Genomic DNA, 288,358 nt, shown 5'->3' on the forward strand with positions numbered 1-288,358 from the left:
GCGGCTTGGGGATTTTTTTTAAAAAAGTTGTTCAGACATTGAGGGCTAATTCTGTTTCCGATGATAAAAACCCACCTGTTTCCACCGAAAAACCTTTAAGGGGATGGTATGCAACAGTTGGGCACCATTTTTGAGTGAATTTAAGAACGTCAGAAATTTTGAAGAAATTGTGACCGCGCGGCTTAGGGATTTTTTCAAAAAAAAGTTGTTCAGACATCGAGGGCTAATTCTGTTTCCGATGATAAAAACCCACCTGTTTCCACCGAAAAACCTTTCAAGAGATCGTTTGCAACAGTTTGGCACCATTTTTGAGTGAATTTAAGAACGTCGGAAATTTTGAAGAAATTGTGACCGCGCGGCTTAGGGATTTTAAAAAATAAGTTGTTCAGACATCGAGGGCTAATTCTGTTTCCGATGATAAAAAACACATCTGTTTCTACCGAAAAACCTTTTAGGGGATGGTTTGGAACAGATTGGCACCATTTTTGAGTGCATTGCAGAACGTCAGAAATTTTGAAAAAATTGTGACCGCGCGGCTTGGGGATTTTTTTTAAAAAAGTTGTTCAGACATTGAGGGCTAATTCTGTTTCCGATGATAAAAACCCACCTGTTTCCACCGAAAAACCTTTAAGGGGATGGTATGCAACAGTTGGGCACCATTTTTGAGTGAATTTAAGAACGTCAGAAATTTTGAAGAAATTGTGACCGCGCGGCTTAGGGATTTTTTCAAAAAAAAGTTGTTCAGACATCGAGGGCTAATTCTGTTTCCGATGATAAAAACCCACCTGTTTCCACCGAAAAACCTTTCAAGAGATCGTTTGCAACAGTTTGGCACCATTTTTGAGTGAATTTAAGAACGTCAGAAATTTTGAAGAAATTGTGACCGCGCGGCTTAGGGATTTTTTTTAAAAAAAGTTGTTCAGACATTGAGGGCTAATTCTGTTTCCGATGATAAAAACCCACCTGTTTCCACCGAAAAACCTTTAAGGGGATGGTTTGCAACAGTTGGGCACCATTTTTGAGTGAATTGCAGAAGGTCAGAAATTTTGAAGAAATTGTGACCGCGCGGCTTAGGGGTTTTTTCAAAAAAAAGTTGTTCAGACATTGAGGGCTAATTCTGTTTCCAATGATTAAAACCCACCTGTTTCCACCGAAAAATCTTTCAGGAGATGGTTTGAACAGTTTGACACCAATTTTGAGTGAATTGCAGAACGTCAGAAATTTTGAAGAAATTGTGACCGCGCGGCTTAGGGATTTTTTTCAAAAATAGTTGTTCAGACATCGAGGGCTAATTCTGTTTCGATGATAAAAATGCATCTGTTCCCACCGAAAAACCTTTCAGGGGATGGTTTGCAACAGTTTGGCACCATTTTTGAGTGAATTTAAGAACGTCAGAAATTTTGAAGAAATTGTGACCGCGCGGCTTAGGGATTTTAAAAAATAAGTTGTTCAGACATCGAGGGCTAATTCTGTTTCCGATGATAAAAAACACATATGTTTCCACTGAAAAACCTTTCAGGGGATGGTTTGCAACAGTTTGGCACCATTTTTGAGTGAATTGCAGAACGTCAGAAATTTTGAAGAAATTGTGACCGCGCGGCTTAGGGGTTTTTTCAAAAAAAAGGTGTTCAGACATCGAGGGCTAATTCTGTTTCCGATGATAAAAACCCACCTGTTTCCACCGAAAAAGCTTTCAGGAGATGGTTTGCAACAGTTTGGCACCATTTTTGAGTGAATTTAAGAACGTCAGAAATTTTGAAGAAATTGTGACCGCGCGGCTTAGGGATTTTAAAAAATAAGTTGTTCAGACATCGAGGGCTAATTCTGTTTCCGATGATAAAAAACACATCTGTTTCCACCGAAAAACCTTTCAGGGGATGGTTTGGAGCAGTTTGGCACCATTTTTGAGTGCATTGCAGAACGTCAGAAATTTTGAAAAAATTGTGACCGCGCGGCTTGGGGATTTTTTTAAAAAAAGTTGTTCAGACATTGAGGGCTAATTCTGTTTCCGATGATAAAAACCCACCTGTTTCCACCGAAAAACCTTTAAGGGGATGGTATGCAACAGTTGGGCACCATTTTTGAGTGAATTGCAGAACGCAAGAATTTTGAAGAAATTGTGACCGCGCGGCTTGGGCATTTTTTTAAAAAAAGTTGTTCAGACATTGAGGGCTAATTCTGTTTCCGATGATAAAAACCCACCTGTTTCCACCGAAAAACCTTTCAGGGGATGGTTTGCAACAGTTTGGCACCATTTTTGAGTGAATTGCAGAACGTCAGAAATTTTGAAGAAATTGTGACCGCGCGGCTTAGGGGTTTTTTCAAAAAAAGTTGTTCAGACATTGAGGGCTAATTCTGTTTCCGCTGATAAAAACACATCTGTTTCCACCGAAAAACCTTTAAGGGGATCGTTTGCAACAGTTTGGCACCATTTTTGAGTGAATTTAAGAACGTCAGAAATTTTGAAGAAATTGTGACCGCGCGGCTTAGGGATTTTAAAAAATAAGTTGTTCAGACATCGAGGGCAAATTCTGTTTCCAATGATTAAAACCCACCTGTTTCCACCGAAAAACCTTTCAGGAGATGGTTTGAACAGTTTGACACCAATTTTGAGTGAATTGCAGAACGTCAGAAATTTTGAAGAAATTGTGACCGCGCGGCTTAGGGATTTTTGCATAAAAAGTTGTTCAGACATCGAGGGCTAATTCTGTTTCCGATGATAAAAACACATCTGTTTCCACCGAAAAACCTTTGAGGGGATCGTTTGCAACAGTTTGACACCAATTTTGAGTGAATTGCAGAACGTCAGAAATTTTGAAGAAATTGTGACCGCGCAGCTTAGGGATTTTAAAAAATAAGTTGTTCAGACATCGAGGGCTAATTCTGTTTCCGATGATAAAAACACATCTGTTTCCACCGAAAAACCTTTCAGGGGACGGTTTGCAACTGTTTGGAACCATTTTTGAGTGAATTGCAGAACGTCAGAAATTTTGAAGAAATTGTGACCGCGCGGCTTAGGGATTTTTTCAAAAAAAAGTTGTTCAGACATCGAGGGCTAATTCTGTTTCCGATGATAAAAACCCACCTGTTTCCACCGAAAAACCTTTCAGGGGATGGTTTGCAACAGTTTGGCACGATTTTTGAGTGAATTGCAGAACGTCAGAAATATTGAAGAAATTGTGACCGCGCGGCTTAGGGATTTTTTCAAAAAAAAGTTGTTCAGACATCGAGGGCTAATTCTGTTTCGATGATAAAAATGCATCTGTTCCCACCGAAAAACCTTTCAGGGGATGGTTTGCAACAGTTTGGCACCATTTTTGAGTGAATTTAAGAACGTCAGAAATTTTGAAGAAATTGTGACCGCGCGGCTTAAAGATTTTTTCAAAAAAAAGTTGTTCAGACATCGAGGGCTAATTCTGTTTCCGATGATAAAAACCCACCTGTTTCCACCGAAAAACCTTTCAGGGGATGGTTTGCAACAGTTTGGCACCATTTTTGAGTGAATTGCAGAACGTCAGAAATTTTGAAGAAATTGTGACCGCGCGGCTTAGGGGTTTTTTCAAAAAAAAGGTGTTCAGACATCGAGGGCTAATTCTGTTTCCGATGATAAAAACCCACCTGTTTCCACCGAAAAACCTTTCAGGGGATGGTTTGCAACAGTTTGGCAACATTTTTGAGTGAATTTAAGAACGTCGGAAATTTTGAAGAAATTGTGACCGCGCGGCTTAGGGATTTTAAAAAATAAGTTGTTCAGACATCGAGGGCTAATTCTGTTTCCGATGATAAAAAACACATCTGTTTCTACCGAAAAACCTTTTAGGGGATGGTTTGGAACAGTTTGGCACCATTTTTGAGTGCATTGCAGAACGTCAGAAATTTTGAAAAAATTGTGACCGCGCGGCTTGGGGATTTTTTTAAAAAAAGTTGTTCAGACATTGAGGGCTAATTCTGTTTCCGATGATAAAAACCCACCTGTTTCCACCGAAAAACCTTTAAGGGGATGGTATGCAACAGTTGGGCACCATTTTTGAGTGAATTTAAGAACGTCAGAAATTTTGAAGAAATTGTGACCGCGCGGCTTAGGGATTTTTTCAAAAAAAAGTTGTTCAGACATCGAGGGCTAATTCTGTTTCCGATGATAAAAACCCACCTGTTTCCACCGAAAAACCTTTCAAGAGATCGTTTGCAACAGTTTGGCACCATTTTTGAGTGAATTTAAGAACGTCAGAAATTTTGAAGAAATTGTGACCGCGCGGCTTAGGGATTTTTTTTAAAAAAGTTGTTCAGACATTGAGGGCTAATTCTGTTTCCGATGATAAAAACCCACCTGTTTCCACCGAAAAACCTTTAAGGGGATGGTTTGCAACAGTTGGGCACCATTTTTGAGTGAATTGCAGAAGGTCAGAAATTTTGAAGAAATTGTGACCGCGCGGCTTAGGGGTTTTTTCAAAAAAAAGTTGTTCAGACATTGAGGGCTAATTCTGTTTCCAATGATTAAAACCCATCTGTTTCCACCGAAAAATCTTTCAGGAGATGGTTTGAACAGTTTGACACCAATTTTGAGTGAATTGCAGAACGTCAGAAATTTTGAAGAAATTGTGACCGCGCGGCTTAGGGATTTTTTTCAAAAATAGTTGTTCAGACATCGAGGGCTAATTCTGTTTCGATGATAAAAATGCATCTGTTCCCACCGAAAAACCTTTCAGGGGATGGTTTGCAACAGTTTGGCACCATTTTTGAGTGAATTTAAGAACGTCAGAAATTTTGAAGAAATTGTGACCGCGCGGCTTAGGGATTTTAAAAAATAAGTTGTTCAGACATCGAGGGCTAATTCTGTTTCCGATGATAAAAAACACATATGTTTCCACCGAAAAACCTTTCAGGGGATGGTTTGCAACAGTTTGGCACCATTTTTGAGTGAATTGCAGAACGTCAGAAATTTTGAAGAAATTGTGACCGCGCGGCTTAGGGGTTTTTTCAAAAAAAAGGTGTTCAGACATCGAGGGCTAATTCTGTTTCCGATGATAAAAACCCACCTGTTTCCACCGAAAAAGCTTTCAGGAGATGGTTTGCAACAGTTTGGCACCATTTTTGAGTGAATTTAAGAACGTCAGAAATTTTGAAGAAATTGTGACCGCGCGGCTTAGGGATTTTAAAAAATAAGTTGTTCAGACATCGAGGGCTAATTCTGTTTCCGATGATAAAAAACACATCTGTTTCCACCGAAAAACCTTTCAGGGGATGGTTTGGAGCAGTTTGGCACCATTTTTGAGTGCATTGCAGAACGTCAGAAATTTTGAAAAAATTGTGACCGCGCGGCTTGGGGATTTTTTTAAAAAAAGTTGTTCAGACATTGAGGGCTAATTCTGTTTCCGATGATAAAAACCCACCTGTTTCCACCGAAAAACCTTTAAGGGGATGGTATGCAACAGTTGGGCACCATTTTTGAGTGAATTGCAGAACGCAAGAATTTTGAAGAAATTGTGACCGCGCGGCTTGGGCATTTTTTTAAAAAAAGTTGTTCAGACATTGAGGGCTAATTCTGTTTCCGATGATAAAAACCCACCTGTTTCCACCGAAAAACCTTTCAGGGGATGGTTTGCAACAGTTTGGCACCATTTTTGAGTGAATTGCAGAACGTCAGAAATTTTGAAGAAATTGTGACCGCGCGGCTTAGGGGTTTTTTCAAAAAAAGTTGTTCAGACATTGAGGGCTAATTCTGTTTCCGCTGATAAAAACACATCTGTTTCCACCGAAAAACCTTTAAGGGGATCGTTTGCAACAGTTTGGCACCATTTTTGAGTGAATTTAAGAACGTCAGAAATTTTGAAGAAATTGTGACCGCGCGGCTTAGGGATTTTAAAAAATAAGTTGTTCAGACATCGAGGGCAAATTCTGTTTCCAATGATTAAAACCCACCTGTTTCCACCGAAAAACCTTTCAGGAGATGGTTTGAACAGTTTGACACCAATTTTGAGTGAATTGCAGAACGTCAGAAATTTTGAAGAAATTGTGACCGCGCGGCTTAGGGATTTTTGCATAAAAAGTTGTTCAGACATCGAGGGCTAATTCTGTTTCCGATGATAAAAACACATCTGTTTCCACCGAAAAACCTTTGAGGGGATCGTTTGCAACAGTTTGACACCAATTTTGAGTGAATTGCAGAACGTCAGAAATTTTGAAGAAATTGTGACCGCGCGGCTTAGGGGTTTTTTCAAAAAAAAGGTGTTCAGACATCGAGGGCTAATTCTGTTTCCGATGATAAAAACACATCTGTTTCCACCGAAAAACCTTTCAGGGGACGGTTTGCAACTGTTTGGAACCATTTTTGAGTGAATTGCAGAACGTCAGAAATTTTGAAGAAATTGTGACCGCGCGGCTTAGGGATTTTTTCAAAAAAAAGTTGTTCAGACATCGAGGGCTAATTCTGTTTCCGATGATAAAAACCCACCTGTTTCCACCGAAAAACCTTTCAGGGGATGGTTTGCAACAGTTTGGCACGATTTTTGAGTGAATTGCAGAACGTCAGAAATATTGAAGAAATTGTGACCGCGCGGCTTAGGGATTTTTTCAAAAAAAAGTTGTTCAGACATCGAGGGCTAATTCTGTTTCGATGATAAAAATGCATCTGTTCCCACCGAAAAACCTTTCAGGGGATGGTTTGCAACAGTTTGGCACCATTTTTGAGTGAATTTAAGAACGTCAGAAATTTTGAAGAAATTGTGACCGCGCGGCTTAAGGATTTTTTCAAAAAAAAGTTGTTCAGACATCGAGGGCTAATTCTGTTTCCGATGATAAAAACCCACCTGTTTCCACCGAAAAACCTTTCAGGGGATCGTTTGCAACAGTTTGGCACCATTTTTGAGTGAATTAAAGAACGTCAGAAATTTTGAAGAAATTGTGACCGCGCGGCTTAGGGATTTTTTCAAAAAAAAGCTGTTCAGACATCGAGGGCTAATTCTATTTCCGATGATAAAAACCCACCTGTTTCCACTGAAAAACCTTTCAGGGGATGGTTTGCAACAGTTTGGCACCAATTTTGAGTGAATTTAAGAACGTCAGAAATTTTGAAGAAATTGTGACCGCGCGGCTTAGGGATTTTTTCAAAAAAAGTTGTTCAGACATTGAGGGCTAATTCTGTTTCCGATGATAAAAACACATCTGTTTCCACCGAAAAACCTTTAAGGGGATGGTATGCAACAGTTGGGCACCATTTTTGAGTGAATTGCAGAACGTCAGAAATTTTGAAGAAATTGTGACCGCGCGGCTTAGGGGTTTTTTTAAAAAAAAGTTGTTCAGACATCGAGGGCAAATTCTGTTTCCAATGATAAAAACCCACCTGTTTCCACCGAAAAACCTTTCAGGAGATGGTTTGAACAGTATGACACCAATTTTGAGTGAATTGCAGCACGTCAGAAATTTTGAAGAAATTGTGACTGCGCGGCTTAGGGATTTTTGCATAAAAAGTTCTTCAGACATTGAGGGCAAATTTTGTTTCCGATGATAAAAACACATCTGTTTCCACCGAAAAACCTTTGAGGGGATCGTTTGCAACAGTTTGACACCAATTTTGAGTGAATTGCAGAACGTCAGAAATTTTGAAGAAATTGTGACTGCGCGGCTTAGGGATTTTTTCAAAAAAAGTTGTTCAGACATTGAGGGCTAATTCTGTTTCCGCTGATAAAAACACATCTGTTTCCACCGAAAAACCTTTAAGGGGATCGTTTGCAACAGTTTGGCACCATTTTTGAGTGAATTGCGGAACGTCAGCAATTTTGAAGAAATTTTGACCGCGCGGCTTAGGGATTTTTTCAAAAAAAAGTTGTTCAGACATCGAGGGCTAATTCTGTTTCGATGATAAAAATGCATCTGTTCCCACCGAAAAACCTTTCAGGGGATGGTTTGCAACAGTTTGGCACCATTTTTGAGTGAATTTAAGAACGTCAGAAATTTTGAAGAAATTGTGACCGCGCGGCTTAGGGATTTTAAAAAATAAGTTGTTCAGACATCGAGGGCTAATTCTGTTTCCGATGATAAAAAACACATCTGTTTCCACCGAAAAACCTTTCAGGGGATGGTTTGCAACAGTTTGGCACCATTTTTGAGTGAATTGCAGAACGTCAGAAATTTTGAAGAAATTGTGACCGCGCGGCTTAGGGGTTTTTTCAAAAAAAAGGTGTTCAGACATCGAGGGCTAATTCTGTTTCCGATGATAAAAACCCACCTGTTTCCACCGAAAAACCTTTCAGGAGATGGTTTGCAACAGTTTGGCACCATTTTTGAGTGAATTTAAGAACGTCAGAAATTTTGAAGATATTGTGACCGCGCAGCTTAGGGATTTTTTTTTAAAAAAGGTGTTCAGACATTGAGGGCTAATTCTGTTTCCGATGACAAAAACCCACCTGTTTCCACCGAAAAACCTTTCAGGGGATGGTTTGCAACAGTTGGGCACCATTTTTGAGTGATTTGCAGAACGTCAGAAATTTTGAAGAAATTGTGACCGCGCAGCTTAGGGATTTTAAAAAATAAGTTGTTCAGACATCGAGGGCTAATTCTGTTTCCGATGATAAGAACACATCTGTTTCCACCGAAAAACCTTTCAGGGGACGGTTTGCAACTGTTTGGCACCATTTTTGAGTGAATTGCAGAACGTCAGAAATTTTGAAGAAATTGTGACCGCGCAGCTTAGGGATTTTTTTTTAAAAAAGGTGTTCAGACATTGAGGGCTAATTCTGTTTCCGATGACAAAAACCCACCTGTTTCCACCGAAAAACCTTTCAGGGGATGGTTTGCAACAGTTGGGCACCATTTTTGAGTGATTTGCAGAACGTCAGAAATTTTGAAGAAATTGTGACCGCGCAGCTTAGGGATTTTAAAAAATAAGTTGTTCAGACATCGAGGGCTAATTCTGTTTCCGATGATAAAAACACATCTGTTTCCACCGAAAAACCTTTCAGGGGACGGTTTGCAACTGTTTGGCACCATGTTTGAGTGAATTTAAGAACGTCAGAAATTTTGAAGATATTGTGACCGCGCGGCTTCGGGATTTTTTCAAAAAAAAGTTGTTCAGACATCGAGGGCTACTTCTGTTTCCGATGATAAAAACCCACCTGTTTCCACCGAAAAACCTTTCAGGAGATGGTTTGCAACAGTTTGGCACCATTTTTGAGTGAATTGCAGAACGTCAGAAATTTTGAAGATATTGTGACCGCGCGGCTTAGGGATTTTTTCAAAAAAAAGCTGTTCAGACATCGAGGGCTAATTCTATTTCCGATGATAAAAACCCACCTGTTTCCACCGAAAAACCTTTCAGGGGATGGTTTGCAACAGTTTGGCACCAATTTTGAGTGAATTTAAGAACGTCAGAAATTTTGAAGAAATTGTGACCACGCGGCTTAGGGATTTTTTCAAAAAAAGTTGTTCAGACATTGAGGGCTAATTCTGTTTCCGCTGATAAAAACACATCTGTTTCCACCGAAAAACCTTTAAGGGGATGGTTTGCAACAGTTTGGCACCATTTTTGAGTGAATTGCAGAACGTCAGAAATTTTGAAGAAATTGTGACCGCGCGGCTTAGGGATTTTTTCAAAAAAAAGTTGTTCAGACATCGAGGGCTAATTCTGTTTCGATGATAAAAATGCATCTGTTCCCACCGAAAAACCTTTCAGGGGATGTTTTGCAACAGTTTGGCACCATTTTTGAGTGAATTTAAGAACGTCAGAAATTTTGAAGAAATTGTGACCGCGCGGCTTAGGGATTTTTTTAAAAAAAGTTGTTCAGACATTGAGGGCTAATTCTGTTTCCGATGATAAAAACCCACCTGTTTCCACCGAAAAACCTTTAAGGGGATGGTATGCAACAGTTGGGCACCATTTTTGAGTGAATTGCAGAACGTCAGAAATTTTGAAGAAATTGTGACCGCGCGGCTTAGGGGTTTTTTTTAAAAAAAGTTGTTCAGACATCGAGGGCAAATTCTGTTTCCAATGATAAAAACCCACCTGTTTCCACCGAAAAACCTTTCAGGAGATGGTTTGAACAGTTTGACACCAATTTTGAGTGAAATGCAGAACGTCAGAAATTTTGAAGAAATTGTGACCGCGCGGCTTAGGGATTTTTGCATAAAAAGTTGATCAGACATTGAGGGCAAATTCTGTTTCCGATGATAAAAACACATCTGTTTCCACCGAAAAACCTTTGAGGGGATCGTTTGCAACAGTTTGGCACCATTTTTGAGTGAATTCCCGAACGTCAGAAATTTTGAAGAAATTGTGACCGCGCGGCTTAGGGATTTTAAAAAATAAGTTGTTCAGACATCGAGGGCTAATTCTGTTTCCGATGATAAAAAACACATCTGTTTCCACCGAAAAACCTTTCAGGGGATGGTTTGCAACAGTTTGGCACCATTTTTGAGTGAATTGCAGAACGTCAGAAATTTTGATGAAATTGTGACCGCGCGGCTTAGGGGTTTTTTCAAAAAAAAGGTGTTCAGACATCGAGGGCTAATTCTGTTTCCGATGATAAAAACCCACCTGTTTCCACCGAAAAACCTTTCAGGAGATGGTCTGCAACAGTTTGGCACCATTTTTGAGTGAATTTAAGAACGTCAGAAATTTTGAAGATATTGTGACCGCGCAGCTTATGGATTTTTTTTAAAAAAGTTGTTCAGACATTGAGGGCTAATTCTATTTCCGATGACAAAAACCCACCTGTTTCCACCGAAAAACCTTTCAGGGGATGGTTTGCAACAGTTGGGCACCATTTTTGAGTGATTTGCAGAACGTCAGAAATTTTGAAGAAATTGTGACCGCGCGGCTTAGGGGTTTTTTCAAAAAAAGGTTGTTCAGACATCGAGGGTAAATTCTGTTTCCGATGAGAAAAACCCACCTGTTTCCACTGAAAAACCTTTCAGGAGATGGTTTGCAACAGTTTGGCACCAATTTTGAGTGAATTGCAGAACGTCAGAAATTTTGAAGAAATTGTGACCGCGCGGCTTAGGGATTTTAAAAAATAAGTTGTTCAGACATCGACGGCTAATTCTGTTTCCGATGATAAAAAACACATCTGTTTCCACCGAAAAACCTTTCAGGGGATGGTTTGCAACAGTTTGGCACCATTTTTGAGTGAATTGCAGAACGTCAGAAATTTTGAAGAAATTGTGACCGCGCGGCTTAGGGGTTTTTTCAAAAAAAAGGTGTTCAGACATCGAGGGCTAATTCTGTTTCCGATGATAAAAACCCACCTGTTTCCACCGAAAAACCTTTCAGGAGATGGTCTGCAACAGTTTGGCAACATTTTTGAGTGAATTTAAGAACGTCAGAAATTTTGAAGATATTGTGACCGCGCAGCTTATGGATTTTTTTTAAAAAAGTTGTTCAGACATTGAGGGCTAATTCTATTTCCGATGACAAAAACCCACCTGTTTCCACCGAAAAACCTTTCAGGGGATGGTTTGCAACAGTTGGGCACCATTTTTGAGTGATTTGCAGAACGTCAGAAATTTTGAAGAAATTGTGACCGCGCGGCTTAGGGGTTTTTTCAAAAAAAAGTTTTTCAGACATCGACGGTAAATTCTGTTTCCGATGAGAAAAACCCACCTGTTTCCATTAAAAAACCTTTCAGGAGATGGTTTGCAACAGTTTGGCACCAATTTTGAGTGAATTGCAGAACGTCAGAAATTTTGAAGAAATTGTGACCGCGCGGCTTAGGGATTTTTTAAAAAAAAAGTTGTTCAGACATCGACGGCTAATTCTGTTTCCGATGATAAAAACCCACCTGTTTCCACCGAAAAACCTTTCAGGAGATGGTTTGAACAGTTTGACACCAATTTTGAGTGAATTGCAGAACGTCAGAAATTTTGAAGAAATTGTGACCGCGCGGCTTAGGGATTTTTTTAAAAAAAGTTGTTCAGACATTGAGGGCTACTTCTGTTTCCGATGATAAAAACCCACCTGTTTCCACCGAAAAACCTTTCAGGAGATGGTTTGCAACAGTTTGGCACCATTTTTGAGTGAATTGCAGAACGTCAGAAATTTTGAAGATATTGTGACCGCGCGGCTTAGGGATTTTTTCAAAAAAAAGCTGTTCAGACATCGAGGGCTAATTCTATTTCCGATGATAAAAACCCACCTGTTTCCACTGAAAAACCTTTCAGGGGATGGTTTGCAACAGTTTGGCACCAATTTTGAGTGAATTTAAGAACGTCAGAAATTTTGAAGAAATTGTGACCGCGCGGCTTAGGGATTTTTTCAAAAAAAGTTGTTCAGACATTGAGGGCTAATTCTGTTTCCGATGATAAAAACACATCTGTTTCCACCGAAAAACCTTTAAGGGGATCGTTTGCAACAGTTTGGCACCATTTTTGAGTGAATTGCAGAACGTCAGAAATTTTGAAGAAATTGTGACCGCGCGGCTTAGGGATTTTTTCAAAAAAAAGTTGTTCAGACATCGAGGGCTAATTCTGTTTCGATGATAAAAATGCATCTGTTCCCACCGAAAAACCTTTCAGGGGATGTTTTGCAACAGTTTGGCACCATTTTTGAGTGAATTTAAGAACGTCAGAAATTTTGAAGAAATTGTGACCGCGCGGCTTAGGGATTTTTTTAAAAAAAGTTGTTCAGACATTGAGGGCTAATTCTGTTTCCGATGATAAAAACCCACCTGTTTCCACCGAAAAACCGTTAAGGGGATGGTATGCAACAGTTGGGCACCATTTTTGAGTGAATTGCAGAACGTCAGAAATTTTGAAGAAATTGTGACCGCGGGGCTTAGGGGTTTTTTTAAAAAAAAGTTGTTCAGACATCGAGGGCAAATTCTGTTTCCAATGATAAAAACCCACCTGTTTCCACCGAAAAACCTTTCAGGAGATGGTTTGAACAGTATGACACCAATTTTGAGTGAATTGCAGAACGTCAGAAATTTTGAAGAAATTGTGACCGCGCGGCTTAGGGATTTTTGCATAAAAAGTTGTTCAGACATTGAGGGCAAATTTTGTTTCCAATGATAAAAACACATCTGTTTCCACCGAAAAACCTTTGAGGGGATCGTTTGCAACAGTTTGACACCAATTTTGAGTGAATTGCAGAACGTCAGAAATTTTGAAGAAATTGTGACCGCGTGGCTTAGGGATTTTTTCAAAAAAAGTTGTTCAGACATTGAGGGCTAATTCTGTTTCCGCTGATAAAAACACATCTGTTTCCACCGAAAAACCTTTAAGGGGATCGTTTGCAACAGTTTGGCACCATTTTTGAGTGAATTGCGGAACGTCAGAAATTTTGAAGAAATTTTGACCGCGCGGCTTAGGGATTTTTTCAAAAAAAAGTTGTTCAGACATCGAGGGCTAATTCTGTTTCGATGATAAAAATGCATCTGTTCCCACCGAAAAACCTTTCAGGGGATGGTTTGCAACAGTTTGGCACCATTTTTGAGTGAATTTAAGAACGTCAGAAATTTTGAAGAAATTGTGACCGCGCGGCTTAGGGATTTTAAAAAATAAGTTGTTCAGACAACGAGGGCTAATTCTGTTTCCGATGATAAAAAACACATCTGTTTCCACCGAAAAACCTTTCAGGGGATGGTTTGCAACAGTTTGGCACCATTTTTCAGTGAATTGCAGAACGTCAGAAATTTTGAAGAAATTGTGACCGCGCGGCTTAGGGGTTTTTTCAAAAAAAAGGTGTTCAGACATCGAGGGCTAATTCTGTTTCCGATGATAAAAACCCACCTGTTTCCACCGAAAAACCTTTCAGGAGATGGTTTGCAACAGTTTGGCACCATTTTTGAGTGAATTTAAGAACGTCAGAAATTTTAAAGATATTGTGACCGCGCAGCTTAGGGATTTTTTTTTAAAAAAGGTGTTCAGACATTGAGGGCTAATTCTGTTTCCGATGACAAAAACCCACCTGTTTCCATCGAAAAACCTTTCAGGGGATGCTTTGCAACAGTTGGGCACCATTTTTGAGTGATTTGCAGAACGTCAGAAATTTTGAAGAAATTGTGACCGCGCAGCTTAGGGATTTTAAAAAATAAGTTGTTCAGACATCGAGGGCTAATTCTGTTTCCGATGATAAAAACACATCTGTTTCCACCGAAAAACCTTTCAGGGGACGGTTTGCAACTGTTTGGCACCATTTTTGAGTGAATTGCAGATCATCAGAAATATTGAAGAAATTGTGACCGCGCGGCTTAGGGATTGTTTCAAAAAAAAGTTGTTCAGACATCGAGGGCTAATTCTGTTTCCGATGATAAAAACCCACCTATTTCCACCGAAAAACCTTTCAGGGGATCGTTTGCAACAGTTTGGCACCATTTTTGAGTGAATTGCAGAACGTCAGAAATTTTGAAGAAATTGTGACCGCGCGGCTTAGGGGTTTTTTCAAAAAAAAGGTGTTCAGACATCGAGGGCTAATTCTATTTCCGATGATAAAAACCCACCTGTTTCCACCGAAAAACCTTTCAGGAGATGGTTTACAACAGTTTGGCACCATGTTTGAGTGAATTTAAGAACGTCAGAAATTTTGAAGATATTGTGACCGCGCGGCTTCGGGATTTTTTCAAAAAAAAGTTGTTCAGACATCGAGGGCTACTTCTGTTTCCGATGATAAAAACCCACCTGTTTCCACCGAAAAACCTTTCAGGAGATGGTTTGCAACAGTTTGGCACCATTTTTGAGTGAATTGCAGAACGTCAGAAATTTTGAAGATATTGTGACCGCGCGGCTTAGGGATTTTTTCAAAAAAAGTTGTTCAGACATTGAGGGCTAATTCTATTTCCGATGATAAAAACACATCTGTTTCCACCGAAAAACCTTTAAGGGGATCGTTTGCAACAGTTTGGCACCATTTTTGAGTGAATTGCAGAACGTCAGAAATTTTGAAGAAATTGTGACCGCGCGGCTTAGGGATTTTTTCAAAAAAAAGTTGTTCAGACATCGAGGGCTAATTCTGTTTCGATGATAAAAATGCATCTGTTCCCACCGAAAAACCTTTCAGGGGATGTTTTGCAACAGTTTGGCACCATTTTTGAGTGAATTTAAGAACGTCAGAAATTTTGAAGAAATTGTGACCGCGCGGCTTAGGGATTTTTTTAAAAAAAGTTGTTCAGACATTGAGGGCTAATTCTGTTTCCGATGATAAAAACCCACCTGTTTCCACCGAAAAACCTTTAAGGGGATGGTATGCAACAGTTGGGCACCATTTTTGAGTGAATTGCAGAACGTCAGAAATTTTGAAGAAATTGTGACCGCGCGGCTTAGGGGTTTTTTCAAAAAAAAGTTGTTCAGACACCGAGGGCTAATTCTGTTTCCAATGATAAAAACCCACCTGTTTCCACCGAAAAACCTTTCAGGGGATGGTTTGCAACAGTTTGGCACGATTTTTGAGTGAATTGCAGATCATCAGAAATATTGAAGAAATTGTGACCGCGCGGCTTAGGGATTTTTTCAAAAAAAAGTTGTTCAGACATCGAGGGCTAATTCTGTTTCGATGATAAAAATGCATCTGTTCCCACCGAAAAACCTTTCAGGGGATGGTTTGCAACAGTTTGGCACCATTTTTGAGTGAATTTAAGAACGTCAGAAATTTTGAAGAAATTGTTACCGCGCGGCTTAGGGATTGTTTCAAAAAAAAGTTGTTCAGACATCGAGGGCTAATTCTGTTTCCGATGATAAAAACCCACCTATTTCCACCGAAAAACCTTTCAGGGGATCGTTTGCAACAGTTTGGCACCATTTTTGAGTGAATTGCAGAACGTCAGAAATTTTGAAGAAATTGTGACCGCGCGGCTTAGGGGTTTTTTCAAAAAAAAGGTGTTCAGACATCGAGGGCTAATTCTATTTCCGATGATAAAAACCCACCTGTTTCCACCGAAAAACCTTTCAGGAGATGGTTTACAACAGTTTGGCACCATGTTTGAGTGAATTTAAGAACGTCAGAAATTTTGAAGATATTGTGACCGCGCGGCTTCGGGATTTTTTCAAAAAAAAGTTGTTCAGACATCGAGGGCTAATTCTGTTTCGATGATAAAAATGCATCTGTTCCCACCGAAAAACCTTTCAGGGGATGTTTTGCAACAGTTTGGCACCATTTTTGAGTGAATTTAAGAACGTCAGAAATTTTGAAGAAATTGTGACCGCGCGGCTTAGGGATTTTTTTAAAAAAAGTTGTTCAGACATTGAGGGCTAATTCTGTTTCCGATGATAAAAACCCACCTGTTTCCACCGAAAAACCTTTAAGGGGATGGTATGCAACAGTTGGGCACCATTTTTGAGTGAATTGCAGAACGTCAGAAATTTTGAAGAAATTGTGACCGCGCGGCTTAGGGGTTTTTTTTAAAAAAAGTTGTTCAGACATCGAGGGCAAATTCTGTTTCCAATGATAAAAACACACCTGTTTCCACCGAAAAACCTTTCAGGAGATGGTTTGAACAGTTTGACACCAATTTTGAGTGAATTGCAGAACGTCAGAAATTTTGAAGAAATTGTGACCGCGCGGCTTAGGGATTTTTGCATAAAAAGTTGTTCAGACATTGAGGGCAAATTCTGTTTCCGATGATAAAAACACATCTGTTTCCACCGAAAAACCTTTGAGGGGATCGTTTGCAACAGTTTGGCACCATTTTTGAGTGAATTCCCGAACGTCAGAAATTTTGAAGAAATTGTGACCGCGCGGCTTAGGGATTTTAAAAAATAAGTTGTTCAGACATCGAGGGCTAATTCTGTTTCCGATGATAAAAAAACACATCTGTTTCCACCGAAAAACCTTTCAGGGGATGGTTTGCAACAGTTTGGCACCATTTTTGAGTGAATTGCAGAACGTCAGAAATTTTGAAGAAATTGTGACCGCGCGGCTTAGGGGTTTTTTCAAAAAAAAGGTGTTCAGACATCGAGGGCTAATTCTGTTTCCGATGATAAAAACCCACCTGTTTCCACCGAAAAACCTTTCAGGAGATGGTCTGCAACAGTTTGGCACCATTTTTGAGTGAATTTAAGAACGTCAGAAATTTTGAAGATATTGTGACCGCGCAGCTTATGGATTTTTTAAAAAAAAGTTGTTCAGACATTGAGGGCTAATTCTATTTCCGATGACAAAAACCCACCTGTTTCCACCGAAAAACCTTTCAGGGGATGGTTTGCAACAGTTGGGCACCATTTTTGAGTGATTTGCAGAACGTCAGAAATTTTGAAGAAATTGTGACCGCGCGGCTTAGGGGTTTTTTCAAAAAAAAGTTGTTCAGACATCGAGGGTAAATTCTGTTTCCGATGAGAAAAACCCACCTGTTTCCACTGAAAAACCTTTGAGGGGATCGTTTGCAACAGTTTGACACCAATTTTGAGTGAATTGCAGAACGTCAGAAATTTTGAAGAAATTGTGACCGCGCGGCTTAGGGATTTTTTCAAAAAAAGTTGTTCAGACATTGAGGGCTAATTCTGTTTCCGCTGATAAAAACACATCTGTTTCCACCGAAAAACCTTTAAGGGGATCGTTTGCAACAGTTTGGCACCATTTTTGAGTGAATTGCGGAACGTCAGAAATTTTGAAGAAATTTTGACCGCGCGGCTTAGGGATTTTTTCAAAAAAAAGTTGTTCAGACATCGAGGGCTAATTCTGTTTCGATGATAAAAATGCATCTGTTCCCACCGAAAAACCTTTCAGGGGATGGTTTGCAACAGTTTGGCACCATTTTTGAGTGAATTTAAGAACGTCAGAAATTTTGAAGAAATTGTGACCGCGCGGCTTAGGGATTTTAAAAAATAAGTTGTTCAGACATCGAGGGCTAATTCTGTTTCCGATGATAAAAAACACATCTGTTTCCACCGAAAAACCTTTCAGGGGATGGTTTGCAACAGTTTGGCACCATTTTTGAGTGAATTGCAGAACGTCAGAAATTTTGAAGAAATTGTGACCGCGCGGCTTAGGGGTTTTTTCAAAAAAAAGGTGTTCAGACATCGAGGGCTAATTCTGTTTCCGATGATAAAAACCCACCTGTTTCCACCGAAAAACCTTTCAGGAGATGGTTTGCAACAGTTTGGCACCATTTTTGAGTGAATTTAAGAACGTCAGAAATTTTGAAGATATTGTGACCGCGCAGCTTAGGGATTTTTTTTTTAAAAAGGTGTTCAGACATTGAGGGCTAATTCTGTTTCCGATGACAAAAACCCACCTGTTTCCACCGAAAAACCTTTCAGGGGATGGTTTGCAACAGTTGGGCACCATTTTTGAGTGATTTGCAGAACGTCAGAAATTTTGAAGAAATTGTGACCGCGCAGCTTAGGGATTTTAAAAAATAAGTTGTTCAGACATCGAGGGCTAATTCTGTTTCCGATGATAAAAACACATCTGTTTCCACCGAAAAACCTTTCAGGGGACGGTTTGCAACTGTTTGGCACCATTTTTGAGTGAATTGCAGAACGTCAGAAATTTTGAAGAAATTGTGACCGCGCGGCTTAGGGATTTTTTCAAAAAAAAGTTGTTCAGACACCGAGGGCTAATTCTGTTTCCAATGATAAAAACCCACCTGTTTCCACCGAAAAACCTTTCAGGGGATGGTTTGCAACAGTTTGGCACGATTTTTGAGTGAATTGCAGATCATCAGAAATATTGAAGAAATTGTGACCGCGCGGCTTAAGGATTTTTTCAAAAAAAAGTTGTTCAGACATCGAGGGCTAATTCTGTTTCGATGATAAAAATGCATCTGTTCCCACCGAAAAACCTTTCACTGGATGGTTTGCAACAGTTTGGCACCATTTTTGAGTGAATTTAAGAACGTCAGAAATTTTGAAGAAATTGTGACCGCGCGGCTTAGGGATTGTTTCAAAAAAAAGTTGTTCAGACATCGAGGGCTAATTCTGTTTCCGATGATAAAAACCCACCTATTTCCACCGAAAAACCTTTCAGGGGATCGTTTGCAACAGTTTGGCACCATTTTTGAGTGAATTGCAGAACGTCAGAAATTTTGAAGAAATTGTGACCGCGCGGCTTAGGGATTTTTTTTTTAAAAAGGTGTTCAGACATTGAGGGCTAATTCTGTTTCCGATGACAAAAACCCACCTGTTTCCACCGAAAAACCTTTCAGGGGATGGTTTGCAACAGTTGGGCACCATTTTTGAGTGATTTGCAGAACGTCAGAAATTTTGAAGAAATTGTGACCGCGCAGCTTAGGGATTTTAAAAAATAAGTTGTTCAGACATCGAGGGCTAATTCTGTTTCCGATGATAAAAACACATCTGTTTCCACCGAAAAACCTTTCAGGGGACGGTTTGCAACTGTTTGGCACCATTTTTGAGTGAATTGCAGAACGTCAGAAATTTTGAAGAAATTGTGACCGCGCGGCTTAGGGATTTTTTCAAAAAAAAGTTGTTCAGACACCGAGGGCTAATTCTGTTTCCAATGATAAAAACCCACCTGTTTCCACCGAAAAACCTTTCAGGGGATGGTTTGCAACAGTTTGGCACGATTTTTGAGTGAATTGCAGATCATCAGAAATATTGAAGAAATTGTGACCGCGCGGCTTAAGGATTTTTTCAAAAAAAAGTTGTTCAGACATCGAGGGCTAATTCTGTTTCGATGATAAAAATGCATCTGTTCCCACCGAAAAACCTTTCACTGGATGGTTTGCAACAGTTTGGCACCATTTTTGAGTGAATTTAAGAACGTCAGAAATTTTGAAGAAATTGTGACCGCGCGGCTTAGGGATTGTTTCAAAAAAAAGTTGTTCAGACATCGAGGGCTAATTCTGTTTCCGATGATAAAAACCCACCTATTTCCACCGAAAAACCTTTCAGGGGATCGTTTGCAACAGTTTGGCACCATTTTTGAGTGAATTGCAGAACGTCAGAAATTTTGAAGAAATTGTGACCGCGCGGCTTAGGGGTTTTTTCAAAAAAAAGGTGTTCAGACATCGAGGGCTAATTCTATTTCCGATGATAAAAACCCACCTGTTTCCACCGAAAAACCTTTCAGGAGATGGTTTACAACAGTTTGGCACCATGTTTGAGTGAATTTAAGAACGTCAGAAATTTTGAAGATATTGTGACCGCGCGGCTTAGGGATTTTTTCAAAAGAAAGCTGTTCAGACATCGAGGGCTAATTCTATTTCCGATGATAAAAACCAACCTGTTTCCACCGAAAAACCTTTCAGGGGATGGTTTGCAACAGTTTGGCACCAATTTTGAGTGAATTTAAGAACGTCAGAAATTTTGAAGAAATTGTGACCACGCGGCTTAGGGATTTTTTCAAAAAAAGTTGTTCAGACATTGAGGGCTAATTCTGTTTCCGCTGATAAAAACACATCTGTTTCCACCGAAAGACCTTTAAGGGGATCGTTTGCAACAGTTTGGCACCATTTTTGAGTGAATTGCAGAACGTCAGAAATTTTGAAGAAATTGTGACCGCGCGGCTTAGGGATTTTTTCAAAAAAAAGTTGTTCAGACATCGAGGGCTAATTCTGTTTCGATGATAAAAATGCATCTGTTCCCACCGAAAAACCTTTCAGGGGATGTTTTGCAACAGTTTGGCACCATTTTTGATTGAATTTAAGAACGTCAGAAATTTTGAACAAATTGTGACCGCGCGGCTTAGGGATTTTTTTAAAAAAAGTTGTTCAGACATTGAGGGCTAATTCTGTTTCCGATGATAAAAACCCACCTGTTTCCACCGAAAAACCTTTAAGGGGATGGTATGCAACAGTTGGGCACCATTTTTGAGTGAATTGCAGAACGTCAGAAATTTTGAAGAAATTGTGACCGCGCGGCTTAGGGGTTTTTTTTAAAAAAAGTTGTTCAGACATCGAGGGCAAATTCTGTTTCCAATGATAAAAACCCACCTGTTTCCACCGAAAAACCTTTCAGGAGATGGTTTGAACAGTTTGACACCAATTTTGAGTGAATTGCAGAACGTCAGAAATTTTGAAGAAATTGTGACCGCGCGGCTTAGGGATTTTTGCATAAAAAGTTGTTCAGACATTGAGGGCAAATTCTGTTTCCGATGATAAAAACACATCTGTTTCCACCGAAAAACCTTTGAGGGGTTCGTTTGCAACAGTTTGGCACCATTTTTGAGTGAATTCCCGAACGTCAGAAATTTTGAAGAAATTGTGACCGCGCGGCTTAGGGATTTTAAAAAATAAGTTGTTCAGACATCGAGGGCTAATTCTGTTTCCGATGATAAAAAACACATCTGTTTCCACCGAAAAACCTTTCAGGGGATGGTTTGCAACAGTTTGGCACCATTTTTGAGTGAATTGCAGAACGTCAGAAATTTTGAAGAAATTGTGACCGCGCGGCTTAGGGGTTTTTTCAAAAAAAAGGTGTTCAGACATCGAGGGCTAATTCTGTTTCCGATGATAAAAACCCACCTGTTTCCACCGAAAAACCTTTCAGGAGATGGTCTGCAACAGTTTGGCACCATTTTTGAGTGAATTTAAGAACGTCAGAAATTTTGAAGATATTGTGACCGCGCAGCTTATGGATTTTTTTAAAAAAAGTTGTTCAGACATTGAGGGCTAATTCTATTTCCGATGACAAAAACCCACCTGTTTCCACCGAAAAACCTTTCAGGGGATGGTTTGCAACAGTTGGGCACCATTTTTGAGTGATTTGCAGAACGTCAGAAATTTTGAAGAAATTGTGACCGCGCGGCTTAGGGGTTTTTTCAAAAAAAAGTTGTTCAGACATCGAGGGTAAATTCTGTTTCCGATGAGAAAAACCCACCTGTTTCCACTGAAAAACCTTTCAGGAGATGGTTTGCAACAGTTTGGCACCAATTTTGAGTGAATTGCAGAACGTCAGAAATTTTGAAGAAATTGTGACCGCGCGGCTTAGGGATTTTTTCAAAAAAAGTTGTTCAGACATCGACGGCTAATTCTGTTTCCGATGATAAAAACCCACCTGTTTCCACCGAAAAACCTTTCAGGAGATGGTTTGAACAGTTTGACACCAATTTTGAGTGAATTGCAGAACGTCAGAAATTTTGAAGAAATTGTGACCGCGCGGCTTAGGGATTTTTTCAAAAAAAAGCTGTTCAGACATCGAGGGCTAATTCTATTTCCGATGATAAAAACCCACCTGTTTCCACTGAAAAACCTTTCAGGGGATGGTTTGCAACAGTTTGGCACCAATTTTGAGTGAATTTAAGAACGTCAGAAATTTTGAAGAAATTGTGACCGCGCGGCTTAGGGATTTTTTCAAAAAAAGTTGTTCAGACATTGAGGGCTAATTCTGTTTCCGATGATAAAAACACATCTGTTTCCACCGAAAAACCTTTAAGGGGATCGTTTGCAACAGTTTGGCACCATTTTTGAGTGAATTGCAGAACGTCAGAAATTTTGAAGAAATTGTGACCGCGAGGCTTAGGGATTTTTTCAAAAAAAAGCTGTTCAGACATCGAGGGCTAATTCTGTTTCGATGATAAAAATGCATCTGTTCCCACCGAAAAACCTTTCAGGGGATGTTTTGCAACAGTTTGGCACCATTTTTGAGTGAATTTAAGAACGTCAGAAATTTTGAAGAAATTGTGACCGCGAGGCTTAGGGATTTTTTCAAAAAAAAGTTGTTCAGACATCGAGGGCTAATTCTGTTTCCGATGATAAAAACCCACCTCTTTCCACCGAAAAACCTTTCAGGGGATGGTTTGCAACAGTTTGGCACTGTTTTTGAGTGAATTGCAGAACGTCAGACATTTTGAAGAAATTGTGACCGCGCGGCTTAGGGATTTTTTTAAAAAAAGTTGTTCAGACATTGAGGGCTAATTCTGTTTCCGATGATAAAAACCCACCTGTTTCCACCGAAAAACCGTTAAGGGGATGGTATGCAACAGTTGGGCACCATTTTTGAGTGAATTGCAGAACGTCAGAAATTTTGAAGAAATTGTGACCGCGCGGCTTAGGGTTTTTTTTAAAAAAAAGTTGTTCAGACATCGAGGGCAAATTCTGTTTCCAATGATAAAAACCCACCTGTTTCCACCGAAAAACATTTCAGGAGATGGTTTGAACAGTATGACACCAATTTTGAGTGAATTGCAGAACGTCAGAAATTTTGAAGAAATTGTGACCGCGCGGCTTAGGGATTTTTGCATAAAAAGTTGTTCAGACATCGAGGGCAAATTTTGTTTCCGATGATGAAAACACATCTGTTTCCACCGAAAAACCTTTGAGGGGATCGTTTGCAACAGTTTGGCACGATTTTTGAGTGAATTGCAGATCATCAGAAATATTGAAGAAATTGTGACCGCGCGGCTTAGGGATTTTTTCAAAAAAAAGTTGTTCAGACATCGAGGGCTAATTCTGTTTCGATGATAAAAATGCATCTGTTCCCACCGAAAAACCTTTCAGGGGATGGTTTTCAACAGTTTGGCACCATTTTTGAGTGAATTTAAGAACGTCAGAAATTTTGAAGAAATTGTGACCGCGCGGCTTAGGGATTGTTTCAAAAAAAAGTTGTTCAGACATCGAGGGCTAATTCTGTTTCCGATGATAAAAACCCACCTATTTCCACCGAAAAACCTTTCAGGGGATCGTTTGCAACAGTTTGGCACCATTTTTGAGTGAATTGCAGAACGTCAGAAATTTTGAAGAAATTGTGACCGCGCGGCTTAGGGGTTTTTTCAAAAAAAAGGTGTTCAGACATCGAGGGCTAATTCTATTTCCGATGATAAAAACCCACCTGTTTCCACCGAAAAACCTTTCAGGAGATGGTTTACAACAGTTTGGCACCATGTTTGAGTGAATTTAAGAACGTCAGAAATTTTGAAGAAATTGTGACCGTGCGGCTTAGGGGTTTTTTCAAAAAAAAGGTGTTCAGACATCGAGGGCTAATTCTATTTCCGATGATAAAAACCCACCTGTTTCCACCGAAAAACCTTTCAGGAGATGGTTTACAACAGTTTGGCACCATGTTTGAGTGAATTTAAGAACGTCAGAAATTTTGAAGATATTGTGACCGCGCGGCTTCGGGATTTTTTCAAAAAAAAGTTGTTCAGACATCGAGGGCTACTTCTGTTTCCGATGATAAAAACCCACCTGTTTCCACCGAAAAACCTTTCAGGAGATGGTTTGCAACAGTTTGGCACCATTTTTGAGTGAATTGCAGAACGTCAGAAATTTTGAAGATATTGTGACCGCGCGGCTTAGGGATTTTTTCAAAAAAAAGCTGTTCAGACATCGAGGGCTAATTCTATTTCCGATGATAAAAACCCACCTGTTTCCACCGAAAAACCTTTCAGGGGATGGTTTGCAACAGTTTGGCACCAATTTTGAGTGAATTTAAGAACGTCAGAAATTTTGAAGAAATTGTGACCACGCGGCTTAGGGATTTTTTCAAAAAAAGTTGTTCAGACATTGAGGGCTAATTCTGTTTCCGCTGATAAAAACACATCTGTTTCCACCGAAAAACCTTTAAGGGGATCGTTTGCAACAGTTTGGCACCATTTTTGAGTGAATTGCAGAACGTCAGAAATTTTGAAGAAATTGTGACCGCGCGGCTTAGGGATTTTTTCAAAAAAAAGTTGTTCAGACATCGAGGGCTAATTCTGTTTCGATGATAAAAATGCATCTGTTCCCACCGAAAAACCTTTCAGGGGATGTTTTGCAACAGTTTGGCACCATTTTTGAGTGAATTTAAGAACGTCAGAAATTTTGAAGAAATTGTGACCGCGCGGCTTAGGGATTTTTTTAAAAAAAGTTGTTCAGACATTGAGGGCTAATTCTGTTTCCGATGATAAAACCCCACCTTTTTCCACCGAAAAACCTTTAAGGGGATGGTATGCAACAGTTGGGCACCATTTTTGAGTGAATTGCAGAACGTCAGAAATTTTGAAGAAATTGTGACCGCGCGGCTTAGGGGTTTTTTTTAAAAAAAGTTGTTCAGACATCGAGGGCAAATTCTGTTTCCAATGATAAAAACCCACCTGTTTCCACCGAAAAACCTTTCAGGAGATGGTTTGAACAGTTTGACACCAATTTTGAGTGAATTGCAGAACGTCAGAAATTTTGAAGAAATTGTGACCGCGCGGCTTAGGGATTTTTGCATAAAAAGTTGTTCAGACATTGAGGGCAAATTCTGTTTCCGATGATAAAAACACATCTGTTTCCACCGAAAAACCTTTGAGGGGATCGTTTGCAACAGTTTGGCACCATTTTTGAGTGAATTCCCGAACGTCAGAAATTTTGAAGAAATTGTGACCGCGCGGCTTAGGGATTTTAAAAAATAAGTTGTTCAGACATCGAGGGCTAATTCTATTTCCGATGACAAAAACCCACCTGTTTCCACCGAAAAACCTTTCAGGGGATGGTATGCAACAGTTGGGCACCATTTTTGAGTGAATTGCAGAACGTCAGAAATTTTGAAGAAATTGTGACCGCGCGGCTTAGGGGTTTTTTCAAAAAAAAGGTGTTCAGACATCGAGGTCTAATTCTGTTTCCGATGATAAAAACCCACCTGTTTCCACCGAAAAACCTTTCAGGAGATGGTTTGCAACAGTTTGGCACCATTTTTGAGTGAATTTAAGAACGTCAGAAATTTTGAAGATATTGTGACCGCGCAGCTTAGGGATTTTTTTTAAAAAAGTTGTTCAGACATTGAGGGATAATTCTGTTTCCGATGACAAAAACCCACCTGTTTCCACCGAAAAACCTTTCAGGGGATGGTTTGCAACAGTTGGGCACCATTTTTGAGTGATTTGCAGAACGTCAGAAATTTTGAAGAAATTGTGACCGCGCGGCTTAGGGATTTTTTCAAAAAAAGTTGTTCAGACATCGACGACTAATTCTGTTTCCAATGATAAAAACCCACCTGTTTCCACCGAAAAACCTTTCAGGGGATCGTTTGCAACAGTTTGGCACCATTTTTGAGTGAATTGCAGAACGTCAGAAATTTTGAAGAAATTGTGACCGCGCGGCTTAGGGGTTTTTTCAAAAAAAAGGTGTTCAGACATCGAGGGCTAATTCTGTTTCCGATGATAAAAACCCACCTGTTTCCACCGAAAAACCTTTCAGGAGATGGTTTACAACAGTTTGGCACCATTTTTGAGTGAATTTAAGAACGTCAGAAATTTTGAAGAAATTGTGACCGCGCGGCTTAGGGATTTTTTAAAAAAAAGTTGTTCAGACATTGAGGGCTAATTCTGTTTCCGATGATAAAAACACATCTGTTTCCACCGAAAAACCTTTCAGGAGATGGTTTGCAACACTTTGGCACCATTTTTGAGTGAATTGCAGAACGTCAGAAATTTTGAAGATATTGTGACCGCGCGGCTTCGGGATTTTTTTTTAAAAAGTTGTTCAGACATCGAGGGCTAATTCTGTTTCCGATGATAAAAACACATCTGTTTTCACCGAAAAACCTTTAAGGGGATGGTTTGCAACAGTTTGGCACCATTTTTGAGTGAATTTAAGAACGTCAGAAATTTTGAAGAAATTGTGACCGCGCGGCTTAGGGATTTTAAAAAATAAGTTGTTCAGACATCGAGGGCTAATTCTGTTTCCGATGATAAAAACCCACCTGTTTCCACCGAAAAACCTTTCAGGAGATGGTTTGCAACAGTTTGGCACCATTTTTGAGTGAATTGCAGAACGTCAGAAATTTTGAAGATATTGTGACCGCGCGGCTTAGGGATTTTTTCAAAAAAAAGCTGTTCAGACATCGAGGGCTAATTCTATTTCCGATGATAAAAACCCACCTGTTTCCACCGAAAAACCTTTCAGGGGATGGTTTGCAACAGTTTGGCACCAATTTTGAGTGAATTGCAGAACGTCAGAAATTTTGAAGAATTTGTGACCGCGCGGCTTAGGGATTTTTTCAAAAAAGGTTGTTCAGACATTGAGGGCTAATTCTGTTTCCGCTGATAAAAACACATCTGTTTCCACCAAAAAACCTTTAAGGGGATCGTTTGCAACAGTTTGGCACCATTTTTGAGTGAATTGCAGAACGTCAGAAATTTTGAAGAAATTGTGACCGCGCGGCTTAGGGATTTTTTCAAAAAAAAGTTGTTCAGACATCGAGGGCTAATTCTGTTTCGATGATAAAAATGCATCTGTTCCCACCGAAAAACCTTTCAGGGGATGGTTTGCAACAGTTTGGCACCATTTTTGAGTGAATTTAAGAACGTCAGAAATTTTGAAGATATTGTGACCGCGCAGCTTAGGGATTTTTTTAAAAAAAGTTGTTCAGAAATTGAGGGATAATTCTGTTTCCGATGACAAAAACCCACCTGTTTCCACCGAAAAACCTTTCAGGGGATGGTTTGCAACAGTTGGGCACCATTTTTGAGTGATTTGCAGAACGTCAGAAATTTTGAAGAAATTGTGACCGCGCGGCTTAGGGATTTTTTCAAAAAAAGTTGTTCAGACATCAACGGCTAATTCTGTTTCCGATGATAAAAACCCACCTGTTTCCACCGAAAAACCTTTCAGGGGATGTTTTGCAACAGTTTGGCACCATTTTTGAGTGAATTTAAGAACGTCAGAAATTTTGAAGAAATTGTGACCGCGCGGATTTGGGGTTTTTTCAAAAAAAAGTTGTTCAGACATCGAGGTCTAATTCTGTTTCCGATGATAAATACACATCTGTTTCCACCGAAAAACTTTTCAGGGGATGGTTTGCAACAGTTTGGCACCATTTTTGAGCGATTTGCAGAACGTCAGAAATTTTGAAGAAATTGCGACCGCGCGGCTTAGGGATTTTTTCAAAAAAAGTTGTTCAGACATTGAAGCCTAATTCTGTTTCCGATGATAAAAACAGATCTGTTTCAACCGAAAAACCTTTAAGGGGATGGTTTGCAACAGTTTGGCACCATTTTTGAGTGAATTGCAGAACGTCAGAAATTTTGAAGAAATTGTGACCGCGCGGCTTATGGATTTTTTCAAAAAAAGTTGTTCAGACATCGAGGTCTAATTCTGTTTCCGATGATAAAAACACATCTGTTTCCACCGAAAAACCTTTCAGGGGATGGTTTGCAACAGTTTGGCACCATTTTTGAGTGAATTGCAGAACGTCAGAAATTTTGAAGAAATTGTGACCGCGCGGCTTAGGGGTTTTTTCAAAAAAAAGGTGTTCAGACATCGAGGGCTAATTCTGTTTCTGATGATAAAAACCCACCTGTTTCCACCGAAAAGCCTTTCAGGAGATGGTTTGCAACAGTTTGGCACCATTTTTGAGTGAATTGCAGAACGTCAGAAGTTTTGAAGAAATTGTGACCGCGCGGATTAGGGATTTTTTCAAAAAAAGTTGTTCAGACATCGAGGGCTAATTCTGTTTCCAATGATAAAAACCCACCTGTTTCCACTGAAAAACCTTTCAGGGGATGGTTTGCAACAGTTTGGCACCATTTTTGAGTGAATTGCAGAACGTCAGAAATTTTGAAGAAATTGTGAGCGCGCGGCTTAGGGATTTTTTCAAAAAAAAGTTGTTCAGACATTGTGGGCTAATTCTGTTTCCGATGATAAAAACACATCTGTTTCCACCGAAAAACCTTTCAGGGGATGGTTTGCAACAGTTTGGCACCATTTTTGAGTGAATTTAAGAACGTCAGAAATTTTGAAGAAATTGTGACCGCGCGGCTTAGGGATTTTTTCCAAAAAACGTTGTTCAGACATTGAGGGCAAATTCTGTTTCCGATGATAAAAACACATCTGTTTCCACCGAAGAACCTTTGAGGGGATCGTTTGCAACAGTTTGACACCAATTTTGAGTGAATTGCAGAATGTCAGAAATTTTGAAGAAATTGTGACCGCGCGGCTTAGGGATTTTTTCAAAATAGTTGTTCAGACATTGAGGGCTAATTCTGTTTCCGCTGATCAAAACACATCTGTTTCCACCGAAAAACCTTTAAGTGGATCGTTTGCAACAGTTTGGCACCATTTTTGAGTGAATTGCAGAACGTCAGAAATTTTGAAGAAATTGTGACCGCGTGGCTTAGGGGTTTTTTCAAAAAAAAGGTGTTCAGACATCGAGGGCTAATTCTGTTTCCGATGATAAAAACCCACCTGTTTCCACCGAAAAACCTTTCAGGATATGGTTTGCAACAGTTTGGCACCATTTTTGAGTGAATTTAAGAACGTCAGAAATTTTGAAGATATTGTGACCGCGCAGCTTAGGGATTTTTTAAAAAAAAGTTGTTCAGACATTGAGGGCTAATTCTGTTTCCGATGACAAAAACCCACCTGTTTCCACCGAAAAACCTTTCAGGGGATGGTTTGCAACAGTTGGGCACCATTTTTGAGTGATTTGCAGAACGTCAGAAATTTTGAAGAAATTGTGACCGCGCGGCTTAGGGGTTTTTTCAAAAAAAAGTTGTTCAGACATTGAGGGCAAATTCTGTTTCCGATGATAAAAACCCACCTGTTCCCACCGAAAAACCTTTCAGGGGATGGTTTGCAACAGTTTGGCACCATTTTTGAGTGAATTTAAGAACGTCAGAAATTTTGAAGAAATTGTGACCGCGCGGCTTAGGGATTTTTTCAAAAAAAAGCTGTTCAGACATCGAGGGCTAATTCTGTTTCCGATGATAAAAAACACATCTGTTTCCACCGAAAAACCTTTCAGGGGATGGTTTGCAACAGTTTGGCACCATTTTTGAGTGAATTGCAGAACGTCAGAAATTTTGAAGAAATTGTGACCGCGCGGCTTAGGGGTTTTTTCAAAAAAAAGGTGTTTAGACATCGAGGGCTAATTCTGTTTCCGATGATAAAAACCCACCTGTTTCCACCGAAAAACCTTTCAGGAGATGGTTTGCAACAGTTTGGCACCATTTTTGAGTGAATTTAAGAACGTCAGAAATTTTGAAGAAATTGTGACCGCGCGGCTTAGGGATTTTTGCATAAAAAGTTGTTCAGACATTGAGGGCAAATTCTGTTTCCGATGATAAAAACACATCTGTTTCCACCGAAAAACCTTTGAGGGGATCGTTTGCAACAGTTTGACACCAATTTTGAGTGAATTGCAGAACGGCAGAAATTTTGAAGAAATTGTGACCGCGCGGCTTAGGGATTTTTTCAAAATAGTTGTTCAGACATTGAGGGCTAATTCTGTTTCCGCTGATCAAAACACATCTGTTTCCACCAAAAAACCTTTAAGGGGATCGTTTGCAAAAGTTTGGCACCATTTTTGAGTGAATTGCAGAACGTCAGAAATTTTGAAGAATTTGTGACCGCGCGGCTTAGGGATTTTTTCAAAAAAGGTTGTTCAGACATTGAGGGCTAATTCTGTTTCCGCTGATAAAAACACATCTGTTTCCACCAAAAAACCTTTAAGGGGATCGTTTGCAACAGTTTGGCACCATTTTTGAGTGAATTGCAGAACGTCAGAAATTTTGAAGAAATTGTGACCGCGCGGCTTAGGGATTTTTTCAAAAAAAAGTTGTTCAGACATCGAGGGCTAATTCTGTTTCGATGATAAAAATGCATCTGTTCCCACCGAAAAACCTTTCAGGGGATGGTTTGCAACAGTTTGGCACCATTTTTGAGTGAATTTAAGAACGTCAGAAATTTTGAAGATATTGTGACCGCGCAGCTTAGGGATTTTTTTAAAAAAAGTTGTTCAGAAATTGAGGGATAATTCTGTTTCCGATGACAAAAACCCACCTGTTTCCACCGAAAAACCTTTCAGGGGATGGTTTGCAACAGTTGGGCACCATTTTTGAGTGATTTGCAGAACGTCAGAAATTTTGAAGAAATTGTGACCGCGCGGCTTAGGGATTTTTTCAAAAAAAGTTGTTCAGACATCAACGGCTAATTCTGTTTCCGATGATAAAAACCCACCTGTTTCCACCGAAAAACCTTTCAGGGGATGTTTTGCAACAGTTTGGCACCATTTTTGAGTGAATTTAAGAACGTCAGAAATTTTGAAGAAATTGTGACCGCGCGGATTTGGGGTTTTTTCAAAAAAAAGTTGTTCAGACATCGAGGTCTAATTCTGTTTCCGATGATAAATACACATCTGTTTCCACCGAAAAACTTTTCAGGGGATGGTTTGCAACAGTTTGGCACCATTTTTGAGCGATTTGCAGAACGTCAGAAATTTTGAAGAAATTGCGACCGCGCGGCTTAGGGATTTTTTCAAAAAAAGTTGTTCAGACATTGAAGCCTAATTCTGTTTCCGATGATAAAAACAGATCTGTTTCAACCGAAAAACCTTTAAGGGGATGGTTTGCAACAGTTTGGCACCATTTTTGAGTGAATTGCAGAACGTCAGAAATTTTGAAGAAATTGTGACCGCGCGGCTTATGGATTTTTTCAAAAAAAGTTGTTCAGACATCGAGGTCTAATTCTGTTTCCGATGATAAAAACACATCTGTTTCCACCGAAAAACCTTTCAGGGGATGGTTTGCAACAGTTTGGCACCATTTTTGAGTGAATTGCAGAACGTCAGAAATTTTGAAGAAATTGTGACCGCGCGGCTTAGGGGTTTTTTCAAAAAAAAGGTGTTCAGACATCGAGGGCTAATTCTGTTTCTGATGATAAAAACCCACCTGTTTCCACCGAAAAGCCTTTCAGGAGATGGTTTGCAACAGTTTGGCACCATTTTTGAGTGAATTGCAGAACGTCAGAAGTTTTGAAGAAATTGTGACCGCGCGGATTAGGGATTTTTTCAAAAAAAGTTGTTCAGACATCGAGGGCTAATTCTGTTTCCAATGATAAAAACCCACCTGTTTCCACTGAAAAACCTTTCAGGGGATGGTTTGCAACAGTTTGGCACCATTTTTGAGTGAATTGCAGAACGTCAGAAATTTTGAAGAAATTGTGAGCGCGCGGCTTAGGGATTTTTTCAAAAAAAAGTTGTTCAGACATTGTGGGCTAATTCTGTTTCCGATGATAAAAACACATCTGTTTCCACCGAAAAACCTTTCAGGGGATGGTTTGCAACAGTTTGGCACCATTTTTGAGTGAATTTAAGAACGTCAGAAATTTTGAAGAAATTGTGACCGCGCGGCTTAGGGATTTTTTCCAAAAAACGTTGTTCAGACATTGAGGGCAAATTCTGTTTCCGATGATAAAAACACATCTGTTTCCACCGAAGAACCTTTGAGGGGATCGTTTGCAACAGTTTGACACCAATTTTGAGTGAATTGCAGAATGTCAGAAATTTTGAAGAAATTGTGACCGCGCGGCTTAGGGATTTTTTCAAAATAGTTGTTCAGACATTGAGGGCTAATTCTGTTTCCGCTGATCAAAACACATCTGTTTCCACCGAAAAACCTTTAAGTGGATCGTTTGCAACAGTTTGGCACCATTTTTGAGTGAATTGCAGAACGTCAGAAATTTTGAAGAAATTGTGACCGCGTGGCTTAGGGGTTTTTTCAAAAAAAAGGTGTTCAGACATCGAGGGCTAATTCTGTTTCCGATGATAAAAACCCACCTGTTTCCACCGAAAAACCTTTCAGGATATGGTTTGCAACAGTTTGGCACCATTTTTGAGTGAATTTAAGAACGTCAGAAATTTTGAAGATATTGTGACCGCGCAGCTTAGGGATTTTTTAAAAAAAAGTTGTTCAGACATTGAGGGCTAATTCTGTTTCCGATGACAAAAACCCACCTGTTTCCACCGAAAAACCTTTCAGGGGATGGTTTGCAACAGTTGGGCACCATTTTTGAGTGATTTGCAGAACGTCAGAAATTTTGAAGAAATTGTGACCGCGCGGCTTAGGGGTTTTTTCAAAAAAAAGTTGTTCAGACATTGAGGGCAAATTCTGTTTCCGATGATAAAAACCCACCTGTTCCCACCGAAAAACCTTTCAGGGGATGGTTTGCAACAGTTTGGCACCATTTTTGAGTGAATTTAAGAACGTCAGAAATTTTGAAGAAATTGTGACCGCGCGGCTTAGGGATTTTTTCAAAAAAAAGCTGTTCAGACATCGAGGGCTAATTCTGTTTCCGATGATAAAAAACACATCTGTTTCCACCGAAAAACCTTTCAGGGGATGGTTTGCAACAGTTTGGCACCATTTTTGAGTGAATTGCAGAACGTCAGAAATTTTGAAGAAATTGTGACCGCGCGGCTTAGGGGTTTTTTCAAAAAAAAGGTGTTTAGACATCGAGGGCTAATTCTGTTTCCGATGATAAAAACCCACCTGTTTCCACCGAAAAACCTTTCAGGAGATGGTTTGCAACAGTTTGGCACCATTTTTGAGTGAATTTAAGAACGTCAGAAATTTTGAAGAAATTGTGACCGCGCGGCTTAGGGATTTTTGCATAAAAAGTTGTTCAGACATTGAGGGCAAATTCTGTTTCCGATGATAAAAACACATCTGTTTCCACCGAAAAACCTTTGAGGGGATCGTTTGCAACAGTTTGACACCAATTTTGAGTGAATTGCAGAACGGCAGAAATTTTGAAGAAATTGTGACCGCGCGGCTTAGGGATTTTTTCAAAATAGTTGTTCAGACATTGAGGGCTAATTCTGTTTCCGCTGATCAAAACACATCTGTTTCCACCGAAAAACCTTTAAGGGGATCGTTTGCAAAAGTTTGGCACCATTTTTGAGTGAATTGCAGAACGTCAGAAATTTTGAAGAAATTGTGACCGCGCGGCTTAGGGGTTTTTTCAAAAAAAAGGTGTTCAGACATCGAGGGCTAATTCTGTTTCCGATGATAAAAACCCACCTGTTTCCACCGAAAAACCTTTCAGGAGATGGTTTGCAACAGTTTGGCACCATTTTTGAGTGAATTTAAGAACGTCAGAAATTTTGAAGATATTGTGATCGCGCAGCTTAGGGATTTTTTTTTAAAAAAGTTGTTCAGACATTGAGGGCTAATTCTGTTTCCGATGACAAAAACCCACCTGTTTCCACCGAAAAACCTTTCAGGGGATGGTTTGCAACAGTTGGGCACCATTTTTGAGTGATTTGCAGAACGTCAGAAATTTTGAAGAAATTGTGACCGTGCGGCTTAGGGGTTTTTTCAAAAAAAAGTTGTTCAGACATTGAGGGCAAATTCTGTTTCCGATGATAAAAACCCACCTGTTTCCACCGAAAAACCTTTCAGGGGATGGTTTGCAACAGTTTGGCACCATTTTTGAGTGAATTGCAGAACGTCAGAAATTTTGAAGAAATTGTGACCGCGCGGCTTAGGGATTTTTTCAAAAAAAAGTTGTTCAGACATAGAGGGCTACTTCTGTTTCCGATGATAAAAACCCACCTGTTTCCACCGAAAAACCTTTCAGGAGATGGTTTGCAACAGTTTGGCACCATTTTTGAGTGAATTTAAGAACGTCAGAAATTTTGAAGAAATTGTGACCGCGCGGATTTGGGGTTTTTTCAAAAAAAAGTTGTTCAGACATCGAGGGCTAATTCTGTTTCCGATGATAAAAACACATCTGTTTCCACCGAAAAACCTTTCAGGGGATGGTTTGCAACAGTTTGGCACCATTTTTGAGTGAATTGCAGAACGTCAGAAATTTTGAAGAAATTGTGACCGTGCGGCTTAGGGATTTTTTCAAAAAAAGTTGTTCAGACATTGTGGGCTAATGCTGTTTCCGATGATAAAAACACATCTGTTTCCACCGAAAAACGTTTCAGGGGATGGTTTGCAACAGTTTGGCACCATTTTTGAGTGAATTGCAGAACGTCAGAAATTTTGAAGAAATTGTGACCGCGCGGCTTAGGGATTTTTTCAAAAAAAAGTTGTTCAGACATCGAGGGCTAATTCTGTTTCCGATGATAAAAACCCACCTGTTTCCACCGGAAAACCTTTCAGGGGATGGTTTGCAACAGTTTGACACCATTTTTGAGTGAATTGCAGAACGTCAGAAATTTTGAAGAAATTGTGACCGCGCGGCTTAGGGATTTTTTCAAAAAAAAGTTGTTCAGACATCGAGGGCTAATTCTGTTTCCAATGATAAAAACCCACCTGTTTCCACCGAAAAACCTTTCAGGGGATGGTTTGCAACAGTTTGGCACCATTTTTGAGTGAATTTAAGAACGTCAGAAATTTTGAAGAAATTGTGACCGCGCGGCTTAGGGATTTTTTCAAAAAAAAGTTGTTCAGACAATGAGGGCTAATTCTGTTTCCGATGATAAAAACACACCTGTTTCCACCGAAAAACCTTTCAGGGGATGGTTTGCAACAGTTTGGCACCATTTTTGAGTGAATTGCAGAACGTCAGAAATTTTGAAGAAATTGTGACCGCGCGGCTTAGGGATTTTTTCAAAAAAAAGTTGTTCAGACATCGAGGGCTAATTCTGTTTACGATGATAAAAACCCACCTGTTTCCACCGAAAAACCTTTCAGGGGATGGTTTGCAACAGTTTGGCACCATTTTTGAATGAATCGCAGAACGTCAGAAATTTTGAAGAAATTTTGACCGCGCGGCTTAGGGATTTTTCCCAAAAAAAGTTGTTCAGACATCGAGGGCTAATTCTGTTTCCGATGATAAAAACCCACCTGTTTCCACCGAAAAACCTTTCAGGGGATGTTTTGCAACAGTTTGACACCATTTTTGAGTGAATTGCAGAACGTCAGAAATTTTGAAGAAATTGTGACCGCGCGGCTTAGGGATTTTTTCAAAAAAAAGTTGTTCAGACATCGAGGGCTAATTCTGTTTCCAATGATAAAAACCCACCTGTTTCCACTGAAAAACCTTTCAGGGGATGGTTTGCAACAGTTTGGCACCAATTTTGAGTGAATTGCAGAACGTCAGAAATTTTGAAGAAATTGTGACCGCGCGGCTTAGGGATTTTTTCAAAAAAAGTTGTTCAGACATCGACGGCTAATTCTGTTTCCGATGATAAAAACCCACATGTTTCCACCGAAAAACCTTTCAGGGGATGGTTTGCAACAGTTTGGCACCATTTTTGAGTGAATTGCAGAACGTCAGAAATTTTGAAGAAATTGTGACCGCGCGGCTTAGGGATTTTTTCAAAAAAAAGTTGTTCAGACATCGAGGGCTACTTCTGTTTCCGATGATAAAAACCCACCTGTTTCCACCGAAAAACCTTTCAGGAGATGGTTTGCAACAGTTTGGCACCATTCTTGAGTGAATTTAAGAACGTCAGAAATTTTGAAGAAATTGTGACCGCGCGGCTTAGGGATTTTTTCAAAAAAAAGTTGTTCAGACAATGAGGGCTAATTCTGTTTCCGATGATAAAAACACATCTGTTTCCACCGAAAAACCTTTCAGGGGATGGTTTGCAACAGTTTGGCACCATTTTTCAGTGAATTGCAGAACGTCAGAAATTTTGAAGAAATTGTGACCGTGCGGCTTAGGGATTTTTTCAAAAAAAAGTTGTTCAGACATTGAGGGCTAATTCTGTTTACGATGATAAAAACCCACCTGTTTCCACCGAAAAACCTTTCAGGGGATGGTTTGCAACAGTTTGGCACCATTTTTGAGTTAATTGCAGAACGTCAGAAATTTTGAAGAAATTGTGACCGCGCGGCTTAGGGATTTTTTCAAAAAAAAGTTGTTCAGACATCGAGGGCTAATTCTGTTTCCGATGATAAAAACCCACCTGTTTCCACCGAAAAACCTTTCAGGGGATGGTTTGCAACAGTTTGGCACCATTTTTGAGTGAATTGCAGAATGTCAGAAATTTTGAAGAAATTGTGACCGCGCGGCTTAGGGATTTTTTCAAAAAAAAGTTGTTCAGACATTGAGGGCTAATTCTGTTTCTGATGATAAAAACACATCTGTTTCCACCGAAAAACCTTTAAGGGGATGGTTTGCAACTGTTTGGCACCATTTTTGAGTGAATTGCAGAACGTCAGAAATTTTGAAGAAATTGTGACCGCGCGGCTTAGGGATTTTTTCAAAAAAAAGTTGTTCAGACATCGAGGGCTAATTCTGTTTCCGATGATAAAAACACATCTGTTTCCACCGAAAAACATTTCAGGGGATGGTTTGCAACAGTTTGGCACCATTTTTGAGTGAATTGCAGAACGTCAGAAATTTTGAAGAAATTGCGACCGCGCGGCTTAGGGATTTTTTCAAAAAAAGTTGTTCAGACATCGAGGGCTAATTCTGTTTCCGATGATAAAAACCCACCTGTTTCCACCGGAAAACCTTTCAGGGGATGGTTTGCAACAGTTTGACACCATTTTTGAGTGAATTGCAGAACGTCAGAAATTTTGAAGAAATTGTGACCGCGCGGCTTAGGGATTTTTTCAAAAAAAAGTTGTTCAGACATCGAGGGCTAATTCTGTTTCCAATGATAAAAACCCACCTGTTTCCACTGAAAAACCTTTCAGGGGATGGTTTGCAACAGTTTGGCACCAATTTTGAGTGAATTGCAGAACGTCAGAAATTTTGAAGAAATTGTGACCGCGCGGCTTAGGGATTTTTTCAAAAAAAGTTGTTCAGACATCGACGGCTAATTCTGTTTCCGATGATAAAAACCCACCTGTTTCCACCGAAAAACCTTTCAGGGGATGGTTTGCAACAGTTTGGCACCATTTTTGAGTGAATTGCAGAACGTCAGAAATTTTGAAGAAATTGTGACCGCGCGGCTAAGGGATTTTTTCAAAAAAAAGTTGTTCAGACATCGAGGGCTACTTCTGTTTCCGATGATAAAAACCCACCTGTTTCCACCGAAAAACCTTTCAGGAGATGGTTTGCAACAGTTTGGCACCATTTTTGAGTGAATTTAAGAACGTCAGAAATTTTGAAGAAATTGTGACCGCGCGGATTTGGGGTTTTTTCAAAAAAAAATTGTTCAGACATCGAGGGCTAATTCTGTTTCCGATGATAAAAACACATCTGTTTCCACCGAAAAACCTTTCAGGGGATGGTTTGCAACAGTTTGGCACCATTTTTGAGTGAATTGCAGAACGTCAGAAATTTTGAAGAAATTGCGACCGCGCGGCTTAGGGATTTTTTCAAAAAAAGTTGTTCAGACATCGAGGGCTAATTCTGTTTCCGATGATAAAAACCCACCTGTTTCCACCGGAAAACCTTTCAGGGGATGGTTTGCAACAGTTTGACACCATTTTTGAGTGAATTGCAGAACGTCAGAAATTTTGAAGAAATTGTGACCGCGCGGCTTAGGGATTTTTTCAAAAAAAAGTTGTTCAGACATCGAGGGCTAATTCTGTTTCCAATGATAAAAACCCACCTGTTTCCACTGAAAAACCTTTCAGGGGATGGTTTGCAACAGTTTGGCACCATTTTTGAGTGAATTGCAGAACGTCAGAAATTTTGAAGAAATTGTGACCGCGCGGCTTAGGGATTTTTTTAAAAAAAAGTTGTTCAGACATCGACGGCTAATTCTGTTTCCGATGATAAAAACCCACCTGTTTCCACCGAAAAACCTTTCAGGGGATGGTTTGCAACAGTTTGGCACCATTTTTGAGTGAATTGCAGAACGTCAGAAATTTTGAAGAAATTGTGACCGCGCGGCTTAGGGATTTTTTCAAAAAAAAGTTTTCAGACATCGAGGGCTAATTCTGTTTCCGATGATAAAAACCCACCTGTTTCCACCGAAAAACCTTTCAGGAGATGGTTTGCAACAGTTTGGCACCATTTTTGAGTGAATTTATGAACGTCAGAAATTTTGAAGAAATTGTGACCGCGCGGCTTAGGGATTTTTTCAAAAAAAAGTTGTTCAGAGATTGAGGGCTAATTCTGTTTCTGATGATAAAAACACATCTGTTTCCACCGAAAAACCTTTAAGGGGATGGTTTGCAACAGTTTGTCACCATTTTTGAGTGAATTTAAGAACGTCAGAAATTTTGAAGAAATTGTGACCGCGCGGCTTAGGGATTTTTTACAAAAACATTGTTCAGACATTGAGGGCTAATTCTGTTTCCGATGATAAAAACCCACCTGTTTCCACCGAAAAACCTTTCAGGGGATGGTTTGCAACAGTTTGGCACCATTTTTGAGTGAATTGCAGAACGTCAGAAATTTTGAAGAAATTGTGACCGCGCGGCTTAGGGATTTTTTCAAAAAAAAGTTATTGAGACATCGAGGGCTAATTCTGTTTCCGATGATAAAAACCCACCTGTTTCCACCGAAAAACCTTTCAGGGGATGGTTTGCAACAGTTTCGCACCATTTTTGAGTGAATTGCAGAACGTCAGAAATTTTGAAGAAATTGTGACCGCGCGGCTTAGGGATTTTTTCAAAAAAAAGTTGTTCAGACATCGAGGGCTAATTCTGTTTCGGATGATAAAAACCCACCTGTTTCCACCGAAAAACCTTTCAGGGGATGGTTTGCAACAGTTTGACACCAATTTTGAGTGAATTGCAGAACGTCAGAAATTTTGAAGAAATTGTGACCGCGCGGCTTAGGGATTTTTTCAAAAAAAGTTGTTCAGACATTGAGGGCTAATTCTGTTTCCGATGATAAAAACCCACCTGTTTCCACCGAAAAACCTTTCAGGGGATGGTTTGCAACAGTTTGGCACCATTTTTGAGTGAATTGCAGAACGTCAGAAATTTTGAAGAAATTGTGACCGCGCGGCTTAGGGATTTTTTCAAAAAAAAGTTTTCAGACATCGAGGGCTAATTCTGTTTCCGATGATAAAAACCCACCTGTTTCCACCGAAAAACCTTTCAGGAGATGGTTTGCAACAGTTTGGCACCATTTTTGAGTGAATTTATGAACGTCAGAAATTTTGAAGAAATTGTGACCGCGCGGCTTAGGGATTTTTTCAAAAAAAGTTGTTCAGACATCGAGGGCTAATTCTGTTTCCGATGATAAAAACACATCTGTTTCCACCGAAAAACCTTTCAGGGGATGGTTTGCAACAGTTTGGCACCATTTTTGAGTGAATTGCAGAACGTCAGAAATTTTGAAGAAATTGTGACCGCGCGGCTTGGGGATTTTTCCAAAAAAAAGTTGTTCAGACATTGTGGGTTAATGCTGTTTCCGATGATAAAAACACATCTGTTTCCACCGAAAAACGTTTCAGGGGATGGTTTGCAACAGTTTGGCACCATTTTTGAGTGAATTGCAGAACGTCAGAAATTTTGAAGAAATTGTGACCGCGCGGCTTAGGGATTTTTTCAAAAAAAAAGTTGTTCAGACATCGAGGGCTAATTCTGTTTCCGATGATAAAAACCCACCTGTTTCCACCGAAAAACCTTTCAGGGGATGGTTTGCAACAGTTTGGCACCATTTTTGAGTGAATTGCATAACGTCAGAAATTTTGAAGAAATTGTGACCGCGCGGCTTAGGGATTTTTTCAAAAAAAAGTTGTTCAGAGATTGAGGGCTAATTCTGTTTCTGATGATAAAAACACATCTGTTTCCACCGAAAAACCTTTAAGGGGATGGTTTGCAACAGTTTGGCACCATTTTTGAGTGAATTTAAGAACGTCAGAAATTTTGAAGAAATTGTGACCGCGCGGCTTAGGGATTTTTTTAAAAAAAGTTGTTCAGACATTGAGGGCTAATTCTGTTTCCGATGATAAAAAACCCACCTGTTTCCACCGAAAAACCTTTAAGGGGATGGTTTGCAACAGTTGGGCACCATTTTTGAGTGAATTGCAGAACGTCAGAAATTTTGAAGAAATTGTGACCGCGCGGCTTTGGGGTTTTTTCAAAAAAAAGTTGTTCAGACATCGAGGGCAAATTCTGTTTCCAATGATAAAAACCCACCTGTTTCCACCGAAAAACCTTTCAGGAGATGGTTTGAACAGTTTGACACCAATTTTGAGTGAATTCCCGAACGTCAGAAATTTTGAAGAAATTGTGACCGCGCGGCTTAGGGATTTTTTCAGAAAAAGTTGTTCAGACATTTAGGGCTAATTCTGTTTCCGATGATAAAAACACATCTGTTTCCACCGAAAAACCTTTGAGGGGATCGTTTGCAACAGTTTGACACCAATTTTGAGTGAATTGCAGAACGTCAGAAATTTTGAAGAAATTGTGACCGCGCGGCTTAGGGATTTTTTCAAAAAAAGTTGTTCAGACATTGAGGGCTAATTCTGTTTCCGCTGATAAAAACACATCTGTTTCCACCGAAAAACCTTTAAGGGGATCGTTTGCAACAGTTTGGCACCATTTTTGAGTGAATTGCAGAACGTCAGAAATTTTGAAGAAATTGTGACCGCGCGGCTTAGGGATTTTTTCAAAAAAAAGTTGTTCAGACATCGAGGGCTAATTCTGTTTCGATGATAAAAATGCATCTGTTCCCACCGAAAAACCTTTCAGGGGATGGTTTGCAACAGTTTGGCACCATTTTTGAGTGAATTTAAGAACGTCAGAAATTTTGAAGAAATTGTGACCGCGCGGCTTAGGGATTTTTTCAAAAAAAAGTTGTTCCGACATCGAGGGCTAATTCTGTTTCCGATGATAAAAACACATCTGTTCCCACCGAAAAACCTTTCAGGGGATGGTTTGCAACAGTTTGGCACCATTTTTGAGTGAATTGCAGAACGTCAGAAATTTTGAAGAAATTGTGACCACGCGGCTTAGGGATTTTTTCAAAAAAAAGTTGTTCAGACATCGAGGGCTAATTCTGTTTCCGATGATAAAAACCCACCTGTTTCCACCGAAAAACCTTTCAGGGGATGGTTTGCAACAGTTTGGCACCATTTTTGAGTGAATTGCATAACGTCAGAAATTTTGAAGAAATTGTGACCGCGCGGCTTAGGGATTTTTTCAAAAAAAAGTTGTTCAGAGATTGAGGGCTAATTCTGTTTCTGATGATAAAAACACATCTGTTTCCACCGAAAAACCTTTAAGGGGATGGTTTGCAACAGTTTGGCACCATTTTTGAGTGAATTTAAGAACGTCAGAAATTTTGAAGAAATTGTGACCGCGCGGCTTAGGGATTTTTTTAAAAAAAGTTGTTCAGACATTGAGGGCTAATTCTGTTTCCGATGATAAAAACCCACCTGTTTCCACCGAAAAACCTTTAAGGGGATGGTTTGCAACAGTTGGGCACCATTTTTGAGTGAATTGCAGAACGTCAGAAATTTTGAAGAAATTGTGACCGCGCGGCTTTGGGGTTTTTTTTTAAAAAAAGTTGTTCAGACATCGAGGGCAAATTCTTTTTCCAATGATAAAAACCCACCTGTTTCCACCGAAAAACCTTTCAGGAGATGGTTTGAACAGTTTGACACCAATTTTGAGTGAATTGCAGAACGTCAGAAATTTTGAAGAAATTGTGACCGCGCGGCTTAGGGATTTTTTCAAAAAAAGTTGTTCAGACATTGAGGGCTAATTCTGTTTCCGCTGATAAAAACACATCTGTTTCCACCGAAAAACCTTTAAAGGGATCGTTTGCAACAGTTTGGCACCATTTTTGAGTGAATTGCAGAACGTCAGAAATTTTGAAGAAATTGTGACCGCGCGGCTTAGGGATTTTTTCAAAAAAAAGTTGTTCAGACATCGAGGGCTAATTCTGTTTTGATGATAAAAATGCATCTGTTCCCACCGAAAAACCTTTCAGGGGATGGTTTGCAACAGTTTGGCACCATTTTTGAGTGAATTTAAGAACGTCAGAAATTTTGAAGAAATTGTGACCGCGCGGCTTGGGGATTTTTTCAAAAAAAGTTGTTCAGACATCGAGGGCTAATTCTGTTTCCGATGATAAAAACACATCTGTTTCCACCGAAAAACCTTTCAGGGGATGGTTTGCAACAGTTTGGCACCATTTTTGAGTGAATTGCAGAACGTCAGAAATTTTGAAGAAATTGTGAACGCGCGGCTTATGGGTTTTTTCAAAAAAAAGGTGTTCAGACATCGAGGGCGAATTCTGTTTCCGATGATAAAAACCCACCTGTTTCCACCGAAAAACCTTTCAGGGGATGGTTTGCAACAGTTTGGCACCATTTTTGAGTGAATTGCAGAACGTCAGAAATTTTGAAGAAATTGTGACCGCGCGGCTTAGGGATTTTTTTTAAAAAAAGTTCTTCAGACATCGAGGGCTAATTCTGTTTCCGATGATAAAAACCCACCTGTTTCCACCGTAAAACCTTTCAGGAGATGGTTTGCAACAGTTTGGCACCATTTTTGAGTGAATTTAAGAACGTCAGAAATTTTGAAGAAATTGTGACCGCGCGGCTTAGGGATTTTTTTTAAAAAAGTTGTTCAGACATTGAGGGCTAATTCTGTTTCCGATGATAAAAACCCACCTGTTTCCACCGAAAAACCTTTAAGGGGATGGTTTGCAACAGTTGGGCACCATTTTTGAGTGAATTGCAGAACGTCAGAAATTTTGAAGAAATTGTGACCGCGCGGCTTTGGGGTTTTTTCAAAAAAAAGTTGTTCAGACATCGAGGGCAAATTCTGTTTCCAATGATAAAAACCCACCTGTTTCCACCGAAAAACCTTTCAGGAGATGGTTTGAACAGTTTGACACGAATTTTGAGTGAATTGCAGAACGTCAGAAATTTTGAAGAAATTGTGACCGCGCGGCTTAGGGATTTTTTCATAAAAAGTTGTTCAGACATTTAGGGCTAATTCTGTTTCCGATGATAAAAACACATCTGTTTCCACCGAAAAACCTTTGAGGGGCTCGTTTGCAACAGTTTGACACCAATTTTGAGTGAATTGCAGAACGTCAGAAATTTTGAAGAAATTGTGACCGCGCGGCTTAGGGATTTTTTCAAAAAAATTTGTTCAGACATTGAGGGCTAATTCTGTTTCCGCTGATAAAAACACATCTGTTTCCACCGAAAAACCTTTAAGGGGATCGTTTGCAACAGTTTGGCACCATTTTTGAGTGAATTGCAGAACGTCAGAAATTTTGAAGAAATTGTGACCGCGCGGCTTAGGGGTTTTTTCAAAAAAGAGTTGTTCAGACATCGAGGGCTAATTCTGTTTCCGATGATAAAAACCCACCTGTTTCCACCGAAAAACCTTTCAGGGGATGGTTTGCAACAGTTTGGCACCATTTTTGAGTGAATTGCAGAACGTAAGAAATTTTGAAGAAATTGTGACCGCGCGGCTTAGGGATTTTTTCAAAAAAAAGTTGTTCAGACATCGAGGGCTAATTCTGTTTCCGATGATAAAAACCCACCTGTTTCCACCGAAAAACCTTTCAGGGGATGGTTTGCAACAGTCGGGCACCATTTTTGAGTGAATTGCAGAACGTCAGAAATTTTGAAGAAATTGTGACCGCGCGGCTTAGGGGTTTTTTCAAAAAAAAGTTGTTCAGACATCGAGGGCAAATTCTGTTTCCGATGATAAAAACCCACCTGTTTCCACCGAAAAACCTTTCAGGAGATGGTTTGCAACAGTTTGACACCAATTTTGAGTGAATTGCAGAACGTCAGAAATTTTGAAGAAATTGTGACCGCGCGGCTTAGGGATATTTTCAAAAAAAGGTTGTTCAGACATCGAGGGCTAATTCTGTTTTGATGATAAAAACACATCTGTTCCCACCGAAAAACCTTTCAGGGGATGGTTTGCAACAGTTTGGCACCATTTTTGAGTGAATTGCATAACGTCAGAAATTTTGAAGAAATTGTGACCGCGCGGCTTAGGGATTTTTTCAAAAAAAAGTTGTTCAGAGATTGAGGGCTAATTCTGTTTCTGATGATAAAAACACATCTGTTTCCACCGAAAAACCTTTAAGGGGATGGTTTGCAACAGTTTGGCACCATTTTTGAGTGAATTTAAGAACGTCAGAAATTTTGAAGAAATTGTGACCGCGCGGCTTAGGGATTTTTTTAAAAAAAGTTGTTCAGACATTGAGGGCTAATTCTGTTTCCGATGATAAAAACCCACCTGTTTCCACCGAAAAACCTTTAAGGGGATGGTTTGCAACAGTTGGGCACCATTTTTGAGTGAATTGCAGAACGTCAGAAATTTTGAAGAAATTGTGACCGCGCGGCTTTGGGGTTTTTTCAAAAAAAAGTTCTTCAGACATCGAGGGCAAATTCTTTTTCCAATGATAAAAACCCACCTGTTTCCACCGAAAAACCTTTCAGGAGATGGTTTGAACAGTTTGACACCAATTTTGAGTGAATTGCAGAACGTCAGAAATTTTGAAGAAATTGTGACCGCGCGGCTTAGGGATTTTTTCAAAAAAAGTTGTTCAGACATTGAGGGCTAATTCTGTTTCCGCTGATAAAAACACATCTGTTTCCACCGAAAAACCTTTAAGGGGATCGTTTGCAACAGTTTGGCACCATTTTTGAGTGAATTGCAGAACGTCAGAAATTTTGAAGAAATTGTGACCGCGCGGCTTAGGGATTTTTTCAAAAAAAAGTTGTTCAGACATCGAGGGCTAATTCTGTTTTGATGATAAAAATGCATCTGTTCCCACCGAAAAACCTTTCAGGGGATGGTTTGCAACAGTTTGGCACCATTTTTGAGTGAATTTAAGAACGTCAGAAATTTTGAAGAAATTGTGACCGCGCGGCTTGGGGATTTTTTCAAAAAAAGTTGTTCAGACATCGAGGGCTAATTCTGTTTCCGATGATAAAAACACATCTGTTTCCACCGAAAAACCTTTCAGGGGATGGTTTGCAACAGTTTGGCACCATTTTTGAGTGAATTGCAGAACGTCAGAAATTTTGAAGAAATTGTGAACGCGCGGCTTATGGGTTTTTTCAAAAAAAAGGTGTTCAGACATCGAGGGCGAATTCTGTTTCCGATGATAAAAACCCACCTGTTTCCACCGAAAAACCTTTCAGGGGATGGTTTGCAACAGTTTGGCACCATTTTTGAGTGAATTGCAGAACGTCAGAAATTTTGAAGAAATTGTGACCGCGCGGCTTAGGGATTTTTTTTAAAAAAAGTTCTTCAGACATCGAGGGCTAATTCTGTTTCCGATGATAAAAACCCACCTGTTTCCACCGTAAAACCTTTCAGGAGATGGTTTGCAACAGTTTGGCACCATTTTTGAGTGAATTTAAGAACGTCAGAAATTTTGAAGAAATTGTGACCGCGCGGCTTAGGGATTTTTTTTAAAAAAGTTGTTCAGACATTGAGGGCTAATTCTGTTTCCGATGATAAAAACCCACCTGTTTCCACCGAAAAACCTTTAAGGGGATGGTTTGCAACAGTTGGGCACCATTTTTGAGTGAATTGCAGAACGTCAGAAATTTTGAAGAAATTGTGACCGCGCGGCTTTGGGGTTTTTTCAAAAAAAAGTTGTTCAGACATCGAGGGCAAATTCTGTTTCCAATGATAAAAACCCACCTGTTTCCACCGAAAAACCTTTCAGGAGATGGTTTGAACAGTTTGACACCAATTTTGAGTGAATTGCAGAACGTCAGAAATTTTGAAGAAATTGTGACCGCGCGGCTTAGGGATTTTTTCATAAAAAGTTGTTCAGACATTTAGGGCTAATTCTGTTTCCGATGATAAAAACACATCTGTTTCCACCGAAAAACCTTTGAGGGGCTCGTTTGCAACAGTTTGACACCAATTTTGAGTGAATTGCAGAACGTCAGAAATTTTGAAGAAATTGTGACCGCGCGGCTTAGGGATTTTTTCAAAAAAATTTGTTCAGACATTGAGGGCTAATTCTGTTTCCGCTGATAAAAACACATCTGTTTCCACCGAAAAACCTTTAAGGGGATCGTTTGCAACAGTTTGGCACCATTTTTGAGTGAATTGCAGAACGTCAGAAATTTTGAAGAAATTGTGACCGCGCGGCTTAGGGGTTTTTTCAAAAAAGAGTTGTTCAGACATCGAGGGCTAATTCTGTTTCCGATGATAAAAACCCACCTGTTTCCACCGAAAAACCTTTCAGGGGATGGTTTGCAACAGTTTGGCACCATTTTTGAGTGAATTGCAGAACGTAAGAAATTTTGAAGAAATTGTGACCGCGCGGCTTAGGGATTTTTTCAAAAAAAAGTTGTTCAGACATCGAGGGCTAATTCTGTTTCCGATGATAAAAACCCACCTGTTTCCACCGAAAAACCTTTCAGGGGATGGTTTGCAACAGTCGGGCACCATTTTTGAGTGAATTGCACAACGTCAGAAATTTTGAAGAAATTGTGACCGCGCGGCTTAGGGGTTTTTTCAAAAAAAAGTTGTTCAGACATCGAGGGCAAATTCTGTTTCCGATGATAAAAACCCACCTGTTTCCACCGAAAAACCTTTCAGGAGATGGTTTGCAACAGTTTGACACCAATTTTGAGTGAATTGCAGAACGTCAGAAATTTTGAAGAAATTGTGACCGCGCGGCTTAAGGATATTTTCAAAAAAAGGTTGTTCAGACATCGAGGGCTAATTCTGTTTTGATGATAAAAACACATCTGTTCCCACCGAAAAACCTTTCAGGGGATGGTTTGCAACAGTTTGGCACCTTTTTTGAGTGAATTTAAGAACGTCAGAAATTTTGAATAAATTGTGACCGCGCGGCTTAGGGATTTTTTCAAAAAAAAGTTGTTCAGACATCGAGGGCTAATTCTGTTTCGATGATAAAAACCCACCTGTTTCCACCGAAAAACCTTTCAGGAGATGGTTTGCAACAGTTTGACACCAATTTTGAGTGAATTGCAGAACGTCAGAAATTTTGAAGAAATTGTGACCGCGCGGCTTAGGGATTTTTTAAAAAAAAGTTGTTCAGACATTGAGGGCTAATTCTGTTTCGATGATAAAAATGCATCTGTTCCCACCAAAAAACCTTTCAGGGGATGGTTTGCAACAGTTTGGCACCATTTTTGAGTGAATTGCAGAACGTCAGAAATTTTGAAGAAATTGTGACCGCGCGGCTTAGGGATTTTTTTTTTAAAAAGTTCTTCAGACATCGAGGGCTAATTCTGTTTCCGATGATAAAAACCCACCTGTTTCCACCGTAAAACCTTTCAGGAGATGGTTTGCAACAGTTTGGCACCATTTTTGAGTGAATTTAAGAACGTCAGAAATTTTGAAGAAATTGTGACCGCGCGGCTTAGGGATTTTTTTAAAAAAAGTTGTTCAGACATTGAGGGCTAATTCTGTTTCCGATGATAAAAACCCACCTGTTTCCACCGAAAAACGTCTAAGGGGATGGTTTGCAATAGTTGGGCACCATTTTTGAGTGTTTTGCAGAACGTCAGAAATTTTGAAGAAATTGTGACCGCGCGGCTTAGGGGTTTTTTCAAAAAAAAGTTATTCAGACATCGAGGGCAAATTCTGTTTCCGATGATAAAAACCCACCTGTTTCCACCGAAAAACCTTTCATGAGATGGTTTGCAACAGTTTGACACCAATTTTGAGTGAATTGCAGAACGTCAGAAATTTTGAAGAAACTGTGACCACGCGGCTTAGGGATTTTTTCAAAAAAAGTTGTTCAGACATTGAGGGCTAATTCTGTTTCCGATGATAAAAACACATCTGTTTCCACCGAAAAACATTTAAGGGGATCGTTTGCAACAGTTTGGCACCATTTTTGAGTGAATTCTCGAACGTCAGAAATTTTGAAGAAATTGTGACCGCGCGGCTTAGGGATTTTTTCAAAAAAAGTTGTTCAGACATTGAGGGCTAATTCTGTTTCCGATGATAAAAACACATCTGTTTCCACCGAAAAACATTTGAGGGGATGGTTTGCAACAGTTTGGCACCATTTTTGAGTGAATTGCAGAACGTCAGAAATTTTGAAGAAATTGTGACCGCGCGGCTTAGGGATTTTTTCAAAAAAAGTTGTTCAGACATTGAGGGCTAATTCTGTTTCCGATGATAAAAACACATCTGTTTCCACCGAAAAACCTTTCAGGGGATGGTTAGCAACAGTTTGGCACCATTTTTGAGTGAATTGCAGAAAGTCAGAAATTTTGAAGAAATTGTGACCGCGCGGCTTAGGGGTTTTTTCAAAAAAAAGTTGTTCAGACATCGAGGGCAAATTCTGTTTCCAATGATAAAAACCCACCTGTTTCCACCGAAAAACCTTTCAGGAGATGGTTTGAACAGTTTGACACCAATTTTGAGTGAATTGCAGAACGTCAGAAATTTTGAAAAAATTGTGACCGCGCGGCTTAGGGATTTTTTCATAAAAAGTTGTTCAGACATTTAGGGCTAATTCTGTTTCCGATGATAAAAACACATCTGTTTCCACCGAAAAACCTTTGAGGGGATCGTTTGCAACAGTTTGACACCAATTTTGAGTGAATTGCAGAACGTCAGAAATTTTGAAGAAATTGTGACCGCGCGGCTTAGGGATTTTTTCAAAAAAAGTTGTTCAGACATTGAGGGCTAATTCTGTTTCCGATGATAAAAACACATCTGTTTCCACCGAAAAACCTTTAAGGGGATCGTTTGCAACAGTTTGGCACCATTTTTGAGTGAATTGCAGAACGTCAGAAATTTTGAAGAAATTGTGACCGCGCGGCTTAGGGATTTTTTCAAAAAAAAGTTGTTCAGACATCGAGGGCTAATTCTGTTTCGATGATAAAAATGCATCTGTTCCCACCGAAAAACCTTTCAGGGGATGGTTTGCAACTGTTTGGCACCATTTTTGAGTGAATTTAAGAACGTCAGAAATTTTGAAGAAATTGTGACCGCGCGGCTTAGGGATTTTTTCAAAAAAAAGTTGTTCAGACATCGAGGGCTAATTCTGTTTCGATGATAAAAATGCATCTGTTCCCACCAAAAAACCTTTCAGGGGATGGTTTGCAACAGTTTGGCACCATTTTTGAGTGAATTTAAGAACGTCAGAAATTTTGAAGAAATTGTGACCGCGCGGCTTAGGCATTTTTTCAAAAAAAAGTTGTTCAGACATCGAGGGCTAATTCTGTTTCCGATGATAAAAACCCACCTGTTTCCACCGAAAAACCTTTCAGGGGATGGTTTGCAACAGTTTGGCACCATTTTTGAGTGAATTGCAGAACGTCAGAAATTTTGAAGAAATTGTGAACGCACGGCTTAGGGGTTTTTTCAAAAAAAAGGTGTTCAGACATCGAGGGCGAATTCTGTTTCCGATGATAAAAACCCACCTGTTTTCACCGAAAAACCTTTCAGGAGATGGTTTGCTACAGTTTGGCACCATTTTTGAGTGAATTTAAGAACGTCAGAAATTTTGAAGAAATTGTGACCGCGCGGCTTAGGGATTTTTTTTAAAAAAGGTGTTCAGACATTGAGGGCTAATTCTGTTTCCGATGATAAAAACCCACCTGTTTCCACCGAAAAACCTTTAAGGGGATGGTTTGCAACAGTTGGGCACCATTTTTTGAGTGAATTGCAGAACGTCAGAAATTTTGAAGAAAGTGTGACCGCGCGGCTTAGGGGTTTTTTTAAAAAAAAGTTGTTCAGACATCGAGGGCAAATTCTGTTTCCGATGATAAAAACCCACCTGTTTCCACCGAAAAACCTTTCAGGAGATGGTTTGCAACAGTTTGACACCAATTTTGAGTGAATTCCCGAACGTCAGAAATTTTGAAGAAATTGTGACCGCGCGGCTTAGGGATTTTTTCAAAAAAAAGTTGTTCAGACATCGAGGGCTAATTCTGTTTCGATGATAAAAATGCATCTGTTCCCACCAAAAAACCTTTCAGGGGATGGTTTGCAACAGTTTGGCACCATTTTTGAGTGAATTTAAGAACGTCAGAAATTTTGAAGAAATTGTGACCGCGCGGCTTAGGGATTTTTTCAAAAAAAAGTTGTTCAGACATCGAGGGCTAATTCTGTTCCCGATGATAAAAACCCACCTGTTTCCACCGAAAAACCTTTCAGGGGATGGTTTGCAACAGTTTGGCACCATTTTTGAGTGAATTGCAGAACGTCAGAAATTTTGAAGAAATTGTGAACGCGCGGCTTAGGGATATTTTCAAAAAAAGGTTATTCAGACATCGAGGGCTAATTCTGTTTTGATGATAAAAACACATCTGTTTCCACCGAAAAACCTTTCAGGGGATGGTTTGCAACAGTTTGGCACCTTTTTTGAGTGAATTGCAGAACGTCAGAAATTTTGAATAAATTGTGACTGCGCGGCTTAGGGATTTTTTCAAAAAAAAGCTGTTCAGACATCGAGGGCTAATTCTGTTTCGATGATAAAAATGCATCTGTTCCCACCGAAAAACCTTTCAGGAGATGGTTTGCAACAGTTTGGCACCATTTTTGAGTGAATTTAAGAACGTCAGAAATTTTGAAGAAATTGTGACCGCGCGGCTTAGGGATTTTTTCAAAAAAAAGTTGTTCAGACATCGAGGGCTAATTCTGTTTCGATGATAAAAATGCATCTGTTCCCACCAAAAAACCTTTCAGGGGATGGTTTGCAACAGTTTGGCACCATTTTTGAGTGAATTTAAGAACGTCAGAAATTTTGAAGAAATTGTGACCGCGCGGCTTAGGGATTTTTTTTTAAAAAGTTGTTCAGACATTGAGGGCTAATTCTGTTTCCGATGATAAAAACCCACCTGTTTCCACCGAAAAACCTTTCAGGGGATGGTTTGCAACAGTTTGGCACCATTTTTGAGTGAATTTAAGAACGTCAGAAATTTTGAAGAAATTGTGACCGCGCGGCTTAGGGATTTTTTCAAAAAAAAGGTGTTCAGACATCGAGGGCTAATTCTGTTTCGATGATAAAAATGCATCTGTTCCCACCAAAAAACCTTTCAGGGGATGGTTTGCAACAGTTTGGCACCATTTTTGAGTGAATTTAAGAACGTCAGAAATTTTGAAGAAATTGTGACCGCGCGGCTTAGGGATTTTTTCAAAAAAAAGTTGTTCAGACATCAAGGGCTAATTCTGTTTCCGATGATAAAAACCCACCTGTTTCCACCGAAAAACCTTTAAGGGGATGGTTTGCAACAGTTGGGCACCATTTTTTGAGTGAATTGCAGAACGTCAGAAATTTTGAAGAAAGTGTGACCGCGCGGCTTAGGGGTTTTTTTTAAAAAAAGTTGTTCAGACATCGAGGGCAAATTCTGTTTCCGATGATAAAAACCCACCTGTTTCCACCGAAAAACCTTTCAGGAGATGGTTTGCAACAGTTTGACACCAATTTTGAGTGAATTCCCGAACGTCAGAAATTTTGAAGAAATTGTGACCGCGCGGCTTAGGGATTTTTTCAAAAAAAAGTTGTTCAGACATCGAGGGCTAATTCTGTTTCGATGATAAAAATGCATCTGTTCCCACCAAAAAACCTTTCAGGGGATGGTTTGCAACAGTTTGGCACCATTTTTGAGTGAATTTAAGAACGTCAGAAATTTTGAAGAAATTGTGACCGCGCGGCTTAGGGATTTTTTCAAAAAAAAGTTGTTCAGACATCGAGGGCTAATTCTGTTCCCGATGATAAAAACCCACCTGTTTCCACCGAAAAACCTTTCAGGGGATGGTTTGCAACAGTTTGGCACCATTTTTGAGTGAATTGCAGAACGTCAGAAATTTTGAAGAAATTGTGAACGCGCGGCTTAGGGATATTTTCAAAAAAAGGTTATTCAGACATCGAGGGCTAATTCTGTTTTGATGATAAAAACACATCTGTTTCCACCGAAAAACCTTTCAGGGGATGGTTTGCAACAGTTTGGCACCTTTTTTGAGTGAATTGCAGAACGTCAGAAATTTTGAAGAAATTGTGACCGCGCGGCTTAGGGGTTTTTTCAAAAAAAAGGTGTTCAGACATCGAGGGCTAATTCTGTTTCCGATGATAAAAACCCACCTGTTTCCACCGTAAAACCTTTCAGGAGATGGTTTGCAACAGTTTGGCACCATTTTTGAGTGAATTTAAGAACGTCAGAAATTTTGAAGAAATTGTGACCGCGCGGCTTAGGGATTTTTTCAAAAAAAGTTGTTCAGACATTGAGGGCTAATTCTGTTTCCGATGATAAAAACACATCTGTTTCCACCGAAAAACATTTGAGGGGATGGTTTGCAACAGTTGGGCACCATTTTTTGAGTGAATTGCAGAACGTCAGAAATTTTGAATAAATTGTGACTGCGCGGCTTAGGGATTTTTTCAAAAAAAAGTTGTTCAGACATCGAGGGCTAATTCTGTTTCGATGATAAAAATGCATCTGTTCCCACCGAAAAACCTTTCAGGGGATGGTTTGCAACAGTTTGGCACCATTTTTGAGTGAATTTAAGAACGTCAGAAATTTTGAAGAAATTGTGACTGCGCGGCTTAGGGATTTTTTCAAAAAAAAGTTGTTCAGACATCGAGGGCTAATTCTGTTTCGATGATAAAAATGCATCTGTTCCCACCAAAAAACCTTTCAGGGGATGGTTTGCAACAGTTTGGCACCATTTTTGAGTGAATTTAAGAACGTCAGAAATTTTGAAGAAATTGTGACCGCGCGGCTTAGGGATTTTTTTTTAAAAAGTTGTTCAGACATTGAGGGCTAATTCTGTTTCCGATGATAAAAACCCACCTGTTTCCACCGAAAAACCTTTCAGGGGATGGTTTGCAACAGTTTGGCACCATTTTTGAGTGAATTTAAGAACGTCAGAAATTTTGAAGAAATTGTGACCGCGCGGCTTAGGGATTTTTTCAAAAAAAAGGTGTTCAGACATCGAGGGCTAATTCTGTTTCGATGATAAAAATGCATCTGTTCCCACCAAAAAACCTTTCAGGGGATGGTTTGCAACAGTTTGGCACCATTTTTGAGTGAATTTAAGAACGTCAGAAATTTTGAAGAAATTTTGACCGCGCGGCTTAGGGATTTTTTCAAAAAAAAGTTGTTCAGACATCAAGGGCTAATTCTGTTTCCGATGATAAAAACCCACCTGTTTCCACCGAAAAACCTTTAAGGGGATGGTTTGCAACAGTTGGGCACCATTTTTTGAGTGAATTGCAGAACGTCAGAAATTTTGAAGAAATTGTGACCGCGCGGCTTAGTGGTTTTTTCAAAAAAAAGTTGTTCAGACATCGAGGGCAAATTCTGTTTCCGATGATAAAAACCCACCTGTTTCCACCGAAAAACCTTTCAGGAGATGGTTTGCAACAGTTTGACACCAATTTTGAGTGAATTCCCGAACGTCAGAAATTTTGAAGAAATTGTGACCGCGCGGCTTAGGGATTTTTTCAAAAAAAAGTTGTTCAGACATCGAGGGCTAATTCTGTTTCGATGATAAAAATGCATCTGTTCCCACCAAAAAACCTTTCAGGGGATGGTTTGCAACAGTTTGGCACCATTTTTGAGTGAATTGCAGAACGTCAGAAATTTTGAAGAAATTGTGAACGCGCGGCTTTGGGGTTTTTTCAAAAAAAAGGTGTTCAGACATCGAGGGCGAATTCTGTTTCCGATGATAAAAACCCACCTGTTTCCACCGAAAAACCTTTCAGGAGATGGTTTGCTACAGTTTGGCACCATTTTTGAGTGAATTTAAGAACGTCAGAAATTTTGAAGAAATTGTGACCGCGCGGCTTAGGGTTTTTTTTAAAAAAAGTTGTTCAGATATTGAGGGCTAATTCTGTTTCCGATGATAAAAACCCACCTGTTTCCACCGAAAAACCTTTAAGGGGATGGTTTGCAACAGTTGGGCACCATTTTTTGAGTGAATTGCAGAACGTCAGAAATTTTGAAGAAATTGTGACCACGCGGCTTAGGGGTTTTTTCAAAAAAAAGTTGTTCAGACATCGAGGGCAAATTCTGTTTCCGATGATAAAAACCCACCTGTTTCCACCGAAAAACCTTTCAGGAGATGGTTTGCAAAAGTTTGACACCAATTTTGAGTGAATTCCCGAACGTCGGAAATTTTGAAGAAATTGTGACCGCACGGCTTAGGGATATTTTCAAAAAAAGGTTATTCAGACATCGAGGGCTAATTCTATTTTGATGATAAAAACACATCTGTTTCCACCGAAAAACCTTTCAGGGGATGGTTTGCAACAGTTTGGCACCTTTTTTGAGTGAATTGCAGAACGTCAGAAATTTTGAAGAAATTGTGACCGCGCGGCTTAGGGGTTTTTTCAAAAAAAAGGTGTTCAGACATCGAGGGCTAATTCTGTTTCCGATGATAAAAACCCACCTGTTTCCACCGTAAAACCTTTCAGGAGATGGTTTGCAACAGTTTGGCACCATTTTTGAGTGAATTTAAGAACGTCAGAAATTTTGAAGAAATTGTGACCGCGCGGCTTAGGGATTTTTTCAAAAAAAGTTGTTCAGACATTGAGGGCTAATTCTGTTTCCGATGATAAAAACACATCTGTTTCCACCGAAAAACATTTGAGGGGATGGTTTGCAACAGTTGGGCACCATTTTTTGAGTGAATTGCAGAACGTCAGAAATTTTGAATAAATTGTGACTGCGCGGCTTAGGGATTTTTTCAAAAAAAAGTTGTTCAGACATCGAGGGCTAATTCTGTTTCGATGATAAAAATGCATCTGTTCCCACCGAAAAACCTTTCAGGGGATGGTTTGCAACAGTTTGGCACCATTTTTGAGTGAATTTAAGAACGTCAGAAATTTTGAAGAAATTGTGACCGCGCGGCTTAGGGATTTTTTTTTAAAAAGTTGTTCAGACATTGAGGGCTAATTCTGTTTCCGATGATAAAAACCCACCTGTTTCCACCGAAAAACCTTTCAGGGGATGGTTTGCAACAGTTTGGCACCATTTTTGAGTGAATTTAAGAACGTCAGAAATTTTGAAGAAATTGTGACCGCGCGGCTTAGGGATTTTTTCAAAAAAAAGGTGTTCAGACATCGAGGGCTAATTCTGTTTCGATGATAAAAATGCATCTGTTCCCACCAAAAAACCTTTCAGGGGATGGTTTGCAACAGTTTGGCACCATTTTTGAGTGAATTTAAGAACGTCAGAAATTTTGAAGAAATTGTGACCGCGCGGCTTAGGGATTTTTTCAAAAAAAAGTTGTTCAGACATCAAGGGCTAATTCTGTTTCCGATGATAAAAACCCACCTGTTTCCACCGAAAAACCTTTAAGGGGATGGTTTGCAACAGTTGGGCACCATTTTTTGAGTGAATTGCAGAACGTCAGAAATTTTGAAGAAATTGTGACCGCGCGGCTTAGGGGTTTTTTCAAAAAAAAGTTGTTCAGACATCGAGGGCAAATTCTGTTTCCGATGATAAAAACCCACCTGTTTCCACCGAAAAACCTTTCAGGAGATGGTTTGCAACAGTTTGACACCAATTTTGAGTGAATTCCCGAACGTCAGAAATTTTGAAGAAATTGTGACCGCGCGGCTTAGGGATTTTTTCAAAAAAAAGTTGTTCAGACATCGAGGGCTAATTCTGTTTCGATGATAAAAATGCATCTGTTCCCACCAAAAAACCTTTCAGGGGATGGTTTGCAACAGTTTGGCACCATTTTTGAGTGAATTGCAGAACGTCAGAAATTTTGAAGAAATTGTGAACGCGCGGCTTTGGGGTTTTTTCAAAAAAAAGGTGTTCAGACATCGAGGGCGAATTCTGTTTCCGATGATAAAAACCCACCTGTTTCCACCGAAAAACCTTTCAGGAGATGGTTTGCTACAGCTTGGCACCATTTTTGAGTGAATTTAAGAACGTCAGAAATTTTGAAGAAATTGTGACCGCGCGGCTTAGGGATTTTTTAAAAAAAAGTTGTTCAGACATTGAGGGCTAATTCTGTTTCCGATGATAAAAACCCACCTGTTTCCACCGAAAAACCTTTAAGGGGATGGTTTGCAACAGTTGGGCACCATTTTTTGAGTGAATTGCAGAACGTCAGAAATTTTGAAGAAATTGTGACCACGCGGCTTAGGGGTTTTTTCAAAAAAAAGTTGTTCAGACATCGAGGGCAAATTCTGTTTCCGATGATAAAAACCCACCTATTTCCACCGAAAAACCTTTCAGGAGATGGTTTGCAACAGTTTGACACCAATTTTGAGTGAATTCCCGAACGTCAGAAATTTTGAAGAAATTGTGACCGCACGGCTTAGGGATATTTTCAAAAAAAGGTTATTCAGACATCGAGGGCTAATTCTGTTTTGATGATAAAAACACATCTGTTTCCACCGAAAAACCTTTCAGGGGATGGTTTGCAACAGTTTGGCACCTTTTTTGAGTGAATTGCAGAACGTCAGAAATTTTGAAGAAATTGTGACCGCGCGGCTTAGGGGTTTTTTCAAAAAAAAGGTGTTCAGACATCGAGGGCTAATTCTGTTTCCGATGATAAAAACCCACCTGTTTCCACCGTAAAACCTTTCAGGAGATGGTTTGCAACAGTTTGGCACCATTTTTGAGTGAATTTAAGAACGTCAGAAATTTTGAAGAAATTGTGACCGCGCGGCTTAGGGATTTTTTTAAAAAAAGTTGTTCAGACATTGAGGGCTAATTCTGTTTCCGATGATAAAAACCCACCTGTTTCCACCGAAAAACCTCTAAGGGGATGGTTTGCAACAGTTGGGCACCATTTTTGAGTGAATTGCAGAACGTCAGAAATTTTGAAGAAATTGTGACCGCGCGGCTTAGGGGTTTTTTCAAAAAAAAGTTGTTCAGACATCGAGGGCAAATTCTGTTTCCGATGATAAAAACCCACCTGTTTCCACCGAAAAACCTTTCAGGAGATGGTTTGCAACATTTTGACACCAATTTTGAGTGAATTGCAGAACGTCAGAAATTTTGAAGAAATTGTGACCGCGCGGCTTAGGGATTTTTTCAAAAAAAGTTGTTCAGACATTGAGGGCTAATTCTGTTTCCGATGATAAAAACACATCTGTTTCCACCGAAAAACATTTGAGGGGATGGTTTGCAACAGTTGGGCACCATTTTTTGAGTGAATTGCAGAACGTCAGAAATTTTGAATAAATTGTGACCGCGCGGCTTAGGGGTTTTTTCAAAAAAAAGTTGTTCAGACATCGAGGGCAAATTCTGTTTCCGATGATAAAAACCCACCTGTTTCCACCGAAAAACCTTTCAGGAGATGGTTTGCTACAGTTTGACACCAATTTTGAGTGAATTCCCGAACGTCAGAAATTTTGAAGAAATTGTGACCGTGCGGCTTAGGGATATTTTCAAAAAAAGGTTGTTCAGACATCGAGGGCTAATTCTGTTTTGATGATAAAAACACATCTGTTCCCACCGAAAAACCTTTCAGGGGATGTTTTGCAACAGTTTGGCACCTTTTTTGAGTGAATTTAAGAAAGTCAGAAATTTTGAAGAAATTGTGACCGCGCGGCTTAGGGATTTTTTCAAAAAAAAGTTGTTCAGACATTGAGGGCTAATTGTTTTTCCGATGATAAAAACCCACCTGTTTGCACCGAAAAACCTTTCAGGGGATGTTTTGCAACAGTTTGGAACCATTTTTGAGTGAATTGCAGAACGTCAGAAATTTTGAAGAAATTGTGACCGCGCGGCTTAGGGATTTTTTTTAAAAAAAGTTCTTCAGACATCGAGGGCTAATTCTGTTTCCGATGATAAAAACCCACCTGTTTCCACCGAAAAACCTTTCAGGGGATGTTTTGCAACAATTTGGCACCATTTTTGAGTGAATTGCAGAACGTAGGAAATTTTGAAGAAATTGTGACCGCGCGGCTTAGGGATTTTTTCAAAAAAAAGTTGTTCAGACATCGAGGGCTAATTCTGTTTCCGATGATAAAAACCCACCTGTTTCCACCGAAAAACCTTTCAGGGGATGGTTTGCAACAGTTTGGCACCATTTTTGAGTGAATTGCAGAACGTCAGAAATTTTGAAGAAATTTTGATCGAGCGGCTTAGGGATTTTTCCAAAAAAAAGTTGTTCAGACATTGTGGGTTAATGCTGTTTCCGATGATAAAAACACATCTGTTTCCACCGAAAAACGTTTCAGGGGATGGTTTGCAACAGTTTGGCACCATTTTTGAGTGAATTGCAGAACGTCAGAAATTTTGAAGAAATTGTGACCACGCGGCTTAGGGATTTTTTCAAAAAAAAAGTTGTTCAGACATCGAGGGCTAATTCTGTTTCCGATGATAAAAACCCACCTGTTTCCACCGAAAAACCTTTCAGGGGATGGTTTGCAACAGTTTGGCACCATTTTTGAGTGAATTTAAGAACGTCAGAAATTTTGAAGAAATTGTGACCGCGCGGCTTAGGGATTTTTTTTAAAAAAGTTGTTCAGACATTGAGGGCTAATTCTGTTTCCGATGATAAAAACCCACCTGTTTCCACCGAAAAACCTTTAAGGGGATGGTTTGCAACAGTTGGGCACCATTTTTGAGTGAATTGCAGAACCTCAGAAATTTTGAAGAAATTGTGACCGCGCGGCTTAGGGGTTTTTTCAAAAAAAAGTTGTTCAGACATCGAGGGCAAATTCTGTTTCCAATGATAAAAACCCACCTGTTTCCACCGAAAAACCTTTCAGGAGATGGTTTGAACAGTTTGACACCAATTTTGAGTGAATTGCAGAACGTCAGAAATTTTGAAGAAATTGTGACCGCGCGGCTTAGGGATTTTTTCATAAAAAGTTGTTCAGACATTTAGGGCTAATTCTGTTTCCGATGATAAAAACACATCTGTTTCCACCGAAAAACCTTTGAGGGGATCGTTTGCAACAGTTTGACACCAATTTTGAGTGAATTGCAGAACGTCAGAAATTTTGAAGAAATTGTGACCGCGCGGCTTAGGGATTTTTTCAAAAAAAGTTGTTCAGACATTGAGGGCTAATTCTGTTTCCGCTGATAAAAACACATCTGTTTCCACCGAAAAACCTTTAAGGGGATCGTTTGCAACAGTTTGGCACCATTTTTGAGTGAATTGCAGAACGTCAGAAATTTTGAAGAAATTGTGACCGCGCGGGTTAGGGATTTTTTCAAAAAAAAGTTGTTCAGACATCGAGGGCTAATTCTGTTTCGATGATAAAAATGCATCTGTTCCCACCGAAAAACCTTTCAGGGGATGGTTTGCAACAGTTTGGCACCATTTTTGAGTGAATTTAAGAACGTCAGAAATTTTGAAGAAATTGTGACCGCGCGGCTTAGGGATTTTTTCAAAAAAAGTTGTTCAGACATTGAGGGCTAATTCTGTTTCCGATGATAAAAACACATCTGTTTCCACCGAAAAACCTTTAAGGGGATGGTTTGCAACAGTTTGGCACCATTTTTGAGTGAATTTAAGAACGTCAGAAATTTTGAAGAAATTGTGACCGCGCGGCTTAGGGATTTTTTTAAAAAACGTTGTTCAGACATTGAGGGCTAATTCTGTTTCCGATGATAAAAACCCACCTGTTTCCACCGAAAAACCTTTCAGGGGATGGTTTGCAACAGTTTGGCACCATTTTTGAGTGTATTGCAGAACGTCAGAAATTTTGAAGAAATTGTGACCGCGCGGCTTAGGGATTTTTTCAAAAAAAAGTTGTTCAGACATCGAGGGCTAATTCTGTTTCCGATGATAAAAACCCACCTGTTTCCACCGAAAAACCTTTCAGGGGATGGTTTGCAACAGTTTGGCACCATTTTTGAGTGAATTGCAGAACGTCAGAAATTTTGAAGAAATTTTGATCGCGCGGCTTAGGGATTTTTCCAAAAAAAAGTTGTTCAGACATTGTCGGTTAATGCTGTTTCCGATGATAAAAACACATCTGTTTCCACCGAAAAACGTTTCAGGGGATGGTTTGCAACAGTTTGGCACCATTTTTGAGTGAATTGCAGAACGTCAGAAATTTTGAAGAAATTGTGACCGCGCGGCTTAGGGATTTTTTCAAAAAAAAAGTTGTTCAGACATCGAGGGCTAATTCTGTTTCCGATGATAAAAACCCACCTGTTTCCACCGAAAAACCTTTCAGGGGATGGTTTGCAACAGTTTGGCACCATTTTTGAGTGAAGTGCAGAATGTCAGAAATTTTGAAGAAATTGTGACCGCGCGGCTTAGGGATTTTTTCAAAAAAAAGTTGTTCAGAGATTGAGGGCTAATTCTGTTTCTGATGATAAAAACACATCTGTTTCCACCGAAAAACCTTTAAGGGGATGGTTTGCAACAGTTTGGCACCATTTTTGAGTGAATTTAAGAACGTCAGAAATTTTGAAGAAATTGTGACCGCGCGGCTTAGGGATTTTTTTAAAAAACGTTGTTCAGACATTGAGGGCTAATTCTGTTTCCGATGATAAAAACCCACCTGTTTCCACCGAAAAACCTTTCAGGGGATGGTTTGCAACAGTTTGGCACCATTTTTGAGTGTATTGCAGAACGTCAGAAATTTTGAAGAAATTGTGACCGCGCGGCTTAGGGATTTTTTCAAAAAAAAGTTGTTCAGACATCGAGGGCTAATTCTGTTTCTGATGATAAAAACCCACCTGTTTCCACCGAAAAACCTTTCAGGGGATGGTTTGCAACAGTTTGGCACCATTTTTGAGTGAATTGCAGAACGTCAGAAATTTTGAAGAAATTTTGATCGCGCGGCTTAGGGATTTTTCCAAAAAAAAGTTGTTCAGACATTGTCGGTTAATGCTGTTTCCGATGATAAAAACACATCTGTTTCCACCGAAAAACGTTTCAGGGGATGGTTTGCAACAGTTTGGCACCATTTTTGAGTGAATTGCAGAACGTCAGAAATTTTGAAGAAATTGTGACCGCGCGGCTTAGGGATTTTTTCAAAAAAAAAGTTGTTCAGACATCGAGGGCTAATTCTGTTTCCGATGATAAAAACCCACCTGTTTCCACCGAAAAACCTTTCAGGGGATGGTTTGCAACAGTTTGGCACCATTTTTGAGTGAAGTGCAGAATGTCAGAAATTTTGAAGAAATTGTGACCGCGCGGCTTAGGGATTTTTTCAAAAAAAAGTTGTTCAGAGATTGAGGGCTAATTCTGTTTCTGATGATAAAAACACATCTGTTTCCACCGAAAAACCTTTAAGGGGATGGTTTGCAACAGTTTGGCACCATTTTTGAGTGAATTTAAGAACGTCAGAAATTTTGAAGAAATTGTGACCGCGCGGCTTAGGGATTTTTTTAAAAAACGTTGTTCAGACATTGAGGGCTAATTCTGTTTCCGATGATAAAAACCCACCTGTTTCCACCGAAAAACCTTTCAGGGGATGGTTTGCAACAGTTTGGCACCATTTTTGAGTGTATTGCAGAACGTCAGAAATTTTGAAGAAATTGTGACCGCGCGGCTTAGGGATTTTTTCAAAAAAAAGTTGTTCAGACATCGAGGGCTAATTCTGTTTCCGATGATAAAAACCCACCTGTTTCCACCGAAAAACCTTTCAGGGGATGGTTTGCAACAGTTTGGCACCATTTTTGAGTGAATTGCAGAACGTCAGAAATTTTGAAGAAATTTTGATCGCGCGGCTTAGGGATTTTTCCAAAAAAAAGTTGTTCAGACATTGTCGGTTAATGCTGTTTCCGATGATAAAAACACATCTGTTTCCACCGAAAAACGTTTCAGGGGATGGTTTGCAACAGTTTGGCACCATTTTTGAGTGAATTGCAGAACCTCAGAAATTTTGAAGAAATTGTGACCGCGCGGCTTAGGGATTTTTTCAAAAAAAAAGTTGTTCAGACATCGAGGGCTAATTCTGTTTCCGATGATAAAAACCCACCTGTTTCCACCGAAAAACCTTTCAGGGGATGGTTTGCAACAGTTTGGCACCATTTTTGAGTGAATTGCAGAATGTCAGAAATTTTGAAGAAATTGTGACCGCGCGGCTTAGGGATTTTTTCAAAAAAAAGTTGTTCAGAGATTGAGGGCTAATTCTGTTTCTGATGATAAAAACACATCTGTTTCCACCGAAAAACCTTTAAGGGGATGGTTTGCAACAGTTTGGCACAATTTTTGAGTGAATTTAAGAACGTCAGAAATTTTGAAGAAATTGTGACCGCGCGGCTTAGGATTTTTTTAAAAAACTTTGTTCAGACATTGAGGGCTAATTCTGTTTCCGATGATAAAAACCCACCTGTTTCCACCGAAAAACCTTTCAGGGGATGGTTTGCAACAGTTTGGCACCATTTTTGAGTGAATTGCAGAACGTCAGAAATTTTGAAGAAATTGTGACCGCGCGGCTTAGGGATTTTTTCAAAAAAAAGTTGTTGAGACCTCGAGGGCTAATTCTGTTTCCGATGATAAAAACCCACCTGTTTCCACCGAAAAACCTTTCAGGGGATGGTTTGCAACAGTTTGGCACCATTTTTGAGTGAATTGCAGAACGTCAGAAATTTTGAAGAAATTGTGACCGCGCGGCTTAGGGATTTTTTCAAAAAAAAGTTGTTCAGACATCGAGGGCTAATTCTGTTTCCGATGATAAAAACCCACCAATTTCCACCGAAAAACCTTTCAGGGGATGGTTTGCAACAGTTTGGCACCATTTTTGAGTGAATTGCAGAATGTCAGAAATTTTGAAGAAATTGTGACCGCGCGGCTTAGGGATTTTTTCAAAAAAAAGTTGTTCAGACATTGAGGGCTAATTCTGTTTCTGATGATAAAAACACATCTGTTTCCACCGAAAAACCTTTAAGGGGATGGTTTGCAACAGTTTGGCACCATTTTTGAGTGAATTGCAGAACGTCAGAAATTTTGAAGAAATTGTGACCGCGCGGCTTAGGGATTTTTTTAAAAAACGTTGTTCAGACATTGAGGGCTAATTCTGTTTCTGATTATAAAAACCCACCTGTTTCCACCGAAAAATCTTTCAGGGGATGGTTTGCAACAGTTTGGCACCATTTTTGAGTGAATTGCAGAATGTCAGAAATTTTGAAGAAATTGTGACCGCGCGGCTTAGGGATTTTTTCAAAAAAAAAGTTGTTCAGACATCGAGGGCTAATTCTGTTTCCGATGATAAAAACCCACCTGTTTCCACCGAAAAACCTTTCAGGGGATGGTTTGCAACAGTTTGGCACCATTTTTGAGTGAATTTAAGAACGTCAGAAATTTTGAAGAAATTGTGACCGCGCGGCTTAGGGATTTTTTTTAAAAAAGTTGTTCAGACATTGAGGGCTAATTCTGTTTCCGATGATAAAAACCCACCTGTTTCCACCGAAAAACCTTTAAGGGGATGGTTTGCAACAGTTGGGCACCAATTTTGAGTGAATTGCAGAACGTCAGAAATTTTGAAGAAATTGTGACCGCGCGGCTTAGGGGTTTTTTCAAAAAAAAGTTGTTCAGACATTGAGGGCTAATTCTGTTTCCGCTGATAAAAACACATCTGTTTCCACCGAAAAACCTTTAAGGGGATCGTTTGCAACAGTTTGGCACCATTTTTGAGTGAATTGCAGAACGTCAGAAATTTTGAAGAAATTGTGACCGCGCGGGTTAGGGATTTTTTCAAAAAAAAGTTGTTCAGACATCGAGGGCTAATTCTGTTTCGATGATAAAAATGCATCTGTTCCCACCGAAAAACCTTTCAGGGGATGGTTTGCAACAGTTTGGCACCATTTTTGAGTGAATTTAAGAACGTCAGAAATTTTGAAGAAATTGTGACCGCGCGGCTTAGGGATTTTTTTAAAAAACGTTGTTCAGACATTGAGGGCTAATTCTGTTTCCGATGATAAAAACCCACCTGTTTCCACCGAAAAACCTTTCAGGGGATGGTTTGCAACAGTTTGGCACCATTTTTGAGTGTATTGCAGAACGTCAGAAATTTTGAAGAAATTGTGACCGCGCGGCTTAGGGATTTTTTCAAAAAAAAGTTGTTCAGACATCGAGGGCTAATTCTGTTTCCGATTATAAAAACCCACCTGTTTCCACCGAAAAACCTTTCAGGGGATGGTTTGCAACAGTTTGGCACCATTTTTGAGTGAATTGCAGAACGTCAGAAATTTTGAAGAAATTTTGATCGCGCGGCTTAGGGATTTTTCCAAAAAAAAGTTGTTCAGACATTGTCGGTTAATGCTGTTTCCGATGATAAAAACACATCTGTTTCCACCGAAAAACGTTTCAGGGGATGGTTTGCAACAGTTTGGCACCATTTTTGAGTGAATTGCAGAACGTCAGAAATTTTGAAGAAATTGTGACCGCGCGGCTTAGGGATTTTTTCAAAAAAAAAGTTGTTCAGACATCGAGGGCTAATTCTGTTTCCGATGATAAAAACCCACCTGTTTCCACCGAAAAACCTTTCAGGGGATGGTTTGCAACAGTTTGGCACCATTTTTGAGTGAAGTGCAGAATGTCAGAAATTTTGAAGAAATTGTGACCGCGCGGCTTAGGGATTTTTTCAAAAAAAAGTTGTTCAGAGATTGAGGGCTAATTCTGTTTCTGATGATAAAAACACATCTGTTTCCACCGAAAAACCTTTAAGGGGATGGTTTGCAACAGTTTGGCACCATTTTTGAGTGAATTTAAGAACGTCAGAAATTTTGAAGAAATTGTGACCGCGCGGCTTAGGGATTTTTTTAAAAAACGTTGTTCAGACATTGAGGGCTAATTCTGTTTCCGATGATAAAAACCCACCTGTTTCCACCGAAAAACCTTTCAGGGGATGGTTTGCAACAGTTTGGCACCATTTTTGAGTGTATTGCAGAACGTCAGAAATTTTGAAGAAATTGTGACCGCGCGGCTTAGGGATTTTTTCAAAAAAAAGTTGTTCAGACATCGAGGGCTAATTCTGTTTCCGATGATAAAAACCCACCTGTTTCCACCGAAAAACCTTTCAGGGGATGGTTTGCAACAGTTTGGCACCATTTTTGAGTGAATTGCAGAACGTCAGAAATTTTGAAGAAATTTTGATCGCGCGGCTTAGGGATTTTTCCAAAAAAAAGTTGTTCAGACATTGTCGGTTAATGCTGTTTCCGATGATAAAAACACATCTGTTTCCACCGAAAAACGTTTCAGGGGATGGTTTGCAACAGTTTGGCACCATTTTTGAGTGAATTGCAGAACCTCAGAAATTTTGAAGAAATTGTGACCGCGCGGCTTAGGGATTTTTTCAAAAAAAAAGTTGTTCAGACATCGAGGGCTAATTCTGTTTCCGATGATAAAAACCCACCTGTTTCCACCGAAAAACCTTTCAGGGGATGGTTTGCAACAGTTTGGCACCATTTTTGAGTGAAGTGCAGAATGTCAGAAATTTTGAAGAAATTGTGACCGCGCGGCTTAGGGATTTTTTCAAAAAAAAGTTGTTCAGAGATTGAGGGCTAATTCTGTTTCTGATGATAAAAACACATCTGTTTCCACCGAAAAACCTTTAAGGGGATGGTTTGCAACAGTTTGGCACCATTTTTGAGTGAATTTAAGAACGTCAGAAATTTTGAAGAAATTGTGACCGCGCGGCTTAGGGATTTTTTTAAAAAACGTTGTTCAGACATTGAGGGCTAATTCTGTTTCCGATGATAAAAACCCACCTGTTTCCACCGAAAAACCTTTCAGGGGATGGTTTGCAACAGTTTGGCACCATTTTTGAGTGTATTGCAGAACGTCAGAAATTTTGAAGAAATTGTGACCGCGCGGCTTAGGGATTTTTTCAAAAAAAAGTTGTTCAGACATCGAGGGCTAATTCTGTTTCCGATGATAAAAACCCACCTGTTTCCACCGAAAAACCTTTCAGGGGATGGTTTGCAACAGTTTGGCACCATTTTTGAGTGAATTGCAGAACGTCAGAAATTTTGAAGAAATTTTGATCGCGCGGCTTAGGGATTTTTCCAAAAAAAAGTTGTTCAGACATTGTCGGTTAATGCTGTTTCCGATGATAAAAACACATCTGTTTCCACCGAAAAACGTTTCAGGGGATGGTTTGCAACAGTTTGGCACCATTTTTGAGTGAATTGCAGAACCTCAGAAATTTTGAAGAAATTGTGACCGCGCGGCTTAGGGATTTTTTCAAAAAAAAAGTTGTTCAGACATCGAGGGCTAATTCTGTTTCCGATGATAAAAACCCACCTGTTTCCACCGAAAAACCTTTCAGGGGATGGTTTGCAACAGTTTGGCACCATTTTTGAGTGAATTGCAGAATGTCAGAAATTTTGAAGAAATTGTGACCGCGCGGCTTAGGGATTTTTTCAAAAAAAAGTTGTTCAGAGATTGAGGGCTAATTCTGTTTCTGATGATAAAAACACATCTGTTTCCACCGAAAAACCTTTAAGGGGATGGTTTGCAACAGTTTGGCACAATTTTTGAGTGAATTTAAGAACGTCAGAAATTTTGAAGAAATTGTGACCGCGCGGCTTAGGATTTTTTTAAAAAACTTTGTTCAGACATTGAGGGCTAATTCTGTTTCCGATGATAAAAACCCACCTGTTTCCACCGAAAAACCTTTCAGGGGATGGTTTGCAACAGTTTGGCACCATTTTTGAGTGAATTGCAGAACGTCAGAAATTTTGAAGAAATTGTGACCGCGCGGCTTAGGGATTTTTTCAAAAAAAAGTTGTTGAGACCTCGAGGGCTAATTCTGTTTCCGATGATAAAAACCCACCTGTTTCCACCGAAAAACCTTTCAGGGGATGGTTTGCAACAGTTTGGCACCATTTTTGAGTGAATTGCAGAACGTCAGAAATTTTGAAGAAATTGTGACCGCGCGGCTTAGGGATTTTTTCAAAAAAAAGTTGTTCAGACATCGAGGGCTAATTCTGTTTCCGATGATAAAAACCCACCAATTTCCACCGAAAAACCTTTCAGGGGATGGTTTGCAACAGTTTGGCACCATTTTTGAGTGAATTGCAGAATGTCAGAAATTTTGAAGAAATTGTGACCGCGCGGCTTAGGGATTTTTTCAAAAAAAAGTTGTTCAGACATTGAGGGCTAATTCTGTTTCTGATGATAAAAACACATCTGTTTCCACCGAAAAACCTTTAAGGGGATGGTTTGCAACAGTTTGGCACCATTTTTGAGTGAATTGCAGAACGTCAGAAATTTTGAAGAAATTGTGACCGCGCGGCTTAGGGATTTTTTTAAAAAACGTTGTTCAGACATTGAGGGCTAATTCTGTTTCTGATTATAAAAACCCACCTGTTTCCACCGAAAAATCTTTCAGGGGATGGTTTGCAACAGTTTGGCACCATTTTTGAGTGAATTGCAGAATGTCAGAAATTTTGAAGAAATTGTGACCGCGCGGCTTAGGGATTTTTTCAAAAAAAAGTTGTTCAGAGATTGAGGGCTAATTCTGTTTCTGATGATAAAAACACATCTGTTTCCACCGAAAAACCTTTAAGGGGATGGTTTGCAACAGTTTGGCACAATTTTTGAGTGAATTTAAGAACGTCAGAAATTTTGAAGAAATTGTGACCGCGCGGCTTAGGATTTTTTTAAAAAACTTTTTTCAGACATTGAGGGCTAATTCTGTTTCCGATGATAAAAACCCACCTGTTTCCACCGAAAAACCTTTCAGGGGATGGTTTGCAACAGTTTGGCACCATTTTTGAGTGAATTGCAGAACGTCAGAAATTTTGAAGAAATTGTGACCGCGCGGCTTAGGGATTTTTTCAAAAAAAAGTTGTTGAGACCTCGAGGGCTAATTCTGTTTCCGATGATAAAAACCCACCTGTTTCCACCGAAAAACCTTTCAGGGGATGGTTTGCAACAGTTTGGCACCATTTTTGAGTGAATTGCAGAACGTCAGAAATTTTGAAGAAATTGTGACCGCGCGGCTTAGGGATTTTTTCAAAAAAAAGTTGTTCAGACATCGAGGGCTAATTCTGTTTCCGATGATAAAAACCCACCAATTTCCACCGAAAAACCTTTCAGGGGATGGTTTGCAACAGTTTGGCACCATTTTTGAGTGAATTGCAGAATGTCAGAAATTTTGAAGAAATTGTGACCGCGCGGCTTAGGGATTTTTTCAAAAAAAAGTTGTTCAGACATTGAGGGCTAATTCTGTTTCTGATGATAAAAACACATCTGTTTCCACCGAAAAACCTTTAAGGGGATGGTTTGCAACAGTTTGGCACCATTTTTGAGTGAATTGCAGAACGTCAGAAATTTTGAAGAAATTGTGACCGCGCGGCTTAGGGATTTTTTTAAAAAACGTTGTTCAGACATTGAGGGCTAATTCTGTTTCCGATGATAAAAACCCACCTGTTTCCACCAAAAAACCTTTCAGGGGATGGTTTGCAACAGTTTGGCACCATTTTTGAGTGAATTGCAGAACGTCAGAAATTTTGAAGAAATTGTGACCGCGCGGCTTAGGAATTTTTTCAAAAAAAAGTTGTTCAGACATCGAAGGCTAATTCTGTTTACGATGATAAAAACCCACCTGTTTCCACCGAAAAACCTTTCAGGGGATGGTTTGCAACAGTTTGGCACCATTTTTGAGTTAATTGCAGAACGTCAGAAATTTTGAAGAAATTGTGACCGCGCGGCTTAGGGATTTTTTCAAAAAAAAGTTGTTGAGACCTCGAGGGCTAATTCTGTTTCCGATGATAAAAACCCACCTGTTTCCACCGAAAAACCTTTCAGGGGATGGTTTGCAACAGTTTGGCACCATTTTTGAGTGAATTGCAGAACGTCAGAAATTTTGAAGAAATTGTGACCGCGCGGCTTAGGGATTTTTTCAAAAAAAAGTTGTTCAGACATCGAGGGCTAATTCTGTTTCCGATGATAAAAACCCACCAATTTCCACCGAAAAACCTTTCAGGGGATGGTTTGCAACAGTTTGGCACCATTTTTGAGTGAATTGCAGAATGTCAGAAATTTTGAAGAAATTGTGACCGCGCGGCTTAGGGATTTTTTCAAAAAAAAGTTGTTCAGACATTGAGGGCTAATTCTGTTTCTGATGATAAAAACACATCTGTTTCCACCGAAAAACCTTTAAGGGGATGGTTTGCAACAGTTTGGCACCATTTTTGAGTGAATTGCAGAACGTCAGAAATTTTGAAGAAATTGTGACCGCGCGGCTTAGGGATTTTTTTAAAAAACGTTGTTCAGACATTGAGGGCTAATTCTTTTTCTGATTATAAAAACCCACCTGTTTCCACCGAAAAAACTTTCAGGGGATGGTTTGCAACAGTTTGGCACCATTTTTGAGTGAATTGCAGAATGTCAGAAATTTTGAAGAAATTGTGACCGCGCGGCTTAGGGATTTTTTCAAAAAAAAGTTGTTCAGAGATTGAGGGCTAATTCTGTTTCTGATGATAAAAACACATCTGTTTCCACCGAAAAACCTTTAAGGGGATGGTTTGCAACAGTTTGGCACAATTTTTGAGTGAATTTAAGAACGTCAGAAATTTTGAAGAAATTGTGACCGCGCGGCTTAGGATTTTTTTAAAAAACTTTGTTCAGACATTGAGGGCTAATTCTGTTTCCGATGATAAAAACCCACCTGTTTCCACCGAAAAACCTTTCAGGGGATGGTTTGCAACAGTTTGGCACCATTTTTGAGTGAATTGCAGAACGTCAGAAATTTTGAAGAAATTGTGACCGCGCGGCTTAGGGATTTTTTCAAAAAAAAGTTGTTGAGACCTCGAGGGCTAATTCTGTTTCCGATGATAAAAACCCACCTGTTTCCACCGAAAAACCTTTCAGGGGATGGTTTGCAACAGTTTGGCACCATTTTTGAGTGAATTGCAGAACGTCAGAAATTTTGAAGAAATTGTGACCGCGCGGCTTAGGGATTTTTTCAAAAAAAAGTTGTTCAGACATCGAGGGCTAATTCTGTTTCCGATGATAAAAACCCACCAATTTCCACCGAAAAACCTTTCAGGGGATGGTTTGCAACAGTTTGGCACCATTTTTGAGTGAATTGCAGAATGTCAGAAATTTTGAAGAAATTGTGACCGCGCGGCTTAGGGATTTTTTCAAAAAAAAGTTGTTCAGACATTGAGGGCTAATTCTGTTTCTGATGATAAAAACACATCTGTTTCCACCGAAAAACCTTTAAGGGGATGGTTTGCAACAGTTTGGCACCATTTTTGAGTGAATTGCAGAACGTCAGAAATTTTGAAGAAATTGTGACCGCGCGGCTTAGGGATTTTTTTAAAAAACGTTGTTCAGACATTGAGGGCTAATTCTGTTTCTGATTATAAAAACCCACCTGTTTCCACCGAAAAAACTTTCAGGGGATGGTTTGCAACAGTTTGGAACCATTTTTGAGAGAAATTGCAGAACGTCAGAAATTTTGAAGAAATTGTGACCACGCGGCTTAGGGATTTTTTCAAAAAAAGGTTTTTCAGACATTGAGGGCTAATTCTGTTTCCGATGATAAAAACGCATCTGTTTCCACCGAAAAACCTTTGAGGGGATCGTTTGCAACAGTTTGACACCAATTTTGAGTGAATTGCAGAACGTCAGAAATTTTGAAGAAATTGTGACCGCGCGGCTTAGGGATTTTTTCAAAAAAAGTTGTTCAGACATTGAGGGCTAATTCTGTTTCCGATGATAAAAACACATCTGTTTCCACCGAAAAACATTTAAGGGGATCGTTTGCAACAGTTTGGCACCATTTTTGAGTGAATTCCCGAACGTCAGAAATTTTGAAGAAATTGTGACCGCGCGGCTTAGGGATTTTAAAAAATAAGTTGTTCAGACATCGAGGGCTAATTCTGTTTCCGATGATAAAAAACACATCTGCTTCCACCGAAAAACCTTTCAGGGGATGGTTTGCAACAGTTTGGCACCATTTTTGAGTGAATTGCAGAACGTCAGAAATTTTGAAGAAATTGTGACCGCGCGGCTTAGGGATTTTTTCAAAAAAAGTTGTTCAGACATTGAGGGCTAATTCTGTTTCCGATGATAAAAACACATTTGTTTCCACCGAAAAACCTTTCAGGGGATGGTTAGCAACAGTTTGGCACCATTTTTGAGTGAATTGCAGAAAGTCAGAAATTTTGAAGAAATTGTGACCGCACGGCTTAGGGATTTTTTCAAAAAAAGGTTGTTCAGACATCAGGGGCTAATTCTGTTTTGATGATAAAAACACATCTGTTTCCACCGAAAAACCTTTAAGGGGATGGTTTGCAACAGTTTGGCACCATTTTTGAGTGAATTGCAGAACGTCAGAAATTTTGAAGAAATTGTGACCGCGCGGCTTAGGGGTTTTTTCAAAAAAAAAGGTGTTCAGACATCGAGGGCTAATTCTGTTTCCGATGATAAAAACCCACCTGTTTCCACCGTAAAACCTTTCAGTAGATGGTTTGCAACAGTTTGGCACCATTTTTGAGTGAATTTAAGAACGTCAGAAATTTTGAAGAAATTGTGACCGCGCGGCTTAGGGATTTTTTTTAAAAAAGTTGTTCAGACATTGAGGGCTAATTCTGTTTCCGATGATAAAAACCCACCTGTTTCCACCGAAAAACCTTTAAGGGGATGGTTTGCAACAGTTGGGCACCATTTTTTGAGTGAATTGCAGAACGTCAGAAATTTTGAATAAATTGTGACCGCGCGGCTTAGGAGTTTTTTCAAAAAAAAGTTGTTCAGACATCGAGGGCAAATTCTGTTTCCGATGATAAAAACCCACCTGTTTCCACCGAAAAACCTTTCAGGAGATGGTTTGCAACAGTTTGACACCAATTTTGAGTGAATTCCCGAACGTCAGAAATTTTGAAGAAATTGTGACCGCGCGGCTTAGGGATATTTTCAAAAAAAGGTTGTTCAGACATCGAGGGCTAATTCTGTTTTGATGATAAAAACACATCTGTTCCCACCGAAGAACCTTTCAGGGGATGGTTTGCAACAGTTTGGCACCATTTTTGAGTGAATTTAAGAACGTCAGAAATTTTGAAGAAATTGTGACCGCGCGGCTTAGGGATTTTTTTAAAAAAAGTTGTTCAGACATTGAGGGCTAATTCTGTTTCCGATGATAAAAACCCACCTGTTTCCAACGAAAAACCTTTAAGGGGATCGTTTGCAACAGTTGGGCACCATTTTTGAGTGAATTGCAGAACGTCAGAAATTTTGAAGAAATTGTGACCGCGCGGCTTAGGGGTTTTTTCAAAAAAAAGTTGTTCAGACATCGAGGGCAAATTCTGTTTCCAATGATAAAAACCCACCTGTTTCCACCGAAAAACCTTTAAGGAGATGGTTTGAACAGTTTGACACCAATTTTGAGTGAATTGCAGAACGTCAGAAATTTTGAAGAAATTGTGACCGCGCGGCTTAGGGATTTTTTCATAAAAAGTTGTTCAGACATTTAGGGCTAATTCTGTTTCCGATGATAAAAACCCACCTGTTTCCACCGAAAAACCTTTGAGGGGATCGTTTGCAACAGTTTGACACCAATTTTGAGTGAATTGCAGAACGTCAGAAATTTTGAAGAAATTGTGACCGCGCGGCTTAGGGATTTTTTCAAAAAAAGTTGTTCAGACATTGAGGGCTAATTCTGTTTCCGCTGATAAAAACACATCTGTTTCCACCGAAAAACCTTTAAGGGGATCGTTTGCAACAGTTTGGCACCATTTTTGAGTGAATTGCAGAACGTCAGAAATTTTGAAGAAATTGTGACCGCGCGGCTTAGGGATTTTTTCACAAAAAAGTTGTTCAGACATCGAGGGCTAATTCTGTTTTGATGATAAAAATGCATCTGTTCCCACCAAAAAACCTTTCAGGGGATGGTTTGCAACAGTTTGGCACCATTTTTGAGTGAATTTAAGAACGTCAGAAATTTTGAATAAATTGTGACCGCGCGGCTTAGGGATTTTTTCAAAAAAAAGTTGTTCAGACATCGAGGGCTAATTCTGTTTCGATGATAAAAATGCATCTGTTCCCACCAAAAAACCTTTCAGGGGATGGTTTGCAACAGTTTGGCACCATTTTTGAGTGAATTTAAGAACGTCAGAAATTTTGAAGAAATTGTGACCGCGCGGCTTAGGGATTTTTTCAAAAAAAAGTTGTTCAGACATCAAGGGCTAATTCTGTTTCCGATGATAAAAACCCACCTGTTTCCACCGAAAAACATTTCAGGGGATGGTTTGCAACAGTTTGGCACCATTTTTGAGTGAATTAAAAACGTCAGAAATTTTGAAGAAATTGTGACCGCGCGGCTTAGGGATTTTTTCAAAAAAAAGTTGTTCAGACATCGAGGGCTAATTCTGTTTCCGATGATAAAAACCCACCTGTTTCCACCGAAAAACCTTTCAGGGGATGTTTTGCAACAGTTTGGCACCATTTTTGAGTGAATTGCAGAACGTCAGAAATTTTGAAGAAATTGTGACCGCGCGGCTTAGGGGTTTTTTTAAAAAAAAGGTGTTCAGACATCGAGGGCGAATTCTGTTTCCGATGATAAAAACCCACCTGTTTCCACCGAAAAACCTTTCAGGAGATGCTTTGCTACAGTTTGGCACCATTTTTGAGTGAATTTAAGAACGTCAGAAATTTTGAAGAAATTGTGACCGCGCGGCTTAGGGATTTTTTCAAAAAAAAGTTGTTCAGACATCGAGGGCTAATTCTGTTTCGATGATAAAAATGCATCTGTTCCCACCAAAAAACCTTTCAGGGGATGGTTTGCAACAGTTTGGCACCATTTTTGAGTGAATTTAAGAACGTCAGAAATTTTGAAGAAATTGTGACCGCGCGGCTTAGGGATTTTTTCAAAAAAAAGTTGTTCAGACATCGAGGGCTAATTCTGTTTCCGATGATAAAAACCCACCTGTTTCCACCGAAAAACCTTTCAGGGGATGGTTTGCAACAGTTTGGCACCATTTTTGAGTGAATTGCAGAACGTCAGAAATTTTGAAGAAATTGTGACCGCGCGGCTTAGGGGTTTTTTTTTAAAAAAGGTGTTCAGACATCGAGGGCGAATTCTGTTTCCGATGATAAAAACCCACCTGTTTCCACCGAAAAACCTTTCAGGAGATGCTTTGCTACAGTTTGGCACCATTTTTGAGTGAATTTAAGAACGTCAGAAATTTTGAAGAAATTGTGACCGCGCGGCTTAGGGATTTTTTCAAAAAAAAGTTGTTCAGACATCGAGGGCTAATTCTGTTTCGATGATAAAAATGCATCTGTTCCCACCAAAAAACCTTTCAGGGGATGGTTTGCAACAGTTTGGCACCATTTTTGAGTGAATTTAAGAACGTCAGAAATTTTGAAGAAATTGTGACCGCGCGGCTTAGGGATTTTTTCAAAAAAAAGTTGTTCAGACATCGAGGGCTAATTCTGTTTCCGATGATAAAAACCCACCTGTTTCCACCGAAAAACCTTTCAGGGGATGGTTTGCAACAGTTTGGCACCATTTTTGAGTGAATTGCAGAACGTCAGAAATTTTGAAGAAATTGTGACCGCGCGGCTTAGGGGTTTTTTTTTAAAAAAGGTGTTCAGACATCGAGGGCGAATTCTGTTTCCGATGATAAAAACCCACCTGTTTCCACCGAAAAACCTTTCAGGAGATGCTTTGCTACAGTTTGGCACCATTTTTGAGTGAATTTAAGAACGTCAGAAATTTTGAAGAAATTGTGACCGCGCAGCTTACGGTTTTTTTTAAAAAAAGTTGTTCAGACATTGAGGGCTAATTCTGTTTCCGATGATAAAAACCCACCTGTTTCCACCGAAAAACCTTTCAGGAGATCGTTTGCAGCAGTTGGGCACCATTTTTGAGTGAATTGCAGAACGTCAGAAATTTTGAAGAAATTGTGACCGCGCGGCTTAGGGGTTTTTTCAAAAAAAAGTTGTTCAGACATCGAGGGCAAATTCTGTTTCCAATGATAAAAACCCACCTGTTTGCACCGAAAAACCTTTCAGGAGATGGTTTGAACAGTTTGACACCAATTTTGAGTGAAATGCAGAACGTCAGAAATTTTGAAGAAATTGTGACCGCTCGGCTTAGGGATTTTTTCATAAAAAGTTGTTCAGACATTGAGGGCTAATTCTGTTTCCGATGATAAAAACACATCTGTTTCCACCGAAAAACCTTTGAGGGGATCGTTTGCAACAGTTTGACACCAATTTTGAGTGAATTGCAGAACGTCAGAAATTTTGAAGAAATTGTGACCGCGCGGCTTAGGGATTTTTTCAAAAAAGGTTGTTCAGACATTGAGGGCTAATTCTGTTTCCGATGATAAAAACCGACCTGTTTCCACCGAAAAACCTTTCAGGAGATGGTTTGCAACAGTTGGGCACCATTTTTGAGTGAATTGCAGAACGTCAGAAATTTTGAAGAAATTGTGACCGCGCGGCTTAGTGGTTTTTTCAAAAAAAAGTTGTTCAGACATCGAGGGCAAATTCTGTTTCCAATGATAAAAACCCACCTGTTTGCACCGAAAAACCTTTCAGGAGATGGTTTGAACAGTTTGACACCAATTTTGAGTGAATTGCAGAACGTCAGAAATTTTGAAGAAATTGTGACCGCGCGGCTTAGGGATTTTTTCATAAAAAGTTGTTCAGACATTGAGGGCTAATTCTGTTTCCGATGATAAAAACACATCTGTTTCCACCGAAAAACCTTTGAGGGGATCGTTTGCAACAGTTTGACACCTATTTTGAGTGAATTGCAGAACGTCAGAAATTTTGAAGAAATTGTGACCGCGCGGCTTAGGGATTTTTTAAAAAAAAGGTTGTTCAGACATCGAGGGCTAATTCTGTTTCGATGATAAAAACACATCTGTTTCCACCGAAAAACATTTCAGGGGATGGTTTGCAACAGTTTGGCACCATTTTTGAGTGAATTTAAGAACGTCAGAAATTTTGAAGAAATTGTGACCGCGCGGCTTAGGGATTTTTTCAAAAAAAAGTTGTTCAGACATCGAGGGCTAATTCTGTTTCCGATGATAAAAACCCACCTGTTTCCACCGAAAAACCTTTCAGGGGATGGTTTGCAACAGTTTGGCACCATTTTTGAGTGAATTGCAGAACGTCAGAAATTTTGAAGAAATTGTGACCGCGCGGCTTAGGGGTTTTTTTTAAAAAAAGGTGTTCAGACATCGAGGGCGAATTCTGTTTCCGATGATAAAAACCCACCTGTTTCCACCGAAAAACCTTTCAGGAGATGCTTTGCTACAGTTTGGCACCATTTTTGAGTGAATTTAAGAACGTCAGAAATTTTGAAGAAATTGTGACCGCGCGGCTTAGGGATTTTTTCAAAAAAAAGTTGTTCAGACATCGAGGGCTAATTCTGTTTCGTTGATAAAAATGCATCTGTTCCCACCAAAAAACCTTTCAGGGGATGGTTTGCAACAGTTTGGCACCATTTTTGAGTGAATTTAAGAACGTCAGAAATTTTGAAGAAATTGTGACCGCGCGGCTTAGGAATTTTTTCAAAAAAAAGTTGTTCAGACATCGAGGGCTAATTCTGTTTCCGATGATAAAAACCCACCTGATTCCACCGAAAAACCTTTCAGGGGATGGTTTGCAACAGTTTGGCACCATTTTTAAGTGAATTTAAGAACGTCAGAAATTTTGAAGAAATTGTGACCGCGCGGCTTAGGGATTTTTTCAAAAAAAAGTTGTTCAGACATCGAGGGCTAATTCTGTTTCCGATGATAAAAACCCACCTGTTTCCACCGAAAAACCTTTCAGGGGATGGTTTGCAACAGTTTGGCACCATTTTTGAGTGAATTGCAGAACGTCAGAAATTTTGAAGAAATTGTGACCGCGCGGCTTAGGGGTTTTTTTTAAAAAAAGGTGTTCAGACATCGAGGGCGAATTCTGTTTCCTATGATAAAAACCCACCTGTTTCCACCGAAAAACCTTTCAGGAGATGCTTTGCTACAGTTTGGCACCATTTTTGAGTGAATTTAAGAACGTCAGAAATTTTGAAGAAATTGTGACCGCGCAGCTTAGGGTTTTTTTAAAAAAAGTTGTTCAGACATTGAGGGCTAATTCTGTTTCCGATGATAAAAACCGAACTGTTTACACCGAAAAACCTTTCAGGAGATGGTTTGCAACAGTTGGGCACCATTTTTGAGTGAATTGCAGAACGTCAGAAATTTTGAAGAAATTGTGACCGCGCGGCTTAGTGGTTTTTTCAAAAAAAAGTTGTTCAGACATCGAGGGCAAATTCTGTTTCCAATGATAAAAACCCACCTGTTTGCACCGAAAAACCTTTCAGGAGATGGTTTGAACAGTTTGACACCAATTTTGAGTGAATTGCAGAACGTCAGAAATTTTGAAGAAATTCTGACCGCGCGGCTTAGGGATTTTTTCATAAAAAGTTGTTCAGACATTGAGGGCTAATTCTGTTTCCGATGATAAAAACACATCTGTTTCCACCGAAAAACCTTTGAGGGGATCGTTTGCAACAGTTTGACACCAATTTTGAGTGAATTGCAGAACGTCAGAAATTTTGAAGAAATTGTGACCGCGCGGCTTAGGGATTTTTTTAAAAAAAGGTTGTTCAGACATCGAGGGCTAATTCTGTTTCGATGATAAAAACACATCTGTTTCCACCGAAAAACATTTCAGGGGATGGTTTGCAACAGTTTGGCACCATTTTTGAGTGAATTTAAGAACGTCAGAAATTTTGAAGAAATTGTGACCGCGCGGCTTAGGGATTTTTTCAAAAAAAAGTTGTTCAGACATCGAGGGCTAATTCTGTTTCCGATGATAAAAACCCACCTGTTTCCACCGAAAAACCTTTCAGGGGATGGTTTGCAACAGTTTGGCACCAATTTTGAGTGAATTGCAGAACGTCAGAAATTTTGAAGAAATTGTGACCGCGCGGCTTAGGGTTTTTTTTTAAAAAAAGGTGTTCAGACATCGAGGGCGAATTCTGTTTCCGATGATAAAAACCCACCTGTTTCCACCGAAAAACCTTTCAGGAGATGCTTTGCTACAGTTTGGCACCATTTTTGAGTGAATTTAAGAACGTCAGAAATTTTGAAGAAATTGTGACCGCGCGGCTTAGGGATTTTTTCAAAAAAAAGTTGTTCAGACATCGAGGGCTAATTCTGTTTCGATGATAAAAATGCATCTGTTCCCACCAAAAAACCTTTCAGGGGATGGTTTGCAACAGTTTGGCACCATTTTTGAGTGAATTGTAGAACGTCAGAAATTTTGAAGAAATTGTGACCGCGCGGCTTAGGAATTTTTTCAAAAAAAAGTTGTTCAGACATCGAGGGCTAATTCTGTTTCCGATGATAAAAACCCACCTGTTTCCACCGAAAAACCTTTCAGGGGATGGTTTGCAACAGTTTGGCACCATTTTTGAGTGAATTTAAGAACGTCAGAAATTTTGAAGAAATTGTGACCGCGCGGCTTAGGGATTTTTTCAAAAAAAAGTTGTTCAGACATCGAGGGCTAATTCTGTTTCCGATGATAAAAACCCACCTGTTTCCACCGAAAAACCTTTCAGGGGATGGTTTGCAACAGTTTGGCACCATTTTTGAGTGAATTGCAGAACGTCAGAAATTTTGAAGAAATTGTGACCGCGCGGCTTAGGGGTTTTTTTTAAAAAAAGGTGTTCAGACATCGAGGGCGAATTCTGTTTCCGATGATAAAAACCCACCTGTTTCCACCGAAAAACCTTTCAGGAGATGCTTTGCTACAGTTTGGCACCATTTTTGAGTGTATTTAAGAACGTCAGAAATTTTGAAGAAATTGTGACCGCGCAGCTTAGGGTTTTTTTAAAAAAAGTTGTTCAGACATTGAGGGCTAATTCTGTTTCCGATGATAAAAACCGAACTGTTTACACCGAAAAACCTTTCAGGAGATGGTTTGCAACAGTTGGGCACCATTTTTGAGTGAATTGCAGAACGTCAGAAATTTTGAAGAAATTGTGACCGCGCGGCTTAGTGGTTTTTTCAAAAAAAAGTTGTTCAGACATCGAGGGCAAATTCTGTTTCCAATGATAAAAACCCACCTGTTTGCACCGAAAAACCTTTCAGGAGATGGTTTGAACAGTTTGACACCAATTTTGAGTGAAATGCAGAACGTCAGAAATTTTGAAGAAATTGTGACCGCTCGGCTTAGGGATTTTTTCATAAAAAGTTGTTCAGACATTGAGGGCTAATTCTGTTTCCGATGATAAAAACACATCTGTTTCCACCGAAAAACCTTTGAGGGGATCGTTTGCAACAGTTTGACACCAATTTTGAGTGAATTGCAGAACGTCAGAAATTTTGAAGAAATTGTGACCGCGCGGCTTAGGGATTTTTTTAAAAAAAGGTTGTTCAGACATCGAGGGCTAATTCTGTTTCGATGATAAAAACACATCTGTTTCCACCGAAAAACCTTTCAGGGGATGGTTTGCAACAGTTTGGCACCATTTTTGAGTGAATTGCAGAACGTCAGAAATTTTGAAGAAATTGTGACCGCGTGGCTTAGGGATTTTTTCAAAAAAAGGTTGTTCAGACATCGAGGGCTAATTCTGTTTTGATGATAAAAACACATCTGTTTCCACCCTAAAACCTTTCAGGGGATGGTTTGCAACAGTTTGGCACCATTTTTGAGTGAATTGCAGAACGTCAGAAATTTTGAATAAATTGTGACCGCGTGGCTTAGGGATTTTTTCAAAAAAAGTTTGTTCAGACATTTAGGGCTAATTCTGTTTCCGATGATAAAAACCCACCTGTTTCCACCGAAAAACCTTTAAGGGGATGGTTTGCAACAGTTGGGCACCATTTTTTGAGTGAATTGCAGAACGTCAGAAATTTTGAAGAAATTGTGACCGCGCGGCTTAGGGGTTTTTTCAAAAAAAAGTTGTTCAGACATCGAGGGCTAATTCTGTTTCCGATGATAAAAACCCACCTGTTTCCACCGAAAAACCTTTCAGGAGATGGTTTGCAACAGTTTGACACCAATTTTGAGTGAATTGCGGAACGTCAGAAATTTTGAAGAAATTGTGACCGCGCGGCTTAGGGATTTTTTCAAAAAATGTTGTTCAGACATTGAGGGCTAATTCTGTTTCCGATGATAAAAACACATCTGTTTCCACCGAAAAACATTTAAGGGGATCGTTTGCAACAGTTTGGCACCATTTTTGAGTGAATTCCCGAACGTCAGAAATTTTGAAGAAATTGTGACCGCGCGGCTTAGGGATTTTTTCAAAAAAGGTTGTTCAGACATCGAGGGCTAATTCTGTTTTGATGATAAAAACACATCTGTTTCCACCGAAAAACCTTTCAGGAGATGCTTTGCTACAGTTTGGCACCATTTTTGAGTGAATTTAAGAACGTCAGAAATTTTGAAGAAATTGTGACCGCGCAGCTTACGGTTTTTTTTAAAAAAAGTTGTTCAGACATTGAGGGCTAATTCTGTTTCCGATGATAAAAACCCACCTGTTTCCACCGAAAAACCTTTCAGGAGATCGTTTGCAGCAGTTGGGCACCATTTTTGAGTGAATTGCAGAACGTCAGAAATTTTGAAGAAATTGTGACCGCGCGGCTTAGGGGTTTTTTCAAAAAAAAGTTGTTCAGACATCGAGGGCAAATTCTGTTTCCAATGATAAAAACCCACCTGTTTGCACCGAAAAACCTTTCAGGAGATGGTTTGAACAGTTTGACACCAATTTTGAGTGAAATGCAGAACGTCAGAAATTTTGAAGAAATTGTGACCGCTCGGCTTAGGGATTTTTTCATAAAAAGTTGTTCAGACATTGAGGGCTAATTCTGTTTCCGATGATAAAAACACATCTGTTTCCACCGAAAAACCTTTGAGGGGATCGTTTGCAACAGTTTGACACCAATTTTGAGTGAATTGCAGAACGTCAGAAATTTTGAAGAAATTGTGACCGCGCGGCTTAGGGATTTTTTCAAAAAAGGTTGTTCAGACATTGAGGGCTAATTCTGTTTCCGATGATAAAAACCGACCTGTTTCCACCGAAAAACCTTTCAGGAGATGGTTTGCAACAGTTGGGCACCATTTTTGAGTGAATTGCAGAACGTCAGAAATTTTGAAGAAATTGTGACCGCGCGGCTTAGTGGTTTTTTCAAAAAAAAGTTGTTCAGACATCGAGGGCAAATTCTGTTTCCAATGATAAAAACCCACCTGTTTGCACCGAAAAACCTTTCAGGAGATGGTTTGAACAGTTTGACACCAATTTTGAGTGAATTGCAGAACGTCAGAAATTTTGAAGAAATTGTGACCGCGCGGCTTAGGGATTTTTTCATAAAAAGTTGTTCAGACATTGAGGGCTAATTCTGTTTCCGATGATAAAAACACATCTGTTTCCACCGAAAAACCTTTGAGGGGATCGTTTGCAACAGTTTGACACCTATTTTGAGTGAATTGCAGAACGTCAGAAATTTTGAAGAAATTGTGACCGCGCGGCTTAGGGATTTTTTAAAAAAAAGGTTGTTCAGACATCGAGGGCTAATTCTGTTTCGATGATAAAAACACATCTGTTTCCACCGAAAAACATTTCAGGGGATGGTTTGCAACAGTTTGGCACCATTTTTGAGTGAATTTAAGAACGTCAGAAATTTTGAAGAAATTGTGACCGCGCGGCTTAGGGATTTTTTCAAAAAAAAGTTGTTCAGACATCGAGGGCTAATTCTGTTTCCGATGATAAAAACCCACCTGTTTCCACCGAAAAACCTTTCAGGGGATGGTTTGCAACAGTTTGGCACCATTTTTGAGTGAATTGCAGAACGTCAGAAATTTTGAAGAAATTGTGACCGCGCGGCTTAGGGGTTTTTTTAAAAAAAAGGTGTTCAGACATCGAGGGCGAATTCTGTTTCCGATGATAAAAACCCACCTGTTTCCACCGAAAAACCTTTCAGGAGATGCTTTGCTACAGTTTGGCACCATTTTTGAGTGAATTTAAGAACGTCAGAAATTTTGAAGAAATTGTGACCGCGCGGCTTAGGGATTTTTTCAAAAAAAAGTTGTTCAGACATCGAGGGCTAATTCTGTTTCGTTGATAAAAATGCATCTGTTCCCACCAAAAAACCTTTCAGGGGATGGTTTGCAACAGTTTGGCACCATTTTTGAGTGAATTTAAGAACGTCAGAAATTTTGAAGAAATTGTGACCGCGCGGCTTAGGAATTTTTTCAAAAAAAAGTTGTTCAGACATCGAGGGCTAATTCTGTTTCCGATGATAAAAACCCACCTGATTCCACCGAAAAACCTTTCAGGGGATGGTTTGCAACAGTTTGGCACCATTTTTAAGTGAATTTAAGAACGTCAGAAATTTTGAAGAAATTGTGACCGCGCGGCTTAGGGATTTTTTCAAAAAAAAGTTGTTCAGACATCGAGGGCTAATTCTGTTTCCGATGATAAAAACCCACCTGTTTCCACCGAAAAACCTTTCAGGGGATGGTTTGCAACAGTTTGGCACCATTTTTGAGTGAATTGCAGAACGTCAGAAATTTTGAAGAAATTGTGACCGCGCGGCTTAGGGGTTTTTTTTAAAAAAAGGTGTTCAGACATCGAGGGCGAATTCTGTTTCCTATGATAAAAACCCACCTGTTTCCACCGAAAAACCTTTCAGGAGATGCTTTGCTACAGTTTGGCACCATTTTTGAGTGAATTTAAGAACGTCAGAAATTTTGAAGAAATTGTGACCGCGCAGCTTAGGGTTTTTTTTAAAAAAGTTGTTCAGACATTGAGGGCTAATTCTGTTTCCGATGATAAAAACCGAACTGTTTACACCGAAAAACCTTTCAGGAGATGGTTTGCAACAGTTGGGCACCATTTTTGAGTGAATTGCAGAACGTCAGAAATTTTGAAGAAATTGTGACCGCGCGGCTTAGTGGTTTTTTCAAAAAAAAGTTGTTCAGACATCGAGGGCAAATTCTGTTTCCAATGATAAAAACCCACCTGTTTGCACCGAAAAACCTTTCAGGAGATGGTTTGAACAGTTTGACACCAATTTTGAGTGAAATGCAGAACGTCAGAAATTTTGAAGAAATTGTGACCGCTCGGCTTAGGGATTTTTTCATAAAAAGTTGTTCAGACATTGAGGGCTAATTCTGTTTCCGATGATAAAAACACATCTGTTTCCACCGAAAAACCTTTGAGGGGATCGTTTGCAACAGTTTGACACCAATTTTGAGTGAATTGCAGAACGTCAGAAATTTTGAAGAAATTGTGACCGCGCGGCTTAGGGATTTTTTCAAAAAAAGGTTGTTCAGACAATGAGGGCTAATTCTGTTTCCGATGATAAAAACCGACCTGTTTCCACCGAAAAACCTTTCAGGAGATGGTTTGCAACAGTTGGGCACCATTTTTGAGTGAATTGCAGAACGTCAGAAATTTTGAAGAAATTGTGACCGCGCGGCTTAGTGGTTTTTTCAAAAAAAAGTTGTTCAGACATCGAGGGCAAATTCTGTTTCCAATGATAAAAACCCACCTGTTTGCACCGAAAAACCTTTCAGGAGATGGTTTGAACAGTTTGACACCAATTTTGAGTGAATTGCAGAACGTCAGAAATTTTGAAGAAATTCTGACCGCGCGGCTTAGGGATTTTTTCATAAAAAGTTGTTCAGACATTGAGGGCTAATTCTGTTTCCGATGATAAAAACACATCTGTTTCCACCGAAAAACCTTTGAGGGGATCGTTTGCAACAGTTTGACACCAATTTTGAGTGAATTGCAGAACGTCAGAAATTTTGAAGAAATTGTGACCGCGCGGCTTAGGGATTTTTTTAAAAAAAGGTTGTTCAGACATCGAGGGCTAATTCTGTTTCGATGATAAAAACACATCTGTTTCCACCGAAAAACATTTCAGGGGATGGTTTGCAACAGTTTGGCACCATTTTTGAGTGAATTTAAGAACGTCAGAAATTTTGAAGAAATTGTGACCGCGCGGCTTAGGGATTTTTTCAAAAAAAAGTTGTTCAGACATCGAGGGCTAATTCTGTTTCCGATGATAAAAACCCACCTGTTTCCACCGAAAAACCTTTCAGGGGATGGTTTGCAACAGTTTGGCACCAATTTTGAGTGAATTGCAGAACGTCAGAAATTTTGAAGAAATTGTGACCGCGCGGCTTAGGGGTTTTTTTTAAAAAAAGGTGTTCAGACATCGAGGGCGAATTCTGTTTCCGATGATAAAAACCCACCTGTTTCCACCGAAAAACCTTTCAGGAGATGCTTTGCTACAGTTTGGCACCATTTTTGAGTGAATTTAAGAACGTCAGAAATTTTGAAGAAATTGTGACCGCGCGGCTTAGGGATTTTTTCAAAAAAAAGTTGTTCAGACATCGAGGGCTAATTCTGTTTCGATGATAAAAATGCATCTGTTCCCACCAAAAAACCTTTCAGGGGATGGTTTGCAACAGTTTGGCACCATTTTTGAGTGAATTGTAGAACGTCAGAAATTTTGAAGAAATTGTGACCGCGCGGCTTAGGAATTTTTTCAAAAAAAAGTTGTTCAGACATCGAGGGCTAATTCTGTTTCCGATGATAAAAACCCACCTGTTTCCACCGAAAAACCTTTCAGGGGATGGTTTGCAACAGTTTGGCACCATTTTTGAGTGAATTTAAGAACGTCAGAAATTTTGAAGAAATTGTGACCGCGCGGCTTAGGGATTTTTTCAAAAAAAAGTTGTTCAGACATCGAGGGCTAATTCTGTTTCCGATGATAAAAACCCACCTGTTTCCACCGAAAAACCTTTCAGGGGATGGTTTGCAACAGTTTGGCACCATTTTTGAGTGAATTGCAGAACGTCAGAAATTTTGAAGAAATTGTGACCGCGCGGCTTAGGGGTTTTTTTTAAAAAAAGGTGTTCAGACATCGAGGGCGAATTCTGTTTCCGATGATAAAAACCCACCTGTTTCCACCGAAAAACCTTTCAGGAGATGCTTTGCTACAGTTTGGCACCATTTTTGAGTGTATTTAAGAACGTCAGAAATTTTGAAGAAATTGTGACCGCGCAGCTTAGGGTTTTTTTAAAAAAAGTTGTTCAGACATTGAGGGCTAATTCTGTTTCCGATGATAAAAACCGAACTGTTTACACCGAAAAACCTTTCAGGAGATGGTTTGCAACAGTTGGGCACCATTTTTGAGTGAATTGCAGAACGTCAGAAATTTTGAAGAAATTGTGACCGCGCGGCTTAGTGGTTTTTTCAAAAAAAAGTTGTTCAGACATCGAGGGCAAATTCTGTTTCCAATGATAAAAACCCACCTGTTTGCACCGAAAAACCTTTCAGGAGATGGTTTGAACAGTTTGACACCAATTTTGAGTGAAATGCAGAACGTCAGAAATTTTGAAGAAATTGTGACCGCTCGGCTTAGGGATTTTTTCATAAAAAGTTGTTCAGACATTGAGGGCTAATTCTGTTTCCGATGATAAAAACACATCTGTTTCCACCGAAAAACCTTTGAGGGGATCGTTTGCAACAGTTTGACACCAATTTTGAGTGAATTGCAGAACGTCAGAAATTTTGAAGAAATTGTGACCGCGCGGCTTAGGGATTTTTTTAAAAAAAGGTTGTTCAGACATCGAGGGCTAATTCTGTTTCGATGATAAAAACACATCTGTTTCCACCGAAAAACCTTTCAGGGGATGGTTTGCAACAGTTTGGCACCATTTTTGAGTGAATTGCAGAACGTCAGAAATTTTGAAGAAATTGTGACCGCGTGGCTTAGGGATTTTTTCAAAAAAAGGTTGTTCAGACATCGAGGGCTAATTCTGTTTTGATGATAAAAACACATCTGTTTCCACCCTAAAACCTTTCAGGGGATGGTTTGCAACAGTTTGGCACCATTTTTGAGTGAATTGCAGAACGTCAGAAATTTTGAATAAATTGTGACCGCGTGGCTTAGGGATTTTTTCAAAAAAAGTTTGTTCAGACATTTAGGGCTAATTCTGTTTCCGATGATAAAAACCCACCTGTTTCCACCGAAAAACCTTTAAGGGGATGGTTTGCAACAGTTGGGCACCATTTTTTGAGTGAATTGCAGAACGTCAGAAATTTTGAAGAAATTGTGACCGCGCGGCTTAGGGGTTTTTTCAAAAAAAAGTTGTTCAGACATCGAGGGCTAATTCTGTTTCCGATGATAAAAACCCACCTGTTTCCACCGAAAAACCTTTCAGGAGATGGTTTGCAACAGTTTGACACCAATTTTGAGTGAATTGCGGAACGTCAGAAATTTTGAAGAAATTGTGACCGCGCGGCTTAGGGATTTTTTCAAAAAATGTTGTTCAGACATTGAGGGCTAATTCTGTTTCCGATGATAAAAACACATCTGTTTCCACCGAAAAACATTTAAGGGGATCGTTTGCAACAGTTTGGCACCATTTTTGAGTGAATTCCCGAACGTCAGAAATTTTGAAGAAATTGTGAACGCGCGGCTTAGGGATTTTAAAAAATAAGTTGTTCAGACATCGAGGGCTAATTCTGTTTCCGATGATAAAAACCCACCTGTTTCCACCGAAAAACCTTTCAGGAGATGCTTTGCTACAGTTTGGCACCATTTTTGAGTGAATTTAAGAACGTCAGAAATTTTGAAGAAATTGTGACCGCGCGGCTTAGGGATTTTTTCAAAAAAAAGTTGTTCAGACATCGAGGGCTAATTCTGTTTCGATGATAAAAATGCATCTGTTCCCACCAAAAAACCTTTCAGGGGATGGTTTGCAACAGTTTGGCACCATTTTTGAGTGAATTTAAGAACGTCAGAAATTTTGAAGAAATTGTGACCGCGCGGCTTAGGGATTTTTTCAAAAAAAAGTTGTTCAGACATCGAGGGCTAATTCTGTTTCCGATGATAAAAACCCACCTGTTTCCACCGAAAAACCTTTCAGGGGATGGTTTGCAACAGTTTGGCACCATTTTTGAGTGAATTGCAGAACGTCAGAAATTTTGAAGAAATTGTGACCGCGCGGCTTAGGGGTTTTTTTTTAAAAAAGGTGTTCAGACATCGAGGGCGAATTCTGTTTCCGATGATAAAAACCCACCTGTTTCCACCGAAAAACCTTTCAGGAGATGCTTTGCTACAGTTTGGCACCATTTTTGAGTGAATTTAAGAACGTCAGAAATTTTGAAGAAATTGTGACCGCGCAGCTTACGGTTTTTTTTAAAAAAAGTTGTTCAGACATTGAGGGCTAATTCTGTTTCCGATGATAAAAACCCACCTGTTTCCACCGAAAAACCTTTCAGGAGATCGTTTGCAGCAGTTGGGCACCATTTTTGAGTGAATTGCAGAACGTCAGAAATTTTGAAGAAATTGTGACCGCGCGGCTTAGGGGTTTTTTCAAAAAAAAGTTGTTCAGACATCGAGGGCAAATTCTGTTTCCAATGATAAAAACCCACCTGTTTGCACCGAAAAACCTTTCAGGAGATGGTTTGAACAGTTTGACACCAATTTTGAGTGAAATGCAGAACGTCAGAAATTTTGAAGAAATTGTGACCGCTCGGCTTAGGGATTTTTTCATAAAAAGTTGTTCAGACATTGAGGGCTAATTCTGTTTCCGATGATAAAAACACATCTGTTTCCACCGAAAAACCTTTGAGGGGATCGTTTGCAACAGTTTGACACCAATTTTGAGTGAATTGCAGAACGTCAGAAATTTTGAAGAAATTGTGACCGCGCGGCTTAGGGATTTTTTCAAAAAAGGTTGTTCAGACATTGAGGGCTAATTCTGTTTCCGATGATAAAAACCGACCTGTTTCCACCGAAAAACCTTTCAGGAGATGGTTTGCAACAGTTGGGCACCATTTTTGAGTGAATTGCAGAACGTCAGAAATTTTGAAGAAATTGTGACCGCGCGGCTTAGTGGTTTTTTCAAAAAAAAGTTGTTCAGACATCGAGGGCAAATTCTGTTTCCAATGATAAAAACCCACCTGTTTGCACCGAAAAACCTTTCAGGAGATGGTTTGAACAGTTTGACACCAATTTTGAGTGAATTGCAGAACGTCAGAAATTTTGAAGAAATTGTGACCGCGCGGCTTAGGGATTTTTTCATAAAAAGTTGTTCAGACATTGAGGGCTAATTCTGTTTCCGATGATAAAAACACATCTGTTTCCACCGAAAAACCTTTGAGGGGATCGTTTGCAACAGTTTGACACCTATTTTGAGTGAATTGCAGAACGTCAGAAATTTTGAAGAAATTGTGACCGCGCGGCTTAGGGATTTTTTAAAAAAAAGGTTGTTCAGACATCGAGGGCTAATTCTGTTTCGATGATAAAAACACATCTGTTTCCACCGAAAAACATTTCAGGGGATGGTTTGCAACAGTTTGGCACCATTTTTGAGTGAATTTAAGAACGTCAGAAATTTTGAAGAAATTGTGACCGCGCGGCTTAGGGATTTTTTCAAAAAAAAGTTGTTCAGACATCGAGGGCTAATTCTGTTTCCGATGATAAAAACCCACCTGTTTCCACCGAAAAACCTTTCAGGGGATGGTTTGCAACAGTTTGGCACCATTTTTGAGTGAATTGCAGAACGTCAGAAATTTTGAAGAAATTGTGACCGCGCGGCTTAGGGGTTTTTTTAAAAAAAAGGTGTTCAGACATCGAGGGCGAATTCTGTTTCCGATGATAAAAACCCACCTGTTTCCACCGAAAAACCTTTCAGGAGATGCTTTGCTACAGTTTGGCACCATTTTTGAGTGAATTTAAGAACGTCAGAAATTTTGAAGAAATTGTGACCGCGCGGCTTAGGGATTTTTTCAAAAAAAAGTTGTTCAGACATCGAGGGCTAATTCTGTTTCGTTGATAAAAATGCATCTGTTCCCACCAAAAAACCTTTCAGGGGATGGTTTGCAACAGTTTGGCACCATTTTTGAGTGAATTTAAGAACGTCAGAAATTTTGAAGAAATTGTGACCGCGCGGCTTAGGAATTTTTTCAAAAAAAAGTTGTTCAGACATCGAGGGCTAATTCTGTTTCCGATGATAAAAACCCACCTGATTCCACCGAAAAACCTTTCAGGGGATGGTTTGCAACAGTTTGGCACCATTTTTAAGTGAATTTAAGAACGTCAGAAATTTTGAAGAAATTGTGACCGCGCGGCTTAGGGATTTTTTCAAAAAAAAGTTGTTCAGACATCGAGGGCTAATTCTGTTTCCGATGATAAAAACCCACCTGTTTCCACCGAAAAACCTTTCAGGGGATGGTTTGCAACAGTTTGGCACCATTTTTGAGTGAATTGCAGAACGTCAGAAATTTTGAAGAAATTGTGACCGCGCGGCTTAGGGGTTTTTTTTAAAAAAAGGTGTTCAGACATCGAGGGCGAATTCTGTTTCCTATGATAAAAACCCACCTGTTTCCACCGAAAAACCTTTCAGGAGATGCTTTGCTACAGTTTGGCACCATTTTTGAGTGAATTTAAGAACGTCAGAAATTTTGAAGAAATTGTGACCGCGCAGCTTAGGGTTTTTTTAAAAAAAGTTGTTCAGACATTGAGGGCTAATTCTGTTTCCGATGATAAAAACCGAACTGTTTACACCGAAAAACCTTTCAGGAGATGGTTTGCAACAGTTGGGCACCATTTTTGAGTGAATTGCAGAACGTCAGAAATTTTGAAGAAATTGTGACCGCGCGGCTTAGTGGTTTTTTCAAAAAAAAGTTGTTCAGACATCGAGGGCAAATTCTGTTTCCAATGATAAAAACCCACCTGTTTGCACCGAAAAACCTTTCAGGAGATGGTTTGAACAGTTTGACACCAATTTTGAGTGAAATGCAGAACGTCAGAAATTTTGAAGAAATTGTGACCGCTCGGCTTAGGGATTTTTTCATAAAAAGTTGTTCAGACATTGAGGGCTAATTCTGTTTCCGATGATAAAAACACATCTGTTTCCACCGAAAAACCTTTGAGGGGATCGTTTGCAACAGTTTGACACCAATTTTGAGTGAATTGCAGAACGTCAGAAATTTTGAAGAAATTGTGACCGCGCGGCTTAGGGATTTTTTCAAAAAAAGGTTGTTCAGACAATGAGGGCTAATTCTGTTTCCGATGATAAAAACCGACCTGTTTCCACCGAAAAACCTTTCAGGAGATGGTTTGCAACAGTTGGGCACCATTTTTGAGTGAATTGCAGAACGTCAGAAATTTTGAAGAAATTGTGACCGCGCGGCTTAGTGGTTTTTTCAAAAAAAAGTTGTTCAGACATCGAGGGCAAATTCTGTTTCCAATGATAAAAACCCACCTGTTTGCACCGAAAAACCTTTCAGGAGATGGTTTGAACAGTTTGACACCAATTTTGAGTGAATTGCAGAACGTCAGAAATTTTGAAGAAATTCTGACCGCGCGGCTTAGGGATTTTTTCATAAAAAGTTGTTCAGACATTGAGGGCTAATTCTGTTTCCGATGATAAAAACACATCTGTTTCCACCGAAAAACCTTTGAGGGGATCGTTTGCAACAGTTTGACACCAATTTTGAGTGAATTGCAGAACGTCAGAAATTTTGAAGAAATTGTGACCGCGCGGCTTAGGGATTTTTTTAAAAAAAGGTTGTTCAGACATCGAGGGCTAATTCTGTTTCGATGATAAAAACACATCTGTTTCCACCGAAAAACATTTCAGGGGATGGTTTGCAACAGTTTGGCACCATTTTTGAGTGAATTTAAGAACGTCAGAAATTTTGAAGAAATTGTGACCGCGCGGCTTAGGGATTTTTTCAAAAAAAAGTTGTTCAGACATCGAGGGCTAATTCTGTTTCCGATGATAAAAACCCACCTGTTTCCACCGAAAAACCTTTCAGGGGATGGTTTGCAACAGTTTGGCACCAATTTTGAGTGAATTGCAGAACGTCAGAAATTTTGAAGAAATTGTGACCGCGCGGCTTAGGGGTTTTTTTTAAAAAAAGGTGTTCAGACATCGAGGGCGAATTCTGTTTCCGATGATAAAAACCCACCTGTTTCCACCGAAAAACCTTTCAGGAGATGCTTTGCTACAGTTTGGCACCATTTTTGAGTGAATTTAAGAACGTCAGAAATTTTGAAGAAATTGTGACCGCGCGGCTTAGGGATTTTTTCAAAAAAAAGTTGTTCAGACATCGAGGGCTAATTCTGTTTCGATGATAAAAATGCATCTGTTCCCACCAAAAAACCTTTCAGGGGATGGTTTGCAACAGTTTGGCACCATTTTTGAGTGAATTGTAGAACGTCAGAAATTTTGAAGAAATTGTGACCGCGCGGCTTAGGAATTTTTTCAAAAAAAAGTTGTTCAGACATCGAGGGCTAATTCTGTTTCCGATGATAAAAACCCACCTGTTTCCACCGAAAAACCTTTCAGGGGATGGTTTGCAACAGTTTGGCACCATTTTTGAGTGAATTTAAGAACGTCAGAAATTTTGAAGAAATTGTGACCGCGCGGCTTAGGGATTTTTTCAAAAAAAAGTTGTTCAGACATCGAGGGCTAATTCTGTTTCCGATGATAAAAACCCACCTGTTTCCACCGAAAAACCTTTCAGGGGATGGTTTGCAACAGTTTGGCACCATTTTTGAGTGAATTGCAGAACGTCAGAAATTTTGAAGAAATTGTGACCGCGCGGCTTAGGGGTTTTTTTTAAAAAAAGGTGTTCAGACATCGAGGGCGAATTCTGTTTCCGATGATAAAAACCCACCTGTTTCCACCGAAAAACCTTTCAGGAGATGCTTTGCTACAGTTTGGCACCATTTTTGAGTGTATTTAAGAACGTCAGAAATTTTGAAGAAATTGTGACCGCGCAGCTTAGGGTTTTTTTAAAAAAAGTTGTTCAGACATTGAGGGCTAATTCTGTTTCCGATGATAAAAACCGAACTGTTTACACCGAAAAACCTTTCAGGAGATGGTTTGCAACAGTTGGGCACCATTTTTGAGTGAATTGCAGAACGTCAGAAATTTTGAAGAAATTGTGACCGCGCGGCTTAGTGGTTTTTTCAAAAAAAAGTTGTTCAGACATCGAGGGCAAATTCTGTTTCCAATGATAAAAACCCACCTGTTTGCACCGAAAAACCTTTCAGGAGATGGTTTGAACAGTTTGACACCAATTTTGAGTGAAATGCAGAACGTCAGAAATTTTGAAGAAATTGTGACCGCTCGGCTTAGGGATTTTTTCATAAAAAGTTGTTCAGACATTGAGGGCTAATTCTGTTTCCGATGATAAAAACACATCTGTTTCCACCGAAAAACCTTTGAGGGGATCGTTTGCAACAGTTTGACACCAATTTTGAGTGAATTGCAGAACGTCAGAAATTTTGAAGAAATTGTGACCGCGCGGCTTAGGGATTTTTTTAAAAAAAGGTTGTTCAGACATCGAGGGCTAATTCTGTTTCGATGATAAAAACACATCTGTTTCCACCGAAAAACCTTTCAGGGGATGGTTTGCAACAGTTTGGCACCATTTTTGAGTGAATTGCAGAACGTCAGAAATTTTGAAGAAATTGTGACCGCGTGGCTTAGGGATTTTTTCAAAAAAAGGTTGTTCAGACATCGAGGGCTAATTCTGTTTTGATGATAAAAACACATCTGTTTCCACCCTAAAACCTTTCAGGGGATGGTTTGCAACAGTTTGGCACCATTTTTGAGTGAATTGCAGAACGTCAGAAATTTTGAATAAATTGTGACCGCGTGGCTTAGGGGTTTTTTCAAAAAAAAGTTGTTCAGACATCGAGGGCTAATTCTGTTTCCGATGATAAAAACCCACCTGTTTCCACCGAAAAACCTTTCAGGAGATGGTTTGCAACAGTTTGACACCAATTTTGAGTGAATTGCGGAACGTCAGAAATTTTGAAGAAATTGTGACCGCGCGGCTTAGGGATTTTTTCAAAAAATGTTGTTCAGACATTGAGGGCTAATTCTGTTTCCGATGATAAAAACACATCTGTTTCCACCGAAAAACATTTAAGGGGATCGTTTGCAACAGTTTGGCACCATTTTTGAGTGAATTCCCGAACGTCAGAAATTTTGAAGAAATTGTGAACGCGCGGCTTAGGGATTTTAAAAAATAAGTTGTTCAGACATCGAGGGCTAATTCTGTTTCCGATGATAAAAACCCACCTGTTTCCACCGAAAAACCTTTCAGGGGATGGTTTGCAACAGTTTGGCACCATTTTTGAGTGAATTTAAGAACGTCAGAAATTTTGAAGAAATTGTGACCGCGCGGCTTAGGGATTTTTTCAAAAAAAAGTTGTTCAGACATCGAGGGCTAATTCTGTTTCCGATGATATAAACCCACCTGTTTCCACCGAAAAACCTTTCAGGGGATGGTTTGCAACAGTTTGGCACCATTTTTGAGTGAATTGCAGAACGTCAGAAATTTTGAAGAAATTGTGACCGCGCGGCTTAGGGGTTTTTTTTAAAAAAAGGTGTTCAGACATCGAGGGCGAATTCTGTTTCCGATGATAAAAACCCACCTGTTTCCACCGAAAAACCTTTCAGGAGATGCTTTGCTACAGTTTGGCACCATTTTTGAGTGTATTTAAGAACGTCAGAAATTTTGAAGAAATTGTGACCGCGCAGCTTAGGGTTTTTTTAAAAAAAGTTGTTCAGACATTGAGGGCTAATTCTGTTTCCGATGATAAAAACCGAACTGTTTACACCGAAAAACCTTTCAGGAGATGGTTTGAACAGTTTGACACCAATTTTGAGTGAAATGCAGAACGTCAGAAATTTTGAAGAAATTGTGACCGCTCGGCTTAGGGATTTTTTCATAAAAAGTTGTTCAGACATTGAGGGCTAATTCTGTTTCCGATGATAAAAACACATCTGTTTCCACCGAAAAACCTTTGAGGGGATCGTTTGCAACAGTTTGACACCAATTTTGAGTGAATTGCAGAACGTCAGAAATTTTGAAGAAATTGTGACCGCGCGGCTTAGGGATTTTTTTAAAAAAAGGTTGTTCAGACATCGAGGGCTAATTCTGTTTCGATGATAAAAACACATCTGTTTCCACCGAAAAACCTTTCAGGGGATGGTTTGCAACAGTTTGGCACCATTTTTGAGTGAATTGCAGAACGTCAGAAATTTTGAAGAAATTGTGACCGCGTGGCTTAGGGATTTTTTCAAAAAAAGGTTGTTCAGACATCGAGGGCTAATTCTGTTTTGATGATAAAAACACATCTGTTTCCACCCTAAAACCTTTCAGGGGATGGTTTGCAACAGTTTGGCACCATTTTTGAGTGAATTGCAGAACGTCAGAAATTTTGAATAAATTGTGACCGCGTGGCTTAGGGATTTTTTCAAAAAAAGTTTGTTCAGACATTTAGGGCTAATTCTGTTTCCGATGATAAAAACCCACCTGTTTCCACCGAAAAACCTTTAAGGGGATGGTTTGCAACAGTTGGGCACCATTTTTTGAGTGAATTGCAGAACGTCAGAAATTTTGAAGAAATTGTGACCGCGCGGCTTAGGGGTTTTTTCAAAAAAAAGTTGTTCAGACATCGAGGGCTAATTCTGTTTCCGATGATAAAAACCCACCTGTTTCCACCGAAAAACCTTTCAGGAGATGGTTTGCAACAGTTTGACACCAATTTTGAGTGAATTGCGGAACGTCAGAAATTTTGAAGAAATTGTGACCGCGCGGCTTAGGGATTTTTTCAAAAAATGTTGTTCAGACATTGAGGGCTAATTCTGTTTCCGATGATAAAAACACATCTGTTTCCACCGAAAAACATTTAAGGGGATCGTTTGCAACAGTTTGGCACCATTTTTGAGTGAATTCCCGAACGTCAGAAATTTTGAAGAAATTGTGAACGCGCGGCTTAGGGATTTTAAAAAATAAGTTGTTCAGACATCGAGGGCTAATTCTGTTTCCGATGATAAAAACCCACCTGTTTCCACCGAAAAACCTTTCAGGGGATGGTTTGCAACAGTTTGGCACCATTTTTGAGTGAATTTAAGAACGTCAGAAATTTTGAAGAAATTGTGACCGCGCGGCTTAGGGATTTTTTCAAAAAAAAGTTGTTCAGACATCGAGGGCTAATTCTGTTTCCGATGATATAAACCCACCTGTTTCCACCGAAAAACCTTTCAGGGGATGGTTTGCAACAGTTTGGCACCATTTTTGAGTGAATTGCAGAACGTCAGAAATTTTGAAGAAATTGTGACCGCGCGGCTTAGGGGTTTTTTTTAAAAAAAGGTGTTCAGACATCGAGGGCGAATTCTGTTTCCGATGATAAAAACCCACCTGTTTCCACCGAAAAACCTTTCAGGAGATGCTTTGCTACAGTTTGGCACCATTTTTGAGTGTATTTAAGAACGTCAGAAATTTTGAAGAAATTGTGACCGCGCAGCTTAGGGTTTTTTTAAAAAAAGTTGTTCAGACATTGAGGGCTAATTCTGTTTCCGATGATAAAAACCGAACTGTTTACACCGAAAAACCTTTCAGGAGATGGTTTGAACAGTTTGACACCAATTTTGAGTGAAATGCAGAACGTCAGAAATTTTGAAGAAATTGTGACCGCTCGGCTTAGGGATTTTTTCATAAAAAGTTGTTCAGACATTGAGGGCTAATTCTGTTTCCGATGATAAAAACACATCTGTTTCCACCGAAAAACCTTTGAGGGGATCGTTTGCAACAGTTTGACACCAATTTTGAGTGAATTGCAGAACGTCAGAAATTTTGAAGAAATTGTGACCGCGCGGCTTAGGGATTTTTTCAAAAAAAGGTTGTTCAGACATTGAGGGCTAATTCTGTTTCCGATGATAAAAACCGACCTGTTTCCACCGAAAAACCTTTCAGGAGATGGTTTTTCAACAGTTGGGCACCATTTTTGAGTGAATTGCAGAACGTCAGAAATTTTGAAGAAATTGTGACCGCGCGGCTTAGTGGTTTTTTCAAAAAAAAGTTGTTCAGACATCGAGGCCAAATTCTGTTTCCAATGATAAAAACCCACCTGTTTGCACCGAAAAACCTTTCAGGAGATGGTTTGAACAGTTTGACACCAATTTTGAGTGAATTGCAGAACGTCAGAAATTTTGAAGAAATTCTGACCGCGCGGCTTAGGGATTTTTTCATAAAAAGTTGTTCAGACATTGAGGGCTAATTCTGTTTCCGATGATAAAAACACATCTGTTTCCACCGAAAAACCTTTGAGGGGATCGTTTGCAACAGTTTGACACCAATTTTGAGTGAATTGCAGAACGTCAGAAATTTTGAAGAAATTGTGACCGCGCGGCTTAGGGATTTTTTCAAAAAAAGGTTGTTCAGACATCGAGGGCTAATTCTGTTTTGATGATAAAAACACATCTGTTTCCACCGAAAAACCTTTCAGGGGATGGTTTGCAACAGTTTGGCACCATTTTTGAGTGAATTGCAGAACGTCAGAAATTTTGAATAAATTGTGACCGCGTGGCTTAGGGATTTTTTCAAAAAAAGTTTGTTCAGACATCGAGGGCTAATTCTGTTTCGATGATAAAAACACATCTGTTTCCACCGAAAAACCTTTCAGGGGATGGTTTGCAACAGTTTGGCACCATTTTTGAGTGAATTGCAGAACGTCAGAAATTTTGAAGAAATCGTGACCGCGCGGCTTAGGGATTTTTTCAAAAAAAAGTTGTTCAGACATCGAGGGCTAATTCTGTTTCCGATGATAAAAACCCACCTGTTTCCACCGAAAAACCTTTCAGGAGATGGTTAGCAACAGTTTGGCACCATTTTTGAGTGAATTTAAGAACGTCAGAAATTTTGAAGAAATTGTGACTGCGCGGCTTAGGGATTTTTTCAAAAAAAAGGTGTTCAGACATCGAGGGCAAATTCTGTTTCCAATGATAAAAACCCACCTGTTTCCACCAAAAAACCTTTCAGGAGATGGTTTGCAACAGTTTGACACCAATTTTGAGTGAATTGCAGAACGTCAGAAATTTTGAAGAAATTGTGACCGCGCGGCTTAGGGATTTTTTCAAAAAAAGTTGTTCAGACATTGAGGGCTAATTCTGTTTCCGATGATAAAAACACATCTGTTTCCACCGAAAAACCTTTCAGGGGATGGTTAGCAACAGTTTGGCACCATTTTTGAGTGAATTGCAGAAAGTCAGAAATTTTGAAGAAATTGTGACCGCGCGGCTTAGGTATTTTTTTAAAAAACGTTGTTTAGACATTGAGGGCTAATTCTGTTTCCGATGATAAAAACACATCTGTTTCCACCAAAAAACCTTTCAGGGGATGGTTTGCAACAGTTTGGCACCATTTTTCAGTGAATTGCAGAACGTCAGAAATTTTGAAGAAATTGTGACCGCGCGGCTTAGGGATTTTTTCAAAAAAAAGTAGTTCAGACATCGAGGGCTAATTCTGTTTCCGATGATAAAAACACATCTGTTTCCACCGAAAAACATTTAAGGGGATCGTTTGCAACAGTTTGGCACCATTTTTGAGTGAATTTAAGAACGTCAGAAATTTTGAAGAAATTGTGACCGCGCGGCTTAGGTATTTTTTAAAAAAACGTTGTTTAGACATTGAGGGCTAATTCTGTTTCCGATGATAAAAACACATCTGTTTCCACCAGAAAACCTTTCAGGGGATGGTTTGCAACAGTTTGGCACCATTTTTGAGTGAATTGCAGAACGTCAGAAATTTTGAAGAAATTGTGACCGCGCGGCTTAGGGATTTTTTCAAAAAAAAGTTGTTCAGACATCGAGGGCTAATTCTGTTTCCGATGATAAAAACCCACCTGTTTCCACCGAAAAACCTTTCAGGAGATGTTTAGCAACAGTTTGGCACCATTTTTGAGTGAATTTAAGAACGTCAGAAATTTTGAAGAAATTGTGACCGCGTGGCTTAGGGATTTTTTCAAAAAAAGGTTGTTCAGACATCGAGGGCTAATTCTGTTTTGATGATAAAAACACATCTGTTTCCACCGAAAAACCTTTCAGGGGATGGTTTGCAACAGTTTGGCACCATTTTTGAGTGAATTGCAGAACGTCAGAAATTTTGAATAAATTGTGACCGCGCGGCTTAGGGATTTTTTCAAAAAAAAGGTGTTCAGACATCGAGGGCTAATTCTGTTTCCGATGATAAAAACCCACCTGTTTCCACCGTAAAAACTTTCAGGAGATGGTTTGCAAAAGTTTGGCACCATTTTTGAGTGAATTTAAGAACGTCAGAAATTTTGAAGAAATTGTGACCGTGCGGCTTAGGGATTTTTTTAAAAAAAGTTGTTCAGACATTGAGGGCTAATTCTGTTTCCGATGATAAAAACCCACCTGTTTCCACCGAAAAACCTTTAAGGGGATGGTTTGCAACAGTTGGGCACCATTTTTGAGTGAATTGCAGAACGTCAGAAATTTTGAAGAAATTGTGACCGCGCGGCTTATGGGTTTTTTCAAAAAAAAGTTGTTCAGACATCGAGGGCAAATTCTGTTTCCAATGATAAAAACCCACCTGTTTGCACCGAAAAACCTTTCAGGAGATGGTTTGAACAGTTTGACACCAATTTTGAGTGAATTGCAGAACGTCAGAAATTTTGAAGAAATTGTGACCGCGCGGCTTAGGGATTTTTTCAAAAAAAGTTGTTCAGACATTGAGGGCTATTTCTGTTTCCGATGATAAAAACACATCTGTTTCCACCAAAAAACCTTTCAGGGGATGGTTTGCAACAGTTTGGCACCATTTTTGAGTGAATTGCAGAAAGTCAGAAATTTTGAAGAAATTGTGACCGCGCGGCTTAGGGATTTTTTCAAAAAAAGGTTGTTCAGACATTGAGGGCTAATTCTGTTTCCGATGATAAAAACCCACCTGTTTCCACCGAAAAACCTCTAAGGGGATGGTTTGCAACAGTTTGGCACCATTTTTGAGTGAATTGCAGAACGTCAGAAATTTTGAAGAAATTGTGACCGCGCGGCTTAGGGATTTTAAAAAATAAGTTGTTCAGACATCGAGGGCTAATTCTGTTTCCCATGATAAAAAACACATCTGTTTCCACCGAAAAACCTTTCAGGGGATGGTTTGCAACAGTTTGGCACCATTTTTGAGTGAATTGCAGAAAGTCAGAAATTTTGAAGAAATTGTGACCGCGCGGCTTAGGGATTTTTTTAAAAAAAAGGTTGTTCAGCCATCAAGGGCTAATTCTGTTTTGATGATAAAAACTCATCTGTTTCCACCGAAAAACCTTTCAGGGGATGGTTTGCAACAGTTTGGCACCATTTTTGAGTGAATTGCAGAACGTCAGAAATTTTGAAGAAATTGTGACCGCGCGGCTTAGGGGTTTTTTCAAAAAAAAAGGTGTTCAGACATCGAGGGCTAATTCTGTTTCCGATGATAAAAACCCACCTGTTTCCACCGTAAAACCTTTCAGGAGATGGTTTGCAACAGTTTGGCACCATTTTTGAGTGAATTTAAGAACGTCAGAAATTTTGAAGAAATTGTGACCGCGCGGCTTAGGGATTTTTTCAAAAAATGTTGTTCAGACATTGAGGGCTAATTCTGTTTCCGATGATAAAAACACATCTGTTTCCACCGAAAAACATTTAAGGGGATCGTTTGCAACAGTTTGGCACCATTTTTGAGTGAATTCCCGAACGTCAGAAATTTTGAAGAAATTGTGACCGTGCGGCTTAGGGATTTTTTCAAAAAATGTTGTTCAGACATTGAGGGCTAATTCTGTTTCCGATGATAAAAACCCACCTGTTTCCACCGAAAAACCTTTAAGGGGATGGTTTGCAACAGTTGGGCACCATTTTTTGAGTGAATTGCAGAACGTCAGAAATTTTGAAGAAATTGTGACCGCGCGGCTTAGGGGTTTTTTTCAAAAAAAAGTTGTTCAGACATCGAGGGCAAATTCTGTTTCCGATGATAAAAACCCACCTGTTTCCACCGAAAAACCTTTCAGGAGATGGTTTGCAACAGTTTGACACCAATTTTGAGTGAATTGCAGAACGTCAGAAATTTTGAAGAAATTGTGACCGCGCGGCTTAGGGATTTTTTCAAAAAATGTTGTTCAGACATTGAGGGCTAATTCTGTTTCCGATGATAAAAACACATCTGTTTCCACTGAAAAACATTTAAGGGGATCGTTTGCAACAGTTTGGCACCATTTTTGAGTGAATTCCCGAACGTCAGAAATTTTGAAGAAATTGTGACCGCGCGGCTTAGGTATTTTTTTAAAAAACGTTGTTTAGACATTGAGGGCTAATTCTGTTTCCGATGATAAAAACACATCTGTTTCCACCAAAAAACCTTTCAGGGGATGGTTTGCAACAGTTTGGCACCATTTTTGAGTGAATTTCAGAACGTCAGAAATTTTGAAGAAATTGTGACTGCGCGGCTTAGGGATTTTTTCAAAAAAAAGTTGTTCAGACATCGAGGGCTAATTCTGTTTCCGATGATAAAAACCCACTTGTTTCCACCGAAAAACCTTTCAGGGGATGGTTTGCAACAGTTTGGCACCATTTTTGAGTGAATTGCAGAACGTCAGAAATTTTGAAGAAATTGTGACAGCGCGGCTTAGGGATTTTTTTTAAAAAAAGTTGTTCAGACATCGAGGGCTAATTCTCTTTCCGATGATAAAAACCCACCTGTTTCCACTGAAAAACCTTTCAGGGGATGGTTTGCAACAGTTTGGCACTATTTTTGAGTGCATTGCAGAACGTCAGAAATTTTGAAGAAATTGTGACCGCGCCGCTTAGGGATTTTTTTAAAAAAAATTTGTTCAGACATCGAGGGCTAATTCTCTTTCCGATGATAAAAACCCACCTGTTTCCACTGAAAAACCTTTCAGGGGATGGTTTGCAACCGTTTGGCACCATTTTTGAGTGAATTGCAGAACGTCAGAAATTTTGAAGAAATTGTGATCGCGCGGCTTAGGGATTTTTTCAAAAAAAAGTTTTTCAGACATCGAGGGCTAATTCTGTTTCCGATGATAAAAACCCACCTGTTTCCACCGAAAAACCTTTCAGGGGATGGTTTGCAACAGTTTGGCACCATTTTTGAGTGAATTGCAGAACGTCAGAAATTTTGAAGAAATTGTGACCGCGCGGCTTAGGGATTTTTTCAAAAAAAGGCGTTCAGACATCGAGGGATAATTCTGTTTCCGATGATAAAAACCCACCTGTTTCCGCCGAATAACCTTTTAGGGGATGGTTTGCATTAGTTTGGCACCATTTTTGAGTGAATTGCAGAACGTCAGAAATTTTGAAGTAATTGTGACCGCGCGGCTGAGGGGTTTTTTTAAAAAAAAAGGTGTTCAGACATCGAGGGCTAATTCTGTTTCCGATGATAAAAACCCACCTGTTTCCACCGAAAAACATTTCAGGAGATGGTTTGCAACGGTTTGGCACCATTTTTGAGTGAATTTAAGAACGTCAGAAATTTTGAAGAAATTGTGACCGCGCGGCTTAGGTATTTTTTTAAAAAACGTTGTTTAGACATTGAGGGCTAATTCTGTTTCCGATGATAAAAACACATCTGTTTCCACCAAAAAACCTTTCAGGGGATGGTTTGCAACAGTTTGGCACCATTTTTGAGTGAATTTCAGAACGTCAGAAATTTTGAAGAAATTGTGACTGCGCGGCTTAGGGATTTTTTCAAAAAAAAGTTGTTCAGACATCGAGGGCTAATTCTGTTTCCGATGATAAAAACCCACTTGTTTCCACCGAAAAACCTTTCAGGGGATGGTTTGCAACAGTTTGGCACCATTTTTGAGTGAATTGCAGAACGTCAGAAATTTTGAAGAAATTGTGACAGCGCGGCTTAGGGATTTTTTTTAAAAAAAGTTGTTCAGACATCGAGGGCTAATTCTCTTTCCGATGATAAAAACCCACCTGTTTCCACTGAAAAACCTTTCAGGGGATGGTTTGCAACAGTTTGGCACTATTTTTGAGTGCATTGCAGAACGTCAGAAATTTTGAAGAAATTGTGACCGCGCCGCTTAGGGATTTTTTTAAAAAAAATTTGTTCAGACATCGAGGGCTAATTCTCTTTCCGATGATAAAAACCCACCTGTTTCCACTGAAAAACCTTTCAGGGGATGGTTTGCAACCGTTTGGCACCATTTTTGAGTGAATTGCAGAACGTCAGAAATTTTGAAGAAATTGTGATCGCGCGGCTTAGGGATTTTTTCAAAAAAAAGTTTTTCAGACATCGAGGGCTAATTCTGTTTCCGATGATAAAAACCCACCTGTTTCCACCGAAAAACCTTTCAGGGGATGGTTTGCAACAGTTTGGCACCATTTTTGAGTGAATTGCAGAACGTCAGAAATTTTGAAGAAATTGTGACCGCGCGGCTTAGGGATTTTTTCAAAAAAAGGCGTTCAGACATCGAGGGATAATTCTGTTTCCGATGATAAAAACCCACCTGTTTCCGCCGAATAACCTTTTAGGGGATGGTTTGCATTAGTTTGGCACCATTTTTGAGTGAATTGCAGAACGTCAGAAATTTTGAAGTAATTGTGACCGCGCGGCTGAGGGGTTTTTTTTAAAAAAAAGGTGTTCAGACATCGAGGGCTAATTCTGTTTCCGATGATAAAAACCCACCTGTTTCCACCGAAAAACATTTCAGGAGATGGTTTGCAACGGTTTGGCACCATTTTTGAGTGAATTTAAGAACGTCAGAAATTTTGAAGAAATTGTGACCGCGCGGCTTAGGGATTTTTTTTAAAAAAAGTTGTTCAGACATTGAGGGCTAATTCTGTTTCCGATGATAAAAACACATCTGTGTCCACCGAAAAACCTTTCAGGGGATGGTTTGCAACAGTTTGGCACCATTTTTGAGTGAATTGCAGAACGTCAGAAATTTTGAAGAAATTGTGACCGCACGGCTTAGGGATTTTTTCAAAAAAACGTTCTTCAGACAACGGCGGCTAATTCTGTTTCCGATGATAAAAACCCACCTGTTTCGACTGAAAAACCTTTCAGGGGATGGTTTGCAACAGTTTGGCACCATTTTTGAATGAATTGCAGAACGTCAGAAATTTTGAAGAAATTGTGACCGCGCGCCTTAGGGATTTTTTCCGAAAAAGTTGTTCAGACATTGAGGGCTAATTCTGTTTCCGATGATAAAAACACATCTGTTTCCACCAAAAAACCTTTCAGGGGATGTTTAGCAACAGTTTGGCACCATTTTTGAGTGAATTGCAGAAAGTCAGAAATTTTGAAGAAATTGTGACCGCGCGGCTTAGGGATTTTTTCAAAAAAAGGTTGTTCAGACATCAAGGGCTAATTCTGTTTTGATGATAAAAACACATCTGTTTCCACCGAAAAACCTTTCAGGGGATGGTTTGCAACAGTTTGGCACCATTTTTGAGTGAATTGCAGAACGTCAGAAATTTTGAAGAAATTGTGACCGCGCGGCTTAGGGGTTTTTTCAAAAAAAAAGGTGTTCAGACATCGAGGGCTAATTCTGTTTCCGATGATAAAAACCCACCTGTTTCCACCGTAAAACCTTTCAGGAGATGGTTTCCAACAGTTTGGCACCATTTTTGAGTGAATTTAAGAACGTCAGAAATTTTGAAGAAATTGTGACCGCGCGGCTTAGGGATTTTTTCAAAAAATGTTGTTCAGACATTGAGGGCTAATTCTGTTTCCGATGATAAAAACACATCTGTTTCCACCGAAAAACATTTAAGGGGATCGTTTGCAACAGTTTGGCACCATTTTTGAGTGAATTCCCGAACGTCAGAAATTTTGAAGAAATTGTGACCGCGCGGCTTAGGGATTTTTTCAAAAAATGTTGTTCAGACATTGAGGGCTAATTCTGTTTCCGATGATAAAAACACATCTGTTTCCACTGAAAAACATTTAAGGGGATCGTTTGCAACAGTTTGGCACCATTTTTGAGTGAATTCCCGAACGTCAGAAATTTTGAAGAAATTGTGACCGCGCGGCTTAGGTATTTTTTAAAAAAACGTTGTTTAGACATTGAGGGCTAATTCTGTTTCCGATGATAAAAACACATCTGTTTCCACCAAAAAACCTTTCAGGGGATGGTTTGCAACAGTTTGGCACCATTTTTGAGTGAATTTCAGAACGTCAGAAATTTTGAAGAAATTGTGACTGCGCGGCTTAGGGATTTTTTCAAAAAAAAGTTGTTCAGACATCGAGGGCTAATTCTGTTTCCGATGATAAAAACCCACTTGTTTCCACCGAAAAACCTTTCAGGGGATGGTTTGCAACAGTTTGGCACCATTTTTGAGTGAATTGCAGAACGTCAGAAATTTTGAAGAAATTGTGACAGCGCGGCTTAGGGATTTTTTTTAAAAAAAGTTGTTCAGACATCGAGGGCTAATTCTCTTTCCGATGATAAAAACCCACCTGTTTCCACTGAAAAACCTTTCAGGGGATGGTTTGCAACAGTTTGGCACTATTTTTGAGTGCATTGCAGAACGTCAGAAATTTTGAAGAAATTGTGACCGCGCCGCTTAGGGATTTTTTTAAAAAAAATTTGTTCAGACATCGAGGGCTAATTCTCTTTCCGATGATAAAAACCCACCTGTTTCCACTGAAAAACCTTTCAGGGGATGGTTTGCAACCGTTTGGCACCATTTTTGAGTGAATTGCAGAACGTCAGAAATTTTGAAGAAATTGTGATCGCGCGGCTTAGGGATTTTTTCAAAAAAAAGTTTTTCAGACATCGAGGGCTAATTCTGTTTCCGATGATAAAAACCCACCTGTTTCCACCGAAAAACCTTTCAGGGGATGGATTGCAACAGTTTGGCACCATTTTTTAGTGAATTGCAGAACGTCAGAAATTTTGAAGAAATTGTGACCGCGCGGCTTAGGGATTTTTTCAAAAAAAGGCGTTCAGACATCGAGGGATAATTCTGTTTCCGATGATAAAAACCCACCTGTTTCCGCCGAATAACCTTTTAGGGGATGGTTTGCATTAGTTTGGCACCATTTTTGAGTGAATTGCAGAACGTCAGAAATTTTGAAGAAATTGTGACCGCGCGGCTGAGGGGTTTTTTTTTTTAAAAAGGTGTTCAGACATCGAGGGCTAATTCTGTTTCCGATGATAAAAACCCACCTGTTTCCACCGAAAAACATTTCAGGAGATGGTTTGCAACGGTTTGGCACCATTTTTGAGTGAATTTAAGAACGTCAGAAATTTTGAAGAAATTGTGACCGCGCGGCTTAGGGATTTTTTTAAAAAAAAGTTGTTCAGACATTGAGGGCTAATTCTGTTTCCGATGATAAAAACACATCTGTGTCCACCGAAAAACCTTTCAGGGGATGGTTTGCAACAGTTTGGCACCATTTTTGAGTGAATTGCAGAACGTCAGAAATTTTGAAGAAATTGTGACCGCACGGCTTAGGGATTTTTTCAAAAAAACGTTCTTCAGACAACGGCGGCTAATTCTGTTTCCGATGATAAAAACCCACCTGTTACCACCGAAAAACCTTTCAGGGGATGGTTTGCAACAGTTTGGCACCATTTTTGAGTGAATTGCAGAACGTCAGAAATTTTGAAGAAATTGTGACCGCGCGCCTTAGGGATTTTTTCCAAAAAAGTTGTTCAGACATTGAGGGCTAATTCTGTTTCCAATGATAAAAACCCACCTGTTTCCACCGAAAGACCTTTAAGGGGATGGTTTGCAACAGTTGGGCACCATTTTTTGAGTGAATTGCAGAACGTCAGAAATTTTGAAGAAATTGTGACCGCGCGGCTTAGGGGTTTTTTCAAAAAAAATTGTTCAGACATCGAGGGCAAATTCTGTTTCCGATGATAAAAACCCACCTGTTTCCACCGAAAAACCTTTCAGGAGATGGTTTGCAACAGTTTGACACCAATTTTGAGTGAATTGCAGAACGTCAGAAATTTTGAAGAAATTGTGACCGCGCGGCTTAGGGATTTTTTCAAAAAATGTTGTTCAGACATTGAGGGCTAATTCTGTTTCCGATGATAAAAAGACATCTGTTTCCACTGAAAAACATTTAAGGGGATCGTTTGCAACAGTTTGGCACCATTTTTCAGTGAATTCCCGAACGTCAGAAATTTTGAAGAAATTGTGACCGCGCGGCTTAGGTATTTTTTTAAAAAACGTTGTTTAGACATTGAGGGCTAATTCTGTTTCCGATGATAAAAACACATCTGTGTCCACCGAAAAACCTTTCAGGGGATGGTTTGCAACAGTTTGGCCCAATTTTTGAGTGAATTGCAGAACGTCAGAAATTTTGAAGAAATTGTGACCGCACGGCTTAGGGATTTTTTCAAAAAAACGTTCTTCAGACAACGGCGGCTAATTCTGTTTCCGATGATAAAAACCCACCTGTTACCACCGAAAAACCTTTCAGGGGATGGTTTGCAACAGTTTGGCACCATTTTTGAGTGAATTGCAGAACGTCAGAAATTTTGAAGAAATTGTGACCGCGCGCCTTAGGGATTTTTTCAAAAAAAGTTGTCCAGGCATTGAGGGCTAATTCTGTTTCTGATGATAAAAACCCATCTGTTTCCACCGAAAAACCTTTAAGGGGATGGTTTGCAACAGTTTGGCACCATTTTTGAGTGAATTGCAGAACGTCAGAAATTTTGAAGAAATTGTGACCACGCGGCTTAGGGATTTTTTTAAAAAAACGTTGTTCAGACATTGAGGGCTAATTCTGTTTCCGATGATAAAAACCCACCTGTTTCCACTGAAAAACCGTTCAGGGGATGGTTTGCAACAGTTTGGCACCATTTTTGAGTGAATTGCAGAACGTCAGAAATTTTGAAGAAATTGTGACCGCGCGGCTTAGGGATTTTTTCAAAAAAAAGTTGTTCAGACATCGAGGGCTAATTCTCTTTCCGATGATAAAAACCCACCTGTTTCCACTGAAAAACCTTTCAGGGGATGGTTTGCAACAGTTTGGCACTATTTTTGAGTGCATTGCAGAACGTCAGAAATTTTGAAGAAATTGTGACCGCGCGGCTTAGGTATTTTTTCAAAAAAAGTTGTTCAGACATCGAGGGCTAATTCTGTTTCCGATGATAAAAACACATCTGTTTCCACCGAAAAACCTTTCAGGGGATGGTTTGCAACAGTTTGGCACCATTTTTGAGTGAATTGCAGAACGTCAGAAATTTTGAAGAAATTGTGACCGCGTGGCTTAGGGATTTTTTCAAAAAAAAGTTGTTCAGACATCGAGGGCTAATTCTGTTTCCGATGATAAAAACCCACCTGTTTCCACCGAAAAACCTTTCAGGGGATGGTTTGCAACAGTTTGGCACCATTTTTGAGTGAATTGCAGAACGTCAGAAATTTTGAAGAAATTGTGACCGCGCGGCTTAGGGATTTTTTCAAAAAAAAGTTGTTCAGACATCGAGGGCTAATTCTCTTTCCGATGATAAAAACCCACCTGTTTCCACTGAAAAACCTTTCAGGGGATGGTTTGCAACAGTTTGGCACCATTTTTGAGTGAATTGCAGAACGTCAGAAATTTTGAAGAAATTGTGACCGCGCGGCTTAGGGATTTTTTCAAAAAAAGGCGTTCAGACATCGAGGGATAATTCTGTTTCCGATGATAAAAACCCACCTGTTTCCGCCGAAAAACCTTTTAGGGGATGGTTTGCAACAGTTGGGCACCATTTTTTGAGTGAATTGGAGAACGTCAGAAATTTTGAAGAAATTGTGACCGCGCGGCTTAGGTATTTTTTTAAAAAACGTTGTTTAGACATTGAGGGCTAATTCTGTTTCCGATGATAAAAACACATCTGTTTCCACCAAAAAACCTTACAGGGGATGGTTTGCAACAGTTTGGCACCATTTTTGAGTGAATTGCAGAACGTCAGAAATTTTGAAGAAATTGTGACTGCGCGGCTTAGGGATTTTTTCAAAAAAAAGTTGTTCAGACATCGAGGGCTAATTCTGTTTCCGATGATAAAAACCCACCTGTTTCCACCGAATAACCTTTTAGGGGATGGTTTGCATTAGTTTGGCACCATGTTTGAGTGAATTGCAGAACGTCAGAAATTTTGAAGAAATTGTGACCGCGCGGCTTAGGGTTTTTTTTTTAAAAAAAGGTGTTCAGACATCGAGGGCTAATTCTGTTTCCGATGATAAAAACCCACCTGTTTCCACCGAAAAACCTTTCAGGAGATGGTTTGCAACGGTTTGGCACCTTTTTTGAGTGAATTTAAGAACGTCAGAAATTTTGAAGAAATTGTGACCGCGCGGCTTAGGGATTTTTTCAAAAAAACGTTCTTCAGACAACGGCGGCTAATTCTGTTTCCGATGATAAAAACCCACCTGTTACCACCGAAAAACCTTTCAGGGGATGGTTTGCAACAGTTTGGCACCATTTTTGAGTGAATTGCAGAACGTCAGAAATTTTGAAGAAATTGTGACCGCGCGCCTTAGGGATTTTTTCAAAAAAAGTTGTTCAGGCATTGAGGGCTAATTCTGTTTCTGATGATAAAAACCCATCTGTTTCCACCGAAAAACCTTTAAGGGGATGGTTTGCAACAGTTTGGCACCATTTTTGAGTGAATTGCAGAACGTCAGAAATTTTGAAGAAATTGTGACCACGCGGCTTAGGGATTTTTTTAAAAAAACGTTGTTCAGACATTGAGGGCTAATTCTGTTTCCGATGATAAAAACCCACCTGTTTCCACTGAAAAACCTTTCAGGGGATGGTTTGCAACAGTTTGGCACCATTTTTGAGTGAATTGCAGAACGTCAGAAATTTTGAAGAAATTGTGACTGCGCGGCTTAGGGATTTTTTCAAAAAAAAGTTGTTCAGACATCGAGGGCTAATTCTGTTTCCGATGATAAAAACCCACTTGTTTCCACCGAAAAACCTTTCAGGGGATGGTTTGCAACAGTTGGCACCATTTTTGAGTGAATTGCAGAACGTCAGAAATTTTGAAGAAATTGTGACAGCGCGGCTTAGGGATTTTTTCAAAAAAAGTAATTCAGACATCGAGGGCTAATTCTGTTTTCGATGATAAAAACCCACCTGTTTCCACCGAAAAACCTTTCAGGAGATGGTTTGCAACGGTTTGGCACCATTTTTGAGTGAATTTAAGAACGTCAGAAATTTTGAAGAAATTGTGACCGTGCGGCTTAGGGATTTTTTTAAAAAAAGTTGTTCAGACATTGAGGCCTAATTCTGTTTCCGATGATAAAAACCCACCTGTTTCCACCGAAAAACCTTTAAGGGGATGGTTTGCAACAGTTTGGCACCATTTTTGAGTGAATTGCAGAATGTCAGAAATTTTGAAGAAATTGTGACCGCGCGGCTTAGGGATTTTTTTTAAAAAAAGTTGTTCAGACATTGAGGGCTAATTCTGTTTCCGATGATAAAAACACATCTGTGTCCACCGAAAAACCATTCAGGGGATGGTTTGCAACAGTTTGGCACCATTTTTGAGTGAATTGCAGAACGTCAGAAATTTTGAAGAAATTGTGACCGCACGGCTTAGGGATTTTTTCAAAAAAACATTCTTCAGACAACGGCGGCTAATTCTGTTTCCGATGATAAAAACCCACCTGTTACCACCGAAAAACCTTTCAGGGGATGGTTTGCAACAGTTTGGCACCATTTTTGAGTGAATTGCAGAACGTCAGAAATTTTGAAGAAATTGTGACCACGCGGCTTAGGGATTTTTTTAAAAAAACGTTGTTCAGACATTGAAGGCTAATTCTGTTTCCGATGATAAAAACCCACCTGTTTCCACTGAAAAACCTTTCAGGGGATGGTTTGCAACAGTTTGGCACCATTTTTGAGTGAATTGCAGAACGTCAGAAATTTTGAAGAAATTGTGACCGCGCGGCTTAGGGATTTTTTCAAAAAAAAGTTGTTCAGACATCGAGGGCTAATTCTCTTTCCGATGATAAAAACCCACCTGTTTCCACTGAAAAACCTTTCAGGGGATGGTTTGCAACAGTTTGGCACTATTTTTGAGTGCATTGCAGAACGTCAGAAATTTTGAAGAAATTGTGACCGCGCGGCTTAGGGATTTTTTCAAAAAAAGTTGTTCAGACATCGAGGGCTAATTCTGTTTCCGATGATAAAAACACATCTGTTTCCACCGAAAAACCTTTCAGGGGATGGTTTGCAACAGTTTGGCACCATTTTTGAGTGAATTGCAGAACGTCAGAAATTTTGAAGAAATTGTGACCGCGTGGCTTACGGATTTTTTCAAAAAAAAGTTGTTCAGACATCGAGGGCTAATTCTGTTTCCGATGATAAAACCCCACCTGTTTCGACTGAAAAACCTTTCAGGGGATGGTTTGCAACAGTTTGGCACCATTTTTGAGTGAATTGCAGAACGTCAGAAATTTTGAAGAAATTGTGACCGCGCGGCTTAGGGATTTTTTCAAAAAAAAGTTGTTTAGACATCGAGGGCTAATTCTCTTTCCGATGATAAAAACCCACCTGTTTCCACTGAAAAACCTTTCAGGGGATGGTTTGCAACAGTTTGGCACCATTTTTGAGTGAATTGCAGAACGTCAGAAATTTTGAAGAAATTGTGACCGCGCGGCTTAGGGATTTTTTCAAAAAAAGGCGTTCAGACATCGAGGGATAATTCTGTTTCCGATGATAAAAACCCACCTGTTTCCGCCGAAAAACCTTTTAGGGGATGGTTTGCATTAGTTTGGCACCATTTTTGAGTGAATTGCAGAACGTCAGAAATTTTGGAGAAATTGTGACCGCGCGGCTTAGGGGTTTTTTCAAAAAAAAAGGTGTTCAGACATCGAGGGCTAATTCTGTTTCCGATGATAAAAACCCACCTGTTTCCACCGAAAAACCTTTCAGGAGATGGTTTGCAACGGTTTGGCACCATTTTTGAGTGAATTTAAGAACGTCAGAAATTTTGAAGAAATTGTGACCGTGCGGCTTAGGGATTTTTTTAAAAAAAGTTGTTCAGACATTGAGGCCTAATTCTGTTTCCGATGATAAAAACCCACCTGTTTCCACCGAAAAACCTTTAAGGGGATGGTTTGCAACAGTTTGGCACCATTTTTGAGTGAATTGCAGAATGTCAGAAATTTTGAAGAAATTGTGACCGCGCGGCTTAGGGATTTTTTTAAAAAAAAGTTGTTCAGACATTGAGGGCTAATTCTGTTTCCGATGATAAAAACACATCTGTGTCCACCGAAAAACCTTTCAGGGGATGGTTTGCAACAGTTTGGCACCATTTTTGAGTGAATTGCAGAACGTCAGAGATTTTGAAGAAATTGTGACCGCACGGCTTAGGGATTTTTTCAAAAAAACGTTCTTCAGACAACGGCGGCTAATTCTGTTTCCGATGATAAAAACCCACCTGTTACCACCGAAAAACATTTCAGGGGATGGTTTGCAACAGTTTGGCACCATTTTTGAGTGAATTGCAGAACGTCAGAAATTTTGAAGAAATTGTGACCACGCGGCTTAGGGATTTTTTTAAAAAAACGTTGTTCAGACATTGAGGGCTAATTCTGTTTCTGATGATAAAAACCCACCTGTTTCCACTGAAAAACCTTTCAGGGGATGGTTTGCAACAGTTTGGCACCATTTTTGAGTGAATTGCAGAACGTCAGAAATTTTGAAGAAATTGTGACCGCGCGGCTTAGGGATTTTTTCAAAAAAAAGTTGTTCAGACATCGAGGGCTAATTCTCTTTCCGATGGTAAGAACCCACCTGTTTCCACTGAAAAACCTTTCAGGGGATGGTTTGCAACAGTTTGGCACTATTTTTGAGTGCATTGCAGAACGTCAGAAATTTTGAAGAAATTGTGACCGCGCGGCTTAGGGATTTTTTCAAAAAAAGTTGTTCAGACATCGAGGGCTAATTCTGTTTCCGATGATAAAAACACATCTGTTTCCACCGAAAAACCTTTCAGGGGATGGTTTGCAACAGTTTGGCACCATTTTTGAGTGAATTGCAGAACGTCAGAAATTTTGAAGAAATTGTGACCGCGTGGCTTAGGGATTTTTTCAAAAAAAAGTTGTTCAGACATCGAGGGCTAATTCTGTTTCCGATGATAAAAACCCACCTGTTTCCACTGAAAAACCTTTCAGGGGATGGTTTGCAACAGTTTGGCACCATTTTTGAGTGAATTGCAGAACGTCGGAAATTTTGAAGAAATTGTGACCGCGCGGCTTAGGGATTTTTTTTAAAAAAAGTTCTTCAGACATCGAGGGCTAATTCTGTTTCCGATGATAAAAACCCACCTGTTTCCACCGAAAAACCTTTCAGGAGATGGTTTGCAACAGTTTGGCACCATTTTTGAGTGAATTTAAGAACGTCAGAAATTTTGAAGAAATTGTGACCGCGCGGCTTAGGGATTTTTTTTTAAAAAAGTTGTTCAGACATTGAGGGCTAATTCTGTTTCCGATGATAAAAACACATCTGTTTCCACTGAAAAACCATTAAGGGGATGGTTTGCAACAGTTTGGCACCATTTTTGAGTGAATTGCAGAACGTCAGAAATTTTGAAGAAATTGTGACTGCGCGGCTTAGGGGTTTTTTCAAAAAAAAAAGGTGTTCAGACATCGAGGGCTAATTCTGTTTCCGATGATAAAAACCCACCTGTTTCCACCGAAAAACCTTTCAGGAGATGGTTTGCAACGGTTTGGCACCATTTTTGAGTGAATTTAAGAACGTCAGAAATTTTGAAGAAATTGTGACCGCGCGCCTTAGGGATTTTTGCAAAGAAAGTTGTTAAGATGTCGAGGGCTAATTCTGTTTCCGATGATAAAAACCCACCTGATTCCACTGAAAAACCTTTCAGGGGATCCTTTGCAACAGTTTGGAACCATTTTTGAGTGAATTGCAGAACGTCAGAAATTTTGAAGAAATTGTGACCGCGCGGCTTAGGGATTTTTTCAAAAAAAAGTTGTTCAGACATCGAGGGCTAATTCTCTTTCCGATGGTAAGAACCCACCTGTTTCCACTGAAAAACCTTTCAGGGGATGGTTTGCAACAGTTTGGCACTATTTTTGAGTGCATTGCAGAACGTCAGAAATTTTGAAGAAATTGTGACCGCGCGGCTTAGGGATTTTTTCAAAAAAAGTTGTTCAGACATCGAGGGCTAATTCTGTTTCCGATGATAAAAACACATCTGTTTCCACCGAAAAACCTTTCAGGGGATGGTTTGCAACAGTTTGGCACCATTTTTGAGTGAATTGCAGAACGTCAGAAATTTTGAAGAAATTGTGACCGCGTGGCTTAGGGATTTTTTCAAAAAAAAGTTGTTCAGACATCGAGGGCTAATTCTGTTTCCGATGATAAAAACCCACCTGTTTCCACTGAAAAACCTTTCAGGGGATGGTTTGCAACAGTTTGGCACCATTTTTGAGTGAATTGCAGAACGTCGGAAATTTTGAAGAAATTGTGACCGCGCGGCTTAGGGATTTTTTTTAAAAAAAGTTCTTCAGACATCGAGGGCTAATTCTGTTTCCGATGATAAAAACCCACCTGTTTCCACCGAAAAACCTTTCAGGAGATGGTTTGCAACAGTTTGGCACCATTTTTGAGTGAATTTAAGAACGTCAGAAATTTTGAAGAAATTGTGACCGCGCGGCTTAGGGATTTTTTTTAAAAAAAGTTGTTCAGACATTGAGGGCTAATTCTGTTTCCGATGATAAAAACACATCTGTTTCCACTGAAAAACCATTAAGGGGATGGTTTGCAACAGTTTGGCACCATTTTTGAGTGAATTGCAGAACGTCAGAAATTTTGAAGAAATTGTGACTGCGCGGCTTAGGGGTTTTTTCAAAAAAAAAAGGTGTTCAGACATCGAGGGCTAATTCTGTTTCCGATGATAAAAACCCACCTGTTTCCACCGAAAAACCTTTCAGGAGATGGTTTGCAACGGTTTGGCACCATTTTTGAGTGAATTTAAGAACGTCAGAAATTTTGAAGAAATTGTGACCGCGCGCCTTAGGGATTTTTGCAAAGAAAGTTGTTAAGATGTCGAGGGCTAATTCTGTTTCCGATGATAAAAACCCACCTGATTCCACTGAAAAACCTTTCAGGGGATCCTTTGCAACAGTTTGGAACCATTTTTGAGTGAATTGCAGAACGTCAGAAATTTTGAAGAAATTGTGACCGCGCGGCTTAGGGATTTTTTCAAAAAAAGTTGTTCAGACATTGAGGGCTAATTCTGTTTCCGATGATAAAAACACATCTGTTTCCACCGAAAAACCTTTAAGGGGATGGTTTGCAACAGTTTGGCACCATTTTTGAGTGAATTGCAGAACGTCAGAAATTTTGAAGAAATTGTGACCGCGCGGCTTAGGGATTTTAAAAAATAGGTTGTTCAGACATCGAGGGCTAATTCTGTTTCCGATGATAAAAAACACATCTGTTTCCACCGAAAAACCTTTCAGGGGATGGTTTGCAACAGTTTGGCACCATTTTTGAGTGAATTGCAGAACGTCAGAAATTTTGAAGAAATTGTGACCGCGCGGCTTAGGGATTTTTTCAAAAAAAGTTGTTCAGACATTGAGGGCTAATTCTGTTTCCGATGATAAAAACACATCTGTTTCCACCGAAAAACCTTTCTTGGGATGGTTAGCAACAGTTTGGCACCATTTTTGAGTGAATTGCAGAAAGTCAGAAATTTTGAAGAAATTGTGACCGCGCGGCTTAGGGATTTTTTCAAAAAAAGGTTGTTCAGACATCAAGGGCTAATTCTGTTTTGATGATAAAAACACATCTGTTTCCACCGAAAAACCTTTAAGGGGATGGTTTGCAACAGTTTGGCACCATTTTTGAGTGAATTGCAGAACGTCAGAAATTTTGAAGAAATTGTGACCGCGCGGCTTAGGGGTTTTTTCAAAAAAAAAGGTGTTCAGACATCGAGGGCTAATTCTGTTTCCGATGATAAAAACCCACCTGTTTCCACCGTAAAACCTTTCAGGAGATGGTTTGCAACAGTTTGGCACCATTTTTGAGTGAATTTAAGAACGTCAGAAATTTTGAAGAAATTGTGACCGCGCGGCATAGGGATTTTTTTTAAAAAAGTTGTTCAGACATTGAGGGCTAATTCTGTTTCCGATGATAAAAACCCACCTGTTTCCACCGAAAAACCTTTAAGGGGATGGTTTGCAACAGTTGGGCACCATTTTTTGAGTGAATTGCAGAACGTCAGAAATTTTGAAGAAATTGTGACCGCGCGGCTTAGGGGTTTTTTCAAAAAAAAGTTGTTCAGACATCGAGGGCAAATTCTGTTTCCGATGATAAAAACCCACCTGTTTCCACCGAAAAACCTTTCAGGAGATGGTTTGCAACAGTTTGACACCAATTTTGAGTGAATTGCGGAACGTCAGAAATTTTGAAGAAATTGTGACCGCGCGGCTTAGGGATTTTTTCAAAAAATGTTGTTCAGACATTGAGGGCTAATTCTGTTTCCGATGATAAAAACACATCTGTTTCCACCGAAAAACATTTAAGGGGATCGTTTGCAACAGTTTGGCACCATTTTTGAGTGAATTCCCGAACGTCAGAAATTTTGAAGAAATTGTGAACGCGCGGCTTAGGGATTTTAAAAAATAAGTTGTTCAGACATCGAGGGCTAATTCTGTTTCCGATGATAAAAAACACATCTGTTTCCACCGAAAAACCTTTCAGGGGATGGTTTGCAACAGTTTGGCACCATTTTTGAGTGAATTGCAGAACGTCAGAAATTTTGAAGAAATTGTGACCGCGCGGCTTAGGGATTTTTTCAAAAAAAGTTGTTCAGACATTGAGGGCTAATTCTGTTTCCGATGATAAAAACACATCTGTTTCCACCGAAAAACCTTTCAGGGGATGGTTAGCAACAGTTTGGCACCATTTTTGAGTGAATTGCAGAAAGTCAGAAATTTTGAAGAAATTGTGACCGCGCGGCTTAGGGATTTTTTCAAAAAAAGGTTGTTCAGACATCAAGGGCTAATTCTGTTTTGATGATAAAAACACATCTGTTTCCACCGAAAAACCTTTCAGGGGATGGTTTGCAACAGTTTGGCACCATTTTTGAGTGAATTGCAGAACGTCAGAAATTTTGAAGAAATTGTGATCGCGCGGCTTAGGGATTTTTTCAAAAAAAAGGTGTTCAGACATCGAGGGCTAATTCTGTTTCCGATGATAAAAACCCACCTGTTTCCACCGTAAAACCTTTCAGGAGATGGTTTGCAACAGTTTGGCACCATTTTTGAGTGAATTTAAGAACGTCAGAAATTTTGAAGAAATTGTCACCGCGCGGCTTAGGGATTTTTTTTAAAAAAGTTGTTCAGACATTGAGGGCTAATTCTGTTTCCGATGATAAAAACACATCTGTTTCCACCGAAAAACCTTTCTTGGGATGGTTAGCAACAGTTTGGCACCATTTTTGAGTGAATTGCAGAAAGTCAGAAATTTTGAAGAAATTGTGACCGCGCGGCTTAGGGATTTTTTCAAAAAAAGGTTGTTCAGACATCAAGGGCTAATTCTGTTTTGATGATAAAAACACATCTGTTTCCACCGAAAAACCTTTCAGGGGATGGTTTGCAACAGTTTGGCACCATTTTTGAGTGAATTGCAGAACGTCAGAAATTTTGAAGAAATTGTGACCGCGCGGCTTAGGGGTTTTTTTTTAAAAAAAGGTGTTCAGACATCGAGGGCTAATTCTGTTTCCGATGATAAAAAACCACCTGTTTCCACCGTAAAACGTTTCAGGAGATGGTTTGCAACAGTTTGGCACCATTTTTGAGTGAATTGCAGAACGTCAGAAATTTTGAAGAAATTGTGACCGCGCGGCTTAGGGATTTTAAAAAATAAGTTGTTCAGACATCGAGGGCTAATTCTGTTTCCGATGATAAAAAACACATCTGTTTCCACCGAAAAACCTTTCAGGGGATGGTTTGCAACAGTTTGGCACCATTTTTGAGTGAATTGCAGAACGTCAGAAATTTTGAAGAAATTGTGACCGCGCGGCTTAGGGATTTTTTCAAAAAAAGTTGTTCAGACATTGAGGGCTAATTCTGTTTCCGATGATAAAAACACATCTGTTTCCACCGAAAAACCTTTCTTGGGATGGTTAGCAACAGTTTGGCACCATTTTTGAGTGAATTGCAGAAAGTCAGAAATTTTGAAGAAATTGTGACCGCGCGGCTTAGGGATTTTTTCAAAAAAAGGTTGTTCAGACATCAAGGGCTAATTCTGTTTTGATGATAAAAACACATCTGTTTCCACCGAAAAACCTTTCAGGGGATGGTTTGCAACAGTTTGGCACCATTTTTGAGTGAATTGCAGAACGTCAGAAATTTTGAAGAAATTGTGACCGCGCGGCTTAGGGGTTTTTTCAAAAAAAAAGGTGTTCAGACATCGAGGGCTAATTCTGTTTCCGATGATAAAAACCCACCTGTTTCCACCGTAAAACATTTCAGGAGATGGTTTGCAACAGTTTGGCACCATTTTTGAGTGAATTTAAGAACGTCAGAAATTTTGAAGAAATTGTGACCGCGCGGCATAGGGATTTTTTTTAAAAAAGTTGTTCAGACATTTAGGGCTAATTCTGTTTCCGATGATAAAAACCCACCTGTTTCCACCGAAAAACCTTTAAGGGGATGGTTTGCAACAGTTGGGCACCATTTTTTGAGTGAATTGCAGAACGTCAGAAATTTTGAAGAAATTGTGACCGCGCGGCTTAGGGGTTTTTTCAAAAAAAAGTTGTTCAGACATCGAGGGCAAATTCTGTTTCCGATGATAAAAACCCACCTGTTTCCACCGAAAAACCTTTCAGGAGATGGTTTGCAACAGTTTGACACCAATTTTGAGTGAATTGCGGAACGTCAGAAATTTTGAAGAAATTGTGACCGCGCGGCTTAGGGATTTTTTCAAAAAATGTTGTTCAGACATTGAGGGCTAATTCTGTTTCCGATGATAAAAACACATCTGTTTCCACCGAAAAACATTTAAGGGGATCGTTTGCAACAGTTTGGCACCATTTTTGAGTGAATTCCCGAACGTCAGAAATTTTGAAGAAATTGTGAACGCGCGGCTTAGGGATTTTAAAAAATAAGTTGTTCAGACATCGAGGGCTAATTCTGTTTCCGATGATAAAAAACACATCTGTTTCCACCGAAAAACCTTTCAGGGGATGGTTTGCAACAGTTTGGCACCATTTTTGAGTGAATTGCAGAACGTCAGAAATTTTGAAGAAATTGTGACCGCGCGGCTTAGGGATTTTTTCAAAAAAAGTTGTTCAGACATTGAGGGCTAATTCTGTTTCCGATGATAAAAACACATCTGTTTCCACCGAAAAACCTTTCAGGGGATGGTTAGCAACAGTTTGGCACCATTTTTGAGTGAATTGCAGAAAGTCAGAAATTTTGAAGAAATTGTGACCGCGCGGCTTAGGGATTTTTTCAAAAAAAGGTTGTTCAGACATCAAGGGCTAATTCTGTTTTGATGATAAAAACACATCTGTTTCCACCGAAAAACCTTTCAGGGGATTGTTTGCAACAGTTTGGCACCATTTTTGAGTGAATTGCAGAACGTCAGAAATTTTGAAGAAATTGTGACCGCGCGGCTTAGGGGTTTTTTCAAAAAAAAAGGTGTTCAGACATCGAGGGCTAATTCTGTTTCCGATGATAAAAACCCACCTGTTTCCACCGTAAAACCTTTCAGGAGATGGTTTGCAACAGTTTGGCACCATTTTTGAGTGAATTTAAGAACGTCAGAAATTTTGAAGAAATTGTGACCGCGCGGCATAGGGATTTTTTTAAAAAAAGTTGTTCAGACATTGAGGGCTAATTCTGTTTCCGATGATAAAAACCCACCTGTTTCCACCGAAAAACCTTTAAGGGGATGGTTTGCAACAGTTGGGCACCATTTTTTGAGTGAATTGCAGAACGTCAGAAATTTTGAAGAAATTGTGACCGCGCGGCTTAGGGGTTTTTTCAAAAAAAAGTTGTTCAGACATCGAGGGCAAATTCTGTTTCCGATGATAAAAACCCACCTGTTTCCACCGAAAAACCTTTCAGGAGATGGTTTGCAACAGTTTGACACCAATTTTGAGTGAATTGCGGAACGTCAGAAATTTTGAAGAAATTGTGACCGCGCGGCTTAGGGATTTTTTCAAAAAATGTTGTTCAGACATTGAGGGCTAATTCTGTTTCCGATGATAAAAACACATCTGTTTCCACCGAAAAACATTTAAGGGGATCGTTTGCAACAGTTTGGGAACCATTTTTGAGTGAATTCCCGAACGTCAGAAATTTTGAAGAAATTGTGAACGCGCGGCTTAGGGATTTTAAAAAATAAGTTGTTCAGACATCGAGGGCTAATTCTGTTTCCGATGATAAAAAACACATCTGTTTCCACCGAAAAACCTTTCAGGGGATGGTTTGCAACAGTTTGGCACCATTTTTGAGTGAATTGCAGAACGTCAGAAATTTTGAAGAAATTGTGACCGCGCGGCTTAGGGATTTTTTCAAAAAAAGTTGTTCAGACATTGAGGGCTAATTCTGTTTCCGATGATAAAAACACATCTGTTTCCACCGAAAAACCTTTCAGGGGATGGTTAGCAACAGTTTGGCACCATTTTTGAGTGAATTGCAGAAAGTCAGAAATTTTGAAGAAATTGTGACCGCGCGGCTTAGGGATTTTTTCAAAAAAAGGTTGTTCAGACATCAAGGGCTAATTCTGTTTTGATGATAAAAACACATCTGTTTCCACCGAAAAACCTTTCAGGGGATGGTTTGCAACAGTTTGGCACCATTTTTGAGTGAATTGCAGAACGTCAGAAATTTTGAAGAAATTGTGACCGCGCGGCTTAGGGGTTTTTTCAAAAAAAAAGGTGTTCAGACATCGAGGGCTAATTCTGTTTCCGATGATAAAAACCCACCTGTTTCCACCGTAAAACCTTTCAGGAGATGGTTTGCAACAGTTTGGCACCATTTTTGAGTGAATTTAAGAACGTCAGAAATTTTGAAGAAATTGTGACCGCGCGGCATAGGGATTTTTTTTAAAAAAGTTGTTCAGACATTGAGGGCTAATTCTGTTTCCGATGATAAAAACCCACCTGTTTCCACCGAAAAACCTTTAAGGGGATGGTTTGCAACAGTTGGGCACCATTTTTTGAGTGAATTGCAGAACGTCAGAAATTTTGAAGAAATTGTGACCGCGCGGCTTAGGGGTTTTTTCAAAAAAAAGTTGTTCAGACATCGAGGGCAAATTCTGTTTCCGATGATAAAAACCCACCTGTTTCCACCGAAAAACCTTTCAGGAGATGGTTTGCAACAGTTTGACACCAATTTTGAGTGAATTGCGGAACGTCAGAAATTTTGAAGAAATTGTGACCGCGCGGCTTAGGGATTTTTTCAAAAAAAGTTGTTCAGACATTGAGGGCTAATTCTGTTTCCGATGATAAAAACACATCTGTTTCCACCGAAAAACCTTTCAGGGGATGGTTAGCAACAGTTTGGCACCATTTTTGAGTGAATTACAGAAAGTCAGAAATTTTGAAGAAATTGTGACCGCGCGGCTTAGGGATTTTTTCAAAAAAAGGTTGTTCAGACATCAAGGGCTAATTCTGTTTTGATGATAAAAACACATCTGTTTCCACCGAAAAACCTTTCAGGGGATGGTTTGCAACAGTTTGGCACCATTTTTGAGTGAATTGCAGAACGTCAGAAATTTTGAAGAAATTGTGATCGCGCGGCTTAGGGATTTTTTCAAAAAAAAGGTGTTCAGACATCGAGGGCTAATTCTGTTTCCGATGATAAAAACCCACCTGTTTCCACCGTAAAACCTTTCAGGAGATGGTTTGCAACAGTTTGGCACCATTTTTGAGTGAATTTAAGAACGTCAGAAATTTTGAAGAAATTGTCACCGCGCGGCTTAGGGATTTTTTTTAAAAAAGTTGTTCAGACATTGAGGGCTAATTCTGTTTCCGATGATAAAAACACATCTGTTTCCACTGAAAAACCTTTCTTGGGATGGTTAGCAACAGTTTGGCACCATTTTTGAGTGAATTGCAGAAAGTCAGAAATTTTGAAGAAATTGTGACCGCGCGGCTTAGGGATTTTTTCAAAAAAAGGTTGTTCAGACATCAAGGGCTAATTCTGTTTTGATGATAAAAACACATCTGTTTCCACCGAAAAACCTTTCAGGGGATGGTTTGCAACAGTTTGGCACCATTTTTGAGTGAATTGCAGAATGTCAGAAATTTTGAAGAAATTGTGACCGCGCGGCTTAGGGGTTTTTTCAAAAAAAAAGGTGTTCAGACATCGAGGGCTAATTCTGTTTCCGATGATAAAAAACCACCTGTTTCCACCGTAAAACGTTTCAGGAGATGGTTTGCAACAGTTTGGCACCATTTTTGAGTGAATTGCAGAACGTCAGAAATTTTGAAGAAATTGTGACCGCGCGGCTTAGGGATTTTAAAAAATAAGTTGTTCAGACATCGAGGGCTAATTCTGTTTCCGATGATAAAAAACACATCTGTTTCCACCGAAAAACCTTTCAGGGGATGGTTTGCAACAGTTTGGCACCATTTTTGAGTGAATTGCAGAACGTCAGAAATTTTGAAGAAATTGTGACCGCGCGGCTTAGGGGTTTTTTCAAAAAAAAGTTGTTCAGACATCGAGGGCAAATTCTGTTTCCGATGATAAAAACCCACCTGTTTCCACCGAAAAACCTTTCAGGAGATGGTTTGCAACAGTTTGACACCAATTTTGAGTGAATTGCGGAACGTCAGAAATTTTGAAGAAATTGTGACCGCGCGGCTTAGGGATTTTTTCAAAAAATGTTGTTCAGACATTGAGGGCTAATTCTGTTTCCGATGATAAAAACACATCTGTTTCCACCGAAAAACATTTAAGGGGATCGTTTGCAACAGTTTGGCACCATTTTTGAGTGAATTCCCGAACGTCAGAAATTTTGAAGAAATTGTGAACGCGCGGCTTAGGGATTTTAAAAAATAAGTTGTTCAGACATCGAGGGCTAATTCTGTTTCCGATGATAAAAAACACATCTGTTTCCACCGAAAAACCTTTCAGGGGATGGTTAGCAACAGTTTGGCACCATTTTTGAGTGAATTACAGAAAGTCAGAAATTTTGAAGAAATTGTGACCGCGCGGCTTAGGGATTTTTTCAAAAAAAGGTTGTTCAGACATCAAGGGCTAATTCTGTTTTGATGATAAAAACACATCTGTTTCCACCGAAAAACCTTTCAGGGGATGGTTTGCAACAGTTTGGCACCATTTTTGAGTGAATTGCAGAACGTCAGAAATTTTGAAGAAATTGTGATCGCGCGGCTTAGGGATTTTTTCAAAAAAAAGGTGTTCAGACATCGAGGGCTAATTCTGTTTCCGATGATAAAAACCCACCTGTTTCCACCGTAAAACCTTTCAGGAGATGGTTTGCAACAGTTTGGCACCATTTTTGAGTGAATTGCAGAACGTCAGAAATTTTGAAGAAATTGTGACCGCGCGGCTTAGGGATTTTAAAAAATAAGTTGTTCAGACATCGAGGGCTAATTCTGTTTCCGATGATAAAAAACACATCTGTTTCCACCGAAAAACCTTTCAGGGGATGGTTTGCAACAGTTTGGCACCATTTTTGAGTGAATTGCAGAACGTCAGAAATTTTGAAGAAATTGTGACCGCGCGGCTTAGGGGTTTTTTCAAAAAAAAGTTGTTCAGACATCGAGGGCAAATTCTGTTTCCGATGATAAAAACCCACCTGTTTCCACCGAAAAACCTTTCAGGGGATGGTTAGCAACAGTTTGGCACCATTTTTGAGTGAATTGCAGAAAGTCAGAAATTTTGAAGAAATTGTGACCGCGCGGCTTAGGGATTTTTTCAAAAAAAGGTTGTTCAGACATCAAGGGCTAATTCTGTTTTGATGATAAAAACACATCTGTTTCCACCGAAAAACCTTTCAGGGGATGGTTTGCAACAGTTTCGCACCATTTTTGAGTGAATTGCAGAACGTCAGAAATTTTGAAGAAATTGTGATCGCGCGGCTTAGGGATTTTTTCAAAAAAAAGGTGTTCAGACATCGAGGGCTAATTCTGTTTCCGATGATAAAAACCCACCTGTTTCCACCGTAAAACCTTTCAGGAGATGGTTTGCAACAGTTTGGCACCATTTTTGAGTGAATTTAAGAACGTCAGAAATTTTGAAGAAATTGTCACCGCGCGGCTTAGGGATTTTTTTTAAAAAAGTTGTTCAGACATTGAGGGCTAATTCTGTTTCCGATGATAAAAACACATCTGTTTCCACCGAAAAACCTTTCTTGGGATGGTTAGCAACAGTTTGGCACCATTTTTGAGTGAATTGCAGAAAGTCAGAAATTTTGAAGAAATTGTGACCGCGTGGCTTAGGGATTTTTTCAAAAAAAGGTTGTTCAGACATCAAGGGCTAATTCTGTTTTGATGATAAAAACACATCTGTTTCCACCGAAAAACCTTTCAGGGGATGGTTTGCAACAGTTTGGCACCATTTTTGAGTGAATTGCAGAACGTCAGAAATTTTGAAGAAATTGTGACCGCGCGGCATAGGGGTTTTTTCAAAAAAAAAGTTGTTCAGACATCGAGGGCTAATTCTGTTTCCGATGATAAAAAACCACCTGTTTCCACCGTAAAACGTTTCAGGAGATGGTTTGCAACAGTTTGGCACCATTTTTGAGTGAATTTAAGAACGTCAGAAATTTTGAAGAAATTGTGACCGCGCGGCATAGGGATTTTTTAAAAAAAAGTTGTTCAGACATTGAGGGCTAATTCTGTTTCCGATGATAAAAACCCACCTGTTTCCACCGAAAAACCTTTAATGGGATGGTTTGCAACAGTTGGGCACCATTTTTTGAGTGAATTGCAGAACGTCAGAAATTTTGAAGAAATTGTGACCGCGCGGCTTAGGGGTTTTTTCAAAAAAAAGTTGTTCAGACATCGAGGGCAAATTCTGTTTCCGATGATAAAAACCCACCTGTTTCCACCGAAAAACCTTTCAGGAGATGGTTTGCAACAGTTTGACACCAATTTTGAGTGAATTGCAGAACGTCAGAAATTTTGAAGAAATTGTGACCGCGCGGCTTAGGGATTTTTTCAAAAAATGTTGTTCAGACATTGAGGGCTAATTCTGTTTCCGATGATAAAAACACATCTGTTTCCACCGAAAAACATTTAAGGGGATCGTTTGCAACAGTTTGGCACCATTTTTGAGTGAATTGCAGAACGTCAGAAATTTTGAAGAAATTGTGATCGCGCGGCTTAGGGATTTTTTCAAAAAAAAGGTGTTCAGACATCGAGGGATAATTCTGTTTCCGATGATAAAAACCCACCTGTTTCCACCGTAAAACCTTTCAGGAGATGGTTTGCAACAGTTTGGCACCATTTTTGAGTGAATTCCCGAACGTCAGAAATTTTGAAGAAATTGTGACCGCGCGGCTTAGGTATTTTTTAAAAAAACGTTGTTTAGACATTGAGGGCTAATTCTGTTTCCGATGATAAAAACACATCTGTTTCCACCAAAAAACCTTTCAGGGGATGGTTTGCAACAGTTTGGCACCATTTTTGAGTGAATTACAGAAAGTCAGAAATTTTGAAGAAATTGTGACCGCGCGGCTTAGGGATTTTTTCAAAAAAAGGTTGTTCAGACATCAAGGGCTAATTCTGTTTTGATGATAAAAACACATCTGTTTCCACCGAAAAACCTTTCAGGGGATGGTTTGCAACAGTTTGGCACCATTTTTGAGTGAATTGCAGAACGTCAGAAATTTTGAAGAAATTGTGATCGCGCGGCTTAGGGATTTTTTCAAAAAAAAGGTGTTCAGACATCGAGGGCTAATTCTGTTTCCGATGATAAAAACCCACCTGTTTCCACCGTAAAACCTTTCAGGAGATGGTTTGCAACAGTTTGGCACCATTTTTGAGTGAATTTAAGAACGTCAGAAATTTTGAAGAAATTGTCACCGCGCGGCTTAGGGATTTTTTTTAAAAAAGTTGTTCAGACATTGAGGGCTAATTCTGTTTCCGATGATAAAAACACATCTGTTTCCACCGAAAAACCTTTCTTGGGATGGTTAGCAACAGTTTGGCACCATTTTTGAGTGAATTGCAGAAAGTCAGAAATTTTGAAGAAATTGTGACCGCGCGGCTTAGGGATTTTTTCAAAAAAAGGTTGTTCAGACATCAAGGGCTAATTCTGTTTTGATGATAAAAACACATCTGTTTCCACCGAAAAACCTTTCAGGGGATGGTTTGCAACAGTTTGGCACCATTTTTGAGTGAATTGCAGAACGTCAGAAATTTTGAAGAAATTGTGACCGCGCGGCATAGGGGTTTTTTCAAAAAAAAAGTTTTTCAGACATCGAGGGCTAATTCTGTTTCCGATGATAAAAAACCACCTGTTTCCACCGTAAAACGTTTCAGGAGATGGTTTGCAACAGTTTGGCACCATTTTTGAGTGAATTTAAGAACGTCAGAAATTTTGAAGAAATTGTGACCGCGCGGCATAGGGATTTTTTAAAAAAAAGTTGTTCAGACATTGAGGGCTAATTCTGTTTCCGATGATAAAAACCCACCTGTTTCCACCGAAAAACCTTTAATGGGATGGTTTGCAACAGTTGGGCACCATTTTTTGAGTGAATTGCAGAACGTCAGAAATTTTGAAGAAATTGTGACCGCGCGGCTTAGGGGTTTTTTCAAAAAAAAGTTGTTCAGACATCGAGGGCAAATTCTGTTTCCGATGATAAAAACCCACCTGTTTCCACCGAAAAACCTTTCAGGAGATGGTTTGCAACAGTTTGACACCAATTTTGAGTGAATTGCAGAACGTCAGAAATTTTGAAGAAATTGTGACCGCGCGGCTTAGGGATTTTTTCAAAAAATGTTGTTCAGACATTGAGGGCTAATTCTGTTTCCGATGATAAAAACACATCTGTTTCCACCGAAAAACATTTAAGGGGATCGTTTGCAACAGTTTGGCACCATTTTTGAGTGAATTGCAGAACGTCAGAAATTTTGAAGAAATTGTGATCGCGCGGCTTAGGGATTTTTTCAAAAAAAAGGTGTTCAGACATCGAGGGATAATTCTGTTTCCGATGATAAAAACCCACCTGTTTCCACCGTAAAACCTTTCAGGAGATGGTTTGCAACAGTTTGGCACCATTTTTGAGTGAATTCCCGAACGTCAGAAATTTTGAAGAAATTGTGACCGCGCGGCTTAGGTATTTTTTAAAAAAACGTTGTTTAGACATTGAGGGCTAATTCTGTTTCCGATGATAAAAACACATCTGTTTCCACCAAAAAACCTTTCAGGGGATGGTTTGCAACAGTTTGGCACCATTTTTGAGTGAATTGCAGAACGTCAGAAATTTTTAAGATATTGTGAGCGCGCGTCTTATGGATTTTTTCATAAAACAGTTGTTCAGTCATCGAGGGCTAATTCTATTTCCGATGATAAAAACCCACCTGTTTCCACCGAAAATCCTTTCAGGGGATGGTTTGCAACAGTTTGGCACCATTTTTGAGTGAATTGCAGAACGTCAGAAATTTTGAAGAAATTGTGACTGCGCGGCTTAGGGATTTTTTCAAAAAAAAGTTGTTCAGACATCGAGGGCTAATTCTGTTTCCGATGATAAAAACCCACCTGTTTCCACCGAAAAACCTTTCAGGGGATGGTTTGCAACAGTTTGGCACCATTTTTGAGTGAATTGCAGAACGTCAGAAATTTTGAAGAAATTGTGACAGCGCGGCTTAGGGATTTTTTTAAAAAAAAGTTGTTCAGACATCGAGGGCTAATTCTCTTTCCGATGATAAAAACCCACCTGTTTCCACTGAAAAACCTTTCAGGGGATGGTTTGCAACAGTTTGGCACTATTTTTGAGTGCATTGCAGAACGTCAGAAATTTTGAAGAAATTGTGATCGCGCGGCTTAGGGATTTTTTCAAAAAAAAGTTTTTCAGACATCTAGGGCTAATTCTGTTTCCGATGATAAAAACCCACCTGTTTCCACCGAAAAACCTTTCAGGGGATGGTTTGCAACAGTTTGGCACCATTTTTGAGTGAATTGCAGAACATCAGAAAATTTGAAGAAATTGTGACCACGCGGCTTAGGGATTTTTTTAAAAAAACGTTGTTCAGACATTGAGGGCTAATTCTGTTTCCGATGATAAAAACCCACCTGTTTCCACTGAAAAACCTTTCAGGGGATGGTTTGCAACAGTTTGGCACCATTTTTGAGTGAATTGCAGAACGTCAGAAATTTTGAAGAAATTGTGACCGCGCGGCTTAGGGATTTTTTCAAAAAAAAGGTGTTCAGACATCGAGGGCTAATTCTGTTTCCGATGATAAAAACCCACCTGTTTCCACCGAAAAACCTTTCAGGAGATGGTTTGCAACGGTTTGGCACCATTTTTGAGTGAATTTAAGAACGTCAGAAATTTTGAAGAAATTGTGACCGCGCGGCTTAGGGATTTTTTTAAAAAAAAGTTGTTCAGACATTGAGGGCTAATTCTGTTTCCGATGATAAAATCACATCTGTGTCCACCGAAAAACCTTTCAGGGGATGGTTTGCAACAGTTTGGCACCATTTTTGAGTGAATTGCAGAACGTCAGAAATTTTGAAGAAATTGTGACCGCACGGCTTAGGGATTTTTTCAAAAAAACGTTCTTCAGACAATTGCGGCTAATTCTGTTTCCGATGATAAAAACCCACCTGTTACCACCGAAAAACCTTTCAGGGGATGGTTTGCAACAGTTTGGCACCATTTTTGAGTGAATTGCAGAACGTCAGAAATTTTGAAGAAATTGTGACCGCGCGCCTTAGGGATTTTTTCAAAAAAAGTTGTCCACGCATTGAGGGCTAATTCTGTTTCTGATGATAAAAACCCATCTGTTTCCACCGAAAAACCTTTAAGGGGATGGTTTGCAACAGTTTGGCACCATTTTTGAGTGAATTGCAGAACGTCAGAAATTTTGAAGAAATTGTGACCACGCGGCTTAGGGATTTTTTTAAAAAAACGTTGTTCAGACATTGAGGGCTAAATCTGTTTCCGATGATAAAAACCCACCTGTTTCCACTGAAAAACCTTTCAGGGGATGGTTTGCAACAGTTTGGCACCATTTTTGAGTGAATTGCAGAACGTCAGAAATTTTGAAGAAATTGTGACCGCGCGGCTTAGGGATTTTTTCAAAAAAAAGTTGTTCAGACATCGAGGGCTAATTCTCTTTCCGATGATAAAAACCCACCTGTTTCCACTGAAAAACCTTTCAGGGGATGGTTTGCAACAGTTTGGCACTATTTTTGAGTGCATTGCAGAACGTCAGAAATTTTGAAGAAATTGTGACCGCGCGGCTTAGGGATTTTTTCAAAAAAAGTTGTTCAGACATCGAAGGCTAATTCTGTTTCCGATGATAAAAACACATCTGTTTCCACCGAAAAACCTTTCAGGGGATGGTTTGCAACAGTTTGGCACCATTTTTGAGTGAATTGCAGAACGTCAGAAATTTTGAAGAAATTGTGAGCGCGTGGCTTAGGGATTTTTTCAAAAAAAAGTTGTTCAGACATAGAGGGCTAATTCTGTTTCCGATGATATAAACCCACCTGTTTCCACTGAAAAACCTTTCAGGGGATGGTTTGCAACAGTTTGGCACCATTTTTGAGTGAATTGCAGAACGTCAGAAATGTTGAAGAAATTGTGACCGCGCGGCTTAGGGATTTTTTCAAAAAAAAGTTGTTCAGACATCGAGGGCTAATTCTCTTTCCGATGATAAAAACCCACCTGTTTCCACTGAAAAACCTTTCAGGGGATGGTTTGCAACAGTTTGGCACCATTTTTGAGTGAATTGCAGAACGTCAGAAATTTTGAAGAAATTGTGATCGCGCGGCTTAGGGATTTTTTCAAAAAAAAGTTTTTCAGACATCGAGGGCTAATTCTGTTTCCGATGATAAAAACCCACCTGTTTCCACCGAAAAACCTTTCAGGGGATGGTTTGCAACAGTTTGGCACCATTTTTGAGTGAATTGCAGAACGTCAGAAATTTTGAAGAAATTGTGACCGCGCGGCTTAGGGGTTTTTTCAAAAAAAAAGGTGTTCAGACATCGAGGGCTAATTCTGTTTCCGATGATAAAAACCCACCTGTTTCCACCAAAAAACCTTTCAGGAGATGGTTTGCAACGGTTTGGCACAATTTTTGAGTGAATTGCAGAACGTCAGAAATTTTGAAGAAATTGTGACCGTGCGGCTTAGGGATTTTTTTAAAAAAAGTTGTTCAGACATTGAGGCCTAATTCTGTTTCCGATGATAAAAACCCACCTGTTTCCACCGTAAAACCTTTAAGGGGATGGTTTGCAACAGTTTGGCACCATTTTTGAGTGAATTGCAGAATGTCAGAAATTTTGAAGAAATTGTGACCGCGCGGCTTAGGGATTTTTTTTAAAAAAAGTTGTTCAGACATTGAGGGCTAATTCTGTTTCCGATGATAAAAACACATCTGTGTCCCCCGAAAACCTTTCAGGGGATGGTTTGCAACAGTTTGGCACCATTTTTGAGTGAATTGCAGAACGTCAGAAATTTTGAAGAAATTGTGACCGCACGGCTTAGGGATTTTTTCAAAAAAACGTTCTTCAGACAACGGCGGCTAATTCTGTTTCCGATGATAAAAACCCACCTGTTACCACCGAAAAACCTTTCAGGGGATGGTTTGCAACAGTTTGGCACCATTTTTGAGTGAATTGCAGAACGTCAGAAATTTTGAAGAAATTGTGACCGCGCGGCTTAGGGGTTTTTTCAAAAAAAAAGGTGTTCAGACATCGAGGGCTAATTCTGTTTCCGATGATAAAAACCCACCTGTTTCCACCGAAAAACCTTTCAGGAGATGGTTTGCAACGGTTTGGCACCATTTTTGAGTGAATTTAAGAACGTCAGAAATTTTGAAGAAATTGTGACCGTGCGGCTTAGGGATTTTTTTTAAAAAAGTTGTTCAGACATTGAGGGCTAATTCTGTTTCCGATGATAATAACCCACCTGTTTCCACCGAAAAACCTTTAAGGGGATGGTTTGCAACAGTTTGGCACCATTTTTGAGTGAATTGCAGAACGTCAGAAATTTTGAAGAAATTGTGACCGCGCGGATTAGGGATTTTTTTTTAAAAAAGTTGTTCAGACATTGAGGGCTAATTCTGTTTCCGATGATAAAAACCCACCTGTTTCCACCGAAAAACCTTTCAGGGGATGGTTTGCAACAGTTTGGCACCATTTTTGAGTGAATTGCAGAACGTCAGAAATTTTGAAGAAATTGTGACCGCGCGGCTTAGGGATTTTTTTTAAAAAAAGTTGTTCAGACATTGAGGGCTAATTCTGTTTCCGATGATAAAAACCCACCTGTTTCCACCGAAAAACCTTTCAGGGGATGGTTTGCAACAGTTTGGCACCATTTTTGAGTGAATTGCAGAACGTCAGAAATTTTGAAGAAATTGTGACCGCGCGGCTTAGGGATTTTTTCAAAAAAAAGTTGTTCAGACATCGAGGGCTAATTCTGTTTCCGATGATAAAAACCCACCTGTTTCCACTGAACAACCTTTCAGGGGATGGTTTGCAACAGTTTGGCACCATTTTTGAGTGCATTGCAGAACGTCAGAAATTTTGAAGAAATTGTGACCACGCGGCTTAGGGATTTTTTCAAAAAAACGTTCATCAGACATTGAGGGCTAATTCTGTTTCCGATGATAAAAACCCACCTGTTTCCACCGAAAAACCTTTAAGGGGATGGTTTGCAACAGTTTGGCACCATTTTTGAGTCAATTGCAGAACGTCAGAAATTTTGAAGAAATTGTGACCGCGCGGCTTAGGAATTTTTTTAAAAAAAAGTTGTTCAGACATTGAGGGCTAATTCTGTTTCCGATGATAAAAACCCACCTGTTTCCACCGAAAAACCTTTCAGGGGATGGTTTGCAACAGTTTGGCACCATTTTTGAGTGAATTGCAGAACGTCAGAAATTTTGAAGAAATTGTGACCGCGCGTCTTAGGGATTTTTTCAAAAAAACGTTCTTCAGACATCGAGGGCTAATTCTGTTTCCGATGATAAAAACACATCTGTTTCCACCGAAAAACCTTTAAGGGGATGGTTTGCAACAGTTGGGCACCATTTTTGAGTGAATTGCAGAACGTCAGAAATTTTGAAGAAATTGTGACCGCGCGGCTCAGGGATTTTTTCAAAAAAAAGATGTTCAGACATCGACGGCTAATTCTGTTTCCGATGATAAAAACCCACCTGTTATCACCGAAAAACCTTTCAGGGGATGGTTTGCAACAGTTTGGCACCATTTTTGAGTGAATTGCAGAACGTCAGAAATTTTGAAGAAATTGAGACCGCGCGGCTTAGGGATTTTTTCAAAAAAAAGTTCTTCAGACATTGAGGGCTAATTCTGTTTCCGATGATAAAAACCCACCTGTTACCACCGAAAAACCTTTCAGGGGATGGTTTGCAACAGTTTGGCACCATTTTTGAGTGAATTTAAGAACGTCAGAACTTTTGAAGAAATTGTGACCGCGCGGCTTAGGGATTTTTTCAAAAAAAGTTGTTCAGACATCGAGGGCTAATTCTGTTTCCGATGATAAAAACCTACCTGTTTCCACCGAAAAACCTTTCAGGGGATGGTTTGCAACAGTTTGGCACCATTTTTGAGTGAATTGCAGAACGTCAGAAATTTTGAAGAAATTGTGACCGCGCGCCTAAGGGATTTTTTCATAAAAGTTGACCAGGCATTGAGGGCTAATTCTGTTTCCGATGATAAAAACACATCTGTTTCCACCGAAAAACCTTTAAGGGGATGGTTTGCAACAGTTGGGCACCATTTTTGAGTGAATTGCAGAACGTCAGAAATTTTGAAGAAATTGTGACCGCGCGGCTTAGGGATTTTTTCAAAAAAAAGTTGTTCAGACATCGAGGGCTAATTCTGTTTCCGATGATAAAAACCCACCTGTTTCCACTGAAAAACCTTTCAGGGGATGGTTTGCAACAGTTTGGCACCATTTTTGAGTGAATTGCAGAACGTCAGAAATTTTGAAGAAATTGTGACCGCGCGGCTTAGGGATTTTTTCAAAAAAAAGTTGTTCAGACATCGACGGCTAATTCTGTTTCCGATGATAAAAACCCACCTGTTATCACCGAAAAACCTTTCAGGGGATGGTTTGCAACAGTTTGGCACCATTTTTGAGTGAATTGCAGAACGTCAGAAATTTTGAAGAAATTGAGACCGCGCGGCTTAGGGATTTTTTCAAAAAAAAGTTCTTCAGACATTGAGGGCTAATTCTGTTTCCGATGATAAAAACACATCTGTTTCCACCGAAAAACCTTTAAGGGGATGGTTTGCAACAGTTTGGCACCATTTTTGAGTGAATTTAAGAACGTCAGAACTTTTGAAGAAATTGTGACCGCGCGGCTTAGGGATTTTTTCAAAAAAAGTTGTTCAGACATCGAGGGCTAATTCTGTTTCCGATGATAAAAACCTACCTGTTTCCACCGAAAAACCTTTCAGGGGATGGTTTGCAACAGTTTGGCACCATTTTTGAGTGAATTGCAGAACGTCAGAAATTTTGAAGAAATTGTGACCGCGCGCCTTAGGGATTTTTTCATAAAAGTTGACCAGGCATTGAGGGCTAATTCTGTTTCCGATGATAAAAACACATCTGTTTCCACCGAAAAACCTTTAAGGGGATGGTTTGCAACAGTTGGGCACCATTTTTGAGTGAATTGCAGAACGTCAGAAATTTTGAAGAAATTGTGACCGCGCGGCTTAGGGATTTTTTCAAAAAAAAGTTGTTCAGACATCGAGGGCTAATTCTGTTTCCGATGATAAAAACCCACCTGTTTCCACTGAAAAACCTTTCAGGGGATGGTTTGCAACAGTTTGGCACCATTTTTGAGTGAATTGCAGAACGTCAGAAATTTTGAAGAAATTGCGACCGCGCGGCTTAGGGATTTTTTCAAAAAAAGTTTTTCAGACATCGAGGGCTAATTCTGTTTCCGATGATAAAAACCCACCTGTTTCCAGTGAAAAACCTTTCAGGGGATGGTTTGCAACAGTTTGGCACCATTTTTGAGTGAATTGCAGAACGTCAGAAATTTTGAAGAAATTGTGACCGCCCGGCTTAGGGATTTTTTCAAAAAAAAGTTGTTCAGACATCGAGGGCTAATTCTGTTTCCGATGATAAAAACCCACCTGTTTCCCCCGAAAAACCTTTCAGGGGATGGTTTGCAACAGTTTGGCACCATTTTTGAGTGAATTTAAGAACGTCACTAATTTTGAAGGAATTGTGACCGCGCGGCTTAGGGATTTTTTTTAAAAAAAGTTGTTCAGACATTATGGGCTAATTCTGTTTCCTATGATAAAAACACATCTGTGTCCACCGAAAAACCTTTAAGGGGATGGTTTGCAACAGTTGGGCACCATTTTTGAGTGAATTGCAGAACGTCAGAAATTTTGAAGAAATTGTGACCGCGCGGCTCAGGGATTTTTTCAAAAAAAAGTTGTTCAGACATCGAGGGCTAATTCTGTTTCCGATGATAAAAACCCACCTGTTTCCACTGAAAAACCTTTCAGGGGATGGTTTGCAACAGTTTGGCACCATTTTTGAGTGCATTGCAGAACGTCAGAAATTTTGAAGAAATTGTGACCGCCCGGCTTAGGGATTTTTTCAAAAAAAAGTTGTTCAGACATCGAGGGCTAATTCTGTTTCCGATGATAAAAACCCACCTGTTTCCACCGAAAAACCTTTCAGGGGATGGTTTGCAACAGTTTGGCACCATTTTTGAGTGAATTTAAGAACGTCAGAAATTTTGAAGAAATTGTGACCGCGCGGCTTAGGGATTTTTTTTAAAAAAAGTTGTTCAGACATTATGGGCTAATTCTGTTTCCGATGATAAAAACACATCTGTTTCCACCGAAAAACCTTTCAGGGGATGGTTTGCAACAGTTTGGCACCATTTTTGAGTGAATTGCAGAACGTCAGAAATTTTAAAGAAATTGTGACCGCGCGGCTTAGGGATATTTTCAAAAAAAAGTTGTTCAGACATCGACGGCTAATTCTGTTTCCGATGATAAAAACCCACCTGTTATCACCGAAAAACCTTTCAGGGGATGGTTTGCAACAGTTTGGCACCATTTTTGAGTGAATTGCAGAACGTCAGAAATTTTGAAGAAATTGAGACCGCCCGCCTTGGGATTTTTTTCAAAAAAAAGTTCTTCAGACATTGAGGGCTAATTCTGTTTCCGATGATAAAAACACATCTGTTTCCACCGAAAAACCTTTAAGGGGATGGTTTGCAACAGTTTGGCACCATTTTTGAGTGAATTTAAGAACGTCAGAACTTTTGAAGAAATTGTGACCGCGCGGCTTAGGGATTTTTTCAAAAAAAGTTGTTCAGACATCGAGGGCTAATTCTGTTTCCGATGATAAAAACCTACCTGTTTCCACCGAAAAACCTTTCAGGGGATGGTTTGCAACAGTTTGGCACCATTTTTGAGTGAATTGCAGAACGTCAGAAATTTTGAAGAAATTGTGACCGCGCGCCTTAGGGATTTTTTCAAAAAAAGTTGACCAGGCATTGAGGGCTAATTCTGTTTCCGATGATAAAAACACATCTGTTTCCACCGAAAAACCTTTAAGGGGATGGTTTGCAACAGTTGGGCACCATTTTTGAGTGAATTGCAGAACGTCAGAAATTTTGAAGAAATTGTGACCGCGCGGCTTAGGGATTTTTTCAAAAAAAAGTTGTTCAGACATCGAGGGCTAATTCTGTTTCCGATGATAAAAACCCACCTGTTTCCACTGAAAAACCTTTCAGGGGATGGTTTGCAACAGTTTGGCACCATTTTTGAGTGAATTGCAGAACGTCAGAAATTTTGAAGAAATTGCGACCGCGCGGCTTAGGGATTTTTTCAAAAAAAGTTTTTCAGACATCGAGGGCTAATTCTGTTTTCGATGATAAAAACCCACCTGTTTCCACTGAAAAACCTTTCAGGGGATGGTTTGCAACAGTTTGGCACCATTTTTGAGTGAATTGCAGAACGTCAGAAATTTTGAAGAAATTGTGACCGCCCGGCTTAGGGATTTTTTCAAAAAAAAGTTGTTCAGACATCGAGGGCTAATTCTGTTTCCGATGATAAAAACCCACCTGTTTCCCCCGAAAAACCTTTCAGGGGATGGTTTGCAACAGTTTGGCACCATTTTTGAGTGAATTTAAGAACGTCACTAATTTTGAAGGAATTGTGACCGCGCGGCTTAGGGATTTTTTTTAAAAAAAGTTGTTCAGACATTATGGGCTAATTCTGTTTCCGATGATAAAAACACATCTGTTTCCACCGAAAAACCTTTCAGGGGATGGTTTGCAACAGTTTGGCACCATTTTTGATTGAATTGCAGAACGTCAGAAATTTTAAAGAAATTGTGACCGCGCGGCTTAGGGATATTTTCAAAAAAAAGTTGTTCAGAAATCGACGGCTAATTCTGTTTCCGATGATAAAAACCCACCTGTTATCACCGAAAAACCTTTCAGGGGATGGTTTGCAACAGTTTGGCACCATTTTTGAGTGAATTTAAGAACGTCAGAAATTTTGAAGAAATTGTGACCGTGCGGCTTAGGGGTTGTTTCAAAAAAAAGGTGTTCAGACATCGAGGGCTAATTCTGTTTTCGATGATAAAAACCAACCAGTTTCCACCGAAAAACCATTCAGGAGATGGTTTGCAACGGTTTGGGACCATTTTTGAGTGAATTTAAGAACGTCAGAAATTTTGAAGAAATTGTGACTGCGCGGCTTAGGGATTTTTTTTAAAAAAGTTGTTCAGACATTGAGGGCTAATTCTGTTTCCGATGATAAAAACCCACCTGTTTCCACCGAAAAACCTTTAAGGGGATGGTTTGCAACAGTTTGGCACCATTTTTGAGTTAATTGCAGAACGTCAGAAATTTTGAAGAAATTGTGACCGCGCGGCTTAGGGATTTTTTCACAAAAAGTTGTTCAGACATCGAGGGCTAATTCTGTTTCCGATGATAAAAACCCACCTGTTTCCACCGAAAAACCTTTCAGGGGATGGTTTGCAACAGTTTGGCACCATTTTTGAGTGAATTTAAGAACGTCAGAAATTTTGAAGAAATTGTGACCGCGCGCCTTAGGGATTTTTTCAAAAAAAGTTGTCCAGGCATTGAGGGCTAATTCTGTTTTCGATGATAAAAACACATCTGTTTCCACCAAAAAACCTTTAAGGGGATGGTTTGCAACAGTTTGGCACCATTTTTGAGTGAATTGCAGAACGTCAGAAATTTAGAAGAAATTGTGACCGCGCGGCTTAGGGATTTTTTTAAAAAAACGTTGTTCAGACATTGAGGGCTAATTCTGTTTCCGATGATAAAAACCCACCTGTTTCCACCGAAAAACCTTTCAGGGGATGGTTTGCAACAGTTTGGCACCATTTTTGAGTGAATTGCAGAAGGTCAGAAATTTTGAAGAAATTGTGACCGCGCGGCTTAGGGATTTTTTCAAAAAAAAGTTGTTCAGACATCGAGGGCTAATTCTGTTTCCGATGATAAAAACCCACCTGTTTCCACCGAAAAACCTTTCAGGAGATGGTTTGCAACAGTTTGGCACCATTTTTGAGTGAATTTAAGAACGTCAGAAATTTTGAAGAAATTGTGACCGCGCGGCTTAGGGATTTTTTCAAAAAAAAGTTGTTCAGACATCGAGGGCTAATTCTGTTTCCGATGATAAAAACCCACCTGTTTCCACCGAAAAACCTTTAAGGGGATGGTTTGCAACAGTTTGGCACCATTTTTTAGTGAATTTAAGAACGTCAGAAATTTTGAAGAAATTGTGACCGCGCGGCTTAGGGATTTTTTAAAAAAAAAGTTGTTCAGACATTGAGGGCTAATTCTGTTTCCGAATATAAAAACACATCTGTTTCCACCGAAAAACCTTTCGCGGGATGGTTTGCAACAGTTTGGCACCATTTTTGAGTGAATTGCAGAACGTCAGAAATTTTGAAGAAATTGTGGCCGCGCGGCTTAGGGGTTTTTTCAAAAAAAAGGTGTTCAGACATCGAGGGCGAATTCTGTTTCCGATGATAAAAACCCACCTGTTTCCACCGAAAAACCTTTCAGGAGATGGTTTGCAACAGTTTGGCACCATTTTTGAGTGAATTTAAGAACGTCAGAAATTTTGAAGAAATTGTGACCGCGCGGCTTAGGGGTTTTTTCAAAAAAAAGGTGTTCAGACATCGAGGGCTAATTCTGTTTCCGATGATAAAAACCCACCTGTTTCCACCGAAAAACCTTTCAGGAGATGGTTTGCAACGGTTTGGCACCATTTTTGAGTGAATTTAAGAACGTCAGAAATTTTGAAGAAATTGTGACCGCGCGGCTTAGGGATTTTTTTAAAAAAAGTTGTTCAGACATCGAGGGCTAATTCTGTTTCCGATGATAGAAACCCACCTGTTTCCACCAAAAAACCTTTAAGGGGTTGGTTTGCAACAGTTTGGCACCATTTTTGAGTGAATTGCAGACGTCAGAAATTTTGAAGAAATTGTGACCACGCGGCTTAGGGATTTTTTCAAAAAAAGTTGTTCAGACATCGAGGGCTAATTCTGTTTCCGATGATAAAAACCCACCTGTTTCCACCGAAAAACCTTTCAGGGGATTGTTTGCAACAGTTTGGCACCATTTTTGAATGAATTTCAGAACCTCAGAAATTTTGAAGAAATTGTGACCGCGCGGCTTAGGGATTTTTTTTAAAAAAAGTTGTTCAGGCGTTGAAGGCTAATTCTGTTTCCGATGATAAAAACACATCTGTTTCCACCGAAAAACCTTTCAGGGGATGGTTTGCAACAGTTTGGCACCATTTTTGAGTGAATTGCAGAACGTCAGAAATTTTGAAGAAATTGTGACCGCACGGCTTAGAGATTTTTTTTTTAAAAAAAGTTGTTCAGACAACGGCGGCTAATTCTGTTTCCGATGATAAAAACCCACCTGTTTCCACCGAAAAACCTTTCAGGGGATGGTTTGCAACAGTTTGGCACCATTTTTGAGTGAATTGCAGAACGTCAGAAATTTTGAAGAAATTGTGACCGCGCGGCTTAGGGATTTTTTCAAAAAAAAGTTGTTCAGACATTGAGGGCTAATTCTGTTTCCGATGATAAAAACCCACCTGTTTCCACCGAAAAACCTTTCAGGGGATGGTTTGCAACAGTTTGGCACCATTTTTGAGTGAATTGCAGAACGTCAGAAATTTTGAAGAAATTGTGACCGCGCGGCTTAGGGATTTTTTCAAAAAAAAGTTGTTCAGACATCGAGGGCTAATTCTGTTTCCGATGATAAAAACCCACCTGTTTCCACTGAAAAACCTTTCAGGGGATGGTTTGCAACAGTTTGGCACCATTTTTGAGTGCATTGCAGAACGTCAGAAATTTTGAAGAAATTGTGACCACGCGGCTTAGGGATTTTTTCAAAAAAAGTTGTTTAGACATCGAGGGCTAATTCTGTTTCCGATGATAAAAACCCACCTGTTTCCACCGAAAAACCTTTCAGGGGATGGTTTGCAACAGTTTGGCACCATTTTTGATTGAATTTAAGAACGTCAGAAATTTTGAAGTAATTGTGACCGTGCGGCTTAGGGATTTTTTTTAAAAAAAGTTGTTCAGACATTGAGGGCTAATTCGGTTTCCGATGATAAAAACACATCTGTGTCCACCGAAAAACCTTTCAGGCGATGGTTTGCAACAGTTTGGCACCATTTTTGAGTGAATTGCAGAACGTCAGAAATTTTGAAGAAATTGTGACCGCACGGCTTAGGGATTTTTTCAAAAAAACGTTCTTCAGACAACGGCGGCTAATTCTGTTTCCGATGATAAAAACCCACCTGTTACCACCGAAAAACCTTTCAGGGGACGGTTTGCAACAGTTTGCCACCATTTTTGAGTGAATTGCAGAACGTCAGAAATTTTGAAGAAATTGAGACCGCGCGGCTTAGGGATTTTTTCAAAAAAAAGTTCTTCAGACATTGAGGGCTAATTCTGTTTCCGATGATAAAAACACATCTGTTTCCACCGAAAAACCTTTCAGGGGATGGTTTGCAACAGTTTGGCACCATTTTTGAGTGAATTTAAGAACGTCAGAAATTTTGAAGAAATTGTGACCGCGCGGCTTAGGGATTTTTTTAAAAAAAGTTGTTCAGACATTGAGGGCTAATTCTCTTTCCGATGATAAAAACCCACCTGTTTCCACCGAAAAACCTTTAAGGGGATGGTTTGCAACAGTTTGGCACCATTTTTGAGTTAATTGCAGAACGTCAGAAATTTTGAAGAAATTGTGACCGCGCGGCTTAGGGATTTTTTCAAAAAAAGTTGTTCAGACATCGAGGGCTAATTCTGTTTCCGATGATAAAAACCCACCTGTTTCCACCGAAAAACCTTTCAGGGGATGGTTTGCAACAGTTTGGCACCATTTTTGAGTGAATTGCAGAACGTCAGAAATTTTGAAGAAATTGTGACCGCGCGCCTTAGGGATTTTTTCAAAAAAAAGTTGTCCAGGCATTGAGGGCTAATTCTGTTTTCGATGATAAAAACACATCTGTTTCCACCAAAAAACCTTTAAGGGGATGGTTTGCAACAGTTTGGCACCATTTTTGAATGAATTGAAGAACGTCAGAAATTTAGAAGAAATTGTGACCGCGCGGCTTAGGGATTTTTTTAAAAAAACCTTGTTCAGACATTGAGGGCTAATTCTGTTTCCGATGATAAAAACCCACCTGTTTCCACCGAAAAACCTTTCAGGGGATGGTTTCCAACAGTTTGGCACCATTTTTGAGTGAATTGCAGAACGTCAGAAATTTTGAAGAAATTGTGACCGCGCGGCTTAGGGATTTTTTCAAAAAAAAGTTGTTCAGACATCGAGGGCTAATTCTGTTTCCGATGATAAAAACCCACCTGTTTCCACCGAAAAACCTTTAAGGGGATGGTTTGCAACAGTTTGGCACCATTTTTGAGTGAATTTAAGAACGTCAGAAATTTTGAAGAAATTGTGACCGCGCGGCTTAGGGATTTTTTTTTAAAAAAAGTTGTTCAGACATTGAGGGCTAATTCTGTTTCCGATGATAAAAACCCACCTGTTTCCACCGAAAAACCTTTCAGGGGATGGTTTGCAACAGTTTGGCACCATTTTTGAGTGAATTGCAGAACGTCAGAAATTTTGAAGAAATTGTGACCGCGCGGCTTAGGGATTTTTTCAAAAAAAAGTTGTTCAGACATCGAGGGCTAATTCTGTTTCCGATGATAAAAACCCACCTGTTTCCACTGAAAAACCTTTCAGGGGATGGTTTGCAACAGTTTGGCACCATTTTTGAGTGCATTGCAGAACGTCAGAAATTTTGAAGAAATTGTGACCACGCGGCTTAGGGATTTTTTCAAAAAAAGTTGTTTAGACATCGAGGGCTAATTCTGTTTCCGATGATAAAAACCCACCTGTTTCCACCGAAAAACCTTTCAGGGGATGGTTTGCAACAGTTTGGCACCATTTTTGATTGAATTTAAGAACGTCAGAAATTTTGAAGTAATTGTGACCGCGCGGCTTAGGGATTTTTTTTAAAAAAAGTTGTTCAGACATTGAGGGCTAATTCGGTTTCCGATGATAAAAACACATCTGTGTCCACCGAAAAACCTTTCAGGCGATGGTTTGCAACAGTTTGGCACCATTTTTGAGTGAATTGCAGAACGTCAGAAATTTTGAAGAAATTGTGACCGCACGGCTTAGGGATTTTTTCAAAAAAACGTTCTTCAGACAACGGCGGCTAATTCTGTTTCCGATGATAAAAACCCACCTGTTACCACCGAAAAACCTTTCAGGGGATGGTTTGCAACAGTTTGCCACCATTTTTGAGTGAATTGCAGAACGTCAGAAATTTTGAAGAAATTGAGACCGCGCGGCTTAGGGATTTTTTCAAAAAAAAGTTCTTCAGACATTGAGGGCTAATTCTGTTTCCGATGATAAAAACACATCTGTTTCCACCGAAAAACCTTTCAGGGGATGGTTTGCAACAGTTTGGCACCATTTTTGAGTGAATTTAAGAACGTCAGAAATTTTGAAGAAATTGTGACCGCGTGGCTTAGGGATTTTTTTTAAAAAAAGTTGTTCAGACATTGAGGGCTAATTCTGTTTCCGATGATAAAAACCCACCTGTTTCCACCGAAAAACCTTTAAGGGGATGGTTTGCAACAGTTTGGCACCATTTTTGAGTGAATTGCAGAAAGTCAGAAATTTTGAAGAAATTGTGACCGCGCGGCTTAGGGATTTTTTCAAAAAAAGTTGTTCAGACATCGAGGGCTAATTCTGTTTCCGATGATAAAAACCTACCTGTTTCCACCGAAAAACCTTTCAGGGGATGGTTTGCAACAGTTTGGCACCATTTTTGAGTGAATTGCAGAACGTCAGAAATTTTGAAGAAATTGTGACCGCACGGCTTAGGGATTTTTTCAAAAAAACGTTCTTCAGACAACGGCGGCTAATTCTGTTTCCGATGATAAAAACCCACCTGTTACCACCGAAAAATCTTTCAGGGGATGGTTTTCAACAGTTTGCCACCATTTTTGAGTGAATTGCAGAACGTCAGAAATTTTGAAGAAATTGTGACCGCGCGGCTTAGGGATTTTTTCAAAAAAAAGTTCTTCAGACATTGAGGGCTAATTCTGTTTCCGATGATAAAAACACATCTGTTTCCACTGAAAAACCTTTAAGGGGATGGTTTGCAACAGTTTGGCACCATTTTTGAGTGAATTTAAGAACGTCAGAAATTTTGAAGAAATTGTGACCGCGTGGCTTAGGGATTTTTTTAAAAAAAGTTGTTCAGACATTGAGGGCTAATTCTGTTTCCGATGATAAAAACCCACCTGTTTCCACCGAAAAACCTTTAAGGGGATGGTTTGCAACAGTTTGGCACCATTTTTGAGTGAATTGCAGAAAGTCAGAAATTTTGAAGAAATTGTGACCGCGCGGCTTAGGGATTTTTTCAAAAAAAGTTGTTCAGACATCGAGGGCTAATTCTGTTTCCGATGATAAAAACCTACCTGTTTCCACCGAAAAACCTTTCAGGGGATGGTTTGCAACAGTTTGGCACCATTTTTGAGTGAATTGCAGAACGTCAGAAATTTTGAAGAAATTGTGACCGCGCGGCTTAGGGATTTTTTCAAAAAAAAGTTGTTCAGACATCGAGGGCTAATTCTGTTTCCGATGATAAACACCCACCTGTTTCCACCGAAAAACCTTTCAGGGGATGGTTTGCAACAGTTTGGCACCATTTTTGAGTGCATTGCAGAACGTCAGAAATTTTGAAGAAATTGTGACCGCGCGGCTTAGGGATTTTTTCAAAAAAAGTTTTTCAGACATCGAGGGCTAATTCTGTTTCCGATGATAAAAACCCACCTGTTTCCACTGAAAAACCTTTCAGGGGATGGTTTGCAACAGTTTGGCACCATTTTTGAGTGAATTGCAGAACGTCAGAAATTTTGAAGAAATTGTGACCGCCCGGGTTAGGGATTTTTTCAAAAAAAAGTTGTTCAGACATCGAGGGCTAATTCTGTTTCCGATGATAAAAACCCACCTGTTTCCACTGAAAAACCTTTCAGGGGATGGTTTGCAACAGTTTGGCACCATTTTTGAGTGAATTGCAGAACGTCAGAAATTTTGAAGAAATTGTGACCGCGCGGCTTAGGGATTTTTTCTAAAAAAAGTTGTTCAGACATCGACGGCTAATTCTGTTTCCGATGAAAAAAACCCACCTGTTATCACCGAAAAACCTTTCAGGGGATGGTTTGCAACAGTTTGGCACCATTTTTGAGTGAATTGCAGAACGTCAGAAATTTTGAAGAAATTGTGACCGTGCGGCTTAGGGGTTTTTTCAAAAAAAAGGTGTTCAGACATCGAGGGCTAATTCTGTTTTCGATGATAAAAACCCACCTGTTTCCACCGAAAAACCTATCAGGAGATGGTTTGCAACGGTTTGGCACCATTTTTGAGTGAATTTAAGAACGTCAGAAATTTTGAAGAAATTGTGACCGCGCGGCTTAGGGATTTTTTAAAAAAAAGTTGTTCAGACATTGAGGGCTAATTCTCTTTCCGATGATAAAAACCCACCTGTTTCCACCGAAAAACCTTTCAGGGGATGGTTTGCAACAGTTTGGCACCATTTTTGAGTGAATTGCAGAACGTCAGAAATTTTGAAGAAATTGTGACCGCGCGGCTTAGGGATTTTTTCAAAAAAAGTTGTTCAGACATCGAGGGCTAATTCTGTTTCCGATGATAAAAACCCACCTGTTTCCACCGAAAAACCTTTCAGGGGATGGTTTGCAACAGTTTGGCACCATTTTTGAGTGAATTGCAGAACGTCAGAAATTTTGAAGAAATTGTGACCGCGCGGCTTAGGGATTTTTTCAAAAAAAGTTGTTCAGACATCGAGGGCTAATTCTGTTTCCGATGATAAAAACCCACCTGTTTCCACCGAAAAACCTTTCAGGGGATGGTTTGCAACAGTTTGGCACCATTTTTGAGTGAATTGCAGAACGTCAGAAATTTTGAAGAAATTGTGACCGCGCGCCTTAGGGATTTTTTCAAAAAAAAGTTGTCCAGGCATTGAGGGCTAATTCTGTTTTCGATGATAAAAACACATCTGTTTCCACCAAAAAACCTTTAAGGGGATGGTTTGCAACAGTTTGGCACCATTTTTGAATGAATTGAAGAACGTCAGAAATTTAGAAGAAATTGTGACCGCGCGGCTTAGGGATTTTTTTAAAAAAACCTTGTTCAGACATTGAGGGCTAATTCTGTTTCCGATGATAAAAACCCACCTGTTTCCACCGAAAAACCTTTCAGGGGATGGTTTCCAACAGTTTGGCACCATTTTTGAGTGAATTGCAGAACGTCAGAAATTTTGAAGAAATTGTGACCGCGCGGCTTAGGGATTTTTTCAAAAAAAAGTTGTTCAGACATCGAGGGCTAATTCTGTTTCCGATGATAAAAACCCACCTGTTTCCACCGAAAAACCTTTAAGGGGATGGTTTGCAACAGTTTGGCACCATTTTTGAGTGAATTTAAGAACGTCAGAAATTTTGAAGAAATTGTGACCGCGCGGCTTAGGGATTTTTTTTTAAAAAAAGTTGTTCAGACATTGAGGGCTAATTCTGTTTCCGATTATAAAAACACATCTGTTTCCACCAAAAAACCTTTCGCGGGATGGTTTGCAACAGTTTGGCACCATTTTTGAGTGAATTGCAGAACGTCAGAAATTTTGAAGAAATTGTGGCCGCGCGGCTTAGGGGTTTTTTCAAAAAAAAGGTGTTCAGACATCGAGGGCTAATTCTGTTTCCGATGATAAAAACCCACCTGTTTCCACCGAAAAACCTTTCAGGAGATGGTTTGCAACGGTTTGGTACCATTTTTGAGTGAATTTAAGAACGTCAGAAATTTTGAAGAAATTGTGACCGCGCGGCTTAGGGATTTTTTTAAAAAAAGTTGTTCAGACATCGAGGGCTAATTCTGTTTCCGATGATAAAAACCCACCTGTTTCCACCAAAAAACCTTTAAGGGGATGATTTGCAACAGTTTGGCACCATTTTTGAGTGAATTGCAGAACGTCAGAAATTTTGAAGAAATTGTGACCGCGCGGCTTAGGGATTTTTTTAAAAAAACGTTGTTCAGACATTGAGGGCTAATTCTGTTTCCGATGATAAAAACCCACCTGTTTCCACCGAAAAACCTTTCAGGGGATGGTTTGCAACAGTTTGGCACCATTTTTGAGTGAATTGCAGAACGTCAGAAATTTTGAAGAAATTGTGACCGCGCGGCTTAGGGATTTTTTCAAAAAAAAGTTGTTCAGACATTGAGGGCTAATTCTGTTTCCGATGATAAAAACACATCTGTTTCCACCGAAAAACCTTTCAGGGGATGGTTTGCAACAGTTTGGCACCATTTTTGAATGAATTGCAGAACGTCAGAAATTTTGAAGAAATTGTGACCGCACGGCTTAGAGATATTTTTTTTTAAAAAAGTTGTTCAGACAACGGTGGCTAATTCTGTTTCCGATGATAAAAACCCACCTGTTACCACCGAAAAACCTTTCAGGGGATGGTTTGCAACAGTTTGGCACCATTTTTGAGTGAATTGCAGAACGTCAGAAATTTTGAAGAAATTGTGACCGTGCGGCTTAGGGGTTTTTTCAAAAAAAAGGTGTTCAGACATCGAGGGCTAATTCTGTTTCCGATGATAAAAACCCACCTGTTTCCACCGAAAAACCTTTCAGGGGATGGTTTGCAACAGTTTGGCACCATTTTTGAGTGAATTGCAGAACGTCAGAAATTTTGAAGAAATTGTGACCGCACGGCTTAGAGATTTTTTTAAAAAAAATTTGTTCAGACAACGGCGGCTAATTCTGTTTCCGATGATAAAAACCCACCTGTTTCCATCGAAAAACCTTTCAGGGGATGGTTTGGAACAGTTTGGCACCATTTTTGAGTGAATTGCAGAACGTCAGAAATTTTGAAGAAATTGTGACCGCGCGGCTTAGGGATATTTTCAAAAAAAAGTTGTTCAGACATTGAGGGCTAATTCTGTTTCCGATGATAAAAACACATCTGTTTCCACCAAAAAACCTTTCAGGGGATGGTTTGCAACAGTTTGGCACCATTTTTGAGTGAATTGCAGAACGTCAGAAATTTTGAAGAAATTGTGACCGCACGGCTTAGAGATATTTTTTTTTAAAAAAGTTGTTCAGACAACGGTGGCTAATTCTGTTTCCGATGATAAAAACCCACCTGTTACCACCGAAAAACCTTTCAGGGGATGGTTTGCAACAGTTTGGCACCAATTTTGAGTGAATTGCAGAACGTCAGAAATTTTGAAGAAATTGTGACCGCGCGGCTTAGGGATTCTTTCAAAAAAAAAGTTGTTCAGACATTGAGGGCTAATTCTGTTTCCGATGATAAAAACACATCTGTTTCCACCGAAAAACCTTTAAGGGGATGGTTTGCAACAGTTTGGCACCATTTTTGAGTGAATTGCAGAACGTCAGAAATTTTGAAGAAATTGTGACTGTGCGGCTTAGGGGTTTTTTCAAAAAAAAGGTGTTCAGACATCGAGGGCTAATTCTGTTTCCGATGATAAAAACCCACCTGTTTCCACCGAAAAACCTTTCAGGAAATGGTTTGCAACAGTTTGGCACCATTTTTGAGTGAATTTAAGAACGTCAGAAATTTTGAAGAAATTGTGACCACGCGGCTTAGGGATTTTTTCAAAAAAAAGTTGTTGAGACATCGAGGGCTAATTCTGTTTCCGATGATAAAAACCCACCTGTTTCCACCGAAAAACCTTTCAGGGGATGGTTTGCAACAGTTTGGCACCATTTTTGAGTGAATTTAAGAACGTCAGAAATTTTGAAGAAATTGTGACCGCGCGGCTTAGGGATTTTTTAAAAAAAAGTTGTCCAGGCATTGAGGGCTAATTCTGTTTCCGATGATAAAAACCCACCTGTTTCCACCGAAAAACCTTTCAGGGGATGGTTTGCAACAGTTTGGCACCATTTTTGAGTGAATTGCAGAACGTCAGAAATTTTGAAGAAATTGTGACCGCACGGCTTAGAGATATTTTTTTAAAAAAAAGTTGTTCAGACAACTGCGGCTAATTCTGTTTCCGATGATAAAAACCCACCTGTTATCACCGAAAAACCTTTCAGGGGATGGTTTGCAACAGTTTGGCACCATTTTTGAGTGAATTGCAGAACGTCAGAAATTTTGAAGAAATTGTGACCGCGCGGCTTAGGGATTTTTTCAAAAAAAAGTTGTTCAGACATTGAGGGCTAATTCTGTTTCCGATGATAAAAACACATCTGTTTCCACCGAAAAACCTTTAAGGGGATGGTTTGCAACAGTTTGGCACCATTTTTGAGTGAATTGCAGAACGTCAGAAATTTTGAAGAAATTGTGACCGCGCGGCTTAGGGATTTTTTCAAAAAAAAGTTGTTGAGACATCGAGGGCTAATTCTGTTTCCGATGATAAAAACCCACCTGTTTCCACCGAAAAACCTTTCAGGGGATGGTTTGCAACAGTTTGGCACCATTTTTGAGTGAATTTAAGAACGTCAGAAATTTTGAAGAAATTGTGACCGCGCGGCTTAGGGATTTTTTCAAAAACGTTGTCCAGGCATTGAGGGCTAATTCTGTTTCCGATGATAAAAACCCACCTGTTTCCACCGAAAAACCTTTCAGGGGATGGATTGCAACAGTTTGGCACCATTTTTGAGTGAATTGCAGAACGTCAGAAATTTTGAAGAAATTGTGACCGCGCGGCTTAAGGATTTTCTCAAAAAAAGTTGTTAGACATCGAGGGCTAATTCTGTTTCCGATGATAAAAACCCACCTGTTTCCACCGAAAAACCTTTAAGGGGATGATTTGCAACAGTTTGGCACCATTTTTGAGTGAATTTAAGAACGTCAGAAATTTCGAAGAAATTGTGACCGCGCGGGTTAGGGATTTTTTCAAAAAAAAGTTGTTCAGACATCGAGGGCTAATTCTGTTTCCGATGATAAAAACCCACCTGTTTCCACCGAAAAACCTTTAAGGGGATGATTTGCAACAGTTTGGCACCATTTTTGAGTGAATTTAAGAACGTCAGAAATTTTGAAGAAATTGTGACCGCGCGGCTTAGGGATTTTTTCAAAAAAAAGTTGTTCAGACATCGAGGGCTAATTCTGTTTCCGATGATAAAAACCCACCTGTTTCCACTAAAAACCTTTCAGGGGATGGTTTGCAACAGTTTGGCACCATTTTTGAGTGCATTGCAGAACGTCCGAAATTTTGAAGAAATTGTGACCGCGCGGCTTAGGGATTTTTTCAAAAAAAGTTGTTCAGACATCGAGGGCTAATTCTGTTTCCGATGATAAAAACCCACCTGTTTCCACTAAAAACCTTTCAGGGGATGGTTTGCAACAGTTTGGCACCATTTTTGAGTGAATTGCAGAACGTCAGAAATTTTGAAGAAATTGTGACCGCACGGCTTAGGGATTTTTTCAAAAAAACGTTCTTCAGACAACGGCGGCTAATTCTGTTTCCGATGATAAAAACCCACCTGTTACCACCGAAAAATCTTTCAGGGGATGGTTTTCAACAGTTTGCCACCATTTTTGAGTGAATTGCAGAACGTCAGAAATTTTGAAGAAATTGTGACCGCGCGGCTTAGGGATTTTTTCAAAAAAAAGTTCTTCAGACCTTGAGGGCTAATTCTGTTTCCGATGATAAAAACACATCTGTTTCCACTGAAAAACCTTTAAGGGGATGGTTTGCAACAGTTTGGCACCATTTTTGAGTGAATTTAAGAACGTCAGAAATTTTGAAGAAATTGTGACCGCGTGGCTTAGGGATTTTTTTAAAAAAAGTTGTTCAGACATTGAGGGCTAATTCTGTTTCCGATGATAAAAACCCACCTGTTTCCACCGAAAAACCTTTAAGGGGATGGTTTGCAACAGTTTGGCACCATTTTTGAGTGAATTGCAGAAAGTCAGAAATTTTGAAGAAATTGTGACCGCGCGGCTTAGGGATTTTTTCAAAAAAAGTTGTTCAGACATCGAGGGCTAATTCTGTTTCCGATGATAAAAACCTACCTGTTTCCACCGAAAAACCTTTCAGGGGATGGTTTGCAACAGTTTGGCACCATTTTTGAGTGAATTGCAGAACGTCAGAAATTTTGAAGAAATTGTGACCGCGCGGCTTAGGGATTTTTTCAAAAAAAAGTTGTTCAGACATCGAGGGCTAATTCTGTTTCCGATGATAAACACCCACCTGTTTCCACCGAAAAACCTTTCAGGGGATGGTTTGCAACAGTTTGGCACCATTTTTGAGTGCATTGCAGAACGTCAGAAATTTTGAAGAAATTGTGACCGCGCGGCTTAGGGATTTTTTCAAAAAAAGTTTTTCAGACATCGAGGGCTAATTCTGTTTCCGATGATAAAAACCCACCTGTTTCCACTGAAAAACCTTTCAGGGGATGGTTTGCAACAGTTTGGCACCATTTTTGAGTGAATTGCAGAACGTCAGAAATTTTGAAGAAATTGTGACCGCCCGGGTTAGGGATTTTTTCAAAAAAAAGTTGTTCAGACATCGAGGGCTAATTCTGTTTCCGATGATAAAAACCCACCTGTTTCCACTGAAAAACCTTTCAGGGGATGGTTTGCAACAGTTTGGCACCATTTTTGAGTGAATTGCAGAACGTCAGAAATTTTGAAGAAATTGTGACCGCGCGGCTTAGGGATTTTTTCTAAAAAAAGTTGTTCAGACATCGACGGCTAATTCTGTTTCCGATGAAAAAAACCCACCTGTTATCACCGAAAAACCTTTCAGGGGATGGTTTGCAACAGTTTGGCACCATTTTTGAGTGAATTGCAGAACGTCAGAAATTTTGAAGAAATTGTGACCGTGCGGCTTAGGGGTTTTTTCAAAAAAAAGGTGTTCAGACATCGAGGGCTAATTCTGTTTTCGATGATAAAAACCCACCTGTTTCCACCGAAAAACCTATCAGGAGATGGTTTGCAACGGTTTGGCACCATTTTTGAGTGAATTTAAGAACGTCAGAAATTTTGAAGAAATTGTGACCGCGCGGCTTAGGGATTTTTTTAAAAAAAGTTGTTCAGACATTGAGGGCTAATTCTCTTTCCGATGATAAAAACCCACCTGTTTCCACCGAAAAACCTTTAAGGGGATGGTTTGCAACAGTTTGGCACCATTTTTGAGTTAATTGCAGAACGTCAGAAATTTTGAAGAAATTGTGACCGCGCGGCTTAGGGATTTTTTCAAAAAAAGTTGTTCAGACATCGAGGGCTAATTCTGTTTCCGATGATAAAAACCCACCTGTTTCCACCGAAAAACCTTTCAGGGGATGGTTTGCAACAGTTTGGCACCATTTTTGAGTGAATTGCAGAACGTCAGAAATTTTGAAGAAATTGTGACCGCGCGCCTTAGGGATTTTTTCAAAAAAAAGTTGTCCAGGCATTGAGGGCTAATTCTGTTTTCGATGATAAAAACACATCTGTTTCCACCAAAAAACCTTTAAGGGGATGGTTTGCAACAGTTTGGCACCATTTTTGAATGAATTGAAGAACGTCAGAAATTTAGAAGAAATTGTGACCGCGCGGCTTAGGGATTTTTTTAAAAAAACCTTGTTCAGACATTGAGGGCTAATTCTGTTTCCGATGATAAAAACCCACCTGTTTCCACCGAAAAACCTTTCAGGGGATGGTTTCCAACAGTTTGGCACCATTTTTGAGTGAATTGCAGAACGTCAGAAATTTTGAAGAAATTGTGACCGCGCGGCTTAGGGATTTTTTCAAAAAAAAGTTGTTCAGACATCGAGGGCTAATTCTGTTTCCGATGATAAAAACCCACCTGTTTCCACCGAAAAACCTTTAAGGGGATGGTTTGCAACAGTTTGGCACCATTTTTGAGTGAATTTAAGAACGTCAGAAATTTTGAAGAAATTGTGACCGCGCGGCTTAGGGATTTTTTTTTTAAAAAAGTTGTTCAGACATTGAGGGCTAATTCTGTTTCCGATTATAAAAACACATCTGTTTCCACCAAAAAACCTTTCGCGGGATGGTTTGCAACAGTTTGGCACCATTTTTGAGTGAATTGCAGAACGTCAGAAATTTTGAAGAAATTGTGGCCGCGCGGCTTAGGGGTTTTTTCAAAAAAAAGGTGTTCAGACATCGAGGGCTAATTCTGTTTCCGATGATAAAAACCCACCTGTTTCCACCGAAAAACCTTTCAGGAGATGGTTTGCAACGGTTTGGTACCATTTTTGAGTGAATTTAAGAACGTCAGAAATTTTGAAGAAATTGTGACCGCGCGGCTTAGGGATTTTTTTAAAAAAAGTTGTTCAGACATCGAGGGCTAATTCTGTTTCCGATGATAAAAACCCACCTGTTTCCACCAAAAAACCTTTAAGGGGATGATTTGCAACAGTTTGGCACCATTTTTGAGTGAATTGCAGAACGTCAGAAATTTTGAAGAAATTGTGACCGCGCGGCTTAGGGATTTTTTTAAAAAAACGTTGTTCAGACATTGAGGGCTAATTCTGTTTCCGATGATAAAAACCCACCTGTTTCCACCGAAAAACCTTTCAGGGGATGGTTTGCAACAGTTTGGCACCATTTTTGAGTGAATTGCAGAACGTCAGAAATTTTGAAGAAATTGTGACCGCGCGGCTTAGGGATTTTTTCAAAAAAAAGTTGTTCAGACATTGAGGGCTAATTCTGTTTCCGATGATAAAAACACATCTGTTTCCACCGAAAAACCTTTCAGGGGATGGTTTGCAACAGTTTGGCACCATTTTTGAGTGAATTGCAGAACGTCAGAAATTTTGAAGAAATTGTGACCGCACGGCTTAGAGATATTTTTTTTTAAAAAAGTTGTTCAGACAACGGTGGCTAATTCTGTTTCCGATGATAAAAACCCACCTGTTACCACCGAAAAACCTTTCAGGGGATGGTTTGCAACAGTTTGGCACCATTTTTGAGTGAATTGCAGAACGTCAGAAATTTTGAAGAAATTGTGACCGTGCGGCTTAGGGGTTTTTTCAAAAAAAAGGTGTTCAGACATCGAGGGCTAATTCTGTTTCCGATGATAAAAACCCACCTGTTTCCACCGAAAAACCTTTCAGGGGATGGTTTGCAACAGTTTGGCACCATTTTTGAGTGAATTGCAGAACGTCAGAAATTTTGAAGAAATTGTGACCGCACGGCTTAGAGATTTTTTTTAAAAAAATTTGTTCAGACAACGGCGGCTAATTCTGTTTCCGATGATAAAAACCCACCTGTTTCCATCGAAAAACCTTTCAGGGGATGGTTTGGAACAGTTTGGCACCATTTTTGAGTGAATTGCAGAACGTCAGAAATTTTGAAGAAATTGTGACCGCGCGGCTTAGGGATATTTTCAAAAAAAAGTTGTTCAGACATTGAGGGCTAATTCTTTTTCCGATGATAAAAACACATCTGTTTCCACCAAAAAACCTTTCAGGGGATGGTTTGCAACAGTTTGGCACCATTTTTGAGTGAATTGCAGAACGTCAGAAATTTTGAAGAAATTGTGACCGCACGGCTTAGAGATATTTTTTTTTAAAAAAGTTGTTCAGACAACGGTGGCTAATTCTGTTTCCGATGATAAAAACCCACCTGTTACCACCGAAAAACCTTTCAGGGGATGGTTTGCAACAGTTTGGCACCAATTTTGAGTGAATTGCAGAACGTCAGAAATTTTGAAGAAATTGTGACCGCGCGGCTTAGGGATTCTTTCAAAAAAAAAGTTGTTCAGACATTGAGGGCTAATTCTGTTTCCGATGATAAAAACACATCTGTTTCCACCGAAAAACCTTTAAGGGGATGGTTTGCAACAGTTTGGCACCATTTTTGAGTGAATTGCAGAACGTCAGAAATTTTGAAGAAATTGTGACTGTGCGGCTTAGGGGTTTTTTCAAAAAAAAGGTGTTCAGACATCGAGGGCTAATTCTGTTTCCGATGATAAAAACCCACCTGTTTCCACCGAAAAACCTTTCAGGAAATGGTTTGCAACAGTTTGGCACCATTTTTGAGTGAATTTAAGAACGTCAGAAATTTTGAAGAAATTGTGACCACGCGGCTTAGGGATTTTTTCAAAAAAAAGTTGTTGAGACATCGAGGGCTAATTCTGTTTCCGATGATAAAAACCCACCTGTTTCCACCGAAAAACCTTTCAGGGGATGGTTTGCAACAGTTTGGCACCATTTTTGAGTGAATTTAAGAACGTCAGAAATTTTGAAGAAATTGTGACCGCGCGGCTTAGGGATTTTTTTAAAAAAAGTTGTCCAGGCATTGAGGGCTAATTCTGTTTCCGATGATAAAAACCCACCTGTTTCCACCGAAAAACCTTTCAGGGGATGGTTTGCAACAGTTTGGCACCATTTTTGAGTGAATTGCAGAACGTCAGAAATTTTGAAGAAATTGTGACCGCACGGCTTAGAGATATTTTTTTTAAAAAAAGTTGTTCAGACAACTGCGGCTAATTCTGTTTCCGATGATAAAAACCCACCTGTTATCACCGAAAAACCTTTCAGGGGATGGTTTGCAACAGTTTGGCACCATTTTTGAGTGAATTGCAGAACGTCAGAAATTTTGAAGAAATTGTGACCGCGCGGCTTAGGGATTTTTTCAAAAAAAAGTTGTTCAGACATTGAGGGCTAATTCTGTTTCCGATGATAAAAACACATCTGTTTCCACCGAAAAACCTTTAAGGGGATGGTTTGCAACAGTTTGGCACCATTTTTGAGTGAATTGCAGAACGTCAGAAATTTTGAAGAAATTGTGACCGCGCGGCTTAGGGATTTTTTCAAAAAAAAGTTGTTGAGACATCGAGGGCTAATTCTGTTTCCGATGATAAAAACCCACCTGTTTCCACCGAAAAACCTTTCAGGGGATGGTTTGCAACAGTTTGGCACCATTTTTGAGTGAATTTAAGAACGTCAGAAATTTTGAAGAAATTGTGACCGCGCGGCTTAGGGATTTTTTCAAAAACGTTGTCCAGGCATTGAGGGCTAATTCTGTTTCCGATGATAAAAACCCACCTGTTTCCACCGAAAAACCTTTCAGGGGATGGATTGCAACAGTTTGGCACCATTTTTGAGTGAATTGCAGAACGTCAGAAATTTTGAAGAAATTGTGACCGCGCGGCTTAAGGATTTTCTCAAAAAAAGTTGTTAGACATCGAGGGCTAATTCTGTTTCCGATGATAAAAACCCACCTGTTTCCACCGAAAAACCTTTAAGGGGATGATTTGCAACAGTTTGGCACCATTTTTGAGTGAATTTAAGAACGTCAGAAATTTCGAAGAAATTGTGACCGCGCGGGTTAGGGATTTTTTCAAAAAAAAGTTGTTCAGACATCGAGGGCTAATTCTGTTTCCGATGATAAAAACCCACCTGTTTCCACCGAAAAACCTTTAAGGGGATGATTTGCAACAGTTTGGCACCATTTTTGAGTGAATTTAAGAACGTCAGAAATTTTGAAGAAATTGTGACCGCGCGGCTTAGGGATTTTTTCAAAAAAAAGTTGTTCAGACATCGAGGGCTAATTCTGTTTCCGATGATAAAAACCCACCTGTTTCCACTAAAAACCTTTCAGGGGATGGTTTGCAACAGTTTGGCACCATTTTTGAGTGCATTGCAGAACGTCCGAAATTTTGAAGAAATTGTGACCGCGCGGCTTAGGGATTTTTTCAAAAAAAGTTGTTCAGACATCGAGGGCTAATTCTGTTTCCGATGATAAAAACCCACCTGTTTCCACCGAAAAACCTTTCAGGGGATGGTTTGCAACAGTTTGGCACCATTTTTGAGTGAATTTAAGAACGTCAGAAATTTTGAAGAAATTGTGACCGCGCGCCTTAGGGATTTTTTCAAAAAAAGTTGTCCAGGCATTGAGGGCTAATTCTGTTTCCGATGATAAAAACACATCTGTTTCCACCGAAAAACCTTTAAGGGGATGGTTTGCAACAGTTTGGCACCATTTCTGAGTGAATTGCAGAACGTCCGAAATTTTGAAGAAATTGTGACCGCGCGGCTTAGGGATTTTTTTAAAAAACGTTGTTCAGACATTGAGGGCTAATTCTGTTTCCGATGATAAAAACACATCTGTTTCCACCGAAAAACCTTTAAGGGGATGGTTTGCAACAGTTTGGCACCATTTTTGAGTGAATTGCAGAACGTCAGAAATTTTGAAGAAATTGTGACCGCGCGGCTTAGGGATTTTTTCAAAAAAAAGTTGTTCAGACATCGAGGGCTAATTCTGTTTCCGATGATAAAAACCCACCTGTTTCCACTAAAAACCTTTCAGGGGATGGTTTGCAACAGTTTGGCACCATTTTTGAGTGCATTGCAGAACGTCCGAAATTTTGAAGAAATTGTGACCGCGCGGCTTAGGGATTTTTTCAAAAAAAGTTGTTCAGACATCGAGGGCTAATTCTGTTTCCGATGATAAAAACCCACCTGTTTCCACCGAAAAACCTTTCAGGGGATGGTTTGCAACAGTTTGGCACCATTTTTGAGTGAATTTAAGAACGTCAGAAATTTTGAAGAAATTGTGACCACGCGGCTTAGGGATTTTTTTTAAAAAAAGTTGTCCAGGCATTGAGGGCTAATTCTGTTTCCGATGATAAAAACACATCTGTTTCCACCGAAAAACCTTTCAGGAGATTGTTTGCAACAGTTTGGCACCATTTTTGAGTGAATTTAAGAACGTCAGAAATTTTGAAGAAATTGTGACCGCGCGGCTTAGGGATTTTTTCAAAAAATGTTGTCCAGGCATTGAGGGCTAATTCTGTTTCCGATGATAAAAACACATCTGTTTCCACCGAAAAACCTTTCAGGGGATGGATTGCAACAGTTTGGCACGATTTTTGAGTGAATTGCAGAACGTCAGAAATTTTGAAGAAATTGTGACCGCGCGGCTTAGGGATTTTTTCAAAAAAAAGTTGTTCAGACATCGACGGCTAATTCTGTTTCCGATGATAAAAACCCACCTGTTATCACCGAAAAACCTTTCAGGGGATGGTTTGCAACAGTTTGGCACCATTTTTGAGTGAATTGCAGAACGTCAGAAATTTTGAAGAAATTGTGACCGCGCGGCTTAGGGATTTTTTCAAAAAAAAGTTGTTCAGACATTGAGGGCTAATTCAGTTTCCGATGATAAAAACACATCTGTTTCCACCGAAAAACCTTTAAGGGGATGGTTTGCAACAGTTTGGCACCATTTTTGAGTGAATTGCAGAACGTCAGAAATTTTGAAGAAATTGTGACCGCGCGGCTTAGGGATTTTTTTAAAAAACGTTGTTCAGACATTGAGGGCTAATTCTGTTTCCGATGATAAAAACACATCTGTTTCCACCGAAAAACCTTTAAGGGGATGGTTTGCAACAGTTTGGCACCATTTTTGAGTGAATTGCAGAACGTCAGAAATTTTGAAGAAATTGTGACCGCGCGGCTTAGGGATTTTTTCAAAAAAAAGTTGTTCAGACATCGAGGGCTAATTCTGTTTCCGATGATAAAAACCCACCTGTTTCCACTAAAAACCTTTCAGGGGATGGTTTGCAACAGTTTGGCACCATTTTTGAGTGCATTGCAGAACGTCCGAAATTTTGAAGAAATTGTGACCGCGCGGCTTAGGGATTTTTTCAAAAAAAGTTGTTCAGACATCGAGGGCTAATTCTGTTTCCGATGATAAAAACCCACCTGTTTCCACTGAAAAACCTTTCAGGGGATGGTTTGCAACAGTTTGGCACCATTTTTGAGTGAATTTAAGAACGTCAGAAATTTTGAAGAAATTGTGACCACGCGGCTTAGGGATTTTTTTTTAAAAAAGTTGTCCAGGCATTGAGGGCTAATTCTGTTTCCGATGATAAAAACACATCTGTTTCCACCGAAAAACCTTTCAGGAGATTGTTTGCAACAGTTTGGCACCATTTTTGAGTGAATTTAAGAACGTCAGAAATTTTGAAGAAATTGTGACCGCGCGGCTTAGGGATTTTTTCAAAAAAAGTTGTCCAGGCATTGAGGGCTAATTCTGTTTCCGATGATAAAAACACATCTGTTTCCACCGAAAAACCTTTCAGGGGATGGATTGCAACAGTTTGGCACGATTTTTGAGTGAATTGCAGAACGTCAGAAATTTTGAAGAAATTGTGACCGCGCGGCTTAGGGATTTTTTCAAAAAAAAGTTGTTCAGACATCAACGGCTAATTCTGTTTCCGATGATAAAAACCCACCTGTTATCACCGAAAAACCTTTCAGGGGATGGTTTGCAACAGTTTGTCACCATTTTTGAGTGAATTGCAGAACGTCAGAAATTTTGAAGAAATTGTGACCGCGCGGCTTAGGGATTTTTTCAAAAAAAGTTGTTCAGACATCGAGGGCTAATTCTGTTTCCGATGATAAAAACCCACCTGTTTCCACTAAAAACCTTTCAGGGGATGGTTTGCAACAGTTTGGCACCATTTTTGAGTGCATTGTAGAACGTCAGAAATTTTGAAGAAATTGTGACCGCGCGGCTTAGGGATTTTTTCAAAAAAAGTTGTTCAGACATCGAGGGCTAATTCTGTTTCCGATGATAAAAACCCACCTGTTTCCACCGAAAAACCTTTCAGGGGATGGTTTGCAACAGTTTGGCACCATTTTTGAGTGAATTTAAGAACGTCAGAAATTTTGAAGAAATTGTGACCGCGCGGCTTAGGGATTTTTTTTAAAAAAAGTTGTCCAGGCATTGAGGGCTAATTCTGTTTCCGATGATAAAAACACATCTGTTTCCACCGAAAAACCTTTCAGGGGATGGTTTGCAACAGTTTGGCACCATTTTTGAGTGAATTGCAGAACGTCAGAAATTTTGAAGAAATTGTGACCGCGCGGCTTAGGGATTTTTTCAAAAAAAAGTTGTTCAGACATCGACGGCTAATTCTGTTTCCGATGATTAAAACCCACCTGTTATCACCGAAAAACCTTTCAGGGGATGGTTTGCAACAGTTTGGCACCATTTTTGAGTGAATTGCAGAACGTCAGAAATTTTGAAGAAATTGTCACCGCGCGGCTTAGGGATTTTTTCAAAAAAACGTTGTTCAGACATTGAGGGCTAATTCTGTTTCCGATGATAAAAACACATCTGTTTTCATCGAAAAACCTTTCAGGGGATGGTTTGCAACAGTTTGGCACCATTTTTGAGTGAATTGCAGAACGTCAGAAATGTTGAAGAAATTGTGACCGCGCGGCTTAGGGATTTTTTTTAAAAAAAGTTGTTCAGACATTGAGGGCTAATTCTGTTTCCGATGATAAAAACCCACCTGTTTCCACCGAAAAACCTCTCAGGGGATGGTTTGCAACAGTTTGGCACCATTTTTGAGTGAATTTAAGAACGTCAGAAATTTTGAAGAAATTGTGACCGCGCGGCTTAGGGATTTTTTCAAAAAAAGTTGTCCAGGCATTGAGGGCTAATTCTGTTTCCGATGATAAAAACCCACCTGTTTCCACCGAAAAACCTCTCAGGGGATGGTTTGCAACAGTTTGGCACCATTTTTGAGTGAATTGCAGAACGTCAGAAATTTTGAAGAAATTGTGACCGCGCGGCTTAGGGATTTTTTCAAAAAAAAGTTGTTCAGACATTGAGGGCTAATTCAGTTTCCGATGATAAAAACACATCTGTTTCCACCGAAAAACCTTTAAGGGGATGGTTTGCAACAGTTTGGCACCATTTTTGAGTGAATTGCAGAACGTCAGAAATTTTGAAGAAATTGTGACCGTGCGGCTTAGGGATTTTTTTAAAAAACGTTGTTCAGACATTGAGGGCTAATTCTGTTTCCGATGATAAAAAAAACATCTGTTTCCACCGAAAAACCTTTAAGGGGATGGTTTGCAACAGTTTGGCACCATTTTTGAGTGAATTGCAGAACGTCAGAAATTTTGAAGAAATTGTGACCGCGCGGCTTAGGGATTTTTTCAAAAAAAAGTTGTTCAGACATCGAGGGCTAATTCTGTTTCCGATGATAAAAACCCACCTGTTTCCACTAAAAACCTTTCAGGGGATGGTTTGCAACAGTTTGGCACCATTTTTGAGTGCATTGCAGAACGTCCGAAATTTTGAAGAAATTGTGACCGCGCGGCTTAGGGATTTTTTCAAAAAAAGTTGTTCAGACATCGAGGGCTAATTCTGTTTCCGATGATAAAAACCCACCTGTTTCCACCGAAAAACCTTTCAGGGGATGGTTTGCAACAGTTTGGCACCATTTTTGAGTGAATTTAAGAACGTCAGAAATTTTGAAGAAATTGTGACCACGCGGCTTAGGGATTTTTTTTAAAAAAAGTTGTTCAGACATCGAGGGCTAATTCTGTTTCCGATGATAAAAACCCACCTGTTTCCACCGAAAAACCTTTCAGGGGATGGTTTGCAACAGTTTGGCACCATTTTTGAGTGAATTTAAGAACGTCAGAAATTTTGAAGAAATTGTGACCGCGCGGCTTAGGGATTTTTTCAAAAAAAGTTGTTCAGACATTGAGGGCTAATTCTGTTTCCGATGATAAAAACACATCTGTTTCCACCGAAAAACCTTTCAGGGGGATGGATTGCAACAGTTTGGCACCATTTTTGAGTGAATTGCAGAACGTCAGAAATTTTGAAAAAATTGTGACCGCGCGGCTTAGGGATTTTTTCAAAAAAAAGTTGTTCAGACATCGACGGCTAATTCTGTTTCCGATGATAAAAACCCACCTGTTATCACCGAAAAACCTTTCAGGGGATGGTTTGCAACAGTTTGGCACCATTTTTGAGTGAATTGCAGAACGTCAGAAATTTTGAAGAAATTGTGACCACGCGGCTTAGGGATTTTTTCAAAAAAAAGTTGTTCAGACATTGAGGGCTAATTCAGTTTCCGATGATAAAAACACATCTGTTTCCACCGAAAAACCTTTAAGGGGATGGTTTGCAACAGTTTGGCACCATTTTTGAGTGAATTGCAGAACGTCAGAAATTTTGAAGAAATTGTGACCGCGCGGCTTAGGGATTTTTTTAAAAAACGTTGTTCAGACATTGAGGGCTAATTCTGTTTCCGATGATAAAAACACATCTGTTTCCACCGAAAAACCTTTAAGGGGATGGTTTGCAACAGTTTGGCACCATTTTTGAGTGAATTGCAGAACGTCAGAAATTTTGAAGAAATTGTGACCGCGCGGCTTAGGGATTTTTTCAAAAAAAAGTTGTTCAGACATCGAGGGCTAATTCTGTTTCCGATGATAAAAACCCACCTGTTTCCACTAAAAACCTTTCAGGGGATGGTTTGCAACAGTTTGGCACCATTTTTGAGTGCATTGCAGAACGTCCGAAATTTTGAAGAAATTGTGACCGCGCGGCTTAGGGATTTTTTCAAAAAAAGTTGTTCAGACATCGAGGGCTAATTCTGTTTCCGATGATAAAAACCCACCTGTTTCCACTGAAAAACCTTTCAGGGGATGGTTTGCAACAGTTTGGCACCATTTTTGAGTGAATTTAAGAACGTCAGAAATTTTGAAGAAATTGTGACCACGCGGCTTAGGGATTTTTTTTTAAAAAAGTTGTCCAGGCATTGAGGGCTAATTCTGTTTCCGATGATAAAAACACATCTGTTTCCACCGAAAAACCTTTCAGGAGATTGTTTGCAACAGTTTGGCACCATTTTTGAGTGAATTTAAGAACGTCAGAAATTTTGAAGAAATTGTGACCGCGCGGCTTAGGGATTTTTTCAAAAAAAAGTTGTTCAGACATCGACGGCTAATTCTGTTTCCGATGATTAAAACCCACCTGTTATCACCGAAAAACCTTTCAGGGGATGGTTTGCAACAGTTTGGCACCATTTTTGAGTGAATTGCAGAACGTCAGAAATTTTGAAGAAATTGTCACCGCGCGGCTTAGGGATTTTTTCAAAAAAACGTTGTTCAGACATTGAGGGCTAATTCTGTTTCCGATGATAAAAACACATCTGTTTTCATCGAAAAACCTTTCAGGGGATGGTTTGCAACAGTTTGGCACCATTTTTGAGTGAATTGCAGAACGTCAGAAATGTTGAAGAAATTGTGACCGCGCGGCTTAGGGATTTTTTTTAAAAAAAGTTGTTCAGACATTGAGGGCTAATTCTGTTTCCGATGATAAAAACCCACCTGTTTCCACCGAAAAACCTCTCAGGGGATGGTTTGCAACAGTTTGGCACCATTTTTGAGTGAATTTAAGAACGTCAGAAATTTTGAAGAAATTGTGACCGCGCGGCTTAGGGATTTTTTCAAAAAAAGTTGTCCAGGCATTGAGGGCTAATTCTGTTTCCGATGATAAAAACCCACCTGTTTCCACCGAAAAACCTCTCAGGGGATGGTTTGCAACAGTTTGGCACCATTTTTGAGTGAATTGCAGAACGTCAGAAATTTTGAAGAAATTGTGACCGCGCGGCTTAGGGATTTTTTCAAAAAAAAGTTGTTCAGACATTGAGGGCTAATTCAGTTTCCGATGATAAAAACACATCTGTTTCCACCGAAAAACCTTTAAGGGGATGGTTTGCAACAGTTTGGCACCATTTTTGAGTGAATTGCAGAACGTCAGAAATTTTGAAGAAATTGTGACCGTGCGGCTTAGGGATTTTTTTAAAAAACGTTGTTCAGACATTGAGGGCTAATTCTGTTTCCGATGATAAAAAAAACATCTGTTTCCACCGAAAAACCTTTAAGGGGATGGTTTGCAACAGTTTGGCACCATTTTTGAGTGAATTGCAGAACGTCAGAAATTTTGAAGAAATTGTGACCGCGCGGCTTAGGGATTTTTTCAAAAAAAAGTTGTTCAGACATCGAGGGCTAATTCTGTTTCCGATGATAAAAACCCACCTGTTTCCACTAAAAACCTTTCAGGGGATGGTTTGCAACAGTTTGGCACCATTTTTGAGTGCATTGCAGAACGTCCGAAATTTTGAAGAAATTGTGACCGCGCGGCTTAGGGATTTTTTCAAAAAAAGTTGTTCAGACATCGAGGGCTAATTCTGTTTCCGATGATAAAAACCCACCTGTTTCCACCGAAAAACCTTTCAGGGGATGGTTTGCAACAGTTTGGCACCATTTTTGAGTGAATTTAAGAACGTCAGAAATTTTGAAGAAATTGTGACCACGCGGCTTAGGGATTTTTTTTAAAAAAAGTTGTTCAGACATCGAGGGCTAATTCTGTTTCCGATGATAAAAACCCACCTGTTTCCACCGAAAAACCTTTCAGGGGATGGTTTGCAACAGTTTGGCACCATTTTTGAGTGAATTTAAGAACGTCAGAAATTTTGAAGAAATTGTGACCGCGCGGCTTAGGGATTTTTTCAAAAAAAGTTGTTCAGACATTGAGGGCTAATTCTGTTTCCGATGATAAAAACACATCTGTTTCCACCGAAAAACCTTTCAGGGGGATGGATTGCAACAGTTTGGCACCATTTTTGAGTGAATTGCAGAACGTCAGAAATTTTGAAAAAATTGTGACCGCGCGGCTTAGGGATTTTTTCAAAAAAAAGTTGTTCAGACATCGACGGCTAATTCTGTTTCCGATGATAAAAACCCACCTGTTATCACCGAAAAACCTTTCAGGGGATGGTTTGCAACAGTTTGGCACCATTTTTGAGTGAATTGCAGAACGTCAGAAATTTTGAAGAAATTGTGACCACGCGGCTTAGGGATTTTTTCAAAAAAAAGTTGTTCAGACATTGAGGGCTAATTCAGTTTCCGATGATAAAAACACATCTGTTTCCACCGAAAAACCTTTAAGGGGATGGTTTGCAACAGTTTGGCACCATTTTTGAGTGAATTGCAGAACGTCAGAAATTTTGAAGAAATTGTGACCGCGCGGCTTAGGGATTTTTTTAAAAAACGTTGTTCAGACATTGAGGGCTAATTCTGTTTCCGATGATAAAAACACATCTGTTTCCACCGAAAAACCTTTAAGGGGATGGTTTGCAACAGTTTGGCACCATTTTTGAGTGAATTGCAGAACGTCAGAAATTTTGAAGAAATTGTGACCGCGCGGCTTAGGGATTTTTTCAAAAAAAAGTTGTTCAGACATCGAGGGCTAATTCTGTTTCCGATGATAAAAACCCACCTGTTTCCACTAAAAACCTTTCAGGGGATGGTTTGCAACAGTTTGGCACCATTTTTGAGTGCATTGCAGAACGTCCGAAATTTTGAAGAAATTGTGACCGCGCGGCTTAGGGATTTTTTCAAAAAAAGTTGTTCAGACATCGAGGGCTAATTCTGTTTCCGATGATAAAAACCCACCTGTTTCCACTGAAAAACCTTTCAGGGGATGGTTTGCAACAGTTTGGCACCATTTTTGAGTGAATTTAAGAACGTCAGAAATTTTGAAGAAATTGTGACCACGCGGCTTAGGGATTTTTTTTTAAAAAAGTTGTCCAGGCATTGAGGGCTAATTCTGTTTCCGATGATAAAAACACATCTGTTTCCACCGAAAAACCTTTCAGGAGATTGTTTGCAACAGTTTGGCACCATTTTTGAGTGAATTTAAGAACGTCAGAAATTTTGAAGAAATTGTGACCGCGCGGCTTAGGGATTTTTTCAAAAAAAGTTGTCCAGGCATTGAGGGCTAATTCTGTTTCCGATGATAAAAACACATCTGTTTCCACCGAAAAACCTTTCAGGGGATGGATTGCAACAGTTTGGCACGATTTTTGAGTGAATTGCAGAACGTCAGAAATTTTGAAGAAATTGTGACCGCGCGGCTTAGGGATTTTTTCAAAAAAAAGTTGTTCAGACATCAACGGCTAATTCTGTTTCCGATGATAAAAACCCACCTGTTATCACCGAAAAACCTTTCAGGGGATGGTTTGCAACAGTTTGTCACCATTTTTGAGTGAATTGCAGAACGTCAGAAATTTTGAAGAAATTGTGACCGCGCGGCTTAGGGATTTTTTCAAAAAAAGTTGTTCAGACATCGAGGGCTAATTCTGTTTCCGATGATAAAAACCCACCTGTTTCCACTAAAAACCTTTCAGGGGATGGTTTGCAACAGTTTGGCACCATTTTTGAGTGCATTGTAGAACGTCAGAAATTTTGAAGAAATTGTGACCGCGCGGCTTAGGGATTTTTTCAAAAAAAGTTGTTCAGACATCGAGGGCTAATTCTGTTTCCGATGATAAAAACCCACCTGTTTCCACCGAAAAACCTTTCAGGGGATGGTTTGCAACAGTTTGGCACCATTTTTGAGTGAATTTAAGAACGTCAGAAATTTTGAAGAAATTGTGACCGCGCGGCTTAGGGATTTTTTTTAAAAAAAGTTGTCCAGGCATTGAGGGCTAATTCTGTTTCCGATGATAAAAACACATCTGTTTCCACCGAAAAACCTTTCAGGGGATGGTTTGCAACAGTTTGGCACCATTTTTGAGTGAATTGCAGAACGTCAGAAATTTTGAAGAAATTGTGACCGCGCGGCTTAGGGATTTTTTCAAAAAAAAGTTGTTCAGACATCGACGGCTAATTCTGTTTCCGATGATTAAAACCCACCTGTTATCACCGAAAAACCTTTCAGGGGATGGTTTGCAACAGTTTGGCACCATTTTTGAGTGAATTGCAGAACGTCAGAAATTTTGAAGAAATTGTCACCGCGCGGCTTAGGGATTTTTTCAAAAAAACGTTGTTCAGACATTGAGGGCTAATTCTGTTTCCGATGATAAAAACACATCTGTTTTCATCGAAAAACCTTTCAGGGGATGGTTTGCAACAGTTTGGCACCATTTTTGAGTGAATTGCAGAACGTCAGAAATGTTGAAGAAATTGTGACCGCGCGGCTTAGGGATTTTTTTTAAAAAAAGTTGTTCAGACATTGAGGGCTAATTCTGTTTCCGATGATAAAAACCCACCTGTTTCCACCGAAAAACCTCTCAGGGGATGGTTTGCAACAGTTTGGCACCATTTTTGAGTGAATTTAAGAACGTCAGAAATTTTGAAGAAATTGTGACCGCGCGGCTTAGGGATTTTTTCAAAAAAAGTTGTCCAGGCATTGAGGGCTAATTCTGTTTCCGATGATAAAAACCCACCTGTTTCCACCGAAAAACCTCTCAGGGGATGGTTTGCAACAGTTTGGCACCATTTTTGAGTGAATTGCAGAACGTCAGAAATTTTGAAGAAATTGTGACCGCGCGGCTTAGGGATTTTTTCAAAAAAAAGTTGTTCAGACATTGAGGGCTAATTCAGTTTCCGATGATAAAAACACATCTGTTTCCACCGAAAAACCTTTAAGGGGATGGTTTGCAACAGTTTGGCACCATTTTTGAGTGAATTGCAGAACGTCAGAAATTTTGAAGAAATTGTGACCGTGCGGCTTAGGGATTTTTTTAAAAAACGTTGTTCAGACATTGAGGGCTAATTCTGTTTCCGATGATAAAAAACACATCTGTTTCCACCGAAAAACCTTTCAGGGGATGGTTTGCAACAGTTTGGCACCATTTTTGAGTGAATTGCAGAACGTCAGAAATTTTGAAGAAATTGTGACCGCGCGGCTTAGGGATTTTTTCAAAAAAAAGTTGTTCAGACATCGAGGGCTAATTCTGTTTCCGATGATAAAAACCCACCTGTTTCCACTAAAAACCTTTCAGGGGATGGTTTGCAACAGTTTGGCACCATTTTTGAGTGCATTGCAGAACGTCCGAAATTTTGAAGAAATTGTGACCGCGCGGCTTAGGGATTTTTTCAAAAAAAGTTGTTCAGACATCGAGGGCTAATTCTGTTTCCGATGATAAAAACCCACCTGTTTCCACCGAAAAACCTTTCAGGGGATGGTTTGCAACAGTTTGGCACCATTTTTGAGTGAATTTAAGAACGTCAGAAATTTTGAAGAAATTGTGACCACGCGGCTTAGGGATTTTTTTTAAAAAAAGTTGTTCAGACATCGAGGGCTAATTCTGTTTCCGATGATAAAAACCCACCTGTTTCCACCGAAAAACCTTTCAGGGGATGGTTTGCAACAGTTTGGCACCATTTTTGAGTGAATTTAAGAACGTCAGAAATTTTGAAGAAATTGTGACCGCGCGGCTTAGGGATTTTTTCAAAAAAAGTTGTTCAGACATTGAGGGCTAATTCTGTTTCCGATGATAAAAACACATCTGTTTCCACCGAAAAACCTTTCAGGGGGATGGATTGCAACAGTTTGGCACCATTTTTGAGTGAATTGCAGAACGTCAGAAATTTTGAAAAAATTGTGACCGCGCGGCTTAGGGATTTTTTCAAAAAAAAGTTGTTCAGACATCGACGGCTAATTCTGTTTCCGATGATAAAAACCCACCTGTTATCACCGAAAGACCTTTCAGGGGATGGTTTGCAACAGTTTGGCACCATTTTTGAGTGAATTGCAGAACGTCAGAAATTTTGAAGAAATTGTGACCGCGCGGCTTAAGGATTTTCTCAAAAAAAGTTGTTCAGACATCGTGGGCTAATTCTGTTTCCGATGATAAAAACCCACCTGTTTCCACCGAAAAACCTTTCAGGAGATTGTTTGCAACAGTTTGGCACCATTTTTGAGTGAATTTAAGAACGTCAGAAATTTTGAAGAAATTGTGACCGCGCGGCTTAGGGATTTTTGCAAAAAAAGTTGTCCAGGCATTGAGGGCTAATTCTGTTTCCGATGATAAAAACACATCTGTTTCCACCGAAAAACCTTTCAGGGGATGGTTTGCAACAGTTTGGCACCATTTTTGAGTGAATTGCAGAACGTCAGAAATTTTGAAGAAATTGTGACCGCGCGGCTTAGGGATTTTTTCAAAAAAAAGTTGTTCAGACATCGAGGGCTAATTCTGTTTCCGATGATAAAAACCCACCTGTTTCCACTAAAAACCGTTAGGGGATGGTTTGCAACAGTTTGGCACCATTTTTGAGTGAATTGCAGAATGTCAGAAATTTTGAAGAAATTGTGACCGCGCGGCTTAAGGATTTTCTCAAAAAAAGTTGTTCAGACATCGAGGGCTAATTCTGTTTCCGATGATAAAAACCCACCTGTTTCCACCGAAAAACCTTTCAGGAGATTGTTTGCAACAGTTTGGCACCATTTTTGAGTGAATTTAAGAACGTCAGAAATTTTGAAGAAATTGTGACCGCGCGGCTTAGGGATTTTTTCAAAAAAAGTTGTCCAGGCATTGAGGGCTAATTCTGTTTCCGATGATAAAAACACATCTGTTTCCACCGAAAAACCTTTCAGGGGATGGATTGCAACAGTTTGGCACGATTTTTGAGTGAATTGCAGAACGTCAGAAATTTTGAAGAAATTGTGACCGCGCGGCTTAGGGATTTTTTCAAAAAAAAGTTGTTCAGACATCGACGGCTAATTCTGTTTCCGATGATAAAAACCCACCTGTTATCACCGAAAAACCTTTCAGGGGATGGTTTGCAACAGTTTGGCACCATTTTTGAGTGAATTGCAGAACGTCAGAAATTTTGAAGAAATTGTGACCGCGCGGCTTAGGGATTTTTTCAAAAAAAAGTTGTTCAGACATTGAGGGCTAATTCAGTTTCCGATGATAAAAACACATCTGTTTCCACCGAAAAACCTTTAAGGGGATGGTTTGCAACAGTTTGGCACCATTTTTGAGTGAATTGCAGAACCTCAGAAATTTTGAAGAAATTGTGACCGCGCGGCTTAGGGATTTTTTTAAAAAACGTTGTTCAGACATTGAGGGCTAATTCTGTTTCCGATGATAAAAACACATCTGTTTCCACCGAAAAACCTTTAAGGGGATGGTTTGCAACAGTTTGGCACCATTTTTGAGTGAATTGCAGAACGTCAGAAATTTTGAAGAAATTGTGACCGCGCGGATGAGGGATTTTTTCAAAAAAAAGTTGTTCAGACATCGAGGGCTAATTCTGTTTCCGAAGATAAAAACCCACCTGTTTCCACTAAAAACCTTTCAGGGGATGGTTTGCAACAGTTTGGCACCATTTTTGAGTGCATTGCAGAACGTCCGAAATTTTGAAGAAATTGTGACCGCGCGGCTTAGGGATTTTTTCAAAAAAAGTTGTTCAGACATCGAGGGCTAATTCTGTTTCCGATGATAAAAACCCACCTGTTTCCACCGAAAAACCTTTCAGGGGATGGTTTGCAACAGTTTGGCACCATTTTTGAGTGAATTTAAGAACGTCAGAAATTTTGAAGAAATTGTGACCGCGCGGCTTAGGGATTTTTTTTTAAAAAAGTTGTCCAGGCATTGAGGGCTAATTCTGTTTCCGATGATAAAAACACATCTGTTTCCACCGAAAAACCTTTCAGAAGATTGTTTGCAACAGTTTGGCACCATTTTTGAGTGAATTTAAGAACGTCAGAAATTTTGAAGAAATTGTGACCGCGCGGCTTAGGGATTTTTTCAAAAAAAGTTGTCCAGGCATTGAGGGCTAATTCTGTTTCCGATGATAAAAACACATCTGTTTCCACCGAAAAACCTTTCAGGGGATGGATTGCAACAGTTTGGCACGATTTTTGAGTGAATTGCAGAACGTCAGAAATTTTGAAGAAATTGTGACCGCGCGGCTTAGGGATTTTTTCAAAAAAAAGTTGTTCAGACATCGAGGGCTAATTCTGTTTCCGATGATAAAAACCCACCTGTTTCCACTAAAAACCTTTCAGGGGATGGTTTGCAACAGTTTGGCACCATTTTTGAGTGCATTGCAGAACGTCCGAAATTTTGAAGAAATTGTGACCGCGCGGCTTAGGGATTTTTTCAAAAAAAGTTGTTCAGACATCGAGGGCTAATTCTGTTTCCGATGATAAAAACCCACCTGTTTCCACCGAAAAACCTTTCAGGGGATGGTTTGCAACAGTTTGGCACCATTTTTGAGTGAATTTAAGAACGTCAGAAATTTTGAAGAAATTGTGACCACGCGGCTTAGGGATTTTTTTTAAAAAAAGTTGTTCAGACATCGAGGGCTAATTCTGTTTCCGATGATAAAAACCCACCTGTTTCCACCGAAAAACCTTTCAGGGGATGGTTTGCAACAGTTTGGCACCATTTTTGAGTGAATTTAAGAACGTCAGAAATTTTGAAGAAATTGTGACCGCGCGGCTTAGGGATTTTTTCAAAAAAAGTTGTCCAGGCATTGAGGGCTAATTCTGTTTCCGATGATAAAAACACATCTGTTTCCACCGAAAAACCTTTCAGGGGATGGTTTGCAACAGTTTGGCACCATTTTTGAGTGAATTGCAGAACGTCAGAAATTTTGAAGAAATTGTGACCGCGCGGCTTAGGGATTTTTTCAAAAAAAAGTTGTTCAGACATCGACGGCTAATTCTGTTTCCGATGATAAAAACACATCTGTTTCCACCGAAAAACCTTTCAGGGGATGGTTTGCAACAGTTTGGCACCATTTTTGAGTGAATTGCAGAACGTCAGAAATTTTGAAGAAATTGTGACCGCGCGGCTTAGGGATTTTTTCAAAAAAAAGTTGTTCAGACATCGACGGCTAATTCTGTTTCCGATGATTAAAACCCACCTGTTATCACCGAAAAACCTTTCAGGGGATGGTTTGCAACAGTTTGGCACCATTTTTGAGTGAATTGCAGAACGTCAGAAATTTTGAAGAAATTGTGACCGCGCGGCTTAGGGATTTTTTCAAAAAAAAATTGTTCAGACATCGACGGCTAATTCTGTTTCCGATGATAAAAACACATCTGTTTCCACCGAAAAACCTTTCAGGGGATGGTTTGCAACAGTTTGGCACCATTTTTGAGTGAATTGCAGAACGTCAGAAATTTTGAAGAAATTGTGACCGCGCGGCTTAGGGATTTTTTCAAAAAAAAGTTGTTCAGACATCGACGGCTAATTCTGTTTCCGATGATTAAAACCCACCTGTTATCACCGAAAAACCTTTCAGGGGATGGTTTGCAACAGTTTGGCACCATTTTTGAGTGAATTGCAGAACGTCAGAAATTTTGAAGAAATTGTCACCGCGCGGCTTAGGGATTTTTTCAAAAAAAAGTTGTTCAGACATTGAGGGCTAATTCTGTTTCCGATGATAAAAACACATCTGTTTTCATCGAAAAACCTTTCAGGGGATGGTTTGCAACAGTTTGGCACCATTTTTGAGTGAATTGCAGAACGTCAGAAATGTTGAAGAAATTGTGACCGCGCGGCTTAGGGATTTTTTTAAAAAAAAGTTGTTCAGACATTGAGGGCTAATTCTGTTTCCGATGATAAAAACCCACCTGTTTCCACCGAAAAACCTCTCAGGGGATGGTTTGCAACAGTTTGGCACCATTTTTGAGTGAATTTAAGAACGTCAGAAATTTTGAAGAAATTGTGACCGCGCGGCTTAGGGATTTTTTCAAAAAAAGTTGTCCAGGCATTGAGGGCTAATTCTGTTTCCGATGATAAAAACCCACCTGTTTCCACCGAAAAACCTTTCAGGGGATGGTTTGCAACAGTTTGGCACCATTTTTGAGTGAATTGCAGAACGTCAGAAATTTTGAAGAAATTGTGACCGCGCGGCTTAGGGATTTTTTCAAAAAAAAGTTGTTCAGACATTGAGGGCTAATTCAGTTTCCGATGATAAAAACACATCTGTTTCCACCGAAAAACCTTTAAGGGGATGGTTTGCAACAGTTTGGCACCATTTTTGAGTGAATTGCAGAACGTCAGAAATTTTGAAGAAATTGTGACCGTGCGGCTTAGGGATTTTTTTAAAAAACGTTGTTCAGACATTGAGGGCTAATTCTGTTTCCGATGATAAAAACACATCTGTTTCCACCGAAAAACCTTTAAGGGGATGGTTTGCAACAGTTTGGCACCATTTTTGAGTGAATTGCAGAACGTCAGAAATTTTGAAGAAATTGTGACCGCGCGGCTTAGGGATTTTTTCAAAAAAAAGTTGTTCAGACATCGAGGGCTAATTCTGTTTCCGATGATAAAAACCCACCTGTTTCCACTAAAAACCTTTCAGGGGATGGTTTGCAACAGTTTGGCACCATTTTTGAGTGCATTGCAGAACGTCCGAAATTTTGAAGAAATTGTGACCGCGCGGCTTAGGGATTTTTTCAAAAAAAGTTGTTCAGACATCGAGGGCTAATTCTGTTTCCGATGATAAAAACCCACCTGTTTCCACCGAAAAACCTTTCAGGGGATGGTTTGCAACAGTTTGGCACCATTTTTGAGTGAATTTAAGAACGTCAGAAATTTTGAAGAAATTGTGACCACGCGGCTTAGGGATTTTTTTTTAAAAAAGTTGTTCAGACATCGAGGGCTAATTCTGTTTCCGATGATAAAAACCCACCTGTTTCCACCGAAAAACCTTTCAGGGGATGGTTTGCAACAGTTTGGCACCATTTTTGAGTGAATTTAAGAACGTCAGAAATTTTGAAGAAATTGTGACCGCGCGGCTTAGGGATTTTTTCAAAAAAAGTTGTTCAGACATTGAGGGCTAATTCTGTTTCCGATGATAAAAACACATCTGTTTCCACCGAAAAACCTTTCAGGGGGATGGATTGCAACAGTTTGGCACCATTTTTGAGTGAATTGCAGAACGTCAGAAATTTTGAAAAAATTGTGACCGCGCGGCTTAGGGATTTTTTCAAAAAAAAGTTGTTCAGACATCGACGGCTAATTCTGTTTCCGATGATAAAAACCCACCTGTTCTCACCGAAAAACCTTTCAGGGGATGGTTTGCAACAGTTTGGCACCATTTTTGAGTGAATTGCAGAACGTCAGAAATTTTGAAGAAATTGTGACCGCGCGGCTTAAGGATTTTCTCAAAAAAAGTTGTTCAGACATCGTGGGCTAATTCTGTTTCCGATGATAAAAACCCACCTGTTTCCACCGAAAAACCTTTCAGGAGATTGTTTGCAACAGTTTGGCACCATTTTTGAGTGAATTTAAGAACGTCAGAAATTTTGAAGAAATTGTGACCGCGCGGCTTAGGGATTTTTGCAAAAAAAGTTGTCCAGGCATTGAGGGCTAATTCTGTTTCCGATGATAAAAACACATCTGTTTCCACCGAAAAACCTTTCAGGGGATGGTTTGCAACAGTTTGGCACCATTTTTGAGTGAATTGCAGAACGTCAGAAATTTTGAAGAAATTGTGACCGCGCGGCTTAAGGATTTTCTCAAAAAAAGTTGTTCAGACATCGAGGGCTAATTCTGTTTCCGATGATAAAAACCCACCTGTTTCCACCGAAAAACCTTTCAGGAGATTGTTCGCAACAGTTTGGCACCATTTTTGAGTGATTTTAAGAATGTCAGAAATTTTGAAGAAATTGTGACCGCGCGGCTTAGGGATTTTTTCAAAAAAAGTTGTCCAGGCATTGAGGGCTAATTCTGTTTCCGATGATAAAAACACATCTGTTTCCACCGAAAAACCTTTCAGGGGATGGATTGCAACAGTTTGGCACGATTTTTGAGTGAATTGCAGAACGTCAGAAATTTTGAAGAAATTGTGACCGCGCGGCTTAGGGATTTTTTCAAAAAAAAGTTGTTCAGACATCGACGGCTAATTCTGTTTCCGATGATAAAAACCCACCTGTTATCACCGAAAAACCTTTCAGGGGATGGTTTGCAACAGTTTGGCACCATTTTTGAGTGAATTGCAGAACGTCAGAAATTTTGAAGAAATTGTGACCGCGCGGCTTAGGGATTTTTTCAAAAAAAAGTTGTTCAGACATTGAGGGCTAATTCAGTTTCCGATGATAAAAACACATCTGTTTCCACCGAAAAACCTTTAAGGGGATGGTTTGCAACAGTTTGGCACCATTTTTGAGTGAATTGCAGAACGTCAGAAATTTTGAAGAAATTGTGACCGCGCGGCTTAGGGATTTTTTTAAAAAACGTTGTTCAGACATTGAGGGCTAATTCTGTTTCCGATGATAAAAACACATCTGTTTCCACCGAAAAACCTTTAAGGGGATGGTTTGCAACAGTTTGGCACCATTTTTGAGTGCATTGCAGAACGTCAGAAATTTTGAAGAAATTGTGACCGCGCGGCTTAGGGATTTTTTCAAAAAAAAGTTGTTCAGACATCGAGGGCTAATTCTGTTTCCGATGATAAAAACCCACCTGTTTCCACTAAAAACCTTTCAGGGGATGGTTTGCAACAGTTTGGCACCATTTTTGAGTGCATTGCAGAACGTCCGAAATTTTGAAGAAATTGTGACCGCGCGGCTTAGGGATTTTTTCAAAAAAAGTTGTTCAGACATCGAGGGCTAATTCTGTTTCCGATGATAAAAACCCACCTGTTTCCACCGAAAAACCTTTCAGGGGATGGTTTGCAACAGTTTGGCACCATTTTTGAGTGAATTTAAGAACGTCAGAAATTTTGAAGAAATTGTGACCACGCGGCTGAGGGATTTTTTTTTAAAAAAGTTGTCCAGGCATTGAGGGCTAATTCTGTTTCCGATGATAAAAACACATCTGTTTCCACCGAAAAACCTTTCAGGGGATTGATTGCAACAGTTTGGCACCATTTTTGAGTGAATTGCAGAACGTCAGAAATTTTGAAGAAATTGTGACCGCGCGGCTTAGGGATTTTTTCAAAAAAAAGTTGTTCAGACATCGAGGGCTAATTCTGTTTCCGATGATAAAAACCCACCTGTTTCCACTAAAAATCTTTCAGGGGATGGTTTGCAACAGTTTGGCACCATTTTTGAGTGCATTGCAGAACGTCCGAAATTTTGAAGAAATTGTGACCGCGCGGCTTAGGGATTTTTTCAAAAAAAGTTGTTCAGACATCGAGGGCTAATTCTGTTTCCGATGATAAAAACCCACCTGTTTCCACCGAAAAACCTTTCAGGGGATGGTTTGCAACAGTTTGGCACCATTTTTGAGTGAATTTAAGAACGTCAGAAATTTTGAAGAAATTGTGACCACGCGGCTTAGGGATTTTTTTTAAAAAAAGTTGTTCAGACATCGAGGGCTAATTCTGTTTCCGATGATAAAAACCCACCTGTTTCCACCGAAAAACCTTTCAGGGGATGGTTTGCAACAGTTTGGCACCATTTTTGAGTGAATTTAAGAACGTCAGAAATTTTGAAGAAATTGTGACCGCGCGGCTTAGGGATTTTTTCAAAAAAAGTTGTTCAGACATTGAGGGCTAATTCTGTTTCCGATGATAAAAACACATCTGTTTCCACCGAAAAACCTTTCAGGGGGATGGATTGCAACAGTTTGGCACCATTTTTGAGTGAATTGCAGAACGTCAGAAATTTTGAAAAAATTGTGACCGCGCGGCTTAGGGATTTTTTCAAAAAAAAGTTGTTCAGACATCGACGGCTAATTCTGTTTCCGATGATAAAAACCCACCTGTTATCACCGAAAAACCTTTCAGGGGATGGTTTGCAACAGTTTGGCACCATTTTTGAGTGAATTGCAGAACGTCAGAAATTTTGAAGAAATTGTGACCGCGCGGCTTAAGGATTTTCTCAAAAAAAGTTGTTCAGACATCGTGGGCTAATTCTGTTTCCGATGATAAAAACCCACCTGTTTCCACCGAAAAACCTTTCAGGAGATTGTTTGCAACAGTTTGGCACCATTTTTGAGTGAATTTAAGAACGTCAGAAATTTTGAAGAAATTGTGACCGCGCGGCTTAGGGATTTTTGCAAAAAAAGTTGTCCAGGCATTGAGGGCTAATTCTCTTTCCGATGATAAAAACACATCTGTTTCCACCGAAAAACCTTTAAGGGGATGGTTTGCAACAGTTTGGCACCATTTTTGAGTGAATTGCAGAACGTCAGAAATTTTGAAGAAATTGTGACCGCGCGGCTTAGGGATTTTTTCAAAAAAAAGTTGTTCAGACATCGAGGGCTAATTCTGTTTCCGATGATAAAAACCCACCTGTTTCCACTAAAAACCTTTCAGGGGATGGTTTGCAACAGTTTGGCACCATTTTTGAGTGCATTGCAGAACGTCCGAAATTTTGAAGAAATTGTGACCGCGCGGCTTAGGGATTTTTTCAAAAAAAGTTGTTCAGACATCGAGGGCTAATTCTGTTTCCGATGATAAAAACCCACCTGTTTCCACCGAAAAACCTTTCAGGGGATGGTTTGCAACAGTTTGGCACCATTTTTGAGTGAATTTAAGAACGTCAGAAATTTTGAAGAAATTGTGACCACGGGGGTTAGGGATTTTTTTTAAAAAAAGTTGTCCAGGCATTGAGGGCTAATTCTGTTTCCGATGATAAAAACACATCTGTTTCCACCGAAAAACCTTTCAGGAGATTGTTTGCAACAGTTTGGCACCATTTTTGAGTGAATTTAAGAACGTCAGAAATTTTGAAGAAATTGTGACCGCGCGGCTTAGGGATTTTTTCAAAAAAAAGTTGTTCAGACATCGACGGCTAATTCTGTTTCCGATGATAAAAACCCACCTGTTATCACCGAAAAACCTTTCAGGGGATGGTTTGCAACAGTTTGTCACCATTTTTGAGTGAATTGCAGAACGTCAGAAATTTTGAAGAAATTGTGACCGCGCGGCTTAGGGATTTTTTCAAAAAAAGTTGTTCAGACATCGAGGGCTAATTCTGTTTCCGATGATAAAAACCCACCTGTTTCCACTAAAAACCTTTCAGGGGATGGTTTGCAACAGTTTGGCACCATTTTTGAGTGAATTGCAGAACGTCAGAAATGTTCAAGAAATTGTGACCGCGCGGCTTAGGGATTTTTTTAAAAAAAAGTTGTTCAGACATTGAGGGCTAATTCTGTTTCCGATGATAAAAACCCACCTGTTTCCACCGAAAAACCTCTCAGGGGATGGTTTGCAACAGTTTGGCACCATTTTTGAGTGAATTTAAGAACGTCAGAAATTTTGAAGAAATTGTGACCGCGCGGCTTAGGGATTTTTTCAAAAAAAGTTGTCCAGGCATTGAGGGCTAATTCTGTTTCCGATGATAAAAACCCACCTGTTTCCACCGAAAAACCTTTCAGGGGATGGTTTGCAACAGTTTGGCACCATTTTTGAGTGAATTGCAGAACGTCAGAAATTTTGAAGAAATTGTGATCGCGCGGCTTAGGGATTTTTTCAAAAAAAGTTGTCCAGGCATTGAGGGCTAAATCTGTTTCCGATGATAAAAACACATCTGTTTCCTCCGAAAAACCTTTCAGGGGATGGTTTGCAACAGTTTGGCACCATTTTTGAGTGAATTGCAGAACGTCAGAAATTTTGAAGAAATTGTGACCGCGCGGCTTAGGGATTTTTTCAAAAAAAAGTTGTTCAGACATCGACGGCTAATTCTGTTTCCGATGATAAAAACCCACCTGTTATCACCGAAAAACCTTTCAGGGGATGGTTTGCAACAGTTTGGCACCATTTTTGAGTGAATTGCAGAACGTCAGAAATTTTGAAGAAATTGTGACAGCGCGGCTTAGGGATTTTTTCAAAAAAAAGTTGTTCAGACATTGAGGGCTAATTCCGTTTCCGATGATAAAAACACATCTGTTTCCACCGAAAAACCTTTAAGGGGATGGTTTGCAACAGTTTGGCACCATTTTTGAGTGAATTGCAGAACGTCAGAAATTTTGAAGAAATTGTGACCGTGCGGCTTAGGGATTTTTTTTAAAAAGTTGTCCAGGCATTGAGGGCTAATTCTGTTTCCGATGATAAAAACACATCTGTTTCCACCGAAAAACCTTTCAGGAGATTGTTTGCAACAGTTTGGCACCATTTTTGAGTGAATTTAAGAACGTCAGAAATTTTGAAGAAATTGTGACCGCGCGGCTTAGGGATTTTTTCAAAAAAAGTTGTCCAGGCATTGAGGGCTAATTCTGTTTCCGATGATAAAAACACATCTGTTTCCACCGAAAAACCTTTCAGGGGATGGATTGCAACAGTTTGGCACCATTTTTGAGTGAATTGCAGAACGTCAGAAATTTTGAAGAAATTGTGACCGCGCGGCTTAGGGATTTTTTCAAAAAAAAGTTGTTCAGACATCGAGGGCTAATTCTGTTTCCGATGATAAAAACCCACCTGTTTCCACTAAAAACCTTTCAGGGGATGGTTTGCAACAGTTTGGCACCATTTTTGAGTGCATTGCAGAACGTCCGAAATTTTGAAGAAATTGTGACCGCGCGGCTTAGGGATTTTTTCAAAAAAAGTTGTTCAGACATCGAGGGCTAATTCTGTTTCCAATGATAAAAACCCACCTGTTTCCACCGAAAAACCTTTCAGGGGATGGTTTGCAACAGTTTGGCACCATTTTTGAGTGAATTTAAGAACGTCAGAAATTTTGAAGAAATTGTGACCACGCGGCTTAGGGATTTTTTTAAAAAAAAGTTGTTCAGACATCGAGGGCTAATTCTGTTTCCGATGATAAAAACCCACCTGTTTCCACCGAAAAACCTTTCAGGGGATGGTTTGCAACAGTTTGGCACCATTTTTGAGTGAATTTAAGAACGTCAGAAATTTTGAAGAAATTGTGACCGCGCGGCTTAGGGATTTTTTCAAAAAAAGTTGTTCAGACATTGAGGGCTAATTCTGTTTCCGATGATAAAAACACATCTGTTTCCACCGAAAAACCTTTCAGGGGGATGGATTGCAACAGTTTGGCACCATTTTTGAGTGAATTGCAGAACGTCAGAAATTTTGAAAAAATTGTGACCGCGCGGCTTAGGGATTTTTTCAAAAAACAGTTGTTCAGACATCGACGGCTAATTCTGTTTCCGATGATAAAAACCCACCTGTTATCACCGAAAAACCTTTCAGGGGATGGTTTGCAACAGTTTGGCACCATTTTTGAGTGAATTGCAGAACGTCAGAAATTTTGAAGAAATTGTGACCGCGCGGCTTAAGGATTTTCTCAAAAAAAGTTGTTCAGACATCGTGGGCTAATTCTGTTTCCGATGATAAAAACCCACCTGTTTCCACCGAAAAACCTTTCAGGAGATTGTTTGCAACAGTTTGGCACCATTTTTGAGTGAATTTAAGAACGTCAGAAATTTTGAAGAAATTGTGACCGCGCGGCTTAGGGATTTTTGCAAAAAAAGTTGTCCAGGCATTGAGGGCTAATTCTCTTTCCGATGATAAAAACACATCTGTTTCCACCGAAAAACCTTTAAGGGGATGGTTTGCAACAGTTTGGCACCATTTTTGAGTGAATTGCAGAACGTCAGAAATTTTGAAGAAATTGTGACCGCGCGGTTTAGGGATTTTTTCAAAAAAAAGTTGTTCAGACATCGAGGGCTAATTCTGTTTCCGATGATAAAAACCCACCTGTTTCCACTAAAAACCTTTCAGGGGATGGTTTGCAACAGTTTGGCACCATTTTTGAGTGCATTGCAGAACGTCCGAAATTTTGAAGAAATTGTGACCGCGCGGCTTAGGGATTTTTTCAAAAAAAGTTGTTCAGACATCGAGGGCTAATTCTGTTTCCGATGATAAAAACCCACCTGTTTCCACCGAAAAACCTTTCAGGGGATGGTTTGCAACAGTTTGGCACCATTTTTGAGTGAATTTAAGAACGTCAGAAATTTTGAAGAAATTGTGACCACGGGGGTTAGGGATTTTTTTTAAAAAAAGTTGTCCAGGCATTGAGGGCTAATTCTGTTTCCGATGATAAAAACACATCTGTTTCCACCGAAAAACCTTTCAGGAGATTGTTTGCAACAGTTTGGCACCATTTTTGAGTGAATTTAAGAACGTCAGAAATTTTGAAGAAATTGTGACCGCGCGGCTTAGGGATTTTTTCAAAAAAAGTTGTCCAGGCATTGAGGGCTAATTCTGTTTCCGATGATAAAAACACATCTGTTTCCACCGAAAAACCTTTCAGGGGATGGATTGCAACAGTTTGGCACGATTTTTGAGTGAATTGCAGAACGTCAGAAATTTTGAAGAAATTGTGACCGCGCGGCTTAGGGATTTTTTCAAAAAAAAGTTGTTCAGACATCGACGGCTAATTCTGTTTCCGATGATAAAAACCCACCTGTTATCACCGAAAAACCTTTCAGGGGATGGTTTGCAACAGTTTGTCACCATTTTTGAGTGAATTGCAGAACGTCAGAAATTTTGAAGAAATTGTGACCGCGCGGCTTAGGGATTTTTTTTAAAAAAAGTTGTTCAGACATTGAGGGCTAATTCTGTTTCCGATGATAAAAACCCACCTGTTTCCACCGAAAAACCTCTCAGGGGATGGTTTGCAACAGTTTGGCACCATTTTTGAGTGAATTTAAGAACGTCAGAAATTTTGAAGAAATTGTGACCGCGCGGCTTAGGGATTTTTTCAAAAAAAGTTGTCCAGGCATTGAGGGCTAATTCTGTTTCCGATGATAAAAACCCACCTGTTTCCACCGAAAAACCTTTCAGGGGATGGTTTGCAGCAGTTTGGCACCATTTTTGAGTGAATTGCAGAACGTCAGAAATTTTGAAGAAATTGTGATCGCGCGTCTTAGGGATTTTTTCAAAAAAAGTTGTCCAGGCATTGAGGGCTAAATCTGTTTCCGATGATAAAAACACATCTGTTTCCTCCGAAAAACCTTTCAGGGGATGGTTTGCAACAGTTTGGCACCATTTTTGAGTGAATTGCAGAACGTCAGAAATTTTGAAGAAATTGTGACCGCGCGGCTTAGGGATTTTTTCAAAAAAAAGTTGTTCAGACATCGACGGCTAATTCTGTTTCCGATGATAAAAACCCACCTGTTATCACCGAAAAACCTTTCAGGGGATGGTTTGCAACAGTTTGGCACCATTTTTGAGTGAATTGCAGAACGTCAGAAATTTTGAAGAAATTGTGACAGCGCGGCTTAGGGATTTTTTCAAAAAAAAGTTGTTCAGACATTGAGGGCTAATTCCGTTTCCGATGATAAAAACACATCTGTTTCCACCGAAAAACCTTTAAGGGGATGGTTTGCAACAGTTTGGCACCATTTTTGAGTGAATTGCAGAACGTCAGAAATTTTGAAGAAATTGTGACCGTGCGGCTTAGGGATTTTTTTAAAAAACGTTGTTCAGACATTGAGGGCTAATTCTGTTTCCGATGATAAAAACACATCTGTTTCCACCGAAAAACCTTTAAGGGGATGGTTTGCAACAGTTTGGCACCATTTTTGAGTGAATTGCAGAACGTCAGAAATTTTGAAGAAATTGTGAGCGCGCGGCTTAGGGATTTTTTCAAAAAAAAGTTGTTCAGACATCGAGGGCTAATTCTGTTTCCGATGATAAAAACCCACCTGTTTCCACTAAAAACCTTTCAGGGGATGGTTTGCAACAGTTTGGCACCATTTTTGAGTGCATTGCAGAACGTCCGAAATTTTGAAGAAATTGTGACCGCGCGGCTTAGGGATTTTTTCAAAAAAAGTTGTTCAGACATCGAGGGCTAATTCTGTTTCCGATGATAAAAACCCACCTGTTTCCACCGAAAAACCTTTCAGGGGATGGTTTGCAACAGTTTGGCACCATTTTTGAGTGAATTTAAGAACGTCAGAAATTTTGAAGAAATTGTGACCACGCGGCTTAGGGATTTTTTTTAAAAAAAGTTGTTCAGACATCGAGGGCTAATTCTGTTTCCGATGATAAAAACCCACCTGTTTCCACCGAAAAACCTTTCAGGGGATGGTTTGCAACAGTTTGGCACCATTTTTGAGTGAATTTAAGAACGTCAGAAATTTCGAAGAAATTGTGACCGCGCGGCTTAGGGATTTTTTCAAAAAAAGTTGTTCAGACATTGAGGGCTAATTCTGTTTCCGATGATAAAAACCCACCTGTTTCCACCGAAAAACCTTTCAGGGGATGGTTTGCAACAGTTTGGCACCATTTTTGAGTGAATTGCAGAACGTCAGAAATTTTGAAGAAATTGTGATCGCGCGGCTTAGGGATTTTTTCAAAAAAAGTTGTCCAGGCATTGAGGGCTAAATCTGTTTCCGATGATAAAAACACATCTGTTTCCTCCGAAAAACCTTTCAGGGGATGGTTTGCAACAGTTTGGCACCATTTTTGAGTGAATTGCAGAACGTCAGAAATTTTGAAGAAATTGTGACCGCGCGGCTTAGGGATTTTTTCAAAAAAAAGTTGTTCAGACATCGACGGCTAATTCTGTTTCCGATGATAAAAACCCACCTGTTATCACCGAAAAACCTTTCAGGGGATGGTTTGCAACAGTTTGGCACCATTTTTGAGTGAATTGCAGAACGTCAGAAATTTTGAAGAAATTGTGACAGCGCGGCTTAGGGATTTTTTCAAAAAAAAGTTGTTCAGACATTGAGGGCTAATTCCGTTTCCGATGATAAAAACACATCTGTTTCCACCGAAAAACCTTTAAGGGGATGGTTTGCAACAGTTTGGCACCATTTTTGAGTGAATTGCAGAACGTCAGAAATTTTGAAGAAATCGTGACCGTGCGGCTTAGGGATTTTTTTAAAAAACGTTGTTCAGACATTGAGGGCTAATTCTGTTTCCGATGATAAAAACACATCTGTTTCCACCGAAAAACCTTTAAGGGGATGGTTTGCAACAGTTTGGCACCATTTTTGAGTGAATTGCAGAACGTCAGAAATTTTGAAGAAATTGTGAGCGCGCGGCTTAGGGATTTTTTCAAAAAAAAGTTGTTCAGACATCGAGGGCTAATTCTGTTTCCGATGATAAAAACCCACCTGTTTCCACTAAAAACCTTTCAGGGGATGGTTTGCAACAGTTTGGCACCATTTTTGAGTGCATTGCAGAACGTCCGAAATTTTGAAGAAATTGTGACCGCGCGGCTTAGGGATTTTTTCAAAAAAAGTTGTTCAGACATCGAGGGCTAATTCTGTTTCCGATGATAAAAACCCACCTGTTTCCACCGAAAAACCTTTCAGGGGATGGTTTGCAACAGTTTGGCACCATTTTTGAGTGAATTTAAGAACGTCAGAAATTTTGAAGAAATTGTGACCACGCGGCTTAGGGATTTTTTTTAAAAAAAGTTGTTCAGACATCGAGGGCTAATTCTGTTTCCGATGATAAAAACCCACCTGTTTCCACCGAAAAACCTTTCAGGGGATGGTTTGCAACAGTTTGGCACCATTTTTGAGTGAATTTAAGAACGTCAGAAATTTCGAAGAAATTGTGACCGCGCGGCTTAGGGATTTTTTCAAAAAAAGTTGTTCAGACATTGAGGGCTAATTCTGTTTCCGATGATAAAAACACATCTGTTTCCACCGAAAAACCTTTCAGGGGGATGGATTGCAACAGTTTGGCACCATTTTTGAGTGAATTGCAGAACGTCAGAAATTTTGAAAAAATTGTGACCGCGCGGCTTAGGGATTTTTTCAGAAAAAAGTTGTTCAGACATCGACGGCTAATTCTGTTTCCGATGATAAAAACCCACCTGTTATCACCGAAAAACATTTCAGGGGATGGTTTGCAATAATTTGGCACCATTTTTGAGTGAATTGCAGAACGTCAGAAATTTTGAAGAAATTGTGACCGCGCGGCTTAAGGATTTTCTCAAAAAAAGTTGTTCAGACATCGTGGGCTAATTCTGTTTCCGATGATAAAAACCCACCTGTTTCCACCGAAAAACCTTTCAGGAGATTGTTTGCAACAGTTTGGCACCATTTTTGAGTGAATTTAAGAACGTCAGAAATTTTGAAGAAATTGTGACCGCGCGGCTTAGGGATTTTTGCAAAAAAAGTTGTCCAGGCATTGAGGGCTAATTCTGTTTCCGATGATAAAAACACATCTGTTTCCACCGAAAAACCTTTCAGGGGATGGTTTGCAACAGTTTGGCACCATTTTTGAGTGAATTGCAGAACGTCAGAAATTTTGAAGAAATTGTGACCGCGCGGCTTAGGGATTTTTTCAAAAAAAAGTTGTTCAGACATCGAGGGCTAATTCTGTTTCCGATGATAAAAACCCACCTGTTTCCACTAAAACCCGTTCAGGGGATGGTTTGCAACAGTTTGGCACCATTTTTGAGTGAATTGCAGAACGTCAGAAATTTTGAAGAAATTGTGACCGCGCGGCTTAAGGATTTTCTCAAAAAAAGTTGTTCAGACATCGAGGGCTAATTCTGTTTCCGATGATAAAAACCCACCTGTTTCCACCGAAAAACCTTTCAGGAGATTGTTTGCAACAGTTTGGCACCATTTTTGAGTGAATTTAAGAACGTCAGAAATTTTGAAGAAATTGTGACCGCGCGGCTTAGGGATTTTTTCAAAAACGTTGTCCAGGCATTGAGGGCTAATTCTGTTTCCGATGATAAAAACCCACCTGTTTCCACCGAAAAACCTTTCAGGGGATGGATTGCAACAGTTTGGCACCATTTTTGAGTGAATTGCAGAACGTCAGAAATTTTGAAGAAATTGTGACCGCGCGGCTTAGGTATTTTTTCAAAAAAAGTTGTTCAGACATCGAGGGCTAATTCTGTTTCCGATGATAAAAACCCACCTGTTTCCACCGAAAAACCTTTCAGGGGATGGTTTGCAACAGTTTGGCACCATTTTTGAGTGAATTTAAGAACGTCAGAAATTTTGAAGAAATTGTGACCGCGCGGCTTAGGGATTTTTGCCAAAAAAGTTGTCCAGGCATTGAGGGCTAATTCTGTTTCCGATGATAAAAACACATCTGTTTCCACCGAAAAACCTTTCAGGGGATGGTTTGCAACAGTTTGGCACCATTTTTGAGTGAATTGCAGAACGTCAGAAATTTTGAAGAAATTGTGACCGCGCGGCTTAGGTATTTTTTCAAAAAAAGTTGTTCAGACATCGAGGGCTAATTCTGTTTCCGATGATAAAAACCCACCTGTTTCCACCGAAAAACCTTTCAGGGGATGGTTTGCAACAGTTTGGCACCATTTTTGAGTGAATTTAAGAACGTCAGAAATTTTGAAGAAATTGTGACCGCGCGGCTTAGGGATTTTTGCCAAAAAAGTTGTCCAGGCATTGAGGGCTAATTCTGTTTCCGATGATAAAAACACATCTGTTTCCACCGAAAAACCTTTCAGGGGGATGGATTGCAACAGTTTGGCACCATTTTTGAGTGAATTGCAGAACGTCAGAAATTTTGAAAAAATTGTGACCGCGCGGCTTAGGGATTTTTTCAGAAAAAAGTTGTTCAGACATCGACGGCTAATTCTGTTTCCGATGATAAAAACCCACCTGTTATCACCGAAAAACATTTCAGGGGATGGTTTGCAATAATTTGGCACCATTTTTGAGTGAATTGCAGAACGTCAGAAATTTTGAAGAAATTGTGACCGCGCGGCTTAAGGATTTTCTCAAAAAAAGTTGTTCAGACATCGTGGGCTAATTCTGTTTCCGATGATAAAAACCCACCTGTTTCCACCGAAAAACCTTTCAGGAGATTGTTTGCAACAGTTTGGCACCATTTTTGAGTGAATTTAAGAACGTCAGAAATTTTGAAGAAATTGTGACCGCGCGGCTTAGGGATTTTTGCAAAAAAAGTTGTCCAGGCATTGAGGGCTAATTCTGTTTCCGATGATAAAAACACATCTGTTTCCACCGAAAAACCTTTCAGGGGATGGTTTGCAACAGTTTGGCACCATTTTTGAGTGAATTGCAGAACGTCAGAAATTTTGAAGAAATTGTGACCGCGCGGCTTAGGGATTTTTTCAAAAAAAAGTTGTTCAGACATCGAGGGCTAATTCTGTTTCCGATGATAAAAACCCACCTGTTTCCACTAAAACCCGTTCAGGGGATGGTTTGCAACAGTTTGGCACCATTTTTGAGTGAATTGCAGAACGTCAGAAATTTTGAAGAAATTGTGACCGCGCGGCTTAAGGATTTTCTCAAAAAAAGTTGTTCAGACATCGAGGGCTAATTCTGTTTCCGATGATAAAAACCCACCTGTTTCCACCGAAAAACCTTTCAGGAGATTGTTTGCAACAGTTTGGCACCATTTTTGAGTGAATTTAAGAACGTCAGAAATTTTGAAGAAATTGTGACCGCGCGGCTTAGGGATTTTTTCAAAAACGTTGTCCAGGCATTGAGGGCTAATTCTGTTTCCGATGATAAAAACCCACCTGTTTCCACCGAAAAACCTTTCAGGGGATGGATTGCAACAGTTTGGCACCATTTTTGAGTGAATTGCAGAACGTCAGAAATTTTGAAGAAATTGTGACCGCGCGGCTTAGGTATTTTTTCAAAAAAAGTTGTTCAGACATCGAGGGCTAATTCTGTTTCCGATGATAAAAACCCACCTGTTTCCACCGAAAAACCTTTCAGGGGATGGTTTGCAACAGTTTGGCACCATTTTTGAGTGAATTTAAGAACGTCAGAAATTTTGAAGAAATTGTGACCGCGCGGCTTAGGGATTTTTGCCAAAAAAGTTGTCCAGGCATTGAGGGCTAATTCTGTTTCCGATGATAAAAACACATCTGTTTCCACCGAAAAACCTTTCAGGGGATGGTTTGCAACAGTTTGGCACCATTTTTGAGTGAATTGCAGAACGTCAGAAATTTTGAAGAAATTGTGACCGCGCGGCTTAGGTATTTTTTCAAAAAAAGTTGTTCAGACATCGAGGGCTAATTCTGTTTCCGATGATAAAAACCCACCTGTTTCCACCGAAAAACCTTTCAGGGGATGGTTTGCAACAGTTTGGCACCATTTTTGAGTGAATTTAAGAACGTCAGAAATTTTGAAGAAATTGTGACCGCGCGGCTTAGGGATTTTTGCCAAAAAAGTTGTCCAGGCATTGAGGGCTAATTCTGTTTCCGATGATAAAAACACATCTGTTTCCACCGAAAAACCTTTCAGGGGATGGTTTGCAACAGTTTGGCACCATTTTTGAGTGAATTGCAGAACGTCAGAAATTTTGAAGAAATTGTGACCGCGCGGCTTAGGGATTTTTTCAAAAAAAGTTGTTCAGACATCGAGGGCTAATTCTGTTTCCGATGATAAAAACCCACCTGTTTCCACCGAAAAACCTTTCATGGGATGGTTTGCAACAGTTTGGCACCATTTTTGAGTGAATTGCAGAACGTCAGAAATTTTGAAGAAATTGTGACCGCGCGGCTTAGGGATTTTTTAAAAAAAAGTTGTTCAGACATTGAGGGCTAATTCTGTTTCCGATGATAAAAACCCACCTGTTTCCACCAAAAAACCTTTTAGGGGATGGTTTGCAACAGTTTGGCACCATTTTTGAGTGAATTGCAGAACGTCAGAAATTTTGAAGAAATTGTGACCGCGCGGCTTAAGGATTTTCTCAAAAAAAGTTGTTCAGGCATCGAGGGCTAATTCTGTTTCCGATGATAAAAACCCACCTGTTTCCACCGAAAAACCTTTCAGGGGATGGTTTGCAACAGTTTGGCACCATTTTTGAGTGAATTTAAGAACGTCAGAAATTTTGAAGAAATTGTGACCGCGCGGCTTAGGGATTTTTGCAAAAAAAGTTGTCCAGGCATTGAGGGCTAATTCTGTTTCCGATTATAAAAACACATCTGTTTCCACCGAAAAACCTTTCAGGGGATGGTTTGCAACAGTTTGGCACCATTTTTGAGTGAATTGCAGAACGTCAGAAATTTTGAAGAAATTGTGACCGCGCGGCTTAGGGATTTTTTCAAAAAAAAGTTGTTCAGACATCGAGGGCTAATTCTGTTTCCGATGATAAAAACCCACCTGTTTCCACTAAAAACCGTTCAGGGGATGGTTTGCAACAGTTTGGCACCATTTTTGAGTGAATTGCAGAACGTCAGAAATTTTGAAGAAATTGTGACCGCGCGGCTTAGGGATTTTTTCAAAAAAAAGGTGTTCAGACATCGACGGCTAATTCTGTTTCCGATGATAAAAACCCACCTGTTATCACCGAAAAACCTTTCAGGGGATGGTTTGCAACAGTTTGTCACCATTTTTGAGTGAATTGCAGAACGTCAGAAATTTTGAAGAAATTGTGACCACGCGGCTTAGGGATTTTTTCAAAAAAAGTTGTCCAGGCATTGAGGGCTAATTCTGTTTCCGATGATAAAAACACATCTGTTTCCACCGAAAAACCTTTAAGGGGATGGTTTGCAACAGTTTGGCACCATTTTTGAATGAATTGCAGAACGTCAGAAATTTTGAAGAAATTGTGACCGCGCGGCTTAGGGATTTTTTCAAAAAAAAGTTGTTCAGACATCGAGGGCTAATTCTGTTTCCGATGATAAAAACCCACCTGTTTCCACTAAAAACCATTCAGGGGATGGTTTGCAACAGTTTGGCACCATTTTTGAGTGAATTGCAGAACGTCAGAAATTTTGAAGAAATTGTGACCGCGCGGCTTAGGGATTTTTTCAAAAAAAAGTTGTTCAGACATCGACGGCTAATTCTGTTTCCGATGATTAAAACCCACCTGTTATCACCGAAAAACCTTTCAGGGGATGGTTTGCAACAGTTTGGCACCATTTTTGAGTGAATTGCAGAACGTCAGAAATTTTGAAGAAATTGTCACCGCGCGGCTTAGGGATTTTTTCAAAAAAAAGTTGTTCAGACATTGAGGGCTAATTCTGTTTCCGGTGATAAATACACATCTGTTTTCACCGAAAAACCTTTCAGGGGATGGTTTGCAACAGTTTGGCACCATTTTTGAGTGAATTGCAGAACGTCAGAAATTTTGAAGAAATTGTGACCGCGCGGCTTAAGGATTTTCTCAAAAAAAGTAGTTAAGACATCGAGGGCTAATTCTGTTCCCGATGATAAAAACCCACCTGTTTCCACCGAAAAACCTTTAAGGGGATGGTTTGCAACAGTTTGGCACCATTTTTGAGTGAATTGCAGAACGTCAGAAATTTTGAAGAAATTGTGACCGCGCGGCTTAGGGATTTTTTCAAAAAACGTTGTTCAGACATTGAGGGCTAATTCTGTTTCCGATGATAAAAACACATCTGTTTCCACCGAAAAACCTTTAAGGGGATGGTTTGCAACAGTTTGGCACCATTTTTGAGTGAATTGCAGAACGTCAGAAATTTTGAAGAAATTGTGACCGCGCGGCTTAGGGATTTTTTCAAAAAAAAGTTGTTCAGACATCGAGGGCTAATTCTGTTTCCGATGATAAAAACCCACCTGTTTCCACTAAAAACCTTTCAGGGGATGGTTTGCAACAGTTTGGCACCATTTTTGAGTGCATTGCAGAACGTCCGAAATTTTGAAGAAATTGTGACCGCGCGGCTTAGGGATTTTTTCAAAAAAAGTTGTTCAGACATCGAGGGCTAATTCTGTTTCCGATGATAAAAACCCACCTGTTTCCACCGAAAAACCTTTCAGGGGATGGATTGCAACAGTTTGGCACCATTTTTGAGTGAATTGCAGAACGTCAGAAATTTTGAAGAAATTGTGACCGCGCGGCTTAGGGATTTTTTCAAAAAAAGTTGTTCAGACATTGAGGGCTAATTCTGTTTCCGATGATAAAAACACATCTGTTTCCACCGAAAAACCTTTCTTGGGATGGTTAGCAACAGTTTGGCACCATTTTTGAGTGAATTGCAGAACGTCAGAAATTTTGAAGAAATTGTGACCACGCGGCTTAGGTATTTTTTCAAAAAAAGTTGTCCAGGCATTGAGGGCTAATTCTGTTTCCGATGATAAAAACACATCTGTTTCCACCAAAAAACCTTTTAGGGGATGGTTTGCAACAGTTTGGCACCATTTTTGAGTGAATTGCAGAACGTCAGAAATTTTGAAGAAATTGTGACCGCGCGGCTTAAGGATTTTCTCAAAAAAAGTTGTTCAGGCATCGAGGGCTAATTCTGTTTCCGATGATAAAAACCCACCTGTTTCCACCGAAAAACCTTTCAGGGGATGGTTTGCAACAGTTTGGCACCATTTTTGAGTGAATTTAAGAACGTCAGAAATTTTGAAGAAATTGTGACCGCGCGGCTTAGGGATTTTTGCAAAAAAAGTTGTCCAGGCATTGAGGGCTAATTCTGTTTCCGATGATAAAAACACATCTGTTTCCACCGAAAAACCTTTCAGGGGATGGTTTGCAACAGTTTGGCACCATTTTTGAGTGAATTGCAGAACGTCAGAAATTTTGAAGAAATTGTGACCGCGCGGCTTAGGGATTTTTTCAAAAAAAAGTTGTTCAGACATCGAGGGCTAATTCTGTTTCCGATGATAAAAACCCACCTGTTTCCACTAAAAACCGTTCAGGGGATGGTTTGCAAAAGTTTGGCACCATTTTTGAGTGAATTTAAGATCGTCAGAAATTTTGAAGAAATTGTGACCGCGCGGCTTAGGGATTTTTTCAAAAAAAGTTGTCCAGGCATTGAGGGCTAATTCTGTTTCCGATGATAAAAACCCACCTGTTTCCACCGAAAAACCTTTCAGGGGATGGTTTGCAACAGTTTGGCACCATTTTTGAGTGAATTGCAGAACGTCAGAAATTTTGAAGAAATTGTGATCGCGCGGCTTAGGGATTTTTTCAAAAAAAGTTGTCCAGGCATTGAGGGCTAAATCTGTTTCCGATGATAAAAACACATCTGTTTCCTCCGAAAAACCTTTCAGGGGATGGTTTGCAACAGTTTGGCACCATTTTTGAGTGAATTGCAGAACGTCAGAAATTTTGAAGAAATTGTGACCGCGCGGCTTAGGGATTTTTTCAAAAAAAAGTTGTTCAGACATCGACGGCTAATTCTGTTTCCGATGATAAAAACCCACCTGTTATCACCGAAAAACCTTTCAGGGGATGGTTTGCAACAGTTTGGCACCATTTTTGAGTGAATTGCAGAACGTCAGAAATTTTGAAGAAATTGTGACAGCGCGGCTTAGGGATTTTTTCAAAAAAAAGTTGTTCAGACATTGAGGGCTAATTCCGTTTCCGATGATAAAAACACATCTGTTTCCACCGAAAAACCTTTAAGGGGATGGTTTGCAACAGTTTGGCACCATTTTTGAGTGAATTGCAGAACGTCAGAAATTTTGAAGAAATTGTGACCGTGCGGCTTAGGGATTTTTTTAAAAAACGTTGTTCAGACATTGAGGGCTAATTCTGTTTCCGATGATAAAAACACATCTGTTTCCACCGAAAAACCTTTAAGGGGATGGTTTGCAACAGTTTGGCACCATTTTTGAGTGAATTGCAGAACGTCAGAAATTTTGAAGAAATTGTGAGCGCGCGGCTTAGGGATTTTTTCAAAAAAAAGTTGTTCAGACATCGAGGGCTAATTCTGTTTCCGATGATAAAAACCCACCTGTTTCCACTAAAAACCTTTCAGGGGATGGTTTGCAACAGTTTGGCACCATTTTTGAGTGCATTGCAGAACGTCCGAAATTTTGAAGAAATTGTGACCGCGCGGCTTAGGGATTTTTTCAAAAAAAGTTGTTCAGACATCGAGGGCTAATTCTGTTTCCGATGATAAAAACCCACCTGTTTCCACCGAAAAACCTTTCAGGGGATGGTTTGCAACAGTTTGGCACCATTTTTGAGTGAATTTAAGAACGTCAGAAATTTTGAAGAAATTGTGACCACGCGGCTTAGGGATTTTTTTTAAAAAAAGTTGTTCAGACATCGAGGGCTAATTCTGTTTCCGATGATAAAAACCCACCTGTTTCCACCGAAAAACCTTTCAGGGGATGGTTTGCAACAGTTTGGCATCATTTTTGAGTGAATTTAAGAACGTCAGAAATTTCGAAGAAATTGTGACCGCGCGGCTTAGGGATTTTTTCAAAAAAAGTTGTTCAGACATTGAGGGCTAATTCTGTTTCCGATGATAAAAACACATCTGTTTCCACCGAAAAACCTTTCAGGGGGATGGATTGCAACAGTTTGGCACCATTTTTGAGTGAATTGCAGAACGTCAGAAATTTTGAAAAAATTGTGACCGCGCGGCTTAGGGATTTTTTCAAAAAAAAGTTGTTCAGACATCGACGGCTAATTCTGTTTCCGATGATAAAAACCCACCTGTTATCACCGAAAAACATTTCAGGGGATGGTTTGCAATAATTTGGCACCATTTTTGAGTGAATTGCAGAACGTCAGAAATTTTGAAGAAATTGTGACCGCGCGGCTTAAGGATTTTCTCAAAAAAAGTTGTTCAGACATCGTGGGCTAATTCTGTTTCCGATGATAAAAACCCACCTGTTTCCACCGAAAAACCTTTCAGGAGATTGTTTGCAACAGTTTGGCACCATTTTTGAGTGAATTTAAGAACGTCAGAAATTTTGAAGAAATTGTGACCGCGCGGCTTAGGGATTTTTGCAAAAAAAGTTGTCCAGGCATTGAGGGCTAATTCTGTTTCCGATGATAAAAACACATCTGTTTCCACCGAAAAACCTTTCAGGGGATGGTTTGCAACAGTTTGGCACCATTTTTGAGTGAATTGCAGAACGTCAGAAATTTTGAAGAAATTGTGACCGCGCGGCTTAGGGATTTTTTCAAAAAAAAGTTGTTCAGACATCGAGGGCTAATTCTGTTTCCGATGATAAAAACCCACCTGTTTCCACTAAAACCCGTTCAGGGGATGGTTTGCAACAGTTTGGCACCATTTTTGAGTGAATTGCAGAACGTCAGAAATTTTGAAGAAATTGTGACCGCGCGGCTTAAGGATTTTCTCAAAAAAAGTTGTTCAGACATCGAGGGCTAATTCTGTTTCCGATGATAAAAAACCACCTGTTTCCACCGAAAAACCTTTCAGGAGATTGTTTGCAACAGTTTGGCACCATTTTTGAGTGAATTTAAGAACGTCAGAAATTTTGAAGAAATTGTGACCGCGCGGCTTAGGGATTTTTTCAAAAACGTTGTCCAGGCATTGAGGGCTAATTCTGTTTCCGATGATAAAAACCCACCTGTTTCCACCGAAAAACCTTTCAGGGGATGGATTGCAACAGTTTGGCACCATTTTTGAGTGAATTGCAGAACGTCAGAAATTTTGAAGAAATTGTGACCGCGCGGCTTAGGGATTTTTTCAAAAAAAGTTGTTCAGACATCGAGGGCTAATTCTGTTTCCGATGATAAAAACCCACCTGTTTCCACCGAAAAACCTTTCAGGGGATGGTTTGCAACAGTTTGGCACCATTTTTGAGTGAATTTAAGAACGTCAGAAATTTTGAAGAAATTGTGACCGCGCGGCTTAGGGATTTTTGCCAAAAAAGTTGTCCAGGCATTGAGGGCTAATTCTGTTTCCGATGATAAAAACACATCTGTTTCCACCGAAAAACCTTTCAGGGGATGGTTTGCAACAGTTTGGCACCATTTTTGAGTGAATTGCAGAACGTCAGAAATTTTGAAGAAATTGTGACCGCGCGGCTTAGGGATTTTTTCAAAAAAAGTTGTTCAGACATCGAGGGCTAATTCTGTTTCCGATGATAAAAACCCACCTGTTTCCACCGAAAAACCTTTCATGGGATGGTTTGCAACAGTTTGGCACCATTTTTGAGTGAATTGCAGAACGTCAGAAATTTTGAAGAAATTGTGACCGCGCGGCTTAGGGATTTTTTTAAAAAAAGTTGTTCAGACATTGAGGGCTAATTCTGTTTCCGATGATAAAAACCCACCTGTTTCCACCAAAAAACCTTTTAGGGGATGGTTTGCAACAGTTTGGCACCATTTTTGAGTGAATTGCAGAACGTCAGAAATTTTGAAGAAATTGTGACCGCGCGGCTTAAGGATTTTCTCAAAAAAAGTTGTTCAGGCATCGAGGGCTAATTCTGTTTCCGATGATAAAAACCCACCTGTTTCCACCGAAAAACCTTTCAGGGGATGGTTTGCAACAGTTTGGCACCATTTTTGAGTGAATTTAAGAACGTCAGAAATTTTGAAGAAATTGTGACCGCGCGGCTTAGGGATTTTTGCAAAAAAAGTTGTCCAGGCATTGAGGGCTAATTCTGTTTCCGATTATAAAAACACATCTGTTTCCACCGAAAAACCTTTCAGGGGATGGTTTGCAACAGTTTGGCACCATTTTTGAGTGAATTGCAGAACGTCAGAAATTTTGAAGAAATTGTGACCGCGCGGCTTAGGGATTTTTTCAAAAAAAAGTTGTTCAGACATCGAGGGCTAATTCTGTTTCCGATGATAAAAACCCACCTGTTTCCACTAAAAACCGTTCAGGGGATGGTTTGCAACAGTTTGGCACCATTTTTGAGTGAATTGCAGAACGTCAGAAATTTTGAAGAAATTGTGACCGCGCGGCTTAGGGATTTTTTCAAAAAAAAGGTGTTCAGACATCGACGGCTAATTCTGTTTCCGATGATAAAAACCCACCTGTTATCACCGAAAAACCTTTCAGGGGATGGTTTGCAACAGTTTGTCACCATTTTTGAGTGAATTGCAGAACGTCAGAAATTTTGAAGAAATTGTGACCACGCGGCTTAGGGATTTTTTCAAAAAAAGTTGTCCAGGCATTGAGGGCTAATTCTGTTTCCGATGATAAAAACACATCTGTTTCCACCGAAAAACCTTTAAGGGGATGGTTTGCAACAGTTTGGCACCATTTTTGAATGAATTGCAGAACGTCAGAATTTTTGAAGAAATTGTGACCGCGCGGCTTAGGGATTTTTTCAAAAAAAAGTTGTTCAGACATCGAGGGCTAATTCTGTTTCCGATGATAAAAACCCACCTGTTTCCACTAAAAACCATTCAGGGGATGGTTTGCAACAGTTTGGCACCATTTTTGAGTGCATTGCAGAACGTCAGAAATTTTGAAGAAATTGTGACCGCGCGGCTTAGGGATTTTTTCAAAAAATGTTGTTCAGACATCGAGGGCTAATTCTGTTTCCGATGATAAAAACCCACCTGTTTCCACCGAAAAACCTTTCAGGGGATGGTTTGCAACAGTTTGGCACCATTTTTGAGTGAATTTAAGAACGTCAGAAATTTTGAAGAAATTGTGACCGCGCGGCTTAGGGATTTTTTAAAAAAAAAGTTGTCCAGGCATTGAGGGCTAATTCTGTTTCCGATGATAAAAACACATCTGTTTCCACCGAAAAACCTTTCAGGGGATGGTTTGCAACAGTTTGGCACCATTTTTGAGTGAATTGCAGAACGTCAGAAATTTTGAAGAAATTGTGACCGCGCGGCTTAGGGATTTTTTCAAAAAAAAGTTGTTCAGACATCGACGGCTAATTCTGTTTCCGATGATTAAAACCCACCTGTTATCACCGAAAAACCTTTCAGGGGATGGTTTGCAACAGTTTGGCACCATTTTTGAGTGAATTGCAGAACGTCAGAAATTTTGAAGAAATTGTCACCGCGCGGCTTAGGGATTTTTTCAAAAAAAAGTTGTTCAGACATTGAGGGCTAATTCTGTTTCCGGTGATAAATACACATCTGTTTTCACCGAAAAACCTTTCAGGGGATGGTTTGCAACAGTTTGGCACCATTTTTGAGTGAATTGCAGAACGTCAGAAATTTTGAAGAAATTGTGACCGCGCGGCTTAAGGATTTTCTCAAAAAAAGTAGTTAAGACATCGAGGGCTAATTCTGTTCCCGATGATAAAAACCCACCTGTTTCCACCGAAAAACCTTTAAGGGGATGGTTTGCAACAGTTTGGCACCATTTTTGAGTGAATTGCAGAACGTCAGAAATTTTGAAGAAATTGTGACCGCGCGGCTTAGGGATTTTTTCAAAAAACGTTGTTCAGACATTGAGGGCTAATTCTGTTTCCGATGATAAAAACACATCTGTTTCCACCGAAAAACCTTTAAGGGGATGGTTTGCAACAGTTTGGCACCATTTTTGAGTGAATTGCAGAACGTCAGAAATTTTGAAGAAATTGTGACCGCGCGGCTTAGGGATTTTTTCAAAAAAAAGTTGTTCAGACATCGAGGGCTAATTCTGTTTCCGATGATAAAAACCCACCTGTTTCCACTAAAAACCTTTCAGGGGATGGTTTGCAACAGTTTGGCACCATTTTTGAGTGCATTGCAGAACGTCCGAAATTTTGAAGAAATTGTGACCGCGCGGCTTAGGGATTTTTTCAAAAAAAGTTGTTCAGACATCGAGGGCTAATTCTGTTTCCGATGATAAAAACCCACCTGTTTCCACCGAAAAACCTTTCAGGGGATGGATTGCAACAGTTTGGCACCATTTTTGAGTGAATTGCAGAACGTCAGAAATTTTGAAGAAATTGTGACCGCGCGGCTTAGGGATTTTTTCAAAAAAAGTTGTTCAGACATCGAGGGCTAATTCTGTTTCCGATGATAAAAACCCACCTGTTTCCACTAAAAACCGTTAGGGGATGGTTTGCAACAGTTTGGCACCATTTTTGAGTGAATTGCAGAACGTCAGAAATTTTGAAGAAATTGTCACCGCGCGGCTTAGGGATTTTTTCAAAAAAAAGTTGTTCAGACATTGAGGGCTAATTCTGTTTCCGGTGATAAATACACATCTGTTTTCACCGAAAAACCTTTCAGGGGATGGTTTGCAACAGTTTGGCACCATTTTTGAGTGAATTGCAGAACGTCAGAAATTTTGAAGAAATTGTGACCGCGCGGCTTAAGGATTTTCTCAAAAAAAGTAGTTAAGACATCGAGGGCTAATTCTGTTCCCGATGATAAAAACCCACCTGTTTCCACCGAAAAACCTTTAAGGGGATGGTTTGCAACAGTTTGGCACCATTTTTGAGTGAATTGCAGAACGTCAGAAATTTTGAAGAAATTGTGACCGCGCGGCTTAGGGATTTTTTCAAAAAACGTTGTTCAGACATTGAGGGCTAATTCTGTTTCCGATGATAAAAACACATCTGTTTCCACCGAAAAACCTTTAAGGGGATGGTTTGCAACAGTTTGGCACCATTTTTGAGTGAATTGCAGAACGTCAGAAATTTTGAAGAAATTGTGACCGCGCGGCTTAGGGATTTTTTCAAAAAAAAGTTGTTCAGACATCGAGGGCTAATTCTGTTTCCGATGATAAGAACCCACCTGTTTCCACTAAAAACCTTTCAGGGGATGGTTTGCAACAGTTTGGCACCATTTTTGAGTGCATTGCAGAACGTCCGAAATTTTGAAGAAATTGTGACCGCGCGGCTTAGGGATTTTTTCAAAAAAAGTTGTTCAGACATCGAGGGCTAATTCTGTTTCCGATGATAAAAACCCACCTGTTTCCACCGAAAAACCTTTCAGGGGATGGATTGCAACAGTTTGGCACCATTTTTGAGTGAATTGCAGAACGTCAGAAATTTTGAAGAAATTGTGACCGCGCGGCTTAGGGATTTTTTCAAAAAAAGTTGTTCAGACATCGAGGGCTAATTCTGTTTCCGATGATAAAAACCCACCTGTTTCCACTAAAAACCGTTAGGGGATGGTTTGCAACAGTTTGGCACCATTTTTGAGTGAATTGCAGAATGTCAGAAATTTTGAAGAAATTGTGACCGCGCGGCTTAAGGATTTTCTCAAAAAAAGTTGTTCAGACATCGAGGGCTAATTCTGTTTCCGATGATAAAAACCCACCTGTTTCCACCGAAAAACCTTTCAGGAGATTGTTTGCAACAGTTTGGCACCATTTTTGAGTGAATTTAAGAACGTCAGAAATTTTGAAGAAATTGTGACCGCGCGGCTTAGGGATTTTTTCAAAAAAAGTTGTCCAGGCATTGAGGGCTAATTCTGTTTCCGATGATAAAAACACATCTGTTTCCACCGAAAAACCTTTCAGGGGATGGATTGCAACAGTTTGGCACGATTTTTGAGTGAATTGCAGAACGTCAGAAATTTTGAAGAAATTGTGACCGCGCGGCTTAGGGATTTTTTCAAAAAAAAGTTGTTCAGACATCGACGGCTAATTCTGTTTCCGATGATAAAAACCCACCTGTTATCACCGAAAAACCTTTCAGGGGATGGTTTGCAACAGTTTGGCACCATTTTTGAGTGAATTGCAGAACGTCAGAAATTTTGAAGAAATTGTGACCACGCGGCTTAGGGATTTTTTCAAAAAAATTTGTCCAGGCATTGAGGGCTAATTCTGTTTCCGATGATAAAAACACATCTGTTTCCACCAAAAAACCTTTTAGGGGATGGTTTGCAACAGTTTGGCACCATTTTTGAGTGAATTGCAGAACGTCAGAAATTTTGAAGAAATTGTGACCGCGCGGCTTAAGGATTTTCTCAAAAAAAGTTGTTCAGGCATCGAGGGCTAATTCTGTTTCCGATGATAAAAACCCACCTGTTTCCACCGAAAAACCTTTCAGGGGATGGTTTGCAACAGTTTGGCACCATTTTTGAGTGAATTTAAGAACGTCAGAAATTTTGAAGAAATTGTGACCGCGCGGCTTAGGGATTTTTGCAAAAAAAGTTGTCCAGGCATTGAGGGCTAATTCTGTTTCCGATGATAAAAACACATCTGTTTCCACCGAAAAACCTTTCAGGGGATGGTTTGCAACAGTTTGGCACCATTTTTGAGTGAATTGCAGAACGTCAGAAATTTTGAAGAAATTGTGACCGCGCGGCTTAGGGATTTTTTCAAAAAAAAGTTGTTCAGACATCGAGGGCTAATTCTGTTTCCGATGATAAAAACCCACCTGTTTCCACTAAAAACCGTTCAGGGGATGGTTTGCAACAGTTTGGCACCATTTTTGAGTGAATTGCAGAACGTCAGAAATTTTGAAGAAATTGTGACCGCGCGGCTTAGGGATTTTTTCAAAAAAAAGGTGTTCAGACATCGACGGCTAATTCTGTTTCCGATGATAAAAACCCACCTGTTATCACCGAAAAACCTTTCAGGGGATGGTTTGCAACAGTTTGTCACCATTTTTGAGTGAATTGCAGAACGTCAGAAATTTTGAAGAAATTGTGACCACGCGGCTTAGGGATTTTTTCAAAAAAAGTTTTCCAGGCATTGAGGGCTAATTCTGTTTCCGATGATAAAAACACATCTGTTTCCACCGAAAAACCTTTAAGGGGATGGTTTGCAACAGTTTGGCACCATTTTTGAATGAATTGCAGAACGTCAGAAATTTTGAAGAAATTGTGACCGCGCGGCTTAGGGATTTTTTCAAAAAAAAGTTGTTCAGACATCGAGGGCTAATTCTGTTTCTGATGATAAAAACCCACCTGTTTCCACTAAAAACCTTTCAGGGGATGGTTTGCAACAGTTTGGCACCATTTTTGAGTGCATTGCAGAACGTCAGAAATTTTGAAGAAATTGTGACCGCGCGGCTTAGGGATTTTTTCAAAAAATGTTGTTCAGACATCGAGGGCTAATTCTGTTTCCGATGATAAAAACCCACCTGTTTCCACCGAAAAACCTTTCAGGGGATGGTTTGCAACAGTTTGGCACCATTTTTGAGTGAATTTAAGAACGTCAGAAATTTTGAAGAAATTGTGACCGCGCGGCTTAGGGATTTTTTTAAAAAAAAGTTGTCCAGGCATTGAGGGCTAATTCTGTTTCCGATGATAAAAACACATCTGTTTCCACCGAAAAACCTTTCAGGGGATGGTTTGCAACAGTTTGGCACCATTTTTGAGTGAATTGCAGAACGTCAGAAATTTTGAAGAAATTGTGACCGCGCGGCTTAGGGATTTTTTCAAAAAAAAGTTGTTCAGACATCGACGGCTAATTCTGTTTCCGATGATTAAAACCCACCTGTTATCACCGAAAAACCTTTCAGGGGATGGTTTGCAACAGTTTGGCACCATTTTTGAGTGAATTGCAGAACGTCAGAAATTTTGAAGAAATTGTCACCGCGCGGCTTAGGGATTTTTTCAAAAAAAAGTTGTTCAGACATTGAGGGCTAATTCTGTTTCCGGTGATAAATACACATCTGTTTTCACCGAAAAACCTTTCAGGGGATGGTTTGCAACAGTTTGGCACCATTTTTGAGTGAATTGCAGAACGTCAGAAATTTTGAAGAAATTGTGACCGCGCGGCTTTAGGATTTTCTCAAAAAAAGTAGTTAAGACATCGAGGGCTAATTCTGTTCCCGATGATAAAAACCCACCTGTTTCCACCGAAAAACCTTTAAGGGGATGGTTTGCAACAGTTTGGCACCATTTTTGAGTGAATTGCAGAACGTCAGAAATTTTGAAGAAATTGTGACCGCGCGGCTTAGGGATTTTTTCAAAAAGCGTTGTTCAGACATTGAGGGCTAATTCTGTTTCCGATGATAAAAACACATCTGTTTCCACCGAAAAACCTTTAAGGGGATGGTTTGCAACAGTTTCGCACCATTTTTGAGTGAATTGCAGAACGTCAGAAATTTTGAAGAAATTGTGACCGCGCGGCTTAGGGATTTTTTCAAAAAAAAGTTGTTCAGACATCGAGGGCTAATTCTGTTTCCGATGATAAAAACCCACCTGTTTCCACTAAAAACCTTTCAGGGGATGGTTTGCAACAGTTTGGCACCATTTTTGAGTGCATTGCAGAACGTCCGAAATTTTGAAGAAATTGTGACCGCGCGGCTTAGGGATTTTTTCAAAAAAAGTTGTTCAGACATCGAGGGCTAATTCTGTTTCCGATGATAAAAACCCACCTGTTTCCACCGAAAAACCATTCAGGGGATGGTTTGCAACAGTTTGGCACCATTTTTGAGTGAATTTAAGAACGTCAGAAATTTTGAAGAAATTGTGACCACGCGGCTTAGGGATTTTTTTTAAAAAAAGTTGTCCAGGCATTGAGGGCTAATTCTGTTTCCGATGATAAAAACACATCTGTTTCCACCGAAAAACCTTTAAGGGGATGGTTTGCAACAGTTTGGCACCATTTTTGAATGAATTGCAGAACGTCAGAAATTTTGAAGAAATTGTGACCGCGCGGCTTAGGGATTTTTTCAAAAAAAAGTTGTTCAGACATCGAGGGCTAATTCTGTTTCCGATGATAAAAACCCACCTGTTATCACCGAAAAACCTTTCAGGGGATGGTTTGCAACAGTTTGGCACCATTTTTGAGTGCATTGCAGAACGTCAGAAATTTTGAAGAAATTGTGACCGCGCGGCTTAAGGATTTTCTCAAAAAATGTTGTTAAGACATCGAGGGCTAATTCTGTTTCCGATGATAAAAACCCACCTGTTTCCACCGAAAAACCTTTCAGGGGATGGTTTGCAACAGTTTGGCACCATTTTTGAGTGAATTGCAGAACGTCAGAAATTTTGAAGAAATTGTGACCGCGCGGCTTAGGGATTTTTTCAAAAAAAAGTTGTTCAGACATCGAGGGCTAATTCTGTTTCCCATGATAAAAACCCACCTGTTTCCACTGAAAAACCTTTCAGGGGATGGTTTGCAACAGTTTGGCACCATTTTTGAGTGAATTGCAGAACGTCAGAAATTGTGAAGAAATTGTGACCGCGCGGCTTAAGGATTTTCTCAAAAAAAGTTGTTCAGACATCGAGGGCTAATTCTGTTTCCGATGATAAAAACCCACCTATTTCCACTGAAAAACATTTCAGGAGATTGTTTGCAACAGTTTGGCACCATTTTTGAGTGAATTTAAGAACGTCAGAAATTTTGAAGAAATTGTGACCGCGCGGGTTAGGGATTTTTTCAAAAATAGTTGTCCAGGCATTGAGGGCTAATTCTGTTTCCGATGATAAAAACACATCTGTTTCCACCGAAAAACCTTTCAGGGGATGGATTGCAACAGTTTGGCACCATTTTTGAGTGAATTGCAGAACGTCAGAAATTTTGAAGAAATTGTCACCGCGCGGCTTAGGGATTTTTTCAAAAAAAAGTTGTTCAGACATCGACGGCTAATTCTGTTTCCGATGATAAAGACCCACCTGTTATCACCGAAAAACCTTTCAGGGGATGGTTTGCAACAGTTTGGCACCATTTTTGAGTGAATTGCAGAACGTCAGAAATTTTGAAGAAATTGTGACCGCGCGGCTTAAGGATTTTCTCAAAAAAAGTTGTTAAGACATCGAGGGCTAATTCTGTTTCCGATGATAAAAACCCACCTGTTTCCACCGAAAAACCTTTCAGGAGATTGTTTGCAACAGTTTGGCACCATTTTTGAGTGAATTTAAGAACGTCAGAAATTTTGAAGAAATTGTGACCGCGCAGCTTAGGGATTTTTTCAAAAAAAGTTGTCCAGGCATTGAGGGGTAATTCTGTTTCCGATGATAAAAACACATCTGTTTCCACCGAAAAACTTTTAAGGGGATGGTTTGCAACAGTTTGGCACCATTTTTGAGTGAATTGCAGAACGTCAGAAATTTTGAAGAAATTGTGACCGCGCGGCTTAGGGATTTTTTTTAAAAAAAGTTGTTCAGACATCGAGGGCTAATTCTGTTTCCGATGATAAAAACCCACCTGTTTCCACTAAAAACCTTTCAGGGGATGGTTTGCAACAGTTTGGCACCATTTTTGAGTGCATTGCAGAACGTCAGAAATTTTGAAGAAATTGTGACCGCGCGGCTTAGGGATTTTTTCAAAAAAAGTTGTTCAGACATCGAGGGCTAATTCTGTTTCCGATGATAAAAACCCACCTGTTTCCACCGAAAAACCTTTCAGGGGATGGTTTGCAACAGTTTCGCACCATTTTTGAGTGAATTGCAGAACGTCAGAAATTTTGAAGAAATTGTGACCGCGCGGCTTAGGGATTTTTTCAAAAAAAAGTTGTTCAGACATCGACGGCTAATTCTTTTTCCGATGAGAAAAACCCACCTGTTATCACCGAAAAACCTTTCAGGGGATGGTTTGCAACAGTTTGGCACCATTTTTGAGTGAATTGCAGAACGTCAGAAATTTTGAAGAAATTGTCACCGCGCGGCTTAGGGATTTTTTCAAAAAAAAGTTGTTCAGACATTGAGGGCTAATTCTGTTTCCGATGATAAAAACACATCTGCTTCCACCGAAAAACCTTTCAGGGGATGGTTTGCAACAGTTTGGCACCATTTTTGAGTGAATTGCAGAACGTCAGAAATTTTGAAGAAATTGTGACCGCGCGGCTTAAGGATTTTCTCAAAAAAAGTTGTTAAGACATCGAGGGCTAATTCTGTTTCCGATGATAAAAACCCACCTGTTTCCACCGAAAAACCTTTCAGGGGATGGTTTGCAACAGTTTGGCACCATTTTTGAGTGAATTGCAGAACGTCAGAAATTTTGAAGAAATTGTGACCGCGCGGCTTAAGGATTTTCTCAAAAAAAGTTGTTCAGACATCGAGGGCTAATTCTGTTTCCGATGATAAAAACCCACCTATTTCCACCGAAAAACCTTTCAGGAGATTGTTTGCAACAGTTTGGCACCATTTTTGAGTGAATTTAAGAACGTCAGAAATTTTGAAGAAATTGTGACCGCGCGGGTTAGGGATTTTTTCAAAAATAGTTGTCCAGGCATTGAGGGCTAATTCTGTTTCCGATGATAAAAACACATCTGTTTCCACCAAAAAACCTTTCAGGGGATGGATTGCAACAGTTTGGCACCATTTTTGAGTGAATTGCAGAACGTCAGAAATTTTGAAGAAATTGTCACCGCGCGGCTTAGGGATTTTTTCAAAAAAAAGTTGTTCAGACATCGACGGCTAATTCTGTTTCCGATGATAAAGACCCACCTGTTATCACCGAAAAACCTTTCAGGGGATGGTTTGCTACAGTTTGTCACCATTTTTGAGTGAATTGCAGAACTTCAGAAATTTTGAAGAAATTGTCACCGCGCGGCTTAGGGATTTTTTCAAAAAAAAGTTTTTCAGACATTGAGGGCTAATTCTGTTTCCGATGATAAAAACACATCTGTTTCCACCGAAAAACCTTTAAGGGGATGGTTTGCAACAGTTTGGCACCATTTTTGAGTGAATTGCAGAACGTCAGAAATTTTGAAGAAATTGTGACCGCGCGGCTTAGGGATTTTTTCAAAAAAAAGTTGTTCAGACATCGAGGGCTAATTCTGTTTCCGATGATAAAAACCCACCTGTTTCCACTAAAAACCTTTCAGGGGATGGTTTGCAACAGTTTGGCACCATTTTTGAGTGCATTGCAGAACGTCAGAAATTTTGAAGAAATTGTGACCGCGCGGCTTAGGGATTTTTTTTAAAAAAAGTTGTCCAGGCATTGAGGGCTAATTCTGTTTCCGATGATAAAAACCCACCTGTTATCACCGAAAAACCTTTCAGGGGATGGTTTGCAACAGTTTGTCACCATTTTTGAGTGAATTGCAGAACGTCAGAAATTTTGAAGAAATTGTGACCACGCGGCTTAGGGATTTTTTCAAAAAAAGTTGTCCAGGCATTGAGGGCTAATTCTGTTTCCGATGATAAAAACACAGCTGTTTCCACCGAAAAACCTTTAAGGGGATGGTTTGCAACAGTTTGGCACCATTTTTGAATGAATTGCAGAACGTCAGAAATTTTGAAGAAATTGTGACCGCGCGGCTTAGGGATTTTTTCAAAAAAAAGTTGTTCAGACATCGAGGGCTAATTCTGTTTCCGATGATAAAAACCCACCTGTTTCCACTAAAAACCTTTCAGGGGATGGTTTGCAACAGTTTGGCACCATTTTTGAGTGCATTGCAGAACGTCAGAAATTTTGAAGAAATTGTGACCGCGCGGCTTAGGGATTTTTTCAAAAAATGTTGTTCAGACATCGAGGGCTAATTCTGTTTCCGATGATAAAAACCCACCTGTTTCCACCGAAAAACCTTTCAGGGGATGGTTTGCAACAGTTTGGCACCATTTTTGAGTGAATTTAAGAACGTCAGAAATTTTGAAGAAATTGTGACCGCGCGGCTTAGGGATTTTTTTTAAAAAAAGTTGTCCAGGCATTGAGGGCTAATTCTGTTTCCGATGATAAAAACACATCTGTTTCCACCGAAAAACCTTTCAGGGGATGGTTTGCAACAGTTTGGCACCATTTTTGAGTGAATTGCAGAACGTCAGAAATTTTGAAGAAATTGTGACCGCGCGGCTTAGGGATTTTTTCAAAAAAAAGTTGTTCAGACATCGACGGCTAATTCTGTTTCCGATGATTAAAACCCACCTGTTATCACCGAAAAACCTTTCAGGGGATGGTTTGCAACAGTTTGGCACCATTTTTGAGTGAATTGCAGAACGTCAGAAATTTTGAAGAAATTGTCACCGCGCGGCTTAGGGATTTTTTCAAAAAAAAGTTGTTCAGACATTGAGGGCTAATTCTGTTTCCGGTGATAAATACACATCTGTTTTCACCGAAAAACCTTTCAGGGGATGGTTTGCAACAGTTTGGCACCATTTTTGAGTGAATTGCAGAACGTCAGAAATTTTGAAGAAATTGTGACCGCGCGGCTTAAGGATTTTCTCAAAAAAAGTAGTTAAGACATCGAGGGCTAATTCTGTTCCCGATGATAAAAACCCACCTGTTTCCACCGAAAAACCTTTAAGGGGATGGTTTGCAACAGTTTGGCACCATTTTTGAGTGAATTGCAGAACGTCAGAAATTTTGAAGAAATTGTGACCGCGCGGCTTAGGGATTTTTTCAAAAAGCGTTGTTCAGACATTGAGGGCTAATTCTGTTTCCGATGATAAAAACACATCTGTTTCCACCGAAAAACCTTTAAGGGGATGGTTTGCAACAGTTTGGCACCATTTTTGAGTGAATTGCAGAACGTCAGAAATTTTGAAGAAATTGTGACCGCGCGGCTTAGGGATTTTTTCAAAAAAAAGTTGTTCAGACATCGAGGGCTAATTCTGTTTCCGATGATAAAAACCCACCTGTTTCCACTAAAAACCTTTCAGGGGATGGTTTGCAACAGTTTGGCACCATTTTTGAGTGCATTGCAGAACGTCCGAAATTTTGAAGAAATTGTGACCGCGCGGCTTAGGGATTTTTTCAAAAAAAGTTGTTCAGACATCGAGGGCTAATTCTGTTTCCGATGATAAAAACCCACCTGTTTCCACCGAAAAACCATTCAGGGGATGGTTTGCAACAGTTTGGCACCATTTTTGAGTGAATTTAAGAACGTCAGAAATTTTGAAGAAATTGTGACCACGCGGCTTAGGGATTTTTTTTTTAAAAAGTTGTCCAGGCATTGAGGGCTAATTCTGTTTCCGATGATAAAAACACATCTGTTTCCACCGAAAAACCTTTAAGGGGATGGTTTGCAACAGTTTGGCACCATTTTTGAATGAATTGCAGAACGTCAGAAATTTTGAAGAAATTGTGACCGCGCGGCTTAGGGATTTTTTCAAAAAAAAGTTGTTCAGACATCGAGGGCTAATTCTGTTTCCGATGATAAAAACCCACCTGTTTCCACTAAAAACCTTTCAGGGGATGGTTTGCAACAGTTTGGCACCATTTTTGAGTGCATTGCAGAACGTCAGAAATTTTGAAGAAATTGTGACCGCGCGGCTTAAGGATTTTCTCAAAAAATGTTGTTAAGACATCGAGGGCTAATTCTGTTTCCGATGATAAAAACCCACCTGTTTCCACCGAAAAACCTTTCAGGGGATGGTTTGCAACAGTTTGGCACCATTTTTGAGTGAATTGCAGAACGTCAGAAATTTTGAAGAAATTGTGACCGCGCGGCTTAGGGATTTTTTCAAAAAAAAGTTGTTCAGACATCGAGGGCTAATTCTGTTTCCCATGATAAAAACCCACCTGTTTCCACTGAAAAACCTTTCAGGGGATGGTTTGCAACAGTTTGGCACCATTTTTGAGTGAATTGCAGAACGTCAGAAATTTTGAAGAAATTGTGACCGCGCGGCTTAAGGATTTTCTCAAAAAAAGTTGTTCAGACATCGAGGGCTAATTCTGTTTCCGATGATAAAAACCCACCTGTTTCCACTGAAAAACATTTCAGGAGATTGTTTGCAACAGTTTGGCACCATTTTTGAGTGAATTTAAGAACGTCAGAAATTTTGAAGAAATTGTGACCGCGCGGCTTAGGGATTTTTTCAAAAAAAGTTGTTCAGACATCGAGGGCTAATTCTGTTTCCGATGATAAAAACACATCTGTTTCCACCGAAAAACCTTTCAGGGGATGGATTGCAACAGTTTGGCACCATTTTTGAGTGAATTGCAGAACGTCAGAAATTTTGAAGAAATTGTGACCGCGCGGCTTAGGGATTTTTTCAAAAAAAAGTTGTTCAGACATCGACGGCTAATTCTTTTTCCGATGAGAAAAACCCACCTGTTATCACCGAAAAACCTTTCAGGGGATGGTTTGCAACAGTTTGGCACCATTTTTGAGTGAATTGCAGAACGTCAGAAATTTTGAAGAAATTGTCACCGCGCGGCTTAGGGATTTTTTCAAAAAAAAGTTGTTCAGACATTGAGGGCTAATTCTGTTTCCGATGATAAAAACACATCTGTTTCCACCGAAAAACCTTTCAGGGGATGGTTTGCAACAGTTTGGCACCATTTTTGAGTGAATTGCAGAACGTCAGAAATTTTGAAGAAATTGTGACCGCGCGGCTTAAGGATTTTCTCAAAAAAAGTTGTTAAGACATCGAGGGCTAATTCTGTTTCCGATGATAAAAACCCACCTGTTTCCACCGAAAAACCTTTCAGGGGATGGTTTGCAACAGTTTGGCACCATTTTTGAGTGAATTGCAGAACGTCAGAAATTTTGAAGAAATTGTGACCGCGCGGCTTAAGGATTTTCTCAAAAAAAGTTGTTCAGACATCGAGGGCTAATTCTGTTTCCGATGATAAAAACCCACCTATTTCCACCGAAAAACCTTTCAGGAGATTGTTTGCAACAGTTTGGCACCATTTTTGAGTGAATTTAAGAACGTCAGAAATTTTGAAGAAATTGTGACCGCGCGGGTTAGGGATTTTTTCAAAAATAGTTGTCCAGGCATTGAGGGCTAATTCTGTTTCCGATGATAAAAACACATCTGTTTCCACCGAAAAACCTTTCAGGGGATGGATTGCAACAGTTTGGCACCATTTTTGAGTGAATTGCAGAACGTCAGAAATTTTGAAGAAATTGTCACCGCGCGGCTTAGGGATTTTTTCAAAAAAAAGTTGTTCAGACATCGACGGCTAATTCTGTTTCCGATGATAAAGACCCACCTGTTATCACCGAAAAACCTTTCAGGGGATGGTTTGCTACAGTTTGTCACCATTTTTGAGTGAATTGCAGAACTTCAGAAATTTTGAAGAAATTGTCACCGCGCGGCTTAGGGATTTTTTCAAAAAAAAGTTTTTCAGACATTGAGGGCTAATTCTGTTTCCGATGATAAAAACACATCTGTTTCCACCGAAAAACCTTTCAGGGGATGGTTTGCAACAGTTTGGCACCATTTTTGAGTGAATTGCAGAACGTCAGAAATTTTGAAGAAATTGTGACCGCGCGGCTTAAGGATTTTCTCAAAAAAAGTTGTTAAGACATCGAGGGCTAATTCTGTTTCCGATGATAAAAACCCACCTGTTTCCACCGAAAAACCTTTCAGGGGATGGTTTGCAACAGTTTGGCACCATTTTTGAGTGAATTGCAGAACGTCAGAAATTTTGAAGAAATTGTGACCGCGCGGCTTAAGGATTTTCTCAAAAAAAGTTGTTCAGACATCGAGGGCTAATTCTGTTTCCGATGATAAAAACCCACCTATTTCCACCGAAAAACCTTTCAGGAGATTGTTTGCAACAGTTTGGCACCATTTTTGAGTGAATTTAAGAACGTCAGAAATTTTGAAGAAATTGTGACCGCGCGGGTTAGGGATTTTTTCAAAAATAGTTGTCCAGGCATTGAGGGCTAATTCTGTTTCCGATGATAAAAACACATCTGTTTCCACCAAAAAACCTTTCAGGGGATGGATTGCAACAGTTTGGCACCATTTTTGAGTGAATTGCAGAACGTCAGAAATTTTGAAGAAATTGTGACCGCGCGGCTTAGGGATTTTTTCAAAAAAAAGTTGTTCAGACATCGACGGCTAATTCTGTTTCCGATGATAAAGACCCACCTGTTACCACAGAAAAACCTTTCAGGGGATGGTTTGCTACAGTTTGTCACCATTTTTGAGTGAATTGCAGAACTTCAGAAATTTTGAAGAAATTGTCACCGCGCGGCTTAGGGATTTTTTCAAAAAAAAGTTTTTCAGACATTGAGGGCTAATTCTGTTTCCGATGATAAAAACACATCTGTTTCCACCGAAAAACCTTTCAGGGGATGGTTTGCAACAGTTTGGCACCATTTTTGAGTGAATTGCAGAACGTCAGAAATTTTGAAGAAATTGTGACCGCGCGGCTTAAGGATTTTCTCAAAAAAAGTTGTTAAGACATCGAGGGCTAATTCTGTTTCCGATGATAAAAACCCACCTGTTTCCACCGAAAAACCTTTCAGGGGATGGTTTGCAACAGTTTGGCACCATTTTTGAGTGAATTGCAGAACGTCAGAAATTTTGAAGAAATTGTGACCGCGCGGCTTAAGGATTTTCTCAAAAAAAGTTGTTCAGACATCGAGGGCTAATTCTGTTTCCGATGATAAAAACCCACCTATTTCCACCGAAAAACCTTTCAGGAGATTGTTTGCAACAGTTTGGCACCATTTTTGAGTGAATTTAAGAACGTCAGAAATTTTGAAGAAATTGTGACCGCGCGGGTTAGGGATTTTTTCAAAAATAGTTGTCCAGGCATTGAGGGCTAATTCTGTTTCCGATGATAAAAACACATCTGTTTCCACCAAAAAACCTTTCAGGGGATGGATTGCAACAGTTTGGCACCATTTTTGAGTGAATTGCAGAACGTCAGAAATTTTGAAGAAATTGTCACCGCGCGGCTTAGGGATTTTTTCAAAAAAAAGTTGTTCAGACATCAACGGCTAATTCTGTTTCCGATGATAAAGACCCACCTGTTATCACCGAAAAACCTTTCAGGGGATGGTTTGCTACAGTTTGTCACCATTTTTGAGTGAATTGCAGAACTTCAGAAATTTTGAAGAAATTGTCACCGCGCGGCTTAGGGATTTTTTCAAAAAAAAGTTTTTCAGACATTGAGGGCTAATTCTGTTTCCGATGATAAAAACACATCTGTTTCCACCGAAAAACCTTTCAGGGGATGGTTTGCAACAGTTTGGCACCATTTTTGAGTGAATTGCAGAACGTCAGAAATTTTGAAGAAATTGTGACCGCGCGGCTTAAGGATTTTCTCAAAAAAAGTTGTTAAGACATCGAGGGCTAATTCTGTTTCCGATGATAAAAACCAACCTGTTTCCACCGAAAAACCTTTCAGGGGATGGTTTGCAACAGTTTGGCACCATTTTTGAGTGAATTGCAGAACGTCAGAAATTTTGAAGAAATTGTGACCGCGCGGCTTAAGGATTTTCTCAAAAAAAGTTGTTCAGACATCGAGGGCTAATTCTGTTTCCGATGATAAAAACCCACCTATTTCCACCGAAAAACCTTTCAGGAGATTGTTTGCAACAGTTTGGCACCATTTTTGAGTGAATTTAAGAACGTCAGAAATTTTGAAGAAATTGTGACCGCGCGGGTTAGGGATTTTTTCAAAAATAGTTGTCCAGGCATTGAGGGCTAATTCTGTTTCCGATGATAAAAACACATCTGTTTCCACCAAAAAACCTTTCAGGGGATGGATTGCAACAGTTTGGCACCATTTTTGAGTGAATTGCAGAACGTCAGAAATTTTGAAGAAATTGTCACCGCGCGGCTTAGGGATTTTTTCAAAAAAAAGTTGTTCAGACATCGACGGCTAATTCTGTTTCCGATGATAAAGACCCACCTGTTATCACCGAAAAACCTTTCAGGGGATGGTTTGCTACAGTTTGTCACCATTTTTGAGTGAATTGCAGAACTTCAGAAATTTTGAAGAAATTGTCACCGCGCGGCTTAGGGATTTTTTCAAAAAAAAGTTTTTCAGACATTGAGGGCTAATTCTGTTTCCGATGATAAAAACACATCTGTTTCCACCGAAAAACCTTTCAGGGGATGGTTTGCAACAGTTTGGCACCATTTTTGAGTGAATTGCAGAACGTCAGAAATTTTGAAGAAATTGTCACCGCGCGGCTTAGGGATTTTTTCAAAAAAATGTTGATCAGACATCGACGGCTAATTCTGTTTCCGATGATAAAGACCCACCTGTTATCACCGAAAAACCTTTCAGGGGATGGTTTGCACCAGTTTGGCACCATTTTTGAGTGAATTGCAGAACGTCAGAAATTTTGAAGAAATTGTCACCGCACGGCTTAGGGATTTTTTCAAAAAAAAGTTTTTCAGACATTGAGGGCTAATTCTGTTTCCGATGATAAAAACACATCTGTTTCCACCGAAAAACCTTTCAGGGGATGGTTTGCAACAGTTTGGCACCATTTTTGAGTGAATTGCAGAACGTCAGAAATTTTGAAGAAATTGTGACCGCGCGGCTTAAGGATTTTCTCAAAAAAAGTTGTTAAGACATCGAGGGCTAATTCTGTTTCCGATGATAAAAACCCACCTGTTTCCACCGAAAAACCTTTCAGGAGATTGTTTGCAACAGTTTGGCACCATTTTTGAGTGAATTTAAGAACGTCAGAAATTTTGAAGAAATTGTGACCGCGCAGCTTAGGGATTTTTTCAAAAAAAGTTGTCCAGGCATTGAGGGGTAATTCTGTTTCCGATGATAAAAACACATCTGTTTCCACCGAAAAACTTTTAAGGGGATGGTTTGCAACAGTTTGGCACCATTTTTGAGTGAATTGCAGAACGTCAGAAATTTTGAAGAAATTGTGACCGCGCGGCTTAGGGATTTTTTTTAAAAAAAGTTGTTCAGACATCGAGGGCTAATTCTGTTTCCGATGATAAAAACCCACCTGTTTCCACTAAAAACCTTTCAGGGGATGGTTTGCAACAGTTTGGCACCATTTTTGAGTGCATTGCAGAACGTCAGAAATTTTGAAGAAATTGTGACCGCGCGGCTTAGGGATTTTTTCAAAAAAAGTTTTTCAGACATCGAGGGCTAATTCTGTTTCCGATGATAAAAACCCACCTGTTTCCACCGAAAAACCTTTCAGGGGATGGTTTGCAACAGTTTCGCACCATTTTTGAGTGAATTGCAGAACGTCAGAAATTTTGAAGAAATTGTGACCGCGCGGCTTAGGGATTTTTTCAAAAAAAAGTTGTTCAGACATCGACGGCTAATTCTTTTTCCGATGAGAAAAACCCACCTGTTATCACCGAAAAACCTTTCAGGGGATGGTTTGCAACAGTTTGGCACCATTTTTGAGTGAATTGCAGAACGTCAGAAATTTTGAAGAAATTGTGACCGCGCGGCTTAAGGATTTTCTCAAAAAAAGTTGTTCAGACATCGAGGGCTAATTCTGTTTCCGATGATAAAAACCCACCTATTTCCACCGAAAAACCTTTCAGGAGATTGTTTGCAACAGTTTGGCACCATTTTTGAGTGAATTTAAGAACGTCAGAAATTTTGAAGAAATTGTGACCGCGCGGCTTAAGGATTTTTTCAAAAATAGTTGTCCAGGCATTGAGGCCTAATTCTGTTTCCGATGATAAAAACACATCTGTTTCCACCGAAAAACCTTTCAGGGGATGGTTTGCAACAGTTTGGCACCATTTTTGAGTGAATTGCAGAACGTCAGAAATTTTGAAGAAATTGTGACCGCGCGGCTTAGGGATTTTTTCAAAAAAAAGTTGTTCAGACATCGACGGCTAATTCTTTTTCCGATGAGAAAAACCCACCTGTTATCACCGAAAAACCTTTCAGGGGATGGTTTGCAACAATTTGGCACCATTTTTGAGTGAATTGCAGAACGTCAGAAATTTTGAAGAAATTGTCACCGCGCGGCTTAGGGATTTTTTCAAAAAAAAGTTGTTCAGACATTGAGGGCTAATTCTGTTTCCGATGATAAAAACACATCTGTTTCCACCGAAAAACCTTTCAGGGGATGGTTTGCAACAGTTTGGCACCATTTTTGAGTGAATTGCAGAATGTCAGAAATTTTGAAGAAATTGTGACCGCGCGGCTTAAGGATTTTCTCAAAAAAAGTTGTTAAGACATCGAGGGCTAATTCTGTTTCCGATGATAAAAACCCACCTGTTTCCACCGAAAAACCTTTCAGGGGATGGTTTGCAACAGTTTGGCACCATTTTTGAGTGAATTGCAGAACGTCAGAAATTTTGAAGAAATTGTGACCGCGCGGCTTAAGGATTTTCTCAAAAAAAGTTGTTCAGACATCGAGGGCTAATTCTGTTTCCGATGATAAAAACCCACCTATTTCCACCGAAAAACCTTTCAGGAGATTGTTTGCAACAGTTTGGCACCATTTTTGAGTGAATTTAAGAACGTCAGAAATTTTGAAGAAATTGTGACCGCGCGGGTTAGGGATTTTTTCAAAAATAGTTGTCCAGGCATTGAGGGCTAATTCTGTTTCCGATGATAAAAACACATCTGTTTCCACCAAAAAACCTTTCAGGGGATGGATTGCAACAGTTTGGCACCATTTTTGAGTGAATTGCAGAACGTCAGAAATTTTGAAGAAATTGTCACCGCGCGGCTTAGGGATTTTTTCAAAAAAAAGTTGTTCAGACATCGACGGCTAATTCTGTTTCCGATGATAAAGACCCACCTGTTATCACCGAAAAACCTTTCAGGGGATGGTTTGCTACAGTTTGTCACCATTTTTGAGTGAATTGCAGAACTTCAGAAATTTTGAAGAAATTGTCACCGCGCGGCTTAGGGATTTTTTCAAAAAAAAGTTTTTCAGACATTGAGGGCTAATTCTGTTTCCGATGATAAAAACACATCTGTTTCCACCGAAAAACCTTTCAGGGGATGGTTTGCAACAGTTTGGCACCATTTTTGAGTGAATTGCAGAACGTCAGAAATTTTGAAGAAATTGTCACCGCGCGGCTTAGGGATTTTTTCAAAAAAATGTTGATCAGACATCGACGGCTAATTCTGTTTCCGATGATAAAGACCCACCTGTTATCACCGAAAAACCTTTCAGGGGATGGTTTGCACCAGTTTGGCACCATTTTTGAGTGAATTGCAGAACGTCAGAAATTTTGAAGAAATTGTGACCGCGCGGCTTAAGGATTTTCTCAAAAAAAGTTGTTAAGACATCGAGGGCTAATTCTGTTTCCGATGATAAAAACCCACCTGTTTCCACCGAAAAACCTTTCAGGAGATTGTTTGCAACAGTTTGGCACCATTTTTGAGTGAATTTAAGAACGTCAGAAATTTTGAAGAAATTGTGACCGCGCAGCTTAGGGATTTTTTCAAAAAAAGTTGTCCAGGCATTGAGGGGTAATTCTGTTTCCGATGATAAAAACACATCTGTTTCCACCGAAAAACTTTTAAGGGGATGGTTTGCAACAGTTTGGCACCATTTTTGAGTGAATTGCAGAACGTCAGAAATTTTGAAGAAATTGTGACCGCGCGGCTTAGGGATTTTTTTTAAAAAAAGTTGTTCAGACATCGAGGGCTAATTCTGTTTCCGATGATAAAAACCCACCTGTTTCCACTAAAAACCTTTCAGGGGATGGTTTGCAACAGTTTGGCACCATTTTTGAGTGCATTGCAGAACGTCAGAAATTTTGAAGAAATTGTGACCGCGCGGCTTAGGGATTTTTTCAAAAAAAGTGGTTCAGACATCGAGGGCTAATTCTGTTTCCGATGATAAAAACCCACCTGTTTCCACCGAAAAACCTTTCAGGGGATGGTTTGCAACAGTTTCGCACCATTTTTGAGTGAATTGCAGAACGTCAGAAATTTTGAAGAAATTGTGACCGCGCGGCTTAGGGATTTTTTCAAAAAAAAGTTGTTCAGACATCGACGGCTAATTCTTTTTCCGATGAGAAAAACCCACCTGTTATCACCGAAAAACCTTTCAGGGGATGGTTTGCAACAGTTTGGCACCATTTTTGAGTGAATTGCAGAACGTCAGAAATTTTGAAGAAATTGTGACCGCGCGGCTTAAGGATTTTCTCAAAAAAAGTTGTTCAGACATCGAGGGCTAATTCTGTTTCCGATGATAAAAACCCACCTATTTCCACCGAAAAACCTTTCAGGAGATTGTTTGCAACAGTTTGGCACCATTTTTGAGTGAATTTAAGAACGTCAGAAATTTTGAAGAAATTGTGACCGCGCGGCTTAAGGATTTTTTCAAAAATAGTTGTCCAGGCATTGAGGCCTAATTCTGTTTCCGATGATAAAAACACATCTGTTTCCACCGAAAAACCTTTCAGGGGATGGTTTGCAACAGTTTGGCACCATTTTTGAGTGAATTGCAGAACGTCAGAAATTTTGAAGAAATTGTGACCGCGCGGCTTAGGGATTTTTTCAAAAAAAAGTTGTTCAGACATCGACGGCTAATTCTTTTTCCGATGAGAAAAACCCACCTGTTATCACCGAAAAACCTTTCAGGGGATGGTTTGCAACAATTTGGCACCATTTTTGAGTGAATTGCAGAACGTCAGAAATTTTGAAGAAATTGTCACCGCGCGGCTTAGGGATTTTTTCAAAAAAAAGTTGTTCAGACATTGAGGGCTAATTCTGTTTCCGATGATAAAAACACATCTGTTTCCACCGAAAAACCTTTCAGGGGATGGTTTGCAACAGTTTGGCACCATTTTTGAGTGAATTGCAGAATGTCAGAAATTTTGAAGAAATTGTGACCGCGCGGCTTAAGGATTTTCTCAAAAAAAGTTGTTAAGACATCGAGGGCTAATTCTGTTTCCGATGATAAAAACCCACCTGTTTCCACCGAAAAACCTTTCAGGGGATGGTTTGCAACAGTTTGGCACCATTTTTGAGTGAATTGCAGAACGTCAGAAATTTTGAAGAAATTGTGACCGCGCGGCTTAAGGATTTTCTCAAAAAAAGTTGTTCAGACATCGAGGGCTAATTCTGTTTCCGATGATAAAAACCCACCTATTTCCACCGAAAAACCTTTCAGGAGATTGTTTGCAACAGTTTGGCACCATTTTTGAGTGAATTTAAGAACGTCAGAAATTTTGAAGAAATTGTGACCGCGCGGGTTAGGGATTTTTTCAAAAATAGTTGTCCAGGCATTGAGGGCTAATTCTGTTTCCGATGATAAAAACACATCTGTTTCCACCAAAAAACCTTTCAGGGGATGGATTGCAACAGTTTGGCACCATTTTTGAGTGAATTGCAGAACGTCAGAAATTTTGAAGAAATTGTCACCGCGCGGCTTAGGGATTTTTTCAAAAAAAAGTTGTTCAGACATCGACGGCTAATTCTGTTTCCGATGATAAAGACCCACCTGTTATCACCGAAAAACCTTTCAGGGGATGGTTTGCTACAGTTTGTCACCATTTTTGAGTGAATTGCAGAACTTCAGAAATTTTGAAGAAATTGTCACCGCGCGGCTTAGGGATTTTTTCAAAAAAAAGTTTTTCAGACATTGAGGGCTAATTCTGTTTCCGATGATAAAAACACATCTGTTTCCACCGAAAAACCTTTCAGGGGATGGTTTGCAATAGTTTGGCACCATTTTTGAGTGAATTGCAGAACGTCAGAAATTTTGAAGAAATTGTGACCGCGCGGCTTAAGGATTTTCTCAAAAAAAGTTGTTAAGACATCGAGGGCTAATTCTGCTTCCGATGATAAAAACCCACCTGTTTCCACCGAAAAACCTTTCAGGAGATTGTTTGCAACAGTTTGGCACCATTTTTGAGTGAATTTAAGAACGTCAGAAATTTTGAAGAAATTGTGACCGCGCAGCTTAGGGATTTTTTCAAAAAAAGTTGTCCAGGCATTGAGGGCTAATTCTGTTTCCGATGATAAAAACACATCTGTTTCCACCGAAAAACCTTTAAGGGGATGGTTTGCAACAGTTTGGCACCATTTTTGAGTGAATTGCAGAACGTCAGAAATTTTGAAGAAATTGTGACCGCGCGGCTTAGGGATTTTTTCAAAAAAAAGTTGTTCAGACATCGAGGGCTAATTCTGTTTCCGATGATAAAAACCCACCTGTTTCCACTAAAAACCTTTCAGGGGATGGTTTGCAACAGTTTGGCACCATTTTTGAGTGCATTGCAGAACGTCAGAAATTTTGAAGAAATTGTGACCGCGCGGCTTAGGGATTTTTACAAAAAAAGTTGTTCAGACATCGAGGGCTAATTCTGTTTCCGATGATAAAAACCCACCTGTTTCCACCGAAAAACCTTTCAGGGGATGGTTTGCAACAGTTTGGCACCATTTTTGAGTGAATTTAAGAACGTCAGAAATTTTGAAGAAATTGTGACCGCGCGGCTTAGGGATTTTTTCAAAAAAAGTTGTTCAGACATCGAGGGCTAATTCTGTTTCCGATGATAAAAACACATCTGTTTCCACCGAAAAACCTTTAAGGGGATGGTTTGCAACAGTTTGGCACCATTTTTGAGTGAATTGCAGATCGTCAGAAATTTTGAAGAAATTGTGACCGCGCGGCTTAGGGATTTTTTCAAAAAAAAGTTGTTCAGACATCGACGGCTAATTCTTTTTCCGATGATAAAAACCCACCTGTTATCACCGAAAAACCTTTCAGGGGATGGTTTGCAACAGTTTGGCACCATTTTTGAGTGAATTGCAGAACGTCAGAAATTTTGAAGAAATTGTCACCGCGCGGCTTACGGATTTTTTCAAAAAAAAGTTGTTCAGACATTGATGGCTAATTCTGTTTCCGATGATAAAAACACATCTGTTTCCACCGAAAAACCTTTCAGGGGATGGTTTGCAACAGTTTGGCACCATTTTTGAGTGAATTGCAGAACGTCAGAAATTTTGAAGAAATTGTGACCGCGCGGCTTAAGGATTTTCTCAAAAAAAGTTGTTAAGACATCGAGGGCTAATTCTGTTTCCGATGATAAAAACCCACCTGTTTCCACCGAAAAACCTTTCAGGAGATTGTTTGCAACAGTTTGGCACCATTTTTGAGTGAATTGCAGAACGTCAGAAATTTTGAAGAAATTGTGACCGCGCGGCTTAGGGATTTTTTCAAAAAAAAGTTGTTCAGACATCGACGGCTAATTCTTTTTCCGATGAGAAAAACCCACCTGTTATCACCGAAAAACCTTTCAGGGGATGGTTTGCAACAGTTTGGCACCATTTTTGAGTGAATTGCAGAACGTCAGAAATTTTGAAGAAATTGTCACCGCGCGGCTTAGGGATTTTTTTAAAAAAAAGTTGTTCAGACATTGAGGGCTAATTCTGTTTCCGATGATAAAAACACATCTGTTTCCACCGAAAAACCTTTCAGGGGATGGTTTGCAACAGTTTGGCACCATTTTTGAGTGAATTGCAGAACGTCAGAAATTTTGAAGAAATTGTGACCGCGCGGCTTAAGGATTTTCTCAAAAAAAGTTGTTAAGACATCGAGGGCTAATTCTGTTTCCGATGATAAAAACCCACCTGTTTCCACCCTAAACCTTTCAGGGGATGGTTTGCAACAGTTTGGCACCATTTTTGAGTGAATTGCAGAACGTCAGAAATTTTGAAGAAATTGTGACCGCGCGGCTTAAGGATTTTCTCAAAAAAAGTTGTTCAGACATCGAGGGCTAATTCTGTTTCCGATGATAAAAACCCACCTATTTCCACCGAAAAACCTTTCAGGAGATTGTTTGCAACAGTTTGGCACCATTTTTGAGTGAATTTAAGAACGTCAGAAATTTTGAAGAAATTGTGACCGCGCGGGTTAGGGATTTTTTCAAAAATAGTTGTCCAGGCATTGAGGGCTAATTCTGTTTCCGATGATAAAAACACATCTGTTTCCACCAAAAAACCTTTCAGGGGATGGATTGCAACAGTTTGGCACCATTTTTGAGTGAATTGCAGAACGTCAGAAATTTTGAAGAAATTGTCACCGCGCGGCTTAGGGATTTTTTCAAAAAAAAGTTGTTCAGACATCGACGGCTAATTCTGTTTCCGATGATAAAGACCCACCTGTTATCACCGAAAAACCTTTCAGGGGATGGTTTGCTACAGTTTGTCACCATTTTTGAGTGAATTGCAGAACTTCAGAAATTTTGAAGAAATTGTCACCGCGCGGCTTAGGGATTTTTTCAAAAAAAAGTTTTTCAGACATTGAGGGATAATTCTGTTTCCGATGATAAAAACACATCTGTTTCCACCGAAAAACCTTTCAGGGGATGGTTTGCAACAGTTTGGCACCATTTTTGAGTGAATTGCAGAACGTCAGAAATTTTGAAGAAATTGTGACCGCGCGGCTTAAGGATTTTCTCAAAAAAAGTTGTTAAGACATCGAGGGCTAATTCTGCTTCCGATGATAAAAACCCACCTGTTTCCACCGAAAAACCTTTCAGGAGATTGTTTGCAACAGTTTGGCACCATTTTTGAGTGAATTTAAGAACGTCAGAAATTTTGAAGAAATTGTGACCGCGCAGCTTAGGGATTTTTTCAAAAAAAGTTGTCCAGGCATTGAGGGCTAATTCTGTTTCCGATGATAAAAACACATCTGTTTCCACCGAAAAACCTTTAAGGGGATGGTTTGCAACAGTTTGGCACCATTTTTGAGTGAATTGCAGAACGTCAGAAATTTTAAAGAAATTGTGACCGCGCGGCTTAGGGATTTTTTCAAAAAAAAGTTGTTCAGACATCGAGGGCTAATTCTGTTTCCGATGATAAAAACCCACCTGTTTCCACTAAAAACCTTTCAGGGGATGGTTTGCAACAGTTTGGCACCATTTTTGAGTGCATTGCAGAACGTCAGAAATTTTGAAGAAATTGTGACCGCGCGGCTTAGGGATTTTTTCAAAAAAAGTTGTTCAGACATCGAGGGCTAATTCTGTTTCCGATGATAAAAACCCACCTGTTTCCACCGAAAAACCTTTCAGGGGATGGTTTGCAACAGTTTGGCACCATTTTTGAGTGAATTTAAGAACGTCAGAAATTTTGAAGAAATTGTGACCGCGCGGCTTAGGGATTTTTTCAAAAAAAGTTGTTCAGACATCGAGGGCTAATTCTGTTTCCGATGATAAAAACACATCTGTTTCCACCGAAAAACCTTTAAGGGGATGGTTTGCAACAGTTTGGCACCATTTTTGAGTGAATTGCAGAACGTCAGAAATTTTGAAGAAATTGTGACCGCGCGGCTTAGGGATTTTTTCAAAAAAAAGTTGTTCAGACATCGACGGCTAATTCTTTTTCCGATGATAAAAACCCACCTGTTATCACCGAAAAACCTTTCAGGGGATGGTTTGCAACAGTTTGGCACCATTTTTAAGTGAATTGCAGAACGTCAGAAATTTTGAAGAAATTGTCACCGCGCGGCTTACGGATTTTTTCAAAAAAAAGTTGTTCAGACATTGAGGGCTAATTCTGTTTCCGATGATAAAAACACATCTGTTTCCACCGAAAATCCTTTAAGGGGATGGTTTGCAACAGTTTGGCACCATTTTTGAGTGAATTGCAGAACGTCAGAAATGTTGAAGAAATTGTGACCGCGCGGCTTAGGGATTTTTTTTTAAAAAAAGTTGTTCAGACATTGAGGGCTAATTCTGTTTCCGATGATAAAAACCCACCTGTTTCCACCGAAAAACCTTTCAGGTGATGGTTTGCAACAGTTTGGCACCATTTTTGAGTGAATTGCAGAACGTCAGAAATTTTGAAGAAATTGTGACCGCGCGGCTTAGGGATTTTTTCAAAAAAAAGTTGTTCAGACATCGAGGGCTAATTCTGTTTCCCATGATAAAAACCCACCTGTTTCCACTGAAAAACCTTTCAGGGGATGGTTTGCAACAGTTTGGCACCATTTTTGAGTGAATTGCAGAACGTCAGAAATTTTGAAGAAATTGTGACCGCGCGGCTTAAGGATTTTCTCAAAAAAAGTTGTTCAGACATCGAGGGCTAATTCTGTTTCCGATGATAAAAACCCACCTATTTCCACCGAAAAACCTTTCAGGAGATTGTTTGCAACAGTTTGGCACCATTTTTGAGTGAATTTAAGAACGTCAGAAATTTTGAAGAAATTGTGACCGCGCGGCTTAGGGATTTTTTCAAAAAAAAGTTGTTCAGACATTGAGGGCTAATTCTGTTTCCGATGATAAAAACACATCTGTTTCCAACGAAAAACCTTTAAGGGGATGGTTTGCAACAGTTTGGCACCATTTTTGAGTGAATTGCAGAACGTCAGAAATTTTGAAGAAATTGTGACCGCGCGGCTTAGGGATTTTTTTAAAAAACGTTGTTCAGACATTGAGGGCTAATTCTGTTTCCGATGATAAAAACCCACCTGTTTCCAACGAAAAACCTTTCAGGGGATGGTTTGCAACAGTTTGGCACCATTTTTGAGTGAATTGCAGAACGTCAGAAATTTTGAAGAAATTGTGACCGCGCGGCTTAGGGATTTTTTTAAAAAACGTTCAGACATTGAGGGCTAATTCTGTTTCCGATGATAAAAACCCACCTGTTTCCAACGAAAAACCTTTCAGGGGATGGTTTGCAACAGTTTGGCACCATTTTTGAGTGAATTGCAGAACGTCAGAAATTTTGAAGAAATTGTGACCGCGCGGCTTAGGGATTTTTTCAAAAAAAAGTTGTTCAGACATCGAGGGCTAATTCTGTTTCCGATGATAAAAACCCACCTGTTTCCACTAAAAACCTTTCAGGGGATGGTTTGCAACAGTTTGGCACCATTTTTGAGTGCATTGCAGAACGTCAGAAATTTTGAAGAAATTGTGACCGCGCGGCTTAGGGATTTTTTCAAAAAAAGTTGTTCAGACATCGAGGGCTAATTCTGTTTCCGATGATAAAAACCCACCTGTTTCCACCGAAAAACCTTTCAGGGGATGGTTTGCAACAGTTTGGCACCATTTTTGAGTGAATTGCAGAACGTCAGAAATTTTGAAGAAATTGTGACCGCGCGGCTTAGGGATTTTTTCAAAAAAAAGTTGTTCAGACATTGAGGGCTAATTCTGTTTCCGATGATAAAAACACACCTGTTTCCACCGAAAAACCTTTAAGGGGATGGTTTGCAACAGTTTGGCACCATTTTTGAGTGAATTGCAGAACGTCAGAAATTTTGAAGAAATTGGAAGGCGCGGCTTAGGGATTTTTTAAAAAAACGTTGTTCAGACATTGAGGGCTAATTCTGTTTCCGATGATAAAAACCCACCTGTTTCCAACGAAAAACCTTTCAGGGGATGGTTTGCAACAGTTTGGCACCATTTTTGAGTGAATTGCAGAACGTCAGAAATTTTGAAGAAATTGTGACCGCGCGGCTTAGCGATTTTTTCAAAAAAAAGTTGTTCAGACATCGAGGGCTAATTCTGTTTCCGATGATAAAAACCCACCTGTTTCCACTAAAAACCTTTCAGGGGATTGTTTGCAACAGTTTGGCACCATTTTTGAGTGCATTGCAGAACGTCAGAAATTTTGAAGAAATTGTGACCGCGCGGCTTAGGGATTTTTTCAAAAAAAGTTGTTCAGACATCGAGGGCTAATTCTGTTTCCGATGATAAAAACCCACCTGTTTCCACCGAAAAACCTTTCAGGGGATGGTTTGCAACAGTTTGGCACCATTTTTGAGTGAATTTAAGAACGTCAGAAATTTTGAAGAAATTGTGACCGCGCGGCTTAGGGATTTTTTTTTAAAAAAGTTGTCCAGGCATTGAGGGCTAATTCTGTTTCCGATTATAAAAACACATCTGTTTCCACCGAAAAACCTTTCAGGGGATGGTTTGCAACAGTTTGGCACCATTTTTGAGTGAATTGCAGAACGTCAGAAATTTTGAAGAAATTGTGACCGCGCGGCTTAGGGATTTTTTCAAAAAAAAGTTGTTCAGACATCCACGGCTAATTCTGTTTCCGATGATAAAAACCCACCTGTTATCACCGAAAAACCTTTCAGGGGATGGTTTGCAACAGTTTGGCACCATTTTTGAGTGAATTGCAGAACGTCAGAAATTTTGAAGAAATTGTGACGGCGCGGCTTAGGGATTTTTTTAAAAAACGTTGTTCAGACATTGAGGGCTAATTCTGTTTCCGATGATAAAAACCCACCTGTTTCCAACGAAAAACCTTTCAGGGGATGGTTTGCAACAGTTTGGCACCATTTTTGAGTGAATTGCAGAACGTCAGAAATTTTGAAGAAATTGTGACCGCGCGGCTTAGGGATTTTTTCAAAAAAAAGTTGTTCAGACATCGAGGGCTAATTCTGTTTCCGATGATAAAAACCCACCTGTTTCCACTAAAAACCTTTCAGGGGATGGTTTGCAACAGTTTGGCACCATTTTTGAGTGCATTGCAGAACGTCAGAAATTTTGAAGAAATTGTGACCGCGCGGCTTAGGGATTTTTTCAAAAAAAGTTGTTCAGACATCGAGGGCTAATTCTGTTTCCGATGATAAAAACCCACCTGTTTCCACCGAAAAACCTTTCAGGGGATGGTTTGCAACAGTTTGGCACCATTTTTGAGTGAATTGCAGAACGTCAGAAATTTTGAAGAAATTGTGACCGCGCGACTTAGGGATTTTTTCAAAAAAAGTTGTTCAGACATCGAGGGCTAATTCTGTTTCCGATGATAAAAACCCACCTGTTTCCACCGAAAAACCTTTCAGGGGATGGTTTGCAACAGTTTGGCACCATTTTTGAGTGAATTTAAGAACGTCAGAAATTTTGAAGAAATTGTGACCGCGCGGCTTAGGGATTTTTTTTTAAAAAAGTTGTCCAGGCATTGAGGGCTAATTCTGTTTCCGATTATAAAAACACATCTGTTTCCACCGAAAAACCTTTCAGGGGATGGTTTGCAACAGTTTGGCACCATTTTTGAGTGAATTGCAGAACGTCAGAAATTTTGAAGAAATTGTGACCGCGCGGCTTAGGGATTTTTTCAAAAAAAAGTTGTTCAGACATCGACGGCTAATTCTGTTTCCGATGATAAAAACCCACCTGTTATCACCGAAAAACCTTTCAGGGGATGGTTTGCAACAGTTTGGCACCATTTTTGAGTGAATTGCAGAACGTCAGAAATTTTGAAGAAATTGTCACCGCGCGGCTTAGGGATTTTTTCAAAAAAAAGTTGTTCAGACATTGAGGGCTAATTCTGTTTCCGATGATAAAAACCCACCTGTTTCCACCGAAAAACCTTTCAGGGGATGGTTTGCAACAGTTTGGCACCATTTTTGAGTGAATTGCAGAACGTCAGAAATTTTGAAGAAATTGTGACCGCGCGGCTTAAGGATTTTCTCAAAAAAAGTTGTTCAGACATCGAGGGCTAATTCTGTTTCCGATGATAAAAACCCACCTGTTTCCACCGAAAAACCTTTCAGGGGATGGTTTGCAACAGTTTGGCACCATTTTTGAGTGAATTGCAGAACGTCAGAAATTTTGAAGAAATTGTGACCGCGCGGCTTAGGGATTTTTTCAAAAAAAAGTTGTTCAGACATTGAGGGCTAATTCTGTTTCCGATGATAAAAACACATCTGTTTCCACCGAAAAACCTTTAAGGGGATGGTTTGCAACAGTTTGGCACCATTTTTGAGTGAATTGCAGAACGTCAGAAATTTTGAAGAAATTGTGACGGCGCGGCTTAGGGATTTTTTTAAAAAACGTTGTTCAGACATTGAGGGCTAATTCTGTTTCCGATGATAAAAACCCACCTGTTTCCAACGAAAAACCTTTCAGGGGATGGTTTGCAACAGTTTGGCACCATTTTTGAGTGAATTGAAGAACGTCAGAAATTTTGAAGAAATTGTGACCGCGCGGCTTAGGGATTTTTTCAAAAAAAAGTTGTTCAGACATCGAGGGCTAATTCTGTTTCCGATGATAAAAACCCACCTGTTTCCACTAAAAACCTTTCAGGGGATGGTTTGCAACAGTTTGGCACCATTTTTGAGTGCATTGCAGAACGTCAAAAATTTTGAAGAAATTGTGACCGCGCGGCTTAGGGATTTTTTCAAAAAAAGTTGTTCAGACATCGAGGGCTAATTCTGTTTCCGATGATAAAAACCCACCTGTTTCCACCGAAAAACCTTTCAGGGGATGGTTTGCAACAGTTTGGCACCATTTTTGAGTGAATTTAAGAACGTCAGAAATTTTGAAGAAATTGTGACCGTGCGGCTTAGGGATTTTTTCAAAAAAAAGTTGTTCAGACATCGACGGCTAATTCTGTTTCCGATGATAAAAACCCACCTGTTATCACCGAAAAACCTTTCAGGGGATGGTTTGCAACAGTTTGGCACCATTTTTGAGTGAATTGCAGAACGTAAGATTTTGAAGAAATTGTGACCGCGCGGCTTAGGGATTTTTTTAAAAAACGTTGTTCAGACATTGAGGGCTAATTCTGTTTCCGATGATAAAAACCCACCTGTTTCCAACGAAAAACCTTTCAGGGGATGGTTTGCAACAGTTTGGCACCATTTTTGAGTGAATTGCAGAACGTCAGAAATTTTGAAGAAATTGTGACCGCGCGGCTTAGGGATTTTTTCAAAAAAAAGGTGTTCAGACATCGAGGGCTAATTCTGTTTCCCATGATAAAAACCCACCTGTTTCCACTGAAAAACCTTTCAGGGGATGGTTTGCAACAGTTTGGCACCATTTTTGAGTGAATTGCAGAACGTCAGAAATTTTGAAGAAATTGTGACCGCGCGGCTTAAGGATTTTCTCAAAAAAAGTTGTTCAGACATCGAGGGCTAATTCTGTTTCCGATAATAAAAACCCACCTGTTTCCACCGAAAAACCTTTCAGGAGATTGTTTGCAACAGTTTGGCACCATTTTTGAGTGAATTTAAGAACGTCAGAAATTTTGAAGAAATTGTGACCGCGCGGCTTAGGGATTTTTTCATAAAAAGTTGTCCAGGCATTGAGGGCTAATTCTGTTTCCAATGATAAAAACCCACCTGTTTCCACCGAAAAACCTTTCAGGGGATGGATTGCAACAGTTTGGCACCATTTTTGAGTGAATTGCAGAACGTCAGAAATTTTGAAGAAATTGTGACCGCGCGGCTTAGGGATTTTTTCAAAAAAAGTTGTTCAGACATCGAGGGCTAATTCTGTTTCCGATGATAAAAACAGATCTGTTTCCACCGAAAAACCTTTCAGGGGATGGTTTGCAACAGTTTGGCACCATTTTTGAGTGAATTTAAGAACGTCAGAAATTTTGAAGAAATTGTGACCGCGCGGCTTAGGGATTTTTTCAAAAAAATTTGTCCAGGCATTGAGGGCTAATTCTGTTTCCGATGATAAAAACCCACCTGTTTCCACCGAAAAACCTTTCAGGGGATGGATTGCAACAGTTTGGCACCATTTTTGAGTGAATTGCAGAACGTCAGAAATTTTGAAGAAATTGTGACCGCGCGGCTTAGGGATTTTTTCAAAAAAAGTTGTTCAGACATCGAGGGCTAATTCTGTTTCCGATGATAAAAACCCACCTGTTTCCACCGAAAAACCTTTCAGGGGATGGTTTGCAACAGTTTGGCACCATTTTTGAGTGAATTTAAGAACGTCAGAAATTTTGAAGAAATTGTGACTGCGCGGCTTAGGGATTTTTTCTAAAAAAAGTTGTTCAGACATTGAGGGCTAATTCTGTTTCCGATGATAAAAACACATCTGTTTCCACCGAAAAACCTTTCATGGGATGGTTTGCAACAGTTTGGCACCATTTCTGAGTGAATTGCAGAACGTCAAAAATTTTGAAGAAATTGTGACCGCGCGGCTTAGGGATTTTTTCAAAAAAAGTTGTTCAGACATCGAGGGCTAATTCTGTTTCCGATGATAAAAACCCACCTGTTTCCACCGAAAAACCTTTCAGGGGATGGTTTGCAACAGTTTGGCACCATTTTTGAGTGAATTTAAGAACGTCAGAAATTTTGAAGAAATTGTGACCGCGCGGCTTAGGGATTTTTTTAAAAAAAAGTTGTCCAGGCATTGAGGGCTAATTCTGTTTCCGATTATAAAAACACATCTGTTTCCACCGAAAAACCTTTCAGGGGATGGTTTGCAACAGTTTGGCACCATTTTTGAGTGAATTGCAGAACGTCAGAAATTTTGAAGAAATTGTGACCGTGCGGCTTAGGGATTTTTTCAAAAAAAAGTTGTTCAGACATCGACGGCTAATTCTGTTTCCGATGATAAAAACCCACCTGTTATCACCGAAAAACCTTTCAGGGGATGGTTTGCAACAGTTTGGCACCATTTTTGAGTGAATTGCAGAACGTCAGAAATTTTGAAGAAATTGTCACCGCGCGGCTTAGGGATTTTTTCAAAAAAAAGTTGTTCAGACATTGAGGGCTAATTCTGTTTCCGATGATAAAAACACATCTGTTTCCACCGAAAAACCTTTAAGGGGATGGTTTGCAACAGTTTGGCACCATTTTTGAGTGAATTGCAGAACGTCAGAAATTTTGAAGAAATTGTGACCGCGCGGCTTAGGGATTTTTTCAAAAAAAAGGTGTTCAGACATCGAGGGCTAATTCTGTTTCCCATGATAAAAACCCACCTGTTTCCACTGAAAAACCTTTCAGGGGATGGTTTGCAACAGTTTGGCACCATTTTTGAGTGAATTGCAGAACGTCAGAAATTTTGAAGAAATTGTGACCGCGCGGCTTAAGGATTTTCTCAAAAAAAGTTGTTCAGACATCGAGGGCTAATTCTGTTTCCGATGATAAAAACCCACCTGTTTCCACCGAAAAACCTTTCAGGAGATTGTTTGCAACAGTTTGGCACCATTTTTGAGTGAATTTAAGAACATCAGAAATTTTGAAGAAATTGTGACCGCGCGGCTTAGGGATTTTTTCATAAAAAGTTGTCCAGGCATTGAGGGCTAATTCTGTTTCCGATGATAAAAACCCACCTGTTTCCACCGAAAAACCTTTCAGGGGATGGATTGCAACAGTTTGGCACCATTTTTGAGTGAATTGCAGAACGTCAGAAATTTTGAAGAAATTGTGACCGCGCGGCTTAGGGATTTTTTCAAAAAAAGTTGTTCAGACATCGAGGGCTAATTCTGTTTCCGATGATAAAAACAGATCTGTTTCCACCGAAAAACCTGTCAGGGGATGGTTTGCAACAGTTTGGCACCATTTTTGAGTGAATTTAAGAACGTCAGACATTTTGAAGAAATTGTGACCGCGCGGCTTAGGGATTTTTTCAAAAAAATTTGTCCAGGCATTGAGGGCTAATTCTGTTTCCGATGATAAAAACCCACCTGTTTCCACCGAAAAACCTTTCAGGGGATGGATTGCAACAGTTTGGCACCATTTTTGAGTGAATTGCAGAACGTCAGAAATTTTGAAGAAATTGTGACCGCGTGGCTTAGGGATTTTTTCAAAAAAAGTTGTTCAGACATCGAGGGCTAATTCTGTTTCCGATGATAAAAACCCACCTGTTTCCACCGAAAAACCTTTCAGGGGATGGTTTGCAGCAGTTTGGCACCATTTTTGAGTGAATTTAAGAACGTCAGAAATTTTGAAGAAATTGTGACCGCGCGGCTTAGGGATTTTTTCTAAAAAAAGTTGTTCAGACATTGAGGGCTAATTCTGTTTCCGATGATAAAAACACATCTGTTTCCACCGAAAAACCTTTCATGGGATGGTTTGCAACAGTTTGGCACCATTTTTGAGTGAATTGCAGAACGTCAGAAATTTTGAAGAAATTGTGACCGCGCGGCTTAGGGATTTTTTTTAAAAAAGTTGTTCAGACATTGAGGGCTAATTCTGTTTCCGATGATAAAAACCCACCTGTTTCCACCAAAAAACCTTTTAGGGGATGGTTTGCAACAGTTTGGCACCATTTTTGAGTGAATTGCAGAACGTCAGAAATTTTGAAGAAATTGTGACCGCGCGGCTTAAGGATTTTCTCAAAAAAAGTTGTTCAGATATCGTGGGCTAATTCTGTTTCCGATGATAAAAACCCACCTGTTTCCACCGAAAAACCTTTCAGGAGATTGTTTGCAACAGTTTGGCACCATTTTTGAGTGAATTTAAGAACGTCAGAAATTTTGAAGAAATTGTGACCGCGCGGCTTAGGGATTTTTGCAAAAAAAGTTGTCCAGGCATTGAGGGCTAATTCTGTTTCCGATGATAAAAACACATCTGTTTCCACCGAAAAACCTTTCAGGGGATGGTTTGCAACAGTTTGGCACCATTTTTGAGTGAATTGCAGAACGTCAGAAATTTTGAAGAAATTGTGACCGCGCGGCTTAGGGATTTTTTCAAAAAAAAGTTGTTCAGACATCGAGGGCTAATTCTGTTTCCGATTATAAAAACCCACCTGTTTCCACCGAAAAACCTTTCAGGGGATGGTTTGCAACAGTTTGGCACCATTTTTGAGTGAATTTAAGAACGTCAGAAATTTTGAAGAAATTGTGACCGCGCGGCTTAGGGATTTTTTCTAAAAAAAGTTGTTCAGACATTGAGGGCTAATGCTGTTTCCGATGATAAAAACACATCTGTTTCCACCGAAAAACCTTTCATGGGATGGTTTGCAACAGTTTGGCAACATTTTTGAGTGAATTGCAGAACGTCAGAAATTTTGAAGAAATTGTGACCGCGCGGCTTAGGGATTTTTTTAAAAAACGTTGTTCAGACATTGAGGGCTAATTCTGTTTCCGATGATAAAAACCCACCTGTTTCCAACGAAAAACCTTTCAGGGGATGGTTTGCAACAGTTTGGCACCATTTTTGAGTGAATTGCAGAACGTCAGAAATTTTGAAGAAATTGTGACCGCGCGGCTTAGGGATTTTTTCAAAAAAAAGTTGTTCAGACATTGAGGGCTAATTCTGTTTCCGATGATAAAAACACATCTGTTTCCACCGAAAAACCTTTAAGGGGATGGTTTGCAACAGTTTGGCACCATTTTTGAGTGAATTGCAGAACGTCAGAAATTTTGAAGAAATTGTGACGGCGCGGCTTAGGGATTTTTTAAAAAAACGTTGTTCAGACATTGAGGGCTAATTCTGTTTCCGATGATAAAAACCCACCTGTTTCCAACGAAAAACCTTTCAGGGGATGGTTTGCAACAGTTTGGCACCATTTTTGAGTGAACTGCAGAACGTCAGAAATTTTGAAGAAATTGTGACCGCGCGGCTTACCGATTTTTTCAAAAAAAAGTTGTTCAGACATCGAGGGCTAATTCTGTTTCCGATGATAAAAACCCACCTGTTTCCACTCAAAACCTTTCAGGGGATGGTTTGCAACAGTTTGGCACCATTTTTGAGTGCATTGCAGAACGTCAGAAATTTTGAAGAAATTGTGACCGCGCGGCTTAGGGATTTTTTCAAAAAAAGTTGTTCAGACATCGAGGGCTAATTCTGTTTCCGATGATAAAAACCCACCTGTTTCCACCGAAAAACCTTTCAGGGGATGGTTTGCAACAGTTTGGCACCATTTTTGAGTGAATTTAAGAACGTCAGAAATTTTGAAGAAATTGTGACCGCGCGGCTTAGGGATTTTTTTTAAAAAAAGTTGTCCAGGCATTGAGGGCTAATTCTGTTTCCGATTATAAAAACACATCTGTTTCCACCGAAAAACCGTTCAGGGGATGGTTTGCAACAGTTTCGCACCATTTTTGAGTGAATTGCAGAACGTCAGAAATTTTGAAGAAATTGTGACCGCGCGGCTTAGGGATTTTTTCAAAAAAAAGTTGTTCAGACATCGACGGCTAATTCTGTTTCCGATGATAAAAACCCACCTGTTATCACCGAAAAACCTTTCAGGGGATGGTTTGCAACAGTTTGGCACCATTTTTGAGTGAACTGCAGAACGTCAGAAATTTTGAAGAAATTGTCACCGCGCGGCTTAGGGATTTTTTCAAAAAAAAGTTGTTCAGACATTGAGGGCTAATTCTGTTTCCGATGATAAAAACACATCTGTTTCCACCGAAAAACCTTTAAGGGGATGGTTTGCAACAGTTTGGCACCATTTTTGAGTGAATTGCAGAACGTCAGAAATTTTGAAGAAATTGTGACCGCGCGGCTTAAGGATTTTCTCAAAAAAAGTTGTTCAGATATCGTGGGCTAATTCTGTTTCCGATGATAAAAACCCACCTGTTTCCACCGAAAAACCTTTCAGGAGATTGTTTGCAACAGTTTGGCACCATTTTTGAGTGAATTTAAGAACGTCAGAAATTTTGAAGAAATTGTGACCGCGCGGCTTAGGGATTTTTGCAAAAAAAGTTGTCCAGGCATTGAGGGCTAATTCTGTTTCCGATGATAAAAACCCACCTGTTTCCACTAAAAACCTTTCAGGGGATGGTTTGCAACAGTTTGGCACCATTTTTGAGTGCATTGCAGAACGTCAGAAATTTTGAAGAAATTGTGACCGCGCGGCTTAGGGATTTTTTCAAAAAAAGTTGTTCAGACATCGAGGGCTAATTCTGTTTCCGATGATAAAAACCCACCTGTTTCCACCGAAAAACCTTTCAGGGGATGGTTTGCAACAGTTTGGCACCATTTTTGAGTGAATTTAAGAACGTCAGAAATTTTGAAGAAATTGTGACCGCGCGGCTTAGGGATTTTTTTTTAAAAAAGTTGTCCAGGCATTGAGGGCTAATTCTGTTTCCGATTATAAAAACACATCTGTTTCCACCGAAAAACCGTTCAGGGGATGGTTTGCAACAGTTTCGCACCATTTTTGAGTGAATTGCAGAACGTCAGAAATTTTGAAGAAATTGTGACCGCGCGGCTTAGGGATTTTTTCAAAAAAAAGTTGTTCAGACATCGACGGCTAATTCTGTTTCCGATGATAAAAACCCACCTGTTATCACCGAAAAACCTTTCAGGGGATGGTTTGCAACAGTTTGGCACCATTTTTGAGTGAACTGCAGAACGTCAGAAATTTTGAAGAAATTGTCACCGCGCGGCTTAGGGATTTTTTCAAAAAAAAGTTGTTCAGACATTGAGGGCTAATTCTGTTTCCGATGATAAAAACACATCTGTTTCCACCGAAAAACCTTTAAGGGGATGGTTTGCAACAGTTTGGCACCATTTTTGAGTGAATTGCAGAACGTCAGAAATTTTGAAGAAATTGTGACCGCGCGGCTTAAGGATTTTCTCAAAAAAAGTTGTTCAGATATCGTGGGCTAATTCTGTTTCCGATGATAAAAACCCACCTGTTTCCACCGAAAAACCTTTCAGGAGATTGTTTGCAACAGTTTGGCACCATTTTTGAGTGAATTTAAGAACGTCAGAAATTTTGAAGAAATTGTGACCGCGCGGCTTAGGGATTTTTGCAAAAAAAGTTGTCCAGGCATTGAGGGCTAATTCTGTTTCCGATGATAAAAACACATCTGTTTCCACCGAAAAACCTTTCAGGGGATGGTTTGCAACAGTTTGGCACCATTTTTGAGTGAATTGCAGAACGTCAGAAATTTTGAAGAAATTGTGACCGCGCGGCTTAGGGATTTTTTCAAAAAAAAGTTGTTCAGACATCGAGGGCTAATTCTGTTTCCGATGATAAAAACCCACCTATTTCCACTAAAAACCGTTCAGGGGATGGTTTGCAACAGTTTGGCACCATTTTTGAGTGAATTGCAGAACGTCAGAAATTTTGAAGAAATTGTGACCGCGCGGCTTAGGGATTTTTTCAAAAAAAGTTGTTCAGACATCGAGGACTATTTCTGTTTCCGATGATAAAAACACACCTGTTTCCACCGAAAAACCTTTCAGGGGATGGTTTACAACAGTTTGGCACCATTTTTGAGTGAATTTAAGAACGTCAGAAATTTTGAAGAAATTGTGACCGCGCGGCTTTGGGATTTTTTCTAAAAAAAGTTGTTCAGACATTGAGGGCTAATTCTGTTTCCGATGATAAAAACACATCTGTTTCCACCGAAAAACCTTTCATGGGATAGTTTGCAACAGTTTGGCAACATTTTTGAGTGAATTGCAGAACGTCAGAAATTTTGAAGAAATTGTGACCGCGCGGCTTAGGGATTTTTTTAAAAAACGTTGTTCAGACATTGAGGGCTAATTCTGTTTCCGATGATAAAAACCCACCTGTTTCCAACGAAAAACCTTTCAGGGGATGGTTTGCAACAGTTTGGCACCATTTTTGAGTGAATTGCAGAACGTCAGAAATTTTGAAGAAATTGTGACCGCGCGGCTTAGGGATTTTTTCAAAAAAAAGTTGTTCAGACATTGAGGGCTAATTCTGTTTCCGATGATAAAAACACATCTGTTTCCACCGAAAAACCTTTAAGGGGATGGTTTGCAACAGTTTGGCACCATTTTTGAGTGAATTGCAGAACGTCAGAAATTTTGAAGAAATTGTGACGGCGCGGCTTAGGGATTTTTTTAAAAAACGTTGTTCAGACATTGAGGGCTAATTCTGTTTCCGATGATAAAAACCCACCTGTTTCCAACGAAAAACCTTTCAGGGGATGGTTTGCAACAGTTTGGCACCATTTTTGAGTGAATTGCAGAACGTCAGAAATTTTGAAGAAATTGTGACCGCGCGGCTTAGGGATTTTTTCAAAAAAAAGTTGTTCAGACATCGAGGGCTAATTCTGTTTCCGATGATAAAAACCCACCTGTTTCCACTAAAAACCTTTCTGGGGATGGTTTGCAACAGTTTGGCACCATTTTTGAGTGCATTGCAGAACGTCAGAAATTTTGAAGAAATTGTGACCGCGCGGCTTAGGGATTTTTTCAAAAAAAGTTGTTCAGACATCGAGGGCTAATTCTGTTTCCGATGATAAAAACCCACCTGTTTCCACCGAAAAACCTTTCAGGGGATGGTTTGCAACAGTTTGGCACCATTTTTGAGTGAATTGCAGAACGTCAGAAATTTTGAAGAAATTGTGACCGCGCGGCTTAGGGATTTTTTCAAAAAAAAGTTGTTCAGACATTGAGGGCTAATTCTGTTTCCGATGATAAAAACACATCTGTTTACACCGAAAAACCTTTAAGGGGATGGTTTGCAACAGTTTGGCACCATTTTTGAGTGAATTGCAGAACGTCAGAAATTTTGAAGAAATTGTGACGGCGCGGCTTAGGGATTTTTTTAAAAACGTTGTTCAGACATTGAGGGCTAATTCTGTTTCCGATGATAAAAACCCACCTGTTTCCACCGAAAAACCTTTCAGGGGATGGTTTGCAACAGTTTGGCACCATTTTTGAGTGAATTTAAGAACGTCAGAAATTTTGAAGAAATTGTGACCGCGCGGCTTAGGGATTTTTTCAAAAAAAAGTTGTTCAGACATTGAGGGCTAATTCTGTTTCCGATGATAAAAACACATCTGTTTACACCGAAAAACCTTTAAGGGGATGGTTTGCAACAGTTTGGCACCATTTTTGAGTGAATTGCAGAACGTCAGAAATTTTGAAGAAATTGTGACGGCGCGGCTTAGGGATTTTTTTAAAAACGTTGTTCAGACATTGAGGGCTAATTCTGTTTCCGATGATAAAAACCCACCTGTTTCCACCGAAAAACCTTTCAGGGGATGGTTTGCAACAGTTTGGCACCATTTTTGAGTGAATTTAAGAACGTCAGAAATTTTGAAGAAATTGTGACCGCGCGGCTTAGGGATTTTTTTTTAAAAAAGTTGTCCAGGCATTGAGGGCTAATTCTGTTTCCGATTATAAAAACACATCTGTTTCCACCGAAAAAGCGTTCAGGGGATGGTTTGCAACAGTTTCGCACCATTTTTGAGTGAATTGCAGAACGTCAGAAATTTTGAAGAAATTGTGACCGCGCGGCTTAGGGATTTTTTCAAAAAAAAGTTGTTCAGACATCGACGGCTAATTCTGTTTCCGATGATAAAAACCCACCTGTTATCACCGAAAAACCTTTCAGGGGATGGTTTGCAACAGTTTGGCACCATTTTTGAGTGAATTGCAGAACGTCAGAAATTTTGAAGAAATTGTCACCGCGCGGCTTAGGGATTTTTTTAAAAAAAAGTTGTTCAGACATTGAGGGCTAATTCTGTTTCCGATGATAAAAACACATCTGTTTCCACCGAAAAACCTTTCAGGGGATGGTTTGCAACAGTTTGGCACCATTTTTGAGTGAATTGCAGAACGTCAGAAATTTTGAAGAAATTGTGACCGCGCGGCTTAGGGATATTTTCAAAAAAAAGGTGTTCAGACATCGAGGGCTAATTCTGTTTCCCATGATAAAAACCCACCTGTTTCCACTGAAAAACCTTTCAGGGGATGGTTTGCAACAGTTTGGCACCATTTTTGAGTGAATTGCAGAACGTCAGAAATTTTGAAGAAATTGTGACCGCGCGGCTTAAGGATTTTCTCAAAAAAACTTGTTCAGACATCGAGGGCTAATTCTGTTTCCGATGATAAAAACCGACCTGTTTCCACCGAAAAACCTTTCAGGAGATTGTTTGCAACAGTTTGGCACCATTTTTGAGTGAATTTAAGAACGTCAGAAATTTTGAAGAAATTGTGACCGCGCGGCTTAGGGATTTTTTCAAAAAAAAGTTGTTCAGACATCGACGGCTAATTCTGTTTCCGATGATAAAAACCCACCTGTTATCACCGAAAAACCTTTCAGGGGATGGTTTGCAACAGTTTGGCACCATTTTTGAGTGAATTGCAGAACGTCAGAAATTTTGAAGAAATTGTGACCGCGCGGCTTAGGGATTTTTTCAAAAAAAAGTTGTTCAGACATTGAGGGCTAATTCTGTTTCCGATGATAAAAACACATCTGTTTCCACCGAAAAACCTTTAAGGGGATGGTTTGCAACAGTTTGGCACCATTTTTGAGTGAATTGCAGAACGTCACAAATTTTGAAGAAATTGTGACGGCGCGGCTTAGGGATTTTTTTAAAAAACGTTGTTCAGACATTGAGGGCTAATTCTGTTTCCGATGATAAAAACCCACCTGTTTCCAACGAAAAACCTTTCAGGGGATGGTTTGCAACAGTTTGGCACCATTTTTGAGTGAATTGCAGAACGTCAGAAATTTTGAAGAAATTGTGACCGCGCGGCTTAGCGATTTTTTCAAAAAAAAGTTGTTCAGACATCGAGGGCTAATTCTGTTTCCGATGATAAAAACCCACCTGTTTCCACTAAAAACCTTTCAGGGGATGCTTTGCAACAGTTTGGCACCATTTTTGAGTGCATTGCAGAACGTCAGAAATTTTGAAGAAATTGTGACCGCGCGGCTTAGGGATTTTTTCAAAAAAAGTTGTTCAGACATCGAGGGCTAATTCTGTTTCCGATGATAAAAACCCACCTGTTTCCACCGAAAAACCTTTCAGGGGATGGTTTGCAACAGTTTGGCACCATTTTTGAGTGAATTTAAGAACGTCAGAAATTTTGAAGAAATTGTGACCGCGCGGCTTAGGAATTTTTTTTTTTTAAAGTCGTCCAGGCATTGAGGGCTAATTCTGTTTCCGATTATAAAAACACATCTGTTTCCACCGAAAAACCTTTCAGGGGATGGTTTGCAACAGTTTGGCACCATTTTTGAGTGAATTGCAGAACGTCAGAAATTTTGAAGAAATTGTGACCGCGCGGCTTAGGGATTTTTTCAAAAAAAAGTTGTTCAGACATCGACGGCTAATTCTGTTTCCGATGATAAAAACCCACCTGTTATCACCGAAAAACCTTTCAGGGGATGGTTTGCAACAGTTTGGCACCATTTTTGAGTGAATTGCAGAACGTCAGAAATTTTGAAGAAATTGTGACCGCGCGGCTTAAGGATTTTCTCAAAAAAAGTTGTTCAGACATCGAGGGCTAATTCTGTTTCCGATGATAAAAACCCACCTGTTTCCACCGAAAAACCTTTCAGGGGATGGTTTGCAACAGTTTGGCACCATTTTTGAGTGAATTGCAGAACGTCAGAAATTTTGAAGAAATTGTGACCGCGCGGCTTAGGGATTTTTTCAAAAAAAAGTTGTCCAGGCATTGAGGGCTAATTCTGTTTCCGATGATAAAAACACATCTGTTTCCACCGAAAAACCTTTAAGGGGATGGTTTGCAACAGTTTGGCACCATTTTTGAGTGAATTGCAGAACGTCAGAAATTTTGAAGAAATTGTGACGGCGCGGCTTAGGGATTTTTTTAAAAAACGTTGTTCAGACATTGAGGGCTAATTCTGTTTCCGATGATAAAAACCCACCTGTTTCCAACGAAAAACCTTTCAGGGGATGGTTTGCAACAGTTTGGCACCATTTTTGAGTGAATTGCAGAACGTCAGAAATTTTGAAGAAATTGTGACCGCGTGGCTTAGGGATTTTTTCAAAAAAAAGTTGTTCAGACATCGACGGCTAATTCTGTTTCCGATGATAAAAACCCACCTGTTATCACCGAAAAACCTTTCAGGGGATGGTTTGCAACAGTTTGGCACCATTTTTGAGTGAATTGCAGAACGTCAGAAATTTTGAAGAAATTGTGACCGCGCGGCTTAAGGATTTTCTCAAAAAAAGTTGTTCAGACATCGAGGGCTAATTCTGTTTCCGATGATAAAAACCCACCTGTTTCCACCGAAAAACCTTTCAGGGGATGGTTTGCAACAGTTTGGCACCATTTTTGAGTGAATTGCAGAACGTCAGAAATTTTGAAGAAATTGTGACGGCGCGGCTTAGGGATTTTTTCAAAAAAAAGTTGTTCAGACATTGAGGGCTAATTCTGTTTCCGATGATAAAAACACATCTGTTTCCACCGAAAAACCTTTAAGGGGATGGTTTGCAACAGTTTGGCACCATTTTTGAGTGAATTGCAGAACGTCAGAAATTTTGAAGAAATTTTGACCGCGCGGCTTAGCGATTTTTTCAAAAAAAAATTGTTCAGACATTGAGGGCTAATTCTGTTTCCGATGATAAAAACCCACCTGTTTCCACCAAAAAACCTTTCAGGGGATGGTTTGCAACAGTTTGGCACCATTTTTGAGTGCATTGCAGAACGTCAGAAATTTTGAAGAAATTGTGACCGCGCGGCTTAGGGATTTTTTCAAAAAAAGTTGTTCAGACATCGAGGGCTAATTCTGTTTCCGATGATAAAAACCCACCTGTTTCCACCGAAAAACCTTTCAGGGGATGGTTTGCAACAGTTTGGCACCATTTTTGAGTGAATTTAAGAACGTCAGAAATTTTGAAGAAATTGTGACCGCGCGGCTTAGGGATTTTTTTAAAAAAAAGTTGTCCAGGCATTGAGGGCTAATTCTGTTTCCGATTATAAAAACACATCTGTTTCCACCGAAAAACCTTTCAGGGGATGGTTTGCAACAGTTTGGCACCATTTTTGAGTGAATTGCAGAACGTCAGAAATTTTGAAGAAATTGTGACCGTGCGGCTTAGGGATTTTTTCAAAAAAAAGTTGTTCAGACATCGACGGCTAATTCTGTTTCCGATGATAAAAACCCACCTGTTATCACCGAAAAACCTTTCAGGGGATGGTTTGCAACAGTTTGGCACCATTTTTGAGTGAATTGCAGAACGTCAGAAATTTTGAAGAAATTGTGACCGCGCGGCTTAGGGATTTTTTCAAAAAAAAGTTGTTCAGACATTGAGGGCTAATTCTGTTTCCGATGATAAAAACACATCTGTTTCCACCGAAAAACCTTTAAGGGGATGGTTTGCAACAGTTTGGCACCATTTTTGAGTGAATTGCAGAACGTCAGAAATGTTGAAGAAATTGTGACCGCGCGGCTTAGGGATTTTTTTTAAAAAAAGTTGTTCAGACATTGAGGGCTAATTCTGTTTCCGATGATAAAAACCCACCTGTTTCCACCGAAAAACCTTTCAGGGGATGGTTTGCAACAGTTTGGCACCATTTTTGAGTGAATTGCAGAACGTCAGAAATTTTGAAGAAATTGTGACCGCGCGGCTTAGGGATTTTTTCAAAAAAAAGGTGTTCAGACATCGAGGGCTAATTCTGTTTCCCATGGTAAAAACCCACCTGTTTCCACTGAAAAACCTTTCAGGGGATGGTTTGCAACAGTTTGGCACCATTTTTGAGTGAATTGCAGAACGTCAGAAATTTTGAAGAAATTGTGACCGCGCGGCTTAAGGATTTTCTCAAAAAAAGTTGTTCAGACATCGAGGGCTAATTCTGTTTCCGATGATAAAAACCCACCTGTTTCCACCGAAAAACCTTTCAGGGGATGGTTTGCAACAGTTTGGCACCATTTTTGAGTGAATTTAAGAACGTCAGAAATTTTGAAGAAATTGTGACCGCGCGGCTTAGGGATTTTTTCATAAAAAGTTGTCCAGGCATTGAGGGCTAATTCTGTTTCCGATGATAAAAACCCACCTGTTTCCACCGAAAAACCTTTCAGGGGATGGATTGCAAGAGTTTGGCACCATTTTTGAGTGAATTGCAGAACGTCAGAAATTTTGAAGAAATTGTGACCGCGCGGCTTAGGGATTTTTTCAAAAAAAGTTGTTCAGACATCGAGGGCTAATTCTGTTTCCGATGATAAAAACCCACCTGTTTCCACCGAAAAACCTTTCAGGGGATGGTTTGCAACAGTTTGGCACCATTTTTGAGTGAATTTAAGAACGTCAGAAATTTTGAAGAAATTGTGACCGCGCGGCTTAGGGATTTTTTCAAAAAAAGTTGTCCAGGCATTGAGGGCTAATTCTGTTTCCGATGATAAAAACCCACCTGTTTCCACCGAAAAACCTTTCAGGGGATGGATTGCAACAGTCTGGCACCATTTTTGAGTGAATTGCAGAACGTCAGAAATTTTGAAGAAATTGTGACCGCGCGGCTTAGGGATTTTTTAAAAAACGTTGTTCAGACATTGAGGGCTAATTCTGTTTCCGATGATAAAAACCCACCTGTTTCCACCAAAAAACCTTTTAGGGGATGGTTTGCAACAGTTTGGCACCATTTTTGAGTGAATTGTAGAACGTCAGAAATTTTGAAGAAATTGTGACCGCGCGGCTTAAGGATTTTCTCAAAAAAAGTTGTTCAGATATCGTGGGCTAATTCTGTTTCCGATGATAAAAACCCACCTGTTTCCACCGAAAAACCTTTCAGGAGATTGTTTGCAAGAGTTTGGCACCATTTTTGAGTGAATTGCAGAACGTCAGAAATTTTGAAGAAATTGTGACCGCGCGGCTTAGGGATTTTTTCAAAAAAAAGTTGTTCAGACATCGAGGGCTAATTCTGTTTCCGATGATAAAAACACATCTGTTTCCACCGAAAAACCTTTAAGGGGATGATTTGCAACAGTTTGGCACCATTTTTGAGTGAATTGCAGAACGTCAGAAATTTTGAAGAAATTGTGACGGCGCGGCTTAGGGATTTTTTTAAAAAACGTTGTTCAGACATTGAGGGCTAATTCTGTTTCCGATGATAAAAACCCACCTGTTTCCAACGAAAAACCTTTCAGGGGATGGTTTGCAACAGTTTGGCACCATTTTTGAGTGAATTGCAGAACGTCAGAAATTTTGAAGAAATTGTGACCGCGCGGCTTAGGGATTTTTTCAAAAAAAAGTTGTTCAGACATCGAGGGCTAATTCTGTTTCCGATGATAAAAACCCACCTGTTTTCACTAAAAACCTTTCTGGGGATGGTTTGCAACAGTTTGGCACCACTTTTGAGTGCATTGCAGAACGTCAGAAATTTTGAAGAAATTGTGACCGCGCGGCTTAGGGATTTTTTCAAAAAAAAGTTGTTCAGACATTGAGGGCTAATTCTGTTTCCGATGATAAAAACACATCTGTTTACACCGAAAAACCTTTAAGGGGATGGTTTGCAACAGTTTGGCACCATTTTTGAGTGAATTGCAGAACGTCAGAAATTTTGAAGAAATTGTGACGGCGCGGCTTAGGGATTTTTTTATAAAACGTTGTTCAGACATTGAGGGCTAATTCTGTTTCCGATGATAAAAACCCACCTGTTTCCAACGAAAAACCTTTCAGGGGATGGTTTGCAACAGTTTGGCACCATTTTTGAGTGAATTGCAGAACGTCAGAAATTTTGAAGAAATTGTGACCGCGCGGCTTACCGATTTTTTCAAAAAAAAGTTGTTCAGACATCGAGGGCTAATTCTGTTTCCGATGATAAAAACCCACCTGTTTCCACTAAAAACCTTTCAGGGGATGGTTTGCAACAGTTTGGCACCATTTTTGAGTGAATTGTAGAACGTCAGAAATTTTGAAGAAATTGTGACCGCGCGGCTCAAGGATTTTCTCAAAAAAAGTTGTTCAGATATCGTGGGCTAATTCTGTTTCCGATGATAAAAACCCACCTGTTTCCACCGAAAAACCTTTCAGGAGATTGTTTGCAAGAGTTTGGCACCATTTTTGAGTGAATTGCAGAACGTCAGAAATTTTGAAGAAATTGTGACCGCGCGGCTTAGGGATTTTTTCAAAAAAAAGTTGTTCAGACATTGAGGGCTAATTCTGTTTCCGATGATAAAAACACATCTGTTTCCACCGAAAAACCTTTAAGGGGATGGTTTGCAACAGTTTGGCACCATTTTTGAGTGAATTGCAGAACGTCAGAAATTTTGAAGAAATTGTGACGGCGCGGCTTAGGGATTTTTTTAAAAAACGTTGTTCAGACATTGAGGGCTAATTCTGTTTCCGATGATAAAAACCCACCTGTTTCCAACGAAAAACCTTTCAGGGGATGGTTTGCAACAGTTTGGCACCATTTTTGAGTGAATTGCAGAACGTCAGAAATTTTGAAGAAATTGTGACCGCGCGGCTTAGGGATTTTTTCAAAAAAAAGTTGTTCAGACATCGAGGGCTAATTCTGTTTCCGATGATAAAAACACATCTGTTTTCACTAAAAACCTTTCTGGGGATGGTTTGCAACAGTTTGGCACCATTTTTGAGTGCATTGCAGAACGTCAGAAATTTTGAAGAAATTGTGACCGCGCGGCTTAGGGATTTTTTCAAAAAAAGTTGTTCAGACATCGAGGGCTAATTCTGTTTCCGATGATAAAAACCCACCTGTTTCCACCGAAAAACCTTTCAGGGGATGGTTTGCAACAGTTTGGCACCATTTTTGAGTGAATTGCAGAACGTCAGAAATTTTGAAGAAATTGTGACCGCGCGGCTTAGGGATTTTTTCAAAAAAAAGTTGTTCAGACATTGAGGGCTAATTCTGTTTCCGATGATAAAAACACATCTGTTTACACCGAAAAACCTTTAAGGGGATGGTTTGCAACAGTTTGGCACCATTTTTGAGTGAATTGCAGAACGTCAGAAATTTTGAAGAAATTGTGACGGCGCGGCTTAGGGATTTTTTTATAAAACGTTGTTCAGACATTGAGGGCTAATTCTGTTTCCGATGATAAAAACCCACCTGTTTCCACTAAAAACCTTTCAGGGGATGGTTTGCAACAGTTTGGCACCATTTTTGAGTGCATTGCAGAACGTGAGAAATTTTGAAGAAATTGTAACCGCGCGGCTTAGGGATTTTTTCAAAAAAAGTTGTTCAGACATCGAGGGCTAATTCTGTTTCCGATGATAAAAACCCACCTGTTTCCACCGAAAAACCTTTCAGGGGATGGTTTGCAACAGTTTGGCACCATTTTTGAGTGAATTTAAGAACGTCAGAAATTTTGAAGAAATTGTGACCGCGCGGCTTAGGGATTTTTTTTTAAAAAAGTTGTCCAGGCATTGAGGGCTAATTCTGTTTCCGATTATAAAAACACATCTGTTTCCACCGAAAAACCTTTCAGGGGATGGTTTGCAACAGTTTGGCACCATTTTTGAGTGAATTGCAGAACGTCAGAAATTTTGAAGAAATTGTGACCGCGCGGCTTAGGGATTTTTTCAAAAAAAAGTTGTTCAGACATCGCCGGCTAATTCTGTTTCCGATGATAAAAACCCACCTGTTATCACCGAAAAACCTTTCAGGGGATGGTTTGCAACAGTTTGGCACCATTTTTGAGTGAATTGCAGAACGTCAGAAATGTTGAAGAAATTGTGACCGCGCGGCTTAGGGATTTTTTCAAAAAAAAGTTGTTCAGACATTGAGGGCTAATTCTGTTTCCGATGATAAAAACACATCTGTTTCCACCGAAAAACCTTTAAGGGGATGGTTTGCAACAGTTTGGCACCATTTTTGAGTGAATTGCAGAACGTCAGAAATTTTGAAGAAATTGTGACCGCGCGGCTTAGGGATTTTTTCAAAAAAAAGTTGTTCAGACATCGAGGGCTAATTCTGTTTCCCATGATAAAAACCCACCTGTTTCCACTGAAAAACCTTTCAGGGGATGGTTTGCAACAGTTTGGCACCATTTTTGAGTGAATTGCAGAACGTCAGAAATTTTGAAGAAATTGTGACCGCGCGGCTTAAGGATTTTCTCAAAAAAAGTTGTTCAGACATCGAGGGCTAATTCTGTTTCCGATGATAAAAACCGACCTGTTTCCACCGAAAAACCTTTCAGGAGATTGTTTGCAACAGTTTGGCACCATTTTTGAGTGAATTTAAGAACGTCAGAAATTTTGAAGAAATTGTGACCGCGCGGCTTAGGGATTTTTTCTAAAAAAAGTTGTTCAGACATTGAGGGCTAATTCTGTTTCCGATGATAAAAACACATCTGTTTCCACCGAAAAACCTTTCATGGGATGGTTTGCAACAGTTTGGCACCATTTTTGAGTGAATTGCAGAACGTCAGAAATTTTGAAGAAATTGTGACCGCGCGGCTTAGGGATTTTTTCAAAAAAAGTTGTTCAGACATCGAGGGCTAATTCTGTTTCCGATGATAAAAACCCACCTGTTTCCACCGAAAAACCTTTCAGGGGATGGTTTGCAATAGTTTGGCACCATTTTTTAGTGAATTTAAGAACGTCAGAAATTTTGAAGAAATTGTGACCGCGCGGCTTAGGGATTTTTTCTAAAAAAAGTTGTTCAGACATTCAGGGCCGATTCTGTTTCCGATGATAAAAACACATCTGTTTCCACCGAAAAACCTTTCATGGGATGGTTTGCAACAGTTTGGCACCATTTTTGAGTGAATTTAAGAACGTCAGAAATTTTGAAGAAATTGTGACTGCGCGGCTTAGGGATTTTTTAAAAAAAAGTTGTTCAGACATTGAGGGCTAATTCTGTTTCCGATGATAAAAACCCACCTGTTTCCACCAAAAAACCTTTTAGGGGATGGTTTGCAACAGTTTGGCACCATTTTTGAGTGAATTGCAGAACGTCAGAAATTTTGAAGAAATTGTGACCGCGCGGCTTAAGGATTTTCTCAAAAAAAGTTGTTCAGACATCGTGGGCTAATTCTGTTTCCGATGATAAAAACCCACCTGTTTCCACCGAAAAACTTTTCAGGAGATTGTTTGCAACAGTTTGGCACCATTTTTGAGTGAATTCCCGAACGTCAGAAATTTTGAAGAAATTGTGACCGCGCGGCTTAGGGATTTTTGCAAAAAAAGTTGTCCAGGCATTGAGGGCTAATTCTGTTTCCGATGATAAAAACACATCTGTTTCCACCGAAAAACCTTTCAGGGGATGGTTTGCAACAGTTTGGCACCATTTTTGAGTGAATTGCAGAACGCCAGAAATTTTGAAGAAATTGTGACCGTGCGGCTTAGGGATTTTTTCAAAAAAAAGTTGTTTAGACTCGAGGGCTAATTCTGTTTCCGATGATAAAAACCCACCTGTTCCCACTGAAAAACCTTTCAGGGGATGGTTTGCAAAAGTTTGGCACCATTTTTGAGTGAATTGCAGAACGTCAGAAATTTTGAAGAAATTGTGACCGCGCGGCTTAGGGATTTTTTCAAAAAAAGTTGTTCAGACATCGAGGGCTAATTCTGTTTCCGATGATAAAAACCCACCTGTTTCCACCGAAAAACCTTTCAGGGGATGGTTTGCAACAGTTTGGCACATTTTTGAGTGAATTTAAGAACGTCAGAAATTTTGAAGAAATTGTGACCGCGCGGCTTAGGGATTTTTTTAAAAAAAGTTGTTCAGACATTGAGGGCTAATTCTGTTTCCGATGATTAAAACCCACCTGTTTCCACCAAAAAACCTTTTAGGGGATGGTTTGCAACAGTTTGGCACCATTTTTGAGTGAATTGCAGAACGTCAGAAATTTTGAAGAAATTGTGACCGCGCGGCTTAAGGATTTTCTCAAAAAAAGTTGTTCAGACATCGAGGGCTAATTCTGTTTCCGATGATAAAAACCCACCTGTTTCCACCGAAAAACCTTTCAGGGGATGGTTTGCAACAGTTTGGCACCATTTTTGAGTGAATTTAAGAACGTCAGAAATTTTGAAGAAATTGTGACCGCGCGGCTTAGGGATTTTTTTTAAAAAAGTTGTTCAGACATTGAGGGCTAATTCTGTTTCCGATGATAAAAACCCACCTGTTTCCACCAAAAAACCTTTTAGGGGATGGTTTGCAACAGTTTGGCACCATTTTTGAGTGAATTGCAGAACGTCAGAAATTTTGAAGAAATTGTGACCGCGCGGCTTAAGGATTTTCTCAAAAAAAGTTGTTCAGACATCGTGGGCTAATTCTGTTTCCGATGATAAAAACCCACCTGTTTCCACCGAAAAACTTTTCAGGAGATTGTTTGCAACAGTTTGGCACCATTTTTGAGTGAATTCCCGAACGTCAGAAATTTTGAAGAAATTGTGACCGCGCGGCTTAGGGATTTTTGCAAAAAAAGTTGTCCAGGCACTGAGGGCTAATTCTGTTTCCGATGATAAAAACACATCTGTTTCCACCGAAAAACCTTTCAGGGGATGGTTTGCAACAGTTTGGCACCATTTTTGAGTGAATTGCAGAACGCCAGAAATTTTGAAGAAATTGTGACCGTGCGGCTTAGGGATTTTTTCAAAAAAAAGTTGTTCAGACTCGAGGGCTAATTCTGTTTCCGATGATAAAAACCCACCTGTTCCCACTGAAAAACCTTTCAGGGGATGGTTTGCAACAGTTTGGCACCATTTTTGAGTGAATTGCAGAACGTCAGAAATTTTGAAGAAATTGTGACCGCGCGGCTTAGGGATTTTTTCAAAAAAAGTTGTTCAGACATCGAGGGCTAATTCTGTTTCCGATGATAAAAACCCACCTGTTTCCACCGAAAAACCTTTCAGGGGATGGTTTGCAACAGTTTGGCACCATTTTTGAGTGAATTTAAGAACGTCAGAAATTTTGAAGAAATTGTGACCGCGCGGCTTAGGGATTTTTTCAAAAAAAGTTGTTCAGACATTGAGGGCTAATTCTGTTTCCGATGATAAAAACACATCTGTTTCCACCGAAAAACCTTTCAGGGGGATGGATTGCAACAGTTTGGCACCATTTTTGAGTGAATTGCAGAACGTCAGAAATTTTGAAAAAATTGTGACCGCGCGGCTTAGGGATTTTTTCAAAAAAAAGTTGTTCAGACATCGACGGCTAATTCTGTTTCCGATGATAAAAACCCACCTGTTATCACCGAAAAACCTTTCAGGGGATGGTTTGCAACAGTTTGGCACTATTTTTGAGTGAATTGCAGAACGTCAGAAATTTTGAAGAAATTGTGACCGCGCGGCTTAGGGATTTTTGCAAAAAAAGTTGTCCAGGCATTGAGGGCTAATTCTGTTTCCGATGATAAAAACACATCTGTTTCCACCGAAAAACCTTTCAGGGGATGGTTTGCAACAGTTTGGCACCATTTTTGAGTGAATTGCAGAACGTCAGAAATTTTGAAGAAATTGTGACCGCGCGGCTTAGTGATTTTTTCAAAAAAAAGTTGTTCAGACATCGAGGGCTAATTCTGTTTCCGATGTTAAAAACCCACCTGTTTCCACTAAAAACCGTTCAGGGGATGGTTTGCAACAGTTTGGCACCATTTTTGAGTGAATTGCAGAACGTCAGAAATTTTGAAGAAATTGTGACCGCGCGGCTTAGGGATTTTTTCAAAAAAAAGTTGTTCAGACTCGAGGGCTAATTCTGTTTCCGATGATAAAAACCCACCTGTTTCCACTGAAAAACCTTTCAGGGGATGGTTTGCAAAAGTTTGGCACCATTTTTGAGTGAATTGCAGAACGTCAGAAATTTTGAAGAAATTGTGACTGCGCGGCTTAAGGATTTTCTCAAAAAAAGTTGTTCAGACATCGAGGGCTAATTCTGTTTCCGATGATAAAAACCCACCTGTTTCCACCGAAAAACCTTTCAGGGGATGGTTTGCAACAGTTTGGCACCATTTTTGAGTGAATTTAAGAACGTCAGAAATTTTGAAGAAATTGTGACCGCGCGGCTTAGGGATTTTTTCAAAAAAAGTTGTTCAGACATTGAGGGCTAATTCTGTTTCCGATGATAAAAACACATCTGTTTCCACCGAAAAACCTTTCAGGGGGATGGATTGCAACAGTTTGGCACCATTTTTGAGTGAATTGCAGAACGTCAGAAATTTTGAAGAAATTGTGACCGCGCGGCATAGGGATTTTTTCAAAAAAAAGTTGTTCAGACATCGACGGCTAATTCTGTTTCCGATGATAAAAACCCACCTGTTATCACCGAAAAACCTTTCAGGGGATGGTTTGCAACAGTTTGGCACCATTTTTGAGTGAATTGCAGAACGTCAGAAATTTTGAGGAAATTGTGACCGCGCGGCTTAAGGATTTTCTCAAAAAAAGTTGTTCAGACATCGTGGGCTAATTCTGTTTCCGATGATAAAAACCCACCTGTTTCCACCGAAAAACCTTTCAGGAGATTGTTTGCAACAGTTTGGCACCATTTTTGAGTGAATATAAGAACGTCAGAAATTTTGAAGAAATTGTGACCGCGCGGCTTAGGGATTTTTGCAAAAAAAGTTGTCCAGGCATTGAGGGCTAATTCTGTTTCCGATGATAAAAACACATCTGTTTCCACCGAAAAACCTTTCAGGGGATGGTTTGCAACAGTTTGGCACCATTTTTGAGTGAATTGCAGAACGTAAGAAATTTTGAAGAAATTGTGACCGCGCGGCTTAGGGATTTTTTCAAAAAAAGTTGTTCAGACATCGAGGGCTAATTCTGTTTCCGATGATAAAAACCCACCTGTTTCCACCGAAAAAGCTTTCTGGGGATGGTTTGCAACAGTTTGGCACCATTTTTGAGTGAATTGCAGAACGCCAGAAATTTTGAAGAAATTGTGACCGCGCGGCTTAGGGATTTTTTCAAAAAAAAGTTGTTCAGACATTGAGGGCTAATTCTGTTTCTGATGATAAAAACACATCTGTTTCCACCGAAAAACCTTTAAGGGGATGGTTTGCAACAGTTTGGCACCATTTTTGAGTGAATTGCAGAACGTCAGAAATTTTTAAGAAATTGTGACCGCGCGGCTTAGGGATTTTTTAAAAAAACGTTGTTCAGACATTGAGGGCTAATTCTGTTTCCGATGATAAAAACCCACCTGTTTCCACCGAAAAACCTTTCAGGGGATGGTTTGCAACAGTTTGGCACCATTTTTGAGTGAATTGCAGAACGTCAGAAATTTTGAAGAAATTGCGACCGCGCGGCTTAGGGATTTTTTCAAAAAAAGTTGTTCAGACATTGTGGGCTAATTCTGTTTCCGATGATAAAAACAGATCTGTTTCAACCGAAAAACCTTTAAGGGGATGGTTTGCAACAGTTTGGCACCATTTTTGAGTGAATTGCAGAACGTCAGAAATTTTGAAGAAATTGTGACCGCGCGGCTTAGGGATTTTTTCAAAAAAGTTGTTCAGACATCGACGGCTAATTCTGTTTCCGATGATAAAAAGCCACCTGTTTCCACCGGAAAACCTTTCAGGGGATGGTTTGCAACAGTTTGACACCATTTTTGAGTGAATTGCAGAACGTCAGAAATTTTGAAGAAATTGTGACCGCGCGGCTTAGGGATTTTTTCAAAAAAAAGTTGTTCAGACATCGAGGGCTAATTCTGTTTCCGATGATAAAAACCCACCTGTTTCCACCGGAAAACCTTTCAGGGGATGGTTTGCAACAGTTTGACACCATTTTTGAGTGAATTGCAGAACGTCAGAAATTTTGAAGAAAGTGTGACCGCGCGGCTTAGGGATTTTTTCAAAAAAAAGTTGTTCAGACATCGTGGGCTAATTCTGTTTCCGATGATAAAAACCCACCTGCTTCCACCGAAAAACCTTTCAGGAGATTGTTTGCAACAGTTTGGCACCATTTTTGAGTGAATTGCAGAACGTCAGAAATTTTGAAGAAATTGTGACCGCGCGGCTTAAGGATTTTCTCAAAAAAAGTTGTTCAGACATCGTGGGCTAATTCTGTTTCCAATGATAAAAACCCACCTGTTTCCACCGAAAAACCTTTCAGGAGATTGTTTGCAACAGTTTGGCACCATATTTGAGTGAATATAAGAACGTCAGAAATTTTGAAGAAATTGTGACCGCGCGGCTTAGGGATTTTTGCAAAAAAAGTTGTCCAGGCATTGAGGGCTAATTCTGTTTCCGATGATAAAAACACATCTGTTTCCACCGAAAAACCTTTCAGGGGATGGTTTGCAACAGTTTGGCACCATTTTTGAGTGAATTGCAGAACGTAAGAAATTTTGAAGAAATTGTGACCGCGCGGCTTAGGGATTTTTTCAAAAAAAGTTGTTCAGACATCGAGGGCTAATTCTGTTTCCGATGATAAAAACCCACCTGTTTCCACCGAAAAAGCTTTCTGGGGATGGTTTGCAACAGTTTGGCACCATTTTTGAGTGAATTGCAGAACGCCAGAAATTTTGAAGAAATTGTGACCGCGCGGCTTAGGGATTTTTTCAAAAAAAAGTTGTTCAGACATTGAGGGCTAATTCTGTTTCTGATGATAAAAACACATCTGTTTCCACCGAAAAACCTTTAAGGGGATGGTTTGCAACAGTTTGGCACCATTTTTGAGTGAATTGCAGAACGTCAGAAATTTTGAAGAAATTGTGACCGCGCGGCTTAGGGATTTTTTAAAAAAAAGTTGTTCAGACATTGAGGGCTAATTCTGTTTCCGATGATAAAAACCCACCTGTTTCCACCGAAAAACCTTTCAGGGGATGGTTTGCAACAGTTTGGCACCATTTTTGAGTGAATTGCAGAACGTCAGAAATTTTGAAGAAATTGTGATCGCGCGGCTTAGGGATTTTTTCAAAAAAAAGTTTTTCAGACATCGAGGGCTAATTCTGTTTCCGATGATAAAAACCCACCTGTTTCCACCGAAAAACCTTTCAGGGGATGGTTTGCAACAGTTTGGCACCATTTTTGAGTGAATTGCAGAACGTCAGAAATTTTGAAGAAATTGTGACCGCGCGGCTTAGGGATTTTTTCAAAAAAAGTTGTTCAGACATTGTGGGCTAATTCTGTTTCCGATGATAAAAACAGATCTGTTTCAACCGAAAAACCTTTAAGGGGATGGTTTGCAACAGTTTGGCACCATTTTTGAGTGAATTGCAGAACGTCAGAAATTTTGAAGAAATTGTGACCGCGCGGCTTAGGGATTTTTTCAAAAAAAGTTGTTCAGACATCGACGGCTAATTCTGTTTCCGATGATAAAAAGCCACCTGTTTCCACCGGAAAACCTTTCAGGGGATGGTTTGCAACAGTTTGACACCATTTTTGAGTGAATTGCAGAACGTCAGAAATTTTGAAGAAATTGTGACCGCGCGGCTTAGGGATTTTTTCAAAAAAAAGTTGTTCAGACATCGAGGGCTAATTCTGTTTCCGATGATAAAAACCCACCTGTTTCCACCGGAAAACCTTTCAGGGGATGGTTTGCAACAGTTTGACACCATTTTTGAGTGAATTGCAGAACGTCAGAAATTTTGAAGAAATTGTGACCACGCGGCTTAGGGATTTTTTCAAAAAAAAGTTGTTCAGACATTGAGGGCTAATTCTGTTTCTGATGATAAAAACACATCTGTTTCCACCCAAAAACCTTTAAGGGGATGGTTTGCAACAGTTTGGCACCATTTTTGAGTGAATTGCAGAACGTCAGAAATTTTGAAGAAATTGTGACCGCGCGGCTTAGGGATTTTTTAAAAAAACGTTGTTCAGACATTGAGGGCTAATTCTGTTTCCGATGATAAAAACCCACCTGTTTCCACCGAAAAACCTTTCAGGGGATGGTTTGCAACAGTTTGGCACCATTTTTGAGTGAATTGCAGAACGTCAGAAATTTTGAAGAAATTGTGATCGCGCGGCTTAGGGATTTTTTCAAAAAAAAGTTGTTCAGACATCGAGGGCTAATTCTGTTTCCGATGATAAAAACCCACCTGTTTCCACCGAAAAACCTTTCAGGGGATGGTTTGCAACAGTTTGGCACCATTTTTGAGTGAATTGCAGAACGTCAGAAATTTTGAAGAAATTGTGATCGCGCGGCTTAGGGATTTTTTCAAAAAAAAGTTGTTCAGACATCGAGGGCTAATTCTGTTTCCGATGATAAAAACCCACCTGTTTCCACCGAAAAACCTTTCAGGGGATCGTTTGCAACAGTTTGGCACCATTTTTTAGTGAATTTAAGAACGTCAGAAATTTTGAAGAAATTGTGACCGCGCGGCTTAGGGATTTTTTCAAAAAAAAGTTGTTCAGACAATGAGGGCTAATTCTGTTTCCGATGATAAAAACACATCTGTTTCCACCGAAAAACCTTTCAGGGGATGGTTTGCAACAGTTTGGCACCATTTTTGAGTGAATTGCAGAACGTCAGAAATTTTGAAGAAATTGTGACCGCGCGGCTTAGGAATTTTTTCAAAAAAAAGTTGTTCAGACATCGAAGGCTAATTCTGTTTACGATGATAAAAACCCACCTGTTTCCACCGAAAAACCTTTCAGGGGATGGTTTGCAACAGTTTGGCACCATTTTTGAGTGAATTGCAGAACGTCAGAAATTTTGAAGAAATTGTGACCGCGCGGCTTAGGGATTTTTTCAAAAAAAAGTTGTTCAGACATCGAGGGCTAATTCTGTTTCCGATGATAAAAACCCACCTGTTTCCACCGAAAAACCTTTCAGGGGATGGTTTGCAACAGTTTGGCACCATTTTTGAGTGAATTGCAGAATGTCAGAAATTTTGAAGAAATTGTGACCGCGCGGCTTAGGGATTTTTTCAAAAAAAAGTTGTTCAGACATTGAGGGCTAATTCTGTTTCTGATGATAAAAACACATCTGTTTCCACCGAAAAACCTTTAAGGGGATGGTTTGCAACAGTTTGGCACCATTTTTGAGTGAATTGCAGAACGTCAGAAATTTTGAAGAAATTGTGACCGCGCGGCTTAGGGATTTTTTTAAAAAAATGTTGTTCAGACATCGAGGGCTAATTCTGTTTCCGATGATAAAAACCCACCTGTTTCCACCGAAAAACCTTTCAGGGGATGGTTTGCAACAGTTTGGCACCATTTTTGAGTGAATTGCAGAACGTCAGAAATTTTGAAGAAATTGTGACCGCGCGGCTTAGGGATTTTTTTTAAAAAAAGTTGTTCAGACATTGAGGGCTAATTCTGGTTCTGATGATAAAAACACATCTGTTTCCACCGAAAAACCTTTCAGGGGATGGTTTGCAACAGTTTGACACCATTTTTGAGTGAATTGCAGAACCTCAGAAATTTTGAAGAAATTGTGACCGCGCGGCTTAGGGATTTTTTCAAAAAAAAGTTGTTCAGACATCGACGGCTAATTCTGTTTCCGATGATAAAAACCCACCTGTTATCACCGAAAAACCTTTGAGGGGATGGTTTGCAACAGTTTGGCACCATTTTTGAGTGAATTGCAGAACGTCAGAAATTTTGAAGAAATTGTGACCGCGCGGCTTAGGGATTTTTTTAAAAAACGTTGTTCAGACATTGAGGGCTAATTCTGTTTCCGATGATAAAAACCCACCTGTTTCCACCGAAAAACTTTTCAGGGGATGGTTTGCAACAGTTTGGCACCATTCTTGAGTGAATTGCAGAACGTCAGAAATTTTGAAGAAATTGTGACCGCGCGGCTTAGGGATTTTTTCAAAAAAAAGTTGTTCAGACATCGAGGGCTAATTCTGTTTCCGATGATAAAAACCCACCTGTTTCCACTGAAAAACCTTTCAGGGGATGGTTTGCAACAGTTTGGCACCATTTTTGAGTGAATTGCAGAACGTCAGAAATTTTGAAGAAATTGTGACCGCGCGGCTTAGGGATTTTTTCAAAAAAAAGGTGTTCAGACATCGAGGGCTAATTCTGTTTCCGATGATAAAAACCCACCTGTTTCCACCGAAAAACCTTTCAGGGGATGGTTTGCAACAGTTTGGCACCATTTTTGAGTGAATTTAAGAACGTCAGAAATTTTGAAGAAATTGTGACCGCGCGGCTTAGGGATTTTTCTTTTTAAAAGTTGTTCAGACATCGAGGGCTAATTCTGTTTCCGATGATAAAAACACATCTGTTTCCACCGAAAAACCTTTCAGGGGATGGTTTGCAACAGTTTGGCACCATTCTTGAGTGAATTGCAGAACGTCAGAAATTTTGAAGAAATTGTGACCGCGCGGCTTAGGGATTTTTTCAAAAAAAATGTGTTCAGACATCGAGGGCTAATTCTGTTTCCGATGATAAAAACCCACCTGTTTCCACCGAAAAACCTTTCAGGGGATGGTTTGCAACAGTTTGGCACCATTTTTGAGTGAATTGCAGAACGTCAGAAATTTTGAAGAAATTGTGACCGCGCGGCTTAGGGATTTTTTTTTTTAAAAAGTTGTTCAGACATCGAGGGCTAATTCTGTTTCCGATGATAAAAACCCACCTGTTTCCGTGAAAAACCTTTCAGGGGATGGTTTGCAACAGTTTGGCACCATTTTTGAGTGAATTGCAGAACGTCAGAAATGTTGAAGAAATTGTGACCGCGCGGCTTAGGGATTTTTTTAAAAAACGTTGTTCAGACATTGAGGGCTAATTCTGTTTCCGATGATAAAAACCCACCTGTTTCCACCGAAAAACCTTTCAGGGGATGGTTTGCAACAGTTTGGCACCATTTTTGAGTGAATTGCAGAACGTCAGAAATTTTGAAGAAATTGTGACCGCGCGGCTTAGGGATTTTTTCAAAAAAAGTTGTTCAGACATCGAGGGCTAATTCTGTTTCCGATGATAAAAACCCACCTGTTTCCACTATAAACCTTTCAGGGGATGGTTTGCAACAGTTTGGCACCATTTTTGAGTGCATTGCAGAACGTCAGAAATTTTGAAGAAATTGTGACCGCGCGGCTTAGGTATTTTTTCAAAAAAAGTTGTTCAGACATCGAGGGCTAATTCTGTTTCCGATGATAAAAACCCACCTGTTTCCACCGAAAAACCTTTCAGGGGATGGTTTGCAACAGTTTGGCACCATTTTTGAGTGAATTTAAGAACGTCAGAAATTTTGAAGAAATTGTGACCGCTCGTCTTAGGGATTTTTTTTAAAAAAAGTTGTTCAGACATTGAGGGCTAATTCTGGTTCTGATGATAAAAACACATCTCTTTCCACCGAAAAACCTTTCAGGGGATGGTTTGCAACAGTTTGGCACCATTTTTGAGTGAATTGCAGAACGTCAGAAATTTTGAAGAAATTGTGACCGCGCGGCTTAGGGATTTTTTCAAAAAAATGTTGTTCAGACATCGACGGCTAATTCTGTTTCCGATGATAAAAACCCACCTGTTATCACCGAAAAACCTTTGAGGGGATGGTTTGCAATAGTTTGGCACCATTTTTGAGTGAATTGCAGAACGTCAGAAATTTTGAAGAAATTGTGACCGCGCGGCTTAGGGATTTTTTTAAAAAACGTTGTTCAGACATTGAGGGCTAATTCTGTTTCCGATGATAAAAACCCACCTGTTTCCACTGAAAAAGCTTTCAGGGGATGGTTTGCAACAGTTTGGCACCATTTTTGAGTGAATTGCAGAACGTCAGAAATTTTGAAGAAATTGTGACCGCACGGCTTAGGGATTTTTTTAAAAAAAGTTGTTCAGACATCGAGGGCTAATTCTGTTTCCGATGATAAAAACCCACCTGTTTCCACCGAAAAACCTTTCAGGGGATGGTTTGCAACAGTTTGGCACCATTTTTGAGTGAATTTAAGAACGTCAGAAATTTTGAAGAAATTGTGACTGCGCGGCTTAGGGATTTTTTTTAAAAAAAGTTGTTCAGACATTGAGGGCTAATTCTGTTTCCGATGATAAAAACACATCTGTTTCCACCGAAAAACCTTTCAGGGGATGGTTTGCAACAGTTTGGCACCATTCTTGAGTGAATTGGAGAACGTCAGAAATTTTGAAGAAATTGTGACCGCGCGGCTTAGGGATTTTTTCAAAAAAGAGGTGTTCAGACATCGAGGGCTAATTCTGTTTCCGATGATAAAAACACATCTGTTTCCACCGAAAAACCTTTCAGGGGATGGTTTGCAACAGTTTGGCACCATTCTTGAGTGAATTGCAGAACGTCAGAAATTTTGAAGAAATTGTGACCGCGCGGCTTAGGGATTTTTTTAAAAAAAAGTTGTTCAGACATCGAGGGCTAATTCTGTTTCCGATGATAAAAACCCACCTGTTTCCCTGAAAAACCTTTCAGGGGATGGTTTGCAACAGTTTGGCACCATTTTTGAGTGAATTGCAGAACGTCAGAAATTTTGAAGAAATTGTGACCGCGCGGCTTAGGGATTTTTTTTTTTAAAAAGTTGTTCAGACATTGAGGGCTAATTCTGTTTCCGATGATAAAAACCCACCTGTTTCCACCGAAAAACCTTTCAGGGGATGGTCGGCAACAGTTTGGCACCATTTTTGAGTGAATTTAAGAACGTCAGAAATTTTGAAGAAATTGTGACCGCGCGGCTTAGGGATTTTTTTTTTTTAAAGTTGTTCAGACATTGAGGGCTAATTCTGTTTCCGATGATAAAAACACGTCTGTTTCCACCGAAAAACCATTCAGGGGATGGTTTGCAACAGTTTGGCACCATTCTTGAGTGAATTGCAGAACGTCAGAAATTTTGAAGAAATTGTGACCGCGCGGCTTAGGGATTTTTTCAAAAAAAAGGTGTTCAGACATCGAGGGCTAATTCTGGTTCCGATGATAAAAACCCACCTGTTTCCACCGAAAAACCTTTCAGGGGATGGTTTGCAACAGTTTGGCACCATTTTTGAGTGAATTGCAAAACGTCAGAAATTTTGAAGAAATTGTGACCGCGCGGCTTAGGGATTTTTTTTAAAAAAAGTTGTTCAGACATCGAGGGCTAATTCTGTTTCCCATGATAAAAACCCACCTGTTTCCCTGAAAAACCTTTCAGGGGATGGTTTGCAACAGTTTGGCACCATTTTTGAGTGAATTGCAGAACGTCAGAAATTTTGAAGAAATTGTGACCGCGCGGCTTAGGGATTTTTTCAAAAAAAAGTTGTTCAGACATCGAGGGCTAATTCTGTTTCCGATGATAAAAACCCACCTGTTTCCACTAAAAACCTTTCAGGGGATGGTTTGCAACAGTTTGGCACCATTTTTGAGTGAATTGCAGTACGTCAGAAATTTTGAAGAAATTGTCACTGCGCGGCTTAGGGATTTTTTCAAAAAAAAGTTGTTCAGACATCGAGGGCTAATTCTGTTTCCGATGATAAAAACACATCTGTTTCCACCGAAAAACCTTTAAGGGGATGGTTTGCAACAGTTTCGCACCATTTTTGAGTGAATTGCAGAACGTCAGAAATTTTGAAGAAATTGTGACCGTGCGGCTTAGGGATTTTTTTAAAAAACGTTGTTCAGACATTGAGGGCTAATTCTGTTTCCGATGATAAAAACCCACCTGTTTCCACCGAAAAACCTTTCAGGGGATGGTTTGCAACAGTTTGGCACCATTTTTGAGTGAATTTAAGAACGTCAGAAATTTTGAAGAAATTGTGACCGCGCGGCTTAGGGATTTTTTTTAAAAAAAGTTGTTCAGACATTGAGGGCTAATTCTGTTTCCGATGATAAAAACACATCTGTTTCCACCGAAAAACCTTTCAGGGGATGGTTTGCAACAGTTTGGCACCATTCTTGAGTGAATTGGAGAACGTCAGAAATTTTGAAGAAATTGTGACCGCGCGGCTTAGGGATTTTTTCAAAAAAAAGGTGTTCAGACATCGAGGGCTAATTCTGTTTCCGATGATAAAAACCCACCTGTTTCCACCTTAAAACCTTTCACGGGATGGTTTGCAACAGTTTGGCACCATTTTGGAGTGAATTGCAGAACGTCAGAAATTTTGAAGAAATTGTGACCGCGGGCTTAGGCATTTTTTCAAAAAAAGGCGTTCAGACATCGAGGGCTAATTCTGTTTCCGATGATAAAAACCCACCTGTTTCCACCGAAAAACCTTTTAGGGGATGGTTTGCAACAGTTTGGCACCATTTTTGAGTGAATTGCAGAACGTCAGAAATTTTGAAGAAATTGTGACCGCGCAGCTTAGGGATTTTTTCAAAAAAAAGTTGTTCAGACATCAAGGGCTAATTCTGTTTCCGATGATAAAAACCCACCTGTTTCCACTAAAAACCTTTCAGGGGATGGTTTGCAACAGTTTGGCACCATTTTTGAGTGCATTGCAGAACGTCAGAAATTTTGAAGAAATTGTGACCGCGCGGCTTAGGGATTTTTTCAAAAAAATGTTTTTCAGACATCGAGGGCTAATTCTGTTTCCGATGATAAAAACCCACCTGTTTCCACTAAAAACCTTTCAGGGGATGGTTTGCAACAGTTTGGCACCATTTTTGAGTGAATTGCAGAACGTCAGAAATTTTGAAGAAATTGTCACTGCGCGGCTTAGGGATTTTTTCAAAAAAAAGTTGTTCAGACATCGAGGGATAATTCTGTTTCCGATGATAAAAACACATCTGTTTCCACCGAAAAACCTTTAAGGGGATGGTTTGCAACAGTTTCGCACCATTTTTGAGTGAATTGCAGAACGTCAGAAATTTTGAAGAAATTGTGACCGCGCGGCTTAGGGATTTTTTTAAAAAACGTTGTTCAGACATTGAGGGCTAATTCTGTTTCCGATGATAAAAACCCACCTGTTTCCACCGAAAAACCTTTCAGGGGATGGTTTGCAACAGTTTGGCACCATTTTTGAGTGAATTGCAGAACGTCAGAAACTTTGAAGAAATTGTGACCGCGCGGCTTAGGGATTTTTTCAAAAAAAAGTTGTTCAGACATCGAGGGCTAATTCTGTTTCCGATGATAAAAACCCACCTGTTTCCACCGAAAAACCTTTCAGGGGATGGTTTGCAACAGTTTGGCACCATTTTTGAGTGAATTTAAGAACGTCAGAAATTTTGAAGAAATTGTGACCGCGCGGCTTAGGGATTTTTTCAAAAAAAAGTTGTTCAGACATCGAGGGCTAATTCTGTTTCCGATGATAAAAACCCACCTGTTTCCACCGAAAAACCTTTCAGGGGATGGTTTGCAACAGTTTGGCACCATTTTTGAGTGAATTGCAGAACGTCAGAAACTTTGAAGAAATTGTGACCGCGCGGCTTAGGGATTTTTTCAAAAAAAAGTTGTTCAGACATCGAGGGCTAATTCTGTTTCCGATGATAAAAACCCACCTGTTTCCACCGAAAAACCTTTCAGGGGATGGTTTGCAACAGTTTGGCACCATTTTTGAGTGAATTTAAGAACGTCAGAAATTTTGAAGAAATTGTGACCGCGCGGCTTAGGGATTTTTTTAAAAAAAAGTTGTTCAGACATTGAGGGCTAATTCTGTTTCCGATGATAAAAACACATCTGTTTCCACCGAAAAACCTTTCATGGGATGGTTTGCAACAGTTTGGCACCATTTTGGAGTGAATTGCAGAACGTCAGAAATTTTGAAGAAATTGTGACCGCGCGGCTTAGGGATTTTTTCAAAAAAAAGGTGTTCAGACATCGAGGGCTAATTCTGTTTCCGATGATAAAAACCCACCTGTTTCCACCGAAAAACCTTTCACGGGATGGTTTGCAACAGTTTGGCACCATTTTGGAGTGAATTGCAGAACGTCAGAAATTTTGAAGAAATTGTGACCGCGCGGCTTAGGCATTTTTTCAAAAAAAGGCGTTCAGACATCGAGGGCTAATTCTGTTTCCGATGATAAAAACCCACCTGTTTCCACCGAAAAACCTTTTAGGGGATGGTTTGCAACAGTTTGGCACCATTTTTGAGTGAATTGCAGAACGTCAGAAATTTTGAAGAAATTGTGACCGCGCGGCTTAGGGATTTTTTCCAAAAAAAGTTGTTCAGACATCGAGGGCTAATTCTGTTTCCGATGATAAAAACCCACCTGTTTCCACTAAAAACCTTTCAGGGGATGGTTTGCAACAGTTTGGCACCATTTTTGAGTGCATTGCAGAACGTCAGAAATTTTGAAGAAATTGTGACCGCGCGGCTTAGGGATTTTTTCAAAAAAAGTTGTTCAGACATTGAGGGCTAATTCTGTTTCCGATGATAAAAACCCACCTGTTTCCACCGAAAAACCTTTCAGGGGATGTTTGCAACAGTTTGGCACCATTCTTGAGTGAATTGCAGAACGTCAGAAATTTTGAAGAAATTGTGACCGCGCGGCTTAGGGATTTTTTCCAAAAAAAGTTGTTCAGACATCGAGGGCTAATTCTGTTTCCGATGATAAAAACCCACCTGTTTCCACTAAAAACCTTTCAGGGGATGGTTTGCAACAGTTTGGCACCATTTTTGAGTGCATTACAGAACGTCAGAAATTTTGAAGAAATTGTGACCGCGCGGCTTAGGGATTTTTTCAAAAAAAGTTGTTCAGACATTGAGGGCTAATTCTGTTTCCGATGATAAAAACACATCTGTTTCCACCGAAAAACCTTTCAGGGGATGGTTTGCAACAGTTTGGCACCATTTTTGAGTGCATTGCAGAACGTCAGAAATTTTGAAGAAATTGTGACCGCGCGGCTTAGGGATTTTTTCCAAAAAAAGTTGTTCAGACATCGAGGGCTAATTCTGTTTCCGATGATAAAAACCCACCTGTTTCCACTAAAAACCTTTCAGGGGATGGTTTGCAACAGTTTGGCACCATTTTTGAGTGCATTGCAGAACGTCAGAAATTTTGAAGAAATTGTGACCGCGCGGCTTAGGGATTTTTTCAAAAAAAGTTGTTCAGACATTGAGGGCTAATTCTGTTTCCGATGATAAAAACCCACCTGTTTCCACCGAAAAACCTTTCAGGGGATGTTTGCAACAGTTTGGCACCATTCTTGAGTGAATTGCAGAACGTCAGAAATTTTGAAGAAATTGTGACCGCGCGGCTTAGGGATTTTTTCCAAAAAAAGTTGTTCAGACATCGAGGGCTAATTCTGTTTCCGATGATAAAAACCCACCTGTTTCCACTAAAAACCTTTCAGGGGATGGTTTGCAACAGTTTGGCACCATTTTTGAGTGCATTGCAGAACGTCAGAAATTTTGAAGAAATTGTGACCGCGCGGCTTAGGGATTTTTTCAAAAAAAGTTGTTCAGACATTGAGGGCTAATTCTGTTTCCGATGATAAAAACACATCTGTTTCCACCGAAAAACCTTTCAGGGGATGTTTGCAACAGTTTGGCACCATTCTTGAGTGAATTGCAGAACGTCAGAAATTTTGAAGAAATTGTGACCGCGCGGCTTAGGGATTTTTTCAAAAAAGTCGTTCAGACATCGAGGGATAATTCTGTTTCCGATCATAAAAACCCACCTGTTTCCACCGAAAAACCTTTTAGGGGATGGTTTGCAACAGTTTGGCACCATTTTTGAGTGAATTGCAGAACGTCAGAAATTTTGAAGAAATTGTGACCGCGCGGCTTAGGGATTTTTTTAAAAAAAAGTTGTTCAGACATCGAGGGCTAATTCTGTTTCCGATGATGAAAACCCACCTGTTTCCCTGAAAAACCTTTCAGGGGATGGTTTGCAACAGTTTGGCACCATTTTTGAGTGAATTGTAGAACGTCAGAAATTTTGAAGAAATTGTGACCGCGCGGCTTAGGGATTTTTTCAAAAAAAAGTTGTTCAGACATCGAGCGCTAATTCTGTTTCCGATGATAAAAACCCACCTGTTTCCACTAAAAACCTTTCAGGGGATGGTTTGCAACAGTTTGGCACCATTTTTGAGTGCATTGCAGAACGTCAGAAATTTTGAAGAAATTGTGACCGCGCGGCTTAGGGATTTTTTCAAAAAAAGTTGTTCAGACATCGAGGGCTAATTCTGTTTCCGGTGATAAAAACGCACCTGTTTCCACCGAAAAACCTTTCAGGGGATGGTTTGCAACAGTTTGGCACCATTTTTGAGTGAATTTAAGAACGTCAGAAATTTTGAAGAAATTGTGACCGCGCGGCTTAGGGATTTTTTTAAAAAAAAGTTGTTCAGACATCGAGGGCTAATTCTGTTTCCGATGATGAAAACCCACCTGTTTCCCTGAAAAATCTTTCAGGGGATGGTTTGCAACAGTTTGGCACCATTTTTGAGTGAATTGTAGAACGTCAGAAATTTTGAAGAAATTGTGACCGCGCGGCTTAGGGATTTTTTCAAAAAAAAGTTGTTCAGACATCGAGCGCTAATTCTGTTTCCGATGATAAAAACCCACCTGTTTCCACTAAAAACCTTTCAGGGGATGGTTTGCAACAGTTTGGCACCATTTTTGAGTGCATTGCAGAACGTCAGAAATTTTGAAGAAATTGTGACCGCGCGGCTTAGGGATTTTTTCAAAAAAAGTTGTTCAGACATCGAGGGCTAATTCTGTTTCCGGTGATAAAAACCCACCTGTTTCCACCGAAAAACCTTTCAGGGGATGGTTTGCAACAGTTTGGCACCATTTTTGAGTGAATTTAAGAACGTCAGAAATTTTGAAGAAATTGTGACCGCGCGGCTTAGGGATTTTTTTTTAAAAAAAGTTGTTCAGACATTGAGGGCTAATTCTGTTTCCGATGATAAAAATACATCTGTTTCCACCGAAAAACCTTTCAGGGGATGGTTTGCAACAGTTTGGCACCATTTTTGAGTGAATTGCAGAACGTCAGAAATTTTGAAGAAATTGTGACCGCGCGGCTTAGGGGTTTTTTCAAAAAAAAGTTGTTCAGACATCGACGGCTAATTCTGTTTCCGATGATAAAAACCCACCTGTTATCACCGAAAAACCTTTCAGGGGATGGTTTGCAACAGTTTGGCACCATTTTTGAGTGAATTGCAGAACGTCAGAAATTTTGAAGAAATTGTCCCCGCGCAGCTTAGGGATTTTTTCAAAAAAAAGTTGTTCAGACATTGAGGGCTAATTCTGTTTCCGATGATAAAAACACATCTGTTTCCACCGAAAAACCTTTAAGGGGATGGTTTGCAACAGTTTGGCACCATTTTTGAGTGAATTGCAGAACGTCAGAAATTTTGAAGAAATTGTCACCGCGCGGCTTAGGGATTTTTTTAAAAAACGTTGTTCAGACATTGAGGGCTAATTCTGTTTCCGATGATAAAAACCCACCTGTTTCCACCGAAAAACCTTTCAGGGGATGGTTTGCAACAGTTTGGCACCATTTTTGATTGAATTGCAGAACGTCAGAAATTTTGAAGAAATTGTGACCGCGCGGCTTAGGGATTTTTTGAAAAAAAAGGTGTTCAGACATTGAGGGCTAATTCTGTTTACGATGATAAAAACACATCTGTTTCCACCGAAAAACCTTTAAGGGGATGGTTTGCAACAGTTTGGCAGCATTTTTGAGTGAATTTAAGAACGTCAGAAATTTTGAAGAAATTGTGACCGCGCGGCTTAGGGATGTTTTTAAAAAAAGTTGTTCAGACATTGAGGGCTAATTCTGTTTCCGATGATAAAAACCCACCTGTTTCCACCGAAAAACCTTTCAGGGGATGGTTTGCAACAGTTTGGCAGCATTTTTGAGTGAATTGCAGAACGTCAGAAATTTTGAAGAAATTGTGACCGCGCGGCTTAGGGATTTTTTCAAAAAAAGTTGTTCAGACATCGAGGGCTAATTCTGTTTCCGATGATAAAAACACATCTGTTTCCACCGAAAAACCTTTAAGGGGATGGTTTGCAACAGTTTGGCACCATTTTTGAGTGAATTGCAGAACGTCAGAAATTTTGAAGAAATTGTGACCGCGCGGCTTAGGGATTTTTTTTTAAAAAAGTTGTTCAGACATCGAGGGCTAATTCTGTTTCCGATGATGAAAACCCACCTGTTTCCCTGAAAAACCTTTCAGGGGATGGTTTGCAACAGTTTGGCACCATTTTTGAGTGAATTGTAGAACGTCAGAAATTTTGAAGAAATTGTGACCGCGCGGCTTAGGGATTTTTTCAAAAAAAAGTTGTTCAGACATCGAGCGCTAATTCTGTTTCCGATGATAAAAACCCACCTGTTTCCACTAAAAACCTTTCAGGGGATGGTTTGCAACAGTTTGGCACCATTTTTGAGTGCATTGCAGAACGTCAGAAATTTTGAAGAAATTGTGACCGCGCGGCTTAGGGATTTTTTCAAAAAAAGTTGTTCAGACATCGAGGGCTAATTCTGTTTCCGGTGATAAAAACCCACCTGTTTCCACCGAAAAACCTTTCAGGGGATGGTTTGCAACAGTTTGGCACCATTTTTGAGTGAATTTAAGAACGTCAGAAATTTTGAAGAAATTGTGACCGCGCGGCTTAGGGATTTTTTTAAAAAAAAGTTGTTCAGACATTGAGGGCTAATTCTGTTTCCGATGATAAAAATACATCTGTTTCCACCGAAAAACCTTTCAGGGGATGGTTTGCAACAGTTTGGCACCATTTTTGAGTGAATTGCAGAACGTCAGAAATTTTGAAGAAATTGTGACCGCGCGGCTTAGGGGTTTTTTCAAAAAAAAGTTGTTCAGACATCGACGGCTAATTCTGTTTCCGATGATAAAAACCCACCTGTTATCACCGAAAAACCTTTCAGGGGATGGTTTGCAACAGTTTGGCACCATTTTTGAGTGAATTGCAGAACATCAGAAATTTTGAAGAAATTGTCTCCGCGCAGCTTAGGGATTTTTTCAAAAAAAAGTTGTTCAGACATTGAGGGCTAATTCTGTTTCCGATGATAAAAACACATCTGTTTCCACCGAAAAACCTTTAAGGGGATGGTTTGCAACAGTTTGGCACCATTTTTGAGTGAATTGCAGAACGTCAGAAATTTTGAAGAAATTGTCACCGCGCGGCTTAGGGATTTTTTTAAAAAACGTTGTTCAGACATTGAGGGCTAATTCTGTTTCCGATGATAAAAACCCACCTGTTTCCACCGAAAAACCTTTCAGGGGATGGTTTGCAACAGTTTGGCACCATTTTTGATTGAATTGCAGAACGTCAGAAATTTTGAAGAAATTGTGACCGCGCGGCTTAGGGATTTTTTGAAAAAAAAGGTGTTCAGACATTGAGGGCTAATTCTGTTTACGATGATAAAAACACATCTGTTTCCACCGAAAAACCTTTAAGGGGATGGTTTGCAACAGTTTGGCAGGATTTTTGAGTGAATTGCAGAACGTCAGAAATTTTGAAGAAATTGTGACCGCGCGGCTTAGGGGTTTTTTCAAAAAAAGGTGTTCAGACATCGAGGGCTAATTCTGTTTCCGATGATAAAAACCCACCTGTTTCCACCGAAAAACCTTTCAGGAGATGGTTTGCAACAGTTTGGCACCATTTTTGAGTGAATTCAAGAACGTCAGAAATTTTGAAGAAATTGTGACCGCGCGGCTTAGGGATTTTTTTTAAAAAAGTTGTTCAGACATTGAGGGCTAATTCTGTTTCCGATGATAAAAACCCACCTGTTTCCACCGAAAAACCTTTCAGGGGATGGTTTGCAACAGTTTGGCAGCATTTTTGAGTGAATTGCAGAACGTCAGAAATTTTCAAGAAATTGTGACCGCGCGGCTTAGGGATTTTTTCAAAAAAAGTTGTTCAGACATCGAGGGCTAATTCTGTTTCCGATGATAAAAACACATCTGTTTCCACCGAAAAACCTTTAAGGGGATGGTTTGCAACAGTTTGGCACCATTTTTGAGTGAATTGCAGAACGTCAGAAATTTTGAAGAAATTGTGACCGCGCGGCTTAGGGATTTTTTCAAAAAAAGTTGTTCAGACATCGAGGGCTAATTCTGTTTCCGATGATAAAAACCCACCTGTTTCCACCGAAAAACCTTTTAGGGGATGGTTTGCAACAGTTTGGCACCATTTTTGAGTGAATTGCAGAACGTCAGAAATTTTGAAGAAATTGTGACCGCGCGGCTTAGGGATTTTTTTTTAAAAAAGTTGTTCAGACATCGAGGGCTAATTCTGTTTCCGATGATAAAATCCCACCTGTTTCCACCGAAAAACCTTTCAGGAGATGGTTTGCAACAGTTTGGCACCATTTTTGAGTGAATTTAAGAACGTCAAAAATTTTGAAGAAATTGTGACCGCGCGGCTTAGGGATTTTTTCAAAAAAAGTTATTCAGACATCGAGGGCTAATTCTGTTTCCGATGATAAAAACCCACCTATTTCCACCGAAAAACCTTTAAGGGGATGGTTTGCAACAGTTTGGCACCATTTTTGAGTGAATTTAAGAACGTAAGAAATTTTGAAGAAATTGTGACCGCGCGGCTTAGGGTTTTTTTTTTTAAAAAAGTTGTTCAGACATCGAGGGCTAATTCTGTTTCCGATGATAAAATCCCACCTGTTTCCACCGAAAAACCTTTCAGGAGATGGTTTGCAACAGTTTGGCACCATTTTTGAGTGAATTTAAGAACGTCAAAAATTTTGAAGAAATTGTGACCGCGCGGCTTAGGGATTTTTTCAAAAAAAGTTATTCAGACATCGAGGGCTAATTCTGTTTCCGATGATAAAAACCCACCTATTTCCACCGAAAAACCTTTAAGGGGATGGTTTGCAACAGTTTGGCAGCATTTTTGAGTGAATTTAAGAACGTCAGAAATTTTGAAGAAATTGTGACCGCGCGGCTTAGGGATGTTTTTAAAAAAAGTTGTTCAGACATTGAGGGCTAATTCTGTTTCCGATGATAAAAACCCACCTGTTTCCACCGAAAAACCTTTCAGGGGATGGTTTGCAACAGTTTGGCAGCATTTTTGAGTGAATTGCAGAACGTCAGAAATTTTGAAGAAATTGTGACCGCGCGGCTTAGGGATTTTTTCAAAAAAAGTTGTTCAGACATCGAGGGCTAATTCTGTTTCCGATGATAAAAACACATCTGTTTCCACCGAAAAACCTTTAAGGGGATGGTTTGCAACAGTTTGGCACCATTTTTGAGTGAATTGCAGAACGTCAGAAATTTTGAAGAAATTGTGACCGCGCGGCTTAGGGATTTTTTTTTAAAAAAGTTGTTCAGACATCGAGGGCTAATTCTGTTTCCGATGATGAAAACCCACCTGTTTCCCTGAAAAACCTTTCAGGGGATGGTTTGCAACAGTTTGGCACCATTTTTGAGTGAATTGTAGAACGTCAGAAATTTTGAAGAAATTGTGACCGCGCGGCTTAGGGATTTTTTCAAAAAAAAGTTGTTCAGACATCGAGCGCTAATTCTGTTTCCGATGATAAAAACCCACCTGTTTCCACTAAAAACCTTTCAGGGGATGGTTTGCAACAGTTTGGCACCATTTTTGAGTGCATTGCAGAACGTCAGAAATTTTGAAGAAATTGTGACCGCGCGGCTTAGGGATTTTTTCAAAAAAAGTTGTTCAGACATCGAGGGCTAATTCTGTTTCCGGTGATAAAAACCCACCTGTTTCCACCGAAAAACCTTTCAGGGGATGGTTTGCAACAGTTTGGCACCATTTTTGAGTGAATTTAAGAACGTCAGAAATTTTGAAGAAATTGTGACCGCGCGGCTTAGGGATTTTTTTTAAAAAAAGTTGTTCAGACATTGAGGGCTAATTCTGTTTCCGATGATAAAAATACATCTGTTTCCACCGAAAAACCTTTCAGGGGATGGTTTGCAACAGTTTGGCACCATTTTTGAGTGAATTGCAGAACGTCAGAAATTTTGAAGAAATTGTGACCGCGCGGCTTAGGGGTTTTTTCAAAAAAAAGTTGTTCAGACATCGACGGCTAATTCTGTTTCCGATGATAAAAACCCACCTGTTATCACCGAAAAACCTTTCAGGGGATGGTTTGCAACAGTTTGGCACCATTTTTGAGTGAATTGCAGAACGTCAGAAATTTTGAAGAAATTGTCTCCGCGCAGCTTAGGGATTTTTTCAAAAAAAAGTTGTTCAGACATTGAGGGCTAATTCTGTTTCCGATGATAAAAACACATCTGTTTCCACCGAAAAACCTTTAAGGGGATGGTTTGCAACAGTTTGGCACCATTTTTGAGTGAATTGCAGAACGTCAGAAATTTTGAAGAAATTGTCACCGCGCGGCTTAGGGATTTTTTTAAAAAACGTTGTTCAGACATTGAGGGCTAATTCTGTTTCCGATGATAAAAACCCACCTGTTTCCACCGAAAAACCTTTCAGGGGATGGTTTGCAACAGTTTGGCACCATTTTTGATTGAATTGCAGAACGTCAGAAATTTTGAAGAAATTGTGACCGCGCGGCTTAGGGATTTTTTGAAAAAAAAGGTGTTCAGACATTGAGGGCTAATTCTGTTTACGATGATAAAAACACATCTGTTTCCACCGAAAAACCTTTAAGGGGATGGTTTGCAACAGTTTGGCAGGATTTTTGAGTGAATTGCAGAACGTCAGAAATTTTGAAGAAATTGTGACCGCGCGGCTTAGGGGTTTTTTCAAAAAAAGGTGTTCAGACATCGAGGGCTAATTCTGTTTCCGATGATAAAAACCCACCTGTTTCCACCGAAAAACCTTTCAGGAGATGGTTTGCAACAGTTTGGCACCATTTTTGAGTGAATTCAAGAACGTCAGAAATTTTGAAGAAATTGTGACCGCGCGGCTTAGGGATTTTTTTTAAAAAAGTTGTTCAGACATTGAGGGCTAATTCTGTTTCCGATGATAAAAACCCACCTGTTTCCACCGAAAAACCTTTCAGGGGATGGTTTGCAACAGTTTGGCAGCATTTTTGAGTGAATTGCAGAACGTCAGAAATTTTCAAGAAATTGTGACCGCGCGGCTTAGGGATTTTTTCAAAAAAAGTTGTTCAGACATCGAGGGCTAATTCTGTTTCCGATGATAAAAACACATCTGTTTCCACCGAAAAACCTTTAAGGGGATGGTTTGCAACAGTTTGGCACCATTTTTGAGTGAATTGCAGAACGTCAGAAATTTTGAAGAAATTGTGACCGCGCGGCTTAGGGATTTTTTCAAAAAAAGTTGTTCAGACATCGAGGGCTAATTCTGTTTCCGATGATAAAAACCCACCTGTTTCCACCGAAAAACCTTTTAGGGGATGGTTTGCAACAGTTTGGCACCATTTTTGAGTGAATTGCAGAACGTCAGAAATTTTGAAGAAATTGTGACCGCGCGGCTTAGGGATTTTTTTTTAAAAAAGTTGTTCAGACATCGAGGGCTAATTCTGTTTCCGATGATAAAATCCCACCTGTTTCCACCGAAAAACCTTTCAGGAGATGGTTTGCAACAGTTTGGCACCATTTTTGAGTGAATTTAAGAACGTCAAAAATTTTGAAGAAATTGTGACCGCGCGGCTTAGGGATTTTTTCAAAAAAAGTTATTCAGACATCGAGGGCTAATTCTGTTTCCGATGATAAAAACCCACCTATTTCCACCGAAAAACCTTTAAGGGGATGGTTTGCAACAGTTTGGCACCATTTTTGAGTGAATTTAAGAACGTAAGAAATTTTGAAGAAATTGTGACCGCGCGGCTTAGGGTTTTTTTTTTTAAAAAAGTTGTTCAGACATCGAGGGCTAATTCTGTTTCCGATGATAAAAACCCACCTGTTTCCACCGAAAAACCTTTAAGGGGATGGTTTGCAACAGTTTGGCACCATTTTTGAGTCAATTGCACAACGTCAGAAATTTTGAAGAAATTGTGACCGCGCGGCTTAGGGATTTTTTCAAAAAAAGTTGTTCAGACATCGAGGGCTAATTCTGTTTCCGATGATAAAAACACATCTGTTTCCACCGAAAAACCTTTCAGGGGATGGTTTGCAACAGTTTGGCAGCATTTTTGAGTGAATTGCAGAACGTCAGAAATTTTGAAGAAATTGTGACCGCGCGCCTTAGGGATTTTTTCAAAAAAAGTTGTCCAGGCATGAGGGCTAATTCTGTTTCCGACGATAAAAACACATCTGTTTCCACCGAAAAACCTTTAAGGGGATGGTTTGCAACAGTTTGGCACCATTTTTGAGTGAATTGCAGAACGTCAGAAATTTTGAAGAAATAGTGACCGCACGGCTTAGCGGTTTTTTCAAAAAAAAGGTGTTGAGACATCGAGGGCTAATTCTGTTTCCGATGATAAAAACCCACCTGTTTCCACCGAAAAACCTTTCAGGAGATGGTTTGCAACAGTTTGGCACCATTTTTGAGTGAATTTAAGAACGTCAGAAATTTTGAAGAAATTGTGACCGCGCGGCTTAGGGATTTTTTTAAAAAAAGTTGGTCAGACATTGAGGGCTAATTCTGTTTCCGATGATAAAAACCCACCTGTTTCCACTGAAAAACCGTTCAGGGGATGGTTTGCAACAGTTTGGCACCATTTTTGAGTGAATTGCAGAACGTCAGAAATTTTGAAGAAATTGTGACCGCGCGGCTTAGGGATTTTTTTAAAAAAATGTTGTTCAGAAATTGAGGGCTAATTCTGTTTCCGATGATAAAAACCCACCTGTTTCCACTGAAAAACCGTTCAGGGGATGGTTTGCAACAGTTTGGCACCATTTTTGAGTGCATTGCAGAACGACAGAAATTTTGAAGAAATTGTGACCGCGCGGCTTAGGGATTTTTTCAAAAAAAGTTGTTCAGACATCGAGGGCTAATTCTGTTTCCGATGATAAAAACCCACCTGTTTCCACCGAAAAACCTTTCAGGGGATGGTTTGCAACAGTTTGGCACCATTTTTGAGTGAATTGCAGAACGTCAGAAATTTTGAAGAAATTGTGACCGCGCGGCTTAGGGATTTTTTCAAAAAAAGGCGTTCAGACATCGAGGGATAATTCTGTTTCCGATGATAAAAACCCACCTGTTTCCACCGAAAAACCTTTTAGGGGATGGTTTGCAACAGTTTGGCAGCATTTTTGAGTGAATTGCAGAACGTCAGAAATTTTGAAGAAATTGTGACCGCGCGGCTTAGGGATTTTTTTTTTAAAAAGTTGTTCAGACATCGAGGGCTAAATCTGTTTCCGATGATAAAAACCCACCTGTTTCCACCGAAAAACCTTTCAGGAGATGGTTTGCAACAGTTTGGCACCATTTTTGAGTGAATTTAAGAACGTCAAAAATTTTGAAGAAATTGTGACCGCGCGGCTTAGGGATTTTTTCAAAAAAAAGTTGTTCAGACATCGAGGGCTAATTCTGTTTCCGATGATAAAAACCCACCTATTTCAACCGAAAAACCTTTCAGGGGATGGTTTGCAACAGTTTGGCACCATTTTTGAGTGAATTTAAGAACGTCAGAAATTTGGAAGAAATTGTGACCGCGCGGCTTAGGGGTTTTTTCAAAAAAAAGTTGTTCAGACATCGACGGCTAATTCTGTTTCCGATGATAAAAACCCACCTGTTATCACCGAAAAACCTTTCAGGGGATGGTTTGCAACAGTTTGGCACCATTTTTGATTGAATTGCAGAACGTCAGAAATTTTGAAGAAATTGTGACCGCGCGGCTTAGGGATTTTTTGAAAAAAAAGGTGTTCAGACATTGAGGGCTAATTCTGTTTACGATGATAAAAACACATCTGTTTCCACCGAAAAACCTTTCAGGGGATGGTTTGCAACAGTTTGGCAGCATTTTTGAGTGAATTGCAGAACGTCAGAAATTTTGAAGAAATTGTGATCGCGCGGCTTAGGGATTTTTTCAAAAAAAGTTGTTCAGACATCGAGGGCTAATTCTGTTTCCGATGATAAAAACACATCTGTTTCCACCGAAAAACCTTTAAGGGGATGGTTTGCAACAGTTTGGCACCATTTTTGAGTGAATTGCAGAACGTCAGAAATTTTGAAGAAATTGTGACCGCGCGGCTTAGGGATTTTTTTTAAAAAAAGTTGTTCAGACATCGAGGGCTAATTCTGTTTCCGATGATGAAAACCCACCTGTTTCCCTGAAAAACCTTTCAGGGGATGGTTTGCAACAGTTTGGCACCATTTTTGAGTGAATTGTAGAACGTCAGAAATTTTGAAGAAATTGTGACCGCGCGGCTTAGGGATTTTTTCAAAAAAAAGTTGTTCAGACATCGAGCGCTAATTCTGTTTCCGATGATAAAAACCCACCTGTTTCCACTAAAAACCTTTCAGGGGATGGTTTGCAACAGTTTGGCACCATTTTTGAGTGCATTGCAGAACGTCAGAAATTTTGAAGAAATTGTGACCGCGCGGCTTAGGGATTTTTTCAAAAAAAGTTGTTCAGACATCGAGGGCTAATTCTGTTTCCGGTGATAAAAACCCACCTGTTTCCACCGAAAAACCTTTCAGGGGATGGTTTGCAACAGTTTGGCACCATTTTTGAGTGAATTTAAGAACGTCAGAAATTTTGAAGAAATTGTGACCGCGCGGCTTAGGGATTTTTTTAAAAAAAAGTTGTTCAGACATTGAGGGCTAATTCTGTTTCCGATGATAAAAATACATCTGTTTCCACCGAAAAACCTTTCAGGGGATGGTTTGCAACAGTTTGGCACCATTTTTGAGTGAATTGCAGAACGTCAGAAATTTTGAAGAAATTGTGACCGCGCGGCTTAGGGGTTTTTTCAAAAAAAAGTTGTTCAGACATCGACGGCTAATTCTGTTTCCGATGATAAAAACCCACCTGTTATCACCGAAAAACCTTTCAGGGGATGGTTTGCAACAGTTTGGCACCATTTTTGAGTGAATTGCAGAACGTCAGAAATTTTGAAGAAATTGTCTCCGCGCAGCTTAGGGATTTTTTCAAAAAAAAGTTGTTCAGACATTGAGGGCTAATTCTGTTTCCGATGATAAAAACACATCTGTTTCCACCGAAAAACCTTTAAGGGGATGGTTTGCAACAGTTTGGCACCATTTTTGAGTGAATTGCAGAACGTCAGAAATTTTGAAGAAATTGTCACCGCGCGGCTTAGGGATTTTTTTAAAAAACGTTGTTCAGACATTGAGGGCTAATTCTGTTTCCGATGATAAAAACCCACCTGTTTCCACCGAAAAACCTTTCAGGGGATGGTTTGCAACAGTTTGGCACCATTTTTGATTGAATTGCAGAACGTCAGAAATTTTGAAGAAATTGTGACCGCGCGGCTTAGGGATTTTTTGAAAAAAAAGGTGTTCAGACATTGAGGGCTAATTCTGTTTACGATGATAAAAACACATCTGTTTCCACCGAAAAACCTTTAAGGGGATGGTTTGCAACAGTTTGGCAGGATTTTTGAGTGAATTGCAGAACGTCAGAAATTTTGAAGAAATTGTGACCGCGCGGCTTAGGGGTTTTTTCAAAAAAAGGTGTTCAGACATCGAGGGCTAATTCTGTTTCCGATGATAAAAACCCACCTGTTTCCACCGAAAAACCTTTCAGGAGATGGTTTGCAACAGTTTGGCACCATTTTTGAGTGAATTCAAGAACGTCAGAAATTTTGAAGAAATTGTGACCGCGCGGCTTAGGGATTTTTTTTAAAAAAGTTGTTCAGACATTGAGGGCTAATTCTGTTTCCGATGATAAAAACCCACCTGTTTCCACCGAAAAACCTTTCAGGGGATGGTTTGCAACAGTTTGGCAGCATTTTTGAGTGAATTGCAGAACGTCAGAAATTTTCAAGAAATTGTGACCGCGCGGCTTAGGGATTTTTTCAAAAAAAGTTGTTCAGACATCGAGGGCTAATTCTGTTTCCGATGATAAAAACACATCTGTTTCCACCGAAAAACCTTTAAGGGGATGGTTTGCAACAGTTTGGCACCATTTTTGAGTGAATTGCAGAACGTCAGAAATTTTGAAGAAATTGTGACCGCGCGGCTTAGGGATTTTTTCAAAAAAAGTTGTTCAGACATCGAGGGCTAATTCTGTTTCCGATGATAAAAACCCACCTGTTTCCACCGAAAAACCTTTTAGGGGATGGTTTGCAACAGTTTGGCACCATTTTTGAGTGAATTGCAGAACGTCAGAAATTTTGAAGAAATTGTGACCGCGCGGCTTAGGGATTTTTTTTTAAAAAAGTTGTTCAGACATCGAGGGCTAATTCTGTTTCCGATGATAAAATCCCACCTGTTTCCACCGAAAAACCTTTCAGGAGATGGTTTGCAACAGTTTGGCACCATTTTTGAGTGAATTTAAGAACGTCAAAAATTTTGAAGAAATTGTGACCGCGCGGCTTAGGGATTTTTTCAAAAAAAGTTATTCAGACATCGAGGGCTAATTCTGTTTCCGATGATAAAAACCCACCTATTTCCACCGAAAAACCTTTAAGGGGATGGTTTGCAACAGTTTGGCACCATTTTTGAGTGAATTTAAGAACGTAAGAAATTTTGAAGAAATTGTGACCGCGCGGCTTAGGGTTTTTTTTTTTAAAAAAGTTGTTCAGACATCGAGGGCTAATTCTGTTTCCGATGATAAAAACCCACCTGTTTCCACCGAAAAACCTTTAAGGGGATGGTTTGCAACAGTTTGGCACCATTTTTGAGTCAATTGCACAACGTCAGAAATTTTGAAGAAATTGTGACCGCGCGGCTTAGGGATTTTTTCAAAAAAAGTTGTTCAGACATCGAGGGCTAATTCTGTTTCCGATGATAAAAACACATCTGTTTCCACCGAAAAACCTTTCAGGGGATGGTTTGCAACAGTTTGGCAGCATTTTTGAGTGAATTGCAGAACGTCAGAAATTTTGAAGAAATTGTGACCGCGCGCCTTAGGGATTTTTTCAAAAAAAGTTGTCCAGGCATGAGGGCTAATTCTGTTTCCGACGATAAAAACACATCTGTTTCCACCGAAAAACCTTTAAGGGGATGGTTTGCAACAGTTTGGCACCATTTTTGAGTGAATTGCAGAACGTCAGAAATTTTGAAGAAATTGTGACCGCGCGGCTTAGGGATTTTTTTTTAAAAAAGTTGTTCAGACATCGAGGGCTAATTCTGTTTCCGATGATAAAATCCCACCTGTTTCCACCGAAAAACCTTTCAGGAGATGGTTTGCAACAGTTTGGCACCATTTTTGAGTGAATTTAAGAACGTCAAAAATTTTGAAGAAATTGTGACCGCGCGGCTTAGGGATTTTTTCAAAAAAAGTTATTCAGACATCGAGGGCTAATTCTGTTTCCGATGATAAAAACCCACCTATTTCCACCGAAAAACCTTTAAGGGGATGGTTTGCAACAGTTTGGCACCATTTTTGAGTGAATTTAAGAACGTAAGAAATTTTGAAGAAATTGTGACCGCGCGGCTTAGGGTTTTTTTTTTTAAAAAAGTTGTTCAGACATCGAGGGCTAATTCTGTTTCCGATGATAAAAACCCACCTGTTTCCACCGAAAAACCTTTAAGGGGATGGTTTGCAACAGTTTGGCACCATTTTTGAGTCAATTGCACAACGTCAGAAATTTTGAAGAAATTGTGACCGCGCGGCTTAGGGATTTTTTCAAAAAAAGTTGTTCAGACATCGAGGGCTAATTCTGTTTCCGATGATAAAAACACATCTGTTTCCACCGAAAAACCTTTCAGGGGATGGTTTGCAACAGTTTGGCAGCATTTTTGAGTGAATTGCAGAACGTCAGAAATTTTGAAGAAATTGTGACCGCGCGCCTTAGGGATTTTTTCAAAAAAAGTTGTCCAGGCATGAGGGCTAATTCTGTTTCCGACGATAAAAACACATCTGTTTCCACCGAAAAACCTTTAAGGGGATGGTTTGCAACAGTTTGGCACCATTTTTGAGTGAATTGCAGAACGTCAGAAATTTTGAAGAAATTGTGACCGCGCGGCTTAGGGATTTTTTTAAAAAAATGTTGTTCAGAAATTGAGGGCTAATTCTGTTTCCGATGATAAAAACCCACCTGTTTCCACTGAAAAACCGTTCAGGGGATGGTTTGCAACAGTTTGGCACCATTTTTGAGTGCATTGCAGAACGACAGAAATTTTGAAGAAATTGTGACCGCGCGGCTTAGGGATTTTTTCAAAAAAAGTTGTTCAGACATCGAGGGCTAATTCTGTTTCCGATGATAAAAACCCACCTGTTTCCACCGAAAAACCTTTCAGGGGATGGTTTGCAACAGTTTGGCACCATTTTTGAGTGAATTGCAGAACGTCAGAAATTTTGAAGAAATTGTGACCGCGCGGCTTAGGGATTTTTTTTTAAAAAAGTTGTTCAGACATCGAGGGCTAAATCTGTTTCCGATGATAAAAACCCACCTGTTTCCCTGAAAAACCTTTCAGGGGATGGTTTGCAACAGTTTGGCACCATTTTTGAGTGAATTGTAGAACGTCAGAAATTTTGAAGAAATTGTGACCGCGCGGCTTAGGGATTTTTTCAAAAAAAAGTTGTTCAGACATCGAGCGCTAATTCTGTTTCCGATGATAAAAACCCACCTGTTTCCACTAAAAACCTTTCAGGGGATGGTTTGCAACAGTTTGGCACCATTTTTGAGTGCATTGCAGAACGTCAGAAATTTTGAAGAAATTGTGACCGCGCGGCTTAGGGATTTTTTCAAAAAAAGTTGTTCAGACATCGAGGGCTAATTCTGTTTCCGGTGATAAAAACCCACCTGTTTCCACCGAAAAACCTTTCAGGGGATGGTTTGCAACAGTTTGGCACCATTTTTGAGTGAATTTAAGAACGTCAGAAATTTTGAAGAAATTGTGACCGCGCGGCTTAGGGATTTTTTTAAAAAAAAGTTGTTCAGACATTGAGGGCTAATTCTGTTTCCGATGATAAAAATACATCTGTTTCCACCGAAAAACCTTTCAGGGGATGGTTTGCAACAGTTTGGCACCATTTTTGAGTGAATTGCAGAACGTCAGAAATTTTGAAGAAATTGTGACCGCGCGGCTTAGGGGTTTTTTCAAAAAAAAGTTGTTCAGACATCGACGGCTAATTCTGTTTCCGATGATAAAAACCCACCTGTTATCACCGAAAAACCTTTCAGGGGATGGTTTGCAACAGTTTGGCACCATTTTTGAGTGAATTGCAGAACGTCAGAAATTTTGAAGAAATTGTCTCCGCGCAGCTTAGGGATTTTTTCAAAAAAAAGTTGTTCAGACATTGAGGGCTAATTCTGTTTCCGATGATAAAAACACATCTGTTTCCACCGAAAAACCTTTAAGGGGATGGTTTGCAACAGTTTGGCACCATTTTTGAGTGAATTGCAGAACGTCAGAAATTTTGAAGAAATTGTCACCGCGCGGCTTAGGGATTTTTTTAAAAAACGTTGTTCAGACATTGAGGGCTAATTCTGTTTCCGATGATAAAAACCCACCTGTTTCCACCGAAAAACCTTTCAGGGGATGGTTTGCAACAGTTTGGCACCATTTTTGATTGAATTGCAGAACGTCAGAAATTTTGAAGAAATTGTGACCGCGCGGCTTAGGGATTTTTTGAAAAAAAAGGTGTTCAGACATTGAGGGCTAATTCTGTTTACGATGATAAAAACACATCTGTTTCCACCGAAAAACCTTTAAGGGGATGGTTTGCAACAGTTTGGCAGGATTTTTGAGTGAATTGCAGAACGTCAGAAATTTTGAAGAAATTGTGACCGCGCGGCTTAGGGGTTTTTTCAAAAAAAGGTGTTCAGACATCGAGGGCTAATTCTGTTTCCGATGATAAAAACCCACCTGTTTCCACCGAAAAACCTTTCAGGAGATGGTTTGCAACAGTTTGGCACCATTTTTGAGTGAATTCAAGAACGTCAGAAATTTTGAAGAAATTGTGACCGCGCGGCTTAGGGATTTTTTTTAAAAAAGTTGTTCAGACATTGAGGGCTAATTCTGTTTCCGATGATAAAAACCCACCTGTTTCCACCGAAAAACCTTTCAGGGGATGGTTTGCAACAGTTTGGCAGCATTTTTGAGTGAATTGCAGAACGTCAGAAATTTTCAAGAAATTGTGACCGCGCGGCTTAGGGATTTTTTCAAAAAAAGTTGTTCAGACATCGAGGGCTAATTCTGTTTCCGATGATAAAAACACATCTGTTTCCACCGAAAAACCTTTAAGGGGATGGTTTGCAACAGTTTGGCACCATTTTTGAGTGAATTGCAGAACGTCAGAAATTTTGAAGAAATTGTGACCGCGCGGCTTAGGGATTTTTTCAAAAAAAGTTGTTCAGACATCGAGGGCTAATTCTGTTTCCGATGATAAAAACCCACCTGTTTCCACCGAAAAACCTTTTAGGGGATGGTTTGCAACAGTTTGGCACCATTTTTGAGTGAATTGCAGAACGTCAGAAATTTTGAAGAAATTGTGACCGCGCGGCTTAGGGATTTTTTTTTAAAAAAGTTGTTCAGACATCGAGGGCTAATTCTGTTTCCGATGATAAAATCCCACCTGTTTCCACCGAAAAACCTTTCAGGAGATGGTTTGCAACAGTTTGGCACCATTTTTGAGTGAATTTAAGAACGTCAAAAATTTTGAAGAAATTGTGACCGCGCGGCTTAGGGATTTTTTCAAAAAAAGTTATTCAGACATCGAGGGCTAATTCTGTTTCCGATGATAAAAACCCACCTATTTCCACCGAAAAACCTTTAAGGGGATGGTTTGCAACAGTTTGGCACCATTTTTGAGTGAATTTAAGAACGTAAGAAATTTTGAAGAAATTGTGACCGCGCGGCTTAGGGTTTTTTTTTTTAAAAAAGTTGTTCAGACATCGAGGGCTAATTCTGTTTCCGATGATAAAAACCCACCTGTTTCCACCGAAAAACCTTTAAGGGGATGGTTTGCAACAGTTTGGCACCATTTTTGAGTCAATTGCACAACGTCAGAAATTTTGAAGAAATTGTGACCGCGCGGCTTAGGGATTTTTTCAAAAAAAGTTGTTCAGACATCGAGGGCTAATTCTGTTTCCGATGATAAAAACACATCTGTTTCCACCGAAAAACCTTTCAGGGGATGGTTTGCAACAGTTTGGCAGCATTTTTGAGTGAATTGCAGAACGTCAGAAATTTTGAAGAAATTGTGACCGCGCGCCTTAGGGATTTTTTCAAAAAAAGTTGTCCAGGCATGAGGGCTAATTCTGTTTCCGACGATAAAAACACATCTGTTTCCACCGAAAAACCTTTAAGGGGATGGTTTGCAACAGTTTGGCACCATTTTTGAGTGAATTGCAGAACGTCAGAAATTTTGAAGAAATAGTGACCGCACGGCTTAGCGGTTTTTTCAAAAAAAAGGTGTTGAGACATCGAGGGCTAATTCTGTTTCCGATGATAAAAACCCACCTGTTTCCACCGAAAAACCTTTCAGGAGATGGTTTGCAACAGTTTGGCACCATTTTTGAGTGAATTTAAGAACGTCAGAAATTTTGAAGAAATTGTGACCGCGCGGCTTAGGGATTTTTTTAAAAAAAGTTGGTCAGACATTGAGGGCTAATTCTGTTTCCGATGATAAAAACCCACCTGTTTCCACTGAAAAACCGTTCAGGGGATGGTTTGCAACAGTTTGGCACCATTTTTGAGTGAATTGCAGAACGTCAGAAATTTTGAAGAAATTGTGACCGCGCGGCTTAGGGATTTTTTTTAAAAAATGTTGTTCAGAAATTGAGGGCTAATTCTGTTTCCGATGATAAAAACCCACCTGTTTCCACTGAAAAACCGTTCAGGGGATGGTTTGCAACAGTTTGGCACCATTTTTGAGTGCATTGCAGAACGACAGAAATTTTGAAGAAATTGTGACCGCGCGGCTTAGGGATTTTTTCAAAAAAAGTTGTTCAGACATCGAGGGCTAATTCTGTTTCCGATGATAAAAACCCACCTGTTTCCACCGAAAAACCTTTCAGGGGATGGTTTGCAACAGTTTGGCACCATTTTTGAGTGAATTGCAGAACGTCAGAAATTTTGAAGAAATTGTGACCGCGCGGCTTAGGGATTTTTTCAAAAAAAGGCGTTCAGACATCGAGGGATAATTCTGTTTCCGATGATAAAAACCCACCTGTTTCCACCGAAAAACCTTTTAGGGGATGGTTTGCAACAGTTTGGCAGCATTTTTGAGTGAATTGCAGAACGTCAGAAATTTTGAAGAAATTGTGACCGCGCGGCTTAGGGATTTTTTTTTAAAAAAGTTGTTCAGACATCGAGGGCTAAATCTGTTTCCGATGATAAAAACCCACCTGTTTCCACCGAAAAACCTTTCAGGAGATGGTTTGCAACAGTTTGGCACCATTTTTGAGTGAATTTAAGAACGTCAAAAATTTTGAAGAAATTGTGACCGCGCGGCTTAGGGATTTTTTCAAAAAAAAGTTGTTCAGACATCGAGGGCTAATTCTGTTTCCGATGATAAAAACCCACCTATTTCAACCGAAAAACCTTTCAGGGGATGGTTTGCAACAGTTTGGCACCATTTTTGAGTGAATTTAAGAACGTCAGAAATTTGGAAGAAATTGTGACCGCGCGGCTTAGGGGTTTTTTCAAAAAAAAGTTGTTCAGACATCGACGGCTAATTCTGTTTCCGATGATAAAAACCCACCTGTTATCACCGAAAAACCTTTCAGGGGATGGTTTGCAACAGTTTGGCACCATTTTTGAGTGTATTGCAGAACGTCAGAAATTTTGAAGAAATTGTCTCCGCGCGGCTTAGGGATTTTTTCAAAAAAAAGTTGTTCAGACATTGAGGGCTAATTCTGTTTCCGATGATAAAAACACATCTGTTTCCACCGAAAAACCTTTAAGGGGAAGGTTTGCAACAGTTTGGCACCATTTTTGAGTGAATTGCAGAACGTCAGAAACTTTGAAGAAATTGTGACCGCGCGGCTTAGGGATTTTTTCAAAAAAAAGTTGTTCAGACATCGAGGGCTAATTCTGTTTCCGATGATAAAAACCCACCTGTTTCCACCGAAAAACCTTTCAGGGGATGGTTTGCAACAGTTTGGCACCATTTTTGAGTGAATTTAAGAACGTCTGAAATTTTGAAGAAATTGTAAACGCGCGGCTTAGGGATTTTTTTTTAAAAAAGTTGTTCAGACATTGAGGGCTAATTCTGTTTCCGATGATAAAAACACATCTGTTTCCACCGAAAAACCTTTCAGGGGATGGTTTGCAACAGTTTGGCACCATTCTTGAGTGAATTGGAGAACGTCAGAAATTTTGAAGAAATTGTGACCGTGCGGCTTAGGGATTTTTTCAAAAAAAAGGTGTTCAGACATCGAGGGCTAATTCTGTTTCCGATGATAAAAACCCACCTGTTTCCACCGAAAAACCTTTCACGGGATGGTTTGCAACAGTTTGGCACCATTTTGGAGTGAATTGCAGAACGTCAGAAATTTTGAAGAAATTGTGACCACGCGGCTTAGGCATTTTTTCAAAAAAAGGCGTTCAGACATCGAGGGCTAATTCTGTTTCCGATGATAAAAACCCACCTGTTTCCACCGAAAAACCTTTTAGGGGATGGTTTGCAACAGTTTGGCACCATTTTTGAGTGAATTGCAGAACGTCAGAAATTTTGAAGAAATTGTGACCGCGCGGCTTAGGGATTTTTTCCAAAAAAAGTTGTTCAGACATCGAGGGCTAATTCTGTTTCCGATGATAAAAACCCACCTGTTTCCACTAAAAACCTTTCAGGGGATGGTTTGCAACAGTTTGGCACCATTTTTGAGTGCATTGCAGAACGTCAGAAATTTTGAAGAAATTGTGACCGTGCGGCTTAGGGATTTTTTCAAAAAAAGTTGTTCAGACATTGAGGGCTAATTCTGTTTCCGATGATAAAAACCCACCTGTTTCCACCGAAAAACCTTTCAGGGGATGGTTTGCAACAGTTTGGCACCATTTTTGAGTGAATTGCAGAACGTCAGAAATTTTGAAGAAATTGTGACCGCGCGGCTTAGGGATTTTTTCAAAAAAAAGTTGTTCAGACATTGAGGGCTAATTCTGTTTCCGATGATAAAAACACATCTGTTTCCACCGAAAAACCATTCAGGGGATGTTTGCAACAGTTTGGCACCATTCTTGAGTGAATTGCAGAACGTCAGAAATTTTGAAGAAATTGTGACCGCGCGGCTTAGGGATTTTTTTAAAAAAACCTTGTTCAGACATTGAGGGCTAATTCTGTTTCCGATGATAAAAACCCACCTGTTTCCACCGAAAAACCTTTCAGGGGATGGTTTGCAACAGTTTGGCACCATTTTTGAGTGAATTGCAGAACGTCAGAAATTTTGAAGAAATTGTGACCGCGCGGCTTAGGGATTTTTTCAAAAAAGTCGTTCAGACATCGAGGGATAATTCTGTTTCCGATCATAAAAACCCACCTGTTTCCACCGAAAAACCTTTTAGGGGATGGTTTGCAACAGTTTGGCACCATTTTTGAGTGAATTGCAGAACGTCAGAAATTTTGAAGAAATTGTGACCGCGCGGCTTAGGGATTTTTTTTAAAAAAAGTTGTTCAGACATCGAGGGCTAATTCTGTTTCCGATGATGAAAACCCACCTGTTTCCCTGAAAAACCTTTCAGGGGATGGTTTGCAACAGTTTGGCACCATTTTTGAGTGAATTGTAGAACGTCAGAAATTTTGAAGAAATTGTGACCGCGCGGCTTAGGGATTTTTTCAAAAAAAAGTTGTTCAGACATTGAGGGCTAATTCTGTTTCCGATGATAAAAACACATCTGTTTCCACCGAAAAACCTTTCAGGGGATGGTTTGCAACAGTTTGGCACCATTTTTGAGTGAATTGCAGAACGTCAGAAATTTTGAAGAAATTGTCACCGCGCGGCTTAGGGATTTTTTTAAAAAACGTTGTTCAGACATTGAGGGCTAATTCTGTTTCCGATGATAAAAACCCACCTGTTTCCACCGAAAAACCTTTCAGGGGATGGTTTGCAACAGTTTGGCACCATTTTTGATTGAATTGCAGAACGTCAGAAATTTTGAAGAAATTGTGACAGCGCGGCTTAGGGATTTTTTGAAAAAAAAGGTGTTCAGACATTGAGGGCTAATTCTGTTTACGATGATAAAAACACATCTGTTTCCACCGAAAAACCTTTAAGGGGATGGTTTGCAACAGTTTGGCAGCATTTTTGAGTGAATTGCAGAACGTCAGAAATTTTGAAGAAATTGTGACCGCGCGGCTTAGGGGTTTTTTCAAAAAAAGTTGTTCAGACATCGAGGGCTAATTCTGTTTCCGATGATAAAAACCCACCTGTTTCCACCGAAAAACCTTTCAGGAGATGGTTTGCAACAGTTTGGCACCATTTTTGAGTGAATTTAAGAACGTCAGAAATTTTGAAGAAATTGTGACCGCGCGGCTTAGGGATTTTTTTTAAAAAAGTTGTTCAGACATTGAGGGCTAATTCTGTTTCCGATGATTAAAACCCACCTGTTTCCACCGAAAAACCTTTCAGGGGATGGTTTGCAACAGTTTGGCAGCATTTTTGAGTGAATTGCAGAACGTCAGAAATTTTGAAGAAATTGTGACCGCGCGGCTTAGGGATTTTTTCAAAAAAAGTTGTTCAGACATCGAGGGCTAATTCTGTTTCCGATGATAAAAACACATCTGTTTCCACCGAAAAACCTTTAAGGGGATGGTTTGCAACAGTTTGGCACCATTTTTGAGTGAATTGCAGAACGTCAGAAATTTTGAAGAAATTGTGACCGCGCGGCTTAGGGATTTTTTCAAAAAAAGTTGTTCAGACATCGAGGGCTAATTCTGTTTCCGATGATAAAAACCCACCTGTTTCCACCGAAAAACCTTTCAGGGGATGGTTTGCAACAGTTTGGCACCATTTTTGAGTGAATTGCAGAACGTCAGAAAATTTGATGAAATTGTGACCGCGCGGCTTAGGGATTTTTTTTAAAAAAAGTTGTTCAGACATCGAGGGCTAATTCTGTTTCCGATGATAAAAACCCACCTGTTTCCACCGAAAAACCTTTCAGGAGATGGTTTGCAACAGTTTGGCACCATTTTTGAGTGAATTTAAGAACGTCAAAAATTTTGAAGAAATTGTGACCGCGCGGCTTAGGGATTTTTTCAAAAAAAGTTATTCAGACATCGAGGGCTAATTCTGTTTCCGATGATAAAAACCCACCTATTTCCACCGAAAAACCTTTAAGGGGATGGTTTGCAACAGTTTGGCACCATTTTTGAGTGAATTTAAGAACGTAAGAAATTTTGAAGAAATTGTGACCGCGCGGCTTAGGGGTTTTTTTTAAAAAAAAGTTGTTCAGACATCGAGGGCTAATTCTGTTTCCGATGATAAAAACCCACCTGTTTCCACCGAAAAACCTTTAAGGGGATGGTTTGCAACAGTTTGGCAGCATTTTTGAGTGAATTGCACAACGTCAGAAATTTTGAAGAAATTGTGACCGCGCGGCTTAGGGATTTTTTCAAAAAAAGTTGTTCAGACATCGAGGGCTAATTCTGTTTCCGATGATAAAAACACATCTGTTTCCACCGAAAAACCTTTCAGGGGATGGTTTGCAACAGTTTGGCACCATTTTTGAGTGAATTGCAGAACGTCAGAAATTTTGAAGAAATAGTGACCGCACGGCTTAGCGGTTTTTTCAAAAAAAAGGTGTTCAGACATCGAGGGCTAATTCTGTTTCCGATGATAAAAACCCACCTGTTTCCACCGAAAAACCTTTCAGGAGATGGTTTGCAACAGTTTGGCACCATTTTTGAGTGAATTTAAGAACGTCAGAAATTTTGAAGAAATTGTGACCGCGCGGCTTAGGGATTTTTTTAAAAATTTGGTCAGACATTGAGGGCTAATTCTGTTTCCGATGATAAAAACCCACCTGTTTCCACCGAAAAACCTTTAAGGGGATGGTTTGCAACAGTTTGGCACCATTTTTGAGTGAATTGCAGAACGTCAGAAATTTTGAAGAAATAGTGACCGCGCGGCTTAGGGATTTTTTTAAAAAAATGTTGTTCAGAAATTGAGGGCTAATTCTGTTTCCGATGATAAAAACCCACCTGTTTCCACTGAAAAACCTTTCAGGGGATGGTTTGCAACAGTTTGGCACCATTTTTGAGTGCATTGCAGAACGTCAGAAATTTTGAAGAAATTGTGACCGCGCGGCTTAGGGATTTTTTCAAAAAAAGTTGTTCAGACATCGAGGGATAATTCTGTTTCCGATGATAAAAACCCACCTGTTTCCACCGAAAAACCTTTTAGGGGATGGTTTGCAACAGTTTGGCAGCATTTTTGAGTGAATTGCAGAACGTCAGAAATTTTGAAGAAATTGTGACCGCGCGGCTTAGGGATTTTTTTTTAAAAAAGTTGTTCAGACATCGAGGGCTAAATCTGTTTCCGATGATAAAAACCCACCTGTTTCCACCGAAAAACCTTTCAGGAGATGGTTTGCAACAGTTTGGCACCATTTTTGAGTGAATTTAAGAACGTCAAAAATTTTGAAGAAATTGTGACGGCGCGGCTTAGGGATTTTTTCAAAAAAAAGTTGTTCAGACATCGAGGGCTAATTCTGTTTCCGATGATAAAAACCCACCTATTTCCACCGAAAAACCTTTCAGGGGATGGTTTGCAACAGTTTGGCACCATTTTTGAGTGAATTTAAGAACGTCAGAAATTTGGAAGAAATTGTGACCGCGCGGCTTAGGGGTTTTTTCAAAAAAAAGTTGTTCAGACATCGACGGCTAATTCTGTTTCCGATGATAAAAACCCACCTGTTATCACCGAAAAACCTTTCAGGGGATGGTTTGCAACAGTTTGGCACCATTTTTGAGTGAATTGCAGAACGTCAGAAATTTTGAAGAAATTGTCTCCGCGCGGCTTAGGGATTTTTTCAAAAAAAAGTTGTTCAGACATTGAGGGCTAATTCTGTTTCCGATGATAAAAACCCACCTGTTTCCACCGAAAAACCTTTCAGGGGATGGTTTGCAACAGTTTGGCACCATTTTTGATTGAATTGCAGAACGTCAGAAATTTTGAAGAAATTGTGACCGCGCGGCTTAGGGATTTTTTGAAAAAAAAGGTGTTCAGACATTGAGGGCTAATTCTGTTTACGATGATAAAAACACATCTGTTTCCACCGAAAAACCTTTAAGGGGATGGTTTGCAACAGTTTGGCAGCATTTTTGAGTGAATTGCAGAACGTCAGAAATTTTGAAGAAATTGTGACCGCGCGGCTTAGGGGTTTTTTCAAAAAAAGGTGTTCAGACATCGAGGGCTAATTCTGTTTCCGATGATAAAAACCCACCTGTTTCCACCGAAAAACCTTTCAGGAGATGGTTTGCAACAGTTTGGCACCATTTTTGAGTGAATTTAAGAACGTCAGAAATTTTGAAGAAATTGTGACCGCGCGGCTTAGGGATTTTTTTAAAAAAAGTTGTTCAGACATTGAGGGCTAATTCTGTTTCCGATGATAAAAACCCACCTGTTTCCACCGAAAAACCTTTCAGGGGATGGTTTGCAACAGTTTGGCAGCATTTTTGAGTGAATTGCAGAACGTCAGAAATTTTGAAGAAATTGTGACCGCGCGGCTTAGGGATTTTTTCAAAAAAAGTTGTTCAGACATCGAGGGCTAATTCTGTTTCCGATGATAAAAACACATCTGTTTCCACCGAAAAACCTTTCAGGGGATGGTTTGCAACAGTTTGGCACCATTTTTGAGTGAATTGCAGAACGTCAGAAATTTTGAAGAAATTGTGACCGCGCGGCTTAGGGATTTTTTCAAAAAAAGGCGATCAGACATCGAGGGATAATTCTGTTTCCGATGATAAAAACCCACCTGTTTCCACCGAAAAACCTTTTAGGGGATGGTTTGCAACAGTTTGGCAGCATTTTTGAGTGAATTGCAGAACGTCAGAAATTTTGAAGAAATTGTGACCGCGCGGCTTAGGGATTTTTTTTTAAAAAAGTTGTTCAGACATCGAGGGCTAAATCTGTTTCCGATGATAAAAACCCACCTGTTTCCACCGAAAAACCTTTCAGGAGATGGTTTGCAACAGTTTGGCACCATTTTTGAGTGAATTTAAGAACGTCAAAAATTTTGAAGAAATTGTGACCGCGCGGCTTAGGGATTTTTTCAAAAAAAAGTTTTTCAGACATCGAGGGCTAATTCTGTTTCCGATGATAAAAACCCACCTATTTCCACCGAAAAACCTTTCAGGGGATGGTTTGCAACAGTTTGGCACCATTTTTGAGTGAATTTAAGAACGTCAGAAATTTGGAAGAAATTGTGACCGCGCGGCTTAGGGGTTTTTTCAAAAAAAAGTTGTTCAGACATCGACGGCTAATTCTGTTTCCGATGATAAAAACCCACCTGTTATCACCGAAAAACCTTTCAGGGGATGGTTTGCAACAGTTTGGCACCATTTTTGAGTGAATTGCAGAACGTCAGAAATTTTGAAGAAATTGTCTCCGCGCGGCTTAGGGATTTTTTCAAAAAAAAGTTGTTCAGACATTGAGGGCTAATTCTGTTTCCGATGATAAAAACCCACCTGTTTCCACCGAAAAACCTTTCAGGGGATGGTTTGCAACAGTTTGGCAGCATTTTTGAGTGAATTGCAGAACGTCAGAAATTTTGAAGAAATTGTGACCGCGCGGCTTAGGGATTTTTTCAAAAAAAGTTGTTCAGACATCGAGGGCTAATTCTGTTTCCGATGATAAAAACACATCTGTTTCCACCGAAAAACCTTTCAGGGGATGGTTTGCAACAGTTTGGCACCATTTTTGAGTGAATTTAAGAACGTCAGAAATTTGGAAGAAATTGTGACCGCGCGGCTTAGGGGTTTTTTCAAAAAAAAGTTGTTCAGACATCGACGGCTAATTCTGTTTCCGATGATAAAAACCCACCTGTTATCACCGAAAAACCTTTCAGGGGATGGTTTGCAACAGTTTGGCACCATTTTTGAGTGAATTGCAGAACGTCAGAAATTTTGAAGAAATTGTCTCCGCGCGGCTTAGGGATTTTTTCAAAAAAAAGTTGTTCAGACATTGAGGGCTAATTCTGTTTCCGATGATAAAAACCCACCTGTTTCCACCGAAAAACCTTTCAGGGGATGGTTTGCAACAGTTTGGCACCATTTTTGATTGAATTGCAGAACGTCAGAAATTTTGAAGAAATTGTGACCGCGCGGCTTAGGGATTTTTTGAAAAAAAAGGTGTTCAGACATTGAGGGCTAATTCTGTTTACGATGATAAAAACACATCTGTTTCCACCGAAAAACCTTTAAGGGGATGGTTTGCAACAGTTTGGCAGCATTTTTGAGTGAATTTAAGAACGTCAGAAATTTTGAAGAAATTGTGACCGCGCGGCTTAGGGATTTTTTCAAAAAAAGTTGTTCAGACATCGAGGGCTAATTCTGTTTCCGATGATAAAAACCCACCTATTTCCACCGAAAAACCTTTAAGGGGATGGTTTGCAACAGTTTGGCACCATTTTTGAGTGAATTTAAGAACGTAAGAAATTTTGAAGAAATTGTGACCGCGCGGCTTAGGGATTTTTTTTAAAAAAAGTTGTTCAGACATCGAGGGCTAATTCTGTTTCCGATGATAAAAACCCACCTGTTTCCACCGAAAAACCTTTAAGGGGATGGTTTGCAACAGTTTGGCACCATTTTTGAGTCAATTGCACAACGTCAGAAATTTTGAAGAAATTGTGACCGCGCGGCTTAGGGATTTTTTCAAAAAAAGTTGTTCAGACATCGAGGGCTAATTCTGTTTCCGATGATAAAAACCCACCTGTTTCCACTGAAAAACCTTTCACGGGATGGTTTGCAACAGTTTGGCACCATTTTTGAGTGCATTGCAGAACGTCAGAAATTTTGAAGAAATTGTGACCGCGCGGCTTAGGGATTTTTTCAAAAAAAGTTGTTCAGACATCGAGGGCTAATTCTGTTTCCGATGATAAAAACCCACCTGTTTCCACTGAAAAACCTTTCAGGGGATGGTTTGCAACAGTTTGGCACCATTTTTGAGTGAATTGCAGAATGTCAGAAATTTTGAAGAAATTGTGACCGCACGGCTTAGGGATTTTTTTAAAAAAAGTTGTTCAGACATTGAGGGCTAATTCTGTTTCCGATGATAAAAACCCACCTGTTTCCACCGAAAAACCTTTAAGGGGATGGTTTGCAACAGTTTGGCACCATTTTTGAGTGAATTGCAGAACGTCAGAAATTTTGAAGAAATTGTGACCGCGCGGCTTAGGGATTTTTTCAAAAAAAGTTGTTCAGACATCGAGGGCTAATTCTGTTTCCGATGATAAAAACCCACCTATTTCCACCGAAAAACCTTTAAGGGGATGGTTTGCAACAGTTTGGCACCATTTTTGAGTGAATTTAAGAACGTAAGAAATTTTGAAGAAATTGTGACCGCGCGGCTTAGGGATTTTTTTTAAAAAAAGTTGTTCAGACATCGAGGGCTAATTCTGTTTCCGATGATAAAAACCCACCTGTTTCCACCGAAAAACCTTTCAGGAGATGGTTTGCAACAGTTTGGCAGCATTTTTGAGTCAATTGCACAACGTCAGAAATTTTGAAGAAATTGTGACCGCGCGGCTTAGGGATTTTTTCAAAAAAAGTTGTTCAGACATCGAGGGCTAATTCTGTTTCCGATGATAAAAACCCACCTGTTTCCACCGAAAAACCTTTCAGGGGATGGTTTGCAACACTTTGGCAGCATTTTTGAGTGAATTGCAGAACGTCAGAAATTTTGAAGAAATTGTGACCGCGCGGCTTAGGGATTTTTTCAAAAAAAGTTGTTCAGACATCGAGGGCTAATTCTGTTTCCGATGATAAAAACACATCTGTTTCCACCGAAAAACCTTTAAGGGGATGGTTTGCAACAGTTTGGCACCATTTTTGAGTGAATTGCAGAACGTCAGACATTTTGAAGAAATTGTGACCGCGCGGCTTAGGGATTTTTTCAAAAACAGTTGTTCAGACATCGAGGGCTAATTCTGTTTCCGATGATAAAATCCACCTATTTCCACCGAAAAACCTTTAAGGGGATGGTTTGCAACAGTTTGGCACCATTTTTGAGTGAATTTAAGAACGTAAGAAATTTTGAAGAAATTGTGACCGCGCGGCTTAGGGATTTTTTTTAAAAAAAGTTGTTCAGACATCGAGGGCTAATTCTGTTTCCGATGATAAAAACCCACCTGTTTCCACCGAAAAACCTTTAAGGGGATGGTTTGCAACAGTTTGGCACCATTTTTGAGTCAATTGCACAACGTCAGAAATTTTGAAGAAATTGTGACCGCGCGGCTTAGGGATTTTTTCAAAAAAAGTTGTTCAGACATCGAGGGCTAATTCTGTTTCCGATGATAAAAACCCACCTGTTTCCACTGAAAAACCTTTCACGGGATGGTTTGCAACAGTTTGGCACCATTTTTGAGTGCATTGCAGAACTTCAGAAATTTTGAAGAAATTGTGACCGCGCGGCTTAGGGATTTTTTCAAAAAAAGTTGTTCAGACATCGAGGGCTAATTCTGTTTCCGATGATAAAAACCCACCTGTTTCCACTGAAAAACCTTTCAGGGGATGGTTTGCAACAGTTTGGCACCATTTTTGAGTGAATTGCAGAATGTCAGAAATTTTGAAGAAATTGTGACCGCACGGCTTAGGGATTTTTTTAAAAAAAGTTGTTCAGACATTGAGGGCTAATTCTGTTTCCGATGATAAAAACCCACCTGTTTCCACCGAAAAACCTTTAAGGGGATGGTTTGCAACAGTTTGGCACCATTTTTGAGTGAATTGCAGAACGTCAGAAATTTTGAAGAAATTGTGACCGCGCGGCTTAGGGATTTTTTCAAAAAAAAGGTGTTCAGACATTGAGGGCTAATTCTGTTTCCGATGATAAAAACCCACCTGTTTCCACCGAAAAACCTTTCAGGAGAAAGTTTGCAACAGTTTGGCACCATTTTTGAGTGAATTTAAGAACGTCAGAAATTTTGAAGAAATTGTGACCGCGCGGCTTAGGGATTTTTTCAAAAAAAGTTGTTCAGACATCGAGGGCTAATTCTGTTTCCGATGATAAAAACCCACCTGTTTCCACTGAAAAACCTTTCACGGGATGGTTTGCAACAGTTTGGCACCATTTTTGAGTGCATTGCAGAACGTCAGAAATTTTGAAGAAATTGTGACCGCGCGGCTTAGGGATTTTTTCAAAAAAAGTTGTTCAGACATCGAGGGCTAATTCTGTTTCCGATGATAAAAACCCACCTGTTTCCACTGAAAAACCTTTCAGGGGATGGTTTGCAACAGTTTGGCACCATTTTTGAGTGCATTGCAGAACGTCAGAAATTTTGAAGAAA

The sequence above is a fragment of the Podarcis melisellensis genome (assembly GCF_964234715.1).
Source record: "Podarcis melisellensis genome assembly, chromosome: 6".
Classification (NCBI taxonomy): Eukaryota; Metazoa; Chordata; class Lepidosauria; order Squamata; family Lacertidae; genus Podarcis; species Podarcis melisellensis.